The sequence below is a fragment of the Salvelinus namaycush genome, chromosome 13 (assembly GCF_016432855.1).
Source record: "Salvelinus namaycush isolate Seneca chromosome 13, SaNama_1.0, whole genome shotgun sequence".
Taxonomy (NCBI): Eukaryota; Metazoa; Chordata; class Actinopteri; order Salmoniformes; family Salmonidae; genus Salvelinus; species Salvelinus namaycush.
Genome location: NC_052319.1, coordinates 8613204 through 8853203, shown reverse-complemented (window position 1 = coordinate 8853203; position 240000 = coordinate 8613204). Strand labels below are relative to the sequence as shown.

General features: G+C 43.4%; 7 protein-coding genes and 2 pseudogenes across 7 annotated transcripts; 5 read left to right on the top strand and 4 right to left on the bottom strand.

Annotated features, from left to right (window-relative positions):
* Positions 1 to 42001: 42001 nt before the first annotated feature.
* Positions 42002 to 46210, bottom strand: LOC120057841 (growth/differentiation factor 8-like). Its single transcript, XM_039006305.1, has 3 exons — positions 45723 to 46210; positions 44788 to 45155; positions 42002 to 43491 (listed from the first exon to the last, which is right to left on the bottom strand). Exons 1-3 carry the CDS (start codon positions 46093 to 46095, stop codon positions 43111 to 43113), a joined length of 1122 nt encoding a protein of 373 aa, XP_038862233.1. The 5' UTR covers positions 46096 to 46210; the 3' UTR covers positions 42002 to 43110.
* A 1538-nt stretch (positions 46211 to 47748) lies between these two features.
* On the top strand, positions 47749 to 50014 carry LOC120057840 (small membrane A-kinase anchor protein-like). The gene is made up of 2 exons (XM_039006304.1): positions 47749 to 48237; positions 49547 to 50014. Exon 2 carries the CDS (start codon positions 49745 to 49747, stop codon positions 50012 to 50014), a length of 270 nt encoding a protein of 89 aa, XP_038862232.1. The 5' UTR covers positions 47749 to 48237; positions 49547 to 49744.
* Positions 50015 to 61510: 11496 nt separating this feature from the next.
* Positions 61511 to 111757, bottom strand: hibch (3-hydroxyisobutyryl-CoA hydrolase). The gene is made up of 14 exons (XM_039006692.1): positions 111630 to 111757; positions 106759 to 106801; positions 106355 to 106486; positions 105248 to 105332; positions 105020 to 105100; positions 104746 to 104798; positions 85904 to 85982; positions 77036 to 77181; positions 76520 to 76606; positions 74019 to 74077; positions 65104 to 65185; positions 63512 to 63634; positions 63251 to 63284; positions 61511 to 63062 (listed from the first exon to the last, which is right to left on the bottom strand). Exons 1-14 carry the CDS (start codon positions 111659 to 111661, stop codon positions 62947 to 62949), a joined length of 1152 nt encoding a protein of 383 aa, XP_038862620.1. The 5' UTR covers positions 111662 to 111757; the 3' UTR covers positions 61511 to 62946.
* Positions 111758 to 132496: 20739 nt separating this feature from the next.
* Positions 132497 to 153165, bottom strand: LOC120058204 (ubiquitin carboxyl-terminal hydrolase 37-like). The gene is made up of 24 exons (XM_039006691.1): positions 153002 to 153165; positions 145470 to 145677; positions 145157 to 145322; positions 144940 to 145028; positions 144730 to 144845; positions 143082 to 143159; positions 142727 to 142815; positions 142480 to 142570; positions 142196 to 142351; positions 141822 to 141953; positions 141420 to 141543; positions 141088 to 141311; positions 140729 to 140846; positions 140494 to 140573; positions 139280 to 139444; positions 139033 to 139083; positions 138747 to 138882; positions 138395 to 138620; positions 137974 to 138134; positions 137055 to 137115; positions 136812 to 136927; positions 134290 to 134359; positions 133822 to 133960; positions 132497 to 133226 (listed from the first exon to the last, which is right to left on the bottom strand). The coding sequence occupies exons 2-24, from the start codon at positions 145641 to 145643 to the stop codon at positions 133136 to 133138; spliced, it is 2853 nt and encodes a 950-aa protein (XP_038862619.1). The 5' UTR covers positions 145644 to 145677; positions 153002 to 153165; the 3' UTR covers positions 132497 to 133135.
* Positions 153166 to 163813: 10648 nt separating this feature from the next.
* Positions 163814 to 185579, top strand: LOC120058202 (1-phosphatidylinositol 4,5-bisphosphate phosphodiesterase delta-4-like). Its single transcript, XM_039006690.1, has 16 exons — positions 163814 to 164106; positions 166097 to 166150; positions 168893 to 169051; positions 169266 to 169494; positions 169635 to 169764; positions 170172 to 170403; positions 171411 to 171612; positions 171726 to 171870; positions 172133 to 172285; positions 172881 to 173048; positions 173383 to 173533; positions 173689 to 173805; positions 183251 to 183426; positions 183551 to 183683; positions 184274 to 184423; positions 184702 to 185579. The coding sequence occupies exons 2-16, from the start codon at positions 166129 to 166131 to the stop codon at positions 184800 to 184802; spliced, it is 2268 nt and encodes a 755-aa protein (XP_038862618.1). The 5' UTR covers positions 163814 to 164106; positions 166097 to 166128; the 3' UTR covers positions 184803 to 185579.
* Positions 185580 to 195651: 10072 nt separating this feature from the next.
* On the top strand, positions 195652 to 215631 carry LOC120058201 (sterol 26-hydroxylase, mitochondrial-like). The gene is made up of 9 exons (XM_039006689.1): positions 195652 to 195894; positions 200095 to 200285; positions 201050 to 201249; positions 212376 to 212573; positions 213218 to 213381; positions 213478 to 213644; positions 213894 to 213975; positions 214135 to 214335; positions 215118 to 215631. The coding sequence occupies exons 1-9, from the start codon at positions 195652 to 195654 to the stop codon at positions 215247 to 215249; spliced, it is 1578 nt and encodes a 525-aa protein (XP_038862617.1). The 3' UTR covers positions 215250 to 215631.
* Positions 209541 to 212380, top strand: LOC120058200 (annotated as a pseudogene).
* Positions 215632 to 222142: 6511 nt separating the features above from the next.
* Positions 222143 to 223041, top strand: LOC120057749 (annotated as a pseudogene).
* A 1294-nt stretch (positions 223042 to 224335) lies between these two features.
* LOC120057748 (villin-1-like) lies at positions 224336 to 230544 on the bottom strand. Its single transcript, XM_039006227.1, has 13 exons — positions 230507 to 230544; positions 230151 to 230286; positions 229175 to 229328; positions 228999 to 229099; positions 228752 to 228889; positions 228386 to 228544; positions 227992 to 228171; positions 227706 to 227851; positions 227394 to 227538; positions 226248 to 226436; positions 225980 to 226048; positions 225506 to 225658; positions 224336 to 225367 (listed from the first exon to the last, which is right to left on the bottom strand). The coding sequence occupies exons 1-13, from the start codon at positions 230542 to 230544 to the stop codon at positions 225254 to 225256; spliced, it is 1722 nt and encodes a 573-aa protein (XP_038862155.1). The 3' UTR covers positions 224336 to 225253.
* Between the last annotated feature and the right edge of the window lie 9456 nt (positions 230545 to 240000).

Genomic DNA, 240000 nt, shown 5'->3' with positions numbered 1-240000 from the left:
CATTGAATATTGCAGTGTCAGTAAGCGTCGGCAAAAAAACGTTATTCAATCGTTGCCAGCAACACAGTTAGTCACCAACGCTCTGGATAACATTAAAACAGCCTAACCAGCTCTGCTAGGGTGAGGAAAACGGTCAGAGTGGGGTGTTCTCTCATTTTTGTCTGGAAGTAGCTAGCAAGCTAGCCAATGTTAGCCAGTTAACTTGGATGCTTGACTGCCGTTGTGAGGTCAGAACGTTCAGATCAACCCTACTCATCGGCCAGTGTACGCTCTGGCGAAACGCTCTGAATTTACGAATGGACAATCTTACAGCACAGTTGTATTCACCAACGCTCTGGATAACATAACAGCCTAACCAGCTCTGCTTGGATGAGTAATGTTCAGTGAGCCGTTCTCTCATTTGTGTCTGGAGGTTGCTAGCAGGTTAGCTTGGGTGCTTGACTGCTGCTGTTAGTACAGAACGCTCGGATCAACCCTAAAAGAGATGGGTGGGGCTAAAGCTTAAGAGGGTGTGAACGATGCTGAATGGGTGTAGACAAAGAACTGCTCTCCAGTAGTAGTACCAAAACATTCAAAGGCAATTTTCTCAAAAGTTTCTCAACTTTCAAAGCAACATTACTTTCCCTTTGTTCCTCAACTGTAGTGTATGATATACAATTTTGTAGCGCTGCGTCTATGCTTTTATCCAATGTAAAATAAAAAAAATAAAAACACTTTCAAATTTGATATAAGACCAATTTGAGCCGGTCGATCACATTTGTAGACCCTACTTTGGTGCTGGAGATAATGAATATGAGGTTGAAAAGAAGGTGAATTGCCCTTTTTAAGGTGTCCTCTTTAGCCTTGTACAATGCTTGCTGCCGCTAAATGGGCCTTGGTTCGGGCATGTTCAACTTTCTTTCTGAGTGGTCTTTGTTTTCTTGTAATATTGGAGGTTACTGTACATTCCACCCACTCTGTTCCATCCACTCTCATCCCTCCAGTCTTTTCCGGACCCAAGCTTTTTGCATGTTGTACAGCCCAGCCTCGAATTTTGCATGACAGGCCAAGGGTTATAGTTTTGCTTGTTCTCGAACTGAGCCTCCGTCCAAATTGCACCGGGTCCGGGGACTTCATTGGTGGATGCACTATCCTTCCCGTCTCCTGTTCCCGCCAAGTCTGACTCGCTAGTAGGCCTAATAGCAAGTGGAGGTGCCGTGGTGATACTGAACTGGCAGCATTAGAAGCGCTGTTAGCTAAGGCATCTCCATCAGGAGCAGCTTGCCTCTCACTCCTCTCCTCTGGATCTGGCAATTCTTTGGCTTGTTTCGGGTTAATGTTTCATCTTTCTGTGGATTTTTGGACTTGAAAAAGGTCATTAAACTAGATTGCCTTTCATAGCCTCCTTTTAAAAAAAAAAAAAATTATATCTCACCTTTCTAATTCATAATTAACAGTAGACTAGGGAGACTGCTAGCTAGCCTAGGCTACATGACGTGATTACGTAAGGACCTCTTCACTAGGGCTTTAATCATCTTTTTGATATGCCACACCTGTTAAGTGGATGGATTATCTTGGCAAAGGAGAAATGCTCACTAACAGGGATGTAAACAAATTTGTGCATTTGAGAAGCTTTTTGTACACACGGGACATTTCAGGGATTTTTATTTCAGCTCATGAAACGTGGGACCAACTTTACATGTTGCCTTTATATTTCTGTTCAGTGTTAATCAAGCTATGAGAGGTCAAATCTGAGACGTGCCAGATCCTGTTCCAGCTGATTCCAACTCAAATAAACCACTGGTTTTAGTGTTTTTCATATGACGTCTGCACATTTTATCTGTACTATAATGTGTATATTTGCAAAATTGTGTTTTGTGTTTGTATAGAATAGTCTCAAATACCATGAATGCCTGCGAAAGCTCAGCCTACTCCCCTTGTCCTTGTGTGACCTTATTTCTCCTTGCAATTGAAAAGTGCACACAAGGCCTTCTCCAAATTCAAAATCCTGGTTGTGTTGGTGCCTGTATGGGTCACCTCAGTTGACGTTGGCATTATGCCAGGCACTGTGCCCTCACAGTGGGTTTGTACCACAGTGTGCAGGTGAACAGAATGGCTGCCCTTTAGAGAGGGAAGAATTTCTGCCAATACCAGCAGGTGGGTGTGAATGTTACTTGAGGTAGCCAGGGTGTAGAGTGCCAACGGTAGCTATATCAGATAGATATATTCTGGAAAGTGTAATGTAATATTGCTTGCATGTTTGGTCATAGAAAAAGATAAACTGGTTTTATAATGACCATAGTGACCATGACCATGTTCCATCTTACAAAATTGTTGAGTGGTGACTTGTTGCTTGTTGACCCAAATTTGATCTCTTGCCAGTCCGGCCCCTATTACATTTGCTTTCCTTTGGCCATGTTTTTCCTCATTGTTGAGTGATTAACACTTAAAATCATGCAGTGCACAGACCTTTCAGGGGGCAGGTGCACAAAATGGAAGAAAATGGTCAAAGAGCCCTATTGTTATGTCATCCAACGATTGTAAACGCCTGGAGTTTGCTAAACATAATTGGCACTTGGATTGGAACCGATGCAATGGTCAGATGATATGAAAATATAGTTCACGCACACCAGTGGTGTTTTTGTCGAAGTAAGGATGCATAAGCAGAAAATAACCCCATACCTACTGTAAAATATAGTGGTGGATCTTTGTTACAGTGCGTTCTAAAAGTATTCAGACCCCTTCACTTTTTCCACATTTTGTTACGATACATCCTTATTCTAAAATTGATGAAATCGTTTTTTCCCCCTTCTCATCAATCTATAAAGAAAAACCTCATAATGTTGGTGCATTGTGGGGGTTCTTGGGGGTGGGGAATGAATTGTATTTTAAATTTTTCTTCCTGGGGGGACTGGGAGGGGTCTTGAATGGTTGAGGGACAACTATTGGGGAACTGTGGGGGGGATCTTGGCGGGTTCGGGTTCACATTTTTTGGCCTGGTGGTAGATCGGTCAACATGCCCTTGAGCAGGGCATTGACCCTGGATGCATCTGTGTGTCGCTCTGAATGGGAATCTGTTGGATGCCTGGTATGATGTAGTTGTTGAGTGGCTTCACTGCAAGTATATTGTATGTTTAGAATATTCAATAAAAATAAAAAAACATAATGAAGAAACAAAACCAGGTTTTTCAATAATGACGAAGTAAAAACTTTATTTTATAACATTTTTAAAAACCTGTTTTTGCTTCATTATGGGGTATTGTTTATAGATTGATGAGAAGGGGTCAAAACGATTTCACAACAACAACAAAAACAGAACTATCACATTTACAACAGTACCAGTCAAAAGTTTGGACACACCTACTCATTCAAGTGTTTTTCTTTATTTTTACTATTTTCTACATTGTAGAATAATAGTGGACACATCAAAACTATGAAATAACACATATGGAATCATAAAGTAGCCTCCCATTGCCTTGTTGACAGCTTTGCACACTTGGCACTCTCAACCAGCTTCACCTGGAATGATTTTCCAACAGTCTCGAATGAGTTCCCAGTTATGCTGAGCACTTGTTGGCTGCTTTTCCTTCACTCTGCGGTCCAACTCATCCCAAACCATCTCGATTGGGTTGAGGTCGGGTGATTGTGGAGGCCAGGTCATCTGATGCAGCACTCCATCACTCTCCTTCTTGATCAAGTAGCCATTACGTAGCCTGGAGGTGTGTTGGGTCATTGTCCTGTTGAAAAACAAATGATAGTCCCGCTAAGCGCAAACCAGATGTGTTGGTGCATCGCTGCAGAATGCTGTGGTGGCCATGCTGGTTAAGTGTGCCTTGAATTCTAAATAAATCACTGACAGTGTCACCAGCAAAGCACCATCACACCACCTCCATGCTTCACGGTGGGAACCACACATGCAGAGATCATCCGTTCACCTACTCTGCATCTCACAAAGACACGGCGGTTGGAGCCCATCATTTCTAATTTGGACTCTCCAAATACTACCGCTGCACCATTGAAGGCGTCCTGACTGGTTGCATCAACCAGCGGGAAGTGAAGATGGCCCAGTACATCCCTGGGACCGTGCTCCCACCCATCCAGGACATCTCCTCGAAACGGTGCCTGAAGATAGACCCTCAGAATCATCAAGGACCCCACAAACCCCAGCCTCAAGCTGTTCACTCCCTTATTGTTGGGCAGACCACATTGGAGCATGAGGTCTGATACCAACAGGATCAGAGAGAGTTTCTATCTACAAGCCATCAGACTTCTGAACAGTTGAACTGGACTGACCACCTGCTCTGATTCTTCGCACCGTAGCAGAGATGCACTCACTCACTCACGCAGGCAGACACACAGACATACGCATTCCTGCCACACACACACTGCTACCAAACTCTTATTATGATTGCTAAATACTGCAAAATTTAAACACTTGTCAATCCCCCTCCTTCCCCAAAACACGTTGCAATATTGGGACTATAAATTGTGCCTTCCTGTATTATACTTCTGCTAAAATGTTTATTCTATTCTAATGAGACATGTACTTTGTCTGTTCTATTTTATTGTCTTATTGTTGTTGCATTGTCGAAGGAACCTGCAAGTAAGCATTTCATTGGACGGTGTATACCGTGTTTATCCGCAAATCCGACTAATAAAACATGAAACCTGAAACTACACTGAACAATAAATAAAATGATATGTACAGTGCATTCGGAAAATATTCAGTGCACTTGACTTTTTCCACATTTTACGTTACAGCCTTGTTCTAAAATTGATTCAGTCGTTTTTTCTCCCTCATCAATCAACACACAATACCCCATAATGACAAAGCAAAAACGTTTTTTTTTAAATGTATGCAAATGTATTGAAAATAGAAACTATCACATTTACATAAGTATTCAGACCCTTTACTCAGTACTTTATTGAAGCACCTTTAGCAGCGATTACCACCTTGTGTCTTCTTGTCTTCTGACGCTACAAACTTGGCACAACTGTACAGTGGCATTTTTACTATTTTGTTGCCTTTGTATCATTTGATTTACACAACATGCCTACCACTTTGAAGATGCAAAATATTTTTTATTACGAAACAAACAAGAAATAAGAAGAAAAAAAACAGAACTTGAGCGTGCATAACAATTCACCCCCCAAAGTCAATACTTTTGCAGGAATTACTACTCAAGTGTTGCTTTAGAAGTATGCTTAGGGTCATTGTCCTGCTGGAAGGTGAACCTCTGTCCCAGTCTCAAGCCTCTGGAAGACTGAAACAGGTTTCCCTCAAGAATTTCCCAGTATTTAGTGGCATCCATCATTCCTTAAATTCTGACCAGTTTCCCAGTCCCTGCCGATGGAAAAACATCCCCCAGAGCATGATGCTGCCACCACCATGCTTCACTTTGGGGATGTTGTTCTCGGGGTGATGAGAGGTGTTGGGTTTGCGCCAGACATAATGTTTTCCTTGATGGCCAAAAAGCTAAATTTTAGTCTCATCTGACCAGAGTACCTTCTTCCATATGTTTGGGGAGTCTCCCACATGCCTTTTGACGAACACCAAACGTGTTTGCTTATTTTTTTTCTTTAAGCAATGGCGTTTTTCTGGCCACTCTTCCATAAAGCCCAGCTCTGTGGAGTGTACGGCTTAAAGTGGTCCTATGGACAGATACTCCAATCTCCGCTGTGGAGCTTTGCAGCTCCTTCAGGGTTTTATTTGGTCTCTTGGTTGCCTCTCTGATTAATTCCCTCCTTGCCTGGTCTGTGAGTTTTGGTGGGCAGGTTTGTTGTGGTGCCATATTCTTTCCATTTTTTAATGATGGATTTAATGGTGCTCCGTGGGATGTTCAAAGTTTCAGTAATTTTTTTATAACTCAAACCCGGGTCTGTACTTCTCCACAACTTTGGCCCTGACCTGTTTGGAGAGCTCCTTGGTCTTCATGGTTCCGCTTGCTTGGTGGTGCCCCTTGCTTAGTGGTGTTGCAGACTCTGGGGCCTTTCAGAACAGGTGTGTGTGTGTGTATAATATATATATATATTTATTTAACAAGTCATGTGACTTCTGAAGGCAAATGGTTGCCCCAGATCTTATTTAGGGGCTTCATAGCAAAGGAGGTGAATACATATGCACGCACCACTTTTCTGTTTTACATTTTATTATTATTTTTTGAAACAAGTAATTTTCTTCATTTCACTTCACCAATTTGGACTATTTTGTGCATGTCCATTACATGAAATCCAAATAAAAGTAATTTTAAATTACAGGTGATATTTCAGCAAAATAGGAAAAACGCCATGGGTGATGAATACTTTTGCAAAGCACTGTATTTGGGGAGGTTCTCCCATTCCTCTCGGCAGATCCTCTCAAGCTCTGTCAGGTTGGAATGGGAGTGTCGCTGCACAGCTGTTTTCAGGTCTCTCCAGAGGTTCGATCAGGTTTAAGTCAGGGCTCTGGCTGCGCCACTCAAGGACATTCAGAGAATTGTCCCGAAGCCACTCCTGCGTTGTCTTAGCTGTGTGCTTAGGGTTGTTGTGCTGTTGAAGGTGAACCTTCACCCCAGTCTGAGGTCCTGAACACTCTGGAGCAGGTTTTCATCAAGGATCTCTCTGTACTTTGCTCTGTTCAGATTTCCCTCGATCCTGACTAGTCTCCCAGTCCCTGCTGCTGAAAAACATCCCCACCACCATGCGTCACCATAGGGATGGTGCCAGGTTTCCTCCAGATGTGATGCTTGGCATTCAGGCCAAAAAGTTCAAATTTGTTTTCATCAGACCAGAGAATCTTGTTTCTCATGGTCTGAGAGTCTTTAGGTGCCTTTTGGCAATCTCCAAGCGGACTGTCATATGTCTTTTACTGAGCAGTAGCTTCCGTCTGGCCACCCTACCATAAAGGCCTGATTGGTGGAGTGCTGCAGAGATGGTTGTCCTTCTGGAAGGTTCTCCAATCTCCATATAGGAACTGTGGAGTTCTGTCGGAGTGACCAACCGGTTCTTGTTCACCTCAGCCGGGCAGCCAGCTCTAGGAAGAGTCTTGGTGGTTCCAAACTTCTTCCGTGTTCTTGGGGACCTTCAATGCTGCAAAAGAAAAATGTTTGCTCCGACATGCCACGGCGCTATCAGCTGTAGGACCTTAAATCAACAGGTGTGTGCCTTTATAAAACATGTCCAATCAATTGAATTTACCACAGGTGGACTTCAATCAAATTGTAGAAACATCTCAAGGATGGTCAATGGAAACACGATGCATCTGAGCTAAATTTAGAGTTTCATAGCAAAGGGGCTGAATACTTTTGTGAAAAAGGGATTTATATTTTATTTTTACTAATTTTTAAAAATTCAAAAAAGTGTTCACTTTGTAATTATGGGGTATTGTGTGTAGATTGAGGACATTTTTGTATTTCATCCATTGTAGAATAATGCTGTAATGTAACAAAATGTGGACAAAGGGAAGGTGTCTAAATACTTTCTGAATGCAATGTATATGACCTTTATAACCATTCTAGCACATATGCAAACTGCATCCAAGTTTCCATGGGAAAGCTGTAATATATATTTTATTTGCATCACAAAAAGTGGCTGAAATACTACATAAGAAAGGTATTGGAAAGTTCAGGAAAACATAAGGGAAGACCATCAGGCAATAATTGTGTGTGTAGAAAAGATATCTGCATTGCTTTCGACTGCAGTTTTGTCACAGTCCCTCTTCTAACATGGCTTGTGCGTCTTAGAGGGAAACAGAATACACATACATGTTCCTGAGAATCTTAGCTTCAAGGAAGGAGGTTATTTAGCTCGAGACAAAACCGTAGGAAGGAAACAGAAAAACAGAAACCACTCGGTTTGTCCAAACTGCTATTTGTAGATATCAAAGCGTACTCACGTAACTACGGTTCTATGAGCTAAGCAGTACAATCAGTTGACTACAGAACACTCAGTTTGTCTCCGCTGCTTATAGCAGATATACACTGCTCAAAAAAATAAAGGGAACACTTAAACAACACAATGTAACTCCAAGTCAATCACACTTCTGTGAAATCAAACTGTCCACTTAGGAAGCAACACTGATTGACAATAAATTTCACATGCTGTTGTGCAAATGGAATAGACAAAAGGTGGAAATATAGGCAATTAAAGACACCCCCAATAAAGAGTGGTTCTGCAGTGGTGACCACAGACCACTTCTCATTTCCTATGCTTCCTGGCTGATGTTTTGGTCACTTTTGAATGCTGGCGGTGCTTTCACTCTATGGTAGCATGAGACGGAGTCTACAACCCACACAAGTGGCTCAGGTAGTGCAGCTCATCCAGGATGGCACATCAATGCGAGCTGTGGCAAGAAGGTTTGCTGTGTCTGTCAGCGTAGTGTCCAGAGCATGGAGGCGCTACCAGGAGACAGGCCAGTACACAGGAGACGTGAGAGGGCCGTAAGGGGCAACAACCCAGCAGCAGGACCGCTACCTCCGCCTCTGTGCAAGGAGGAGCACTGCCAGAGCCCTGCAAAATACCTCCAGCACCACAAATGTGCATGTGTCAGCATATGGTCTCACAAGGGGTCTGAGGATCTCATCTCGGTACCTAATGGCAGTCAGGCTACCCCTGGCGAGCACATGGAGGGCTGTGCGGCCCCACAAAGAAATGCCACCCCACACCATGACTGACCCACCGCCAAACCGGTCATGCTGGAGGATGTTGCAGGCAGCAGAACGTTCTCCACAGCGTCTCCAGACTCTGTCACATGTGCTCAGTGTGAACCTGCTTTCATCTGTGAGGAGCACAGGGCGCCAGTGGCGAATTTGCCAATCTTGGTGTTCTCTGGCAAATGCCAAACGTCCTGCACGGTGTTGGGCTGTAAGCACAACCCCCACCTGTGGACGTCGGGCCCTCATACCATGGAGTCTGTTTCTGACCGTTTGAGCAGACACATGCACATTTGTCGCCTGCTGGAGGTCATTTTGCAGGGCTCTGGCAGTGCTCCTACAAGTTCCACAGACATGTGACAAACAGAAATTTAATAATGTGTCCCTGAACAAAGGGGGGCTCAACATCAAAAGGAACAGTCAGTATCTGGTGTGGCCACCAGCTGCATTAAGTACTGCAGTGCATCTCTTCCTCATGGACTGCACCATATTTGCCAGTTCTTGCTGTGAGATGTTACCCCACTCTTCCACCAAGGCACCTGCAAGTTCCCGAACATTTCTGGGGGGAATGACCCTAGCCCTCACCCTCCGATCCAACAGGTCCCAGACGTGCTCAATGGGATTGAGACCTGGGCTCTTCGCTGGCCGTGGCAGAACACTGACATTCCTGTCTTGCAGGAAATCATGCACGGAACGAGCAGTATGGCTGGTGGCATTGTCTTGCTGCAGGGTCATGTCAGGATGAGCCTGCAGGAAGGGTACCACATGAGGGAGGAGGATGTCTTCCCTGTAACACACAGCATTGAGATTGCCTGCAATGACAACAAGCTCAGTCCGATGATGCTGTGGCACACTGCCCCAGACCATGACGGACCCTCCACCTCCAAATCAATCCCGCTCCAGAGTACAGGCCTCTGTGTAATTCTCATTCCTTCAACAATAAACGCGAATCCGACCATCACCCCTGGTGAGACAAAACCGCAACTCGTCAGTGAAGAGCACTTTTTGCCAGTCCTGTCTGGTCCAGCGAAGTGATGCCAGTGATGTCTGGTGAGGACCTGCCTTACAACAGGCCTACACGCCCTCAGTCAAGCCTCTCTCAGCCTATAGTTGACAGTCTGAGCACTGATGGAGAGATTGTGTGTTCCTGGTGTAACTCGAGCAGTTGTTGTTGCCCTCCTGTACCTGTCCCACAGGTGTGATGTTCAGATGATCCTGTGCAGGTGTTGTTACACGTGGTTTGCCACTGCGAGGGTGATCAGCTGTCCGTCCTGTCTCCCTGTAGCACTGTTTTAGGCGTCTCACAGTTCGGACAGTGCAATTTATTGCCCTAGCCACATCTGTAGTCCTCATGCCTCCTTGCTAATTGCCTATAATTTCCACCTTTTTGTCTATTCCATTTGCACAACAGCATGTGACATTTATTGTCAATCAGTGTTGCTTCCTAAGTGGACAGTTTGATTTCACAGAAGTGTGATTGACTTGGAGTTACATTGTGTTGTTTAAGTGTTCCCTTTATTTTTTTGAGCAGTGTATTACAGTTCCCAACATCAGCTTTTGTCTCCACATCGGACTGATGCCGATATAATATTTTTAAGTTCTTATCAGGCGACTAAGGATGAATCGTGCATCCTTAGTCCAAACCTCTTGATTTTATTTGTGATTATTTTTTTACCTTTTAACTAGACAAGCCAGTTAAGAACAAATTCTTATTTACAATGACGGCCCACGCCGGTTAAACCCTTACCCGGACGACTCTGGGCCAATTGTGCACCGTCCTATGGGACTCCCAATCACCACCGGTTGTGATACACCCTGGAATCTAACCAGGGTCTGTGGTGACGCTTCTAGCACTAAGATGCAGTGTCTTAGACCGCTGTGCCACTCGGGAGCCCACAAGAGATTGTTAGGTGTTGTACTATGTTCGCGACAATACTCAGGAACATATTAGTCTTAGCTCTGTAGAAAACACTTAATTTATTGTGCTGAAAATAATGTATTCTAAAATGGACCTCAGCATATTTGTTATATTTTGTAATGTATTTCTCTATTTGTGTCTTACAGTGAGTGTCAATTACTGGTAAACATGGGATTTGGTCATCCAGTATTTTAGTTGTGATGGTATTTCTGAACTCATTAAACAATGGGCTGTAAAAGAGCTTACTATTAGTGAGATGCTCACTATACAGAGATACTCACTGAGTTAGACTTTAGATTTAAAAATACCGTTTTTACTATGGGCCTTGTTGACATATATAATTTAAAAATCAAAAACAGAAGAATCAATGACCCCACTGAAGATGCCATTGACCCATGAAATTGAATGTGGTGTGTCTGTAAAAATTCTCCCACTCCTGCAAACTAGTGCCTTTTAATGCCATCACAGTGTGCACTTGATGCCCATAAAATGAAAGTAGTTGCTTCTCTGTGGTTGGCCCAAAAGTGCAGTCACAGCGAGACACCTCCAATTACCTTGCTGAAAATAAAGCTCAGATGCAGTAAGGATTTAACAGTTGGTGCCCTGTGGACATATGGTTCGTGGCTTTAAAATGTTTTGATCAACTCCACATGAGCAAGGCGGTGGTGGTTATCATGGGGTTTAGCACCGGAAACCTTCGGGATATCTCTCCACACTTACTTAATATAGAACATTGTGTTACTCTTTCCATTTACAACAATTTACCCACGTCTTATGTGCAGCAATGCTTAATATTTGTATTCCTGCAGTACTTTTCAATAGATTATTATTTTCTTGGGGATACTATTTAATAGCCCTGATACCCATCAGTCATGGCGCCAAGTGGTGAGTTTATGAGAGAAGTGGAGCAAGAAGTAACTGACAGATCCACAGTGGAGTAAATGTAGCCCTCTAATGCCATATTTCCAAGTAGACTAAATCCTGATGGATCCTCACCGCTACACTTTGATGCCCCAAAGACATGTGCTCTTTGTTTATTGGTGTGAAAACATGCTTGACCTTTATTTCATTTAGCTTTTTGAAGCTTCTAAAGTCAATCTTCTTTCGTGAAAGGAAATTGAATGGGGTGTTGAGTAGCTGAAAACCTTGTTTTGAGAGCATTACATTTGTCTACGTGAAGTGTTGCGGAAAGCCTCTCAAATGTGGCTCTCCAAAACCACAGCAAATTGAGGGTTAACTTGTTGATTTGACAAAATAAAGAAAATGTATCTTGAGGATGGCAAAGGACTTGGCACTTGTTGGCAGTTGTCTCATGAGCATTTAAGAGCATTTTCAACTATACTGAACAAAAATATCAATGCAACATGTAAGGTATTGGTCGCATGTTTCATGAGCTGAAATAAAAGATCACAGAAATGCTACATATGCACTAAAAGCTTATTTCTCTCAAATTTTGTGCACATATTTGTTTACGTCCCTGTTAGAAATGCCACCCTCTGGAGAGCCCTGCGGTTGCGGGCAGTGCAGTTGCCGTACCAGGCGGTGATACAGCCCAACATGATGCTCTCAATTGTGCATCTGAAAAAGTTTGTTAAGGTTTTAGGTAACAAGCCAAATTTATTTAGCCTCCTGAGGTTGAAGAGGCGCTGTTGCGCCTTCTTCATCACACTGTCTGTGTGGGTGGACCATTTCAGTTTGTCCGTGATGTGTACACCAAGGAACTTAGAACTTTCCACCTTCTCCACTGCTGTCCCGTTGATGTGGATAGGGGGGTTGCTCCCTCTTCTGTTTCCTGAAGTCCACAATCATCTCCTTTGTTTTGTTGACGTTGAGCGAGAGGTTGTTTTCCTGACACCACACTCCGAGTGCCCTTACCTCCTCCCTGTAGGCTGTCTGGTCGTTGTTGGTAATCAAGCCTACTACAGTTGTGTCGTCTGCAAACTTGATGATTGAGTTGGAGGCGTGCATGGCCACGCTGTCATGGGTGAACAAGGGAGTACAGGAGTATGCTGAGCACGCACCCTTGTGGGGCCCCAGTGTTGAGGATCAGCGAAGTGGAGATGTTGTTTCCTACCTTCATCACCTGGGGGCGGCCCATCAAAGTCCAGGACCCAAATGCACAGGGCAGGGTTGAGACCCAGGGGCTCAAGCTTAATGATGAGCTTGGAGGGTACTATGGTGATGAATCATTAGCTGTAGTCCATGAACAGCATTCTTACATAGGTATTCATCTTGTCCAGATGGGAGAAGCAGTGTGATGGCGATTGCATCGTCTGTGGACCTATTGGGGCGGTACGCAAATTGAAGTGGGTCTAGGGTGACAGGTAAGATGGAGGTGATATGATCCTTGACTAGTCTCTCAAAGCACTTGACAGAAGTGCGTTCTATGGGGCGATAGTCATTTAGTTCAGTTACCTTTGCCTTCTTGGGTACAGGGACAATGGTGGCCATCTAGAAGCATGTGGGGACAGCAGACTGGGATAGGGAGAGATTGAATATGTCCGGGAACACACCAGCCAGCTGGTCTGCGCATGCTCTGAGGACGCGGCTAGGGATGCCATCTGGGCCGGCAGCCTTGCGAGGGCTAACACGTTTAAATGTCTTACTCACTTCGGCCACGGAGAAGGAGAGCCCACAGTCTTTGTTAGCGGGCAGCGTCGGTGGCACTGTATTATCCTCAAAGCGTGCAAAGAAGGTGTTTAGTTTGTATGGAAGCAAGACGTCGGTGTCCGTGATGTGGCTGGTTTTCTTTTTGTAGTCCGGGATTGTCTGTAGACCTTGCCACATACGTCTCGTGTCTGAGCCGTTGAATTGCGACTCCACTTTATCTCTATACTGACGTTTTGCTTGTTTGATTGCCTTGTGGAGGGAATAACTACACTGTTTGTATTATGCCATATTTCCAGTCACCTTTCCATGGTTAAATGCGGTGGTTCGCGCTTTCAGTTTTGCGCGAATGCCGCCTTCTATCCACGGTTTCTGGTTCGGGTAGGTTTTAATAGTCACAATTGGTACAACATCTCCTATGCACTTCCTTATAAACTCACTCACTGAATCAGTGTTTAAATCGATATTTATTCTCAGAGGCTACCCAGAACATGTTCCAGTCCGCGTGATCAAAACAATCTTGCTGCTATGTATGGATTTCTCATTGCCATTCTAATCATAGAGTGGGAAGGTGGTTAAATATAGCACATCATTTATTTTGGATTGGATGACTTTGTTAAAGGAGTTAGGTTACCATGCTGCAAAATAGGTGTACAGTTGCCCCAGTTTCCAAATACAACCTGAGAAGTAGAGGCCTCGCACATTGGCACAGTGATGTGAGATTATATAACTTGTGATAATGTTCCATCTGGACAGCCCACTGTGTATAATGAGGAGCTAGTTTGCTGTATGTACACTGAACAAAAATATAAACGCAACATGTAAAGTGGTTGTCCCATGTTTCATGAGCTGAAATCAAAGATCCCCGAAATGTTCCATATGCACAAAAAATAAACGTATTTCTCAAATTTTGTGCACAAATTTGTTTACATCCTTGTTAGTGAGCATTTCTCCTTTGCCAAGATAATCCATCCACCAGACAGGTGTGGCACATCAAGAAGCTGATTAAACAGCATGATCATTACACAGGTTCACAATAAAAGGCCACTAAAATGTGCAGTTTTGTCACACAACACAGTGCCAGCGACGTCTCAAGTTTCGAGGGAGTGTGCAATTGGCATGCTGACTGCAGGAATGTCCACCAGAGCTGTTGCCAGATAATTGAATGTACATTCTTCTACCGTAAGCGGCCACTAACGTCATTTTAGAGAAATTGGCAGTACATCCAACCGGCCTCACAACCACAGACCACATGTATGGCGTTGTGTGGGCGAGCGGTTTGCTGATGTCCATTTTGTGAACAGAGTGCGCCGTTATGGCGGTGGGGTTATGGTATAGGCAGGCATAAGCTTTTGACAACGAACACAATTGCGTCGATGGCACTGTGAATGCACAGAGATACCGTGACGAGAGGCCCATTGGCTGAAAATGTCCCAGTTCTTACATGGCCTGCATACTCACCAGACATTGAGCATGTTTGGGATGTTCTGGATCGACGTGTACGACAGCCCTGTTCCAGTTCCCTCCAATATCAATTTGATTTATTTCAATCTTTGAAATTGTTTCTTGTTGCGTTTATATTTTTGTTTAGTATAATGCATTATTGGCTGTCTGTGACTGGGCTATGATGATTACTGCACGAACTATTAGTAAGAAATTATGGGCTCAGGAAAACCACATGCAACAACATGTCAGGTGGGTTGAATGACAGCTGGTAAAATAAATCATGACTGACCTTTTTAACTGACTGGTCAGGTTCAAAAGATGATCATCAGTTAATCCCCACCAATCAGCCAGATATGCCCCCCATGTGCCAAAGGCAGCACATATGGGGCAGATTCTGCTGCTGCAGCAGTTCTGGACACGAGCGCCTCAGCATACACACGGCTCTAATCGAAGTTTCAAACAAGGGTAAGGCAGGGTCCAGAGCCAAGATGATGGCTGCCAGCCCTCCTCCTGCACCCCCATAGGCTCTTAAGAGAATCTTTTCCCTGCAGCAATGCTGAAGCCATCTGTGGAGTCACAGCGGAGGCCATGAAAACTAACGTGTGCTGCGGTTTGACCTTTCCCTGTGGCAACAATAATATTATCATAGGATGAGCTATTGGGTGGCACTCCCCCCCCCCCCCCCCCCCCCCCCCCCCCCCCCATGTTTGTATTGAGCATCAAATCAAAATCTAATTTTATAAATCACATGCGCCGAATACAACAGGTGTAGACTTTACCGGGAAATGCTTGCTTACGAGTCTTCCCTTCCCTAAAAATAAAATATGAAAAATAGATATGAATGGGGGTGTCTCCCCCCTTCCCCCAGACATTCATGTGTCCGTAAGCATGTTTCTTAGTTTAGTGTAATCCGGTTCCTTATTTAAATGTTTTATTATTGATTCAGACTCAGATAAGCATGAGAGCAGGGATGCAGTATCAGATTTAGCACATTGTAGTGTGGCACATGCTTACACAACTATTTCACTGGTGCATCCTGGGATATTTGTAAGCATATCTGGAAGTAGTACTAGACAGCCATATTAGTAGTAATCAATATATTATAAATGATGGTCCCAGCATTGGGGCCGATCAATGACAGATAGGTAACTGCAAAAATAAAGGAAACACCAACATAGTGTCTTAATAGGGTGTTGGGGCACCATGAGCCAGGAGGGACTGGTGCACTTCACAAAATAGATGGCATCATGAGGGAGGAAAAGTAAGTAGATATATTGAAGCAACATCTCAAGACATCAGTCAGGAAGTTAAAGCTTCACTGTGCCTTGGCAGAGATTCTACAGTGGTGTGGAACTCTATTGGAGGGATGTGACACCATTCTTCCACAAGAAATTCCATCATTTGGTGTTTGGTGTAGGAAAACGCTCACAGCCACCGCTCCAGAATCTCCCATAAGAGTTCAGTTGGGTTGAGATCTGGGGACTGAGACAAACACACCTCTAAACCCCCTATGCTCCTTTGAGACCTCTTTTTCTAAGTCACTGAGATCTCTTCTAGCCATGGTAGCCAAAATAATGGCCAACTGGGTATTTTTATACACAACCCTAAGCATGAGAGAAAGTTAATTGCTTAATGAACTCAGGAACTCCACCTGTGTGGAAGCACCTTTTTTCAATATACTTTGTATCCCTAATTTTCCTTTATTTTGGAAGTTACCTGTAGTTGTGCGTAGTATCAAATGTTATTTGTCACATGCGCCGAGTACAACAGGTACACCTTACAGTGAAATGCTTACTTACAAGCCCTTAACCAACAATGCAGTTTTAAGAAAATACCAACAAAAAAAGAGATAAGAATAACAAATAATTAAAGAGCAGCAGTAAATAACAATAGCGGGGCTATATACAGGGGGTACCGGTGTCGAGGTAATTAAGGTAATATGTACAGTTGAAGTCGGAAGTTTACATACACCTTAGCCAAATACATTTAAACTCAGTTTTTCACAATTCCTGACATTTAATCCTAGTAAAAATTCACTGTCTTTGGTCAGTTAGGATCACCACTTTATTTTAAGAATGTGAAATGACAGAATAATAGTAGAGAGAATGATTTTATTTCAGGTTTTATTTCTTTCATATTCCCAGTGGGTCAGAAGTTTACATACACTCAATTCGTATTTGGTAGCATTGCCTTTAAATTGTTTAACTTGGGTCAAAGGTTTCGGGTAGCCTTCCACAAGCTTCCCACAATACGTTGGGTGAATTTTGGCCCATTCCTCCGGACACATGGTATAACTGAGTCAGGTTTGTAGGCCACCTTGCTCGCACACGCCTTTTCAGTTCTGCCCACAAGTTTTCTATGGGATTGTGGTCAGGGCTTTGTGATGGCCATTTTGCCACAACTTTGGAAGTATGCTTGGGGTCATTGTCCATTTGGAAGACCCATTTGCGACAAAGCTTTAACTTCCTGACTGATGTCTTGAGATGTTGCTTCAATATATCTACATACTTTTCCTCCCTCATGATGCCATCTATTTTGTGAAGTGCACCAGTCCCTCCTGCAGCAAAGCACCCCCACAACATGATGCTGCCACCCCCGTGCTTCACGGTTGGGATGGTGTTCTTCGGCTTGTAAGCCTCCCCCTTTGTCCTCCAAACATAACGATGGTCATTATGGCTAAACAGTTCTATTTTTGTTTCATCAGACCAGAGGACATTTCTCCAAAAAGTACGATCTTTGTCCCCATGTGCAGTTGCAAACCATAGTCTGGCTTTTTTTTATGGCGGTTTTGGAACAGTGGCTTCTTCCTTGCTGAGCGGGCTTTCAGGTTATATCGATATAGGACTCATTTTACTGTGGATATAGATACTTTTGTACCTGTTTCCTCCAGCATCTTCACAAGGTCCTTTGCTGTTGTTCTGGGATTGATTTGCACTTTTTGCACTAAAGTACGTTCATCTCTTGGAGACAGAACGCGTCTCCTTCCTGAGTGGTATGACGGCTGCATGGACCCATGGTGTTTATACTTGCGTACTATTGTTTGTACAGATGAACGTGGTACCTTCATGTCACGTCCTGACCATAGTGCTTATGTGTTTTGCTTGTTTTAGTGTTGGTCAGGACGTGAGCTGGGTGGGCATTCTATGTTGTGTGTCTAGTTTGTCTGTTTCTGTGTTCGGCCTAATATGGTTCTCAATCAGAGGCAGCTGTCAATCGTTGTCCCTGATTGAGAATCATATATAGGTGGCTTGTTTTGTGTTGGGATTTTGTGGGTGGTTGTTTCCTGTCTTTGTGTTTTGTCTGCACCAGAAAGGACTCTATCGGTTTGCCACATTTGTTATTTTGTTTTGTATCGTGTTCACTGTTTATTTGTCGTATTAAACATGTTGAGCACTGGCTACGCTGCGTGTTGGTCTGATCCCTGTTTCACCCCCTCTTCTAGTGAAGAGAGGGAAGGCTGCCGTTACAGAACCACCCACCAAACTCGGACCAAGCAGCGTAGCAACGGGCAGCAGCGGCAGCAGTAGCAGCAGCGGGACCAGGAGAAATGGACATGGGAGGATGAGCTGGACGGTAAAGGACCCTGGGCAAAGCCAGAGGAGTATCGCCACCCCAAAGCAGAGCTGGAGGCAGCAAAAGCGGACAGGCGGCGTTTTGAGGAGCTAGCTTGGCAGCGGGAGCCGGATCTGGGTTACACCACTTGGGAGGAAATAAACAGGTGGTCGGTTGACCCAGGGAGAGTGCCGGAGCCCGCCTGGGATTCCATGGAGCAATGTGCAGAGGGATACCGGCGAATGAGGTTAGCACGACAGCGCGGTAGGAAGCCCGAGAAGAAACCCCACAAATTTCTTGGGGGGGGGGGCTAAAGGGTAGTGTGGCGAAGTCAGGTAGGAAACCTGCGCCCACTTCCCAGGCTTACCGTGGAGAGCGGGAGTACGGGCAGACACCGTGTTATGCGGAAGAGCGCACGGTGTTTCCTGTACGTGTGCTTAGCCCGGTGCGGTACATTCCAGCTCCACGTATCGGCCGGGCTAGGTTGAGCATTGAGCCAGGTGCCATGAAGCCGGCTCAACGCGTCTGGTCTCCACTGCGTCTCCTCGGGCCGGCATACATGGCACCAGCCTTACGCATGGTGTCCCCGGTTCGCCAACACAGCCCAGGGCGGGTTATTCCACCTCCCCGCACTGGTCGGGCTACGGGGAGCATTCAACCAGGTAAGGTTGGGCAGGCTCGGTGCTCAAGGGAGCCAGTACGCCTGCATGGTCCGGTATATCCGGCGCCACCTTCCCGCCCCAGCCCAGTACCACCAGTGCCTACACCACGCACCAGGCTTCCAGTGCGTCTCCAGAGCCCTGTACGCACTGTTCCTTCTCCCCGCACTCGCCCTGAGGTGCGTGCCCTCAGCCCGGTACCACGCACCAGGCCTATAGTGCGCCTCGAGAGTCCAGTGTGCCCTGTTCCTGCTCCCTGCACTAGCTTTGAGGTGTGTGTCTCCAGCCCAGTACTACCAGTTCCGGCACTACGCACCAGGCCTACTGTGCGCCTCAGCAGGTCAGAGTCGGCCGTCTGCCCAACGCCGCCTGCACTGCTCGTCTGCTCAACGCCGCCTGCACTGCTCGTCTGCCCAGCGCCGTCTGAGCTGCCTGCCTGCCCAGCGCCGTCTGAGCTGCCTGCCTGCCCAGCGCCGTCTGAGCCATCCGTCTGCCCAACGCCATCTGAGCCATCCGTCTGCCCAACGCCATCTGAGCCATCCGTCTGCCCAGCGCCATCTGAGCCATCCGTCTGCCCAGCGCCATCTGAGCCATCCGTCTGCCCAGCGCCATCTGAGCCGCCCGTCTGTCCCGAGCCGCTAGAGCCGCCAGCCAGTCAGGAGCTGCCAGAGCCGCCAGCCAGTCAGGAGCTGCCAGAGCCGCCAGCCAGTCAGGAACTGCCAGAGCCGCCAGCCAGTCAGGAGCTGCCAGAGCCGCCAGCCAGTCAGGAGCTGCCAGAGCCGCCAGCCAGTCAGGAGCTGCCAGAGCCGCCAGCCAGTCAGGAGCTTCCAGAGCCGCCAGCCAGTCAGGAGCTGCCAGAGCCGCCAGCCAGTCAGGTGCTGCCAGAGCCGCCAGCCAGTCAGGAGCTGCCAGAGCCGCCAGCCAGTCAGGAGCTGCCAGAGCCGCCAGCCAGTCAGGAGCTGCCAGAGCCGCCAGCCAGTCAGGAGCTGCCAGAGCCGCCAGCCAGTCAGGAGCTGCCAGAGCCGCCAGCCAGTCAGGAGCTGCCAGAGCCGCCAGCCAGTCAGGAGCTGCCAGAGCCGCCAGCCAGTCAGGAACTGCCAGAGCCGCCTGTCAGTCATGAGCTGCCCTCCAGTCATGAGCTGCCTTCCAGTCATGAGCTGCCCTCCAGTCATGAGCTGCCTTCCAGTCATGAGCTGCCCTCCAGTCATGAGCTGCCCTCCAGTCATGAGCTGCCCTCCAGTCATGAGCTGCCCTCCAGTCATGAGCTGCCTTCCAGTCATGAGCTGCCTTCCAGTCATGAGCTGCCCTCCAGTCATGAGCTGCCCTCCAGTCATGAGCTGCCCTCCAGTCATGAGCTGCCCTCCAGTCCGGAGCTGCCCCTCAGTCCGGAGCTGCCCCTCAGTCCGGAGCTGCCCCTCAGTCCGGAGCTGCCCCTCAGTCCGGAGCTGCCCCTCAGTCCGGAGCTGCCATTAGTCCGGAGCTGCCCCTCTGTCCGGAGCTGCCCCTCTGTCCGGAGCTGCCTCTCTGTCTTGAGCTACCTCTCTGTCTTGAGCTACCTCTCTGTCTTGAGCTACCTCTTTGTCTTGAGCTACCTCTCTGTCTTGAGCTACCTCTCTGTCTTGAGCTACCTCTCTGTCTTGAGCTACCTCTCTGTCCTGAGCTACCTCCTCAATGTAGTGGGGACCTGGGTGAGGATTCCTAGGCCAAGGTCGGGGGCGAGGGTCGCCACTCAAAGGACGCTAAGGAGGGGGACAAAGACAATGGTGGAGTGGTGGCCTCGTCCTGCACCGGAGCCGCCACCGCGGACAGATGCCCACCCAGACCCTCCCCTTGAGTTTTAGGGGTGCGTTCGGAGTCCGCACCTCAGGAGGGGGGTACTGTCACGTCCTGACCATAGTGCTTATGTGTTTTGCTTGTTTTAGTGTTGGTCAGGACGTGAGCTGGGTGGGCATTCTATGTTGTGTGTCTAGTTTGTCTGTTTCTGTGTTCGGCCTAATATGGTTCTCAATCAGAGGCAGCTGTCAATCGTTGTCTCCGATTGAGAATCATATATAGGTGGCTTGTTTTGTGTTGGGATTTTGTGGGTGGTTGTTTCCTGTCTTTGTGTTTTGTCTGCACCAGAAAGGACTGTATCGGTTTGCCACATTTGTTATTTTGTTTTGTATCGTGTTCACTATTTATTTGTCGTATTAAACATGTTGAGCACTGGCTACGCTGCGTGTTGGTCTGATCCCTGTTTCACCCCCTCTTCTAGTGAAGAGAGGGAAGGCTGCCGTTACACTTCAGGCGTTTGGAAATTGCTTCCAAGGATGAACTAGAGTTGTGGAGGTCTACAATTTTGTTTCTGAGGTCTTGGGTGATTTCTTTTGATTTTCCCATGATGTCAAGCGAAGAGGCACTGAGTTTGAAGGTAGGCCTTGAAATACATCCACAGGTACACCTCCAATTCACTTTTTCATGCACAATATAGATGTCCTAACCGACCTGCTAAAACTAGTTTGTTAACAAGACATTTGTGGAGTGGTTGAAAAACTAGTTTTAATGACTCCAACCTAAGTGTATATAAATAAACTTCTGACTTCAACTGTACATGTAGGTAGAGTTATTAAAGTGACTATGTATAGATAATAACAACATAGAGTAGCATCAGCATAGAGGGGGGGGGCAATGCAAATAGTCTGAGTAGCCATTTGATTAGCTGTTCAGGAGTCGTATTGCTTGGGGGTAGAAGCTGGTTAGAAGCATCTTGGACCTAGACTTGGCGCTCCGGTACCGCTTGCCATGCGGTAGCGGAGAGAACAGTCTATGACTAGGGTGGCTAGAGTCATTGACAATTGTTAGGGCCTTCCTCTGACACCGCCTGGTATAGAGGTCCTGGATGGCAGGAAGCTTGGCCCCGGTGATGTACTGGGCTGTACCCACGACCCTCTATAGTGCCTTACGGTCGGAGGTCGAGCAGTTGCCATACCAGGCAGTGATGCAACCCGTCAGGTTGCTCTCGATGGTGCAGCTGTAAATCATTTTGAGGATCTGAGGACCAATGCCAAATCTTTTCAGTCTCCTGAGGGGGAATAGGTTTTGTTGTACCCTCGTCACGACTGTCTTGGTGTGCTTGGACCATGTTAGTTTGTTGGTGATGTGGACGCCAAGGAACTTGAAGCTCTCAACCTGCTCCACTGCAGCCCCGTCGATGAGAATGGGGGGGGGGGGGGGGGGGGGGGGTGCGCTTGGTCCTCCTTTTCCTGTAGTCCACAATCATCTCCTTTGTCTTGGTCACGTTGAGGGAGAGGTTGTTGTCCTTGCACCACACGGTCAGGTCTCTGACCTCCTCCCTATAGGCTGTCTCATCGTTGTCGGTGATCAGGCCTACCACTGTTGTGTCATCAGAAAACTTAATGATGTTGTTGGAGTCGTGCCTGGCCGTGCAGTCATGAGTGAACAGGGAGTACAGGAGGGGACTGAGCACGCCCCTGAGGGGCCCCCGTGTTGAGGATCGGCATGGCGTATGTTTTGTTACCTACCCTTGCCACCTGGGGGCGGCCCGTCAGGAAGTTCAGGATCCAGTTGCAGAGGGAGGTGTTTAGCCCCAGGGTCCTTAGCTTAGTGATGAGCTTTGAGGGCAATATGGTGTTGAATGCTGAACTGTAGTCAATGAATAGCATTCTCATATATGTGTTCCTTTTGTCCAGGTGTGAAAGGGCAGTGTGGAGTGCAGTAGAGATTGCATCATCTGTGTATCTGTTGGTGCTGTATTCAAATTGGAGTGGATCTAGGGTTTCTAGGATAATGGTGTTGTGAGCCATGACCAGCCTTTCAAAGCATTTCATGGCTACAGACGTGAGTGCTACCAGTCGGTAGTCATTTAGGCATGTTACCTTACTGTTCTTGGGCAACAGGACTATGGTGGTCTGATTGAAACATGTTGGTATTATAGACTCAGACAGGGAGAGGTTGAAAATGTCAGTGAAGACACTTGCCAGTTGGTCAGTGCATGCTCGGAGTACACGTCCTGGTAATCCGTCTGGCCCTGCGACCTTGTGAATGTTGACCTGTTTAAAGGTCTTACTCACATCGGCTGCGGAGAGCGTGATCACACAGTCATCCGGAACAGCTGATGCTCTCGTGCATTTTTCAGTGTTACTTGCCTCAAAGCGAGCATAGAAGTTATTTAGCTCCTCTGGTAGGCTTGTGTTACTGAGCAGCTCTCGGCTGTGCTTCCCTTGAAGTCTGTAATAGTTTGCAAGTCCAGCCACATCCGACGAGCGTCGGAGCCGGTATAGTACGATTTGATCTTAGCCTTGTATTGATGCTTTGCCTGTTTGATGGTTCGTCGGAGGCATTGCCGGATTTCTTATAAGCTTCCGGGTTAGAGTCCCACTCCTTGAAAGCGACAGCTCTACCCTTTAGCTCAGTGCGAATGTTGCCTGTAATCCATGGATTCTGGTTGGGATATGTACGTACAGTCAATGTGGGGATGGCGTCCTCAATGCACTTATTGATAAAGCCAGTGACTGATGTGGTGAACTCCTCAATGCCATCGGAAGAATCCCGGAACATATTCCAGTCTGTGCTAGCAAAACAGTCCTGTAGTTTAGCATTTGCTTCATCTGACCACTTTTTTATAGACTGAGTCACAGGTGCTTCCTGCTTTAATTTTTGCTTGTAAGCAGGAATCAGGAGGATAGAATTATGGTCAGATTTGCCAAATGGAGGGTGAGGGAGAGCTTTGTACGCGTCTCTGTGTGTGGGGTAAAGGTGGTCTAGCATTTTTTTCCCTCTGGTTGCACATTTAATATGCTGATAGAAATTAGGTCAAACTGATTTAAGTTTCCCTGCATTAAAGTCCCTGGCCACTAGGAGCGCCGCCTCTGGATGAACGTTTTCCTGTTTGCTTATGGCGGTATACAGCTCATTGAGTGCAGTTTTAGTACCAGCATCGGTCTTTGGTGATATGTAGACAGCTACGAAAAATACAGATGAAAACTCTCTAGGTAGGTAGTGTGGTCTACAGCTTATCATAAGATACTCTACCTCAGGCTAGCAAAACGTTGAGACTTCCTTAGATATAATGCACCAGCTGTTGCTTACATATATGCATAGGCCCCCGCCCCGTTGTCTTACCAGAGGCTGCTGTTCGTCCTGCCGATAGTGTATAACCTGCCAGCTGTATGTTCTTAATATCTTTGTTCAGCCACGACTCGTGAAACATAAGTTTTTAATGTCCCATTGGTAGGATATACGGGCTTTCAGTTCGTCCCATTTATTTTCCAGCGATTGAACATTAGCTAGCAGGATGGAAGGCAAAGGCAGATTAGCCGCTCGTCGCCTGATCCTCACAAGGCACCCTGATCTTTTTTCGCAAAATCTCTGTTTCCTTCTGCAGCGAATGACGGGGATCTGGGCCTGGTTGGGTGTCTGTATTAATTCCCTCCTGTCCGACTCATGGATGCAAAAGGTGTTAATACTGTACTGTCATTTTAGCCAGCACTAATTTGTGCTTTTGGTTCTTTCTTATAAAATCAGTTTTACCAAACAGGTCATACTGTTAATATAAATAGCCTAGTTCCTACTTTAACTAATTGTAACTATATGTTGAATTGTAGTGGTAAAAGTGCTTAGCTATTCTGTGTCCACAGAAGGTAGCAACACCAGAAGTGTCAAGGCTTAGCTAAACTTAACTTTGCGGTCACAATCACAGTGTGCAAATCTCTGAGCCATCTTGTGCATCCAGGGACTATACACAACTATCTGTCATTAATAAAGATCCCAGCAGCTGTCACTAATTGAGGGAAGGGGATTGTGGGAGCAGCTGGCATCCAGTGGGCCGCTGCACGTCCGAGTGGAGGAGCTTGCCAAATAAGACCCATTCCAACAGTGCCACAATGAGGCTCAGGGGTGGCAAGCTTCTGGAGCTTCGGATGTGTCGGGAGTCAGACTGTGTGTCAGATGTTGCTCTCTGTTACTCAGAGACGCAACAGCATTGGTGGAAGAATCCAATTATGTTCAGTGTACTCAAATGACTTCCTAACATTTAACATAGGTAGGCGCAGTGACCATTAAAGATGACATTTTAAGAAATACATTGACAATATCAGAGACCACCTGTGGAAAACAGGCCCATATTTAATGATTTAGTTTGGCTATGGGATACATTTTTATTTTGCTTATTAAAATAATAGTGTATAATTTCCAGACCCAGAGATTCAGAGCCACATCAACTCAGAGGTTATTTGTCTCCACCAGTATTAAATAACCCGAGCAGATTACCAATGCCCTGTGTTTTTATTCATCTATTGCTTGCTACAGTAGTATGATAAGATGCATGGCAAATCTCCCCAAAGGAGATCCAGTGGCTCAGACTTAAGCTTGTCCAAATGTTCTCCAATGGGGATACAATACAGGCGAATAAATTAAGAGGTTGTATCCATTACTGAACATAGCTGACTTATCAGGGCCTCATTCATTTAACATGTCTTTTTTGGAAAACGCTCCGTTGTTCCAAGTACAATCAGAGGGGTGTGTATCATCCTAGAAAGTAGGGTCAGCAGTGCCCCCCGGCAGATGTAATAAAGTGGAGACAGAGCCAAAGTGAACTCCTCCATATGCACTCCTCAGCAACTTTGACTTGTGTCCAACTCGCTGAATTTGACCCTCACCCTTAGGCTCCGTATGTGGGGCCTGTGGAACCTGGCAGCTTCCCCTACATATACATTTACTTTGGCCCTCACACTTTCTTCATTAAACTTCATTAGCCTAAAATGTATGTGTTAGGACAACGGTCATCTTTTCCCAAGCACAATAAATGAAACATATTGAATGTAACTACTGCAGAACCTGACAGCTCAGCTCTTAAGAGGTTCTGTTCAAACACCCTCTTGGCCACTGGAGGGAAGGAGCTAAATGTTTCTATGTCATTTTACATTTATTTACATAGGCAAGTCAGTTAAGAACAAATTCTTATTTTCAATGATGGCCTAGGAACAGTGGGTTAACTGCCTTGTTCAGGGGCAGAACGACAGATTTTTACCTTGTCAGCTCGGGGATTTGATCTTGCAACCTCTAACCTCTTGCAGCCGTCCAACGCTCTAACCACTAGGCTACCTGCCGCCCCATGTGATGGTAATATGATGGTCTTCCTGTGAGAAGGAGTCTGTCAGTCTTATGGCCCTCACTTCAGCATTGCAGATATCAATTGTGTGTACATAATTTATAGATCAGAGGTAGACAACTGCTTCATTTTGAATCCTAAATAAATGTTATATATATATACACACATATTTTGTCTTCCTGGCCTACACACAAGTTGGTTGTTGATCATTAACATCCTTTTCAGGTCTTGCCATAGATTTAACCCCTTTATGGTGGTTGGGCACACACAGCTGTCGTCGCTGGTCATCCAGGTATTTCTCGCACTACCCAATCCATCTCTGAGAAGTACACTTGTTACGTCAACTCCTGTTCCATATGTGTCCAAACCAAATCCCCCCCGGAAAGCTCCAGCAGGGAGACCCCTTCCCATGCCTCAGTGTCCCTGGTCCCATCTATCCATTGACTTTGTTACTGATCTCCCCTCCTCTGACGGTTTCACTACCATTTTGGTGGTTGTGGATAGATTTTTAAAATACTGTCGTTTAATCCATATTTCTGGTCTCCCTACTGCTCTCCAGGTCGCTGAGGCACTATTCCAGCAGGTCTTCCGGCATTATGGCCTTCCGGAGGACATCGTCTCCAACCGTGACCCCCAATTCACATCACGGGTATGGAGAGCCTTTATGGCAAAGCTTGGGGTCACGGTCAGCCTCAGTCCAACGGGCAGGTGGAGAGGATGAACCAGGAGCTGGGGAGATTCCTGAGGAGTCACTGTCAGGACCGGCAGGGAGAGTACGCCCAGAACTCGCTACGTCACTCCCCCACTGGGTTGACTCCCTTCCAGTGTGTTCTGGGTTTTCAGCCGGCCCTGGCTCAGTGGACCCCTGGCCAGACCGAAGTGCCTGCGGTTCATGAGTGGTTCAGGCACACAGAAGAAGTGTGGAGCGATGCTCACGTGAGACTCCAGCGCGCCGTTCACCGTCAAAAGGAGCAGGCAAACCGCCACCGCAGTGAGACCCCAGTGTACCACCCAAGGTATTGTGTGTGGCTTTCTACCAGGAAACTCCCACGCCATCTGTCCTGCTGAGCCCCCAGGTTACAGCTTCCCAGTGACTACCGTATCTCACCTTCTTTTCATGTCTCCCTTCTCAGGCAGGTGGTTCCTGGCCCCCTAGCTGATTCTGTCCCCCATGACACCCCCCCACCCCCCTGGACATCGAGGGGGGTCCAGCCTATGCCGTCAGATCTCTACTGGACTCCCGACGTCCTGGGGGTCGGCTCCAGTATCTGGTGGACTGGGAGGTGAATGGCCCAGAGGAGCGGTGTTGGGTTCCGGTGGAGGACATTCTGGATCCCAACATCATCCGTGATTTCCACCTTCGCCGTCCAGCTCGGTCCGCTCCTCTGGTTGGCGTCGTCCTGCGCTTCGGGGGGGGGAGGGGTTGTATTGTCACGTCTACTTCCGCTCCTCCCCTCCGGCATTCGACGTCACCGGTATACTATCCACCGGTCCTGGGATCCATCATTACGCACACCTGGCATCAATCATTACGCGCACCTGCACGTCATCATCAAGCACACCTGGACTCCATTACCTCATTATTACCTTCCCTATATCTGGCACTCTCTTAGGTTCTTTCCCAGTCATCATTGTTTGTGTTTCATGTCTATACTCTACTCGTGTTTGTTATATTGTTTGATGTTCCGTTTATTATTAAACTCACCACCTGCACTTGCTTTCTGACTCCCAGCGTATACATTACAACAGGCTTCCTTCTTTTCACTCGATTAGGTTAGTATTGTGGAATAACTACAATGTTGTTGATGAATCCTACATTTTCTCTTATCACAGCCATTCAACTTTGTAACTGTTTTAAAGTCACCATTGGCCTCATGGTGAAAGAGTAGTTTCCTTCCTCTCCGGCAACTGAGTTAGGAAGGATGCCTGTATTTTTGTAGTGACTGGGTGTATCGATACACCATCTAAAGTGTAATTAATAACTTCACCATTTTTATTTTATTTATTTATTTAACTAAGCAAGTCAGTTAAGAACAAATTCTTATTTACAATGACGGCCTACCAAAAGGCCTCCTGCGGGGACGGGGGCTGTGATTAAAAATAAAAATAAATTAAATACAAAATTAGTACAAAACACACATCAGGACAAGAGAGACAACACAATACTACATAAAGAGAGACCTACGACAACAAAATAGCATGGCAGCAACACATGACAACACAGCATGGTAGCAACACAACACGGCAGCAGCACAAAACCGGGTACAAACATTCTTGGGCACAGACAACAGCACAAAGGGCAAGAAGGTTGAGACAACAATACATCACGCAAAGCAGCCACAACTGTCAGTAAGAGTGTCCATGATTGAGTCTTTGAATGAAGAGATTCAGATAAGACTGTAAGGTTTGAGTGTTTGTTGCAGCTCGTTCCAGTCGCTAACTGCAGCGAACTGAAAAGACGAGTGACCCAGGGATGTGTGTGCTTTGGGGACCTTTAACAGAATGTGACTGGCAGAATGGGTGTAGGATAAGGGCTGCAGTAGATATCTCAGATAGGGGGGAGTGAGGCCTAAGAGGGTTTTATAAATAATCATCAACCAGTGGGTCTTGCGACAGGTATACGGAGATGACCAGTTTACAGAAGAGTATAGAATGCAGTGATGTGACCTATAAGGGGAGCATTGGTGGCAAATCTGATGGCCGAATGGTAAAGAACATCTAGCCACTCGAGAGCACCCTTACCTGCCGATCTATAAATTACATCGCCGTAATCTAGCATGATGGTCATCTGAATCAGGGTTAGTTTGGCAGCTGGGGTGAAAGAGGAGTGATTAAGATAGATGAAACCAAGTCTAGATTTAACTTTAGCCTGCAGCTTTGATATGTGCTGAAAGGGATATTCAATGTCTGTTTTATTTTTATTTTTACCCATCTACCAATGGGTGCACTTCTTTGCGAGGGATTGGAAAACCTCCCTGGTCTTTGTGGTTGAATCTGTTTTTGAAATTCACTGCACGACTGAGGGACATTACAGATAATTGTGTGTGTGTGGTACAGAGATGAGGTATTCTTTGCAAAATCCGGTTAAACACAAGTATTGCACACAGAGGGAGTCCAAGCAAATATTTACTCCTGAACTTATTTATTCTTGCAATAACAAAGGGGTTGAATACTTATTGACTGTGTGTAAGCCAGTGACACAAAATCTAAATTTAATCCATTTTAAATTCAAGCTGTAAAAATGTTGACAAAGTCAAGGGGTGTGAATACTTTCTGAAAGCACTGTCAAGGGGTGTGAATACTTTCTGAAGGCACTGTAGGTGACATTCCTCTTCATCCATAGGAATGACTGTGGGAGACATTCAGTTTCCGTGAGCCAGACTTTTCCCTGTCACCTTAGAGGAACTTCTATCCTTCATCATTGTCAGTCCACAGCCCCCTGAGAACAAATGCTTAATTGCCTTGGACTTCGACTGTCTTTAAGATGCATTTATGTTAGTCACTGTCACCTTCATAAACCAAGATAGATATTTAGACGTTTCGTGAACACGATTGTTTCAGATGATGGAACTCTGTGATATCAGAGAAATGACAAAACATTTGCAATTTACATTTTTCTTGAATGGACACCAAAAATATCCCATCTGCCAACTTCCAGTAGCTTTACAATGCCATTAATCATGTGATGGTTTCACAGAGGTCAGTATATTTTGGTATGGGAGCGCTGATTCCTCCGCTAAGTGAAAAAGCAAGCAGCAGTATGGACGGAAAGGATAAATCATTGCGGCCTGATGACAGGCAGCTTCACATTTGGCTCGCCTTGTTCCAGACTGGCTCCTTTTATTGCATTTCATTGTTTTCTTTGGACCCAGAGAGACTTTAACAGACAACCTTTCAGCTGGCCCCTGAGTCTCGTCCTCTCCTGGTTATTTTAGTGATTACTACGTATCTGGATTCCAAGCAGTGTGAGGATTGAGAGGCTTTCCAGGATTAAGAAGCTTTCCCAGTATTCTCTGTGGTTGATTGGCCCATCTCTTGCTGCAATTTTATGCCAGTGTCTAACCTATCCACGTTGATTAAATTCATTACTCACACTTGCGTAATGTGTAACCTTCTTGAGACCTGAATACTTGCTGGTTTGTAGGAGACCCAGGTTTAAACCCCACTCTGTCACATTGGTGCTGTGACCTGGATGGGTCTCTGCATGAAATAGGTGGTTGAGTGGTTCACTTGTGTGATGGGTAACCTTCCTGAGACCTGAGGACTTGCATTAACTCCCCGAGTCGCATTAGCACAGGTCTTAGCTCCTTTGAATTAGTGTCTGATCAATGAAGTGCAAAGTTGACACTTTGGCCCCTGAGAACTGGAGCTGACGCCCCTGTTTTAAACCATCTCATGTGCCACTTAGGAATTAGACAATGGGCAGTCAAGATTTCCCATACATAGTCACTAGATAAATAGATAGGGCTTGAGCACACAGAGGATCAAATCCACACCAGTTACCAAAGAGCCAGAACAAAGTGTTTGTCCCTCGAATATGGCTGCCCAAAAGTCTCCTTCACACCTGAAATAGTAGTGATTAGCCATTGACGACAACTCAGCCATTAGACATTCCTCAATCAGTTAGAGAACACATGCGAAGACACGCAACACGGAAGGGTTTTGTCAAGTGCGACAGCTTCATCCTCCCTATCAACCTATGTACCTTCCAAGGGTGTCCTTCCGTCCCACAGAGGTGCCTGCCAGAGTGTTCCACAGATGTTTATTTTAGCAGATTCCGTATGTCTTGCATGTCTGCCGAAGGCTCCAGATGTTGGATTGTTCGTGGCCTTCTGCCCCATCTGGGACTGGTAGGAGGTGGACCAGACGAAGGGGAATCCTGAGCTGTCTCCCTAGCCACCTCTGGGGTTCCCCCCACCTCCCTTCCTTCCACTTTTCTCACTGTCACTTCCTCACCTGTCAAGCACGGAATGTTGTTGACAGCATCACTTCTCTGGAAAAACTAGCAGTGACAGATGTAGGAATGATTAGTCAAAACTTTTCACGGTTGCTGTTCACCCCTGTTTGACACTGCTAATAATCACTCAAATGAAAGCTAGACAATCAGGGAGCATTAAAAAATCCTAAAACGATGGATAGAGAAAAAAAAACATTCTGATAGCGAGGAAATAAAAATGTAAAAATTAGTACGGCCCGCCGGACCTCGTTGAAGACCGAATGCAGCCCCCAGGGCAAAATGAGTTTGACACCCCTGATTAAGCAGCAGACCAGGAAAACAATCCAACACGTGCAGTATTATTGCTACCGCGACAGAGCAGTTGTGTAAAGTAGTTGTAACGCCTGTCGTCGGAAGGAGTGGACCAAAGCGCAGCGTGAAAAGTGTTCATGATTATATTTATTATCAAAAAACACTCGAACAAAGTAACAAAACGAAAGCGACCAGTTCTGTCAGGTAACAGAGACTAAACAGAAAATAACTACCCACAAAAACCAGGTGGGAAAAAGGCTGCCTAAGTATGATTCCCAATCAGAGACAACGATAGACAGCTGCCTCTGATTGGGAACCACACTCGGCCAAAAACAAAGAAATAGAAAACATAGAAATAAAGAAACTAGAATGCCCACCCTAGTCACACCCTGGCCTAACCAAAATAGAGAATAAAAGCCTCTCTATGGCCAGGGCGTGACAGTACTTGGGAGTACTTAAGTAAAAATACTTTTAAAGTACTACCCATCTTGGGGTATGTGTACTTTACTTTTTTATATTTTTGACAACTTTTACTTTTACTTCACTACAGTCCTAAAGAAAGTAATGTACTTTTTCCTGAAACCCAAAAGTGTTACATTTCAATGTTTTTTAATATTTTTTATTTAACTAGGCAAGTCAGTTAAGAATAAATTCCTATTTACGACGGCCTACCCCGGCCAAACACGGACGACGCTGGGACAATTGTGCGCCACCCTATGGGACTCCCAATCACGGCCGGTTCTGATACAGCCTGGAATCGAACCAGGGTCTGTAGTGACGCCTCTAGCACTGAGATGCAATGCCTTAGACTGCTGCGCCACTCGGGAGCCCCAAATGCTTAGCAGGATTATCACGATCGTCTTTCTGTGGAAGAGAGGACCAAGGCGCAGTGTGATACGAATACATCTTCTTTTTTTTTCTTTTTTTTTCTTTTTTTTTAAATAAATTTTATCCCCTTTTCTCCCCAATTTTCGTGGTATCCAATCGCTAGTAATTACTATCTTGTCTCATCGCTACAACTCCCGTACGGGCTCGGGAGAGACGAAGGTCGAAAGCCATGCGTCCTCCGAAGCACAACCCAACCAAGCCGCACTGCTTCTTTAACACAGCGCGCCTCCAACCCGGAAGCCAGCCGCACCAATGTGTCGGAGGAAACACCGTGCACCTGGCCCCCTTGGTTAGCACGCACTGCGCCCGGCCCGCCACAGGAGTCGCTGGAGCGCGATGAGACAAGGATATCCCTACCGGCCAAACCCACCCTAACCCGGACGACGCTAGCCCAATTGTGCGTCGCCCCACGGACCTCCCGGTCGCGGCCGGCTGCGACAGAGCCTGGGCGCGAACCCAGAGACTCTGGTGGCGCAGTTAGCACTGCGATGCAGTGCCCTAGACCACTGCGCCACCCGGGAGGCCCGAATACATCTTCTTTAATTATAACGAAGACAAAACAAACACTTTTACAAACTAATACAAAAAACAACAAACGACCGTGAAGCTACAAACCTACGTGCACACATGCAACATAGACATAGACAATTACCCACGAAAACTCAATGAATATGGCTGCCTAAATATAGCTCTCAGAGACAACTGAACAACAGCTGCCTCTAATTGAGAACCAATCTAGGCAGCCATAGACATACAAACCCCTATACAAGACACTGCCCCATTAAACATACAAAACCCCTAGACAATACAAAAACACATACATACCCCATGTCACACCCTGACCTAACTAAAATAATAAAGAAAACAAAGATAACTAAGGCCAGGTCGTGACAGTACCCCCCCCCCCCCAAAGGTGCGGACTCCGGCCGCAAACCTGACACAGAAGGGGAGGGTCCGGGTGGGCCTTCTTATGGCGGCGGCTCGGGTGCGGGACGTGACCCCCACTTCACCTTAGTCACTACCCGCTTTGGTGGCGCCTCTGGAGCGGCGACCCTTTCAGCGAGTCCTGGACTGAATACCATCCTAGAGGGCGCCACTGGACTGAGGGGCAGCTCCGGACTGAGGGGTAGCTCCGGACTGAGGGGTAGCTCCGGACTGAGGGGTAGCTCCGGACTGACTGACGGCTCTGGCTGGTCATGGCTGGCTGACGGCTCTGGCTGGTCATGGCTGGCTGACGGCTCTGGCTGGTCATGGCTGGCTGACGGCTCTGGCTGGTCATGGCTGGCTGACGGCTCTGGCTGGTCATGGCTGGCTGACGGCTCTGGCTGGTCATGGCTGGCTGACGGCTCTGGCTGCTCCTGTCTGGCGGACGGCTCTCGCTGCTCCTGTCTGGCGGACGGCTCTAGCGGCTCAGGACAGACGGGCGGCTTTGAAGGCTCGGGACAGACGGGCGGCTCTGACGGCTCGGGACAGACGGGCGGCTCTGACGGCTCGGGACAGACGGGCGGCTCTGACGGCTCGGGACAGACGGGCGGCTCTGACGGCTCGGGACAGACGGGCAGCTCTGACGGCTCGGGACAGACGGGCAGCTCTGACGGCTCGGGACAGACGGGCAGCTCTGACGGCTCGGGACAGACGGGCAGTTCAGACGGCGCTGGGCAGACGGATAGCACAGGCGGCTCTGGGCAGACGGGCAGTGCAGGCGGCACTGGGCAGACGGCAGACTCTGGCCGGCTGAGGCGCACAGTAGGCCTGGTGCGTGGTACCGGAACTGGAGGTACCGGGCTAAGGACACGCACCTCAAGGCTAGTGCGGGGAGCAGCAACAGGACACACAGGGCTCTGGAGATGCACAGGAGGCCTGGCGCGTGGTGCCGGAACTGGTGGTACCGGGCTGAAGACACGCACCACAGGGCTAGTGCGTGGAGGAGGAACAGGGCTCTGGAGACGCACAGGAAGCCTGGTGCGTGGTGTTGGCACTGGTGGTACTGGGCTGGGGCGGGGAGGTGGCGCCGGATATACCGGACCGTGCAGGCGTACTGGCTCCCTTGAGCACTGAGCCTGCCCAACCTTACCTGGTTGAATGCTCCCCGTAGCCCGACCAGTGCGGGGAGGTGGAATAACCCGCACTGGGCTGTGTTGGCGAACCGGGGACACCATGCGTAAGGCTGGTGCCATGTATGCCGGCCCGAGGAGACGCACTGGAGACCAGACGCGTTGAGCCGGCTTCATGGCACCTGGCTCAATGCCCAATCTAGCCCTGCCAGTGCGGGGAGGTGGAATAACCCGCACCGGGCTATGCACACGTACAGGAGACACCATGCGCTCTACCGCATAACACGGTGTCTGCCCGTACTTTCGCTTCCCACGGTAAGCACGGAGAGTTGGCGCAGGTCTCCTACCTGACTTCGCCACACTCCGTTGTAGGCCCCCCCCCAAGAATTTTTTGGGCTTGACTCACAGGCTTCCTACCGCGTCGTCGTGCTGCCTCCATTCGCCGGTATCCCTCCTCACACTGCGCCAGAGAATCCCAAGCGGGCTCCGGCATTCTCCCTGGGTCGATCGCCCACCTGTCGATCTCTTCCCACGTAGTGTAGTCCAGACCTTGCTCCCATTGCCATTCCTCCTTGCGCTGCTCCTGCTGCCGCTTATCACGCTGCTTGGTCCTGTTATGGTGGGTAATTCTGTCACTATCGTCTTTCTGTGGAAGAGAGGACCAAGGCGCAGTGTGATACGAATACATCTTCTTTAATTATAACGAAGACGAAACAAACACTTTTACAAACTAATACAAAAACAACAAACGACCGTGAAGCTACAAACCTACGTGCACACATGCAACATAGACATAGACAATTACCCACGAAAACTCAATGAATATGGCTGCCTAAATATAGCTCTCAATCAGAGACAAATGAACAACAGCTGCCTCTAATTGAGAACCAATCTAGGCAGCCATAGACATACAAACCCCTATACAAGACACTGCCCCATTAAACATACAAAACCCCTAGACAATACAAAAACACATGCATACCCCATGTCACACCCTGACCTAACTAAAATAATAAAGAAAACAAAGATAACTAAGGCCAGGGCGTGACAAGGATAGAAAAATGGTCCAATTCACACACATATCAAGAGAACATCCCTGGTCATCCCTATTGCATGTGATCTGGCAACTCAAAAAACACAAATGCTTTGTTTGTAAATTGTGTCTGAGTGTTAGAGTGTGACCCTGGTTATCCGTAAATTAAAAAAAAATAGAAAATCGTGGCGTCTGGTTTGCTTAATATAAGGAATGTGAAATGATTCATACTTTTACTCAAGTAGTATTTTACTGGGTGACTTTTCACTTTTACTGGAGTCATTTTCTATTAAGTTATCTTTACTTTTACTCAAGTATGACAATTGAGTACTTTTTCCACCACTGCGACAGAGCAAAGAGTTTTTGGAGAATCTATAGAAGGGCGCTGTTTTGGACCTAAGCACGCCTACCTGATGATTACATTTATAATCCTAAAAACGTATAGAAGAGGTGTTCAATAAGTCCTCAAATATATCAATATCAAAGTAAAAATGCCATGGTTATTAGGTATAATAATTGTATAAAGCATGAATAGTGCCCACTTTACAATAGGACCCACAAAGTTTCTTAAGTAAGTAATGCATTATAGACTCTAAAAGGTGTGTGTGTGTGGGGGGGGACGGGGTCTAGTAAGCTAACATATGTAATTGTTTTAAGATGGTCATCCCATGGATCAATGAGCTATTTGATTTAGAATTTTAGCTGTAGAACTTTTTGAGGATCTGAGGTCCCATGCCAAATCTTTTCAGCCTTGTTGAGGGTCAGCGTGGTGGACGTGTTGTTGCCTACCCTCACCATCTGGGGGGCGGCCCATCAGGAAGTCCAGGATCCAGTTACAGGGGGTGGTGCTCAGTCCCAGGGTCCTTAGCTTAGTGAATGAACAGCATTCTCACATAGGTGTTCCTTTTGTCCAGGTTGGAAAGGGCAGTGTGGAGTGCAATAGAGTTTGCGTCATCTGTGGATCTGTTGGGGCGGTATGCTAATTGGAGTGGGTCCAGGGTTTCTGGGATGGCGGTTTGATGTGAGCCATGACCAGCCTTTCAAAGCTACAGTTGTGAGTGCTACAGGGCGTTAGTCATTTAGGCAGGTACTCTTGGACACAGAGACTATGGTGGTCTGCTTGAAACATGTAGGTATTACAGACTCGGTCAGGGAGAGGTTGAAGATGTCAGTGAAGACACTTGCCAGCTGGTCAGCGCATGCTCAAAGTGGGCGTCCTGGTAATCCGTCTAGCCCTGCGGCCTTGTGAATATTAATCTGTTTTAAGGTCTTACATCGGCTACGGAGAGCGCGATCACACAGTTATCCGGAACATGCATGGTTCAGTGTTGCTTGCCTCGAAGCTGCGGTGTAAAGTACTTAAGTAAAAATACTTTAAAGTACTACTTAAGTCGTTTTTGGGGTATCTGTACTTTAGTTTACTATTTATATTTTAGATAATGTTTACTTTTACTCCACTACATTCCTCAAAAAAATACTGTACTTTTTACTCCATACGTTTTCCCTGACACCCAAAAGTACTTCTTTCATTTTGAATGCTTAGCAGGGCAGGAAAATGGACCAATTCACACACTTATCAAAAGTGTTGGAGTGTGCCCCTTTTTTCTTGTAAAAAAACAAGAAAATCGTGCCATCTGGTTTGCTTAATATAAGGAATTTTAAATGATTTTTACCTTTGGTACTTAAGTATATTTTAGCAAATACATTTACTTTCATTACTTAAGTATATTTAAAACCAAATACTTATAGACTTTTACTCAAATGGGATTTTACTGTGTGACTCACTTTTACATTTTTCATTTGCTATGAAGAGTCTTTGTTTTTACTCAAGTATGGCAATTGGATACTTTTTACACTGCTGCCTCGAAGCGAGTATAGAAGGCATTTAGCTTGTCTGGGAGGCTCGCGTCACTGGGCAGCTCACGTTTGGGTTTCCCTTTGTATATCCGTAATAGTTTGCAAGCCCTGCCAATCCGTCAGAGCCGGTGTAATTGGATTCGATCTTAGTCCTGTATTGATGCTTTGCCTGTTTGATGGAGGGCGTAGCGGGATTTCTTATAAGCAGCAGCTCTAGCCTTTAGCCTGTAATCCATGGCTTCTGGTTGGGATATGTACGTACGGTCACTGCGGGATGACGTCTTTGATGCACTTTTTGATGAATTCCTGGAACATATTCCAGTCTGTGCTAGCGAAACAGTCCTGTAGCTTAGCATCCGCTTCATCGGACCACTTCCGTATTGACCGTCAATGGTACTTCCGTTTAAGTTTTTGCTTGTAAGCAGGGATCAGGAGGATATAATTATTTGCCAAATGAGGGCGAGGGAGAGCTTTGTACATGTCTCTGTGTGTGGAGTAAAGGTGTTCTCGAGTTTTTCCCCCTATAGTTGCACATGTGACATGCTAGTAGAAATGAGGTAAAACGGTTTCAGTTTTCCTGCATTAAAGTCCCCGGCCACTGGGAGCACCGCCTCTGGAACCAACATTGGTTTGTGGTGATAAATAGACAGCTCCGAAGAATCTAGATGAAAAATCTCTTGATAAATAGTGTGGTCTACAGCCTATCATGAGGTACTCTAACTCAGGCTAGCAAAATCTCAAGACTTCCTTAATAATAGAGATGTGCACCAGCTGTTGTTGACAAAGATACACACATCACCCCCCTGATCTTACCGGAGGCTGCGGTTCTGTCTTGCCGATGAATGTAAAACCAAGTTAACTTAATATTATCCATGTCCTTGTTCAGCCACGCTATTACAGTTTTTAATGTTCTGTTGACAGGATAGTCTCGAACAGAGCTCATCTAGTTAATTCTCCAGTGATTGACACGTTCGCCAGTAGAATGGAGAGTAGAGGCAGATTTTCCACTCAGATTATCATTTTTTTTGTTATTATGTTACGTAGAATTACGCACGGGGCCGTCAATAGACTCTCGGGGAATAAACAATAATAAGCCGTAAGTAAAGGGAGAAAAGTTACAAGTTTAGTATAGGGCCCGCAAAATGAGGCTATGTTTTGCGATTAGGTATTATATCAACATTGAACTAGATTTATTTTTTTAACCTTTATTTAACCAGGTAAACCCATTGAGGTTTACCTCTTTTGCGAGGGCGACCTGGCAAGAATGCAAAACAGGGAAATAGCAGCGTATCCATAAAATATTACAGAAAAATACAAAATTCACACAAAAGACAAAGTGTCACAAGTTACAGACACAATTGAAGATGAGCAACAACTGCAGTGATCACAAACAGTGTTGTCAATCCGAGTTTTTACAAAACAGAGAAGGACATTAACTCCCCTGACTTTAAACCCTTTTGAAGCATGTCCAGGATGAAGGGGCATTATGCGACTGTGAACGAAGACTGTATTGAAGACTGTTCTTTACTGTATCTGGTCAGTAAAGAACAGCGATACAAAGGGAGTTGTCCCATCAATGCTTTGTACACAAAAGTGTACCAGTGCTTTAACCTCCTGGTGGAGAGAGAGGTCCAATGCACCATGGCATACAAATCACAGTGATGGGTCAGTGATCTAGCATTTGTAATGAATCTTAAAGCACCATGATACATTGTGTCCAGAGTTTTCAAGTTACTTGCGGAGACCTGCATATAAACATATATCACCATAATCCAGCGCTGATAAAAAAGTGCTTTGAACAAGATATTTTCTGACTAACATTGAAAAACAATTTCAACTTCAAATTCTTGGTCAATGTGCTGTTTAAAATTCAGCTTTTCATCTAACCAAATCCCAAGATACTTATAGGAGGTGACCCTGTCAATTTGCTGGCCTTTTATAGTTAAAATCTGCAAGTGACTCCATCTGTTTACTTTCAGGGCAGAGAAAACCATAAACTTTGTTTTCCTTGCAATAAGCACAAGTTTCAATTGGAAAAGCTGCTTCTGAATAACATCAAAAACCAACTGTAAGTCCTGAAAAGCCTTCTCAATATTAGATGCACTAGAATAAATAATTGTGTCATCAGCATACAGATGGAGATTTGCAGAATCAACAATCTTCCCAATATCATTTATATAGAGTGTAAAAAGGATCGGACCTAAAATTGAGCCCTGGGGAACTCCTTTTGAAAGCCTTTGAAACTCAGATTTCATACCCTCCTGAGCTACACACCGTGTTCTGTCAGAAAGGTAGTTTTGAAACCAATCCAATGCGTCAACACTTAAACCAACCTTTTTTAGTCTATACAACAGCAGGGCATGGTCAACATTGTCGAAGGCCTTCGATAAGTCAATAAAAAGTGAAACGGTTATTTTTCTCGTCCTGAGTATCTAGAATATCACCTACAACCTTACTTACAGCAGTAACTGTACTATGCTTGGCTCTAAAACTGAGATAACGCTGAGTTATTATAAAGAAAGTATTTAAACTGTGAGTTCACCAGGTTTTCCAAAACTTTTGCCAGTGCAGACAGTTTAGATATGGGACAGTAGTTATCCAACTGGGACGGATCTCCACCCTTATGTAAAGGTGTGACATAGGCTGTTTTCCAGACTTTTGGAATGGTATTACTCGCCAATGAAAGATTTAATATATGAGTGAGAGGGGCAGCAATGATCTCTGCACCAATTTTTTTTAAATAAGGGTTTAATTAATCCGGGCCAGCCACTTTCTTAATATCAATAGATTTGAGTTCCTTTACAAATTCTGAAAGCTCAATCTCGGTAAAATGAAATAGATGAACCTGGTGGAAAATATGTGATGTTGGCATAAAGAATACTCAATGCTTTGTAACATAATTACTAATGTATTTGTGCTAACTACTGCATTCATTAGTGTTCATGAATCTGTTAGTCTATATTGTAAAGTGCCACATCAGGTATTACATTGAACTACAGATGTCATTTTTCAACATTCGTAAACATTTTGGAAAATTGCCATATGTACTGTCGACATTTTATTCATAACGTTCAATGTGGTGTTATTTGTGTGAATGTCATTTTATTACATGTTTTAATTGAATTGATCACATCTACCTCTGAGAATGATTTGGATGTGGCATGATTTCTTAAATATTCTACCTTCCTACTACTATTTGTGGTCTTTTCTAGAACTTCCTTCCATTGCTATGTAGCCTATATGCACAGTATTACAGTATAGGGCCCATGTAATGTGTAGAACTTGCTTCTTTAGATCTTTCCTTCCTGAAAATGCACCTGTTACGTGTCCGTTGCAGTGGGCAAGGGAAAGCTTTTGAAAAACAGATTGACTCTCAAGGAAAGCTGTTCTGTGAATCCACTGCATCCTTCTGTTAGAGTCCCACCTGACTGTCGTGGCAGGCCTCCAACTCACAGCAGGAAAGGAAGTCACTCTGGGCCATTGCTCAGTTCGCCCTCTGCTGGGCGGAAGTGAAGCATCCATGAAGCCATCAGTCCAATAAGTCATGCTGACAGAATGCAAGAGTTCACATCCTCTCATTAGACCGCAATGCCTTCTGACCACAAACTCAAGAACACACAAACTCACACACCTCCTGTTGCTTATCCATCAATAGAAGACATCTGTTGAAAGAATAAGGGTGGATAAACTCAAGTGAATGAGACATCCAGTGGAGTCTGAAATTATTGACACGCTTGATAAAATTAACAAACATTTCTGTATAAAATAAATTATTCAAATACTGAGCTATATTTTATGCTAAACATTGGAGAAATTATATTTTATTCTAATACAATTGCTCAGAAAAATAGTAAAAATATCAAGTAATAATACATTTTCTTCAAAATTATTGACACCGTTTTCAATACCTCACCTTGCGAGGGTAACGGCACTGAGCCTTTTTCTCAAATGTTTTATGAGTTGGAGAACACGTTGGGAGGGATCTCAGACCATTCCTCCAAACAGAATACTTCCAGATCCTTGATATCCTTTGTCTTCGCTTCTGGACTTCCCCCTTCAATTCAAACCACGTTTTCAATGTGTTTCAAATCCAGAGACTGAGATGGCCATCACAAAATGTTGATTTTGTGGTCAATTAAGCATTTATTTGTGGATTTTGGTGTGTGCTTGTGGTTATTGTAGGCTCCTTTTTGGGAGCCTACAATATAGCTCAATCTTTTAACTACTTATTTTATATGGTAATTTTTGCTCATCTTTATCAAGGCTGTCAATAATTTCGGATCCCACTACGTTATCCAGACTACTCGGGTTATTTTATGTTGTTTTGATGATGAAACGAAATGGTAACACCAGGTGTGGCTGGGTCTGTGTGATCGGTCAGCTGAAAGGCACCATGTTGTTCCAATCATTTGAAAGGGTATGGTAAGAGCCATGCTGTTCCTTAGCCTGAGCACACTCATTGGGACTATGGATGGGATGGTGTTGGGGCTTGTGCTCTTTGACTAAATTGTCTGTGTAGTGGATGAGAAACTTGCCGGTAGCATGTTGGCCAGAGTGTATCGGTGATGTCCCCATCCATGAGATCTAAAGCCAATTGTCACTCATGGAATGACAGACCTGTCTCTTATTCTGATGGCTAAGACAGTTGGCTATAAGTTGTGCTGTGCAGAACATTGTAAGTTCGAGCCCTATTTGGGGCAGAAAATAATGAACTATGTTGCTGTCTATAATGTACCATGTTTATTGTATGTGAATTGGAACCGTATGGATAAATTAGTCTTCATGTATTTATCACGAGAACCTTCATCTTATGATTAGATTTACTTGACTGAGGCTTGTGACCAAATGCACATGAACAGGAATGTTATAAATGACCTCTAGATGATTCCACATGTCACTTGTGTCAGTCAGAACACATTGCTGAAAGAGCACACTGTTTAGAATGCATTCACACCCCTAGTATTCCTTGTGCATTGAAATACCATTACCAAGCTATTGTATGAAATAACTGAACTTAACATATAAGCAAGCACCTTTATTTGTTTAACAGGTATACAGTCGCTATTGTAAAGTTTTCTTGCTAGTTTTTCTTATACATTTACTAACAGTGGTTTAGAAAGGCAACTGCTAATGGAAACAATGGCATATACAATACAAATTAGCAAACGTATCAAAATCAGTTTTTACAACTTTTGTAGCAACCAATTCTTTCTATTGGTTTGCCATAGTGCAAACTGTGTTATTTGTAAGACAGAGTTTAAACGTGGTTTTAACATTCAATATATATTTCTCTGTCTTAAACACATCTCAATGTGTAGACTGCATTCATTGTGCTTCCGGTTCAAGTCCTCCTGTCCAGTAATGTTGATTTACAATAAGAATAATTCAAGTGAGTAGGGCAGTACAGGCAGTTGAATGGTGGTAAAGCTATGATTTAAAGTTGAATAAGAATGCACTGTTGCTGTGTGTGTATATGGTGTTTATGGCATTATGCATGAAGGCCAGTTCAGACTGAGTCCTCAGCTATAGTTTTCCAAGCCCTTTCAAAAGTCCTTGAGGATTCCCGGTTTCACTCTCAAACATTGCTTATATGATTATCACACCGATAGTTAAGCGTACGCTGTAAAAACTTGGGGGGGGGGGGATTAGTCTATGTGTGTCAGACCTGGGTTTAAAAATGATTTGTTTTATTTCCAATACATAAGCTGCACTTGATTGAGCTTTCCTGGTTCAATGGAACCAATGGATTATTCCCCAAAGTGCAAACCCCACCCTTCTCCATTAAACGTTAAAGTATTTGAAGAAAAAAAACAAATACTATTTGAACCTAGGTCTGGTGTGTGTCCATGTCAAGTCCAACAGGCATTGTGTTCCTACATCCTTGTGACTTTAGGCCATTGTGGCGCGAACATGTGATTGGAGGAGAGAAGAAAATGAAAATGGAAAAAACTAACGAGACATGTCCGTGGTTGAAGCCTGCTCAGCGAATGGACAGGCGTTTCTTTAGCTGCTATTGTGGCTCTATTGCACTGTGTTCTGCAGAAAGCACTGGTAGTGATGGATGGATCTGTCCCAAAGTCCAGGGTGGAGACCCTGGCTAAGCCCCTCCCCTTCCCCAGCAGAACTCTCGCTCACGAGCAGCCGCAGCGGTCCACCACCATGGAGGGGATCTTGCCGTAGATTATCTGCTCTTTGCGGTTGAAGTAGAGCATGTTGATGGGGGACATCTTGGTGGGGGTGCAGCAGGGCCCGGCGGTGCCCCGGGGGTTAGCCTTGTTCACTAGGTGGGTGTGGGGGTACTTCTGCAGGTGCATGTACTCGCACTCACCAGAGCAGTAGTTGGCCTTGTAGCGCTTGGGGGCAATAATCCAGTCCCAGCCAAAGTCTTCAAAGTCCACCGTGAGGGGGTACCGGCAGCAGCGGGACTCGGGGGAGTTCTCATCACAGTCCGGGCCCGAATCTCTCCTGGAGCGCTTCGGGCCCTCCGAAATCTTCACCTCCATGAAGGGTTGCTGTGAGGGCACAATACAGAAACATGACACATTGGGAAACATATTGGAGTTTGTTACTCCAATCTAATATTGCTGATCCTTTACATCAAGGTTTCAAACTTGGGTGTTGTGATACTTTGTGCCACTGAAATGATTGCGTTTTTAAACACTACTTAAATGCTTGGTTTGGAAAAAAGTATTCTAATTGCACCAGAAGAGAGAGAGAGAGAGAGAGTGTGTGTGTGTGTGTGTGTGTGTGTGTGTGTGTGTGTGTGTGTGTGTGTGTGTGTGTGTGTGTGTGTGTGTGTGTGTGTGTGTGTGTGTGTGTGTGTGTGTGTGTGTGTGTGTGTGTGATATACATGTGTGCATGTGTTTAACTATACTTGTGGGGTCCAGAAGTCCCCACAAGAATAGTAAATAAACAAATATTTGACCAACTGGGGACATTTTGTTGGTTCCCACAAGGTCAAATGCTATTTGTAGGGGGTTTAGGGTTAACATTAGAATTAGGGTTAGGGGCTAGGGTTAGTTTTAGGGTTAGGAGCTAGGTTTAGGGTTATGCTTAAGGTTTGGTTTTCAGGTTAAGGTTAGGGTTAGGTTTAAGGTTAGGGAAAATAGGATTTTTAATGGGACTGAATTGTGTCCCCACACGGTTAGTTGTACAAGACTGTGTGTGTGTGTGTGTGTGTGTGTGTGTGTGTGTGTGTGTGTGTGTGTGTGTGTGTGTGTGTGTGTGTGTGTGTGTGTGTGTGTGTGTGTACGTGCGGGCGTGCGTGCGTGCGTGCGATAACAGAGGCTGTAGGCAATTACTCTGATTAGCACAGTCACACAGAAGACTTCTGGAAGTTCTGGCCATGTGACCAATGTGAATTTTTATGTAATCAGGTGATAGGACATGAGATTATTGGTGGCAAGGGCAAATATTATGTCACAGATTAACTCCTTAAATTAGGTATGTGTGTTTGTAAGTCGCTCTGGATAAGAGCGTCTGCTAAATGACTTAAATGTAAATGTATATTAAAGCTTCTAAGATATTTTTAAATACGAGCACATGAGAGCAAATCCACAGAGTGCCAAAACCCCTCTGATCAGCAGGTATCATAAACAAATGGTATTTGAAGCCCCGGTTCTAAATTAGTCTGTTTACACAATTTGACACAAACATGAATTTGCCCTCTCTTGCCAAGGGTGTTAAATGTTGATATTGCATTATTATGCATTAATAAATTGGTTATGGATTACTTCCCATAGATCCCACGAGGATAAACTACAAACATATTTGTAAATTGCTTCGATGGGAGATAAATCTAAACTCACCAATCCTTCTCCGGCTTCAGTTGAGGTAACGGCCAGATCATTTCCCTTTGCGTCCAACGCATTAATCTCGATCCCCCAATTCGTGTCCGGTTGCCGCAGCCACACCGACAACACTTGTTTCACGTCGATACTCTGCCAAGAGCTGACTCCTGCATTCACGTCGATCTTTAGAGACCGGATCTGTATGTTCCTGCCCCCGTCCGTGACAGGGATCAGGCGGGAGATTTGCAGGAACACGGTGGTGACTTCGTCAGCTGGCTGAAGGTGCACCCATAGCTGTGCCCGAACTATGCGGTTCGCCTGAATCTTCGAATTGAAGGAGAAAAAGCAACACTTGGGTTTCCCATCGACTTGGACGATGGATTCGGCTGGAGGAGAGAAGTTAGAACTTGAATTATAATATGCAAATGTCTGATCTATTTTCTCAATTAAACTACATTTCTAAATTAAATGACAGATTTTTTTGGCGGTTGTATGTAACACAATTCACAATTTTGTTTTCGTTACCAAAACCCGTTGGAAAACCACTTTCAAAATATATATTTAAAGTTACAATGTCATGACACATTGATAAACTATAAAACACTCAGCAATGTGTCATCTCCAGGGTATCCTCCAATATAGCCTATATAGTTTTAGAACCGCCACACTCAACACCAGAGCCACTAGCACCTTGTAAGATGGAACTCGGCTCGTACGTAAAGTTATATATTTGTTTCAAGTCAACATGAAAGGACAGATAAACGAATCATTAATAATTCCTATGAAGTGTCAACCTATTTCCAACATAGTGGTGCAAGTAGCCTAATACGGGATCAGACATGAAGGTGCGCTCTGTGTCCCATGCGTAAAAAACGTCTGAGCTCTGGTGCCTTTTCAAAGTTATTATATTGAGACATATAGTGTTGCATTGAATAATAGCATATACAACTTACGTTCAGTGGCCATTGTCATGATTGTTTCTGTGGTGGCATGTTCATCATCTTCTTCCATAACTCCATCCTTATTGTCATCTCCAAGTACATCATACTGGTCAAGAAGTTTCTGCAAAGGTGGTGCCTTAGGCAAGAGCTGCTTGACAACATCTCGGCTAATATTGGGCGCGTGCTTGAGTCGCAGTTTGCTAAGAATTTGTGACTTGATGGCGTGTAATCTCATGTTTTTGATCTGCTGTCGGACCTCGCATGTTGAGCACTGCTCACCGTCATCCGTGGCCGGGGATTGGTGGTGCGCCGTTTGATCACCAAGACCCAATGGACCGAAAGCAACCATAAAACTCATATAAATTAGAACCTGCATCAGATGCATTATCTAAGGTGCGGAGTTTGCTATAAAAAAAATTAATCCCAAAGTGAATATGTATTTGCGTGAAGGCGGACTACAGAGTTGCCTGTGTTTAAAAGCAGGCTCTACACTGATAGGTGGCATACTTTAATTCGTCAGCCCTTTTTATACTGCAACTTTGGCCTCTCTTTTGTGTCGTCAAAATCGATGATTGGTTGGGCTGGCAACAATGAATTCAACGGACAGACATGAACTGTATTTTTCTGTCAAACCTTAAAAGAGGTATGGCAAGGTTCGGAATAGTTTTGAGACAACTACACTATCAATCAAAGTCAAGACGGTTCTGCAAATGGTCAAATAAAATGACGGATGCGGTTATATTGATTAATTGCATTAAATCCGCAGCCTGTCACCATAGGAACGCCACTGAGAAAAAGCGTTTATTCCGCTCTTCCCATCAACGCGACAGGTTCAAATGAATCGGTGTTATGACTTCATTACGATCAGTTAGTTATATGACCAGTTTGCCTAACTCTCTAAATCTGTTTCTCTCGAAAATGTAAGGTCTATTAATTTACAAATATGACAGGAACCACTCTTTAGCCTATATTGATATAGGCTACATGGAGTAGACCTACTTCTTTCTAAACTTGTTTCCAAATGCTAAATTATTTTATCAATAGGCTATAGGATAGATACTATTGCATTGAACATTTATGGCGAAATGGGCTCTTCTGTAGGCATACGATAGTGTATTAAACTATAGGCTACTGGATATTGTTGTAGTGAGGTGTTTGCGCGTACTATTTACGAGAGCTTTTTAGTCCAGACATTTAGTGCCATCGTGCGGTTTATCAACAACAGTTGCAAAATTACGCACAAGTTATGAGATATTACTTTCCTTCACAAATAAACAGTAACATATGGATTCTAATTTAGATCAATGCAACCGACATTTAGAAGATGTGTATGGCTCACAAGAGTCAAGCAAATTGCCCACGTTATGCACATTTTACGCAGCAATATGAATGGCATGGCACTATGTTAGGTCAATGAATGGTTTAATTATAGCCTATTATCGTTATCGAATTTGAGACTGGAACCCTTATGTGAAAGAAAATATACCATACTGTATTTACAAAAACATAAACGAATTTAACTAATGTACATTATACCGTTTTACGCACACTCGTCCAATGAGTTTTACAGTTTTACGAATTCGTCATATATATATTTTTTTAAATGACACCAATTGGTTTTGAACATATCCGATAATTCATAACTGAAAATCTGAAAGTGCGACTGCAGTGGCTATTGGGAAAGCTCGCTAATATACCTCGTGCCATAATGATCCAGACCTCTCGGCAGACGCATTAGTAGCCTTAGAAAGCTTTGATACAAGGAAGCTAAACGTGGGTACACTTCCATCAAAGGCAAGAGACAGGAATATAATCTATAGATAGATAGCATTATAGAAACAACTGACTATATTCCTTACTTTAAACATTTCAATAGTCACTGAGGAGTGAAGCATGGAGCCACCATGCGCCACAAGAGGGTGATGTTCTACAAGTAACAGTAGCCTGTGTGAACGCGCACAATTTATCTCCACAACCCGTTCTGCAGTTTACTAACTGCTGTTAAATACATATTAAAAAATATGTCCTACAACTGCCTTCAGAACGTTGAGTCAAACAGGCAACACTTTCAACGATGATTTATGTAAAATCTCCAGTAGAATGATGGCAAGATGAAGGTATAGTCCTCCATGTCCGACTATTCCAGGAGTTGAGAGTTTAATTAAATCGATGTTTGTATTTAGTGATATTACTGCACAATGTGGTATGGTGGAACATTGAATGCCCAGTTTGGTAACTTCGTGGACATTTCGTGCTGAGAGAGAAACCTGACCAATGTGTTCGCTGCCTTCCAAGTTTCATGTTCAAACCTTGGACGCATATTCGGCGGTTTGATAAGGAGACGGAGTAGACACAGTCCGAGAGGCGGCACGTTTGGTGATTTCGGTTCACAAATCGTGTGGATGTATGAGACTTCTTTATTGCAACGTGTCGTTCAAGAGAAAACGATGTGTTTTCCTACTGGATGAATTTGATATTCATGGACGGAAACACATCCAGTCCTACTTTTCCAAGAGTCTTCTTGAAGGTAGGCTACCTATCCCACGCTTCAGCAATATTCTATGTACCTATTTTTCTGGTAACTGTGTATGAAATGGACTAGACGCTACCTCTAAACATATGGTATATTGAACAGAAATACGCTCATGTAGGAATTATCAGAAGCCTATTTCCAACGCTTGACAACCATTTCGCCCTTCCTACACCCGGGCTAGTATTTCTCCTGGACCTTTTATGTTCACATTTGAATAGTGACATTCTTCCATATATGCCTTTATTAATTCAACAAAGGTGGGTTATAGTTAAAGGTGGGTGGGTCGCTTCCCATGATATCAGGGCTAGAGTGACATGCTTGAGATATATGTAACAGACAATATCCTATTTTCCCACAATGTGAAATGATGTGTATATGTAACAGAAATCTGGTTGACGTTTGATGGCTCAACACTGTAGTTAGATAAGCAGTAGCCTCTGTCAAAAAGCATAAGCTACAATGGCATCATGTTGCAGCTTCAGTAACAAGCTCCTATGTGAGAGATGAACAGGATGATATAGTAGTGTGCTGCTCTGTCTAGTATAAATAATCACACGCCCGCCGCTGTGAGTCTGGATCAGGCAGGACTGAGGCAACACACACCAGGACAGATGGAGACTACACCAAATAACACCAGTGCTTTGTGCGGTTCAACCTAGAGTCACATGGTCTATTTATGAAGACTGAAAAGACTGAGGAAACAAACAACAAGGTCATGGGTAATACATACAAATGATGTTCAAAATAACTACTGTAAGCCCAAATAGCAGCTGTCATAGACTCAACTTTTCCCCAAAGGTCACTACAACTGCTTAGTCTAGGCTTTGTGTGCTAGTAGATACAGGTAACTGCCATGGAAACACTTAAGTCAATTAGGGATACAAAGTGCATTGAAAGCAAGTGCTGCCACAAAGGTGTGGTTCCTGAGTTAATTAAGAAATTCACATCCCATAATGCTTAGGGTCATGTATACCAATTCTAGGCAGGCCATTATTTTGGCTACTGTGGTTATGCCCCCATAGGATGACAATGCCCCCATCCACAGGGCACGAGTGGTCACTGAATGGTTTGATGAACATAAAATCTATGTAAGCCAAGGTGCATTAAAGCCACCACGAGTCAGAACAACTTTGTATTAGTGTTTTCCTTTATTTTGCTGCTGTGTGGTAACAGGGGTAATGATGCTAAGTCACTGTCTAAATAGTAGGCCTCTCAATTCTTTCCTCTGCCATTTGGTCGTTTTAGGCAGATTCTGATGGAAAATAAATAACTGAAATCCTTTCCCTCTTCTCTCTCCCTACAGCACAGGGGAAGATATAAGTAGGGCAGCATAAGAGCATGGCTGACTGTCTGGACTATTTCAGCGCAGCTCAGTTCAGACAAGAATCGGCTTCCTAGCCGTCGCTTCTTAACCAGGGGCCAAGCCCCCCTCCGACACATTCCTCCTTCACCACCTTCTCTCTCCCCTCCTCTCTGAGATCAATGCTCCATTATTTATATAATGGGATGCGTCAAATCCAAGAAGAGCGATCCGATCCAGTACGCCAACTCGGTGAAGACGGACAGCAATCCTGGGAAGTGGCAGGGCGAGAACGCGCTGCTGGTACACTATGAGACGGGGTCCGCGGACGACTCTGCCCGGGTGGACCCCATTCTGCTGGAGTATGCCCACAGGCTGTCGGAGGAGATAGTGGCCCGGGCCGTGCAGCAGTGGTTGGAGGTGGACAGCCGCTACATTGACATCCCCTACATTGAGTGTGATGTGCCATGAGGGGGAGAGGGGGGAGGGGGGGGGGGGGGGGGGGGGCGGCAGCATCGGCCAACTGGAGAGGCATTGCCAGAGAGTGCTATTTCTGTTATGTGATTCACCTTGAACCTCTGGGGAAAAAAGGACTACTGGATGCCCAACAGACAGACAGACAAGACAGACAGACATCACTCTCATTCAGGTTGAAACAATACACTACGAAGATCTACTAGCTGATGCAAGATGTTGATGCCATTCTATGGTCCAAAGCCATTTTTCTGTTTAATTCATACTTGGACAAAGACCTTGGTTAATCCTCTCATTTTCAATCCAGACCATGTGCTTGTCTCCATCGTTAGCTAGATGATGAGAGTTCCGAGCTGGTGTGTGTGATATCTTTGTGTTGGGAGCAGATAAAGCAGAAGAGTATCATTGAATCCTGCTTTGAAAATGACCGGTTCTGCCTTTCGGTGAATATCTATCGTTTCCGCTTGACGCATGCCATCCTGCGGCCAAATAGCAGGTCCGATGTAGGAAGTTATTCATTAGCACCTCAAATGGCCAATGTTTTTCACTTGAGATTTTTTGCTGGAGTCAGCAGGTACATGCCTCCCTCTCCATCTGTCTGCCCAGACAGAAGCTCCCAGTTCAGGGTTCTTGGATAATGGCATCCCAGGGGGCCTGTGGTCGACCAACAAAGGAGAGCTCATTATTCATCCTGCCCACCTACCCATTAAGCATGTCCGACGACGAGCTGCAGCAACCAAGGACCTGACAACGGTCACTTTGACGAAATGATGCTCTACGAACATGGCCGTGGGAAGATGTTTTGGGTTGGGGGTGCTGATGAGTATTTTTCTCCACTCATACAGGTGTAATAAAGGCAAAGTTCACTAATGTTTTTTTCTCGATTTATCAGGGGGTGCTGCAGCACCCTCAGCACCCCTACTTCCTGCGGCTATGTTTAGGAATGTTTTACAGAGGTTCAGCATCCTCCCATTCTATGAATTTGAATTTGAATGCCATTGACAATAGGACATCCCTGAGGGCTGGCTAAGTCCCCCATGCCTTGAGGAAATCAGGACACTAGGATGGATTGACACACTTTTACTGGGACTTGGCTTTTGTACACAAAACGAGTTCTGGGTTCACAAATACATTTTGCTTTTGCCAAAATGTCTTGGGCCAAGCACCCTGGTTTTAAACATACTGTATTCTACATAATGAGGAACTACTGCCATCCGCCCCATAGAATTTACAGCACAAATATGCAACTCTCAAAGGCCATGGTATTTTTATTGAGAGCAAATGGCTTCTTAAAATAGTATGATGCTATTTTAACAGGCCAGACACACATACGCATAATGGTGAGTTGAGTTGTTTGGAAAAGGAGAACAACTCTGAAAGTCCTTAATGAATGGTAATACAAGCACAAAACGTTTTATGGCCTTTCTTATGGCGTTTATAAGATAGGTCATATCAGTGGGTTTTAGTCAGTCATGGCAGGTCAGTTCCTACCATACCACAACTGATGTTCAAGAAGCTGGCGGATTAGTCAAGGCTGGGCAACATGTACATTTCACAGAGCATTAAATCAGGGTGCTATTGTGTATACACCACAAAGAACAAGTAGACATTATTTCACTGGAAAAGGAAGTTTGACGTGTGTATCTCAAGTAGGATTCGGCTGCTAAGCCATTAGGTATGCTCAGTAAAGAAAATGGTAGTGGTGTGCTTCAAATGCTACACCCGAAAATCCGTTACAGTTAAAAGCAACAAATATATAACGACATTTGCACTAATCTGGTTTGAAAGATGGATCTCTTGAACCCATTCAATTATGTAAACAAATTGAAAAGCTTAGCGGTGACAATTTTCTTTCCCATACTGTATTCCTAAATCTAAGAACTGGACGGTGGAGAGTTTAGACCTGGGGTGTCAAATTCATTCCATGGAGGGCCGAGTGTCTGCTGGTTTTAGTTTTTTCCCCTTTCAGTTAAGACCCGGACAACCAGGTGACGGGAGTTCTTTACTAATTAGTGAAATGAATTCATCAATCAAGTACAAGGGAGGAGCGAAAACCTGCGGGGAATGAGTTTGACACGTGGCTTAGAAACAGAACTCTGTTATCACTGCTTCAGCTAATGTTTTAAACAATTTACAGGTAACGCTGCAAAAAACATCATGAATTTAAAAAAAAAAATCCATCAAGCTTGATTTTCACTCGGATCAATTGGTTGATACAAGTTATGTTCTACTATGCAGGAGACAGCTAGCAATGCATGCCGTATATCAAGCCCTCATCATCGTAATAAAACTGTGATAGCCTTCTATGGTAGAGGCCTTTGAAGCTATGTCGAACACAGATTTCAAATGCTTTGTATAATACGGTCAATGTTGCAGTGCACAATGCTTACAGCTTGAAAGACACAAGGTATACCAACGCATGTACAAACTAGGTGTACCTGGATTCCTTCCTTCTAAATATTTCAATATCGGGAACAGTAACATCTTGTAACATCAGTCTTCCAGTCAAGCCTTTAGTTTGAAAAAAAGTATGTTGGGAGATCCTAATTAGAGGTCGACCGATTATGATTTTTCAATACCGATACCGATTATTGGAGGACAAAAAAAGCCGATACCGATTAATCGGCCAATTTATTAAAATAAAAATAATATATATATATATCATACACACACACACACACATTTTTGTAATAATGACAATTGCAACAATACTGAATGAACAATGAACACTTTTATTTTAACTTAATATAATACATAAATACACACACGCACACAGCTCTGAAGTGACAATGATACTGAAGAGTCTGCTTAGGAGACAAATACTCTCAACTGTTTGAATAAAAATAGAGTTTAAGTTACCTGTGATGAATGTTGAAAACAAAAACTTGAATTTCTATATGCAGGAAATCCTATTTTAATAATGGGCATGGTAAGAATTGACAACCAAAGTGCGAGTCATAATTCCCATGACACCTAGCAAAATCTGAAAAGCGGTTCCTTCATTTATTCCATAGGATATTTTTAGATTCACTTAAAATAAGGTCTGTGTTTCGTGTAGGCTTACATCACCGTGCCAGTTTTATAACTGTGTAGATATCCATAGGACAAGGTAACTCCGCTCAATATTGGCTAAATATAAGCGAAGATACATTTTTTTGTAGAGTGGATTTATGAAAATATGTTGACAAACGTTACCTTATCCTAGTGAGATTTACACGGGTATCAAAACGTCGAGGCGGTTTAAGCCTGCACGAAACACAGACCTTATTTGAAGTAGATCAAGACATTCTGTATGGAAGACATGAATGGTAAAATAACGAAGGAACCCCTTTCAAATTCAGCCGCAAGTTATTACAGGAATTATAACGCGTCGACTATTTCTCTCTAAACCATATACCTTTGACTAATCCGGAAACTATCACCTCGAAAACAAAACGTTTATTCCGTTCCGTATTTTATCTAACGGGTGGCATCCATGAGTCTAAATATTCCTGTTACATTGCACAACCTTCAATGTTGTCATAATTACGTAAAATTCTGGCAAATTAGTTCGCAAAGAGCCAGGCGGCCCAAACTGTTGCATATACCCTGACTCTGCGTGCAATGAACGCAAGAGAAATGACACAATTTCACCTGGTTAATATTGCCTGCTAACCTGGATTTCTTTTAGCTACATATGCAGGTTTAAAAATATATACTTGTGTATTGATTTTAAGAAAGGCATTGATGTTTATGGTTAAGTACACATTGGAGCAATGACAGTCATTGATTGATTGTTTTTTATAAGATAAGTTTAATGCTAGCTAGCAACTTACCTTAGCTTACTGCATTCGCTAACAGGCAGGCTCCTCGTGGAGTGCAATGTAATCAGGTGTTAGAGCATTGGACTAGTTAACTGTAAGGTTGCAAGATTGGATCCCCCGAGCTGACAAGGTTAGAAATCTGAGGCAGAACGTTCCTAGGCCGCCATTGAAAATAAGAATGTGTTCTTAACTAACTTGCCTAGTTAAATAAAGATTAAATAAAGGTGTAAAAAAAAAAAAAAAATCGAAAAAAAAAATCGGCGCCCCAAAATACCGATTTCCGATTGTTATGAAAACTTGAAATCGGCCCCGATTAATCGGTCGACCTCTAATCCTAATGCTTCTTTTTCCCCAGCATCTAAGGACTCATCTATATTTATATCATATACATTTAACCTGCAGCACTGTACAGGTCTGTAAATAAATCAATGACAAATGTGACGACAATAAAGCTGAAATCTATGCCTTCTACCATTATTAAAGTGACTTCATCTCTTTTTTGAGAAAGGGCATTGGCGAGGGGGGGGGGGGGGTCATTTCTGGGTAACAATTTAAGTACCTTACTGTAATAGATTTCCATAAAAATGACATTTCTCAAGCACCATGCATCCCACTGTTGGCTTGCCTCTGAAGCTAAGCAAAGTCTGTCCTTGGATGGGAGACCAGATGCTGCTGGAAATGGCGTTGGAGGGCCAGTAGGAGGTACTCTTTCCTCTGGTGTAAGGAGATCCCAATGCCCCAGGGCAGTGATAGGGGACATTGCCCTGTGTAGGGTGCCGTCTTTTGGATGAGAGTTATCGTAAGAGTAGGTGTGTTAACCCCGGTGTCCTTGCTAAATTTCCAATCTGGCCCTCATACCATCATCGCCAACTAATCATCCCCAGCTTCCTATTGACTCATTCTTTCCCAATCACCCCCCGTGTAACAATTCTCCAGGTCGTTGCTGTAAATGAGAATGTGTTCAGTCAACTTACCTGATAAAATAAAAGCGAGAATGTTACTAGGACTGTCTGGGAGTGGTCTGAGTGGGGAGGGGAAACTGATAACTAGCTGTTATGGGCAGAGAGGTTTGGACCAATTTATTAACCAATTTACCGCATGGTGATGTCACGTTGGAAAGCCAAAACTCCCACCCATGCAAATCTGCTGATTAGAAGGTCCTGTGTAGATTGTATTTTCAACTAGCAACTATCAGGAAATAACACTGATGAAAAAAAATCACACTTTTACAACATTAGCTTCATTAGCTGTTGTACAATATGATATAAAACGCAGGAAAACCTCATTTTGAATGCACTGTGCCTTTAATATATTATACAGTGCCTTCAGAAAGTATTCACCACACCTTGACTTTTTCGAAAATTTTGTGTTACAGCTTGAATTTAAAATGGATTAAATTGAGATTGTGTGTTACTGGCCTACACACAGTACCCCATAATATCAAAGTGGAATCATGTTTAGCTAAATTAACGAAAATGTCTTGTCAATAAGTATTCAACCCCTTTGTTATGGCAAACCTAAATACGTTTAGGAGTAAAAATGTGCTGAACAAGTTCCATAATAAGTTGCGTATACTCACTGTGTGCAATAATAGTGTTTAACATGATTTTTGAATGACTACCTCATCTCTGTACCCCACACATACAGATAATTGTAAGGTCTCAGTCGAGCAGTGAATTTCAAACACAGATTCAACCACCACCAATCCCTCGCAAAGCAGTGCACCTATTGTTAGATGGGTAAAAAACTTTAAACTTTAAATATCCCTTTGAGCAAGTTATTAATTACACTTTGGATGGTGTATCAATACACCCAGTCACTACAAAGATCCAGACGTCCTTAATTGAGTTGCCGGAGAGGAAGGAAACCACTCAGGGAAACCACCCATGGTGACTTAAAACAGTTACAGAGTTTAATGGCTGTGATAGGAAAAAACTGAGGAAGGATCAACAACACTATAGTTACTGCACAATACAAACCTAATTGACAGAGTGAAAAGAAGGAAGTATGTACAGAATACAAATATTCCATAACATGCATCATGTTTGCAACAAGGCACTATAGTAAAACTGCAAAAAATGTGGCAAAGCAATTCACTTTTTTGTCTTGAATACAAAGTGTTATGTTTGGGGCAAATCCAATACAACACATTACTGAGTACAACTCTCCATATATTCAAGCATAGTGGTAGCTGCATCATGTTATGGGCATGCTTGTAATCAATAAGGACTGGGGAGTTTTTCAGGATAAAACAGAAATGGAATGGATCTAAGCACAGGCAAAATCCTAGAGGAAAACCTGGTTCAGTTTGTGTTCCGCCAGACAGTGGGAGATGAATTCACCTTTCAGCAGGACAATAACCTAAAACCTGGAGTTGCTTACCAAGAAGACAGTTAATGTTCCTGAGTGGCTAAGTTACAGTTTTGACTTAAATCTGCTTAAAAATATATGGCAAGACTTGAAAATGGTGGACTAGCAATGATCAACAACTAATTTGACAGAGTTAGATTTTTTTTGAAAATAATGGGCAAATATTGTACAATACATGTGTGCAAAGCTCTTAGACTTATCCAGAAAGACTCACAGTTGTAATCGCCGCCAATGCTAATTCTAACATGTATTGACTCAGGGTTGAGAATACTTATGCAAATTAGATATTTCTGTATTTCAATTAAAAAAAAAATCTAAAATGTCTAAACACAATTTCACTGTCATTATGGGGTATTATGTGTAGATGGGTGAGAGAAAAAAATCTATTTAATCCATCCAATCAATTAATTCATCCCAACTACTTCCGAAATGGTCAGGAAGTTCTGATCACAATCAGTTATTTTAATCGTCTATACCTTTTTTAAAGATGTGGGCACAATCAGAATGTGGGCAAGATCAGGACACAGGATGCCAGCTAGCACCCTGTATAAATGGGGCCATTGATCCTGAGCATCAGGATATATCCAATAATGATCCTAACCCTTACCCTAGTCTCGTTTTATCAGATCTCTACACTGAGGAGGCAGTGGGAGGAGCTATAGGAGGATGGGCTCATTCCATTACAATGAGCTCGTCCTCTTTTAGCTTCTCCCACCAACCTACTCTGCAACACTGTATTCGCATTTGAGAATGGCTTGACACACTTAGGACGGCTGGAATCAAGGCTACCTTTACACTAACCTCAACCAACTTCAATTTCCATATAGCTATTGGCTAACCTTAACCTTTGGATCTGCTGTCTGAATATCCACTACTTACGGTTTAAACTGAGATTTCATCATGTGGTCAACCCTTGCCTATCCAGATCCAACAGCTCCCTCTGTACCTGTATTATGTCCCTGTAACATTTATTTAATCATTAGATTAGCTGATAGACGGTCAGGTCCAGGAGATGTCTAAATGACTTAATGGAATTAATGGATCACGCCAACTAGCTTTGATATTGTGGCTCAGAAGCTTTAGGACAGGGTTCGTCAACTAGGTTTGGCCTCGGGACAAATTTTTTCTGAGCTAATAATTGGCAAGCCAGAACATAATTAACATATAATATTAGCACAATTAATAGGCTTACACTACAAATTGAACAGAACAACATTAACATGTCGGATTAGTACATAATTAATTCAGTGACAATAACAATAATTTAGATCTGATTAAGCTCATAAAATCACCAATGTCTCTATTAAATTATTATTTTTAGTCCATTTCTCTGTGCGTTGATTGGTGGGGAAAAACAGGTCTACTGTACGTAGCCTAATGTAGTCCACTACTTTTTTTTATGTCAAAATGTTTAACCTCATTGAGCATTCTGCGCTGGACAGCCACTCTTAGGGAGAGTAGCAACAGTGCTGAACTTTCTCCATTTATAGACTATTTGTTTTACCATGGACTGATGAACATCAAGGCTTTTAGAGATACTTTTGTAACCCTTTCCAGCTTTATGCAAGTCAGCCATTCTTAATATTAGGTATTCTGAGATCACATCAGGCAATGCTTCTTGTGAATAGCAAACTCACATTTTGTGAGTGTTTTTTATAGGGCAAGGCAGCTCTAACCAACATCTCCAATCTCGTCTCAATGATTGTACTCCAGGTTAGCTGACTCCTGACCCCAATTAGCTTTTGGAGAAGTCACTAGCCTAGAGGTTCACATACTTTTCCCAACCTACACTGTGAATGTTTAAATTATGTATTCAATACAGACAAGAAAAATACAATGTGTTATTAATTTAAGCATACTGTCTATTGTTGTGACTTAGATGAAGATCAGATCAAATTTGATGACCAATTTACGCAGAAATCCAGGTAATTCCAAAGGGTTCACATACTTTTTCTTGCCACTGTATGTCTGTTATTTTCATGGAAATGACTTTAAAGAAGAGCTACTGGCACTGATTCCCCTCGAAGGACACACCACCAGGGACATCCTATTCACAAAGCTGGAAGAATTGTTTACGCAGCATGGCCTGTCATTTCGAAACAGTCAACTTTGTGTTCACTGATGGGGCTCCTGCTATGGTGGTCAGACACAGGGGCCTGGTCAGCAGGTTGAAGGAAATCGCCCCAAAAATGAATGGCTTGCATTGTCTCATCCATCAGAGTGTGCTGTGTGCCAGACTAAACGCTGAGCTAAAAGATGTGATGGATAAAGTCATACGCATAATCAACTTTATCAGGGGGACATCAAGCACCTAACACTGTCTTTTCCACAAGCGTGTGACAGAATCAGAGGCCACCCATGATGATCAAATCAAACTTTATTTGCCACATGCGCCTAATACAAGTGGAGACTTGACCGTGAAATGCTTACTTACAAGCCCTTAACCAACAGTGCAGTTCAAGAAGAAGAAAATATTTACCAAGTAGGCTAAAATAAAAAGTAACACAATAAGAATAAGAATAACGAGGCTATATTCAGGGGGCATCGGTACCGAGTCAGTGTGCAGGGGTGCAGGCTAGTTGAGGTAATCTGTACATGTAGGTGGGGGCGAAGTGACTATGCATCCCCAGCTTTACAACGACGTGCGCTGGCTGAGTAAAGGAACATCTCTAGAACGATTCTGTGAGCTGCATGACCAGGTTGTGGATTTTCTCAGAAAAAGCTAAATGAGGGCCGTGACCACCTTCGTATTCTGGAAATTAAAAGGAATCCCTCTCTAATGTTGCTTTTTTTTGGCTGACATACTGTCACTTAAAACGGGTTAAATCTGCAATTACAAGGAAGAGGGACAACAGTCGTGGACATGGTGGAAAAACTTGAGGCCTTTACTAGGAAGCTCGAGTTCATCTGGAAGGCTACTGCACTTAATCTCACTGAAGAAACGACAGGCAGAGGGACCAGGCCGCAGCATTTTCAGAGGTGGTGGAAGATTATCAAGCACCTGAGGGACAACTTCTCCACCAGATTAATTACAACAGCATGCTCAAAGATATCATTGCGTTTGTATGTATGTGTATCCTTTCACAGTTCGCCCAGGTGGAGAATTCTCCCTTGCTAAGAAAACGATACCCTCGCTGGATGAGGCCGCAATTCAAACTGAGTTGATTGAATTCCAGACGTCGAGACAAATCGGATGCGCTCAGGAGTGCCGAGTCCTTGTGTGTGTTTTGGGTAGCATGCTCAGAAGAAAACAGTAAGTAACTTAATAGTCATATAGGCTACTAACATTATTGTGATTATTATTATTGTTAGTGTTTATCCATGGCTATTTTAGGTCTCATGCTGACAGTATTTTCTGTTCGTTTTGTAACAGGAGCAGGTTATGTCGAGACTCCCGATACAGACGTTCAGACACAGACGTTACCTTTTTTTCTTTAAATGATTGTTTTATGTAGAACGCTACCTTTTTGGCCAGTTGCAAATTGTAAGTAGGCCTAATAAATAAATTTTAAAAAAAGTCCTACTAGGCTATGTGAAAGATGCTTTTAAGTCACATAACTGGCTGAGGTAGGCCAAGTTATTTTATATAGACCTTGGCTCGGAAGAAATAGACTCCAATTCAGCTCTTGTTTTTTATTTATTTAACTAGGCAAGTCAGCCTGTTGTTTGTAAGGTGAAATTAAAATGAAGATTATTGTTGAAATGAATTACTCAACTGGTGTAGTTGTTCTCCATCTGTTGCTGGGCGCCACTAGCATAACAAGTTAGCTATATTTTCAGCACCAGGCGCTGTTCACCTATTGATTGCGCTGCGGTTGCAGATTTACGTTTCAGAACAACAAAATGGTCTGCTGCCTGCTTTATTAGTTGACTGTCTCCTGCATTTGGTCTCATTAATTACGTTAAAATGTAACTTTTGCATTATTTAGGTAGGGTCACTTTCTTGGGACATTGCATTTGAGACTTTTTGCATCTCTGGTCCAAGATTATTATATATTTTTTTTAATGGAAAAAATATTCATAATTCATTTGGGGGGCTTTGGCAGGCTATAATAATATTTGGGGAACCCTGCTTTAGGAGCTCAACGCTACAGGCTTTGTACTCAAAGCTGATGTTTAACATTCCACTTTAGAAATGGAATATCCAACTGGGTCTCATTTTACAGTAAGTGTCCCTAGGTAATTAATACTCAAATATAAAACGCAACATGCAACAATTTCTAAGATTTTGCTTTTAGTTCATAGAAGGAAATCAGTCAATTGAAATAAATAAATTAGGCCCTAATCTATGGATTTCACATGACTAGGCAGGGGTGCAGCCATGGGTGAGCCTGGGAGGGAATAGGCCCACCCATTGGGGAGCCAGGCCCAGCCAAACAAAGTGCTTTTCCCCACAAACGGGCTTAATTATAGACAGAAATACTCCTCATCATCCAGCCCTCCCCCTTTGATGATCCCACAGGTGAAGAAGCCGGATGTGGAGGTCCTGGGCTGGAGTGGTTACAAGTGGTCTGTGGGTGAGGCCGATTGGACGCATTGCCAAATTCTCTAAAACGATTCGATTCTCTGGAAACAGCTCCGGTGAACATTCCTTTTAATACTTTTTGGGGGTACTTTTTACACCTTTTTCGTGATATCCAAATTGGTAGTTACAGTCTTCTCCCATCGCTGCAACTCCCATACGGACTCGGGAGAGGCAAAGGTCGAGAGCCAAAAGTTCTCTGAAAAACCGTATAGCTGGCGACCGAAGTCAGTGTGCATGCGCCAAGCCCGCCACAAGGAGTCGCTAGAGCACGGTGGGACAAGGATATCCTGGCCGGCCAAACCCTCCCCTAACCTGGATGACGCTGGGCCAATTGTGCACCACCTCATGGGTCGCCAGGTCGTGGCCGGCTGCGACACAGCCTGGGATCGAACACTGGCCTGTAGTGACGCCTCTAGCACCTCGATGCAGTGCCTTACACCCCTGCGCCATTTGGGAGGCCCTTCCGTTGGACATTCCTGCAGTCAGCATGCCAATTGCATGTTCCCTCAAAACTTGAGACACCTGTGGCATTGTGTTGCATGACAAAAGTGCACATTTTAGAGTGGCCTTTTATTGTCCACAGCACAAGGTGCATCTGTGTAATGATCAGCTTCTTGTATTGCCACACCTGTCAGGTAGATGGATTATCTTGACAAAGGACACAATGCTCACTAACATGGATGTAAACAAATTTGTACACAACATTTTAGAGAAATAAGCTTTTTGTGCACATGGAACATTTGTGATCTTTTATTTCAGCTCACGAAACATGGGACCAGCATTTTACGTTTATATTTTTGTTCAGTGTAGTTACATAGGCAGGCACAACGTAATTATGCTTTTATTAACGATGACTTAAAACAATTAAATCAAATGACAATTTTTACAATCAGGTTTTCATACACATCTTTATAGACATATTTCGTATACAAGAGATTTTTACAGCTATTAGTTGGGAAATTGTATCCATTGAATTGGACACTGAAGAGCGCACAATGAATTGAGAACTTCTGGCCTTTGCCATACAGTAATGCAATGAAAAATGCAACGCCGAGTGATCACTCCAGCTACAGGACAAAGCTAAAAGGCATTAAGAATGACACCTGGCTGGTGACTTTTGAAGGACAAATCCTAAACCATAAAAGCTTATCTCTGAAGCCAAGATAATTACTGAGCCTGTGTTCTCCAGGAGAGTGTTTATGCTGGTTCATTGTTTACTTAGCAAACTTTGTGGTGGGTCTTTTAGCTACTGACCTAATTTCGCTCTGGGAGCCTGTAAGAGCTCTTAACTGTGTGCTGAGGGTTTGAGTGCTGCAAATGGGATTTCATATAATCAATGATTTGAGCTGGGTAGAGAAACGCAAAAGGCCAGATTCAGTCGAAGACACACTGCAGAAAAATGACTAAGCACTGCAAAATCCCCCCTTTCATAAAAATCCAAATTAGGTAGAAATTAGTCTGTACATTTTAACATGGTGATTTCCCAGTCCAGGCTTCCAGCAATGTGTATTTAATTGAATCCCTAGGAATTGGAGAGACAGACTGACTGAAAGACAGTCATAAACAGGACATTATGACACTCAACAAGGGCCATAACAACCACCTGACAGTACTCTCCCAAGTTATATGACACTTCAAACAGGACAGAACCTCTTCCTTACCCAGCTACTCACCGAAACAAACATTTGTTTCTTGGCACCACCAACTGTACCGAGGAATATTGGTCTTTGCAAATAATACTGCACATCAGCACAGCGGAGATACTGTACATATTGTCTGACTCAATGTCTATATAACTGGTCTGGTATCCATCCAACTTTAGCCTTTTAGCCTGATGCTAGCTTTTGAGAAGTCATACTTGAAGAGTCCATTCAATTTGTTTAAAAATGCATTGCAAAATGGGCACAGCACTGGGGAGTGATCTTGCCAAAGTCCTGCTGTTGTGATAGGCCACAGTGACTGGCGTACCATGTCTGATGGCTGTGACCAACTACTCTAGAGTAGCTTCCTTTGTCTCCTCTCCAACTGTATGACCACTGATGGGTGAAAGTGGTGGCTTATCTCAACGGTAAAGCTCTGTGAGAACATGGATTCTGATGAGTGGCCATGAAGGAAAGGATACAAGGGACGGAAACAAATTTAGGCAACTAGGAGGCAACCTTCCTATGAGAAGGCCTCATGAGCGGGAAGTGGTGTCCCTTGACCCCTTGTTCTATTCTATGGAGGTGTCCTTACAGCTTGAGGTCACGGTCCCCCAGAGATGAGAAGCAGTCCTCCACACTCTGTTCGGAGACCTCCTTCAGTGTGGATGGACTCCACTTGGGGCTGTGGTCCTTGTCAACCAGCACTAGGCACACAAAGCAAAAAACCGAATTGCATACTGACAGAAACGTCCTAATAACACAGAAATTCAAAAGGGACGTGGAGCAGTTTTTGCAAAATAGTACTCAATATCGTTGTACAGAAATAAGAGGTCAATCTGTAAAATCTCAAAAGGGATTTATTTATGTGTTTTGCAAGAGTCAAACATCTTACCTGCCCTCACACCCTCGTAGAAGTCACTGCCCTTCTGCAAAACAACAAGAATCAAAAATCCTGACACACATACATGCTTTAAACTAATAATACCAGGAGACGGGTACATAGCTGTTGAGGGTCTATCCTATTCAAAATCCAGTAAATTAGTTAATTGCATTACCTTCAGATGGAAAAACGTTTAAACTGTAAGATAAAGTAAATCAAATGTGACGGGAAAGAGGAGGTAGTATTAAAGGCCTGGAGCCTTTCGGTACGTACCACCATACAGGCCTGACTGAGTCTGTACTCCATCACCAGAACCTCCTGCAAACTCATGGTGCGTCCCGCCTGAAGCTGCTTGAAGGTTATCTTCAGCGATGTGGGAGACATCTTGGCGAGGGTCTGTGAAATTCACAAATACAAAAAAACAAAAAAAAAACTTCTTAGCTGTAGCCCAGGTGGTTATTAGCCAGCAGAACCTAATGTTCAATACACTAGCAATTCTTTCATGTGATATTGTGAGTAGCCTATATCATTACCCACGATTACTGCCATTGCATTGATTAGTGTAACTCTCGTACCATAATTGGCAGTGACGAAATAAGGGCATTTCAGGATTTCCCTCCAAAGCCTGCATAGATACTTGAACAATTTTTCTCTTATTAGTGCCCTTGAACCAACAGGGAAACGTTTGTGCTTATGGACAGGACTATACCAATTGCTGCACTTTCCACTCAGCAGTTACAACATCCAGCTTCATAAGAAGAGTTGCTTCATTATCATCGCTCTCTTTCAAGAAGAGCGGGCCCATTTCCTGTTTTACATAACCAGTGTCTTCCTCCCAACTCATACACCAGCTGGATTCAGGCATGTTTACGATCAAGCACATCCCATCTCATTAACGACACCATCTGTGATAAAAACGTGTGTAGACAATCGTATCAGTTTTCTCCACACTGAATCTGCACTTATGATCACACGGCAACAGGGATGGCAACACCGCACAATGTCATTCCAGGCAACATGGAAATGCGTTGCAATCCATGTGCACATCTCTCTCACATGGCATCCAGGTTTACAGAGCATTAGCTTCCAATCAAACAAGGACAGCTTGGCTTTTGGCACTATTAAAAAGAGGTATTTATCATTCAGGATAAGGTTGTGCCACGGCAAGTGTTTGCCCAACACGGGACTTTGGACAGTTGGGAGAGATCGGGCGTTTCTGACCCAATGTCACACTGCCGATGGGACTGTTCGGTTAAGTGATCATCCTTATTAAGGGTGTTTTTTTTAGAGCCTTTCATTGAGCCACTGTGATAAGCTTAACCATATTAAGGGCTTACAGAGTGGCAATTACTACTGTTAGCAGAGCCCTGAATGCTGGACTAACGGCCTTATGTTCTCATACTCTCAGATGACGTCAGACTGGCTGGCTAGCTGGGTTTCATTCACATTGAGAAGATGAGAGGAAGTCATTTAGGAAAGGGAGATCCCTAGTCAGTCGTACAACTGAATGCCTTCGACTGAAATGCGTCTTCCGCATTTAACCCAACCCCTCTGAATCAGAGAGGTGTGGGGGGGCTGCCTTAAATCGACATCCACGTCTTCGGCGCACGGGGAACAGGGGGTTAGCTGCCTTGCTCAGGGGCACAACGACAGATCGGGGATTCGATCCAGCAACCTTTCGGTTACTGGCCCAACGCTCTAAATTTAGAACCTAGTCCAAAGACATTTCTACATAGCGACAGATTTAGTTCCTCTATAGCCCCTCTCTCTGCTAGCCAAAGCTCCTACCTTACCTCCAGTTAGCGTATGTGTGGGAGATGGGGATGAGGTCGCGGTGAGTCTAACTAGCTTGAGGCTGGACCCACCTCAGCTTGTTTCTGGGCGAATGGAGAGCCGTCTGTCTTTAGGTTGTGTACAATCCCCTCCACGCTGTCGGACTGGAATAACCTAAGGGCCGCAGGAATACAGGGATGAGACGCGGTCAGTTGAAGTACACATGGCTGAATACACACATGCACACCCAGATAGACACACACAATAGAGCACTCATTCATGTGGTGTTGTGAGGGGCTGCACATGGAATTCACAGCCCTACCCCTCTATCTACAGCTCCCAAATGCCCTTTCCCTAACTTCACTCACTCCACCATCTGAACTCATCACCTAGTGCCGTGTTTCACCAACTCCAGTCCTCGAGTCCCCAACCATCATATAAGATGGCGCTGCAGTGGATAGCGGCAGTCTTACAGGCTCCTGACCAATTCTGCTCTTTTGTGTGTTCTTTTACGCTGATCTAAACTTTTTTGTACATAATGTCTCCGCCATCATTTCCTATGACCGAAAACAGATTATCAACACGGGGGCCCGTCGGAGGTGGTGTGTGTAGTCCCCTCCTGTACTCCCTGTTCACCCACGACTGTGTGTCCTCACACGACTCCAACACCATCATCAAGTTTGCTGACAACACGACGGTGGTAGGACTGACGACGATGAGGCAGCCTATAAGGAGGTCAGAGACCTTGCAGTGTGGTGCCAGGACAACAACCTCTCCCTCAACGTCTGCAAGACAAAGGAGCTGATCGTGGACTACAGGAAACGGAGGGATGAGCACGCCCCCATCCACGTCGATGGTGCTGTAGTGCAGCGAGTCGAAAGCTTCAAGTTCCTGGGTGTCCGCATCACTAAGGAACTAACATGGTCCACACACAGCCACACAGGTTGTGAAGAGGGAATGACAGCGTCTCTTCCCCCTCAGGAGGCTGAACAGATTTGGCATGGGCCCTCAGATCCTCAAAACGTTGTATTTATTATATATTTATTTTTTTTACCTTTATTTAACTAGAGTTAACACATTCTTATTTGCAATGACGGCCTACACCGGCCAAACCCGGACGACGCTGGGCCAATTGTGCACCGCCCTATGGGACTCCCAATCACGGCCGGTTGTGATACAGCCTGGATTCTAACCAGGGTGTCTGTAGTGACACTTCAAGCACTGAGATGCAGTGCCTTAGACCGCTGCGCCACTCGGGAGCCCAAGTCGAGTTCTACAGCTGCACCATTGAGAGCATCTTGACTGGCTGCATCCAGGATCTCTGTACCAGGTGGTGTCAGAAGAAGTCCCCCAAAATTGTCAAAGACTCCAGCAAACCAAGCTGGACTGTACTCTATGCTACCACACAGCAAGCAGTACCAGTGAACCTGGAACCAACAGGACCCTGGCCTGAACAGCTTCTATCCACAAGCCATAAGACTGCTAAACAAGACTGCTAAATAGCTAATCAAATGGCTACACGGATTACCTGCATTGACCCTTTTCTGCTCTAACACTTGCACACATACTGGACTGTACCCAAACACACACACACAAACACACACACACACACACACACACAAACATTCACACTAACCACATACGCTGCTGCTACTGTCGATTATCTATCCTGTTGCCTAGTCACTTTACCCCTACCTACACTATATATACAAAAGTATATGGACACCCCTTGAAATTAGTGGATTCGGCCATTTCAGCAACACCCGTTGCTGACAGGTGTATAAAATCAAGCACACAGCCATGCAATCTCCATCGAAAAACATTGGCAGTAGAACGGCTTTACTGAAGAGCTCATCGACTTTCAACGTGGCACTGTCATAGGATGCCACCTTACCAACAAGTCAGTTCGTCAAATTTCTGCCCTGCTAGAGCTTCCCCGGGTCAACTGTTAGTGCTGAAATTGTGAAGTGGAAAAGTCTAGGAGCAAGAACGGCTCAGCCAGGATGTAAAAATCGTCTGTCCTCGGTTGCAACACTCATTACCGGGTTCCAAACGGCCTCTGGAAGCAACGTCGTTACAAAACCTTTTTGTCGGGAGCTTGATGAAATGGGTTTCCATGGCTGAGCACCCGCACACAAGCCTAAAATCACCATACGCAATGCCAAGCATCGGCTGGAGTGGTGTAAAGCTCTCCGCCATTGAACTCTGGAGCAACAGTTCTCTGGAGTGATGAATCACGTTTCACCATCTGGCAGTCCGAGAGACGAATATGGGTTTGGCGGATGCCAGGAGAACGCTACCTGCCTCAATGCATAGCGCCAACTGTAAAGTTTGGTGGAACAGGAATAAGGGTCTGGGGCTGTTTTTCATCGTTTGTGCTAGGCCCCTTCGTTCCAGTGAAGGGAAATCTTAACGCTACAGCATACAATGATATTCTAGACGATTCTGTGCTTCCAACTTTGTGGAAACAGTTTGGGGAAGGCCCTTTCCTGTTTCAGCATGACAATGCCCCCATGCACAAAGCAAGGTCCATACAGAAATGTGACTGACGAGGTCAAACCGGTCTTATGTAGCAACATTTGAAATTGTGTTTAAAAAAAAAAAGTTTTACATTGGATAAAAGTAGAGACTCAGAGCTACAAAAGGCATATCATACACTACAGTTGAGGAACAATGGGAAAGTAATTTTGCTTTGAAATTTGATAAACTTGTAAATCTACTTTTGAGAAAATGGCCTTTGAATGTTTTGGTACCACTACTGGAGAGCCCTCCTTTGTCTGCACCCATTCAGCATCGTTCACACCCTCTTAACCTGTTTGGGCTGCAGGGGCAGTATTGAGTAGCCAGATAAAAGGTGCCCATTTCAAACGGCCTCGTACTCAATTCTTGCTCGTACAATATGCATATTATTATTACTATTGGATAGAAAACACTCTCTAGTTTCTAAAACCGTTTGAATTATATCTGTGAGTCAAACAGAACTCATTTGGCACAAACTTCCTGACCAGGAAGTGGAAAGTCTGAAATCGAAGCTCTGTTCTACTTCCTGCCTATAAATGGGCATGATACGTATTAGTATACATGCACTTCATAGACCTTCCCCTGGATGTCAAGAGGCGGTGAGAGAAGAAATTGAGTGTTTATCTTGGTCTGAAGTGGAATACAAGCTCTTTGTATGACGTGTCCCCCATTTCCTGTTTTCTGGAGAGCGCGAGGAGGTACCTGGATTTGTCTTCTGTTTAGCTGCCGTTATAGGCGACTACTATCTCCGGCCTTGATTTTATTTGATACATGTGACCATATCATCGTAAAGTATGTTTTTTCAATATAGTTTAATCAGATTATTGAAATTTTTTCGGGAGTTTTGCCGTGTTCCGTTCTCTGACTTTGTTGACGATGGAGAGATTCGCGCCACTTGGCTAGTGTGCTTGCTAATTCAAGAGGGAAAGTGGCCGTTCTAAATCCAAACAACGATTGTTCCCGACAAAGGACCCCTTGTCCAACATTCTGATGAAAGATCAGCAAAAGTAAGAAACATTTTATGATGCTATTTCATATATCTGTCGTACATGTGAACTAGTCGTCGGCGCCCAACTTTTGGGTACTCTAGCTATACCGAAGCTGGATGTCGTAATGAAGTTATTTTTTAGAATTCTAACACTGCGATTTCATTAAGAACTAATGGATCTATCATTTCCTATACAACATGTATTTTTTAGTTATGTTTATGAATAGCTATTTGGTCAGAATATGTGTGTCAGAAAAATATCCGGATGTTGTGGAAAAAGTAGCTACGATAGCACAATGTATAACCACTGATTTCAGCTCTAAATATGCACATTTTCGAACAAAACATAAGTGTATGTATAACCTGATGTTATAGGACTGTCATCTGATGAAGAATATCAAGGTTAGTCAAAAATTATATATCTTTTACTGGTTTGTTACGATCGCTAACTTTTACTGCTGGGAAATGGCTTGTGTTTCTGGCTATTGTGGTAAGCTAATATAACGCTATATTGTGTTTTCGCTGTAAAACACTTAAGAAATCGGAAATATTGGCTGGAATCACAAGATGCCTGTCTTTCATTTGCTGTACACTATGTATTTTTCAGAAATGTTTTATGATGAGTAATTAGGTATTTGACGTTGGTGTCTAATTATTCTGGCTGCATTCGGTGCAATTTCTGATTGTAGCTGCAATGTAAACTATGATTTATACCTGAAATATGCACATTTTTCGAACAAAACATAGATTTATTGTATAACATGTTATAAGACTGTCATCTGATGAAGTTGTTTCTTGGTTAGTTTGGTTGGTTCTTGGTTAGTTAGGTTGGCTTTGTGCATGCTACCTGTGCTGTGAAAAATGTCTGTCCTTTTTTGTATTTGGTGGTGAGCTAACATAAATATACGTGCTGTTTTCGCTGTAAAACATTTAAAAAAATCGGACATGTTGGCTGGATTCACAAGATGTGTACCTTTCATTTGCTGTATTGGACTTGTTAATGTGTGAAAGTTAAATATTTAAAAAAAATATCTTTTGAATTTCGCACCCTGCACTTGAGCTGGCTGTTGTCATATTGTGGGCGGCCTCGGGCTGCAGCCATAAGAAGTTAAGCTTTAGCCCCACCCATCTCTTTAAGGGTTGATCTGAGCGTTCTGTACTAACAGCAGCAGTCAAGCACCCAAGCTAACATGCTAGCTACTTCTAGACACAAATGAGAGAATAGCTCACTGAACATTACTTGCCCTAGCAGAGCTGGTTAGGCTGTTTTCATGTTTTCCAGAGCGTTATGGACTGCAACTGTACTGTCAGATTGTCCATTCGTAAATTCAGAGCGTTTCGCTCTCGGAGCGTGCAGAGCGCTCTGGCCGATGAGTAGGGTTGATCAGAACGGTCTGACCTCACAACGGCAGTCAAGCACCCAAGCTAACTGGCTAACATTGGCTAGCTTGCTAGCTACTTCCAGACACAATGAGAGAACACCCCACTCTGACCATTTGACTCACCCTACCAGAGCTGGTTAGGCTGTTTTCATGTTATCCAGAGCATTGGTGACTAACTGTGCTGCTGGCAACAATTTAATTACACTTTTTTGATGACGTTTACTGACACCGATTATATTTAACAGTTTATCAGTTATTCTGCGGTCTAGTACACTCAGACGAGAGTGCTCTGAAATTTGAGTAGATTGCCAGACTGAAATTACGAACGCACCCAAAATGGTTACTTGCATAGTGGAGTCTTTTGTTAAGACATGTAGCTAGCTAGCTAGGTAAATAATGAACCAGAATCCCAACTCATTACGTTACTACCCTGCATGAATCTGCAGTTAGCTAACCAACCAGGTTCAATGTTAGCTAGCTAACATTAGGTTTTAGCTCGCCAAGCAAATGGCTCCGAGATATGAATAATAAGATCATACACGTAACATTAGCTATCTAGCTAGGTAAACAATGAATCATAATCCCAACTCATTACGTTACTACCCTGCATGAATCTGCAGGCAGCTAACCAACCAGGTTCTATGTTAGCTAGCTAACATTAGGCTATAGCTAGCCAAGTAAATGGCTCTGAGATACACATAAAAAGATCATACACGTAACGTTAGCTAGCGAGCCAGCCAGCTAAAGTTAGCTAGCTAGCTAAGAGTACACTAACTTGAAATGAAACCACTTTGTCAAAATTAGAAATGTGTAATATCTGAAAATGTATCCGTATACATCATTCATGGATGGACGCGTCTCCTGTCGGATGCCATGTTTGCCTTTAGTTTGAAGATGTAATCCGGAGTTTGCGCCATCTACTTAACGATCATACTCAAATTCCACTGATTTCAAAATTCGGTCCTCCAGAAAGTGGAGAGAAACACTTCTGCAGTTTTACTACAGAATAAAAAATAATGTAAACCCGCATTAGACAGGATTACCTACACATACTGACCAGCTCAAATGGACAGAAGCTTGTTATATGGCAGACCAATCCAAACTCATCTCTCGGCATGTCCAGCCCACTCATTATCTCAGCTAATCATGGCTAGTGGCTAAACCAACTAGGCTTGTAATTTAACAATTGTATTCGTATTTACAGATGGCATACAAGTTTGCTATTAAGGCACATGAAAGTTCACATGTTCGAGAAGGCACTTCTGCAAAAAAATGCATTTTGATAAAAATAAAAAAGTTCACCTTCAAACGGCTCTCCTGTGAGGTAGTGACCCGCGACATACGCCTAGTTTCCTGAAACGGGTCACAAATGGTTTATCGAGATTGGTGTGGAAGAACTTGACAGCACAGAGCCCTGACATCAACCCTATCAAACACCTTTGGGATGAATTGTAACGCTGATGCGAGCAAAGCCTAAATCGGCCAACATCAGTACCCGACATCACTAATAATCGTGGCTGAATGGAAGCAAGTCCCCGCAGCAATGTTCCAGCATCTAGTTTAATGCCAATGATTGTGGAATGAGACGTTCGACGAGCAGGTGTCCACATACTTTTGGTCATGTAGTGTACATGTACATGGCTACCTCAATTACCTCGTATCCCTGCACATAGACTCAGTACTGGTACTACTTGTATATAGCTACGTTATTTTACTTGTTTTTGTTATTCACTGTGTATTTATTCCTCGTGTCACTACTTATATTTTATCTTCAACTCTGCATTGTTGGAAAAGGACCTGTATGTAATAATTTCACTGTTAGTCTACGCCTGTTGTTTACAAAGCTTGTGACAAATAAAATTTGATAGATTTTTGTTGTTTCCCCTGACAAACTCACCTGATTAGTTGACAAGTTTGTAATAATATTTGGAAGATAAATACACAACGCAGGGGATGAGAGGACTAGGATTAACGATCAATGGGATACTTGTTATTTGACCATTGGCCAAGTTGTCCTGCAAGGACTTCTGATTTGTTAAACCCAGGCTATGGTGGTGGGGGGGGGGGGGGGGTTATAAGTGGCATCCTGTCCTTTGTTCTGTGGAGAAAAACCAAGGACAGGGAAGACTGAACATCTAATTTTCAGCATAGCACCTAGGATTTGTCCTGCTCAAATAAATCTATTTTCTCCCCCTGATTTGCTTTGGGGTCTGTGTTATTGAAGAATAACCTCAATTGCTAACAAGTTGAATCAGGTGTGTTTGTCCAGGGCTATAACTAAAAGGTTTGCTGTTGGGGGTACTCGAGGACTAAAGTTGGGAAACCACTAACCTAGCGTATGTCGGCACCTGAATGTGTTGGGGTCACTCTTTCATTTCATTATGTGCAAAATGTTTAAAGCAATGCAACTACTCACTGAAAAAACTATTTTAAAGAAATATGCACTTTCTTGGCACGAGACCAATGTTATAATACCCAGTGTGCAGGTGGGATTGACATCCACCAGTGCCTTAATTGTCTACAGTTAAACATGACATCAATCATCCTCTGAGAGACAGAAGGAGTATGTGTGTCAGTAAAACAGCAAACAGCCAAGGACAAGTGTCAAAAATAGCCTACATTACACAACAGCGTTTCATAACAAACACATACGGTAGACAGGGCCAGTGATGATAAGTGAAAATGAAGGGTGTACTCGATAAGAGGGCATATAAATAGCGACTAGGGGCGATCTCTTTCTCAGCTCAAAAGGAAGTGCTCTCTCTCTCTGTGCTGCAGGCGCCCAACTGTTAGCAGTGCACCAATCAATGATGTATATAAACCCTCGATTGCTTATGCTATGTATTGGCCAATGAGAGGCTTTGAAGCAACCGGTCAGCTATACTGGCACTCCCCAGATGAAACAGTCCTCCATAGGAATTCATGGAATTCTACAGTATTTAAGCATTTGTTGATGATGTGGGGAAAGTAACATTAGTACTTTAAAAAAATATATGCTTTAAGAAAATGTTATATTTTTTCATTTTATATTTTGACGTTTAGCTCACAATTTAAAAGCATGCATTAAGGGGTCTGTAATAGAATACATTTGGTAACATTTTTTTTACATCTATAAATGCATTTCTCTAGCTTCCGAAATATATATATTTTTTTACAACGGTGGAGGAGTGCCAAGATGAAGGTGCTGTGGCTTCAAAACAGCACCCCCCCGTCAGTCATCTAGTGTATATATAAATCATTGGCACCAATTCTCAATGTAACAGAACAGTTTGTTGTGCAGTGTGCTTCAATGCTGTTCCTGGAAACGCACATGGTGTGCTGGCTTTTGTTCTAGCCCAGTACTAAAACATCTGACACCGGTAATTATCGAGCCCTTGATTAGATGAATCATGTGTGACATAATTTAGAGCTGGGCTGGAACAAAAGCCTGCACACCCTGCGGGTACCGAGAACCAGGATTAAAGAACACTGGCGTCAAGCTACCACAGGGCAACTAACAGAGAGAAGCGTTTAATGCTAATAACAGTTGGCCTACTATGACTCAGGCTTATGTACTGCTCCAAGGGCTGTGGTTACACCACGGCTCAACGTCCTCTAGGCCAGAGTGTGCCTCTGTCACACATGGACACATATCGCAAACCACAGAGAAAAGTAATTTGTGCGAAGGAAATGTTCTGTATCTGTTTGGTATGGGAGGGAACGCAACCTGGCTTGCCAGTGTGTTATTACAATAAATATGGCTACGCTATGTAACGGAGCCATGCTTTCGAAGAGCTGGGTTTCATCTCGGGGTGTGTGTGTGTGTGTGTGAGCACACAAGCAGAGGTGCATAAGCCAGCGGTAAAACAAGGTACAGCGTTGGCAGGAATCATTAATCAGCGTGAAGACACTAGAGACGCCGCACTCGTTTTTAATACAATCTGTTCCTGGAGTCTGCTCACAAAGGTTTACAAAGGGACTTTCTTCTCCAATATACTGTATTATAGCTAGCAAGTTAAAAGCTGTATACACTTCTCTGACCCTCACCCAACTCGTTTCTAAATTGTGTGGCTCATGGCTTCATCAGTTAGACCACCTAGGGGGAAAAAATGGAGGCTGTGGTATTCAGAGGACTTACTTATCAATCAAGTCTATGTGCTGCTCAAGGACAAATGGCTTCTCTGCATCCAGACTGCTCTGTGGACAGAATTCACGAATACTAGTTAAAACACATACATACACTTTCTCGTTTCCACATTCTTCCTCTTGGGAGTGTATTACAATGTTAAGGACTGGCAATGCAGATATTGTTGGCGTTTCCAATTAATTCCATTTACACTTTGGGAAATCTCAGGCCAGTTGGCACAACACTACGCCCCACATATTGTTGTGTTCAACTCCACCGGCTCAATGCAGGTCCAAGTTGATATTACCCCTGTATAAACCCACATAGGGGGCTATAAAAACCCTATCCCTGAACACACCAAACCAAGGCATAGACCAACGGTGCGTGAACACACACACACACACACACACACACAGTAGATCCTACATAGATATGACTAACAACCCAATTAGTATGAAGCAGAACATTTACACAAAACGGAAAAAAGCAATCAAATCAAATGTAATGGTCGCAAAATGCTTGTGTGCTTGGCTCCAACAGTGCAGTAATATCTAACAATAAACACGAATCTAAAAAAGTAAAAGGACAAGCAATGTCAGAGTGAGTGCGTATGTATGTATGTATTCAGTATATATGGAATGTATAGAAATTATGGACGGTATACAGATGTAGAATATGTAGTATATCTGAAGAATACGTAGGATAGAATAGTATATGTACAGCATTAGTTAAATAGGATAGGCTATGACTAGAATACATATGAAGTGGGTAAAACAGTATGTAAACATTATTAAAGTGACCAGTGTTCCAGTGGAGTGCGGTGCGATTGCTGACGGTGCAGTTGCCGTACCAGGCGGTGATACAGCCCGACAGGATGCTCTCAATGGTGCATCTGTAAAAATTTGTGAGGGTCACATTTTCTTTAGCCGCCTGAGGTTGAAGAGGTGCTGTTGCGCCTTCTTCACCACACAGTCTGTGTGGGTGGACCATTTCAGATTGTCAGTGATGGGTACGCAGAGGAACTTGAAGCTTTTCATCTTGTCCACTGTGGCACCATTAATGTGGATGGGTGCGTGCTCCCTCTAATGTCTCCCGAAGACCACGATCAGCTCCTTTGTTTTGTTGATGTTGAGGGAGAGGTTATTTTCCTGGCACCACTCCGACATTGCCCTCATCTCCTCCCTGTAAGCTGTCTCATTGTTGGTAATCAGGCTTACCACTGTTGCGTCGTCTTGATGATTGAGTTGGAGACGTGCATGGCCACGCAGTCATGGGTGAAAAGGGAGTACAGGAGGGCGCTGATCACGCACCTTTGTGGGGCCCCTGTGTTGAGGATCAGCGTTGTGGAGGTGTTGTTACCTGACGGGGCCCTGGGGTCGGCCCGTCAGGACGTCCAGGACCCAGTTGCACAGGGCGGGTTTCAGACCCAGGACCCTGAGCTTAATGATGAGGTTACTATGGTGTTGAAGTCTGAGCTGTGGTCTATGAACAGCATTCTTGCATAGGTATTCCTCTTGTTCAGATGGGTTAGGGCAGTGTGATAGTGATTGCGTCATCCATGGCTCTATAGGGGTGGTATGCAAATTGCAGTGGGTATAGGGTGGAGGGTAAGGTGGAGGTGATATGATCCTTAACTAGCCTCTCAAAGCACTTCATGATGACAGACATGAGTGCTACGGCGCAATAGTCATTTAGCTCAGTTACCTTCGCTTTCTTGGGTACAGGAACAATGGTGTACATCTTGAAGCAAGTGGGGACAGCAGACTGGGATAGGGAGAGATTGAATATGTCCGTAAACACACCAGCCAGCTGGTCTGCGCATGCTCCGTCGACCCTGCCACATACGTCTCGTGTCTGAGCCGTTGAATTGCGACTCCACTTTGTCTCTGTACTAACGTTTTGTTTAATGTTACGGATGAAATAACTGGACTGTTTGTACTAAACCGTATTCCCAGTCACCGTGGGACCAGTTGCCGTGGTTAAATGCGGTGGTTTACACTTTCAGTTTGTGCGAATGCTGCAATCTATCCACGGTTTTTGGTTTGGATAGGTTTTAAATCGCCAAGGTGGAAACAACATCTCCTATACACTTCCTGATGAACTCCGTCACCGTGTCAGTGTATACGTCAATGTTATTCTCAGAGGCAACCCGGAACATATCCCAGTCTACGTAGTCAAAAAATCTTGAAGCATGGATTTCGACTGGTCAGACCAGCGTTGAACAGACCTTACCACGGGCACTTCCTGTTTGAGTTTCTGCCTTTAGGAAGGGAGGGGCAGAATGGAGACGTGATCTGATTTGCTGAAGGGAGGGCCTTGTTGCCGTCCCGGAAAGGAGAGTAGAAATGTTTGAGAGTTTTTGATGCGAGAGTATCGCAGGCAATGTGTTGGTAAAACTTTGGTAGTGTTTTCCTTAGATTTGCTTTATTATAGTCCCCAGCTAAAATAAATGCAGCCTCAGGATAAACAATATACTACAAAGTTGGTTAGGAAACAGGAACCAGGCAACCTACCCGTTTCTGATAGGAGTCCAACACTCTGGAGACATCTTCAATGGAGGGAGTTTTCAGGTCCACCAGCTCCTTCTCAAGGGCTGCAATCTGGGGAAAAAGAGGGAAGAGAATGATCCATCTTGATCTTGACCACAAGACTTTACTTTGACTCATGATTCAAGACTTTCACCTCTCCAAAATGGAACCCTCTCAGGTCAAGATGATTTTCCCAGTGTGGGCTACAGCTATTTGTATTACACACAGGTAAAATGTTGTTTTTATATTCAGGAAATCTGACCCCTGCTGCTCTCCTGCATCCGTTCAAGGTTGTAGTCCTACATGAACTCTAGTCCCTACTGATAATAGCCTCACACCAACAGTGTCATGGCAGCTATAAAAAGGAGCAGCCATTTTGTGCCAGGAGTTTGTTGGCACCTGCAGACGTTGGCCACGGACCCACTGACTCAGCACCCGGTTCCCCAATAAAGCCCTGACCTCCCGCCCTCCTCCCAGCCCCAGCCCTTAGCCCAGCAGTACCTTTTGAGACTCCACAAAGTGACTGGCAACTCCTGCTCTCTGGACATCGCGTCCTTTGAGGCGGAATCCTGTCAGGGCCAGGAAGAGGCCCAGCTGGCCCTGTAGCCTTGGCAGGAAGTAGCCTCCGCCCACATCAGGGAACAGTCCTGGCAAATCAAGACAAATTAAGTCACGGTGCTGTAAATTAGATTTTAAAAAAACAACAAAGCAGTGAAACATATCTAGTTGGGAGAGTGGTTGGAAACATGTTTCAGTCAATTATTGATTAACCCAGTAAAAATAGCAGGTGCAAATATGTTGCAATAAAAATGAAATGTCATTGGTACACAACATTGGAATCTGTCCCAATTTCTGGTAAATACAATAAGTTGAAAGGGCAGTGTGGAACCTGTCAATCTAGTCACAGATCCTACACCCACAAGTGACAAAAGGGCCAGATATTTCCTTCTCAGCGAGGTCCTGGGTCGTTGCTGTGAGGCCCAGAAAGACAACCGCCCAGTAATGAAAACGCTAGCAGACAAACCTCCCTTGATACAGATGGTGTCTACAATAGCGGCTCTCAGTTGAGCCACTTCAATACATGGACAGGCACCTGAAATCAAGCTGGTGCTAGTTGGCCACCAGAACAAGAGACTCAAACAGGCCCTTTATTAGACTGCTTTCCAGAAATCTCTAATGGAGGCTCAATTGTGGTGAGGGGTAAAGCGGGTGATGGGGAACCGTCACTGTTCAGATCCTTGCCGTAATCTGCATGTTATTTAGGAAACATTTCAAGGACGTCTCAAATTGTAAAGGATTTGAGTATTCCTGTCTTAAATTATGCAACGCGGCAATCGTTTGACAGCAGAGCAGATATAAAGCGAGCTTGGCTTCTCCATGGCATGATGACACTAGTGGGAGAGGAAGAGAGCGAGAGAAAGAGAGTAGGGTCAGGGATTAGAATCTCTGACCTGATTCTGGACTGAACATGTAATATCATAAATGCCAGATTATAAATCCTGTTGAAGCCTAAGGCAGGGAGGGTTAAAGACAAACACAATCTCTTAATCCTATAGCGGAGGGGGTTAAGGTACTGGCGGTGGATGATGGGGGAGGGGACGTCCAAGTGAAATCCCAGATCGACGGCACAAAGTGATGAGATTTTAATTGAGCTGGGCAAGTGTAGACCCGTGTTAAAAATTGGCTTCCGTTTCTGTTTTGCTCTTATTTCTGGTCAAAATGGTTTAAGACTGTTCCATTATAAATGTTTCTCACAGGTTAAAACAAAATCACTGATTCATTTGTGCTTCTCTAAATTTCTGGTCAACGTGCAGAAAGACGAGTGAGACTACTTGCTCTATAGCACCCACTCTGCATGACGCATTCAGAGAAGCACTAGTGGACATTGGATCTGAACTTTTCTACTGAAAGTCTCAGACTGAGGAAGAAATGAAGTTTGAAATGCTTCACGATGCGCCATTTCGTCAAGCCCCGATCACACTTAAACCATGTTTGAAAGACACTTTCTTTGTGGGTGCAAGCATTGTGTGAGGGGGCGGTGGAGGGTGTCTGAGATAAATCGTTAGTCTTTCCTTGTCACTGCTTTCGGGATAATTGGACAAGTGATTACGAAGACACCAGCCAACCTTTCAATCAATGACTTAGTTGAGATGATTGGCCTAGTAATATCCTCTTTTCTCACCACCACCACCCCCTGCCCCTTATCCCACCATTGCAGTCCAAAAGTTTCCTTAAAGTTTCCTTAACTTCAGGTCAGTTGCACAAAAAATGAAGGTGATTTTACCCCCTTAAATTAAGCGAAAAGTTAAGGGTGCCCATGAGGTCCCTTAAGTGCTTCATTCAGTATTGATATGAATGTAAACAGCATTTTAGGAGGTGAATGTTGCTTTCCTCTGCCCTGTTTGCAAAAGGAAAACATCAACCAGCTAGCTAGATCTATAGCTATCAAGCTAATTCGCTAAATGATGGAAGGTGCACAATCCATGGCTACAAAGCTAGCTGGCTAATTACGCTGTAAGTTAGCTTGACGTGCTCGAAAGCAGTGTTGTAGTACTCCAGTCCTGCACTCAGACTAGAGTCCCGATTTTCATGACTTGGACTCGACCATTGGTGACCGGGACTCACCTTTCTGTGACTTGTATTTGCATTTGGACTGAATAGGCTACTATGATAAGTCGAATATTAGCAGCATTGGGTGCACAGAGCGGCGAGGGTTCTGTTCTATAGCAGTGAGAAGGACGCGCTCCACCGGCACACAGCCTACATTAGCTGGTGAGCTGCGGCGAAGCAAGTGATGAGTGTGGAAAGACAGGCTCCACGCCGAACATATACAGTGGCAAGAAAAAGTATGTGAACCCTTTGGAATTACCTGGACTTCTGCATAAATTGGTCATCAAATTTGATCTGATCTTCATCACAACAATAGACAAACACAGTCTGCTTAAACTAATAACACACAAACAATTATACGTTTTCATGTCTTTATTGAACACACCGTGTAAACATTCACAGTGCAGGGTGGGAAAAGTATGTGAACCCTTAAATTTAGTAACTGGTTGACCCTCCTTTGGCAGCAATAACCTCAACCAAACGTTTTCTGTAGTTGCGGATCAGACCTGCACAACGGTCAGGAGGAATTTTGGATCATTCCTCTTTACAAAACTGTTTCAATTCAGCAATATTCTTGGGATGTCTGGTGTGAACCGCTCGAGGTCATGCCACAGCATCTCAATCGGGTTGAGGTCAGGACTGACTGGGCCACTCCAGAAGGCGATCCAGAAGTCCATTCAGTTGTTGTTTTACTTCTGCATTTTGGGTCGTTGTCCTGTTGCATCACCCAACTTCTGTTGAGCTTCAATTGGTGGACAGATAGCCTTACATTCTCCTGCAAAATGTCTTGATAAACTTGGGAATTCAAGCTGTCCAGGCCCTGAGGCAGCAAAGCAGCTCCAAACCATGAGGCTACACATTGCACAAGCAACTCTCTTCCTTCCCTGTAATCACTAGTCACCAGTCAACTATTTTTGCTTTGCCCGGTAAAGAAACAAACTGCTTTTCAAAATTTAAAACAATAGTATTGAGTTAAAAAGTAAAATAACAGTCTAGCTATTGGTCTCTCCCATTTAGTGTAGAAAAGTAGCATGTCTGAATTTGTCATCTCGCTCTACCCTCCCATTTCCCCCCTCCATCCCATACCCAGGTTCTGACAAGTGTCCATTTAGTTTTCACTCTGCAATAAAAAACCTACACAAATAGGGCCTCCCAAGTGGAGCAGCGGTCTAAGGCAGACCCGGGTTCAATCCCGGGCTGTGTCGCAGCCGACCGCAACCAGGAGAACCATGAGGCGGCACACAATTGGCCAAGCATCGTCCGGGTTAGGCAAGGGTTTGGCCGGCCGAGATGTCCTTGTCCCATCGCGCTCTAGCGAGCCGGGCGCATGCACGCTGACATCGGTTGGCAGTTGTACAGTCTTTCCTCCGACACATTGGTGCGGCTGCCTTCCGGATTAAGCGAGCAGTTTGTCAAGAAGCAGTGCGGCTTGGCAGGGTCGTGTTTTGGAGGATGCATGGTTCTCGACCTTCACCTCTTCCGAGTCAATAGTTGGAGCGATGCGAGTTGCAGCGATGGGACAAGAATGTAACTACCAATTGGGGAGAAAAAGGGGTTAAAACTACACAAATATCAGTGGGTGATCACAAAAAGTAATTGAGAGCCTGTTACAATTATGCAAGCAATCATCTGGTCAATCCGACCATTGGGCAACAGGAAGTCACTTCAATGCTCACATGAAAATCTTCCTGCAAGCCCGCCACTAGTTGTTGCTAGGCAGATTTCTTAGACAAAATCCGGACAAAAAAATGCGCCGATGTAGCAACAGACGAGCCTCAAACAAGCAGTACGAACAAGCAAAAAAACAGCAGAAACCAAAATACCAACACCCCAAATCATTTGTTTTGCGTTCCAAAGTTTTTCAGCAGATGCTGCAGAGTGTGGCACAAAATAGGAAACACCGGAACGTTCCAAGAAGTCTCACAATGTTGCGTCTCTGGGTTTAGAAACTCTGTGCCTTTACCTAAGGAAAACGTTTGAGGGGCTCTATGCAACGCCCTTAGGTAAGGGGAAATTATTCCTTCAGGGAAATCCCTGAAGGCCCTGTTCTTAAAGTTCCTTTCACTATAACATCAAAGAAAAACTTTCCATGCGGATGGCAGCAGTGTTGGCCTACCATTGGCTTTAGCATTCAAATGAAAGAGAAAGTGTCCAAAAAAACTGAATTCAGTTCTGAGAATTTAAACTTGAGCTGTAGCTTTAAACTTTGGCCCTTCCACTGTAGAGGTAGAGGCTGAAGTGAGGAGCAATGCATTGCAGCTTGTGGCTCTGAACCAGAGAAGTGTGACCAAGCAGCAGGGTAGAAAGCCAGGCAGCCCAAAAGAGGATTAGTCCCTCGGTTCTAGATAAAGTCTAACGCCGCCCGAGAAGCTGTCTCTGCTAATAGCTGGTCTGTACTGTCCAGTCACGCACGCACAGGTCTCAGTATGTGCAATTTAATGATTATCCTGATTGTTATTTTTCCTCTGCTGTCTTGCCAGTCCCAGGGCACATGCCATGTGTTCAAAAACGACAAAATATGTAGTGTTTTTCTTCTATGAAAAACTTAAGGCTTTACTTCAGGGGTAGCCTATCCGTAAAACAATGAGACCCTTGGAAACACTCCATCACTTTCGAATTCAGTCGTAACTGACAATGACTGCTCCATCTCTCAGAAAAAGATAGACGAACTGATCGACCTTGATGCACGCGCGCGCACACACAGCGAGAGATCAGAGGACTTCCAGAGACAGTCCCATCTCCAGTGGGAGACAGCCTCTCTGCAGTGAAGGACACCACACAGCTCAGGTGGAGCAGTCAGGAAAGTAATCATTGAGACAGCTCAACCAGCACACGGACGTGTCCTTTTGTGTGTGTACGTGTGTGTGCGCAAGAGAGAGACCGTTAACTGTGTGTGTGAATGAGTGAGTGAGTGAGTGTGAGAGTGAGAGCGAGTGCGAGTGAGTGTGAGAGAGAGAGGGGGACAGGAACAAGGAGAAAGAGAGCGACTATATGTGCGTCTCAGGATGTGTATTTGTATGCAAGTGTCCTTGAAAAAGAGGATGTGTTTGGGTGTAATAGGGTTGGGCGATGTCAACCTTTGTCCTCCGTTAAAACGACAGTTGGGCTATAAAACTAAATTGAATGCAACTGAATGAATCATGACAAAAGATAATGTTGTTGAAAGCCTGGGCAGAGGCTAAGTGCAGGCAATGGCAAATCTTTTCTAATATTCCTTTCTGGAGCAGTGACTGATGAGTAACGGGCTGTGTTACCATAGTGAGCTAGATGATAGGCCTACATTATGGGTTGGACAGTCTTCTAATCTCTCGTGGACTGATTCTCATGGACAGATGAAACGTTGAGAATCTGTCAAGGCTCAAGTAGAATTATGTGATTACGAGTCACTGAGCTATAATAGGTTACGAGCAGCAGTAGTTCCTGGTTTTGGGTTTTCGTCGTAGATTATTTGGAGGAATCGGGATTGGGTGAAGGCAATGCTTAAAATGGTGCAGTGATTGTGAAGCTTGTATGTGAAGGATAAGCAGTTTCCACTACATTCCACAGCCACAAAATCTAAACAGTCTGTATCTAAAATTCCAGATTTTTTTGTTGTTGCTTTTTGGCCATGATAAACATAGGTGAAGGGAGGGGGGTTGGGACGAGAGATTCCGTTCGCGAGGGAGGAGACCTCGCTTTCTTCCTTTGCACAAAAAGGTAATCAAAGGTTATTGGCCATTTGGTTTCAACCTTGCATGGAGGGATTTTCCCGGCGCGCATGGATCATTTGTTGATTAAAAACGTGTCATTTGATTTTTCTATAGGCTATTGACATCGTCTGTTCTTTCTCATTAATTAGTCCTCTGGCTACCTTACGTTTCTAGGCTACTCAAATAAAATGACATTCATTGTTTGATCTGGAGAAAGCCATGAATAAAGTGTATCCTTAAGTCATATTCATACTGTAGCCTATCGAATGGAGAGAAGGGAGTAAGTGCAGTCAAAAACGCGATTTCCCGATGTTTTATATATTTTTTTATACACTATGAGGTTGGAATAATACTATGACAATTTGAAAATGATAATGACCCTTTAGGGTAACAGCGGTTTGAAAATAATTAATAGAACAATAAGAAAGTAAACCAATAAACGACACACTGACATCACGTACAGATGCATGCGACTCTTGGCGGCAGTAAGAAAACACTGACATCCACGACAGTAAGAAATCCATTGCCATCTGAAGCCCATTCAACATGTACGTTTTTATTACATTAAACTAAATCACTTTTTTGGGGGTCCTCACACACTTAAAATGATGTTCTGATTCTTGCTTCAACAGTCGCTGAGATATATTGGTTGTGATCTTAGCAAAAAAAATGTTTTTTTTGCCTATAGCAAAAGCTAGCCAAAGAGCCATTTTACTGGTGTAAAGTGCTCTTTAAGTATAACACAGTTGATTTTAGATAATGACACAAACATTATATGATCCAAAAGTAATGTGATATGCACTCCTAAGCAAAATGTAAAGCAAGGCTTTTTTTTTGCTGGCGTTCTTTAAAGAACTCCACCATGTTCTGCAACCAACTTGCACGCATCGTCCTTGTGCGACAATGGTTGTAAACACAGAAAGGGGTCTATAATAGCTAATTTTCCATTTTCCCCCTTCCCACTCAGACAGTCCAAGCAAAGTTCTTGCTTGAGAAATTGCTCTTTTAGACAATTTTAATTGAAAACAATCACATTAAGGTACTTAACTGTTACCTAGAAATGATTTGATATTGAGATATAAACGGCTGCATTGGTGTCCATTATATATATATATATATATATATATATATATATATATATACACACATATATATATATAAATTTAGACTATAGCCAAATGCCCATGCACTGACAGAGAGAGAAAAACAATATTTTCTGACTGGACATTTTGCGCTGCTTTGGTGGAATTCTCCACTCTGTCTGGCCTACATTCCCCTCTTGCGTTCTGTAGGCTATATGACATATTTATTGAAATAGGCTCTAGTAAATAGGAATAGGGAAATTACTCGGAATGTCACTTGTGTGCTGATCTGCCGTGCGCTGCGAGACTCGAGTTCAAATAGGCTAAGCCATCGTCTTGCAACATCAAGATGTTGTCACCGTCGACGATGGCTGTCAATCATCGTCAACAGACAATGCTATTGTAATATCGCCCGACCTTTGAGGTGATTGATAAAGACCTAGCACACACCATCCTTCAGAATAATTGACAATATACAAAACGGTCACAGTCCAAAACAAAGACATTTCAATTTGATTCAGGAACATGCGCCGGGTTCAATATATGGCCCTCAAAAAGTTTGAGAAGATTATTTAGAGATTTTGGGACAAATGCCCTATAGCATGTGTACAGACGGTGAGGGTTACAAAAAAAGAAACAAACAAATTCCAACTTGCTTGTATGGAGTGGACAACCACCAGAACTAACTTAATTGCTGTGAGAAACCCTGAGATAAGACGAGCAAACGTAAGAGGGGAGGCTCATTAACCATAGAAGAAGAGTACCATTTCAGACATTAAGCATCTCTATGGCCCATTACTACTGCGTCGATATACAAGATGACCCCTTTCACGGCAAACCACACCGATAATTACAGGCTAGTACAAAACCTGCCACACAGCAAAGCATCTGGATCGATTCAGAACGTCCTCCGTCGATGACTGTGCTGTTCATCTTTGTACAGTATAAGAGAGCCACTATGGCATCAGCCAGTATGGTGCGATAAAATCATCAAAACATAACAGAGAAGAAATGAAACTCCCGAAATGATCTGGGACACATTATCACATGTGGTGCCATGAAAGCTTTCTATTGTGCATTTACAATCGATCGTCTCAGGAAAAGTGGCCCATCTTCGACAATCGAGACGGTAAGGTAGAGTGTAAGGTGTCCATTATGCCTAGTGGAACAGTTTCTGGGCAACCTCACACCTGGCAACATGGCGCAAAGTGCAAGCGGGTATGAGTGACTGTCCGAGACCAATGATCGACACTGAGGCTCTGTGTGAGACTGGCCTCAAGCATTTTAACGACCGTTTGATTTGCGGTTGGCCACGTAGCGAGCATTCCTTCCTTCCATCGCAAGTAGTACCCACTAGGTGATAATCTGCATACCCTCTATCACACGGCATAACTTTATATTGTCAGTTTCCACATAAAACAGTATTTTCCTATAGTTCAAGGTCCCCATAAACACTTAAAATAATAAGACTGATATAGCCAAATCAATTTGTGCACTTAGATTTATATTCAGACTTTAGATACGGATACTTACTGTAGTTTGAGAAAATAAGACAGATTTTGACCTCAGAGTTAAACAGGTAAGAAGCTATTGCGTAATTAAGATTTTTTTGCTACCAATTACTTTGTCACTTGAAAAAGAAAAGCCGCACACACTAGGAGCTCAGATGCAATAATTGTATAACCTAATAACCAACTAATAACTTTGTCACCTGAAGTGTGACCATATAACTGAGGAAATATGCTGCTTGGTGGTATGAGATGGTCAAATAATTTTCTCATGTTTACATAACTGCAGAGAAACAGCTACAGAACAGCCTGTTGGCCTGTTCATATCTGGCCGATGATGATGATGCTCAAGTCCGCATGGCCCATTTATTATTAATGCACTGGAGTGACCGTGCAAAGCAAGGCAACACACTCGCAACAACATGAGCCAAACACGGACCTCCGGGGAAGAAAGGGGCGGATGCCAGTGCATCGTCTTACCGATTGCCGTCTCTGGCATGGCGAACATCGTCTTCTCAGTGGCCACCCGAAACCGCCCATGGACCGAGAGGCCCACACCCTGAAAAGCAGAGAGTGTTAGAGTGTGAGAAAGAGAGGGGAAGATAATGAGAGAGGGCAAATTAATTAGAGGACTAGAGACAGAGAGTGAGGCAAGTGAGAACTCGTTGGCGAATGGGTAACCCGCCCCTACCATCAGTTCTATTGGCCAATGTGCAATCACTGGAGAATAAACTGGATGATCTCCATTCGAGACTATCCTACCAACGGAACATTAAAAACTGTAATATCTTATGTTTCACAGAGTCATGGCTGAACGACGACACGGAAAATATATAGTTGGCTGGGTTTTCCGTGCATCGGCAGGACAGAACAGTTACGTCTGGTAAGACGAGGGGTGGGGGCGTGTGTCTATTTGTCAATAAGAGCTGGTGCGCAAGCTCTAATATTAAGGAAGTCTCAAGGTATTGCTCACCTGAGGTAGAGTAACTCATGATACGCTGTAGACCACACTATCTATATTTTTCGTAGCCGCCTATTTACCACCACAAACGATGCTGGCACTAAGACCGCACTCAACGAGCAGTATTAGGCCATAAGCAAACAAGAAAATGATCACCCAGAAGTGGTGCTCCTAGTGGCCGGGGAATTTAATGCAGGCAAAATGCAGGCAAACTTTGGTGGATGCTACGCCAAAGGACTGTTTTGCTAGCACAGACTGGAATATGTTCCGGGATTCATCCAATGGCATTGAGGAGTATACCATCTCAGTCATTGACTTCATCAATAAGTGCATCGACGACGTCGTCCCCACAGTGACCGTACGTTCATATCCCAACCAGAAGCCATGGATTACAGGCATAGCTAAAGGCTAGAGCTGCCGCTTTCAAGGAGCAGGACACTAATAGAAAAGCTTATAAGAAATCCTACTATGTCCTTAGACGAACCATCAAACAGGCAAAAAAAAAACAGGACTAAGATTGAATTCTACTACACCGGCTCTGATGCTTGTTAGATGTGGCAGGGCTTGCAAACTATTACAGATTACAAAGGGAAACCATGACGCGAGCTGCCCAGTGAGCCTACCAGTCGAGCTAAATGCCTTTAATGCTCGCTTCGAGGCAAGCAACACTGAAGCATGTATGAGAGCACCAGCTGTTCCGGACGACTGTGTGATCACACTCTCCGTAGCCGATGTGAGCAAGACCTTTAACCAGGTCAACAATTACAAGGCCGCGGGGCCAGACGGATTACCAGGACGTGTACTCAGAGCATGCACGGACAAACTGGCAAGAGTCTTCACTGACATTTCCAACCTCTCCCTGACCGAGTCTGTAATACACACATTTCAAGTAGACCATCCTAGTCCTTGTGCCCAAGAAAGGTAACCTGCCTAAATGACTACCGCCCCGTAGCACTCACGTCGGTAGCCATAAAGTTGTTTGAAAGGCTGGTCATGGCTCAGATCAACACCTTCATCCTGGAAACCCTAGACCCACTCCAATTCGCATACTGCCCCAACAAATCCACAGATGACGCAATCTCAATCGCACTCCACACTGCCCTTTCCCACCTGGACAAAAGGAACACCTCATCACTAAGCTAAGGACCCTGGGACTAAACACCTCCCTCTGCAACTGGATCCTGGACTTCCTGACGGGCCGCCCCCAGGTGGTAAGGTTAGACAACAACACATCTGCCATATTGATCCTCAACACGGGGGCTCATCAGGGGTGCGTGCTTAGTTCCCTCCTGTACTCCCTGTTCACCCATGACTGCGTGGCCAAGCACAACTCCAACACCATCATTAAGTTTGCTGATGACGCAACAGTGGTAGGCATGATCACCGACAACGATGAGACAGCCTTTTGGGAGGAGGTCAGAGAACTGGCAGTGTGGTGCCAGGACAACAACCTCTCCCTCAACGTGAGCAAGACAAAGGAGATGATCGTGGACTACAGGAAAAGGAGGGCTGAACACGCCCCCCATTCACATCGACGTGGTGGCAGTGGAGCGGGGGGAGAGTTTCAAGTTCCTTGGTGTCCACATCACCAACAAACTATTATGGTCCAAACACACCAAGACAGTCATGAAGAGGGCACAACACCTTTTCCCCCCCAGGAGACTGAAAAGATTTGGCATGGGTCCTCAAAAAGTTCTACAGCTGCACCATCGAGAGCATCACCGCCTGGTATGACAACTGCTCGGCGCTACATATGGTACTGCGTACGGCCCAGTACATCACTGGGGCCAAGCTTCCTGCCATCCAGGACCTATATAAGAATAATAGCGAAGACATCAAAACTATGAAATAATACATATGGACTCATGTAGGAACTAAAAAAAAAAAGTGTTAAACTGCGTTTGAGCCAATCAGTTGTGTCATGACAAGGTAGGGGTGGTATACAGAAGATAGGCCTATTTGGTAAAAGACCAAGTCTTGGCAAATGGCAAAACAGCTCAAATAAGCAAAGAGAAACGACAGTTTATCATTACTTCAAGACATGAAGGTCAGTCAATCCGGAACATTTCAATTACTTTGAAAGTTTCTTCAAGTGCAGTCACAAAATCCATCAAACACTATGATGGAACTGGCTCTCATGGAGGACCGCCACAGGAAAGGAAGACCTCTGCTGCAGAGGATAAGTTCATTAGAGCTACCAGCCTCAGAAATTGCAGCCCAAATAAATGCTTCACAGAGTTCAAGTAAGACACATCTCAACATCAACAGTTCAGAGGAGACTAAATGAATCAGGGTTTCATGGTCTTATTGCTGCAAAGAAACTACTACTAAAAGGACACCAATAAGAAGAAAAGACTTGCTTGGGTCAAGAAACACGAGCAATGGGCATTAGACCGGGTTAAATGCCAAAATTTGAAATTTTGGGCTCTAACCGCTGTGTCTTTGTGAGATGCAGAGTAGGTGAACGGATGATCTCTGCATGTGTGGTTCCCACCATGAAGCATAGAGGTGGTGGTGTGATGGTGCTTGGTTGGTGACACTGTGTGATATATTTAGAATTCAAGGCACACTTAACCAGCATGGCTACTGTTACGCACGCCTCTAAGAAGAGGGAACGCAACACCCTGCTACAACTCAACTCCCCGTGAAGTGAAAGAGGTATGGGACTGTAGGTGTGAGAAAGGACGACAAAAGGCAGAATAGACCGTTTACTAGGATTTTATTCCTTTACACGGTAATATGGGGAATAAGGGGCTGGACGGAACCAAAGCAAAGAAAGTAAATGTCAAAGCCCCCCCCCTCTCCTATCTAACCTGCCTACCCACTACTTACCTAACTTAGCACCGCCTGGTGCGCTAACCAAAATACAGGGGGTGGTCCGCCCAGGTCTTACCTAGTGTGCCTAGACAGTGAATATACTACGGGTATATGTATGCCCGCGGGCCTCTTGCCTAAGCACTCCCTAGGTGCCTTCCCCTTCCCTCCTGGGAACAAATGAAACAGAATATCAAACAATATCTCAAACACACTAGGAAACAAAGGACATCAAATAAGCTCTGAGCAACAATCTCACACAGAACATACCAACTGCTCCCAGCATCAACTATCACAGTACATACCAACGACCAACATGCTATAACCCTCAGCCATCAACCTCCTCTCTCAGCAAGGATCTATATCACATTCAATCTTTCTGCAATCTCTCAGCAAAAATCTCTCTCTTCTGAACAACAGAACACTGGCTTTTATAGCTTCAGAAGGCATTGGTAATTAGAGACAGCTGCGTCTTGACGAGCGGGCGGGGTCAGCTCTCCAATCATCAATTGGGGCCGACCAATCAGCTGCTTGGGCAGAATTTCAGGAAGCCATCATCCTGAAACACACACTCAAATACAAACTACAACACAGAAACTGGGGAACGTAACAGCTACCACAGCGATACACCATCCCATCTGGTTTGCGCTTAGTGGGGCTAATTGTTTTTAAGCAGGACAATGACCCAACACACCTCCAGGCTGTGTAAAGGGCTATTTGACCAAGAAGGAGAGTGATAGAGTGCTGCATTAGATGACTTGGCCTTTACAATCACCTGACCTCAACCCAATTGAGATGGTTTGGGATGAGTTGGAATGCAAAGTGAAGGAAAAGCAGCCAACAAGTGCTCAGCAAATGTGGGAACTCCAAGACTGTTGGAAAAGCATTCCAGGTGAAGCTGGTTGAGAAAATGCTAAGAGTGTGCAAAGCTGTCATCAAGGCAAAAGGTGGATACTTTGAAGAATCTAATATATTTTGATTTGTTTAACACTTTTTTGGTTCCTACATGATTCCATGTGTTATTTTATAGTTTGATGTCTTCTCTATTATTCTACAATGTAGAAAATAATAAAAATAAATAAAAACCTTTGAATGAGTAGGTGTCCAAACTTTTGACTGGTACTATATGGTAAGATAGACTGCCGTCAGCCCAAGCTCATTTTATATAAGGTTCCCCTCAGTAAAAGATCAGTGTAAAAGAGCAGCACATTGTTCACAATACATGGCCATTGGTTAAGACCAGCTGCACAGCTCCCTTAATCTTAACATGATGTGGATAGCCTTATCTAATCTTTAGTTGTTCTATTTGGCGATATAGGTGATTTAAAACTTTGGTAGATGTGCACAGAGCACATCAGCACCTGCTCTGCATTGAATGTGAAGGAGCACGTAGCGTCTAGTCTGCAGTGAGTCCGTGACTACAGACAGGCTAACAGTAACAATAAACAGTGAGCCAAAACAAACACAGACGACCCCAACCACCCCGGGTAAATCTAGGGGTTGTGTGACAAATGGCCGTGCAGATTAAACAACATCTTATCAACAGAAACTGAACAGACGCCTCTCTGGTGTTGACCGGGAGATATGTAGCTCTGACGTGACGTGACAGCCCCCAATAGACAGGCATGACCTACAACAGACAACGACCCTTGAGCTGAGTCAACTCTGCTTGGGGGACACGAGTGGGCAGCAGCCCACTCATTTTTGAAAGAAAATGAGGATATGCAGTATAGGAGACCTTTAAGGAAATAAAAGCATAGAATGACATTGAGGAAATGACGAGATGATGGGAGGAGACCTTGGTAAGGAAAACAGAACTTTACTAGTTGATTGAACTGCCCTGACAGAGTCAATGGTCCCCGGAGGATGGACATCTTTTACCGTAGGTCTGTAGAGCAGTCAGTGGTGATAAGTGTCCCGGTTACTGTATCAATACCTCCGTTTGCAGCAATTCAAATCAATCACATTTTGCTGAAGGCCTAAAGCGTCAAGTGATTTCTGTCACACTGAAGGATGATTTATATGCAAGGCCCAAATTAGCTTGTAGTTAGGGACTTCTACAACATATTTGACCTCTCTAACTAGCATGAAATTGTGTATGAATCTATATTTCATAAAGTTCTGATTACATTTTGTTATAGAATGTGCAGGGTAAGGCTTGTTCATGAAGTGTTGTGCGTGTAAATGGCCGTTGAAGGACATTCTCTTCTTGTTTGGTTCTCTGAGTCATTCCCATCGAATCAGGACACCAGAGATGGAGAAGCCAGTAACAAATGGATGGAATATGAGTTGTCTGTCTAGCCAGCTCTAACCAGGCTTTCCTCCGAAGTGGAAAATACCACCCATTGACATGGCTGTGCAGACTCTGGAGACGGGAGTGGAAAAGCAGATTTCCCCCCACCAAGGTTCAAGGAGAATCCTTAACAGGATGGAATCTGAGGCTGTATATCTCTCGCCTTTTTATAACGATGGGAACTGCTGGTCGGAATGAAGAAGCATGAAAGGGAAGCGCCTCATTTAACATTCCATAAAATGAAATCATACCCATAAAAGTAAAAGGAACAACATGATCTATCGGTACCCGCCAAATTACACGTCCAGGGTACTCGGATTCCTGGGAACATAGGACTTGTCAAATATATAGTGTAGCCCAGGCCTAGCACAGGCCCATTCACATTCTATGGCTTCATCAGGAGTCACTTGGGTATTCTCATCTACAGTATATAGCTATTAATACTTTGCCGAAGAATGTTTTTCCACACCTTTATAGGAAAAAACAATGAAATATCCATGTGAGTAATAGTGATTTTTTTTGGGGGGGGGGGGGGTCCGCTTCTGACTCTTTATTCCACTTTCACTCAGCTTTGCATCTTTACTTTAGTAGTTAAGCTACTGCTCACTAGAATGGCATCAGAGGCAAAGACAATGGCTAAGTATTCCTTTTGAAGTCAACAAAAAGCTGCAGGATTTGACAATAGTTCATTACAATCCTCTGGTCTTTGTGTGGAATAACATCCCCATTATCTGATGAATGCAGGAGAGAGGGGCAGGCTAATCTAACTATGACTGAAACAAGGTTAAGGGATTTCCTTGTCTTTTCAACAGGAGTCTAAATGAAAATGGAAGGAAATACCCTGAGGAGAAACTAAGGGTCTCTGTTAGAGCCGACTCTCCCTAAATGAAACACACAGATAGTATTACAGAGACATTAACGAACAAGAAGGCTTTTCTCCGGGAGGTAGGTAAAGATTGCATACACACAACTAACCAGGGCCAAATCTCAATCAATGAGCAGCCATTACTCCCAAGCCTTTGCCACAGAACAGTCCTCTCTGGTCTTCCCACAATATTAGAGCCTTTCAATAAATATGGAAATGTACCGCACTCTTGAGAAGGAGCTGAGTGCACTCTACCAGCCATTATTGTGGTGTAAGCACTTCTCACACAACCACTGTCTTGCTGTTTCAATGTAAGGCATAGATTTAATAGTGGCTTTCATAGTGTGACTGGTTTTGGATTCAGAGTTTGTGTGTGGGGTGTGAGCGTGTTCTCGTCTGACCTATCAGGATGATTCAATCCCCCATTTCACCCTTCAGACTATAAAGTCATGCTTGGCAGAGGTTTGTTGATAAGATTATCAAAAGATCTGCGCCTGATTGTGCAGAGCATTTCAAATTGTTAGTGAAGCATTGTATTGCATCAGTATTTACCTGTAATATTCTATTCAAGGGAGACATTTGAGTACCGTTACGTGATGCGTCATCATGACGTCGTCAGCTTTTTTCTTACTAGCTCGGACTTTGCTGATATCTACTTTGAGGAAGATGTACTTACTATGACTGCGACGTGGTTTTCCCACCTAGCCGTCTTAAGATGAACGCACTAAGTCGCTCTGGATAAGAGCGTCTGCTAAATGACTAAAACGTCAACCTGACGTCGTCTTTCCTGTAGCTGTACATCCTGTTTACATAATAGATAGGAGACACAGGATAAGGAACTGGGATGATCTAGCTAGAACATCAGTTAGCATGGATCAGGGGGTCAGTTAGCATGGAGCTTTATTTAGTCCCAATGGAAGGGCTGAGGTGTAGTCCTCATTCTGCAGCCTCACCCTAATCAGACATGTCACTACAAGTGGGTGGCATTCATTATGAAACACGGAGGGACTACATGGACTTGTCCAATAAGAACTTCTCATTTACAGTTGAAGTCGGGAAGTTTACATACACCTTAGCCAAATACATTTAAACTCAGTTTCACAATTCCTGACATTTAATCCTAGTAAAAATTCCCTGTTTAAGGTCAGTTAGGATCACCACTTTATTTTAAGAATGTGAAATGACAGAATAATAGTAGAGAGAATGATTTATTTCAGCTTTTATTTCTTTCATCACATTCCCAGTGGGTCAGAAGTTTACATACACTCAATTAGTATTTGGTAGCATTGCCTTTAAATTGTTTAACTTGGGTCAAACGTTTCCGGTAGCCTCCCACAAGCTTCCCACAATAAGTTGGGTGAATTTTGGCCCATTCCTCCTGACAGAGCTGGTGTAACTGAGTCAGGTTTGTAGGCCTCTATGCTCACACACGCTTTTTCAGTTCTGCCCAAACATTTTCTATAGGATTGAGGTCAGGGCTTTGTGATGGCCATTCCCAATACCTTGACTTTGTTGTCCTTAAGCCATAACTTTGGAAGTATCCTTGGGGACATTGTCCATTTGGAAGACCCATTGGGAACCAAGCTTTAACTTCCTGACTGATGTCTTGAGATGTTGCTTCAATATATCCACAATTTTCCTCCCTCATGATGCCATCTATTTTGTGAAGTGCACCAGTCCCTCCTGCAGCAAAGCACCCCCACAACATGATGCTGCCACCCCCGTGCTTCACGGTTGGGATGGTGTTCTTCAGCTTGCAAGCCTCCCCCTTTGTCCTCCAAACATAACGATGGTCCTTATGACCAAGCAGTTCTATTTTTGTTTCATCAGACCAGAGGACATTTCTCCAAAAAGTACGATCTTTGTCCCCATGTGCAGTTGCAAACCGTAGTCTGGCTTTTTTATGGCGGTTTTGGAGCAGTGGCTTCTTCCTTGCTGAGCAGCCTTTCAGGTTATGTCGATACAGGACTCGTTTTACTGTGGATATAGATACTTTTGTACCGGTTTCCTCCACCATCTTCACAAGGTTCTTTGCTGCTGTTCTGGGATTGATTTGCACTTTTCGCACCAAAGTAAGTTCATCTCCAGGAGACAGAATGCATCTCCTTCCTGAGCGGTATGATGGCTGCGTGGTCCCATGGTGTTTATACTTGGGTACTATTGTTTGTACAGATGAACGTGGTACCTTCAGGCATTTGGAAACTGCTCCCAAGGATGAACCAGACTTGTGGAGGTCCACAATTTTTTCCCCCGAGGTCTTGGCTGATTTTCCCATGATGTCAAGCAAAGAGACACGGAGTTTGAAGGTAGATCTTGAAATACAGGTACACCTCCAATTGACTCAAATGAAGTCAATTATCCTATCAGAAGCTTCTAAAGCCATGACATCATTTTCTGGAATTTTCCAAGCTGTTTAAAAGGCACAGTCAACTTCGTGTATGTAAACTTCTGACCCACTGGAATTGTGATACAGTGAATTATAAGTGAAATAATCTGTCTGTAAACAATTGTTAGAAAAATTACTTGTGTCATGCACAAGGTAGATGTCCTAACCGACTTGCCAAAACTATAGTTTGTTAAACAAGACATTTGGGTAGTGGTTGAAAAACGAGTTTTAATGACTCCAACATAAGTGTATGTAAACTTCCGACTTCAACTGTACATTTTCCGTTGCGTTGCCCTAATGACTATGACCCAGTATTGGGAACTGTTTTTGACCTCACTAACAGATTAATCAAACATCCAGATGCGAACCGTTCCAGAAAAAGCATCTGGAGGTTTGGGAAGAACACCGTCTATGATGCCCGATTCCAGAGAACTGCTGAAAAATCATGCAGACTTAGTAAAACATGCAGTTCAAAGCCAAAAATATCACGCTTTATCGATCCAATACCGAGCGTCAGCTAAGATCAGTTGTCACATGCAGTAGAGAATCAACCTGACACTACATCAGTACATTATCATCATCAACAGAAGACAATGCATGTTGCTGCAACAAAGGCTCAATCCCATTTAAATGGTTTGCTTCCTCTACTGTTTTGCCTATATGGCCTTTTCATTTGGCCAATAGTCTGTCCTCCAGCCCCTCTCTCCTCTGTGACCCGGAAACAGATAGGTGGTTGAGGAGATGTAAATGCAAATGGAAGTGTGTCCTCCTCTCCTTGACAGCCACCTTTTGTCAAGGGTAGTAATGTGTATCCTACCGGAGTCCTTTGCAGAAGAGTTTTGAAATCTGCCACACACCCCCTTTGAATCAGATTTTGTTTTGTCGGAGAAGAAAACCATGCACGTTTTTCATTTTTTAAATGCTACTTATCATTTTATATATAAAGTGTCTTGAACAACAAACTCAATTTATTTTTGGGATACGCCCCTGTAAATGTAATTTGCCTGATGACAAGCGAGTGGAGAAGGAGAATCTAATTTCATACTCATTTCAAGCGCATTTTTCCATCCACGTCCCTCTCTGCCTCTTCTCGATAACCTTTGAAAAGTAGGCGAGAGGCCACAGGAGTTGAACAAATCCAAATGAGAAAAAAACCTATGTAGATATTGCTGGGTGAACATTGAAGGCAAGCACGTCAAACAAGGGGTAAAAGCAAGGGTTAAGGGCATGAAATGTAACAATAAGAATACACCAACAGAGTGATTCCTCACAAAACCAGGACAGAAGACGACCATGATTTTGGAGATGGATTGTTGACATGTATGAGACATTTGTATGTAAAAGCATCATTGAGAAATAATTGATCAAAGTTGGCATTCAGTGCCTTCAGAAAGTATTAAAGTATTCATAACCCTTGACTTATTCCCCTTAAAATTGTAAGCCTGAATTCAAAATGGATTCACACCATTTTTCCCTCACCCATGTATATACAATACCCCATCATGACTGCGAAAACATGTTTTTAGAAGTTCTTGCAAATTTATTGAAAATACATTAATAATTTGAATATTCATTAATATTCAAACCCACCAGTCAATACGTTAGAATCACCTTTGTCAGCTGAGTCTTTCTGGGTAAGTCTGTAAGAGCTTTGCACACCTGGATTGTACAATATTTGCACATTATTCTATTTTAAATTCTTCAAGCTCTGTCAAGTTGGTTGTTGATCATTGCTAGACAGCCATTTTCAAGCCTTGCTATAGATTTTCAAGCCGATTTAAGTCAAAACTATAACTAGGCCACTCAGGAACATTCAATGTTGTCTTGGTAAACAACTTGAGTGTATATTTGGGCGTGTGTTTCGGGTTATTGTCCTACAGAAAGGTGAATTCATCTCACAGTGTCTGGTGGAAAGCAGAACAAAGCAGGTTTTCCTCTACGATTTTCCCTGTGCTTAGCTCCATTCCGTTTCTTTATCCTGAAAAACTCCCCAGGCCTTAACGATCGCAAGCATGCATACCCTTAACATGATGCAGCCACCAATATGCTTGAAAATATGCAGAGTGGTACTCTAATGTGTTATTGGATTTACCCCAAACATAACTTTTTGTCCTGAATACAAAGGGTTAATTACTTTGCAACATTTTTTGCAGTATTACTTTAGTGCCCTGTTGCAAACAGGATACATGTTTTGGAATACTTGTATTATGTACAGGCGTCCTTCTTTTCACTCTGTCAATTAGGTTAGTATTGTGGAGTAGGCCTACAATGTTGTTTATGCATCCTCAGTTTTTTCCCCCATCACAGCCATTAAACTTACTTTCTGGCTTTATGGTGAAATCCCTGAGCGGTTTTCTTCCTCTCCAGCAACTGAGTTAGGAAGGACCCCTGTAAATGTGTAGTGACTGGGTGTATTGATACACCACCCAAAGTGTACTTAATAACTTCACCATGCTCAATGGGATCTTAATGTCTGCTTTAAAAAACAATTGTCTGCCAATAGGTGCCCTTCTTTGTGAGGCATTGGAAAACCTCCTGGTCTTTGTGGTTGAATCCATGCTTGAAATTCACTGCTCAACTGAGGGACCTTTCATATAATTGTTTGTGTGGGGGTACAGAGATGAGGTAGTGACTCAAAAATCATGTTAAACACTATTATCGCACACAGAGTGCAACTTGCACATTTTTACTCCTGAACTTATTTAGGCTTGCCATAACAAAGGGGTTGAATATTTATTGACTCAAGACATTTCAGCTTTGCATTTTTTATTGATTTGTAAACAATTCTAAAAACATAATTCCACTCACATTATGGGGTATTGTCTGTAGGCCAGTGACAAAATACCTAAATTTCCCCCTTTTAAATTCAAGCTGTGAAGTTGGTGTTACCCAGGCCTTCTTTAAAAGGTGCAATATGCAGAAATCGCTCCGTCATTTCCCGGTTGCAAAAATTCTAATAGTTCGCCTAATTCCAGTTTAAGTATCAAAACAAGCAAGTATAGTGTAGAGAATCATTGTACCATCTAAACCACTGAGAAATATTTTCAAAAACATGTATTTTCAGCTGGTGTACAAAACAACTAAAAGACGCAAAAACGAAACATAAGAACCGGAAGCATAGAAATAGCGCACATAGAACAGATCTACATGTTCTTAAACTTGCTTTCAATGAGAAATTTATAGGTCCATTTATATGTCAATTTGGTCAGCTCACCCAAAAAGTTAAATAGTTAAATATTAAATATATAGTTAAATAAAGTTAAATATTTTTTATGTTTTTATTTAACCAGGCAAGAACAAATTCTTATTTACAATGACGGCCTACCCCGGCCAAACCCTAAACCAGGACGATGTTGGGCCAATTGTGCGCCGCCCAATTGTGCGGACTCCCAATCATGGCCGGTTGTGATACAGCCTGGAATCAAACCAGGGTCTGTAGTGCCGCCTATACCACTGAGATGCAGTGCCTTGCGCCACTCGTGAGCCCCAAAATAATATTGCAGCTTTAAGACTCCATAATGTTTCATCTGTTAGTGCTACAAAGCAGACATTGGTGTCACATGAAGCTTTTCCGCTTGCTCTGTAATATGAGTAGTGTTTTGATTCCATTAACCTTTTTTTTTTTTTTACATTGATTCATAAACATTGAAAAAAATTACATTTTGGATTTGGCTAATATTTCAATATATTGTTGAACATAAAATACTGTACGCGCATATCAAAGTTCTAGAGTGGGATTTCTGCTACTTTTACAGTTATGATCCAATTTGTAAGCATTGCCAACAGAGTGAATGTGAAAATATATTTAAAAAATGGTCACCCTCTGCTGGTGATTTGCAGAATTTGCAATGATACAAGTAAAAAGGAGGGCTGCTTACTATTCCAATGTTTATGTATACAATGGGCCATAACTTTAAAACTAACACTCTGGAACTTTGATACGTCCGTAGAGTATATTATGTTCAATAATATATAGAATAATTTGTCAAAACAGTCTGTTTTTCCAATATTCATGTTTATATTTTTCTATATTCATAAATTAACGTAAAACAAAGGGAAAAAATACTACTCATATTGAAGAGCAAGCAGTTAAGCTTCATACGACACCAATTTCTACTTCATAGCACTTACAGATGAAACATTATGGCGTCTTAAAGGAGGCCTGGGTAAGGCCAAAATGTCACAAATATACTAACTTTTATTAATTATTTTTCAATTATGCTTTTAGATACAAATATATGTCAACAATCCTTCCTCCAAAAGGACCATTCAATGGATTGCATTTTGTGGAAAAGTGAAGAATCACTCTACAATGTAAGACCGATACTGTCTTTCAAATGCAGGGATCGGGTGAAATTGTGAAAACACTATTTGAAAGTGTGTTTTGTGATAGGCAGGGAATGTTTAGTGAAAAGCGGTGTGAGGTGTGTGGATGGAGTGTCATCAGTTAACAGTGCTAATAAATTGTGTCAGTATAGCCTAGCCCAGTGGCTCTGTTGTGTTTGATTAGGCCAACAGGTAGTGCTTGTTTGCTGCATTAGACCGGGATGTGGGAACACCCTTAAAAAACTGAAACAGCAAAAAATGAAGCCCTCAATTGGGACAGATGGTTTTGATCGGACAGGGCTAAAAACTTCCATTAAACTACTGCTTTCCACCATCCAACCACTGAATTTATGCCTTTTCCTAGTCGTCTATCGCTAGACATCCACACCTTCACCCCCATGGAAATATGCAGAGAACAAAAGTGAAGCCCTAAAGTATAAACAATAGTGATAAAGATGTTGAGGGTAAAACATACTTTAGAGGACTTCTCAATCCACAGGAGATTCCAAGGAGCGCCCCTTACTGGTGAGTAAGTCAGACTGTTCTCTCTGCTACCGCACGGCAAGCGGTACCGGAGCGCCAAGTCTAGGACCAAAAGGCTCAACAGCTTCTACCCCCCCAAGCCATAAGACTGCTGAACAATTCATCAAAATGGCCACCGGATTATTTGCATTGACCACCGCCCTCCATTTGTTTTTTACACTGCTGCTACTCGCTGTGTATCTATGCATAGTCACTTCACCACTACCTACATGTACAAATGACCTTGACTAACCTTACCCACGACATTGACTTGGTACCGGTACCCCCTGTATATAGCCTCGTTATTGTCATTTTATTGTGTTACTTTTTATAATTTTTTACTTTAGTTTATGTGGTAAATATTTTCTAAACTCTTTCTTGAACTGCACTGTTGTTTAAGGGCTTGTGACTAAGCATTTCACGGTAAGGTCTACACATGTATTCGGCGCATGTGACAAATAGTTTGATTTGAATTGTTTTAAGTCTGACACTGCACAAAAAGAGTTAACTGAATGAGTCCAACCCTTTCATATTCCACAAGAACATTGACATATCTGTGTGTGTGAGAGAGAGAGAGATTTCTCACAGCTTTCTGTGACTCCACCCTGCCAGAGGGATACCGAGAACAAACACGACACCATTGAACCCGATGGACACACGCATCTCGTCTGTGCTCAGAGACCTTGGTGGGCAGCCGTGAACATGCAGGACTCAGAGGATGGGCAGTGACCAGGGAGGAAGAGGAAGCGACACACAGCTGACAGTCTGACAGCCGGGTGGGACTATTGTCACAGTGTCTCGTCCATCATACCTCACTTCCAGTGACAGGCTGGGCAAAATAATGCAGTACTACTGTAGAATTACAGACGTGACTTCACAAGGAGCTGTGTGGATCGAAATGTGTTGTTAACAACAAGGTACGTATAAGTGAGACATTCTACAGTCCTATATTCCAAAACGATCTACTCATATTAAAAAAAAGACGGGGTGGCTTGTACTCTAATATCAGAAAGACCGATAACGGTATGCTTTCATGTCTGTATTGACTGCCTTAGGCATCAACTCAGGATATGACTACCATCTGTGTAATTCTAGCTAGTGTCTCTCCTCCTCTAGCAAACTGCAGGACAACAAGGTATTCATTCCCATTCCAAGCGAGTCTAACAGGAGGATGAAAGGAAAAAACAAGTGGCAGCAACATGCTCTGGTCTACGCCACTTCTCATCCTAACCAATGAGAGCCCAGCTAGGTATCAATTCACAATAAAAGGAGCTGGTCAGGACTACAGGATGTAAAGCATATGACTGGCACCTGCAGGGTGGTCGGTGTATTACCACTCGCAATGAAAGATTAATCTTCGGCCATAGGCCCCTTTTCAGTCCAGACACACTGACCTCAGGCACTGATGCTCTCAATTTTTGGATGCTGAAAGACCCCCATCGCTCTCTGTGCCCATTCAACATAGCCTAGATTTACGTAGGTATTACTTCTCATACGCTTACTGCTTGAACAGTCGCTAAGATTATATTTGGTTGTGATCATTGCAAAATACCTATTTTGGATGCAGCAGCACCGTGGGTGACTTCATTTGGCCTCCCAAGTTTTCTGAGCAAAAAAAAAATTATACAAAAAAATGTATACAATGTATACAGTATACAATATACAAATGTATACAAAATCTATTATTTTTGGGGGAAATAAAATACTGTACAAACACCAGCAAACCAGCTCAAAGTGATATCATTTTGAAAATCGGTTCTAAATTATTCCCACGCATAATAGAGAGACGTATGTGATAATATACAAACGTAAGCAAGGTTTGAAATTATTATCTTTTAGTCAAATATTATATTGGTTTGGTCTTCTTACGGTCAATTTGCAGTCTGATTTGTAATTATGCGCTAAAAAGAAAATCGTCCCGCGGCTGAATCTAGTTTATGATCCCTGCTCTAGAGGGCTTCATGTAAATGAGCTGTATACGGTTTAGCTATGATCAAACCTGAGAGCACATTTGAAGTGAATGAAATACAAGCACTTGTGAAATACACGAGTACTCCCTTGACAGATTGAGGGCCGCTGAATCAAAACAACAAAAATCCATCACTATTTCTTCCACCTCAGTCCCATAACTGAGCAAATTAAAGCAATTTAATACTGCTGTGGACGGTAGTCTAATGGACGCACAGTACAAGTTTTTTCCACCAAAGGAAAAATCTGTCCTTGTTTGTGGTACATTGTCATTTCAAATAAACCTGAAACTGGGTCACTGGCGATGGCTCAAAGGCTTAGCATTCTCACTTTATTTCTGCACAGATAAAGGGACATGATATTCACGAAATGACAGCATATTCAAATACCCATTCTAGTTTGGGAACCAACCGGTTACCCATTTGCCATTTTGTTTGGGTTGAGAGGCCCTCCCCTCCTACCCCTATGTTTTTATTTTGTTCCATCATTTTTTCCCTCCAAGAGAGATTACAGAGACAAGCTGCCGTGACAGAATGACCACCAGGACCACAATACATCCCTGCCCCTCTGATCCCAAGAAATCATGTTAATCATGCCCTCATGTCGCCATCTTGTGGTGAAAACGTGCACCACAGTGTCATGACGTTGGCCTGTGGGTAAGTTTTATGACCCCCCCCATAAATGCCTTTCTCCCTTCCCTCTCTCTTGACTCTACAGAGGGACTCTTGAATAGCCTTTGTTAAACATAGAGAGTCTGGGAACATCAAACAAGTGGAGGGAAAGGAACCATATTTCGGTAATAGAACCAGTTGAAAATATGCGTTGGTACTTAATGAATATGATGTCAGTTCGGTTGTCATCTGAGACATTATGACTGATGACAGGACGACCTAAACTGTATCTGGGAAAGTCTACACGTTATAGTTATCAGATTCACATGGAATTGTTGTGCAATTCAAATGTATAAAAATAAAATTATTTGTGAAAAGATTAAATGTAATTTTAGCTTCCAAATGAGAGATTTGGGTTTTCATAAGGTTAGGGCTCTGCTCAATCAGTGGCCCGCCCCTGTGAAGAGACATGGGTTATAAACTATGAAACACACCCTTCTCCCTCCACTATATAAGCCCTTGACGAAAATGTAACCTCCTGTTCCGGGTACATTAGGACTACGGTCCGATGTCAGAAGGATTCAGATAATAACTACAGAACGAAGCCAACCTCAGCGTGAGTTTTGGTTGCTAATGGTATGAACTTTGAACTCTTATTCACTACAGAAGTGATACCTCCTAGCCGTTGAGTTAGCAGCGGCCGCTGTAAACCTGGGCTAGGAAAGGACGGACAGAGTATCCCGTCTACCACACAACGACAACACTACAACCTTTCCAGTTCACCACCAGAGACACTCTTCAAAGGACAAAGGACTCTGTTGGGCAACACGGCCTTCCATCTACCACCAACCTATTGAAGCGCAGCTTAGAGTAAATATTTATTGCATTTTCCTTTTCCAAATGGGCGGTAATTTAGAATGCATAAGATTCTGTATTTACGATAGAGTAGCTGCCTACGGCCCGATAGAGACATTGCTTCTCCCTTTGTTCTTCAGTCTTCCCGCTCTTTCACTCAAACCCAGCCCCCTTTTCTTTGTGTAACCAGCTGTCATATCTGTTCCGTCCGCTAGGGACATTTTCCTTTATGACATAATTTGTAATCAAGGTATGATTCATTCTGTGTATATGTAAATCTGTGTGATTAGTTAGGTATTTAGTAAATAAATAATTAAATCCAATTTTGTATTGCTGATTCAACTTGTTAGCCAGGGTTCGTGAAGATAACCAAGAATTTACAACTGATATACAAATATGAGACTGAAATAAGGTGACGATTAATATTGACTGCTTTTGATGTAAAATATTACTAGGTCTTTAACTTCTTAGCGCTAGGGGTCAGAATTTTTGTATTCTTTTTTAAATAACGTGCCCAACGTAAACGGACATTTTCTCTGGCCCAGATCGTAGAATATGCATATAATTTACAGATTAGGATAGAAAACACTCCAAAGTTTCCAGAACTGTCAAAATATTGTCTGAGTATAACAATACTTATTCTGCAAGCGAAACCCTGAGAAAATGTAACCCGGAAGTGATATGTTTTTTTAAAACTGTGTTTCCTGGCCCGTCTAACCTCCATTTAAAGGGGTATCAACCAATTCCAATGGCTTCCTCAGGCTGTGACCAGGCTTTAGACATCATTTCAGGCTTTTATTTTGAAAAATTAGCAACATTTTTCAAAAGTAGTCAAGGAATATTTCCTGCGCGCGACAGAGGGGCTCACCATTTTCCTTTTGTCTCTTAATGAATAGGTTATGAAATATTATCGGGTGAAATATTATCAATTATGTTTGTTAAAAACAACCTGAGGGTTGATTATAAAAAACATTTGACATGTTTCTACGACCATTACGGATACTTTTTGGAATTTGTCGAACGGAATACGGCTTTGGTTCTCAACATAATGCACAACCCAAATCGCGTTTTTTTTGTGATAAAAGTAATATTTATCGAACAAAAATAACATTTGTTGTGTAACTGGGAGTCTCGTGAGTGGAAACATCCGAAGATTATCAAAGGTAAACGATTAATTTCATTGCTTTTCTGACTTTCGTGACCATGCTAATTTGGGGCTAGCTGTTGTAGCATTGAAAGCTACACTCACAAAAGCGTGGATTTCTTTCGCTGTAAAATATATTTTCAAAGTCTGACACGATAGGTGGATTAACAACAAGCTAAGCTGTGTTTTGGTATATTTCACTTGTGATTGCATGATTATAAATAATTTTGTAATATTTTTGCATTTGGCGCCCTGCAATTCTAGCGGTTGTTTAGGAAAGTGATCCCATAAAAGGGATCCGTAGCTGAGAGAAGTTAAGAGTTTATTCGGAAGATAACTGCTCTATAAATATTATTTTGTGGTACCCCGACTTTCTAGTTAATTACATTTACATGATTATCTCAATCAGGTAATATTAATTACAGAGAAAGGATTTTATAGAATAGCATGTCTTAATCCGGCATAGCCAAAGACACGACAACAGCAATAGATGACATTGTATGTTATCTATCTGTATGCTTGGTGATCTGGGTCAAAAATTGTAACCAACATTTTTTAATTTTTTTAAGATACTCACCCCTCCCATTGTTATCCCATCAATAAGGGCCACATATGGTTTCTGATATGTTCCTTAAAAGATCAAATAAAATATAAGTCAAAACAGAACAGATAGCCAAAGGAGGGAACAGGTGCTCCCAAGATACTAAACATAACTGGTATCATCAGAGAATGGTCTGTCCTTGTAGATTCATAATGAAAATCAAACGTTTTGTAATACACAGGCATATTGTTTGTTCTAAAATGTTTCCCCTCTAGCAGAATCTTGGAAGAGGCGAGATTGGGACACATACCAATAGTATTGTTCAGGATGTATTCTTCACGGAAGAAGTTCTTAGCAAGGGCATCTCCTATCTTCCCTGCTTCAGTCACAGCTAGAAGGAAATGTGATCACAAAATGCACTCAGTAAAGCACAGAGATAAGACACTTTTGAAAACGAAGATGACGACATATTCAGTACAAATCAAGATACTGTGTGAGTATGCGTGTGCGCGTGTGTACTCTCGACAGTCTTATATACCTCTGATGTCTCCACCAGCACAGAAGGCTTTCCCACCGGCTCCTTTGACAATAACAAGATCAGTCTCCTTGTCCGTCTCCCATTTCTACAATGGAACGTGCAGTAGATTCAAAACAGTTTGAGTACATTATGTGGATCAAGTCAATTCTGACTGCTATCCAAGTTTACACGTGGTACATTACAAGATATTACATTGCCCATTGCAATGCCCATGTAACCCTGATCGCATTCAAGCTATGTATTTGTGTTTAGACATTGAAGCACTTCCAAGTTCCACTTTCCATTGCCATTAGCCCTTTACACTCATACCCGTATACGGGTTAGAATTGGCAGATTTGGGTACTGAAAAACACCTAAATTAATTTGGAACGTAGCGGCAGTACAGTAACATGCTATACATGACGTCAAAGCTCTGGGTTTTGACTGACAGCCGATCTGAACTTGAGCACCCATCCCTTCCGGGAATTGGGCAACTTTTGCAATTTTTTTGTTTCCTAAGTGAGGAAAACGCTGTAAATTCAGATGACTATTTATTTTCAAAGATGAAACATTGAGGATCACCTACCCCACATTTTTCAGGAATAGTCTTATCATGTTACTGAATGTATCCAGAGTGTTTTCAGATTTCGTTATCAACAAATGCAGCGAAAAGTACAGTAAATGTAAAATGCACATAAAATCAACAGTGTAATGTTTGGATTCAGTCTTGTGAACTGTTGTGTACTCACCGTTGGCCTAATAATTTTCGCATTATCTCCAGACTGTTCCCTTTCAATTGCTACCATGGTTATGCATATGCTTTTCATATTACTTCTGTAAGAAACTCTTCAATGTATCCTTATCCATATAGGCCAATTCCCACAAGTGTAAAGGATTAAAAACAGGGTTTTGAAACATTTGAATTTGCTGAATGCAACCTTAACTCTCCCATTTACCTTCTGTGGCTAGAGGCCTTAACAGTAAGCCACATTTAACAATTTGCCACATTTAATGAACTACTCCTACAGATCGCTGCTGTTGTTTGCAGCAGGACTGATATGTTTGCCTGTCCTTGCCCCCTGTCCCAGTGACAGGTAGCCTAGTCAGTGTCAACTAACTATCGCTCACCTTGAGCTGGGGGTACATGAGTCGTATCATGTTCATGTTGAGGGCGTTCAGGGCTTTGGGGCGGTTCAGGGTGATCACCCCAGCATTCCCCACTTTCTCCACCAGTATCTCGGCTCCTGCCTGGCTCGTCATCTGCCAACAAACACACACAGAGAAAAAAGGCAATGTAACACGAGCAAACATGTAGGTATAGCAGTAGGACGAGCATGACAGGTTTGACTTAAACTCCCGAACCAACGAAGAGGATTTCTATTCTATACAATAAAGTGGTGCTGTTACCTACCGTAGCTATAGCTTAACGTGTGTGTCCATCTCTCTCCCCTTCACTTCTGTGGAGGGAGTATTACCACATATATAGCTGCATAGCTAGCTAACTGTTTTACAGAAGAATTTTAAGTGCTTACCATTTGCCCTCGAATTCTTTGCAATCTGCAGAGGGACCTAAATCTAAAGACAATACAAGAAAGATGTGAAAATGGTGACAAGAGATTAAACGTGATTAAACCCTATGAACACTAAACTTGGACATACTGACCTCTTATTAGGCAGTGCAAACCTGATTTGGTGATTTCTGGTACATCGTCAAAATAAATCAATTGCAACACGTTTTTTGGACTCATTCAGCAGTTTTTACCTGATTAAGTACAATCCCATTGGAAAGTTATGTTGAAGGTAGAATGCAGCCATCATTACTTGTATTTTTTTTTAAAGCATCTTATAAAACTGTACAAGCACCAAAAGCCCTATTGTTTTGACAAGTGGCAATGAATCACGAATTGATTAGGTGGAAATCTGGTTGTATACGCTGTTGAAACTAACACAACAAAAAAAAACATGGAAACAGGAGATGTTTTCTCTTCTCACAGGTGAGAGGACAACCGGCAGAAGACAGTCAGCTATATTTCAGAGTGTTAGATTTTGATACGGGCGTCGCCAAAACAGAAAGGGAAACGCAGCGCTGTTTTGTCAATTACTCATATCAATTTCACATTGAAATCAATAGAGAGAGAAGGCGGAAAATCACGATGGACATCCTGTTAAAACTAGCACAGCTCAAAAACCACACGGAATCTGGGAATTTTATATCACTGGCAGTGGACAACTTTTGTAGAAGACAACCAGCCACACTTTGAAGTGTTGCATTTTGATTGAGGTGGGTCGCCGACGCGGTAAGAGTAACGCAACACTTGTGTGTTAATCACTCATATCTTTACATATTGAAATCAAGAACGAGGGCAACATTTTTTGGTTGTATGTTCTGTTTAAACGTACATTATACAAAGGTCACATGGAAATGTGGAATAACCTATATGTTACCCTTCCAATGAGCTTATCATATAAACTACAACGCGAAAAGTACGGTTTACTTCACTTTTAATCATGTCAGCACAGGTAACAGCCATTTAGTCTTTCTTTAGTTTTCATTCTCTCTCATCCCAATTCACTTAAACTATATTTCCCATGGGCTTCACCAGAGTACCCCCTAGTGGCTGGAATACAACTGTATTAAGCCCCTTACATATACATTGGGTTTATCTAACAGGTTTTACAATGACGCCTACAGACCCATAGTCCACTTGTCAAACTTGTTCCACAGAGGGCTAAGTATTTGCGGGTTTTCGCTCCTCCCTTGTACTTGATGAATTAAGGTCACTAATTAGTAAGGAACTCCCCTCACCGGGTTGTCTAGGTCTTAATTGAAAGGGAAACAGAAAACCCAGCAGACACTAGGCCCTCTATGGAATGAGTTTGACAACCCAGCCATAGACGATGTTATCGCCCCTAGCAGCCATCCAAAATAAAGAAGGGGGCAGATTATTTTTCATTTTTTTCACACTACAGACGGCAATATTGGTCACTAATAGGGTTAGGGTCTGAAAAATATTCCGATTTTTCAGAGGGTGCTGCCCTCAGCACCCCTATTTCCCGCAGCTATGCCTATCTGGCTACCTGTGTGTGCAGAAGCACGCAGATGGAGCCAGTGACATAGTCAAAAGAGCCTCGCTGGCTGTGCATCTTGTGATGGGCTGTAAATCATCATGGGCTGCAGAGCAACTCTGCTGTCCTCAGAACTGGATAATTATAAACTGATTTACATTTTTCCCTCATCCTCCTCTCATATTAGGCCTAGGCTACTATATGCGTTGTAGGTAGGTTGCACATTGCTAAAATAATATGGAAATTGGCCTATCCTAACTATGCATTTCTTTCATAAGCATTCCTCAGCTGTAACCTAAGTTCTTTTGACTCCTCATTTGATTTTTCCATCTTGGCATTGTTTGCTCAATTTCACTTCTTGTGGCCTAAAATATTTGTAATTCAAAATAAATATGTGAATGAGAATAGCATATACTTCGACTAATTATTCCCTTCAAAAGCTTCAACTTTAGGTCATTAAACATTATTAGTATAGTTTGGAAATTCCTCTTCATAACTTTCATTTCTCTTAATGCTTTAATGATATTTCAGTTAGTAGGATTAGGCTTTTGGTCGTTTGGTTTGCAATAACAAGGACGGATTTATTTTCTGGCCACGCATGCATAATTTCTGTCTTAAGGTTTTTTTTTATTTCTCATTCGATTTTTATATCTTGCTATAGTTTTTTTTTATCTCTTGTTATTACCTTAGGCCTCCCATGTTTTCGGGTTATTAAAAAAGCACTTAAAACTTTGAGATAGAACTAGGACTCCGTTTGATTAATTCATTGTTTGATCATGAAACAGCATGGCAGGAGAAATCTAGCATGCAATTAAACTGAAAGAGTTTCTTAATAGGCCAAGTCATATTCATTTCAAATTGAGAGAAAATAGAACATTTGGGCTTTTACAAAAATAAGACACCGGAGTGTCTGCTATAAAAATAGACTTTGGCTATTGGCCCAGATCATCCAACATTCGAGAGGGAGAAGAAAAAAATAACAATTCTGACCGGATATTTTGCCCTGCTTTGGTGAGACTCTTAGCTCGGTCTTTGTTCTCTTGCTTTGTGTAAATATTAAATATTTATTGAAATAGGTTATAGCAAATAGGAATATAGGCAATTTACTCAGAATGTCAAACATGCACTGCCCTGCGGCAGCACAGCTGCCTGATCAGAGTAATTGTTTTATATTGTGATTCATACTTTTTTTTTTTACTTGTCCATTCGGACAACTGAAATCTAGATTCTAGTTGTCCGACAATTTTTTTTAACTTGCTCCGGACCAGCCTTAATGTCGAGTCCTGGTTGGCATCCAAAGTTGGTGCATTTCCGCCACCGACTTTGCTGGAGTATGAGCCAGAGAGCGACAGCAGCCTCAATGGTAGTGTGCGCAGCATAGTAGGTGTAGCATGTAGTAACCGCAGTCAGCAGATATACATTATTGGTCCAAACAGCAAGTTACTTTTGACCAAATAGGATGTGTGTGTGTGTTCAGACAGCAGTCATTTGTTGGCATGTCTACGCTAGTTGTCATAGTAACAACGGGTGTGCGTGCAGTGGTGTACGCTGATTGGTGGTGGTGCTCATGCTTCCTATCACTCACAAGTTATGTAGCAAGCCAAGGTGACAACAATGCCTCCCATGAACGTTTCCAAGTTCATTTGAATGATAAAAAAGCATAGTGTAAGACACTTTTAAAGCCTCACTGGATAAGATTATTGAACTTTCAAAACAAGTCATTTTTTGGCTAGCCACAGCAGTCAATTAGCTAGCTAGGTAGCAGTTTAGCCCATTCACTAACGTGTCTGTAAACAATTAAGCTAGTTAGCTACCACATGTTTTTTTCAAAACTGTCAGAGTAGCTAGCAAGTAACAAGATATGCCAAATAACAGTCTAAAAACCACTTGTGGGCTAAATAAAATCAGATTTTCGCACGGCCAGGAATCAGATTTGTATCGGATTTCAAACCTATGAAGGTGGTTTGAAATGTGGCTTGAAATATGATTCCACGTGCTTTTTGGCTGATAACACAGCAGGAAAAATAACAGATTCAAATCAGATAAGCAAAAAATGTCATTTGAGTCACTCCAATGTGAACAAGGCTTAATGGGTTGACGAATGCAATGTCAAGATATTAGCTACTGTAATCATGCATGGAGAGTTGAAGCACCATTGGGCAGCAACACAACACAGTCTACTCAAAAAAATAATAATAAATAAATAGTTTGTCTAAGTACCCCTTTTTCTCCCCAATTTCATGGTATCCAATTGGCATTACAATCTTGTCTCGTCGCTGCAACTCCCGTACGGACTCGGGAGAGGCGAAGGTCGAGAGCCGTGCGTCCTCCGAAACACAACCCAACCGCAGTGCTTCTTGACACAATGCCCACTTAACCCGGAAGCCAGCCGCACCAATGGGTCGGAGGAAACACCGTACACCTGGCGACCGTGTCAGCTTGCACTGCGCCCGGCCCGTCACAGGTGTCGCTAGAGTGCGATGGGACATCCCTGTCGGCCAAACCCTCCCCTAACCCGGACAACGCTGGGCCAATTGTGCGCCGCCCCATGTTATGTTTGTTTACACCGGGCTGCACTGGGGTCGGAACGCAATCATGGTTACATCTCACGCTGGCTCCACGGCAATGATGCATCTAAACCCTGGATTGCGGATGCTATGTATTGGCCATTGAGAGGCATTGAAGCCACCGGTCGACCATATTGGCACTCCCAAATAGAAACAGTCCTCCATTAGAATAAATGGAATTCTACAGCATTTCAATTAAATGTTTCAGGGACAAAAATACATGTATTTAAGTATTTTCTGTTGCAGTGGGGCCATAACATTTGTACTTAAAAAAAATAGATACTTTAAGGAAATGTTTTATATATATATATATATATAAATAAAACAATTATATATAAAAATATAAATTATTATGTAAACCTAACAATATATATATATATTTTATTTTTTTAATTACATAATTTAATTGTATGCATTAAGGTATATAATAGAAAATGAATGTAGACATTAAATGCATTGCTATGGCTTCCAAAAATATTTTTTTTTACAATTGAGGAGGAGTACCAAGATGGCTGTGTGGTAGCTTCAATACAGAGCCCCCTGTCAGTCATCCAGGGTTTATACACATAATTGTTACATGGTGTCTCAATGTAACCATGATTGCGTTCAGACCCCAGTGCAGCTCAGTGTTAACAAGCGTAACGGTATTGTCAGTATCTTCCGAAAACCCCTCACAAAGCTAGCCAGCTAACGTTAATCTCTAGCTACATGCACGGAGTCCTCATCGACTAAGCATACATTTAAATCAACTTTTGCAGACGTAGGCCTACCTGTGCGTAGAATTCAAAATAGTTATTGACATTGTGTAGTTTTTCCTTCTCTGATTAGCTTGAAAAGCACACAGCTTGCTTCAAGAAATGGTTCAAGTTTACGAACAGTTCTTCCTGGATAGCAGGCAACAGGCTATTCCTGATTGGTTATTTTTGTAAGCGTCATTGGGGGCGTATGCACCATCAAATAAACGCTCGATGCGTTTAAAAGTTGAGTTTGACTACACTGCCATCTACTGGGACAATATATACATACACGCACCAAATTGGATTTTAGGTTACTACAAATCACTGTTTAGGCATGCTTGACTTTGAGGAAACTAGGCAGGGTTCAAATTATAAACCGGCTTGGATAAACAAATACTCATAAACAAATTAGCATTCCCCCAGGCCCACAATAACTGAAATATCAAAAACATAATTGGACAGCTATTTTAATAATTTTGGCATACAACAATAAATGAGATGTTCTCCTATGTGAATCATTTAATTATTATACATAAAACAAACCAGATACAATATTTTAATCAGACAATATTCACTATTCGCTGACATTACTATGATAGAAAAAAAATCATATGAGCAAGGAGGGACATGGTTTTGTAGAGCACATACAATGCCTTCGGAAAGTACTCAGACCCCTTGACTTTTTCCACATTTTGTTACATTTCGTTATTCAAAAATGGATTTAAAAAATCCTCAGCAATCTCCATCGATCATCCTTGAGATGTTTCTACAACTTGATTGGAGTCCACCTGTGGTCAATTCAATTGATTGGACATGATTTGAAAAGGCACACACCTGTTTATATAAGGTCCCAGAGTTGACATTGCATGTCAGAGCAAAAACCAAGCCATGAGGTCAAAGGGATTGTCCGTAGAGCTCCGAGACAGGATTGTGTTGAGGCACAGATCTGGGGAAGGGTACCAGAACCTTTCTGCAGCATTGAAGGTCCCCAAGAACACAGTGGCCTCCATCATTCTTAAATGGAAGAAGTTTGGAAACACAAAGACTCTTCTTAGAGCTGGCCACCCCGCCAAACTGAGCAATCTGGGGAAAAGGGCCATTGTCAGGGAGGTGACCAAGAACCCGATGGTCACTATGACAGTGCTCTAGAGTTCCTCTGTGGAGATGGTTGTCCTTCTGGAAGGTTCTCCCATCTCTGCAGCACTCCACCAATTAGGCTTTTATGGTTGAGTGGCCAGATGGAAGCCACTCCTCAGTAAAAGGCATATGACAGCCTGTTTGGAGTTTGCCAAAATGCACTTAAAGACTCTCAGACCATGATAAACAATATTCTCTGGTCTGATGAAACCAAGATTGAACTTTTTGGCCTGAATGGCAAGAGTCACATCTGGAGGGAACCTGGCACCATTCCTATGGTGAAGCATGATGGTGGCAGCATCATGCTGTGAGGATGTTTTTCAGCAGAAGGGACTGGGAGACTAGTCCTTTATGAAAACCTGCTCAGGACCTCAGACCGGGGCGAAGGTTCACCTTCCAACAGGACAACGACCCGAAGCACACAGCCAAGACAACGCAGGGGTGGTTTCGGGACATGTCTCTGAATGTCCTTGAGTGGCGCAGACAGAGCCCTGACATGTACCTGATCGAACATCTCTGGAGAGACCTGAAAATAGCTGTGCAGCAATGCTCCCACATCCAACCTGACAGAGCTTTATGGGAGAGCGGCCAGACAGAAGCCACTCCTGAGAAAAAGGCACATGACAGCACATGGAGTTTGCAACAAATCATGTGAAAGACAGATCATAAAGCAAAAAATGATGTGGTCTGACGTGACAAAAATATAACTCTTTGGCTTGAATGCAAAGCACCATGTCTGGAGAAAACCAGTCACAGCTCATCATCCGTCTAACACCATCCCTAAATCAAATGAAATGTTCAAATCAAATTTGAGTGGTCACAAACACATTTAGCAGACTTTATTGCAGGTCTAGCGAAATAGTTGTTCGTATCTCCAACAGTGCAGTAGTATCTAACAATTCACACAAATCTAAAAGTAAAAGAAAGGAATTAAGAAATATATAAATATTAGGAGTGGCATTGACTAAAATACAGTAGAATAGAATACAGTATATACATATGAAATGAGTAAAGCAGTATGTAAACATTATTAAAGTAACCAGTAATTCCATGTATATGGGGCAGCAGCCTTTAAGGTGCAGGGTTTAGTAATCGGGTGGTAGCTGGCTAGTGATGGCCTTGAAATAGATGTTATTCAGTCTTTCGGTCCCAGCTTTGATGCACCTGTACTGATGTAACGATTTCGTAACTACAGACGCTGTGAGAAGGGAAGCAAGTACAGAGAGAGGATTTAATAAATTGACACGAAACTGAACAAGAACAGCATCTGGACAAGAGCTACAAAACAACATCAATGCAGACACAGAAATTAAACTGAGGAAGTGACAGATATAGGGGAGGCAATCAATGACGTGATGGAGTGCTGGTGCGCGTAACGATGGGTACAGGTGTGCATAATGATGAGCAGTCTGGCGACCTCGAGCCCCAGGACGGGGAGCGGGAGCAGACGTGACAACTGACATAAGTACAGGTGAATGATGGTGGCAGCATCATGCTATGGGGGATGTTTTTCAGCAGCAGGGACTGGGAGACTGGTAAGGAAAGAGGGAACAATGAATGGAGCCAAATACAGGCAAAGCCTTGATGAGAACCTGCTTCATTGTCACGTTCCTGACCGGTTTTCTGTTATTTTGTATGTGTTTGACGGTCAGGGCGTGAGTTTGGGTGGGTAGTCTATGTTATGTGTTTCTATGTTGGTTAAAGGGTGACCTGATATGGCTCTCAATTAGAGGCAGGTGGTTTTCATTTCCTCTAATTGAGAGCCATATTAAGGTAGGTGTTTTCACATTGATTGTTGTGGGTGGTTGTCTCCTGTGTCAGTGTCTGTTACGCCACACGGGACTGTTTTCGGTTTTGTTTGTTCGTTCGTTTTATGTAGTCATTTTTCCTGTTCATGCGTTCTTCGTGTTTCATGTAAGTTCGTCGTCCAGGTCTGTCTACTCCGTTTTGTTATTTTGTTAGTTATTCAAGTTAGTTCGTTTTTTGTCTTGTTCAATAAATATCATGTCAAGTTACCACGCTGCGTATTGGTCATCTGATCCGTCTCGCCTCTCCTCGTCCGAGGAAGAGCTAGAGAACCGTTACATTCATAGTGAAAACATCATTACACTGGGGTGAAGATTTATGTTCCAACAGGACAATGACCCCAAGCATACAACCAAAGCAACGCTGAAATTGCTACAGAACAAGAATGTGAGGTGCAGTCATTTCTATTTTATGCCATGAGGTGTTGCTTTTTTAAAACCAGGTTTGCTGTTTATTTGAGAAATATGAGATGGAACAGAGTTCCTTGCAATAATGGCTCTATATAATACTGTATGCTTTCTTGAATTTGTTTTGGATTTGGGGACTGTGAAAGGGCAGCTCACTAGGTGGCACATGGTGGCATGTTTGGTGGAGTAAGTGTGCGTGTCAGAGCTGTGTGTAAGTTAACTATGCAAACAATTTGGGATTTTCAACACATTGTTTCTTATAAAAAGAAGTGATGCAGTCAGTCTCTCCTCAACTCATAGCCAAGAGAGACTGGTACAGAATGCATAGTAATTATATCAGCCCTCTAATTACAATGAAGAGCAAGACATGCTGCTCTGTGCTGACCCAGCTGCAGCTTAACAATACAATGCTCTTAGTTTTAGATATGTTCAGGACTAGTTTATTATTGGCCACCCATTCCAAAACAGACTGCAACTCTTTGTTAAGGGTTTCAGTGACTTCATTAGCTGTGGTTGCTGATGCGTATATGGTTGAATCATCAGCATACATGTACACACATGCAGTGGCAGGTCATTGGTAAAAATAGAAAAGAGTAGAGGGCCTAGTGAGCTGCCCTGCGATACACCAAACTTTACATGTTTGACATTAGAGAAGCTTCCAAGAAAACCCTTTGAGTTCTATTAGATAGATAGCTCTGAATCCAAGTATCCACATAGTGTGATTCCATGCAACTTATTATGTGACTTGTTAAGCAAATGTATATTCTTGCCCTTATTTAGGCTTGCCATAACAAAGGGCTTGAATAATAATTGACTCAAAACATTTCAGTTTTTATTAATTTGTAAAAATGTCCACTTTGACATTATGGGGTATTGTGTGTATGCCAGTGACAACACATCTCAATTTAATCCATTTTAAATATAGTCTGTAACTCCAATTTTTCTTTTTTAAGTTAAGGGGTGTGAATACTTTCTGAAGGCACTATGTACTGTATGTGCAATATATGTAATTCAGCAAATCTGTATATTCTCTTAGGTATTAATAATTTAGAACGCAGTATGTGAAATACAAGCAATAAGTATGATAATTAAAGACAGATGATAGGATATGAGTCGTCTAACCAACCATCAAATGACTCACACTACACACCTTTCTAAAAAAAAGTATGAGAAATTGGAAAATTAAGAGCATTGGGAAAGTTATGAGCATTGGGTAATACTGAGCACATTTTAAAGGGTTTCTTCTTATCAGTAGTCATGCTTCAGGAGCAAAATAAATATGATGTCACATGGGGAGGTAAAACAACTATACCTTTCAAGTACACCTTTCTTTGGAAGGGCTATTGGGCAACACTTCTACTGTGTGTTATCCCCTTACTATTGCTGTGATTGACAGTGCCAGATACCTTTTCGTCCAGACACAGCTGGACCCCCACCCCATCACACACACAGTTGGAAGTTGCAAACATTCTCCAAAACCGCACCTTGAATTCCATTAGATACTTTGATTTTGCAACTTCTGTGAGAGAGATGTCTGTCAAATGCGTGTATGTCAAATCAAATTTCATTTGTCACATGCGCCGAATACAACCGGTGTAGACCTTACCATGAAATGCTTACTTACAAGCCCTAAACCAACAAAGCAGTTCAACAGATAGAGTTTACCAAATAATATTTACAAAATAAACGAAAGTAAAAAATAAAAAGTAACACAAAATAATAACGAGGCTAAAAACAGGGGGTACATGTTAGTCGAGGTCATTTGTGCATGTAGGTAGGGGTAAAGTGACTATGCGTAGATAATAAACAGCGAGTAGCAGCAGTGTAAAAACAATTAATTGTTCAGCAGTCTTAAGGCTTGGAGGTAGCAGCTGTTAAGGAGCCTTTTGGACCTAGACTTGTCACTCCGGTACCGCTTGCCGTGCCGTAGCAGAGAAAACAGTCTATGACTTGGGTGACTGGAGTCTTTGGCAATTTTTTGGGCCTTCCTCTGACACCGCCTAGTATATAGGTCCTAGATGGCAGAAAGCTTGGCCCCAGTGATGTAATGGGCTGTACGCACTACACTTTGTAGCCCCTTATGGTCGGGTGCTGAACAGTTGCCACACCAGGTGGTGCAGCTGTAGAACTTTTGGAGGATCTGGGGACCCATGCCAAATCTGTTCAGTCTCCTGAGGGGGAAAATGCATGTCACATGGGGAGGTGAATTGTGTGTGGGATTGATGTACTTATGACCGGCAGGACAGGTCAGGGGCTACTGGTTGGTAGGTTTGACTCACATTATTCTCCCACTCAAACATCAGCTGTTGCAAGAAAGAAATAGTGAAACCATACAGAGTTACTTTATTCTGCATTTGAAAATATGATCTAATTACATCAATACCAGTGAAGGCTCCTCGGAGGAGAAAGGGGAGGACCATACTCCTCAGTGAATCACCCAATCAAACGATCAGAGAATGAGTCTAGTACTGATAGCGTAAGCTACAGCCAGCTAGCACTGCATTGTATAAAATGTGGTGAATAGTTGATTCAAAGAGAGAAAGACAATATTTGAACAGTTTTGAACAAATTAATTTCTTCCAAAATGAAGGAGAAGCGAGAGAGAGAGAGAGTCATTTTTGTTCAATTTCAGTTTCACTTAGCCAAAACGGGGATAAACATACCTGATTTTGTCCAAAATAAACTCTTGGACTAATGATTACACCCTACAGTACCAGTCAAAAGTTTGGACACACCTACTCATTCAAGGGTTTTTCTTTATTTTGTCTATTTTCTACATTGTAGAACAATGGGACAATTAGAGTATCATGTAGTAGCCTAAACCTATCGCTGTTACATTGAACTGGGTGACTGGAATATGAATGAGAGTCATCTAATATGCTGTAATTGTCACGGCTGTCCTCGCTGACAGAAGGTGTGGACCAAAACGCAGAGTGGTTAGTGTTCATTCTTTTAATAAAAGTCAACAAAACACTTCAAAATACAAAAACAACCAACGTGACAAAACCGAAACCGTCCTGTGTGGCAACAAAACCTCCACAGGAACAAACACCCACAAAACACAAGTGAAACCCTGGCTGCCTTAGTATGATTCTCAATCAGGGACAACGATTCACAGCTGTCTCTGAGAATCATACCAGGCCGAACACAAAATCCCAACATAGAAAAACACACATAGACAACCCACCCCAACTCACGCCCTGACCAACTAAATAAATAAAAGGAACAATAGGTCAGGAACGTGACAGTAATAGAAATATGGCCATACTCATGAAAAACAAATTGTCCTCATCTTAAACGGCACTGACCGCCACTGATCAATACATTCTCAGAGACTAAGGTTAATATTAATAGGGAACTATTTCAGCACTATTTACAGACTGATTTAAGGGTATCGATTTAATGTCATAATACAGGCGCCAAAATGACACTATTTCTCACAATTCCTCAGCTAAAAGGTTGTTTCAACGAGTTCAGTAAACGTAAGGCAAAAGGAACGTTAAATAGCAGGCATGGTCAAGTAATCCCAGGGTTGAGGTCATTTCAGGACTCCTGTTTCAGCACCTTCTATTCATTAGCATCCCACTTTTACGACTGTTCTTTATGTAAAGATTTCAGAAATGACACTGAGCACACCCCTGCTGACTCCTGACCTCACAGCTTGACCTTCACAGCCAGAGGGCTGGAGGGGTAAAGGTTCAAGAAGGCGGCACAGCGTCCACACTGTGAATACGTTCCTGTAGGAGGTGTAGCTGATGGCACAGCTCTTATTGAACATCCCCGAGATGCTCTCCTGAGGACAAAATAGATTTTTTTGGGTCATCTATAACGCTTCAGGTTATTTATTGCTGTATGCATCTCTACTAGAATTTCTCCCCACAGCATTCTGGTCTTCAAAAAACAAACACAGAAACCATTTGCTTCAATACAGACGTACGAGACAGACAGAGGGCAATATATTATTCTGAACAATGTGACAACTTCATACTAAAGTAAGCATTTCACGGTAAAGTCTACACTTGTTGTATTTGATTTAAAGCTCGGGTGGAGCAAAGCACTGAGCACAGTGTGACAGAACGGCGACTCACCTGTGGTTAGTCTCCATTGGGCAGCTGCTTGTCAATCAACAGCTGTATTCCTCACTCAATCACCTTGGAATCTGGATATCTCCCAAAGAACAGGAGAGGTGGTGGGTTTACTCCTGACATGTCTAAATGTGATGGTGTATTTACATAGTTACATAGACGAGTTAGCTGACAACGTCACGAAAACCACGTGCATGCTTCAATGGGGCAGAAGTCTGTGTGTTGTTGTGATTCTTGATGACAAGAAGCTGCCATTTGGGGAATCGTAGGTGGGTCTTTTCAGCTATTTGCATCTTGTTCTTGATACCATGTCTTGTTGAGGTGTTTTGACTGATATGCTAATATGGCAAAAATTCGTTCGCTATCTAACCTACAAAATGTAACGATGTAGTTGAGAGACAAGTGCTCATTGTACACATTTATTTATGTTCTCAATAAACATTGGAAACATTTAGTATACATGTTGTTCACAATCTAAGCCAACCCTGTCTCTTTTGCCCCATAGTTGAGCCAGCGTTAGTTTTGTTGCTAAACAACCAACCCGTCTATAGGAGGTTTAGAGGGAGTCACATAGGTAGTTACAAGGTGGTTACAATGCAGTCACATAGGTCGTTACAAGGCAGTTACATAGGCAGTTACCTGGCAGCCATGAGGCCAAGCAGGTGTTGAGGATCTGGGAGTTAGCGCTCTGGACGTAACGACGTTGCTCACAGGACTCGGAGTCCTCACCCCCAGCCCCCTGTCCTTCATCTGGAGGGCCACCAGGAAGTCACAGGCCCTCTGTACCTCCCCACACACCACCCTGAGCCGCAAGAGAGAGAGAGTCAGAAAGGGGGCAGGGGATTATATATACACTAGATGATTGATAGGGGGCGCTGTGTTGAAGCCACTGTGACTCCATCTTGGCACTCCCCCACCATTGTAGAGAATTCATTTATTAATGTCTACATTTGTTTTTGCCACATTTAATCTATTACAGACACCTTAATGCATACTTTTAAATTAGATTATGTGAACTAAACATTAAAAAAAATGAAAGTATATTTAAAAACATTTTCCCTAAAGTCTATTTTTTTTTAGCTTACTAATGTTATTGTCACAATACTATGGAGGTATGCTCCTACTGGGGAGTGCCAATATTGCCAACCGGTGGCTTCAAAGCCTCTCAATGGCCCAATCTTAGGTCATCAATTTTATTTTCCAATGATTGCATGTTAGCAACGAGAACGGATGGCAGTGGGAGTTTACTCATTCGCCTACGGATTCTCAGAAGGTAGCCCTATACGCGCCCTCTTTTCCTCCGTCTTTTCTTCACGCAAATCTTTTTATTTATTTATTATTTAACCTTTTATTTAACTAGGCAAGTCAATTAAGAACAAATTCTTATTTACAATGACGGCCTAGGAAAAGTGGGTTAACTGCCTTGTTCAGGGGCAGAATGACAGATTTTTCCCTTGTCAGCTCGGGGATTCGATCTAGCAACCTTTCAGTTACTGGTCCAACACTCTAACCACTAGGCTACCTGCCGCCCCCGCAAATGACGGGGATTTGGGCCTGTTCCCGGGAAAGCAGTATATCCATCTCGTTGGACTCGTTAAAGGAAAAAGCTTCTTCCAGTGCGTGGTGAGTAATCGCTGTTCTGATGTCCAGAAGTTATTTTCGGTCATAAGAGACGGTAGCAGCCACATTATGTACAAACAACGCAAAAAAAACTAACAAAAGAGCACAGTTGGTTAGGTGAATGTAAAACGTCAGCCATCCCCTTTGGCGCCATCTTAACATTGTACCTGTGCAGCAGCAGTACCGATGGGGGCCATGCAGTTAGTCATGGAGAGTTAGCCACTTCTAGCCAGCGCTGCAGCTGCTCCTCACACCCCTGGCTGTGGGCCCTCTCATCCTGGAGACTGTGGAGGACCTTCTGGGGAAGCAGGTCTCGGGGCGGGGGGGTGTGTGTGATGTCCAATGTGAGGCAGGGTGAGGGAGAGCTGCAAGTCTTCCTGAACTGGCTCTGACGTGGGGAGAGGGGAGGGAGGAACAGGGGAGGGGGAGGAAATTATCTATTTTTGTTGATCAATTCACAGAAGGGTGTATGATCCAACAGAAACAGGAGTAGATTTTAGAGTGAGAGAGACAGAGAGACAGAGAGCGAGGGATAGAGATGTGAGATACAGAGAAAGAGGAAAGAGCAGTCAACCAGTTTCCTCCTTACCTCTGCGTCTCCTGCTGCTTCTCCTGGTGTGTGAGTCTGACCCCCTCCGTCCACTCTGCAGGGGGCTGGAAGTTCTCCGTGGGGAAGTAGACCAGGACCTCTCCATCCTCCGTAATGGCATCTGGAACAGCAACACTGGAGTCTTGGGATTAGGTTTAGCTCTTTACAAATTCCAAAGCAATAAAGGCTTTTTAACTCATGTCCTTGCTTTCCTCATACAAGAGTTTCTTCTCTCAAATCCAGCTGAAAGCTCAGTTTATTCTGTCTAGCATAAGGAGCTGAATTTGTCTGTGGTGTGGAAAATGTCAACCAAAAAGCTAGTGTAGACATACTGTAGACAGAGTAGATAAACAAATGGTCATCTCATTGTCACAAACTGGGATATACGGAGGCTGCCAGTCCTTCAGCTTGTGTGGTTTATGCAGATGGCCACTACCTCATCCCAGGGGACCTGCTGGAGGGACGGGCCCTCTTTCTCTTCCCAGTGGTTCTGGGCTGCAGCTGTGGAGCAGCGCACCCTCTCTAGGAGGTTCTCCAGGCGGGACATGAGATGGGGTTGGCTGTGGCACGACGTTGGGATCTGGTCGGATTACTGGAAGATGGAGGAGCAGCGGCCAGGAGGCTGGGGGTGGTGGTGAGGGGACAATGTAAACAGATGTCATTTTAGCAGTTTTAGTGCATAAAAATCACAAGTCAACAGAATCACACACGCACAACCACATGCGCGCACAGCCTTAGTCACACATCCAAAGCAAACAACCTGTGTCAGCGGGCAGGGGCCCCAGCTGGGTATCTGCAGGCTGACGACTGTCTTCCGGAACCAGGCCAGGTGAGGCACCGTGTTCCGGGTCTCTGGAAGGGCGAACTCCCGGAGTCCAGGAGAAGCTGGAGAGCTCCTGGGAGGACACCAGGTCGGCCAGGAAGGCCAGCGCGGCGTTGTAGAGTGTGAGGACAGGCGCCGAGTGTTGGCACGCCAGCCCTGCCCCCGCTCGGTCCTGCCGGTGGCGGTAGAGGCGGGCGCTGATCTCGGGGCACAGGCCGGCCTCCACGAAGTGCACCAGGGTCTGAGAGGAGAGGAGGGAGGGTGCCGGGGCATGTGCAAAGAGCCAGCGCATCGTCCCTCTCACCTGGGGGTAAACAAACACCAAAGAACAGCACATTAGAATCCAACTTCCAATTCAACACTACTCATTTATTACTCTCAGAAGCAATTTAAAGTGTTTTCTTTTGATTCAAGAGAGTTCTCCCCACCTGCTCCGAGCACTCTATGTCCACTGGTGGTCTCTGTGATGTGGAAGAACGTGTGTGTGCTGATATCAGAGCGTCTTCAACCAACATCTTGAGCATCAGGTCTAACCAGAAGAGAAGAAAAGACAGGCAGAGTGTAGAGAGTTACAGATTTGGTAATTAGACTTAATTCACAATATGCCATTGTGTCAGCGATCCCTGTAAGAGAATGCTGGTGATGTCCAGCCATGTGTGTGTGTGTGGTTGGGGTACCCCTAACCTTCCTCCAGTTTCTGTGTGTCGTGCGAGCCGGGCACCAATATGGCGAGGGGCAGCGGGCAGTCCCAGATATTTGCCTGCTGGAGCTGTTTGAGCTGAAGCAGAGCGGAGAGCAGGGGCACATCCTGGTCCTCGCTCCCTGGGCTGGGGGCAGGCAGCAGCAGCATCAGTAGGGCCCCCGTGCCCTGGAGCTCCTGGGTCTTCTCCATATTGGACAGGCTATCTTCACTCTAAAATGGGCTTACATGGGATTGGTGTATGCATCAGGATATAATCCGTCAGTGTAGAAATTAGTTATTCAACTAGTCACTAGTCATTGGGGGAAATGTTTTGGCAATGCCGTTTTTGCTCCCAACTTAATGCTGACCTGTACTTTGAGTCTTGTTTCCTGCATCCCTGAGTCCGTTAGTGATGCAGAGAGTCCTTAGTGTCCCCTCCTGCTCCTTCTCCTTTTCTGTGACTATGAACTTTCACCTCCGCCAAGCTTTCTCTCCAGCCAGTCTGTCAAGATCCTGCAATAAGAGCATAGAGAACACACATCATCAACACGCAAATCAAAGAGGTAAGAAGCTCTAGGAAAGCATGAGAAACCAGCTGGTGAAAAATATGCAAAAGGTTTCCTCATTTGAACACACAGTACATGCTCTGCAAGATGGACTTTGTTGCCACCCTGTGGTCATTGGCAGTATTCCATCTAAAATAGATTTTAGTATTCATCTGTAATTAATGATACAAGCAATTATAACAAGACAAATAAGTAGTCTTATTGGTTGTGGGGTTTTATTGTTATTAATGTAACTATTAATTTGCATTATTGTAGTTATTAAATAAATCATTGTTGCTAAGGGTTTTACATGTTTTTCACGGGAAAGCCTTGAATTTAGAATATTACTTTAACTTATGAGAAATTATTGTTGCTTAGGCTTTGCATATTGGTATCTAAGATACCCTAGAATTCTGGTTCAATTGTGGCCAAGAGAATTTGAAAATTCCATGGGCAAGCTAAGATTCAGCTGTCTTTTCTGGCTCTCTGGTGGATACTTACAGAACTACATTGGAACAACTATCATCAACTCTTGCAATCTCATTCTGAATCAAAGGTTTGACCATGTTTAACATTGACACCATTGGCAAAGATGAGAGTGAGTATGATTTTGATGTTGTTGCCTCTCTCATGTCTCTGGAAGAGTTTTACAGATCTGTTGTGGATTCCACCAAGAGCTGGAATGAGACCCATGACATCATAAGAGAGTATTACCGCAAACTGGTTGAAAAGAGGGATGCACTGAATGTGGATATTTGTGGACAGGAGAAAAAGCTGAATGAGTTTCAGGACAGAAAGAAGCACTTGGAAGAATGTGACCAGCTAGTGAAAACAGTCAGGTGTGTGGAGAGAAAGGTACTCCAAGCATTCAGTGCCACTCTCAGAAGAATGAAAGTCCTCAAGAAGAAACAGTCTCACAAGCGGCTCCTTGAGAATATCCTGGAAAAGATGCCGAGCAAGACCTAGAGGATGGAAGCTGAGGTGCAGAGGCTTCAGAGGCATCTGTCCATCAAACTGAAGTCACTTACTAGGGTGTTCGCAGACAAAATTAAAACATTGGTTCTGGTGTTACACCTTGTATTCCATGTTACAGAGAACCTTCTAAAGAACACAGAACACTTTATTTAATGAGGATAGGACATAACATTGCTGAGAAATCTTATTTTCTCATTATTAGAAAATGTCAAAAGGATTGTGGACAGGTCAATGTTAATCCCTAGGCAATAGGGATCAGGCAACACCTAGGCAACCAAATCACCTGTCTGGTTTCTTAAATTCAACACTTTTTTTTCAATATCTCAAGATAGGGTGGTGATATTGTTATTATGTGGTCACCTGTCTTGGCTACATGTCTTGGTCAGAGGCACCAGGTGTCTGCCGGTGAATCTGAAGAACTCATTCAGAATGGAGCTTTCCTTCTGCAGCATCTGGGAGTACAGATAGACAACTGTTAAAAGGGAAATCTTTCAATCATTGAAAAATGTTCATATCCCACTGGGCACACGCTGGTTGAATCAACATCGTTTCAATGTAATTTGTTAACGTATTGTGACGCGGAATCAACGTGGAAAATACATTGGATTTGAAAAACGTCAGCCAGTAGCCTACTTTATCGCATTTTAACCAGCGTTGTCAACAGGGTCAAACTTCAACTTAAATACATCGACTTCACCTGACTAACAGGATGTTGTTACATCACTAATTTCAACATAATCATCAGAACTATGTATACATTGAAATTACATTGAAAATTCCACATTGGGTGGTTGAAATTATGTAGAATTTCAAATTTGATTAAACATTTTATTTGACCTTGTTTAAATGTTAATAGTAAAATGGTATGTTAGAATAAAATGTGAAGCCAGAGTCCAACAATTCCTGCCAGAACATTGACTACTACTGGTATATGAGGGCTAATGTCTATCAGTGAGAACAAGTCTACCATCCAGATGCCTACCTCAATGCCCCTGCTTAGATTTGGAAACAAACTGTGGTCGATTCAGCTGAGCTATCATGCCAACACATTTAGACTTGCTGTGATTTTGAGCATTTCTCCATTGCCAAGATAATCCATTGTGGCCTATCAAGAAGCTGATTTAAACAGCACGATCATTACATGGGTGCACCTTGTGCCGGGGACAATAAAAGGCCATAATGTCACAGATGTCCCCAAGTTTTGAGGGAGCATGCAATTGGCATGCTGACTACAGGAATGTCCACCAGAGCTGTTGCCAGAGAATTTAATGTTAATTTCTCTACCATAAACTTCCTCCAATGTTGTTTTAGAGAATTTGGCAGTATATCCAACCGGCCTCACAACCGCAGACCACATGTAACCACGCCAGCCCAGGACCTCCACATCCGGCTTCTTCACCTGCAGGATCCTCTGAGACCAGCCACCCAGACAGCTGATGAAATTGGGGGTTTGCACAACTGAAAATATTCTGCATAAATTGTCAGAAACCGTCTCTGGGAAACTCATCTATGTGCTTGTCTTTCTCACCAGGGTCTTGATCCTACTGCAGTTCGGCGTTGTAACCAACTTCAGTGGGCAAATGCTCACCTTCGATGGCAACTGGCACGCTGGAGAAGTATGCTCTTCACAGAGGAATACCTGTTTCAACTGTACCGGGCAGATGGCAGACAGCATGTATGGCGTCGTGTGGGTGAGCGGTTTGCTGATGTCAATGTTGTGAACAGAGTGCCCCATGGTGGGGTTATGGTATGGTCAGGCATAAGCTACGGACAACAAACAGTTGTATTTTATTAATGTCAATTTGAATGCACGGAGATATCGTGACGAGTTCCCGAGGCCCATTGTCATGCCATTCATCTGCCGCCATCACCTCATGTTTCAGCATGATAATGCACTGCCCCATGTCGCAAGGATCTGTACACAATTCCTGGAAGATGAAAATGTCCCAGTTCTTCCACGCATACTCACCAGACATGTCACCCATTGAGCTAGTTTGGGATGCTCTGGATCGACGTGTACGACATCGGGTTCCAGTTTCCGCCAATACCCAGCAACTTCGCACAGCCTTTGAAGAGGAGTGGGACAACATTCCACAGGCCACAATGAACAGTCTGATCAACTCAATGCGAAGGAGATGTGTTGCGCTGCATGAGGCAAATGGTGGTCACACCAGATACTGACTGGTTTTCTGATCCACAACCCTAACTTTAAAAAAAAAAGGTATGTCCTTCCCAGTCATTTGGAATCGATAGATTAGGGCCTAATGAATTTATTTCAATTGACTGATTTCCTAATATGACCTGTAACCCAGTAAAATCTTTGGTGCATGTTGGATTTATATTTTTGTTCAGTGTTTTATTTATATATATATATATATTAGTACCAGTCAAAAGTTTGGACACACCTACTCAGGGTGTTCTTTATTTTTACTATTTTCTACATTGTAGAATAATAGTGAAGACATAAAAACTATGAAATAACACATGGTATCATGTAGTAACCAAAAAATAGTGAAATCAAAAAAGATTTTAGATTTTTCAAAGTAGCCACCCTTTGCCTTGATGACAAGGAGTTCCCACATATGCTGAGCACTTGTTGGCTACTTTTCCTTCACTCTGCGTTCCAACTCATCCCAAACCATCTCAGTTGGGTTGAGGTCGGGTGATTGTGAAGGCCAAGTCATCTGATGCAGCACTCCATCACTCTCCTTCTTGGTCAAATAGCCCTTTTTATTTTTTTAACTAGGCAAGTCAGTTAAGAACAAATTCTTATTTTCAACGACGGCCTAGGAACAGTGGGTTAACTGCCTTGTTCAGGGGCAGAACAACAGATTTTTACCTTGTCAGCTCAGGGATTCAATCTTGCAACCTTTCGGTTACTAGTCCAACGCTCTAACCACTAAGCTACCTGTCGCACCATTACACAGCCTGGAGGTGTGTTTTGGGTCATTGTGCTGTTGACAAACAAATGATAGTTGCAAACAAGATGGGATGGCGTACCGCTGCAGAATGCTGTGGTAGCCATGCTGGTTAAGTGTGCCTTGAACTCGAAATAAATCACAGACCGTGTCAGCAGCAAAGCACCATCACACCTCCTTCTCCATGCTTCACAGTGGGAACCACACATGCAGAGATCATCAGACAAAAGGACAGATTTCCACCGGTCTAATGTCCAGTGCTCGTGTTTCTTGGCCCATGCAAGTCTCTTCTTTTTATTGGTGTCCTTTAGTAGTGGTCTCTTTGCAGCAATTAGAACATGAAGGCCTGATTCATACAGTCTCCTCTGAACAGTTGATGTTGAGATGTGTGTGTTACTTGAACTCTGAAGCATTTATACGGGCTGCAATCTGAGGTGCAGTGGCGGTCCTCGTTTCCTCGCTTCCTTTCCTGTGGCGGTCCTCGTGAGAACCAGTTTCATCATATTGATTGATGGTTTTTGCGACTGCACTTGAAGAAACTTTCAAAGATCATGAAATGTTCCGGATTGACTGACCTTCATGTCTTAAAGTAATGATGGACTGTCGTTTCTCTTTGCTTATTTGAGCTGTTCTTGCTATAATATGGACTTAACCCTATTTGTTAAAGGACCATCTTCTGTATACCACCCCTATGTTGTCACAACACAGCTGATTGGTTCAAACGCATTAAGAAGGAAATAAATTCCACAGATTAACTTTTGACAGGGAACACCTGTTAATTGAAATGCATTCCAGGTGACTACCTCATGAAGCTGGTTGAGAGAGAGCCTAGAGTGTGCAAAGTTGTCATCAAGGCAAAGCGTGGCTACTTTGAAGAATCTCAAATAAGAATTATATTTTGATTTGTGTGACACTTTTTGGTTACTACATGATTCCATATGTGTTTTTTCATAGTTTTGATGTATTCACTATTATTCTACAATGTAGAAAATAGTCAAAATAAAGAAAAACCCTTTAAAAAATATGTGGGATTGGAAAAATGCAATTACAATCTATCAGCAATATTAAGGCTGATCTACCCCTTAAAAATAAAAATTCAAGTTAATTTCTTCATTCCATTTTTGCAGTTTCACTTTAGTGCCTTATTGCATTCTGTACAGGCTTCCTTCTTTTCACTCTGTCAATTAGGTTAGTATTGTGGAGTAACTACAATGTTGTTGATACAGCCTATCACAGCCATTAAACTCTGTTTTAGTCCCCATTGGTCTCATGGGGAAATCCCTGAGCGGTTTCCTTCCTCTCCGTCAACTGAGTTAAGAAGAATGCCTGTATCTTTGAAGTGACTGGGTGTATTTGTAACCGATGTGAAATGGCTAGCTAGTTAGAGGTGGTGCGCGCTAATAGCGTTTCAATTGGTGACGTCACTCGCTCTGAGACCTGAGGTAGTTGTTCCCCTTGATCTGCAAGGGCAGAGGCTTTGGTGGAGCGATGGGTAACGATGCTTCGTGGGTGTCAGTTGTCTCATTCACATATATATTTTTCAAATTCTATTTTCATAAATTGTTACAAACTCTGTTTTGCATAATGCATGTAGATTTGTTTATAATATGACCACACTGGCTTAAATTACTCTAAATATATATTCTGTACTGTAACTTCACCATGCACAAAGTTACAGGTAGTCATTCCTGAACTTATTTAGGCTTGCCGTAACAAAGGGATTAAATACTTATTGACTCAAGACATTTCAGCTTTTCATTTTCTATTAATTTGTAAAAAATTTTTAAAAAAAACATAATTCCACTTTCACATTATGTGTAGGCCAGTGACACATTAATACTTCTTAAATTCAGACTAACACAGCAAAATGTGGAAAAAGTCAAGGGGTGTGAATACTTTCTGAAGTCACTGTTTACAGCCTAAAAGTTACTAATTGGTAAATAGTAACACTGCTTTTTGGTCATTATTATGTAATCCCAATTATATGTACTATGTTACCACCCCTGGTGTGTGTGCACAAATGGGCGGCACCTTACTCATCAGTATATGTTAACAATATGACCACATTAATTTAAATAAATGGGTTTAAAATGCTGTTTATTTTTTACATTCCGTACAGACTAATTGGCATATGAAGTATCTCATTCACATATATATTTTTTTCAAATTCTATTTTCATAAATTGTTAAAAACTCTGTTTTGCATAATGCATGTAGATTTGTTTATAATATGACCACACTGGCTTAACTTACTCTAAATATATATTCTGTACTGCCTAATTTGCATAATATTACTTTTGAATGTAGTAAATTGTACTTTAATTTGAATAAACTCTGTGTTGTACTTCAGCCCTGAAAACAAAGCTGTCATCAAGGCACTTGTTGGCTGCTTTTCCTTCACTCTGCGGTCCAACTCATCTCAATTGGATGAGATCAGGTGATTGTGGAGGCCAGGTCATCTGATGCAGCACTCTATGACTCTATACAGTCTCCTCTGAACAGATGATGTTGAGATGTGTCTGTTACTTGAACTCTGTGAAGCATTTATTTGGGCTCCAATCTGAGGTGCAGTGTGAGCAAGGAGGCCTACAAACCTGACTCAGTTACACCAGCTCTGTCAGGAGGAATGGGCCAATATTCACCCAACTTATTGTGGGAAGCTTGTGGAAGGCTACCCGAAACGTTTGACCCAAGTTAAACAATTGAAAGGCAATGTTAAAAAATACTAATTGCGTGTATGTGAACTTCTGACCCACTGGGAATGTGAGGAAAGAAATAAAAGGTTCTCTGTTATTCTGACATTTCACATTCTTAAAATAAAGTGGTGATCCTAACTGACCTAAGACAGGGAATTTTTACTAGGATTAAATGTCAGGAATTGTGAAAAACTGTGTTTAAATGTATTTGCTACGGTGTCTGTAAACTTCCTACTTCAGCTGTATAAACTACCGGTTCTTTATTGGGAGGCATTAGGGCCGGGTATTTCAAACTTTTCTTGCCCAGGGACCAGCAACCCAGAGACCACCCCATCATGTTAGCCAAAAAAGTAACATCTTATCAGTTGAATGATAAATGGCAAGTAGAAGTAATCAACTTTTTTTAAATGTTGAGATTTGGTAAACATTTATTATTTTGACCTAAACACAGTTCATTGGAAGAGGAAGTGTAAGCTCTAGTATATTAGCTAGAAAATGTAGTGTACCTTGGCGGCATTAAGAAAATGTTGCTGCTGTAAAGCAAATTTTCAGCAATTCTATACATTTTTACATTGAGCTGAGAAAGCTTTGCTGTTTTGATGCAAATTTCCAGAAATGCTAGTTTGGCATTGAGCGGAGACAATTTTGCAGTTTTAAAGCCAATTGTCTGTAATTCTATGGCTAATGCTGTGTTCCTTTGCCCAAACATTCTTTTGAAAAGCAATAGGGATGTGCCCTGAACGGCTGTTTTTTTCTGACTTTTATTTGATTGTTAGTTCCCAAAAGATAGCATTCTAAAAAAAATAGAGTTCAATATCTTTTCTGCATGCTTTCAATCTGGTTTTGTTTGTTTAATAAAATAAAAAAAATTGTGCTTCTCCATCCCGAAAATTATCACTTAAGATGGCCCGCCCAAGAATTGCTCTATACAGAAAAAACCCTGTAATTAGCTCCAATTACTAATTTCCTCAAGGGATAGTTTGAGATTTTGGCATGAGGCCATTTGTCAACATTCCCCAGTCGGATGAACAGCGACAGCTATTTTTGTAGACGTCGTAATTTCGCTAACGCTAGACAGCGTTGGCTCATGAAACTACCTCCAACTTCCTCCATATTAGACGCAGACATAAAATTGGTATCCACGATGATATTCTGTTGCAGCCAGCGATATTCATACAATATTCACCCCCCCCAAAATCAAAATATTGTTCCTCCCCCCAAAAATATACAAAATGTGCAGACCCCAGTTTGAAAACCCCTACACTAGGAAACCCCTAGGATTGTAAGCTTATAAAAGACAAGCGACTTTGTTTAGCTTGTTAAGATTTATAAAACATGAATAAAACAGCAAACAGTCCATAAGTAAATCATTGAAAGAAATTGGAAACTTCCTTTATCACACCCAACTCAAATGAACAGACTTGAAACAAATACAAGCAGAATTGGCAAATCCATGCCACAAAATAAATAAATATTGCACCACGTTTCGCGGCATACAGTGCATTCGGAAAGTATTCAGACCTCTTCCCCTTTTCCACATTTTGTTACAGCCTTATTCTAAAATGGATGAAAAATACAAATCCTCAATCTACACAATACCCCATAATGACAAAGCAAAAACAGGTTTAGAATTTTTTGCAAATTAAATACCTTATTTTCCATAAGCATTTTGCTATGAGACCCAAAATTGAGCTCAGGTACATCCTGTTTTCACTGATCCTCCTTGATGTTTATACCAGTTGGAGTCCACCTACGGTAAATTCAATTGATTGGACATGATTTGGAAAGGCACACATGTCTATATAAGGTTTGACAGTGCATATCAGAGCAAAAACCAAGCCATGAGGTTGAAGGATTGTGTCGAGACACAGATCTGGGGAAGTGTACCAAAACATTTCTGCAGCATTCAAGGTCCCCACCAACCACCAAGATTCTTCCTAGAGCTGGCCACCCAGCCAAACTGAGCAATTGCGGGAGAAGGGCCTTGGTCAGAGAGGTGATCAAGAACCCGATGGTCACTGACAGAGCTCTAGAGTTCTTCTGTGGATGGGAGAACCTTCCAGAAGAACAACCATCTCTGCAGCATACCAATCAGGCCTTTATGATAAGAGTGGCCAGACGGAAGCCACTCCTTAGTAAAAAGCATATGACAGCCCGCTTGGAGTTTGCCAAAAGGCATCTAAAGGACTCTCAGACCATGAGAAACAAGATTCTCTGGTCTGATGAAACCAAGATTGAACTCTTTGGCCTAAATGCCAAGCTTCACATCTGGAGGAAACTTGGAACTATCCCTACAGTGAAGCATGGTGGTGGCGGCATCATGCTGTGGGGATATTTTTCAGCTGCAGGGACTGGGAGACTAGTCAGGATCGAGGGAAAGATGAACGGCGCAAAGTACAGAGAGATCCTTGATGAAAACCTGCTCCAGAGCTCTCAGGACCTCAGACGAAGGTTCACCTTCTAACAGGAAAACGACCCTAAGCACACAGCCAAGACAACGCAGGAGTGGCAAGTCTCTGAATGTCCTTGAGTGGCCCAGCCAGAGCCCGGACGTGAACCCGATTTTACATTTCTAAAATCCTGATTTTGCTGGTCATTATGGGTTATTGTGTGTTTAGATTGATGAGGGAAAAAAACAATTGAATTCATTTTAGAATAAGGCTGTAGCAAAATGTGGAAAAATCAAGGTGTCAATACTTTCCAAATGCACTGTATAGAACAAAAAAGTACACCCCCCTTACCCTAAACTATAATTTAGAATACATTTTAAATTATATTGGAAATAAAAAGTAAAAACCATACAATCAAAGGAGCACCAGCATCAAGCATCTGACACTTACTATTTAATTTCTTAAACGCATGACAGTTAATATCATGTGTGCCAAGAAAAACTGTATTACAACAAATCATAGAAAATTAAATAAATAAGTTTGAAAAGTTCAGGGCTAATATCTCTCAGGGTTTAATAAACAAAGAACAGTCAGCTCTTTTCTTTTGAGAGCGCTGCCTCTCATTTCTGAACAGACCTGTAGAGAAGGACGTTGGCTGTGTGTGCTGACATCTGAGCCTGCCTTCACGACAGAAGCTACCATGGCCTGTTGTTTTGTTTTAAAAAAGGACAAAGCGCCTCAAGACAAAAATGTGGACGGTGATCAGTAGTACTGGAGAAAGGTTCTCCTTCATCCCAAACCCGACCCATCTGTTGGGGAGAGCTCAGTGCGTGGTGGTTGGTGTGTGACTGATGACAGACTGGTGGCTCAGAGGGGCTGCAGGACAGTCCTCCCTGCCTCAGAGGCTCCTCCACTGGCCCCTGTCCTTTCTAACTCAGACAGCTCCTCAAACACATCCCTGAGGAGAGGGTACACACACAGCAGTCAGTCAAGGCACGGCTCACTGAAACAAATCCACACCCCTTACAGTGGGTTCCAGTGCATAATATGATATACACATAACATTAAGTTCCCCACAATATCTCCCACCATAGGTGAATGTACAACTTTAGTTTTATTAATGTCCTGATATTAAAACCCCACAGGAAACTTCTAGTTACCAGACAGTTTCACTTTGCTACTTTCTTTTTTTCTGACAAAATAGAAAGAAATTTCAACAAATAATATTTTCTCATAGCATGAAAGAGGGGAGATTGTGTTCCAGCTTCTGCTCAGAGTTGCCAATCGTATGGACAACCCTGCTTACTAGAGCTGGGTCTCTCTCAGCCTCCACTGCATTATACTCAGTCACTCACAGACTGGTATAGGGCATATAGCGGGAGGCAGGTGGTTTTTCCCTTACCATAAGAGAACAGGGTTGTGATCAGTAGGGGACACTGTAGAAAAACGTTTTGCAACTGAAAATGAAAATCTGCTCTCTTATTGGACAAATTTCACATTGTTTCCCTGAACATAACCCAGCACACAACTGAAGCTGGTAGAGGGAGACTAACTTGTGCATGTAGAAAAAGATGTATCCGCTGCGGTCGCGGTCTCTCTGCACCGAGGCCTCTTGCGTGCGCGACACATCCAGGTCGTTGTAGGTCAGCCACGACTGCTTCTTCATGTCGTACACGTCGCTGATGTAATGGCCTGAGGGTCCAGAGATAGAATTACAGGTTAATATTAGACTACAAATATACAGTGTCTTGGCTTCTCGTGGTATCGTCCTCATATGCTGCCTCAGCTGACTCATTTTACATTTATGCTTTACATTTTTTTTTAACAGATTGATAATCTGTGGCTCCTGCTACACAGTAGTGTGTTATGAGATGTACAGATATCAGTCGTTACCAAAAACAAATCATAACATTCACATCTCTTGCACTCATTTCTGGTAACCACAAATAACAGTGTATCTTGTAGCATGGCAATATACTGTATCTTAGCAGACTGTGGTCTATAGGCAGGGCAGTGCTTACCAGAGGAGGAGCTGCTCCCGATGTGACTGACTACACTGATCAGCCGAAACGAGTTGGCCAAGTCTCCGCTCTGGGAACAAGAAAGGAAGGTGTTCAGCTGGGCCGTTTCTCCCTACTTAATCTTAGACACCCAGAACTAAAAATGGTGCGTAGTTGTGCCAGATGCTTTATTGAGTTATTGGGGGACATGTTAGAAAAGACACTAACAAGACTAGAAAAGCATCCACTAATCTTGGGCAATATACCGTATACCTGGGTATTTTGAAACACCGACGGTATGATTTTAAATACCTTCACAAAAATGTTTTATACTAATAACAATGATATTATTCACAAAAATTAGATTGAGCCAGTCACATGGTATGTTTATTTACAAAGAGCACATGGAGCAAACGTGAGATCCACTGTTGACCATCACAAGAGTTGTGTTTTTGCCAGCTAAATAATCTTATTACTAACTAACTATACATTCAAAAACACTTTCTTCAGCTCAGGGCTCCAGCTATACAGTTGGTTCGCTAACTATAGGTGGCTAGCTTGCAAGATCAAGCTGCTTGGTGACAGCAGAGACAATCCCCTCCTGGTTCAAGTGTGAGTAGCCTTTAGAGATAGTTGTATAACTTTATGAGCTGGGTTCTCTGTCCTTGCATTTAGTTTGTTCGCGGGTGCTTGTTAGCATTTAGCTTGTTTGCTATGGAATTTGCTATGCTTTTGTTAGCAAAAGAAATTACAAAATATTTGGAAATAAATATCGGCCCTTGCATGCCGTAATACCGCATACCCTGGTATGGTACAGGAATGGTATTAAGGTATGAAAATCTGGATACGACCCAACCCCATTCTCCAGACCCTTAAAACGGAAATGCTCAGCCAGTTTCAGGCAAGTCTATGGGCTAAATGTCCCCTCTCCTTCCGAAATTCAAAAAAAGTGGTCCACCTGCGAAATTGTGATTTGTTCAAAAGATCAGTGACGAAAAATCTGGTACAAGAACATCCACAGAAAAGGTGTCCTTCTACATATACAGCTGAAGTTGGAAGTTTACATACACCGTATTCAAATACATTTAAACTCAGTTTTTCACAATTCCTGACATTTAATCCTAGTAACAATTCCCCGTCTTGCGTCAGTTAGGACCACCACTTTATTTTAAGAATGTGAAACGTCAGAATAAAAGTAGAGAGAATGATTTCTTTCTGCTTTTATCACATTCCCAGTGGGTCAGAAGTACACATACACTCAATTAGTATTTGGTAGCATTGCCTTTAAATTGTTTAACTTGGGTCAAACGTTTCCGGTAGCCTCCCACAAGCTTCCCACAATAAGTTGGGTGAATTTTGCCCCATTCCTCCTGACAGAGCTGGTGTAACTGAGTCAAGTTTGTAGGCCTCCATGCCCACACCCGCTTTTTCAGTTCTGCCCACAAATATTCTATAGGAATGAGGTCAGGGTTTGTGATGGCCACTCCAATACCTTGACTTTGTTGTCCTTAAGCCATTTTGCCACAACTTTGGAAGTATGCTTGGGGTCATTGTCCATTTGGAAGACCCATTTGCGACCAAGCTTTAACTTCCTTACTGATGTCTTGAGATGTTGCTTCCACATAATTCTCCTCCCTCATGATGCCATCTATTTTGTGAAGTGCACCAGTCCCCCCTGCAGCAAAGCATCCCAACATAATGCTGCCACCCCCGTGCTTCACGGTTGGGATGGTGTTATTCAGCTTGCAAGCTTCCCCCTTTTTCCTCCAAACATAACGATGGTCATTATGGCAAAACAGTTCTATTTTTGTTTCATCAGACATTTCTCCAAAAAGTACGAACTTTGTCCCCATGCAAACCGTAGTCTGGCTTTTTTATGCCGATTTTGGAGCAGTGGCTTCTTCCTTGCTGAGCGGCCTTTCAGGTCATGTCGATATAGGACTCGTTTTACTGTGGAAATAGATGCTTTTGTACCCGTTTCCTCCAGCATCTTCACAAGGTCCTTGGCTGTTGTTCTGGGATTGATTTGCACTTTTACGCACCAAAGTACGTTCATCTCTAGGAGACAGAACGCGTCTTCTTCCTGAGCGGTATGACGGCTGCGTGGTCCCATGGTGTTTATACTTGCGTACTATTGTTTGTACAGATGAATGTGGTACCTTCAGCCGTTTGGAAATTGCTCCCAAGGATGAACCAGACTTGTGGAGGTCTCCAATTTTTTTTCTGAGGTCTTGGCTGATTTCTTTCGATTTACCCGTGATGTCAAGCAAAGAGGCACTGAGTTTGAAGGTAGGCCTTGAAATACATCCACAGGTACACCGCCAATTGACTCAAATTATGTCAATTAGCCTATCAGAAGCTTCAAAAGCCATGACATCAGTTTCTGGTATTTTCCAAGCTGTTTAAAGGCACAGTCAACTTAGTGTATGTAAACTTCTGATCCACTGGAATTGTGAAATTTTGTGAAATTTATGCAGTTGATAAATGACACTAACCTGGTGAAGGTTAGTGTGAGGGAGAAAAGTAGGAGGGAGACTTCGTACCTCAGCATTTCTCTTCAGATCCTCGGTCTCTGCTTCGCTGTACTCCATATCCAGCACCTCCTCGTTCCCAGAGTCCTCGTCTGAACACAGCAGCTCCGGCAACAAATTGTTGAACTCTGGGAGGGCGGAGAAAAACGAGGCAGGATCAAGACATGTAAAAATGTGCAAACAGACACACACACTTCTTTACTTTAGTGAAGCTGCGTATTGGCATAAAAAGGGGAAGCAGTGTCTATGCTGTACCTTGCAGGCTGAGCTCTGTGGCTTTCTTCAGGTCGTCGTCCTCCCTCATCTCTTGGGCTTCCTGTAGGAGAAACCACATGTTGCAAAGGTCAGGTTTTCATCGTGGTGATGCAATAACCAGCTGTCCTGTCCGGCTCTATCAAAAGTTCACATAGGTAACATTGGCCCTATATATATATATCTTTTTTTTTTTTTTAAACCAGGTAGGCTAGTTGAGAACAAGTTCTCATTTACAACTGCGACCTGGCCAAGATAAAGCAAAGCAGTGCGACACAGAGTTACACATGCAATAAACAAGCGTACAGTCAATATCACAATATAAAAAAAGAAAGTCTATATACAGTGTGTGCAAATGGCGTGAGGTGGTAAGGCAATAAATAAGCCATAGTAGCGAGGTAATTACAATTTAGCAGATTAACACTGGAGTGATAAATGAGCAGATGATGATGTGCAAATAGAGATACTGGTGTGCAAAAGAGCAGAAAAGTAAATAAAAACAATATGGGGATGAGGTAGGTAGATTGGGCTGGCTATTTATAGATGGACTATGTACAGCTGCAGCAATCAGTTAGCTGCTCAGATAGCTGATGTTTAAAGTTGGTGAGGAAATAAGTCTCCAGCTTCAGTGATTTTTGCAATTCGTTCCCATCACTGACAGCAGAGAACTGGAAGGACAGGCTTTGGGGATGACCAGTGAGATATACCTGCTAGAGCACGTGCTAGTGACGGTGGGTCTGAGCTCAAGACAGATTTTTGTTTTCTTGTGGAGCTCAAAAACATTACAGAAGCAGAAGGAGGATTAGCCTACATTACAAAAACAGTGAACCACCAACATCAGGTTTCCCCTACAGTAAAATGTCCAATGGTAGAGCTGCATAGTGGGTCTCTCTCTAATGTCCTAGTGTGTGTGGAGTCTTACATGCTCCTGCAGGCTCTGGGCCAGGGCTAGCTGCAGCTCCTGCTCCTCCCTCTCCTGCTCCAGGCCATACTGCTGCACCCAGTCCAGATCCCCCTGCACCCCCTCGGGGGTCTGGTTCTCCTTGTTTTCGTCCATGGTCAGGTCCAGGGAGTCCAGCACGTCTACACACAGATACACACTCCGTTTAGCATGGGTTGGTAAAACACATTTAAAAACCAGAAGCTTCTGCATGCGTTTTGTATAATTCAAGTCTATCGTCTTAAAATAGCATAGTTCAATGAAATGAATGGGCATCTAGTAAGGTACTACAGGGAGCTGTTTTGGTGTGTAGTCTCAAAAAATAATTTTAGTGAACCGTTTAAGCCTACTCCTCCCTGTCCCTCCTGGCTGGTGTGTCTGTGTTTCTGAGATTGGTGGTTACCTGCAGACGGCTTAGTGTCCGTCTCCAGCAGGTCTGGGCGGTAGTTCATCTCCTGGGCGTCGGCGTCGCCGAAGCCCGTGTCAGGGCTGCTGGTTGGCTCGTCCTCAGGGGCATGGCAGGAGAGCCCAGCGTCGTGGCGACTCATCTCCAGCACCGCCGCCAGCATTTCCTCATCGCTGATGCTGTTGAAGTCTGACGCATCTGGGTGGTGGACAGCCCGCTGGACCTAAACACACAGCCAGAGCTCATCATGTCACACACTAAACACAGTGTTCTTTCAACCTGGCCCCGCATGCGTCAGCGGTTAGGGTGTAGTAATGTATATCCCCCCCGATCCCTCTGGTGCCCTAACCTCATCTGCTCTGTCATCGGGCAGACAGTCGCTGAGGCGGCGCTTGCGGCTCACCACCTTCCGGCTCAGCTCCTCCTCGCTGTCAGAGTCCACCAGCACAGTGCTGGAGCTGCCCCCCGCCTTCAGAGACACTTTCCTGGTGGAAGGAAATGAAAACAGTAGTTAGAAGAACCAAAACATCCACACTTTTGTACCCCATCAAGGAAACACTGGACACGATTGGCCTTCCTGGGTCGGAGGTAAAAAGTGTGTGTTAGTGATTCCATGTTGTTAGAGACTGGCTTACCGAAGTAGTGAGGAGGAGTTCACCGACTGGGAGGCCTTCAGTGTTCGTGGCCTGTACAACAAAACAAAGAGCGTGGTAGGTAAAAATAATAAAAATAATATTCACCTGCTGTGATCAACGTTATTTGGACATTTAAGACCCGTCTGTGTGGTGACTTCCAAAGAAAATGTTTGGACAACTATTGTCCCAAATAGTTGGGACAATGTTCACTGTCTCCAAGTGTGCTTGTGGGAGGGGTGTTTCTTACATGGCGGCGTTTGCGCTCCAGCCGAGACTGAGGGGGGGGCGCGTGGCGTCCGTGCAGTGGGACAGCAGCGTGAGGTAGCGGGGGATCATCACCTGCTGGCCTAGCTTACTGTTCAGTGACAGCTGGGCGTTGAAGCTGTAGCGCTTCAGGTGCAGAATCAGAACTCTGCATGAGGGAAAGGATAGAAAGCGATGTAGGGTTATCTGAAGAAGCCCATACCTCTTCCTTATTCACTTTGGTCATGGCAATGGCCCCCTATTCCCGTGCACTATATAGGGAATAGGCTGCAATGTCAATTAAGACACAACCCAGGTGAATGATCAGCGTAGTATGGAGTTGGTGTTCTTAACACCAGGGCTAAAGATCCCCGCTGTCGACAAAAAAAAAAAAGCAACAAAATTCCCCCGCAATAAATAAATCACATATTTACAAATCTTTATAAAATTAAATATCTCCAATTTCACAAAAAAAAAAAAAAAAAAAAAAAAAAAAAAAAGGGGAGAATCCTTTTTCCTAATAAATATTTACAAAACAATAGCACATGCTTAGCATGCCACTGTAAGCGACGTGAACACATCTCTTTTCTAATGGTGACCTTGGCTTTGGGCCCCGCACCCAACTCCTCTGTTCTGTTCAGTCATTGGCCCAGTCATTGTAAATGAGCAACGAGGTGTCACCATTTGATTGAGGTTATTTTTCGAGTCATGTTTTTCATTTCAAAAACTATTATAAGACTGTATGTGGCCTTATCTGACAGGTGTCAAACAAAGATATGATTTCATTAGAGAAGTGTAAAAGACAGAAACTATTTGTTTGTATGGTAGTGTTCTTAGACAAAGTATTCCTACGGGTAGTGTATGCCCATGGGCGACTTGTCTTGGTGGGAAAAGGGGGTACCATCAAACAAACAGTCAAACACCATAACAAAAACAATATTCACAGGGTAACGGACAAAGTGACATGTAGTTGCAAAAACAAGAGATCTGCAGAGAGATTGCATGACAGAGAGATTGCGCTCCAGAGAGAACAACTGAATGGGTTTTTAAACCAAGGGAAAGGGGTTGTGATTGGGTAATGGAAACAGGAGGTGTGACTGATTGGGGAATGATTATTTCCACCTGTGAGGAGAGAAGGAGAGAAAAGAAATACACATACAGGATACACACACATACAGGATACACACACACAGGATACCTGTATCCGTAACAGAGTACCTGGGGAGTCGGCTGAATTTATGAGTCACCGTCGCCACCTTCCCGCTGCACTTCTCACAGGAATACTCGATTTCCTCGATCTGGAATACACAGACAGACAATTTAACTCATCTACTTCATATTAGGATTTGAATACTATGTGGACTGTTTCATTGCCTTTAGTGGATATATATATATATATATATATTATTTTTTTTTGGACAGGTGGTGGTTTGTGGGGACAGTGGCCACACACCCTGAAGAAGAGGTCCAGAGAGTCCTGGATGGACCGGAGAGGGATGGTCTTCTTCCTGCGAGGCAGGTCAATGGACAGGTCATTGAACTGCTCCCGCTTGTTCACCACCTCGCCACAGCTGAAACCACACATAACAGCACAACCTTTGTTATGATTTGTCATTAATAACATGACATCCAGTGAGTCTTTAGGACAATTTCATATGCTTTGTAAAGGTAATATCACAAAAACTAAAAGGAATGGACGAGAAAATCTTTTGACGTATTTTTGTGTAACGGAGATCCATTATTTTATTTACCATCAGGGAAGAGACTTACCACCCAGGAATCCACAGTCTGAAAAGGGGGCAACTCACTTACTCTTTGCAGGTGATGGTGTGCTGCACCTCGAACTCCATGTTAACCACCACAGGGCAGGTGTAGATGCGCGAGGTGTCCACTTCCTCCCCGGGCCGGGCTGCGGCCGCCTGCTGGGGAGGCTCATCCCACGCGGCCGCTGGCGACTCGCTTTTCCAGCTCTTGTTCACTTTCTCCACGTCCTCCTTCAGCTGGTCCAGGCACTGGCTCAGAAACTCATGGGCATCCTATAGATAAGAGAGAGCGAGAGAATGAGGAAGCCACCATGTGAGCGAGTATACAGAGCCGCTTAAGAGTCTAAATGCTGGTGGTTGTGTTAATATTGTAGGTCTTACGTTCTGCATGTATCCGGAGAAGCGCTCGGCGGTGGAGGAGATGGCACTCTTCACTCTCCTCAGCAAGTCTTTTTTCACCTCGGGGCACGAGATGTCCTTCTTGGCCAGCAAGTGGGCAAAGCGTCTGCATGCACAGGGAGGGAGGGAGGGGGGGTTAGGGGTCCATAAGGGCGCAGGGCAGTTGCACAAGTCAGCTAAGCAGTTCATTTGGTAAATGACATGACTAAGCCACCAAAACAGATTTTAAAAAGGTGCATCCCTTGGAAAAGTAGAAATATTTTGTGTTTAAGAAGAAACAAGGTGAGGACATTTGAAGAACTGATCAAACTATTGACAGTTTCCTATATTCAGTTATGGGGTTAGCTGAAGAGGCTGACTGCTGAAGCACTAACAGCAGCCTACCTGAGCAGGGCGTTGGCTGGGACCTTCTTCCATGGGATTCCCTGCTTCAGCAAATCATTGGAGAATGATGGCAGGCTGAAAAGAGACTGGAGGATGGCGTTCATGTAACACGTGTTGCCCAGGTTGGAGAATCTGCAGTAAAGATGTTAAGAGGACATTTGAGTTCTACTCTATATCTGTACCACCACTACAACCACTGGTGGTAAGAATACATGTTGTGACATGAAAGTGTCTGTACTGGCATACTCATAACAAGCATGAACAGTTACTATAAACTACTAACTTCTGGTAGTTAGGCAGCACTAAAACAGCCCCTCATTGACTATGGAGGTTAACTTCAGAATCACCACTATAACCCTGGGATATCTCCTTACCCTTGCAGTGGAGGCTGGGGCTGGGCCAGAGTGGACGGTCTCGGCTTGTTCCAGCCACCGTAGTCCAGAGTGGGGCGCACTTTCTTTAAGGGGGTTGAGTGATTGGGTAACATGAGACTTCTCTTAGCCGAGGGGGTCTGGGATGTAGTGGATGGCCTGTGGGGGGGACAACAAATGTTGAGGAACTGAAGGTGTGGCAGCATCTTAAGAATACATTCTAATGAATCATGAACACCAATGGAACAACCTGGTTAAATAAAGGTAAAAAAACCCCAAAAACTTACCTGTCTAGAAAGGAGTGACTCGCGTAGTCTTTGGTCGCCGATCGGCTGCCGTAGAATGACGTGGGCTGAAATGGCGACTGGACCAGTGAAACTGTTGGCAAAGCCAGACAGTTATCAGACGTGTACATGACACTGCAACAAAATGTTCATACGGGGACAATAAAGTCAGTAAAGTCAAGTAAAGACAGGGCGTCTGGAGAAGGACATCCCACTTTGTATGTGTACCAGACTGACTGAGGGTCTTCACCTGAGCTACGGTTCTCCTCCGCCTGTTTCAGCTTGTCTTTGCAGCTCAGCAGAAATTTCCTGGAGGGGTCCGGCGTGGCCTTGTTGTTGCTGATATAAAGAAAGATTAAAGAAACAGTTTAAATTAAGTGGAGCACAATGGTTTCACTACCATCGCCCCTAATTTATTTCCCATGGTATAATAGTGTTCATATCCCAGTAAAGGTAGCAGTGTTCGGTGCATTCCTGGTCAATAACGGTCAGTGGACTACAGACATGACATTTAGGACAGCATGTCAATTCCTAAATTGACAGGAAGGGATGTGAAATCAACCCAAAACTTTGCTTGGTAGAGTAACATATTGCCTTTGTCATACCTGGATGAGTCATTCTCCTTGGGGTAGTCCTCAGTCAGGTCACAGTCAAAGATGTGGAGTCTCTTCCTCTTCTCATTCCTGAGGGGGAAAACACAGCATTAAGAGTGGTTACGAGACCAATAAATACAAAAAGACTAATGCCACTGTCAAGTGAAGAAATGTTCTCTCAGTGAGAGGGGAGGAGATTTGGGACAGAGGTTGTGTTGCAAAGTGGTCCTGTGACTCATTTGGTAGAGCATTGCGATTACAACGCCAAGAGTTGTGGGTTCGATTCCCGTTGGGGCCACACATGTAAAATGTATGCACGCATTACTAAGTCGCATTGGATAAAAGCGTCTGCTAAATGACATGCAGTGAGGTCCAAAAGTATTTGAACTGATTTTCTGGGGGGCTTGTTTTAGCTCTGTACTCCAGCACTTTGGATTTGAAATATTGCAATGACTATGGAGGTTAAAGTTTAGACTGTCAGCTTTAATTTGAGGGTATTTTCATCAAGGGTTGGACCCAGTTCAGTGAGCTGAATAGAAAACCGGAAAATAACATTTGTTAAGGAACAGAATAAGAACGAAAGTGATCTATACTGTTCCAGAACAGAACCGTTATTTTAAAAGCATAGGAACCAGTTAATAACATTCTGTTACATCATTTTTTCCCCAGTCCCACAAAAAAACACAACAAAGCCCTCCCTCTGTTAATCAGAAACTTCTTCCATTGTCTGCCAGCCAGCTGACAATCTGTAGCCTACCGATATTACAAGCGTGATTCAGAAGATAAATCTCTCTCCCTTTCATGAGAAGAATGGATGAACTTTTTTTTAATGCTAGTTAGGGATACTATAGTTATCACCTTTCACGTTGGATTCATTAAACGACAAAAAAGTAAAATGCGTTTTTAATTCTGGTGCCACTCTGCACACACAAGCTTGTCAGCTAGCTAGCTTCTCTGGTCCAACGCTAAGCCAACTCTGAAGTTCAAAAACATTCAAAGTTCCTCCATAGAAGCCACTCCTCCGTAGGAATAATTGTGTGGGCCTAATTTAGATAATGTATATGTCATCACAAGATGCCCAGTGCTTCAAGCCAAATTTGTTGCCCTACACTTTTCATCACGTATGTAAACAACTCACTGAGCTATAGCTTGCCCACTCCATAGCACGCTGCTCTGTCCACACCGCATGATTGGTGAAGTAATTTAATGTGGAGCTAAAAAATGATATGATTTAAGAGGTTTGAAAAGGAATAGAAAGAACTATATAAACCAGTACTTTCTTTGGTTCAAACCGGTTCGGAACAACCAGAACAAACTGTAAATGCATCCGACATATTTGTAGAGTATTATGTACAAAAACTGCTGTATTTTCTAAACGGCTCACCCGATATGGATGAACATACCCTCAAATTAAAGTTGACAGTCTGCACTTTAACCTCGGTCATTGTATCATTTCAGTTCTGGAGTACAAAACCAAAACAACAAAAAAGGTGTCGCTGTCCAAATACTTTTGGTCCTCACTCTGTGTGTGTATATACCATATTCATTAGACCAGTCCCTCCATTTTAAATCTGTAAGGGGGGAGAATGCGAGAGCACACTTCGGGAGAAGTCTGGAGAATCAGGACAGAGCCCGTGTGTCTGTAGGAGGGAATGACTACCTGTTCTCAGACAGCCCACTGCGGGCAGGTGTGGAGGTCACTCTGCTGGGGCTACCCAGGTGCTTGCGGGTCGTCGTCTCCTCCCGGTTGTCCACAATGGGTCGCCTGGGTGTTGTCTTGATACAGAGGCAGAGTTTAAGTAGATGAGCTTGTCAGAGGTACTTACTGTGGTTTTAAAATGACAGGTGTATACTAAACGCAATTATTTACCTGTCGTTCTCCAGGCGGACTAGTCTCATTCTTCACGGATCGATTCCCGAGCACACCAAAGCTGGCACTTCCCTGGGAGGTCTTTAGAACTACCAGAAAACAACACTTACTTTCCAGCAGAGGGACTGGTCCACAGTAAATCATGCTGCAACTTAAACAGCTTAAAAAAAAAATGTTTTAAAGACTTAATGATCTACAATTTCCAATAGAATGTTACCGGTTGATTTTCCATGTTTCAGCTTTTCAAGGTATTCTTTCATTTTCTCAGCCACAACCGGGGGAACTCTCTCAAGGGTGACTATGCTGTCATCCTTCAGAGTCACCACAATTCGTCTCATAGTGTGTATGGGCTGCATCACGACATTATTCACATTATGGTTGAGCTGAAAGTATAGAAATATATAATGAACATATACATTCAGAGTGCCTTAAGACACAATTTCTCAGCTGTTCAATGTAAGTCCAATGTAAGCATGCAATTTTGTTACGTGAAATGAGCACGTATGGGGGAAAACACTATTATACAATACCTGGAAACTTTTGGCTGCACCACCGGCACTAAACTTCAGCCACAGGTTGACTTTGTTATCCTTCTCAAGAACCTCAAAAGTCCCCTCTTTCCATCGAGTGGTGCCCACATCTATGCTGTTGTAGCGGATTTTGACAACAGCACCGCTGGAGAGTTTGGGCACTGCGACTGCCATTGGTGACTGTCAGGGTGGTGCGCTCCAAAATAACCTTAACGGACGGGAAAAGTAGAAGGACATATTCTTTAAATATATACAGTGGCAAGAAAAAGTATGTGAACCTTCTGGAATTACCTTGATTTCGGTATAAAATTGGTCATAATATTTGATCTGTTCTTCATCACAACAATAGGAAAAGTGTTTAACACAAATTGTATTTTTATTGTCTATATTGAATATATTTAAACATTCACAGAGTAGGTTGTAAAAAGTATGGGAACCCGTAGGCTAATGACTTCTCCAAAAGCAAATTGTCCAATCAATAAGACAAGATTGGAGATGTTGGTTAGAGCTGCCTTGCTCTATAAAAAACACGCACAAAATTTGAGTTTGCTATTCACAAGAAGCATTGCCTGATGTGAACCATGCCTCGAACAAAAGAGATCTCTGAAGACCTAATGTTACGAATTGTTGACTTGCATAAAGCTGGAAAGGGTTACAAAAGTATCTAAAAGCCTTGATGTTCATCATTCCATAAATGGTGAAAGTTCAGCACTGTCGCTACTCTCCCTAGGAGTGGCTGTCCTGCAAAGGTGACTGCAAGAGCACAGAGCAGAATGCTCAATGAGGTTAAGAAGAATCCTAGAGTGTCAGCTAAAGACTAACAAAAATATCGGGAACATGCTAACATCTCTGTTGCCGAGTCTACGATACGTAAAACACTAAACAAGAATAGTGTTCATGGGAGGACACCACGGAAGAAGCCACTGCTGTCCAAAAAAACATTGCTGCAAAAGAGCACCTGGATGTTCTGGATGGCAAAATGGATGGCAAAATATTCTGTGGACAGATGAAACTACAGTTGAGTTGTTTGGAAGGAAAATACAAGTTAAACAGATCACCGACCATTTCGAATCCCACCATACCTTCTCCACTACGCAATCTGGTCATGGGTGCACCTCAGCCACGCTCAAAGTCCTAAACGATATCATAACCGCCATCGATAAAAGACAATACTGTGCAGCCGTATTCATCGACCTGGCCAAGGCTTTCGACTCTGTCAATCACCGCATTCTTATCGGCAGACTCAATAGCCTTGGTTTCTCAAATGACTGCCTCGCCTGGTTCACCAACTACTTCTCCGATAGAGTTCATGTGTTTTTTTTGGTCATCTAAAATAACCCTAATTTATAAGACAGTTCTTATTTGATTAATGGTGGTCGGACCCATCTATGTGAATCTAGTCACAATATTGGACTTTGCGGTTAGCCTTCAAAATAAAATTGTCATTGACAGTGATGCAAATTAATACAAATAGTAGAATTATGCCATAATTAAATAGATCATGCTAATCGAGGTTGGAATGTTATATCAATTCAACAAAAAAAAGTGTTAATTTGACAAATGTTGAAATCACACTGGACGTATTAGACTTTCGAATAGCATTGGGGCACACTTATTTCATTGTACAGCCTTACCCCATGTCATTGATCCATAGGTATCAGTCTACTCAATGACACCCAGAGAACATTAGTGTCGTAGCTCTTATTGCGGGACTTTGAAACAACTGAATTGAGACACATTTATTGTCAACCTATGTATATTGAACACTATTCCAGAGGAAAAACAATACTGCGTGGATGTTTTTGAGTCTGATAACTCTGAGGAGGACGTTGGGAAAAAATATCTTGGGTATTGAGTAGACTGATACCCAATTTCATTGATCCCCAATCCTTAGGTAAAGATGTACAGTGCAATATGAATGTCAATACACACAATAGGCTGACTGGGGAGGTGATTTCACCGAGTAGACCCCATTTCATTGCTTCACATTCCAACCTTGTTTAACACTTTCTAAATATGGCATGATTCCACCAATTGTAACCTTCTGCATCACTTTCAAATAGGTACTTCTATTTTGAAGGAAAACTGCAAAATCCACTACTGTGCCTAATCCTTATTGTGGCTAGCTTCACAACACATAACCAGGTCCGGTCGAGCCTCACTAGCCAGATGAAGCTAGCTGGCTGCTTATAACATTAGCTTTGTGCAACAGGGTTAAATAGCTGGCTATTGAACTGAAGTTCAATAGGTGAACAACAAGTGGCTACCTAGCTAATACTTACAAGGATTCCTAAATCATTGCTAAAAATAATTTAAATGACTGCAGTTTCTATTGGTCATTGTTTTCAGGCTAGCTATGTACCAAGCTAAAGCTAGCTAGCTACCCCAGAAGTTGCGGTCAAACAAATAAATGTTTTATTACCAACGCAGTATTGTAAACACATCGTTCGTGGCCGGTGATTGCTTGTTCGCAGACTTTTTTTGTACAGCTTTGACAGTGCTACAGATAGTGGTGGTGGCGCTTGGCTTGCACGTGCAAATTCACAACACACAACATTCTATAATACAACTGTTATTTGAAGTGTATATTTTTTGACACGCAAAGACCCAAACTGCGTTCCATAGTAAAAGTCGGAAGGTTACACCTTAGTCAAATACATTTAAACTCAGTTTTTCCCAATTCCTGACATTTAATCCTAGTAAGAATTCCCTGTCTTAGGTCAGATAGGATCACCACTTTATTATAAGAATGTGAAAGTCAGAATAATAGAAGAGAGAATGATTTATTTCAGCGTTTATTTCTTTCATCATATTCCAAGTGGTTCAGAAGTTTACATACACTCAATTAGTATTTGGTAGCATTGCCTTTAAATTGTTTAACCTCTCTGGGGTAGGGGGCAGTATTTTGACATCTGGATGAAAAGCGTGCCCAAAGTAAACTGCCTGTTACTCAGGCCCAGAAGCTAGGATGTGCATATAATTGGTAGATTGGGTAGAAAACTCTAAAGTTTCTAAAACTGTTAAAATAATGTCTGAGTATAACATTACTGATATGGCAGGCGACACCCAGGGTACCTGAGGTTTGATTATAATTGTTGTTTGACTTGTTTGGAGAAGTTTATTGGTAACATTTGGGATTCATTTTGTATGCGTTTTAAAGGAGGGAAACCGGTCGATTATTGAATGAAGTGCACCAGCTTAACAGAGTTTTTGGGGATATAAAGATGGACTTTATCGAACAAAAAGGACCATTTGTGATGTAGCTGGGACCTTTTGGAGTGCCAACAGAAAAAAAACTTCAAAAAGGCATTTATTATATCGCTATTTATGACTTTCGTGGCGCACCTGCCTGGCTGAATTTTTTTTCATGCTTTTGTATGCGGGGCGCTGTCCTCAAATAATCGCATGGTGTGCTTTCGCCGTAAAGCCTTTTCGAAATCTGACACAGCGGCTGGATTAACAATGTAAGCTTTATTTTGATGTATGACACTTGTATTTTCATGAATGTTAAATATGAATTTCGCGCTCTGCAATTTAACAGGAAGTTGTTGAGATGGGACGCTACCGCCCCACCTGCCCGTAAGAAGTTAATTAACTTTGGTCAAACGTTTCGTTTAGCCTTCCACAAGCTTCCCACAATAAGTTGGGTGAATTGCTTTTTCACATCTGCCCACACATTTTCTATAGGTTTGAGGTCACGGTTTTGTGATGGCCACTCCAATACCTTGACTTTGTTGTCCTGAAGCCATTTTGCCAGAACTTTGGAAGTATGCTTGGGGTCATTGTCCATTTGGAAGACCCATTTGCGACCAAGCTTTAAATTCCTGACTGATGTCTTAACATGTTGCTTCAATATATCCACATCATTTTCTTTCTTCATGATGCCATCTATTTTGTGAAGTGCACCAGCCCCTCCTACAGCAAAGCACCCCCACAACATGATGCTGCCACCTCGTGCTTCATGGTTGGGAAGGTGTTCTTCGGCTTGCAAGTATCCCCCTTTTTCCTCCAAACATAACGATGGTCATTATGGCCAAACAGTTCTATTTTTGTTTCATCAGACCAGAGGATATTTCTCCAAAAAGTATGATCTTTGTCCCCATTTGCACTTTTCGCACCAAAGTACGGTCATCTCTAGGAGACAGAACACGTCTCCTTCCTGAGCGATATGACGGCTGCGTGGTCCCATGGTGTTTATACTTGTGTACTATTGTTTGTACATATGAACGTGGTACCTTCAGGCGTTTGGAAATTGCTCCCAAGGATGAACCAGACTTGTGGAAGTCTCCAATTTTATTTCTGGGGTCTTGGCTGATTTCTTTCGATTTTCCAATGATGTCAAGCAAAGAGGCACTGAGTTTGAAGGTAGGCCTTGAAATACATTCACAGGTACACCTCCAATTGACTCAAATGATGTCAATTAGCCTATCAGAAGCTTCAAACGCCATGACATCAGTTTCTGGAATTTTCCAAGCTGTTTAAAAGGCACAGTCAACTTAGTGTATGTAAACTTCTGACCCACGGAAATTGTGATAGTGAATTATAATTTAAATATTCTGTCTGTAAACAATTGTTGGAATAATTACTTGTGTAATGCACAAAGTAGATGTCCTAACCGACTTGCCAAAACTATAATTTGTTAATAAGAAATTTGTGGAGTGGTTGAAAAACTAGTTTTAATGACTCCAACCTAAGTGTATGTAAACTTCCGACTTCATGAAGCTAATAGCAGTGTAACTCCGGTAGGGCAGCATCTGAAAAATAGCGCACTTTGTAGTGTACCAGTGCTCAACCAGTCAGCGAAAGACAACATCATCCACGGCAGAGAACGGTTGATTGTCACGGGCAATGAATCCCATTATCGTGGTGTTAATGGATTTCGCCTTTGGGAGTTGTCTCGCCGAAGTTCTTAGAGAATAGAAGGTGCGTCAGAGAACAGAGGGGGGTATGTGTGTGTGTTACGGCTGGGCAATGTATCAAATTAATTCAATTCATTTTAATGTATGTTTCAGCGCTAACAGAATGGTTCATATGGACGCTGAAAAACAGACATTTTACTGAAATAAAGGAGAACCATTTAAAATGTAGAACACTGCAGACCCTACTAAAACAGGAGTATCAACAGACATGATTATAGAAAATGGATGCTCAGTTTGTCACATGCGGCATTGGAGTACACAGTGGTGTAAAGTACTTTAGTAAAAATTCTTTAAAGTACTACTTAAGTCATTTTTGGGGCTATCTGTAATTTTACTATTTATATGGTTGACAACTTTTATGTTTACTTCACTACACTCCTACAGCCACTTGATTTCAACATCTTAAAGGGAACAGGCTATGTTGTTCAAACGGTTCAAACAGTTGGAGACAGAAAGGAGGGTGTATTCATAACAGTTCAACTGTTCTACCTTGTTAGCAAGCGAATAGATCCAAGTTGGCTAGACTTTAAATATACATATTAGCTGGCTACTCAATAGCACATGGGCTTATGCTTGAGAGATTATGAAACATGTGTTAATGTTATATAATGCCTGCTACCAGAAGTTGGTTATTATTAGTGGATGTGCATGGTTCTGGCTAAATGTGCAACAAAAAACAGATTTTCCATAGACTTGAAAGCCATTTATTATTGCAAAAAAAGCAGGTTAAACTATTTTGATAAAATACAATTATTAGTGGGTCTTATGATTGTGGAAATTGGGCTTGTAAAAGTATACCTAGGCTGAACTCATTAGATAATTCCTGGCTGTTTGAAATGCAGTGTTGACCTTTAATTGTGCAACAAATTAAAATGTGTGTGTGTGTACCACCTTTTCATATTCATTAGTGAGTCGTGTGAAAGGCAGTCTATATAATGTGCAACAATCTTGGGGACTTTGTACGCATGCCTTCTGACATTACCATAAATGTTCTGATAGAGCTTCTTTCGTTATTCATTTGCTGATTAAATCAGCAAAGCCGAGACAATGGGAAGCTCAATGGCCTCTCAGAGCTTCTCTCAGACTCCCTCACCGCCTCACTCCATCTGATTGAGTCATGTTGTCATCGACTCGCCAGGTGTTGTACGCATGGGATTTACTGTCACCTCTTATCTTACAACTTTCCCAAAGACACCATTCCTAGTTTTGCAGCACACACACCAAAAGGCGATATGACATTTATTTGTGCTATTCTCAGAGTTCTCGATGCATTATGGATTAGGGATAGGATGGCTTCAAAATGACTAGTGGCAGGGGATTGGGACAAATATTTATAGAGAAAAGACAAGCTGTATATTAAAAAGGAAAACGAATTCCGTAAATGGTAAATCCGCATGGCAACAGTAACTGCCTTTCCATAAACAAACACAACCTTCATACCTGACATTGTAACCAGCGCAGCAACACACACCTAAAGCAGGGTTGAAAACCTTGCTATAGGTATCATTGTCAACGCTCCCAGACATCATTGTGCTTAGATTGCCCCATAAAACAACATGGCAATATACTCTGGCATATATTTGTTTGAGACCCCATGAGAATATTAATCCTGTAAATGTGGTTCCTGTATCCTGGATGTGACATGAATAAGTCAATGTTTCAAGAGCTAAAAATAGTAAAGTAATAAACAATTTGGTAGACCTAGTCGTGAATTTGGACAAATATTAACTCTATCGTTGCCCTCCGGTCAAAATAACTCTGGGTTATCATGTGACATTCCACCTATAGCACTTTATAAAAGCAGCCGTGTATTTTCTTTAATCAATCAAACTATGTGTATTGTGTGAAATGAGAAGACAAATTTAACTCAAATGATATAAACTTAATTAACCTCTACAGACCCCCCATCCCGGATCCAGGATCATCCTCATCAAAAAAGCTGACTAGCATAGCCTAGCCTAGCGCCACAGGGATATACCATGCTTTCTCACAACAAAATATATATGGAATATAAATCGTCCAAGCGGTTTTAAGTGAACGGGCTTACAGTTTCCTAGTTCCTAGGGCTCACTGCCTACTTGAATTATGCAGAAACGGGCAGCGTTTAGGTCATGTAATTGATAATGTTGGAAAGGGGAGAAATTGTGCTTTACAATGGTATTGCCATTACAGTTGATCTGGAAGTATTACGTTTTTGGGGCGCTAAAATAAGGGCAATTGTACGGACCAAGGCGATGTACGAGTTTGTTAGCTAACTTAACGTTCTCAGTTCTGGGGACATAGGGTAGGACCCAACAATTACACGCGGGTCAGTTAACTAGCTAACGTTAACTGGTGTGATGCACCAGCGACTGTACCAGCTAACGTTGGCTTGCTAACAAAACGGGGCCAACTGAATTTTATAAAATGAGATTGACGCCCCCTATCAATTCAGCAAAACACAACTGGATAGTTGCACATTGAACCTAGCCATTTTCCCGGCACGATAGCTGGCTACTAAAAAGGCCGAGGATATAACGTTTGCTAGCTAGCTAACTGGCTAATTTGCTTGTTTGCCATTTGATGGAGATGAAAACATCGTCTAAACTTAATTACGAGACAAGAAACACTTACCTGAATGAAATATCCCGTAACCGAAACTTTTACAATATAAAATAAAAAAATACACAATATATATAAGTCCTAAGGGAGTAGTAAATTGGTTTTTGCCGGCATTCGGTGGCCCCAATTGTATATTGTTGACAGTGTGGTCCACACACGACGTTTTCCTACGGTACTCGATGATGGCGGAAGTGTGAAAATGTACAGCGGAAATGACATAGAGGAACCAAAGAGAACGATAGAGGCCTCTACTGGCCAAAAAGGTCGTATTAGCATGAGCATCGCCATTGCTGGCTTCTTCTACTTTGAGGAATTATGGCAGACTACAGCCTACTGGTGTATTGCCGCCACCTACTGTAAATGGTAGTGAAACAAAAATATTCCATCGCGGGAAAGGGGGGATCCTGACATCATACAAAATACAATTTAAAAAAAATTAAAAACCCCTTCTACTCTTTCAGTTACAATTCAAATAACTTCCCTACACAGGCTCAGGGGCCTGTGAAGACCAAGCATTGTAATGCCTCTGCTGTAAAATATCACCCCAAAAAATATCACAAAAAACCCTCAGCCGCACTCACAGCGATGTCTATTTCCTCAGCTTTTCCACCTTCTTTACATGCAACATTTCAGATTTCCTCTGTTGACCAAGGAATCGTCTCTGGTGTCTCTAATCCTACTGTCATTAGTTCTTCAACATCACTCCTTTCTTCCACTCTTCTCAATGCCTCCGGATAGGAGACATGCTGGACAGCCCTTATTCTTGCCACCTGTCTCCTTCACCCTAACAGGACACTTCAGAAACTTTGCTGCATGTTAGCTACCACAATTGCAGAATTTAGGCTCAGCTGGCATACGATACTCCTCCCTTCTACATACACTTGACAAATTGCCATATAATTTGCATTTATAGACACAAAGAAAACGTATCATTATTCTCACCAATGCCAATTTACCCAATGCATCCACGTTTTTTTATAGAGACTTCAAACAGATCTCTCAGGTAACATTGATCCAAAACCCTTACTTGGCTTGGATTCCACTACCACTTTTTTTCTCTTATATCCTTTTTTTATTTGCCATTGTAATCCAATAATGTTTTCCTCTCATCTCCATTAGACACGCCATCTGATTCAAACAAAACATCCGCTTCCTCCATTTCCCAACCTTGACCTTCAGGTACAGCTACCTCAGCCAAGTCCCCATTGCAGGCTTCCACCATTTTAATGTAGTCAACTGGGTGGGACTTCCAACTTCATTGGCTGATCCCACCTGGTGACCCTGTTGGAGTCATGTCCAGGAAGGATCAGCAAATTGTGAAGAAGAAAATTGACTACTTCAAAATGGAGATTGCCTCAATGTCGCTGCCCATGCTGTCGCAGACGCAAAACAGAGATACTTTTGAGTAGATGGGAATCTCAATGGGTCGTGCGGTGCATTCTGGGAAAACTCAGACAAGGAGATCTCTTCTTCAAGGAATGGGAGTCAATTGGATGCTAGCACAAAAAGCCAACATGAGCATGAATTATGTAAACAAGAAGCTCAATATTACAAATCTTTTCCAGGATTTGAGATAATTAACTTTGAAATCGTAAAATTACATACTTTTGAGGAAAATAGGAAGATTTCTCTACTCATTCCCTGACTTTTAGACGGGATTGCGTGACGATTAGCTTAGCGACCGCTTGGTGCAGCACGACAACATGAATGCAATTGGTCGACAGGCTGGGCGGGGGGCGTTATATGATTCTCTATTAATTACCAGCTGTGATTCTTATCTCCTCTTTTTCTAATATATCTGGCTATAATGGCACATATACAAAATTGAGTCCTCTATCTATTGCTATAACAAGAACACCTATCACAAGACCCTTTGCAAACACAAGCTCAGTGAAATCAGCATCTTTTAGCTGCATTAAGCGCAAAAAGCTTCAAAATAAAAGTAGTTTGTTTACTTTAACACGACACATTTTTTAGTAAATGTTGGCTGAGTAGCTGGCAGCAGGTCACATGAACATACCACATGGCCATACATCCCCCCTGATTTTTAAAAAACTTTGTTACAGGAGTTGTCTGATTTAAAAATCACAAAAATATAGTTTAAAGTTACTTAAACATACATTTATTGAGAAAAAAAACCTATATATTATTATGCTGGGAACTTGCTGTGTGTGGCCCCCCTCTTCTTGTATTCTCTGGCCAGTGAAGGGAGGTCTTTGCGTATACTGCCATTAGACACACACAACTGTGATTAATGATGCACTGTCCTTGTAAAAATAAAAACTACTCAAACTGCAATCAACTTTAATGACCTGACATTGTTCCACGTAATGGAATCAGATTACAATGTTAGAATACAGTTCTTCCTGCTCAAATTCACTGGTGTTAACTAAACAATCAAACCAAGAATCAATAACCATCAGAATACATTATCACAATGTTTCCTTACTCACACCTGAATCACTTTCAGCTTAACATATCCTATTTTTCTTTCTTTCCAGTGGGCAAAAATATAACCCCTCTCCAACAAAGTTTTGTCTTACCTCTTATCGTAAGATTAAAACCAAACTTTACAACTTTCTCTTCTCTTTCCTCTTCCCACTTACAGTGAGGGAAAAAAGTATTTGATCCCCTGCTGATTTTGTACGTTTGCCCACTGACAAAGAAATGATCCGTCTATAATTTTAATGGCAGGTTTATTTGAACAGTGAGAGATAGAATAACAACAACAAAAATCCAGAAAAACGCACGTCAAAAATGTTATAAATTGATTTGCATTTTAATGAGGGAAATAAGTATTTGACCCCTCTGCAAAACATGACTTAGTACTTGGTGACAAAACCCTTGTTGGCAATCACAGACGTCAGACGTTTCTTGAAGTTGGCCACCAGGTTTGCACACATCTCAGGAGGGATTTTGTCCCACTCCTCTTTGCAGATCTTCTCCAAGTCATTAAAGTTTCGAGGCTGACGTTTGGCAACTCGAACCTTCAGCCCCCTCCACAGATTTTCTATGGGATTAAGGTCTGGAGACTGGCTAGGCCACTCCAGGACCTTAATGTGCTTCTTCTTGAGCCACTCATTTGTTGCCTTGGCCGTGTGTTTTGGGTCATCGTCATGCTGGAATACCCATCCACAACCCATTTTGAATGCCCTGGCTGAGGGAAGGAGGTTCTCACCCAATATTTGACGGTACATGGCCCTGTCCATCGTCCCTTTGATGTGGTGAAGTTGTCCTGTCCCCTTAGCAGAAAAGCACCCCCAAAGCATAATGTTTCCACCTCCATGTTTGACGGTGGGGATGGTGTTCTTGGGGTCATAGGCAGCATTCCTCCTCCAAACACGGCGAGTTGAGTTGATGCCAAAGAGCTCCATTTTGGTCTCATCTGACCACAACACTTCCACCCAGTTGTCCTCTGAATCATTCAGATGTTCATCGGCAAACTTCAGACGGGCATGTATATGCTTTCTTGAGCAGGGGGACCTTGCGGGCGCTGCAGGATTTCAATCCTTCACGGCGTAGTGTGTTACCAATTGTTTTCTTGGTGACTATGGTCCCAGCTGCCTTGAGATCATTGACAAGATCCTCCCGTGTAGTTCTGGGCTGATTCCTCACCGTTCTCATGATCATTGCAACTCCACGAGGTGAGATCTTGCATGGAGCCCCAGGCCGAGGGAGATTGACAGTTCTTTTGTGTTTCTTCCATTTGCGAATAATCGCACCAACTGTTGTCACTTTCTCACCAAGCTGCTTGGCGATGGTCTTATAGCCCATTCCAGCCTTGTGTAGGTCTACAATCTTGTCCCTGACATCCTTGGAGAGCTCTTTGGTCTTGGCCATGGTGGAGAGTTTGGAACCTGATTGATTGATTGATTGCTTCTGTGGACAGGTGTCTTTTATACAGGTAACAAACTGAGATTAGGAGCACTCCCTTTAAGAGTGTGCTCCTAATCTCAGCTCATTACCTGTATAAAAGACATCTGGGAGCCAGAAATCTTTCTGATTGAGAGGGGGTCAAATACTTATTTCCCTCATTAAAATACAAATCAATTTAAAACATTTTTGACATGCGTTTTTCTGGATTTTTGTTGTTATTCTATCTCTCACTGTTCAAATACACCTACCATTAAAATGATACACTGATAATTTCTTTGTCAGTGGGCAAACGTACAAAATTAGCAGGGGATCAAATACTTTTTTCCCTCACTGTATGAAATGTCCAAGACTTTAAAAATAACACGCACCGCCGAATTTATAACATATCAGTCAATCCATAAGAATGAAAAACATTTCGGTGGGCACTACTCTATCGCCATTATCTCTCCGCTATTATTTAGAATTTCTTTAAATTTAGGTAACTGTCTCCTCTATGATACAGTAATTTAAATACGACTCAATTCTCAATACATTATTCCAGCAGATCATTTAGGCAACAGACACCGTCTGGCATTGAAATTCGCGTCGCTATTATTTTGAATGAATTAGTCTCTCAATTTAACCTAACAATCTATTAAAAAGTTCAATTTATCCCTTCTTTCAAATTGAACCAAACAAGCTATTAAAACGTTCAGTTTATATCTTATACAAACACTAGCGACCGTATCTTTCCAGGCAAAACATACAAATAGTTGAATTACAATCAAAAACTCTGATTTTAGTGAGTACATTTGCCGGGAACCGAACTCAGGTCTCCAGCTTGGAAGGCAGCTATTTAACCACTGAACCACCAATGCTATTTGAATGACTAAGACTCTCCGCAAATAAACCCACTTTACAATTTTCTGTATTCGTAACTATCAAGACACTTCCCAGAAAAATAGCCCTAATTTAAAGGTCCAAGCGTTACTCCGGGTATGATTCTCACAAGCCAAATGAATAGATTAGCAGTCAAAGAATAAAATCGACCATTATAGACTAGGAAACAGATCTTGCGTCTTTTAATAAAAGTAGATTATGTTTACTCATGCAACGTATTTCAATTACTTTACTACATCACATTAATCACGCAATGATAATTAGTTTGATGGAAACCTTATGCTTGTATGACATTATAAATTACGTCTAGATTCCCTCTTAATTCTCTCTAATTTATGGAAAACCGTTTATTCAATAAATCCCGCAACTCCTCTCATACTGGGAAGAAAAAAATAAAACAGTTTCAGACCTTAAGGGCAGTTTTATTTCAAATGTTGTACCCAGACGGAGATAATCCAATAAGCGTTTTATAGTTCCATCGTTAGGGTAAGATAACCAAAAGTGGACACTAATCAGTTTCTAGAGCTCAATTTCCCAGATTTTGAAGACTAGTTTAAGTGCTTAAAACCTCATCTTTATCAAATTATCCATTAAAGATACCAACTCAAAACCTACGTACGTCTACGAATGGGTGGTTTAAATTGTATCTAATTTTATTCTCAGCATTACTTTATCAAATCTCTAGTAATCGATTATACACACATACAATTTATCATGTTTTCATATAATCACAGAATCCATATAAAACGTAAGAAATGCTTAGGTACTCACACAGAACTTTAAGGATCCCCCACACAGGATTGGTCAGATGTTCACACAGAACATCAGAACATAATTCAAAGGTTACCCACACAGAGTCAACCTACCCCGCTCACACAGATGCTCCTACAAATATTACCTAGTGATCCCATAACAAAATACTCACACAGAGTAACCCAGGGCACACCTGGCTAGCACATTTAAAATAATTGGAATTCACCACCTCTGAGGGTCACTTAGACAGTCACTTTCAGAATGAGGTCCTTCTTCCAATAGGGACTATTGGGATCCCAAGTTTGAGGGATCCCTTGTGCACGATTTACCTAGGTCGTCAGGAGCGGTCACCGAGTGAAGATTCACATCCCATCCCCGTCGCCAAATGTCGTGGTAATTTCCTGTATTACTAAATGAGGAGAGTTTACAAACCACACACAAGTCAGAGTTATATTTAAACTTCATCTTTAATTAAATGAGCTTCACCATAGCCCTTTGACTCTCAGATCAATTCAGTGTCTATAAATGAATTCTCTGAGAGTCCTTACAAAATAATTCTAGTATATTTTATAGCCAAGATACACCCCTCTCAACTCACATGACGAACCACAGATCTCAGAAACTTCACAAAGGGCCTTTTACTTGAGAGAGGAGTATCCCATAGCCAGATAGCATTAGCTATACATTATCGTTCAGTTTGGTCTCTAAGGCGAGGTTCTAACCTCATCCAATGGCATATATCAATTGTCAATTCTAGATACTCCCATCTCAAATACACCCCCTCTTCTCCACCCTCCTAGACAAGCTCACTGAGGGGAGTGACTTCTAGGTCATATACTATCTCAAGATTAGTGCAACATCAGAGGGGTAATACAATGGTTCCAGACACTGCCATACTCCTCCCCCCAATGAGAAAAGGAGGGTGACTGGCATACAGACATTGTGGAGCCCTTCACATGGTTTAACAGATACATTCACATATGAAGACAATGTTCAATTCTGACTTCTCCCTTTCTGATATTCTGCATATTACCAGACATGTAAAAGACAAGCTTGACCTCTCCCCTCTCTGGGCCCCAAGTGACTTTTCCCTAGAGAAGAAAGGAAAATGCAACTGCCGACAGTATAGTCCAAAAAGAGACATTCTAATGACAAGTATCTCACAAAAGCATATTATGAAAGTAAATAAAACATCTTATTTATCTATGTTCCTTAACTAATTCTGATTCAGCTACGACACATGGCATTCTCGCTGAGACGTTGTCACAGTGCTCCCTAAATGCTTATGGAAGTGTTTGCGTTACATTTCAGCAGACACGCATAATATGAGGTTTAATATTGATATTATCAAAAAGCACATCAACGTTGATGTCACAAATTGGCCTTATTTTAGACTAGCTAAAAAGCATGTTGCTCCTGCAATTTTTTTGTACTCACAGGTCCAGCACTTGTCTCACTTTCGCATCGTGTTCTTCTTTTGTGGACCCCCAGACGATGATGTCATCCATCATAGTCTCCACTCCTGGAATGTGCTCGAAGATCATGTGGATTGTTTTGTGGTAGACCTCTGGCGCTGAGAGAATCCCATATGGTAGACAAAGAAATCTGTACCTGCCCTCAGGTGTGTTGAATGTGCATAGCCTTGAGCTTGCATCACCTAGCTTCATTTGCCAGAATCCTGATGAGGCATCAAGCTTACTGAACCACTTTGCTCCAGCAGACTGAGACATTATCTCTTCTCTGGTTGGCAACTTGAAATACTCTCTCTTGATTGCTTTGTTGAGATCTCTCGGGTCTAGACATATCCTGAGATCGCAGTTCTTTTTCACCACAATAACCAGTGAGCTTACTGGTTAAGCTGGTTCATCCATTTTTGTGATGACGTCCATCTTTTCCATGCGTCCAAGTTCCTCTTTGAGCTTTTTTCTCAGTGCAAATGGAACTTTTCTGCATGCATGCACAACTGGAGTAATTTTGTCATCAGTACATATTGTGTTCTCCTGGTAAACATCCAAGACCCTCAAACACATCCTCATACTCAGCCAGTAGCGATTCTTGGTCATTTTCAGTCTGTGATGTCACTATGCACATGATTCCTAGAATAGGCTGTACACTCTTTTCCACAATCAGCAGCTGTGCTCTGAACTGTTTTCCTTTATGCTGTAAAGTTACTATGCAGCTACCTTTGACTGGTATGTTCTCCCCAGTATAACCAGTAACCTTCATTTTCACCGGGTGTATTTTGCTCTTCACCTTCAGTGTTTTGTAGTCATCCAGCGACAACAGGTTTACCTGTGCTCCAGTATCAAGCTTGAATGGTATTATAGTTTCATTCACAGTCAATGGCACAATCCATTCAGCTTTTACTGCATTGCATATTTCCACAGAATCAACAAAGAATTCTTCCATCTCCTCGACTGTGTGAACCTTTTTCTTTGTTGCCTCAGCTTTGCATCATGATTTGCCATATGCAGGGCATTTTTTTGGCTTGTGGATAAATCCACATTTTCCACATGTAGTGTTTTGATTTCTCTCTTTTGCTTGTTATTATTTTGTAAGGCGTTGTGTGTGGTGCTCCTCTCTTTTTATTGCATACACTGACGTCTCATCCCTGCACAGCTCTTTAGCTTGTGCTCTGGTGGTTTCAGCTGCTCGACACATATTCACTGCTTTATCCAAAGTTAAATCTTGCTCACGCAGCAATCTCTCCTTGAGTCCATTATCAAGTATGTCACATACTATCCTGTCTTTCACTAGTGAGTCTTTCAGATTTTCAAATTCACACGTTTTGCTCAGTGTGTTCAGCTCAGCCAAATACTGGTAAAAACTGACTCCCTGTTTCTGATCATGAGAGAAAAACTTGTATCTCTCAAACGTGACGTTCTGGCTTGGTACAAAGTACTCCTCGAATTTAGCCATTAGCACAGTCAATGTCAAGTTTGCCTCGTCTTGCTGAAAGCTATTGTAAATGTCCAATGCATCCTCTCCAATAACATGCAGAAAAATGGAAGCTTTCAATTTGTCATCATCTCCCCCTGCACCACTGGCTGCTATGTAGATATTGAATCCCTGCTTGAAACGTTTCCAATTGTCAGCTAAATTCCCTGTTAACTGCATAGGAGTAGGAGGACTAAGCCTATCCATGACGGAGAACAGGAACAGTGTCAATTTCTCTTACTTCAGTATGTTGCTCATCAACTTGCTCATCAACACATTCCAATGCAGCCTCGCTCTCGCTGCTGTCACTCTCGCTGCTGCGGCTCGTTGCTCTCGCTCTTGCAAGCTAGCGTCTTCGACTACTCACGTCACTTGACGTCACTTGACGGAAATTTGCAGTTACTCCTTTCTTTCCTCTGTCGCGTCATAGCGACTACCAATCTGACACCATGTTATGTTTGTTCCTTATATAATGACAAACCGGGGCGTAGGTTTAACAATTTTTAATGAACATATACTTCAGCTAGAAAACTATGTTTAGCCATGCAAGGCATTCTTTAAACATCCGTCCGGCCCGCATAGCCTGCTGGGTAACGTAGTCTAAATGTTATTAACACATAATAACACACTCTCCTGAACAGAACAAGCAACTACAGGCTCTTTCTGGAAATGTTTTTCTTAATATTTTCTCTTAATCCATTTACTTGTTTTCTTGAGGACAGGCATCAACAGAAAGCTAGCTTTTTTCTTAGGAGCTATTCTTTTAACAAATCTACTGTTACGTATTCCAAAACAAAGTCCCACTCTCAGTTGTTCAGCAAAAACTGTTTACCTCCTTGAAATGTTGAAGGAATAACTGATATATTCTCTTGTATTGGAAATTGAGATTTCAAACTTAATTTACGAGTTATCGTGAAATGATCTGGGAGCAGTTTCTTGAAGTGCAACGTCATTATTGAATAAAAAATAGGTTTCCACTACCCCACTTGTACATTTGCTTCAATAGTTTTTAGCCTACCATTTCCTCCATAGGTGCCATTAACAATACAAGGGATTTTCATTTTGTTTATTGTGAGATTCACACTATTTGTAAATAAATTGGATCCCTAGAGGATCTCTGCTAAAATGTGTGTAATGTTTTCAAGTGCCAACTAAACAAATGTTCTATCCACCTATCTGGAACGCTCAATGTTATGTTATTCTGAGTGTGCATTAGGAAAACTAGCATGACATTTGTAGATATTGAAAATGGAAGTTCTGTAAGAAAAAAGCAGTTCTGTAAGAAAAAAAAGATTTTGATTGTAAAATAGTTATTGAAATGTTTCTAGTACAAGTAGGTTGCATTCTAGTTGCAAAGAGGCCATTAAACCTAACCATAAACCTCCAACCTCTAGGATTTTCCATTATATTGTTTTCAATATACATGTATACCAGAGCAAGGTTTGGTCCACAGGAGGGTGGAATGACGCTTACATAAAGTAGGTACCAATATAGTGGAAAATAATATATTTAAGCAATAAGGCATGGGGGGGGGGGGGGGGGGGGGGGTATATAGCCAATATACCACGGCTAAGGGCTGTTCTTATGCTCAACGCATTGCGGAGTGCCTGGACACAGCCCTTAGCTGTGGTATATTGGCCATATACCACAAACCCCCGAGGTGCCTTAATTGCTATTATAAACTGGTGACCAATGTAATTAGAGCAGTAAAAATAAATGTTTTGTCATACCCGTGGTATACGGTCTGATATACCACGGCTGTCAGCCAATCAGCATTCAGAGCTCAAACCACCCAGTTTATAATAGACAATAAACGCCGCAAACCATGGCTGCATGTGCAATAGACGTTAACTCATTGATGGGATAAATACAGTAGGTATGGAAAGGATTGTCTGGGTATGTGAGAACTGGACTACTGTATGCCACTCTCTACATGCGTTTTGATCTTGCACAGGCAACCTCTCCTAGACTGAGTTATCTGTAATCTGTCTGTGCTGAGGTAAACACGAGTACCGTCTGGATTGCTGTCCTTAAAACAATGGAGAGGGGTGAATCGAATCTGCAGTCGGCTCATGGATAAGGTAGAGAGAGAGTGTGTGTATGGAGATGGAGAGAGCAAGACATTTAAAGTGAGCAGCAGCATACTGTGGCAGCCTACAGGAAAACAACAAAGGATTAAAAAAAGCAGCCTTGGAAAAATTGAACAGCCCTCATCAGATGCTAGGGTGTAGGAAAATAGGAAAAGAGAGGGAGTGGCAGGGAAGGAAGGAGAGGGGGGTAGGTCGAGGGGGGAGGAGTGTACCAGAAGGCGGCAGTGTTGACTAGGGAGACGTTTTCCCAGATGAAGCAGGCAAAGTAGAGCATAGAGGACATATACACTGAGCCAGCTTTCCTCTGAACACTCCCCATCTCCTGAGCCCAGTGCTTGGCTAGTGGTCTCGGGACACTCCCTAAGCGTCCATAGTTCTGGAGCTTTCTACTGGGCCTGCTACCCCCACCAGACCCCTATCTCTTTTGGGTGGCCAGCTATCTTTGACACTTCCTAATTCTGGTCTGGAGCCCTTTCCTGGACTGGCTCTCACCAAACATCCCAATCTATTCTGGAGCTCTTCACAGCAGTGGCAGCCCCAGCGGAGCCAGGGCAAAGACCCGAGGGAGAGGTCTACAATTTGGTAAGTGTCATTTCTTCTCCTTTGACTCATTATATTTGTCCTTATCTTGATAGTAAAAGGCATAGCCTACACTACATTATGTGTTCAGCGCAGGTTGTGGTTCAGTGTTGCGGTTGTTGGTTTGATTATAATCTTACCCCCTGGTTGCTGTTTTGATTCTGTCTCATATTACAGCATCTGGTTCTACTTTGTTGTCCTTCAGCCAGCCTCCCTACATGGCACAAGCACATTTTACATGTGTGCTAAAAGACTGGTGGACCTGAATTTGTTTACAGGATTCTTCACACAGCTCATCCTGAAGTGTAGCAACAGCGCATTGAGGGTTGAGTACAGAGCTTTCATGAAAGGGAAATTGAACATTCCTGTGGATATATATATATATATAAAAAAAATCCCAAATAATATATATATATATATATATATATATATATATATTATTTGGGATTTTTTTTATTTAACTAGGCAAGTCAGTTAAGAACAAATTCTTATTTACAATGACAGCCTAATTTACAATGACGGTCATATATCACAGATGGTTATAATAAGGGGTGCTTGTAATTAAATGTAGAGTGAAGACATATGGGCATATGATGAGGCTGCCACTTCACTTGATAAACAGTATTTCTTTAATACTCTGAGTAGTTTTTAGTGTGAGTAGCCCATTTAAAGTATGACGCCAACTTGCCAGTGAGTCAGGATTCTCTCCCTGTGTTTGTGGTCAGGTGGACACCCTCAGGCACATGGCTGGGTATTAGTCATATACCCTGAGAGAGTTCTCTTTCCAAAACACTAGCAACGGCCCACCAAATAACATAACATAGAGGTTTATTCATTGGTTAGAATCGTATGACTATGTGTGTACACGTGAGCGTGTACTGTATGTGTAGAATATACTGTAGTTATAGGAGGGGTCCATGAAAATGACTGCTTTGTGAGAGCTCTTCCTATTCTTTCACATCTTTTCACAAACACCACATATCAAAAACATCACTGGTGTTGTTAAAAAATATTCAACGGATAGTTTCTTTGCAGTACTTCAGGGACAATGCTTTAGTTACACTTGTATTGCTGAAGAAGGAGAGGATATTTCGCTCACAAACTAACAGTGGGGCTGGGAGGAAAAGCCTCTGTGGTATTTTGAACTATGGAACAATTTACCTTGCTGTAAACTGTAAAAAAAGAGAGAAAATATACTATCAAAATTAGCCATTGTTCTACAAATGTTGTAAAATGACAACTTGAGGAAAGGGAGACATTCTATAGCCCAAAAAAGAAGGAAGAGAAGCCATTTGAACTCTCCCTTTATGGAACATTTGACTGTTTGGAGTGTACAATACAATACGTTCTTGTGAGTTTCCTCTCTGTGAGGAGTTGAGCACCTCTTCCCTAGGGGACTAGACAGATGATTGGTGCTGAATATATTTTCTTCCAAAGGCTAATACACTTGTATTTGATAGAAGCACCAAAAGTAGTTGTCATTCTAACACAGGGACATAGAGAATAGGGTTGGGGTCAATTCAGTTATGGCATATGACTTGAGAATTCGCATATGAATTGAAGAGTTAGCTGTTACTTTTGGTGCAATTTTTTAGATTCATGAATGAGATACCTGGTTCGTTCTCTGTATTGTCCTGGTTAAACTGCATTCACCCCTACACTGCTTGAGAATTCTGCAGTGGAAACTACAGTCCAGGGAGACTTAATTGAATCCATGCAGCACACCGACTGTAAGAACTGCCAAGCTTTGGGTTGTCAATCTTCTACACCTCTCCCTCTTAGTCAATCAGTAGAAAGAAAGAGAAAGCATAAGTCTGATTGGATTTCCGAGCTCTGCATGCACCCCAGCTAAAATGTTGATGACACAGTTAGATCGATTATTCAGCCATGGATGTCCACACTGATCAGGAAGTAGGGAGGGAATAATTTTACTTGTGTCACTATTACAGCATAATATGTATCACAGCAATTCTTTTTGTCTTCTTTTTTGCAGGAAATTCCCACGGGCATGTGTCAAGGCTAGCAATGGAATCTCCCCAAAGCTTGTGTAAGTTGACAGATACTAAAAGGTTGCATGAGGTTGCATCAATAATGCAATAATACAATTTAAAACCTCTACAGGATCGGTGGGTCCCCCGCGGGACGGTTGAGCTAACGTAGGCTAATGTGATTAGCATGAGGTTGTAAGTAACAAGAACATTTCCCAGGACATAGACATATCTGTTATTGGCAGAAAGCTTACATTCTTGTTAATCTAACTGCACTGTCCAATTTACAGTAGCTATTACAGTGAAAGAATACCATGCTATTATTTGAAGAGTGTGCACAGTTATGAACTTTCAAATGTATTAATAAACCAATTAGGCACATTTGGGCAGTCTTGATTAAAAAAAATTGAACAGAAATACAATGGTTCATTGGATCAGTCTAAAACTTTGCACATACACTGCTGCCATCTAGTGGCCAAAATCTAAATTGCGCCTGAGTTGGCATAATACATTATGGCCTTTATCTTGCATTTCAAAGATGATTGTAGAAAAAATATTTTAAAAACATGTTTTTTCTTTGTATTATCTTTTACCAGATCTAATGTGTTATATTCTCCGACATTGATTTAACATTTCCACAAACTTCAAAGTGTTTCCTTTAAAATGATATCAAGAATATGCATATCCTTGCTTCAAGTCCTGAGCTACAGGCAGTTAGATTTGGGTAAGTCATTTAGGCAAAAAAAACAAAAAACGTGTGGATCTTTAACTGTTGAGGACAGAGGGCGCTGTTTTCACTTTGGGGGAAAATCGTGCCCAATTTAAACGGCCTCGTACTCAATTCTTGCTCGTACAATATGCATATTATTATTACTATTGGATAGAAAACACTCTCTAGTTTCTAAAACCGTTTGAATTATATCTGTGAGTAAAACACAACTCCTTTTGCAGCAAACTTCCTGACAGGAAGTGGAAAATCTGAAATCGATGCACTGTTCTAGGGGCTGCCTATTAAAGTCCTTGATATTTATTAGTTTAGATGCACTTCATACGTCTTCCACTAGATGTCGACAAGCAGTGAGAGAAGAAATTGAGTGTGTAACTTGATCTGGGCTCGAATCATAGCTCTTGGCATGACGTGTCACCAGTTTCCTGTTTTCTGGAGAGCGCGAGAAGGGACCTGGATTTGCCTTCTGATAAGCTGTCGTTATGGATGACTAATATCTCCGGCTTTGATTTTATTTGATACATGTGACAATATCATCGTAAAGTATGTTTTTTCAATATAGTTTAATCAGATTATTGAAATTTTTTCGGGAGTTTTGCCGTGTTCTGTTCTCTTTGTTTGTCGACGATGGAGAGATTCGCGCCACTTGGCAAGTGTGCTTGCTAAATCGAGAGGGAAAAAGGCCGTTCTAAAACCAAACAACGATTGTTCCCGACAAAGGACCCCTTGTACAACATTCTGATGGAAGATCAGCAAAAGTAGGACCCATTTTATGATGCTATTTCATATATCTGTCGAACATGTTGTACTAGTCGTTGGCGCCCAGCTTTTGGGTACTCTCTCGCTATACCTAAGCTGGATGTCGTAATGAAGTTATTTTTAGAATTCTAACACGGCGATTGCATTAAGAACTAGTGTATCTATCATTTCCTATACAACATGTATTTTTTAGTTATGTTTATGAATAGTTATTTGGTCAGAATATATGTGTCAGAAAAAGTGTCAGAAAAATATCCGGACGTTGTGGGAAAAAGATGCTACGTTAGCACAACGTTAGCACAATGTATAACCACTGATTTCAGCTCTAAATATGCACATTTTCGAACAAAACATAAGTGTATGTATAACCTGATGTTATAGGACTGTCATCTGATGAAGCTTATCAAGGTTAGTCAAAAATTATATATCTTGCTGGTTTATTCGCTATCGCTAACGTGCCTATTGCTATCGCTAACGTGCCTTGATGAATGAATGCGGTAGTGTGGTAGGCTATTGTAGTAAGCTAATATAATGCTATATTGTGTTTTCGCTGTAAAACACTTAAAAAATCGGAAATATTGGCTGGATTCACAAGATGTTTGTCTTTAATTTGCTGTACACCATCGATTTTTCAGAAATGTTTTATGATGAGTATTTAGGTATTTGACGTTGGTGTCTGTAATTATTCTGGCTGCTTTCGGTGCAATTTTTGATTGTAGCTGCAATGTAAACTATGATTTATACCTGAAATATGCACATTTTTCGAACAAAACATAGATTTATTGAATAACATGTTATAAGACTGTCATCTGATGAAGTTGTTTGTTGGTTAGTTTGGTTGGTTCTTGGTTAGTTAGGTTGGCTTTGTGCATGCTACCTGTGCTGTGAAAAATGTCTGTCCTTTTTTGTATTTGGTGGTGAGCTAACATAAATATATGTGGTGTTTTCGCTGTAAAACATTTTAAAAATCGGACATGTTGACTGGATTCACAAGATGTGTATCTTTCATTTGCTGTATTGGACTTGTTAATGTGTGAAAGTTAAATATTTCTAAAAAATATCTTTTGAATTTCGCGCTCTGTCTTTTCAGTGGAATGTGGGAGGAGTTCCGCTGGCGGAACGCCAGAGCCAGACAGGTTAAGAGAATTTCCTCTGATCAAAATCTTAAAAATGAACTTTGGAGTACAGATATTGTACTCCATTAACCAGAATAGAGAAACAACACAAGGTCTAAATTGATTAAGACAATATTTGCAAGGATGGTCAAGATGACCTTTGACCCCAACCTTGACCACTAACCCCTGATCCTGCACAGTTGCCCATGGTGACGAGGACCTCCAGGTGATGAAGGCGGGGGCAATGTTGAGGAAGGTCAAGTCTCGCTCTTGGAAGAAGCAGCGGCACTTCCGCCTGCAGGAGGATGGCCAGACCATCTGGTATAAGTCCAGGTGGGCAGGGACAGGCCACTCCACCTGTGAGTACTGCACGTGTGTGGGTGTGGGTGGGTGGAGGAAACAGGGAGGAGACAGCATAAGAATTGACCAGACTGCAGATAAAAAGTTGAATTAACGGCCATAGTATGTCTTTCTTGAAAAAAGGATGAGGCATACAATCATCTATTGAGAAATCACTTTAGCATAGAAAAAGCCTGAGTATGTCTTCACATGATGCCTAATGTTCTCTCTTAGTCTCTGTGGCTGACGTGGATGTGGTGCGCGAGGGTCACCAGTCGGAGATCCTGCTGAGTATCGCTGATGAGTTCCCCGCTGACCTCTGTTTCACCCTGGTGTTCCGTGGTCGCCGCAGCAACTTGGACCTGGTGGCGGAGTCGCCGTCCGAAGCGCAGGTCTGGATCCGGGGCATCCGCAAACTGATCCAGAACACTGAGAGCATGAATGACAAGGAGAGGCTCGACCAGTATCCTTGTTCCAAGCTCAGCATTAAATACAATATACGGATTGATTAACCATACAAACCAATGAGGGTCTATAACGTTGCTCCATTCTATCTTATCTCTTACTAATTGTTGCCCTTAGCCAGCGTCTTCCTTTTCTCAGGTGGATCTGGGACTGGTTTCAAAAGGCGGATAAAAACAAAGATGGACGGATGAACTTCAAGGAGGTGCGCACACTGCTGAAGATGATGAACGTGGGCATGAATGAAGAGTACGCTCTTCGCCTTTTCACGGTGAGGTTACCGTCATCATCTACTGTTCACTTTTGAATTGAGTCCATCTTCCATGCTAACTCTTGTAGAGATCCAGCTATTTGTCTCTCAATCCCAAATGAATGGGATGGTGCTTATCTTTCCCATTCATTTGGAATTTAGGCATATGCACATATACTCACATGCAAATCCATGGATTTTGACATGTAATCAACTTTAAAGTATTGTGAGCAGTAGTTAAATGTGGATGATGTAAGTGGTGGAATTGTTCCCAACATTGGTTGCTTTTCTATGATGTCATCGTAAGCGACTACACTGTCAGTGGTCTACCATCATAAAGTGGTAGAACTCTAATCGAAAATAAAATGTAATGGGAACACCTTTTCTCTGAAGTAGACAAGTATTCTGCTCTTTGCTTTTACCCCCAGATGGCTGATAAGTCAGAGTCAGGTTGTCTGGAGAACGAGGAGTTTGTCCAATTCTATAAGATGCTGACGGAGAGGGAGGACGTGTGGCGGGTGTTCCAGGACTATTCTCGGGACGGACAAATATTAACCCTCGCTGAGCTGGAGGACTTCCTGAAGCAGGAGCAGCAGGAGGGGGAGAGGAGTCTGGTGCACGCCCAAGAGCTGATTGACCGCTATGAACCCTCAGAGAACGGTAAGGACCACTGTGCAACTGTGGTCAACCACAATCAACTATATGATTGAGACCAATAATAGCCTCATTAAGACAATGTCAATCATAATGAATGACAACCACAATGATCATTACCTAGTCTACCTGAGTGAACCACAAGAGCCCACAATGGCCGGTCAACAAGTCGCCATGTTTCATAAAAAATATGTTGTATGTTTTTTAGTGCCCTTTTATTTTTTTAACTTTGTAGTTTGTTGGGGGGATTCTGTCATGGAAATTCTTACACAGGGACACTCAAAGTCAATCTTAAATTAATCATTGTTTATTGTCAGCGCGCTGGAGAGGTTCCAACCAACTAAATGCACCATAGTACACATGTCAATCAGGAGCTCTGCCTGGGCAGTCCCAGCAAATGTCTTATATACGGCTATACACAGACAAGTTATATTTGCATGATTTAGCATAATTAATTCATCATTACCGTTTGGTTTTATTCATGTGACTGACCAATACTGTTTCATAACATGGGACAGACCAACACCTTACGAGGCTTCTTTCTCTCCAAGCTGAAACCTTTAAACTGAGATATCTTTTGTTTGTTCTCAAAACAAGGTCTAGTCATACTGCCAAATTGCAGCTACTGATAAGTGAGGATTTGTACAGTCAGCCACTTGCATGAACACAGAAATTGATTTATAGAACAGCACATGAATAGAACACAGAAATTAGTTATAAGAAAAGCACAAACATTAACATTTCCATTACAGTTCCAATAAGATATTTATATATATATATATATATATATATATATATATATATATATTTGTCCTTATATTAAGTATTGTATATTGTATGTCCATATATATAGATTTTTCAACAAGTAACCATGATTGACCACAATTATACTGACCATAGTCAATTGTAATCAACTGCCATTGTCAACCACAATCAACAGAGAGATGTAGTTAATGAGCATTTTCTGATTGGGTTGACTTATATAAGACAGAACTTCCCATGTCTTCTCACAGCCAAGAAACACGGGGCCATGTCTATAGACGGCTTCCAAATGTACCTGGTCTCTCCGGAGAGTGCGATCTTGGATCCCCAGCTGCTGGCCCTGCACCAGGACATGAGCCAGCCCCTCAGCCACTACTTCATCTGCTCCTCCCACAACACCTACCTGATGGACGACCAGCTCCGAGGACAGAGCAGCCAGGAGGCCTACATCCAGTGAGGAACAAAACACTCAGCATTGCAACCCTTTATAGCTTACATGGCAGTAAGGCAGTATTCAAACAACTTTTGATATACACCGCTGTTTAACTCAGTATGTCTGTGTGCAGGGCTCTGAAGCGTGGCTGTCGTTGCGTCGAGGTGGACTGTTGGGATGGGCCAAATGGAGAGCCGGTTGTTTATCACGGCCACACCTTGACGTCCAAGATACTTTTCAGAGACGTCATCACCACACTGGCGGAGTACGCCTTCAAGGTGGGCACTTCAATACCTGAATTAACTGTAGCCTTCATGACCACGGCAGCTCTATCCCCAACTCTAAGTCCAATCCAGTCTCTTAGTGGTTCTGGTCATTTGTCTTCTGTATTGGTTTTTGCTTCAACCAAGTATTCAGCATCATAAAACATCCTGTCTTCAGCCTTCACCTCTTCTCAGAAGAACTACTGTAAAAAAATGACTGTCAAAGTTCAACACATTTTTTTAGGCATTCCGTCCGTCCCCTCTCCCTGTGTCCCAGGTGTCTGAGTTTCCTGTCATCCTGTCCCTGGAGAACCACTGCAGCATGGAGCAGCAGAGGGTCATGGCCCAGCTCCTGGACACCATCCTGGGGGACACACTGCTCAGGGCCCCCCTCGACACGCTGGTTCCCCAAGAGCTGCCCTCTCCTCAGGTAAGACCAACACTGGACCCCTTCAATTCACTGCTCAGGGTCCAGAGTGGTACTGCAGTGGCTCCGCAAATAATTTTTTTGGGAGGGGGGAGTAATTTGTTGGGGATTTTGTGGTGAAGGATACATATTTTATTATCTCTAGCTGCAGAAGAGTACCATTGTGGATACCATTTTTATGTCTCTGCGTCCAGCATAAAGGAAGTTAGATGTACTTTCACAAGCCAATGCTAACTAGCGTTAGCGCAATGATTGGAAGTCTATAGGAACAGTTAGCATGCTAGCTGACGCTGAAGTAGATAAATGGCTTCATTGCCAAAATCTCGAACTATCCCTTTAATATGGAGGAAATTACAGTCATTGGTGCTAATTGCAGGCTTTTTTCTGTATACAAAATACAATTATATTCAAACATGGCACAGTATTTCCTTTTGCGTCATCTACGTATAATACATTACATCATCTATTCATTGGCATCAGTTATTATACATTGTCATCTATACACATGTGTGTATGTATGTGCGTGTATGTTTGTGTGTGTGTGTGTGTGTGCCCCCGCACCTGCATGTGTCCTTGGATTCGTGCATACTCATATAAGGATCTGAAGGGAAAGGTCCTGCTGAAAGCGAAGAAGATTGGCGGCCTAGAAGAAAGTGAAATGCTGACCGATGAGGTCACTGATGAGATCAGCGACGAAGAAGAGGCTGACCCTAAGAGCCCGTCTGCAGAAAACCTGTCTGCAGAGGACCTTCGTCTCAATGATAAGGTATGTGGCTGGACGGATGTATCTGGAAGGATGAACGGACGGATGATGGACAGATGGATGAATGGATCTGTTAGGATGGACGGAAGGATGGATGGATGGTTGGAGGTGAACGACTGGCAACCTCTTGCCGTCATCTGCACCAACTATTACACTTATACATGACTATATTATTACTGACAATACATTCTGCCATTTTGCAAACAATATCACACACTAAGCAAGCAATAAACACTGTGCCTTGACCTGCCAGCTAATCATGATATGCCGTGGTTTAATTAATAGCCACAAAGCAGGTGATATCTGTTCACTTACATGTAACGTCCTGTCTCTTCAGAAATCCAAGTTCTCCAGGGAACTCTCGGATCTGGTGGTGTATTGCAAGAGTGTTCATTTCCACAGCTTTGAGTACTCTCGCCTGCACTCCAAGTGCTACGAGATGTCCTCCTTCTCTGAGTCCAAGGCCAGGAAACTTGCAAAGGAAACAGGTGTGCCCTGAACTATTTTAGCAATACCTACATAGCAAACAATGTATCGATATTGCCAAGGATCATTGGTTAGGAATTCACAACCATTCACTGTTGTAGGTCCCCTGGGTTACGGGATAGAAAAAAGCATTACTGTATGGCTGTGTATTTCTCAGGGGCAGAGTTTGTGCGCCACAACAGCAGACAGCTGAGCAGGGTCTACCCCAGTGGCATGAGGACCGACTCCTCCAACTACAACCCACAGGAGCTGTGGAACGTAGGCTGTCAGATAGGTGAGAGCCTCTTCACTTAAACCATTTTGTACTCAGGTCAATGTTGTAGTGTAAATCTGTTTTTAAACAAGCTAGCAGTTTTGGTTTCCTATTGATTCTGGGAATGAAGTCATACGTTAACTGACCTGTAAAACTTAATGTTTTTAAAATGTTCTGAGAACGGAAGTAAAAATGTTGTCCGTTCTGGGAATGTTTATTTTTAGGTTGCAGGGAGGTTCTGAGAACATTTACTCTGGATCCTTGAACGTTTTCCTTGGAGGTTTTATTAACGCTTTGAGAACTAAAATTCTAGGTTATTTTGAGGCTTCCTTAAAACTTTAATTGAATGTTTCAATAACATTTTTAATAACACTGTTAGCTTATTTTGGGTTAACTTTTTTGAACTCCAAGCACAGATAGCTCCCATAGAAATGCAGTAGCGCTATAGGTTCAGGGTGAATATTTTGCTATTTTCACAACCAATAATAATGATTGTGGTGGTGCGAAATGGTTGGGTTTTGATGAATAAATAAGTATGTGTGTCGAGGCTTGACCCCTCACTGGCCAATCAGAACATGCTCCGTGGCTAAATATGTGTTTGGTTCAAGTTGTGTATTTACAGTCTTTTATGTATTGCCTTGGAATCAACTCCAATTCCAATGTTAGTCCGTTATAGTTTGTTAAATAGCTTGCAGAAACGAAATGACAAAATGTAGACCTATCCCATCTTTGCTAAATACATGAACTTGAACCTGTTTGCAGTCCACACTGTTCTAGGTAATTGCATGGCTTCAATATGGAAATATATACAGTACCATTCAAAATTTTGGACACACCTACTCATTCAAGGGTTTGAGTATAACAATAGTGAAGACATCAAAACTATGAAATAACACATGGAATCATGTAGTAACTAAAAAAGTGTAAAACAAATCAAAATATATTTTAGATTATTTTAAGTAGCCACCATTTGCCTTGACTACAGGTTTGCACACTACTCCCTTCACAGAACAGCACAAACGGGCTCTAACCAGAATAGAAAGAGGAGTGGGAGGCCCCAGTGCACAACTGAGCAAGAAGACAAGTACATTAGAGTGTCTAGTTTGAGAAACAGATGCCTCACAAGTCCTCAACTTGCAGCTTCATTAAATAGTACCCGCAAAACACCAGTCTCAACGTCAACAGTGAAGAGGCGACTCCAGGATGCTGGCCTTCTAGGCAGAGTTGCAAAGAAAAAATAAAAGATTAAGATGGGCAAAAGAACACAGAAACTGGACAGAGGAAGATTGGAAAAAAGTGTTATGGACAGACAAATCTACGTTTGAGGTGTTCGGATCACAAAGAAGAACATTCGTGAGACACAGAAAAAATGAAAGATGCTGGAGGAGGGCTTGGCGCCATCTGTCAAGCATGGTGTAGGCAATGTGATTGTCTGGGGGTGCTTTGGTGGTGGTAAAGTTGGAGATTTGTACAGGGTAAAAGGGATCTAGAAGAAGGAAGGCTATAACTCCATTTTGCAACGCTCTGTGGACGGCACTTAATTGGTGCCAATTTCCTTCTACAACAGTAAAATGACCCAAAGCACAGCTCCAAACTTTGCAATAACTATTTAGGGAGAAGCAGTCAGCTGGTATTCTGTCTTTAATGGAGTGGCCAGCACAGTCACCGGATCTCAACCCTATTGAGCTGCTGTGGGAGCAGCTTGACCATATGGTATGTAAGAAGTTCCCATCAAGCCAATCTAACTTGTGAAAAGTGCTTCAGGAAGCATGGGGTGAAATCTCTTCAGATTACCTCAACAAATTGACAATTAGAATGACAAAGGTCTGCAAAGCTGTAATTGCTGCAAATGGAGGATTCTTTAACAAAAGCAAAGTTTGAAGGACACAATTATTATTTCAATTAAAAATCATTATTCACAACCTTGTCAACATCTTGACTATATTTCCTATTCATTTTGCAACTCATTTCATGTATGTTTTCATGGAAAACAAGGACATTTCTAAGTGACACCAAACTTTCGAACGGGAGTGTACATGGTTAGCAGATGTTATTGCGAGTGTAGCGAAATGCTTGTGCTTCTAGTTCCGACAGTGCAGCAAAATCTAACATGTAATCTAAAAATTCCACAACAACTACCTAATACACACAAATCTAAGTAAAGGAATGGAATAAGATTATATACATATAAATATATGGATGAGAAATGACAGAGCGGCATAGGCAAGATGCAATAGATCGTACAAAATACAGCATACACATGAGAGGAGTAATGCAAGATATGTAAACATTATTAAAGTGGCATTATTAAAGTGACTAGTGATCCATTTATTAAAGTGGCCAATTATTTCAAGTCTGTATGTAGGCAGCAGCCTGTCTGTGTAAGTGATGGCTGTTTAACAGTCTGATGGCCTTGAGATAGAAGCTGTTTTTCAGTATCTCGGTCCCAGCTTTGATGCACCTGCACTGACCTCGCCTTCTGGATGGTAACAGGGTGAACAGTCAGTGGCTCGGGTGGTTGTTGTGCTTGATGACCTTTTTGGCCTTCCTGTGACATCGGGTGCTGTAGGTGTCATGGAGGGCAGGTAGTTTGCCCCCGATAGTGCGTTGTGCAGACCGCACCACCCTCTGGAGAGCCTTGTGGTTGTGTACGGTGCAGTTGCCATACCAGGCCAGGATACAGCCTGACAGGATGCTCTCAATTGTGTGTCTGTAAAAGTTTGAGGGTTTTAGGTGACAAGCCAAATTTCTTCAGCCTCCTGGGGATGAAGAGGTACTGTTGCGCCTTCTTCATCACACTGTCTGTGTGGGTGGACCATTTAAGTTTGTCAGTGATGTGTACACGGGGGAACTTCAAACTTTCCACCTTCTCCACTGTTGTACTGTCGATGTGGATAGGGGCGTGCTCCCTCTGCTGTTTCTTGAAGTCCACGATCATCTCATTTTGTTTAGTTGATGTTGAGTGAGAGGTTGTTTTCCTGACACCACACTCCGAGTGCCCTCACCTCTTCCCTGTAGGCTGTCTTGTTGTTGTTGGTAATCAAACCTACTACTGTTGTGTCGTCTGCAAACTTGATGATTGAGTTGGAGGCTCAGTGAAGTGGAGATGTTGTTTCCTACCTTCACCACCTGGGGGCAGCACGTCAGGAAGTCCAGGACCCAGTTGAACACGGCGGGGTTGAGACCCAGGGCCTCAAGCTTAATGATGAGCTTGGAGGGTACTATGGCGTTGAATGCTGCGCTATAGTCAATGAACAGCATTCTTACATCGGTATTCCTCTTGTCCAGATGGGATAGGGCAGTGTGCAGTGTGATGGCAATTGCATCGTCTGTGGACCTATTGGGGCGGTAAACACATTTAAGTGTGTCTAGGGTGACAGGTAAGGTGGAGGTGTTATGATCCTTGACTGGTCTCTCAAAGCACTTCATGATGACAGAAGTGAGTGCTACAGGGAGATAGTCATTTAGTTCAGTTACCTTTGCCTTCTTGGGTACAGGAACAATGGTGGCCATCTTGAAGCATGTAGGGACAGCAGACTGGGATAGGGAGAGATTGAATATGTCCGTAAACACACCAGCCAGCTGGTCTGCGCATGCTCTGAGGACGCGGCTAGGGATGCCATCTGGGCCGGCAGCCTTGCGAGGGCTAACGCGTTTAAATGTCTTACTCACTTCGGCCACGGAGAAAGAGAGTCACAGTCTTTGTTAGCGGGCAGCGTCGGTGGCACTGTATTATCCTCAAAGTGTGCAAAGAAGGTGTTTAGTTTGTCTGGAAGCAAGACGTCGGTGTCCGTGATGTGGTTGGTTTTCCTTTTGTAGTCCGTGATTGTCTGTAGACCCTGCCACATACGTCTCGTGTCTGAGCCGTTGAATTGCGACTCCACTTTGTCTCTATACTGACATGTCGCTTGTTTGATTGCCTTGCGGAGGGAATAACTACACTGTTTGTATTCAGCCATATTCCCAGTCACCTTTCCATGGTTAAATGCGGTGGTTCGCGCTTTCAGTTTTGCGTAAATGCCGTCATCTATACACGGTTTCTGGTTAGGGTAGGTTTTAATAGTCACAGTAGGTACAACATCTCCTATACACTTCCTTATAAACTAACCGAATCAGCGTATACGTTGACATTATTCTCTGAGGCTACCTGGAACATGTCCCAGTCCACGTGATCAAAACAATCTCGAAGCGTGGATTCCGATTGGTCAGACCAGCGCTGAATAGTCCTTAGCACGGGTACATCCTGTTTGAATTTCTGCCTGTAGGAAGGGAGGAGCAAAATAGAGTCATGGTCAGATTTGCCAAAAGGAGGGCGGGGGAGGGTATTGTATGCATCACGGAAGTTAGAGTAGCAGTGATCCAGTGTTTTTCCAGCGCGAGATCTACAGTTAATATGCTGATAGAATTTAGGTAGCTGTCACGTTCCTGACCTGTTTTCTGTTGTTTGGTATGTGTTTATTGGTCAGGGCGTGAGTTTGGGTGGGTAGTCTATGTTATGTGTTTTCTATGTTGGGTTTATGGGTTGCCTGGTATGGCTCTCAATTAGAGGCAGGAGGTTTTCATTTCCTCTAATTGAGAGCCATATTAAGGTAGGTGTTTTCACATTGATTGTTGTGGGTGGTTGTCTCCTGTGTCAGTGTCTGTATGTTACGCCACACGGGACTGTTTCGGTTTGTTTGTTCGTTCGTTCGTTCGGTTTATGTAGTCTGTTCCTGTTTCATGCGTTCTTCGTGTCATGTAAGTTCCTATGTTCAGGTGCGTCTACGTCGTTTGTTGTTTTGTAGTTTGTTAAAGTGTTTTCGTGTTTTTTCGTCCTGTCAAATAAATCATTATGAATTCACACCCCGCTGCACTTTGGTCCAATCCTTGCTACTCCTCTTCGGATGAGGAGAAGGAGGAAGCCCGTTACAGAACCACCCACCGAACCACCGGGATCAAGCAGCGGTGTAACGGGAGGAAGGGACAGCGCAAGAAGGAGGAATGGACATGGGAGGATGTTTTGGACGGTAAGGGTTGCTACACATGGGAGGAGATCCTGGCTGGAAAGGATCGCCTCCCATGGGAACAGCTGGAGGCAGCTCGGAGAGCGGAGGAAACCGGAGAGAGGAACCGGCGTTATGAGGGGACGCGTCTAGCACGGAAGCCCGAAAAGCCCGTGAGTACTACCCAAAAATTTCTTGGGGGGGGGGCTAAGAGGTAGTGGGCCGAGGGCAGGTAGGAGACCTGCGCCCACTTCCCAGGCTAACCGTGGAGAGCGGGAGTACGGGCAGACACCGTGTTACGCAGTAGAGCGCACGGTGTCTCCTGTACGTGTTCATAGCCCGGTGCGGGTTATTCCACCTCCCCGCACTGGTAGGGCTAGATTGGGCATTGAGCCAAATGTCATGAAGCCGGCCCTACATATCTGGCCACCAGTACGTCTCCTCGGGCCGGCTTACATGGCACCAGCCTTACGCATGGTGTCCCCGGTTCGCCTACATAGCCCGGTGCGGGTTATTCCACCTCCCCGCACTGGGCGGGCTACGGGGCGCATTCAACCAGGTAAGGTTGGGCAGGCTCAGTGCTCAAGGGAGCCAGTACGCCTGCACGGTCCGGTATATCCGGCGCCACCTTCCCGCCCCAGCCCAGTACCACCAGTGCCTACACCACGCACCAAGCCTCATGTGCGTCCTCAGAGCCCTGTACGCACTGTTCCTTCTCCCCGCACTCGCCCTGAGGTGCGTGACCTCAGCCCGGTACCACCAGTGCCGGTACCACGCACCAGGCCTATAGTGCGCATCGAGAGTCCAGTGTGCCCTGTTCCTGCTCCCCGCACTAGCCTTGAGGTGCGTGTCTCCAGTCCGGTACCACCAGTTCCGGCACCACGCACCAGGCCTACTGTGCGCCTCAGCGGGTCAGAGTCGGCCGTCTGCCCAATGCCGCCTGTACTGCGCGTCTGCCCAGCGCCGTCTGAGCCATCCGTCTGCCCAGCGCCGTCTGAGCCATCTGTCTGCCCAGCGCCGTCTGAGCCATCTGTCTGCCCAGCGCCGTCTGAGCCATCTGTCTGCCCAGCGCCGTCTGAGCCATCTGTCTGCCCAGCGCCGTCTGAGCCATCCGTCTGTCCAGCGCCGTCTGAGCCATCCGTCTGCCCAGCGCCTTCTGAGCCATCCGTCTGCCCAGCGCCTTCTGAGCCATCCGTCTGCCCAGCGCCTTCTGAGCCATCCGTCTGCCACGAGCCATTAGAGCCGCCCGTCTGTCCCGAGCCATTAGAGCCGTCCGTCAGTCAGGAGCTGCCAGAGCCGCCAGCCAGTCAGGAGCTGCCAGAGCCGCCAGCCAGTCAGGATCTGCCAGAGCCGCCAGCCAGTCAGGAGCTGCCAGAGCTGCCCTACAGTCATGAGCTGCCCTACAGTCATGAGCTGCCCTCCAGTCATGAGCTGCCCTCCAGTCATGAGCTGCCCTCCAGTCATGAGCTGCCCTCCAGTCATGAGCTGCCCTCCAGTCATGAGCTGCCCTCCAGTCATGAGCTGCCCTCCAGTCATGAGCTGCCCTACAGTCATGAGCTGCCCTACAGTCCGGAGCTGCCACCCAGTCCGGAGCTGCCATTAGTACAGAGTTGTCCCTCTGTCCGGAGCTACCTCTCTGTCCTGAGCTACCTCTCTGTCCTTAGCTACCTCTCTGTCCTGAGCTACCTCTCTGGCCTGAGCTACCTCTCGTTCCTGAGTTGTCTCCTCTATGTAGGAGGGGCCTTAGTGAAGGTTCCTGGACCATGGTCGGGGGCGAGGGTTGCCACTCAAAGGACGCTAAGGAGGGGGACAAAGACCGTGGTGGAGTGGTGTCCTCGTCCACCGCCGGAGCCGCCACCGCGGACAGATGCCCACCCAGACCCTCCCCTTGAGTTTTAGAGGTGCGCCCGGAGTTCGCACCTTGAGGGGGGGGTTCTGTCACGTTCCTGACCTGTTTTCTGTTGTTTGGTATGTGTTTATTGGTCAGGGCGTGAGTTTGGGTGGGTAGTCTATGTTATGTGTTTTCTATGTTGGGTTTATGGGTTGCCTGGTATGGCTCTCAATTAGAGGCAGGTGGTTTTCATTTCCTCTAATTGAGAGCCATATTAAGGTAGGTGTTTTCACATTGATTGTTGTGGGTGGTTGTCTCCTGTGTCAGTGTCTGTATGTTACGCCACACGGGACTGTTTCGGTTTGTTTGTTCGTTCGTTCGGTTTATGTAGTCTGTTCCTGTTTCATGCGTTCTTCGTGTCATGTAAGTTCCTATGTTCAGGTGCGTCTACGTCGTTTGTTGTTTTGTAGTTTGTTAAAGTGTTTTCGTGTTTTTTCGTCCTGTCAAATAAATCATTATGAATTCACACCCCGCTGCACTTTGGTCCAATCCTTGCTACTCCTCTTCGGATGAGGAGAAGGAGGAAGCCCGTTACAGTAGCCTTGTTCTCAAATTTGCTTTGTTAAAATTCCCAGCTATAATAAATGCAGCCCCATGATATATGGTTTCCAGTTTGCATAAACAAAAAGTCCAGTGAAGTTCCTTGAGGGCCGTCGTGGTATCGGCTTGAGGGGGGATATACACGAGTGTGACAATAAACGAGGATAATTCCCTTGGGAGATAATACAGTCGGCATTTGATTGTGAGGAATTTTAGGTCAGGTGAACAAAAGGACTTGAGTTCCTGTATGTTGTTACAATTACACCATGATTCGTTAATCATAAAACATACACCCCCGCCCTTCTTCTTCCTGGAGAGATGTTTATTCCTGTCGGCGCGATGCACAAAGAATCCAGGTGGCTGTACCATCTCCGACAGCACAGATTTTCCATGAAACAGAGTATGTTACAATCCCTGATGTCTCTCTGGAAAGCAACCCTTGCCCTAATTTTGTCTACCTTGTTATCTAGAGACTGGACATTAGCAAGTAATATACTCGGAAGCGGTGGAGGGTGTGCGCGCCTCCTAAGTCTGACCAGAGGACCGCTCCGTCTACCTCTTCTCCGGCAGCGTTGTTTTGGGTCAGCCTCTGGAATCAATTCAAATACCCTGGCTGGTACGTAGAAAGGAGCCGCTTCGGGAAAGTCGTGTTCCTGGTCGTAGTGATGGTAAGTTGACGTCGCTCAGATATCCAATAGTTCTTCCCGGCTGTATGTAATAACACTTTAGATTTTCTAACAATGTAGAAGCGAGGCAGCCCTCTCTGTCGGTGCCATCTTTACAGTAATGTTGGACTGTCGTTTCTCTTTGCTTATTTGAGCTGTTCTTGCCATAATATGGACTTGGGTCTTTTACCAAATAGGGCTATCTTCTGTATACCAACCCCACCGTGTCACAATACAACTGATTGGCTCAAACGCATTAAGAAGGAAAGAAATTCCACAAATTAACTTATTAACAATGCACACCTGTTAATTGAAATGCCTTCCTGGTGACTTCCTCATGAAGCTGGTTGAGGGAATGCCAAGAGTGTGCAAAGCTGTCATCAAGGCAAAGGGTGGCTACTTTGAAGAATATAAATTCATCCCAAACCATCTCAATAGGGTTGAAGTCGGGGAATTGTGGAGGCCAGGTCATCCGATGCAGCAACATCCCTCTCTTCTTTGCTGGTGATGCTGTGCAAAAATAAGTGTTTATACAAGGGTGGCTACTTTGAAGAATCTAAAATATGTTTTGATTTGTTTAACACTTCTTAGGATACTACATGATTCCATATGTGTTATTTCATAGTTTTAATGCCTTCAATATTATTCTACAATGTAGAAAATATAAATAATAATACTAATAATAAATTAATAATTAATAATAAATAATGCCATGTTTTTTTTATGCATACAAAGCTTTTCATTTTAGTCTATTCAAACAGACCCAATTCTAAAAGAAAACAAGCACTCATTAAGATCAGGTGTGGCCAATTAGTGGGCGAGGCCAACACTCCTGAACACACTTAACAAGATAGAGGATAGAGAGAGTTCTGTTGATGCTGAGAACGGAATGTATATGTTTTTAAATAACTTTCTTAGAACGTTCTCTGAATGTTACGAAGGTTTTCTTGTGTTTTTTATGGGACGTTTTCTTTATGTTCTGAGAACAGAATGTATGTTCTTAGAACATTATGTGCTAGCTGGGCTAGTTCAGGCATAGCCCAGCTAGCACATAACGTAAAACTTTGCTTGTTTTTTTTATACACTCTCTGTCCCAGACGATTTACCTTAAACAGGCCTAGAACCTGTTGTTTCTATTATATGTTACATTAGGCCTGGTGAAACACACCGTACACATCCATACATGCATTGCTTGCTTCCTAGCTGGAAGAAAGAGAAGGTTTTCTGCCAGAAATGGCAAGGTAACACATACTGTAGATGGGTCTGGAGAGAAACAGGGTGCAAGCCAAGGAGAGTTAGAGACTACAAACACATTGTCTCCTCCCTCTTCTTTACTTTGTGACAAATTTGTGAAAAGGGCTATATACATTGATTTGATGTTCTCTTAGTGGCTCTGAATTTCCAGACGGCTGGGCTAGAGATGGATCTGAACGATGGGCTCTTCAGTCAGAACGGCTGCTGCGGCTACGTCCTCAAACCTGACTTCATGAGGAATGATGACTCTTTTGATCCAGAGAGACCCCAGGACCGGAACGGTTACACATCACTCCGCCTGTCAATCCAGGTCCAGAAACAACTGTGTGCCCGTGCATGTACAGTTAGTGTGTTTTGCCGGTTTCATTTGCAATGTTTTTGAGTGTGTATCCTTGTCTAAGTTTTGATTTTATGTGCATGTGTTTGTCCATAAGGTGATCAGTGGGCAGCAGCTACCAAAGGTGAACCAGAAGGAGGGCTCTATCGTTGACCCTCTGGTTAGAGTGGAGATCTACGGAGTATTTCAGGACCAAGCCAAGCAAGAAACTAGTTACATTGACAACAACGGTGAGGGACCAGCTTTCAAGGATTGGCAAAACACATTCATTGGGGTCTTTGTACAGACCCAGCCTACTCCTGGACTAAAATGCATGCATTGTGGCCTAAGGTGGTCTAGGCCGCTTCCTCCAGTGCACATGAACCACAGCAGCATGGGTTCCAATTCGGCCCAATGCTATTTCAGCATACTCTCCTCTATCTTCTATCCAATAAACTAAGACTTAAAAAATATACAGTACCAGTCAAAGGTTTGGACACATCTACTCATTCAAGAGTTTTTCTTAAATTGTTTTTGTTTAACACTTTTTTGGTTACTACATGATTCCATATGTGTTATTTCATAGTTTTCATGTCTTCACTATTAATCGACAATGTAGAAAATAGTCAAAATAAAGAAAAACCCTTGAATGAGTAGGTGTGTCCAAACTTTTGACTGTTACTGAATAAAAAAAAATAAAATAAATGCATTACCATTATTATTTCATGTAAGTATTATACACCATGCCATGTTTTAGTGAATTAGATAGAACACGACATAGAACCTCTGTACTTCTCTTGGCTGTCTAAAACCTGGACTCTGCTGCCCCCCCTGCCTACAGGTTTTAACCCTCTGTGGAATGAGACCCTCAATTTTATCGTCCATGTCCCTGAGTTGGCCCTGGTGCGTTTTGTGGTGGAGGACTATGACAAGGCCTCCAGGAACGACTTCATGGGCCAGTTCACTGTGCCCTTCACCTGTATTCAGCCAGGTAAGATTGACCTTATCATATTACACCTGAGGGTGAAGTCTGGACAACTGGGCAAATCCCAATTGCAGTTTTCTTTAAATGATTGTACAAAATAATTTGATCCTATTGACTCGATAACGGTTAAATCAATTGATGAAACTTGTCAGAATTTTAGAGTGTTTTAATTTAAGCCTGTTGTGTACAAATGTACATATTTTACTGTATGAGTAATGGTTTCCAAGTGGTTCTTCATGACAACAAGCTGAATTTCTTCTGGCTTCTCTCCTCACACTTCACAGGATATCGCCATATCCACCTTCTGTCCAAAGATGGGACGGCAATCCCTCTATCTTCTCTGTTTGTCAACATCAAGATCTCAGAGCTAACAACAGAAGTCTGATGGCCCAATGATTGGCTGAATAACATGCCGCAAACACCAACCACATGGGAGGGTTACAATAATACTGTTATCAGTTTTTAAAGCTAAATCTATATGCCAACTGAACTGCTTTAGATCATTTCTGCTTAAATAACCGTTTCTGTTCAAGCTACATCAGCGGGGCCACTGATGAAAGATGAAAAACCACTTGTCTCATGGTCTAGACAGCCTTACCTGGGAATTCTCATTCTCAGATTTTTTTGCTATTTCCCCAATATATAATCTTTTAAAATAATCGGAGTTTTTTTAAAACTTGAATGTCATGGGAGTGCGTCAAATCATATAGCAGTCCACGTTTGACACCCACGCAGATAACTGAGATGAAATCAATGAAGAAATGCTTGAGCCCAATGTTAGCTTCTTTGACATGGCACGTTCAATAGCACTTGGCTGATCAAACTGATGCAAGGACTGACATATTGCAGGGTTCACAAGTCCTTTTAGAGTAACAGACTATGCAATGGCCTCTTTTTTTTTATCCCTGTTTTATAACCATCCAAGTATTGAACGGTTGCACTGTATGCTGGTAGAGTAACTTAATTGTATAAACAATTAGTCCTCCATCTAAACATTTCAGTATATATTTTTTAAAGTTCCTCAAAGTGTGGCATGGAACTATATCAGTATCTAAAGAATCAGGTTGTAAAAGTATTAAACTGTAAAGTATTTATGTGCATAGAGCTCTGTAAATAAAGAGACAAATGAAAAACCTGTCATTAAAAAAAAATATTATAAAAAGCTATATTCCTATTGGTTAAGCATATTTTTCAACAGCACATTTCTTGCCATTAATTTTATGTCAGTGTTCAATTTTGTTTTACACACCATTAATTGGCTGTTTTAAATAATGTCTCATCAGACCACAGATCTTTTGCTTTATTTTTTTGCAAACTCCAGGCGTGCTGCCATGTGCCTTTTTCTCAGGATGGCTTCCGTCCGGTCACTCTCCCTTAAAGCCCAGATTGGTGAAGTGCTGTAGAGACTGTTGTCCTTCTGGTAGGTTCTCCCATCTCAGCCAAGGAACTCTGTAGTTCTGTCAGAGTGGTCACTGGGTTCTTGGTCACATCTTTGACCAAGGTCCTTCTTGCCCAGTTGCTCAGTTTGGTCGAACAGCCAGCTCTAGGCAGAGTCTGGGTAGTTCCATATTTTTTCAATTTCCCAATGATGGAGAGCACTGTGCTCTTGGAAGATTTTAACACCCTATAAATAGTTTTATACCCTTCCCCAGATACGGTATATGCCTCATCACAATTATATTTCGGAGATCTACGGCTAGTTCCTTGGACTTCATGTTATAGTATCTGGGGCTCCCGAGTGGCGCAACAGTCTAAGGCATTGCATCTCAGTGCTAGAGGTGTCACTACAGACCCTGATTCGATTCCAGGCTATATCACAATTGGCCGTGATTGGGAGTCCCATATGGTGGCGCACAACTGGCCCAGCGTCGTCAGGGTTAGGGTTTGGCCGGGGTAGTCCGTCATTGTAAATAAGAATTTGTTCTTAACTGACTTGCCTACTTTCTGCTCTGACATGGACTGTCAACTGTGGGACCTTATATAGAAAGCTTTGTTTCTATCTAAGTCATGTCCAAACAATTGAATTGGCCACAGGTGGATGATCAAAGGAAATTGGATGCACCAGAGCTCAATTTGGAGTGGCATAGCAAAGGGGTGAAAATTATGAATTCTTATTTCGTTTTGGATATATTTGCAAAAAAATCTTAACATGATTTCACTTTGTCATAATGAGGTATTTTCTTTGTAAATGGGTCAGAAAAATATCTATTTAATCAATTTTGAATTCAGGCGGTAATACCACAAAATGTAGAATAAGTCAAGGGGTATGAATACTTTCTGAAGGCACTGTACCTCTGCAGCACTTGCATGGTCAGTCCGTTTGTTACTTTAAAGTTGAAGCTCGGATCTAGTGTGGTGTTAAGATGGCGCCGGAGGGGATGGCTGCTGTTTTATGGGCTCTTAACCAACCATGCTATTTTGTTAGTTTTTTCACATTGTTTGTAACTTATTTTGCACATAATGTTGGTGCTACCGTCTCTTATGACCGAAAATAGATTCTGGACATCAGAAGAGAGATAACTCAACTTGAACTGAACAAATCATTTTTCTTTAATGAGTCGGACGAGAGGGATTTACTCCAGACACGCGAACAGGCCCTCGTCCCTGTCATTCGCAGGAGAAAGAAACGGAGGTTTCACGGAAGGAGATCGGGATGTCTTGTGAGGATCTGGCGACGAGTGGCTAACTACAAGCACGTATATCCTACCAACGGATATTAAAAACTGTAATATCTTATGTTTCACCGAGTCGTGGCTGAACGACGACATGAATAACATACAGCTGGCGGGTTATACACTGTATCGGCAGGATAGAACAGCAGCCACAAGGGGTGGCGGTCTATGTATATATGTAAACAACAGCCGGTGCACGATATCTAAGAAAGTCTCAAGGTTTAGCACGCCTGAGGTAGTATCTCATGATAAGCTGTAGACCACACTATCGACCAAAGAGTTTTCATCTATATTCTTCGTAGCTGTCTATTTACCACCACAAACCGATGCTGGCACTAAGACTGCACTCAATGAGCTGTATAACGCCATAAGCAAACAGGAAAACGCTCAGCCAGAGCGTTTCACAATTCCTGACATTTAATCCTAGTAAAAATGCCCTGTCTTAGGTCAGTTAGGATCACCACTTTATTTTAAGAATGTGAAATGTCAGAATAATAGTAGAGAGAATGATTTATTTCCTATGTTCTTTCTTTCATCACATTCCCAGTGGGTCAGAAGTTTACATACACTCAATTAGTATTTGGTAGCATTGCCTTTAAATTGTTTAACTTGGGTCAAACGTTTCCGGAAGCCTTCCACAAGCTTCCCACAATAAGTTGGGTGAATTTTGGCCCATTACTCCTGACAGAGCTGGTGTAACTGAGTCAAGTTTGTAGGCCTCCTTGCTCGCACACGCTTTTTCAGTTCTGCCCACAAATTTTCGATAGGATTGAGGTCAGGGCTTTGTGATGGCCACTCCAATACCTTGACTTTGTTGTCCTTAAGCTATTGCTTAAGCTATTGCCACAACTTTGTAAGTATGCTTGGGGTCATTGTCCATTTGGAAGACCCATTTAACTTCCTGACTGATGTCTTGAGATGTTGCTTCAATATATCCACATAATTTTCCTCCTCATGATGCCATCTATTTTGTGAAGTGCACCAGTCCCTCCTGCAGAAAATATGCTGCCACCCCCGTGCTTCACGGTTGGGATGGTGTTCTTCGGCTTGCAAGCCTCCCCCTTTTTCCTCCAAACATAACGATGGTCAATATGGCCAAACAGTTCTATTTTTGTTTCATCAGACCAGAGGACATTTCTCCAAAAAGTACGATCTTTGTCCCCATGTGCAGTTGCAAACCGTAGTCTGGCTTTTTTTATGGCGGTTTTGGAGCAGTGGCTTCTTCCTTGCTGAGCGGCCTTTCAGGTTATGTCGATATATGACTCGTTTTACTGTGGATATAGATACTTTTGTACCTGTTTCCTCCAGCATCTTCACAAGGTCCTTTGCTGTTGTTCTGGGATTGATTTGCACTTTTCACACCAAAGTACGTTCATCTCTAGGAGACAGAACGCATCTCCTCCCTGAGCGGTATGACAGCTGCGTGGTCCCATGGTGTTTGTACTTGCGTACTATTGTTTGTACAGACGAACGTGGTCCCTTCAGGCATTTGGAAATTGCTCCCAAGCACAAACCAAACTTGTGTAGGTCTACAATAATTTTTCTGAGGTCTTGGCTGATTTCTTTTGATTTACCCATGATGTCAAGCAGAGACACTGAGTTTGAAGGTAGGCCTTGAAATACGTCCACAGGTACACCTCTTAGTGTCTTCACTGACATTTTCAACCTCTCCCTGTCTGAGTCTGTAATACCAACATGTTCCAAGCAGACCACCATAGTCCCTTTGCCCAAGAACCTGCTAAATTACTACCGACCTGTAGCTCTCATGTCTGTAGCTATTAAGTGATTTGAAAGGCTGGTCTTGGGTCACATCAACACCATTATCCCAGAAACCCTAGACCCACTCCAGTTTGCATACCGCCCCAACAGATCCACAGATGACGCAATCTCTATTGCAATCCACACTGCCCTTTCACACCTGGACAAAATGAATCATCAACACGGGGCTCCTCAGGGGTGCATGCTCAGTCCCCTCCTGTACTCCCTGTTCACTCATGACTGCACGGCCAGGCATGACTCCAACGCCATAATTAAGTTTGATGATGACACAACAGTGGTAGGCCTGATCACCGACAATGACGAGACAGACTATAGGGAGGAGGTCAGAGACCTGACCGTGTGGTGCAAGGACAACAACCTCTCCCTCAACATGATCAAGACACAGGAAATGATTGTGGACTACAGGAAAAGGAGGACCGAGCATGCTCCTATTCTCATCGATGGGGCTGGTCCAAGCACACCAAGGCAGTCGTAAAGAGGGTAACAAAACATATTCCCCCTCAGGAGACTGAAAAGATTTGGCATTGGTCCACAGATCCTCAAAAGGTTCTACAACTGCACCATCGAGAGCATCCTGACGGTTTGCATCACTGCCTTGTATGGCAACTGCTTGGCCTCTGACCGCAAGGCACTACAGAGGGTAGTGCGTATGGCCCATTACATCACTGGGGCCAAGCTTCCTACCCTCCAGGCCCTCTATACCAGGCGGTGTCAGAGGAAGGCCCTAACAATTGTCAAAGACTCCATTCACCCTAGTCATAGACTGTTCTCTCTGCTACCGCACGGCAAGTGGTACCGGAGCGCCAAGTCTAGGTCCAAGAGTCTTCTAAACAGCTTCTACCCCCAAGCCATAAGACTCCTGAACATCTAATCAAATGGCTATTCATTGCCCCCCCCCCCCCCCCCCCCTCTTTTACGCTGCTGCTACTCTCTGTTGTTATCTAATAATAGTCGCTTTAATATCTCTACCTACATGTACATATTACCTCAATTACCACGACTAACCGGTGCCCCCGCCCATTGACTCTGTACCGACCCCCCTGTATATAGCCTCACTGTTGCTATTTTACTGCTGCTCTTTAATTATTTGTTACTTTTCTTTATTTTTTTCTATTTTTTTCTTAAAACTGCATTGTTGGTTAAGGGCTTGTAAGTCAGCATTTCACTTTTAGGTCTACACCTGTTGTATTCGGCGCATGTGACAAATAACATTTGATTTGACTTGATGTACTCTATGAAGCATGTAAAGCTATGAATCTGATCTCTATTTTTTTCTCTCAAATAGCCTGCCATGTGATAATTAATTTACATTAATTATTGATTTAAATTCACCTGAATTATTTAACTCAATCACATTGATTTATTGAATTATTGAAAAGATTTGTCTTTATTCATCTGAGGCAGGACTGGGCAGATCTGATCCTGGAGGGCTGCAGGATGCGGAGTGCAGGTTTTTGTTCCAGACCGGCTGTAACACCTGATTAAACATGTTTGAGGAAGACCATTATAATTGAATCGATAGTTAATTACTCAAAACAGTTGTGTTAGTGGGATGGATCAACAGCCATCATACACTGTGACCGTTCCCAGTCAGCTGATCCATAATGCAATATTATGTGTGAATGTTAGTGCCCTCTGCATTTTTTATAGCAAACAAACAAACTAAAGAGTAAAGGGGTCATTGCTGTCTTTCTAATGGTGTCAATTATCCTACATGTCAGGCCAGACCAATGCACCTCATGCAGAGGCAATTTACTGTGTGCTGAAGATACGTGTTGCAAGTAAGATTGAGAGTCTTACTATTGTTAACGAACTAAATTGTGCCATACAGTAAAAATAATCCTGAACCAACAGGAAATGTGAATTATTATGTGGATTGTAATTAATGGACATTTTTGCAGGAGTTCTAGATAGAAAAAGGTTCTAGATAGAACCAAAAAGGGTTCTATTGCTTGCATCATGGCACCCCTAAAGGTTCTACTGTATATACAGTGGCTTGTGAAAGTATTCACCCTCTTGGCATTTTTGTTGCCTTACAACCTGGAATTAAAATTGATTTTGGGGGGGTTTGTATAATTTGATTTACACAACATGCCTACCACTTTGAAGATGCAACATATTTTTTATTGTGAAATAAACAAAATAAAGTTGAGCGTGCATAACTATTCACCCCCCCAAAGTCAATACTTTGTAGAGACACCTTTTGCAGCTGCAAGTGTCTTGGGGTATGTCTCTATAAGCTTGGCACATCTATCCACTGCGATTTTTGCTCATTCTTCAAGACAAAACTTCTCCAGCTTCTTCAAGTTGGATGGGTCCACTGGTGTACAGCAATCTTTAAGTCATACCACATATTCTCAATTGGATTGAGGTCTGGGCTTTGACTTGGACATTCCAAGACATTTAAATGTTTCCCATTAAACCACCGAGTGTTGCTTTAGATGTATGCTTAGGGTCATTGTCCTGCTGGAAGGTTAACCTCCGTCCCAGTTTCAAATCTCTGGAAGACTGAAACAGGCTTCTCTCAAGAATTTCCCAGTATTTAGTGCCATCTATCATTCCTTCAATTCTGACCAGTTTCCCAGTCCCTGCTGACAAAAAACACCTCCACAGTATGATGCTGCCACCACCATGCTCCACTGTGGGGATGGTGTTCTCGGGGTGATGAGAGGTGTTGGGTTCGTGCCAGACATAGCGTTTTCCTTGATGGCCAAAAAGCTAAATTTGAGTCTTATCTGACCAGAGTACCTTCTTCCATATGTTTGGGGAGTCTCCCACATGCCTTTGAGCAAACACCAAATGTGTTTGCTTATTTTCTTCTTTCAGCAATGGATTTTTTCTGCCCACACTTCCGTAAAGCCCAGCTCCTTGGAGTGTACGGCTTAAAGTGGTCTTATGGACAAATACTCCAATCTCCGCGGTGGAGCTTTGCAGCTCCTTCAGTGTTATCTTCGGTCTCTTTGTTGCCTCTCTGATTAATGCCCTCCTTGCCTGGTCTGTGAGTTTTGGTGGGTGGCACTCTCTTGGCAGGTTTGTTGTGGTGCCATATTCTTTCCATTTTTTAATAATGGATTTAATGGTGCTCCGTGGGATGTTCAAAGTTTCTGATATTTTTTATAACCAAACCCTGATCTGTACTTCTCCACAACTTTGTCCCTGACCTGTTTACAGAGTTCCTTGGTCTTCATGGTGTCGCTTGCTTGGTGGTGCACCTTGCTTAGTGGTGTTGCAGACTCCGGGGCCTTTCAGAACATGTGTATATATATACTGAGATCATGTGACAGATCATGTGACACTTAGATTGCACACAGGTAGACTTTATTTAACAAATTATGTGACTTCTGAAGGTAATTGGTTGCACCAGATCTTATTTATGGGCTTCGTAGCAAAGCGGTGAATACATATGCACACAACACTTTTCCGTTTTTTTTTTTTTTTTAATTGATTTAAACAATAGATTTTTTAAATTTCACTTCACACATTTGGACTTTTTTGTGTATGTCCATTACATGAAATCCAAATAAAAATAAATTTAAATTACAGGTTGTAATGCAACTGCCACGCCCTGGCCATAGAGAGGTTTTTATTCTCTATTTTGGTTAGGCCAGGGTGTGATTAGGGTGGTCATTCTATGTTTGTATTTCTTTGTGTTTGGCCGAGTGTGGTTCCCAATCAGAGGCAGCTGTCTATCATTGTCTCTGATTGGGAATCATACTTAGGCAGCTCTTTTCCCACCTGTGTTTTGTGGGTAGTTGTTTTCTGTTTTGTGTCTGCACCTGACAGAACTGTTTTGTTTTGTTCTACTTTGTTATTTTGTTTCAGTGTTCAGTTTGATTAAATATCATGAACGCTTACCACGCTGCACCTTGGTCTCCTTCTACTTCATACGACGAGCGTTACAGCAACAAAATAGGAAAAATGCCAAGGGGGATGAATACTTTTGCAAGGCACTGTAGATCCCTTTTGTAGGTTTCTTCTTTCACTGAGCCAAAATTGGTTCCATATAGAACCCCTTTAAGGGTGCCATTTATTAAGCAAGCACAGAACCCTTTTTGGTTCTATCCAGAACCTTTTTCTCTAAGAGTGTACACAATGTGGTTTGAGAAGGCTGCAGTATTTTCAGTGATTAGGGTGAATGTGTGGGAAGGGGGGGTATGTGGTAAGCGGATGTGAGCATGTAAGCAGCACTAGATGTCAAGTGCTAGATTATAGTCAATACCACAGGCGGTTCTGCAGCTGTAGCCAGGTATGATATGACCTATGCTCACATCTGACGACAAACAACAGAGAGAACCATTGAACAGAGGTAGGATCAGTTCAGATCCCGTCACCCACAGCCTCCCTGACTCACATGGTTAAGAAGGACAGTCTATAGGCCTTATGATTTATCACCTTATGATAGTGATGTAATGTATCCCACCACTGTGCTTCTAATTCCATTGCAGAAACAAAATTGTATATTTCAGAGCTGAAAAATGTATATATGGTATACAATATTGATCAGAAAATATTAAAATATTATACATTGTTATTTGTTTTTCTCTACATTCCCTTCAGATAATCTTTGCAGTGGCGTCATTAGGCCTGGGCTTCCAGTGTGTGTGTGTGTGTGTGTGTGTGTGTGTGTGTGTGTGTGTGTGTGTGTGTGTGTGTGTGTGTGTGTGTGAGAGAGAGAGAGAGAGGGTACGGTAAGAGTGTTTGGGTACTGTGGGATTCTTTAATCAGTTTGGCTCATTGGACAGGTCAGAGTCTAAACTGTGAAGGGATTGGCATGAATTTGACAGCATATTACAGACAGCTTTGTCGCGAGTAAAATTCAGTATTTGATATTACAGTACAGTACACCTACTGTAATATAAAAACAGTATTAAAGCAAGTACTGTGTAATGACACACTGTACAATACCCTAAAATTGACTGTATTGTACTGTAAAAAGGTGAATGCTACCGTAATCGGAATGAATGAAATTCATTGAGGGGAGGGGTTTGTATTTCACAGTATTTAACTGTAATTACAAAGGATTGGTACATGCAGGTGGCTGCTAGTTAAAGTGTTTACACATTACAGAATATTAATGGATTTGGTGTTTAAAATCACTTGCACTTCAAGAGGCCTCTTTACAAGGCATGCCTCAAAATATGTTAATGAACTAGAAACAACATTTAACCCAATCCTTCTGAATCAGAGAGGTGCGGGGGGCTGCCTTAATTGACATTCACGTCACCGGTGCCTGGGGAACAGTGGGTTAACTGCCTTGCTCAGTGGCAGAACAACATATTTTTACCTTGTCAGCTTGAGGATTCTATCCATCAACTTTTCGGTTACTGGCCCAACGCTCCTACCCGCCAGGCTACCTGCCGCCATTGAGGTTTTTGTCAATTCACTGTAGATGTATCCTACATGACCAAAATAATGTGGACACCTGCTCGTTGAACATCTCATTCCAAAATCATGGGCATTAATATGGAGTAGGTCTCCCCTTTGCTGCTATAACAGCCTCCACTCATCTGGGAAGAATTGGCCCAGCGCCGTCCAGGTTAGGGGAGGGTTTGGCCGGCAGGGATGTTCTTGTCCCATCGCACACTAGCGACTCCTGTGGCGGGTCAAGCGCAATGTACCGCACCTGGTGTTTCCTCCGACACATTGGTGCGGCTGGCATCCGAGTTAATCGGGCATTGTGTCAAGAAGCAGTGCGGCTTGGCTGGGTTGTGTTTCGTAGGATGCACAGCTCTCGACCTTCGCCTCTCCCGAGTCCGTACGGGAGTTGCAGCAATGGGACAAGACTGTAACTACCAATTGGATACCACGAAATTGGGGAGAAAATGGGGCAATTATATATATATTTCTTTAAGAATAAGACTGTAACGTAACAACATTTGGAAAAAGTTATGGGGTCTGAATACTTTCTGAATGCACTGTAAGCTACTAGCGCTTTGTTATGTACTATGTGATTACACAAATCAATTATAAATTTATGTCCCATTAAATGTTTTATGTGAAACGTATTATTGCATAATGCATAGAGAAACGTAAAATTATTTGTTTTCAGTCAGCTGCACATTCTGCTAAGCAGCTGCTTGAATTGCTCAAAGTTACTACTCTATTTTAATATTGTTTCATTTGTAGCCAACATTACTTTTTTCTGAATTATACCTTCATTGAAAAAAAGTACAAAAATCCAAATGCTATGAAAAAAATTAGGACCTTAATTGATTGAATTATATATTTTTTATTTATAATTAATTTACATTTTTTATATAATCATTTATATGCATACTTGCTTTCGAGTTTTCTATTTGAACAAGCAAATACAAGTCACTCAAGAACATGACTGGTCAATATTCCTTATAAAACAAAAGTTTTACACTGTTTAAATTTGATTCATTAGACTACAATAGTGTGTTTCAGAGAAGACACTACTCATTTTAATCTAACATTCATTTTTATTAACCTCCTTATTATATCAGTTTGATGTGAGACTTTAAATGTTTCAACACGTTCTCCATTTCAGCATTTACTGTTATTTATTATTCTCGTAAATCCCAGACATGTGCTGGAACATTGGTACAGTACATCTGACCAGAGAGACTAGTTATTTCTATGTGTTCCAAGTAAACATTCTTCCAGTAGGTGCAGCTCTTCAAGAGAGCCTTATTTCCTGTTCTTTAGTGTTGAAGCTGAAGGGTTAACCTCCCCAGGCTCCCAAAGACATGGCCACTCCCCAGTCTCACTGGTGAAACAGGAGCCCTGTGTTTTTAGACAATTCCTCTTACTGCTCCCATCATGGCCGTGCATCTGGCCCAGAGTGCGATGCAGAGGAGCGGCCGCTGGCTCCTGCTGTGCCCCACAGCCCCAGCTCTGGTCTGCACCAGGTGGGTAGGAGGCACCCGTTCTCCCTCCAACACCCTACCATCCACCTCCCAGGGTAAGATTCGGACCGCAGATGACCTCCCCAGGATCAAAACCCGGGATATGTTTTACAGAATGTTTGTCAAAGGCTACTACAACCGCCTACATGAGCTACAGGTACAGTAAAAAGGCTATGCCCTCTATGGAAATGTGTGTTTTTTAAGTGTGCTCTCTGTTTTTTATGGTGGCTGCTGATATTTACCCCTCTCTATGTTTTGGGTACAGTAAGTTTCCGATTCCTTACTGTGTGTTTCTCTGTTACTGCTCACTAACTAGAGTTGAAACATGAGATCTGTGTGAGGCGTTTGTGTTTAGTCAAAGCTGACCCACAGAGACGGTTATGGTGCATAGAGGAGAGTACAATGGATTTAACCCAGTGGGCTAACAGGTATTCTCTTACATGCAGTGTTTACCTTCTCCAAGAGCTGCCATTGCTTTGGAAATACTATCCCAAGTGCCATCTCCATTGACACAAATAGGATTACAAAAGGGCAGAGGTTTAGATTTATTTTGCCAGAATGCATGTGGAGGGGTTTGTTGACCCCTTTTCCAAATATCAAATCAAAATCAAATCAAATCAAACTTTATTTGTCACACTCGCCGAATACAACAAGTGTAGACTTTACCGTGAAATGCTTACTTACAAGCCCTTAACCAACAGCGCAGTTCAAGAAGAGTTAAGAAAATATTTACAAAGTAGACTAAAATAAAAAGTAATAATAAAAAGTAACACAATAAGAATAACAATAACGAGGCTATATACAGGGGGCACCGGTATCGAGTCAGTGTGCGGGGGTACAGGCTAGTTGAGGTAATCTGTACATGTAGGTGGGGGCGAAGTGACTATGCATAGATAACAAACAAACAGCGAGTAGCAGCATACTACAAAGGGGGGGGGGGGGGGGGTCAATGTAAATTGTCCGGTGGCGATTTTATGAATTGTTCAGCAGTCTTATGGCTTGGGGGTAGAAGCTGTTGAGGAGCCTTTTGGTCATGGACTTGACGCTCCGGAACCGCTTGTCGTGCGGTAGCAGAGAAAACAGTCTATGACGAGGGTGAATGGAGTCTTTGACAATTGTTAGGGCCTTCCTCTGACACCGCCTGGTATAGAGGTAAGTAACTTGGGTGACTGGAGTCTCTGACAATTGTATGGGCTTTCCTCTGTCACTGCCTATTATATAGGTCCTGGATGGCAGGAAGCTTGGCCCCAGTGATGTACTGGGCCGTTCGCACTACCCTCTGTAGTACGGTCAGATGCCGAGCAGTTGCCATACCAGGCGGTGATGCAACCGGTCAGGATGTTCTCGATGGTGCAGCTGTAGAACCTTTTGAGGATCTGAGGACCCATGCCAAATCTTTTCAGTCTCCTGAGGGGGAAAAGGTTTTGTCGTGCCCTCTTCACGACTGTCTTGGAATGTTTGGACCATGATAGTTCGTTGGTGGTGTGGACAGCAAGGAACTTGAAACTCTCGACTCGCTCCACTCCAGCCCCCGTCGATGTTAATGGGGGCCTGTTCGGCCCACCTTTTCCTGTAGTCCACAATCAGCTCCTTTGTTTTGCTCACATTGAGGGAGAGGTTGTTGTCCTGGTACCACACTGCCAGTTCTCTGACCTCCTCCCTATAGGCCATCTCATCGTTGTCTGTGATCAGGCCTACCACTGTTGTGTTGTCAGCAAACTTAATGATGGTGTTGGAGTCGTGTTTGGCCACGCAGTCATGGGTGAACAGGGAATACAGGAGGGGACTAAGTACACACCCCTGAGGGGCCCCAGTGTTAAGGATCAGAGTGGCAGACATGTTGTTGCCTACTCTTACCACCTGGGGGCGGCCTGTCAGGAAGTCCAGGATCCAGTTGCAGAGGGAGGTGTTTAGTCCCAGAGTCCTTAGCTTAGTGATGAGCTTCGTGGGCGCTATGGTGTTGAACGCTGAGCTTTAGTCAATGAACAGCATTCTCACATAGGTGTTCCGTTTGTCCAGGTGAGAAAGGGCAGTGTGGAGTGCGATTGAGATTACGTCATCTCTGGATCTGTTGGGGTGGTATGCGAATTGGAGTAGGTCTAGGCTGTCCGGGAGGATGCTGTTGATGTGAGCCATGACCAACCTTTCAAAGCACTTCATGGCTACCGACGTGAGTGCCACTGGGCGGTAATCATTTAGGCAGGTTACCTTCGCTTCCTTGGGCACAGGGACTATGGTGTCCTGCTTGAAACATGTAGGTATCACAGACTCGGTCAGGGAGAGGTTGAAAATGTCAGTGAAGACACTTGACAGTTGGTCCGCACATGCTTTGAGTACACGTCCTGGTAATCCATCTGGCCCAGTGGCTTTGTGAATGTTGACCTGTTTAAAGGTTATGTTCACATCGGCTACCGAGAGCGTTATCACACAGTCATCCAGAACAGCTGGTGCTCTCTTGCATGCTTCAGTGTTGCTTGCCTCGAAGTGAGCATAAAATGGCATTCCGCTCATCTGGTAGGCTTGCGTCACTGGGCAGCTCACGTCTGAGTTTCCTTTTATAGTCAGTAATAGCTTACAAGCCCTGCCACATCCGGCGAGCGTCAAAGCCGGTGTAGTAGGATTCAATCTTAATCTTGTATTAACGCTTTGCTTGTTTGATGGTTCGTCTGAGGGCATAGCGGGATTTCTTATAATCCGGATTAGTGTCCCGCTCCTTGAAAGCGGCAGCTTTAGCCTTAAGCTCGATGCAGATGTTGTGTGTAATCCAAGGCTTGTGGTTGGGATATGTACGTACAGTCACTGTGGGGACGACGTCATTGGTGCACTTATTGATGAAGCCAATGACTGAGGTGCTTTACTCCTCAATGCCATTGGATGAATCCCGGAACATATTCCAGTCTGTGCCAGCAAAACAGTCCTGTAGTGTAGCATCTGCGTCATCTGACCACTTCTGTATTGAGCGAGTCACTGGTACTTCCTGCTTTAGTTTTTGCTTGTAAGCAGGAATCAGGAAGATAGAATTATGGTCAGATTTGCCAAACGGAGGGTGGGGGAGAGCTTTGTATGCATCTCTGTTTGTGGAGTAAAGGTGGTTAGGATTTTTCCCCCCCTGGTTGCACATGTGACATGCTGGTAAAATTTTGGTAAAACTTATTTAAGTTTTCCTGCATTAAAGTCCCCGGCCACTAGGAGCGCCGCTTCTGGGTGAGCATTTTCTTCTTTACTTATGGCCTTATAGAGTTGGTTGAGAGCGGTCTTAGTGCCAGCTTCGTTCTGTGGTGGTAAATAGATGGCTACGAATAATACAGATGAGAACTCTCTTGGTAGATACGGTGGTCTACAGCTTATCATAAGGTACAATACCTCAAGACTTCTTTAATATTAGACATCGCACACCAGCTGTTATTGACAAATAGACACACACCCCCACCCCTCGTCTTACCAGAGGTAATCCCGCTAGCTCTATATTGTCCGTATCTTCGTTCAACCACGTCTCGGTGAAACATAACATGTTACAGTTTTTAATGTCCCGTTGGGGGGGATAATCTTAATCGTAGGTCATCAATTTTATTTTTCAATGATTGCACGTTAGCAAGAAGAACGGATGGCAGTGGGAGTTTACTTACTCGCCTCTGGATTCTCAGAAGGCTGCCCCTTTCTGTGGTCCCTTTTCCGGCGTCTTTTCTTCATGCAAAAGGTATGGATCTGGTTCTGTTCCAGTGAAAGCAGGATATCCTTCTCGTCGGACTCGTCAAAGGAAAAAGTTTCTTCCAGTCCGCGGTGAGTAATCGCTTTTCTGATGTCCAGAAGTTATTTTCGGTCATGAGAGACAGCAGCAACAACATTATTTACACAATAAGTAAAAAAGCAAGTTACACAAAATGCAAAAATAAAATAAAAAAATAGCACAATTGGTTGGGAGAATGTAAAACGTCAGACATGTTCCTCGGCGCCATCTTAATCCATAAAAGTGATAAAGTGATAAAAGTGATATTTTCAGTTACATAACAATGTGGAACATCCTGAATGGTAGAGATGTTTAGAAATGTGTGTACTATAGAGTATACTGTATGTAACACCCTGAGTTTTTCTTCCTCCGCAAATGCTAGTCTCTCTCTCTCTCTTTCTCTCTCTCTCTCTCTCTCTCTCTCTCTCTCTCTCTCTCTCTCTCTCTCTCTCTCTCTCTCTCTCTCTCTCTCTCTCTCTCTCTCTCTCTCTCTCTCTCTCTCTCTCTCTCTCTCTCTCTCTCTCTCTCTCTCTCTCTCTCTCTCTCTCTCTCTCTCTCTCTCTCTCTCTCTCTCTCTCTCTCTCTCTCTCTCTCTCTCTCTCTCTCTCTCTCTCTCTCTCTCTCTACTAGGTGTATGAGAAACAGCTGTACGGCCCCATGTACAAAGTGGGCATGGGCAGGTTTAACTCCATTGCCCTCAACAGTGTGGAGCTCCTGGAGGAGCTACTTAGGAAGGATGAGAAGTTCCCCAGCCGAGGAGATATGTCCCTCTGGACAGAATACCGGGACCTGAGGGGCATCGGCTACGGCCCCTTTACTGAGTAAGGCTCAGGGATGGCCACTGTCTCCTGACAGGTGGTGACAATGACATCCCTGTACATTGCTGGTCTTTTGCCTCAACCAATTGATAGCTTCGCCATCTGATGGCAGGCAGTGATGAGATCACATAAGAGAGGGACATAGCAGTGGGAAATGGAAGTGTTGTTAAAGGTTCTATTAAAGTGTTGTACATACACAGTACATGTCTTATAATCACACCCAGGGACATAATTGATACACTAGTGCTCTGTCATGAAAGAGATTGCCACAGATAGTGATCAATAGTGATCCAGAAAGGCTGTGTCATTAACCATTTCCATAGGCCATGCAAGTGTGCAAGGCAGGAAACATGACCTAAGACTTACACAGCACAGTTTGCACTGGGAGTTTCCTTTTTGGAACCATCAAACTGTATAAGCATACAGCCATCTTACTTGGCCTAAGCAGCCATCTATCTTAGTGTGATTTGATATGCATGCCAACATAGATGTTTCAAATAGATAAGCACGGCAGACATTCTGACTACATTTCCCCAGTTGTGTTCTCCAAATGCTGCGAGACCTGTTAGACCCTTTGTAGGTCAAAGTCCAGTCATGTGAATCAAACGGATGCTGAAAGAGTAAAGCCATATAAATGAGCAGTAATGCGCTATATTCCAATATGTGCCAAACGAATCTAAATGTATTATCCTGCCATATCATTGCTTTTGCTGTGAATGTGCTGTGAGTGCGTCATGCAGTGCCTGATATATTATGTTTTCTGACAGGGAAGGGGAAAAGTGGTACAAGCTGAGGACTGTGCTGAACAAGCGAATGATGCACCCTAAAGACTCGGTGCAGTACGGAGACGTGGTCAACGAGGTGGTCAGTGACCTGATCAAGAGGATCTACCACCTGCGCCGGATAAGCCCGTCGGGAGACCTTGTGACCAACCTGTCCAATGAGCTCTACCGATTCTCTCTGGAGGGTACGTGGAAATCCTGCCTGTGTGTGAGGGGACGATTCTTTCACCCTTATTTCTAGTTCATTTTAAGTTAAATGATAAAGAATCAGGTATAATGCTATATAACTAATGGTAAGCATGTGTGAGGCTCATGTAGGCTATCGCCATGCATAACATTTTCAACTGTCTCAAACTGGCTGTTATTTCGTCCAGCTCATTGAGATGATTATAAGACACATCCTGGTCTCAGAGCACTTCTTATTATTCTGTACGTAAATCCGAGACACTACATTTCGTATAATATGTTATGTTTCGTATGGTATGTATTCATTTGTGAATGTCCATCATCCATTTCATATGATAGTTACGAGTTACAATTAATATGATATGTCACGAATTGCAATTTGAACAACATTTTACGATTTTGCAAAACGTATGATATGTTACAAATTCGAATGTGTTGTTGCTAATGTTAGCTAGATGGCTAATGCTAATGTTAGCTAGCTGGCCAACATTAGCTAGGCATGGGTTTAGGGTTAAGGTTAGTGTTAAGGTTAGGGGAAGGGTTAGCTAAAATGGTTAAGGTTAGGGTTAGGGAAAGGGTTAGCTAACATGGTAAGTAGCTGCAAAGTTGCTAAAACATAATAAGTAGTTGAAAAGTTGGTAATTATCTAAAATTCTAAAGTGTACCTCCTTTCGTTTTTGTCTTAAGTAACCTTCTGTCTTATGTAACCATGCTTAAAGTAACATATCATATTAATTTGAGTGTACCAGATTTACATTTACTATTTTACATCTAGTCTATGAGACCAGGCTGCATGATAATCTTACAATGCATTACAACTGCATGATAATGCATTACACTTGGATGCTAGAAGTAAAGTGTTGTTTTATAATAATACGTAAAATGATGCTTTACGTAGTGTCTGACATCTTAGTATATCAGATGTACAGATAATGCTAATCACTACCTCTGGCGTACTGTAGGTAGAGGCTAAGAGCAAGTGAGAATACATTCAGTAAAAAAAAAAATCTAATCTGTAACCTACCTCTCAAAGTGTCTAATTATGGAAAGTGTCTAGTAAACGATATATAACAAGACAAAGAGAAGATGCACACAAATACAACACAGCTAGCAGACAAAGCAGTGGAAGAACTGAAGGTCTTCATTCCACCAGACAAGCAATCCCACCAATGTGTTATTCATTGAATAGAGGAGCATTCTGATGATCTCATTGGATAAATTGACTGGATCAAACAGCATTCAACTGGACTAAAGAAAATTGAGATTGAAATGGATTCCCTTGGACAAACTACAGAACGAACATCCACTCGAGCTTGAGCGTTAGACAATGTTGAATCCGGAGCTACAGACATTGTCGGAAGCTTCGGGAAAGGGAAAAAGTGTTTGTGGTCTCTAGCAACAGCTTTGCTGGACTGTGGTCGAAATGGATGATAGTTCTGATGGTATGGGTGTGGATGATGAAAGTCAAGGACGTGGATGGTCTGTGGTGAAGAGTAAAAGTAAAAATAATGGCCCTGCTATAAGCGCTGCTGACAACAGTGGCACATCTAGTGTTGCGAGCGTGAAGAGTGTGAAGGTAGTGAAAAACTAAAGTAATGATGTGTCGGAAAGGAAAGTTGTAATCGCGTTGGATGCAACCATAGGGTCTCATCTACACCTTGTGTCACGGATCCCTCATTGCTCATTCCGTGCACCAGTTTCGGAGGTCTACGTCACCGGCCTCTAGGAACTGAACTGTGTCATTATGCACACCTGGTCCACATATTCTCGCCTGATTAGTAATTGTATAAGTGTGCCCTTTGTTCACCATTGTCTTGTCGATTATTGTTCCAATGTCCGTTGTTCGTGTGAGTACCTGTGCTGTGTTGTTTTGGCTTTCGTGCCGCTTGTATTGCACAGATGATTACGGATCTCGCCCCGTGTATTTATTCGAGGTACTCCTCGCTCTTTTGTTTGGGTCTCAACCCTGTGTTTGTTTGGCCTTCGTTCCCTTGCCTTTTACATGGCACGCTGTAATTTGGGTAGGTATAAAAAAAACTATTACTCATTTCCGCGCCTGTCTCCCGATCCTTATACCAACGTGACACCTTGTTCGATTAACCATTACCATTAAGAAAGAGATAGGTGAAGTCACATTAGCCCGGTTCATTGGTAATGGGAGACTGTTAATATTTTGTGCAGACCATGTTCTGCAAGGGAATATTCAGAAAATGAAAACTCTCAACGGGAAGAAAATCACAGATCATGCCCCTGGAGCTTCGGCTAAGCTGAGGGGGGTCATTTCTGGAGTTCCACTATCTATAGATTTTATAAAATAAAATGTGGAGGCAGTTCAGTAAGAAAGAAGGGCAGAGAAGTGAAAGCCTGTCAGTACTCAATGTTTGATAAGGTTTTGCCTAAGAAAGTACAGATGGGCTTCCTGGCTTTCACTGTTAGAGAGTTTGTCCCACCTCCATTAAGGTGTTTTCTAATGCCAACGAATGGGATATGTAGCATCTCTGTGTGCAAATGAAAAAAAGATGTGCCAAGTGTGGAGGGGAACATGATTATGGTGAATGTGGGAACAATGTCAACGTTAACTGTTATAATTCTGGGGGGGAACTCAGCACAGCATTTAGTGGATACCAGGTGCAGAAAGAGGCTAGAGAGGCCCAAAGATATAAAATCACTCATAATGTCTCTTATTCAGAGGCTGCAAGGCAGATTGGTGGAACTATTAGGCAGAATGATGGATATAACAGGGTCAGTACTGGAATAAGTGGACCTGCTGTAGGAAATCTTGCTCTCACAAATGTGTCATGTCAAAGGACACCTTGTTTGTTAATCAGATTGACTTTATAGCCTTCATTGGAAAGCTTACCATTCTGACTGCGTTTGTCGAAAGAAGAACTGCCAAGTTGAAGACCATTGTGGAAGCAGCAACAGATTATCATTAAGTCTGTCAAGAGAACTGCACGGAGACAGTTCTGCTCTACAATAGGCAAGGGTACTGAGCTGGGATAAGTATGGTCTATGTTGAAGAAGATGACTGGAAGAAGTCCACTCGAATTCCAGTTTTGGTTGTGGGTCATAAAATGTCCGTAACTGATAAATGAAAAGCTGACCTGTTGGGGAAGACATTTGCTAGGCTACATAGTGGGGTTACTTTGGACGAAGTATATAAGTAACGCGGGTGTGAGGTTTTAAATTCTCATGTTAATGTGTGTAAGAAAAGGGATACTGTTGACTCTTTTTTGGATGCTGATTTTACCATACATGAGATGCGTTCAGCCTTGATAGGCTGTGTCACAAGTGTAGAGAGGAGAAGGCAGGAGGCAGACGCAGGTTTAGAACTACTGAGTTTATTAAAGCACTATATATATATATATATATGAAAGCGGGATGAAACCCAAAGTGCAAAATAATAAAGTACTCAGGAAATAGTAGGAGAAATTCCTCTCAGGAAAACAAGCAACATTTACAATGACCGACAAAGGCAAATGACAGAGGGAGTATACATACAGCGATAGAGTGGGAATTTGGAACCAGGTGTGTGTAATGATGACGAGACAAGTCCGGGGTTGATGAGTGAAGGGCGTTTGCCAGCAGCAGGTTCGGCAGCAGCTAGAAGGTCGGCGATGCCGAACGCCTGAGCTGGACAGGAGAGGGAGCCAAAGCGAAGGTCCCCGCACATTGACTTGGTACCGGTACCCCTGTATATAGTCTCTTTAATAACATTTTATTGTGTTACTTTTTCTTGCTTCGTTTATTTTAAGAATTGCACATATTTTCTTCCTTAAAAAATAAATAAAACCCTGCATTGTTGGTTAAAGGCTTGTAAGTAAGCATTTCACAGTGAGGTCTACCTACACCTGTTGTATTCGGCGCATGTGACAAATACAATGTGATTTGATATGACCAGTGTCTCCACTTCACAAGAAAGATGAGGCTACACTGTGTTCAGTTGAGACAATTAGCAGTTTGCATCATTGGATCCTGGGGTTGGTTGAGTAATCAATGTGTCTTTTATGATAAGTCTGTCCGGACCTGGGATATCTTTCACCCAATGGATTGTCGTTACAACTGCCTATCTGCCATTATTGAAAGAGATCATGATACCTCACATCTCAAAATAGGGTTACTTAATGTTAGATCCCTCACTTCAAAGGCAGTTATAGTCAATGAACTAATCACTGATCATAATCTTGATGTGATTGGCCTGACTGAAACATGGCTTAAGCCTGATGAATTTACTGTGTTAAATGAGGCCTCTCCTCCTGGTTACACTAGTGACCATATCCCCCGTGCATCCCGTAAAGGCGGAGGTGTTGCTAACATTTACGATAGCAAATGTCAATTTACAACAAAAAAAAATGACGTTTTCGTCTTTTGAGCTTCTAGTCATGAAATCTATGCAGCCTACTCAATCACTTTTTATAGCTACTGTTTACAGGCCTCCTGGGCCATATACAGCGTTCCTCTCTGAGTTCCCTGAATTCCTATCGGACCTTGTAGTCATAGCAGATCATATTCTAATTTTTGGTGATTTTAATATTCATATGGAGAAGTCCACAGACCCACTCCAAAAGGCTTTCGGAGCCATCATCGACTCAGTGGGTTTTGTCCAACATGTCTCTGGACCTACTCACTGCCACAGTCATACTCTGGACCTAGTTTTGTCCCATGGAATAAATGTTGTTGATCTTAATGTTTTTCCTCATAATCCTGGACTATCGGACCACCATTTTATTACGTTTGCAATCGCAACAGATAATCTGCTCAGACCCCAACCAAGGAGCATCAAAAGTCGTGCTATAAATTCTCAGACAACACAAAAATTCCTTGATGCCCTGCCAGACTCCTTCTGCCTACCCAAGGACGTCAGAGGACAAAAATCAGTTAACCACCTAACTGAGGAACTCAATTTAACCTTGCGCAATACCCTAGATGCAGTTGCACCCCTAAAAACGAAAAACATTTGTCATAAGAAACTAGCTCCCTGGTATACAGAAAATACCCGAGCTCTGAAGCAAGCTTCCAGAAAATTGGAACGGAAAGGGCGCCACACCAAACTGGAAGTCTTCCGACTAGCTTGGAAAGACAGTACCGTGCAGTATCGAAGAGCCCTCACTGCTGCTCGATCATCCTACTTTTCCAACTTAATTGAGGAAAATAAGAACAATCCAAAATTTCTTTGTGATACTGTTGCAAAGCTAACTAAAAAGCAGCATTCCCCAAGAGAGGATGGCTTTCACTTCAGCAGTAATAAATTCATGAACTTCTTTGAGGAAAAGATCATGATCATTAGAAAGCAAATTACGGACTCCTCTTTAAATCTGCGTATTCCTCCAGGGCTTAGCTGTCCTGGATCTGCACAGCTCTGCCAGGGCCTGGGATCGGGAGAGACACTTAAGTGTTTTAGTACTATATCTCTTGACACAATGATGAAAATAATCATGGCCTCTAAACCTTCAAGCTGCATACTGGATCCTATTCCAACTAAACTACTGAAAGAGCTGCTTCATGTGCTTGGCCCTCCTATGTTGAACATAATAAACGGCTCTCTATCCACCGGATGTGTACCAAACTCACTAAAAGTGGCAGTAATAAAGCCTCTCTTGAAAAAGCCAAACCTTGACCCGGAAAATATAAAAAACTATCGGCCTATATCGAATCTTCCATTCCTCTCAAAATTTTAGAAAAAGCTGTTGCGCAGCAACTCACTGCCTTCTTGAAGACAAACAATGTATACGAAATGCTTCAGTCTGGTTTTAGACCCCATCATAGCACTGAGACTGCACTTGTGAAGGTGGTAAATGACCTTTTAATGGCGTCAGACCGAGGCTCTGCATCTGTCCTCGTGCTACTAGACCTTAGTGCTGCCTTTAACACCATCGATCACCACATTCTTTTGGAGAGACTGGAAACCCAAATTGGCCTACACGGACAAGTTCTGGCCTGGTTTAGATCTTATCGGTCGGAAAGATATCAGTTTGTCTCTGTGAATGGTTTGTCCTCTGACAAATCAACTGTACATTTCGGTGTTCCTCAAGGTTCCGTTTTAGGACCACTATTGTTTTCACTATATATTTTACCTCTTGGGGATGTTATTCGAAAACATAATGTTAACTTTCACTGCTATGCGGATGACACACAGCTGTACATTTCAATGAAACATGGTGAAGCCCCAAAATTGCCCTCGTTAGAAGCCTGTGTTTCAGACATAAGGAAGTGGATGGCTGAAAACGTTCTGCTTTTAAACTCGGACAAAACAGAGATGCTTGTTCTAGGTCCCAAGAAACAAAGAGATCTTCTGTTAAATCTGACAATTAATCTTGATGGTTGTAAAGTCGTCTCAAATAAAACTGTGAAGGACCTCGGCGTTACTCTTGACCCTGATCTCTCTTTTGACGAACATATCAAGACTGTTTCAAGGACAGCTTTTTTCCATCTACGTAACATTGCAAAAATCAGAAATTTTCTGTCCAAAAATGATACAGAAAAATGAATCCATGCATTTGTTACTTCTAGGTTAGACTACTGCAATGCTCTACTTTCCGGCTACCCGGATAAAGCACTAAATAAACTTCAGTTAGTGCTAAATACGGCTGCTAGAATCCTGACTAGAACCAAGAAATTTGATCATATTACTCCAGTGCTAGCTTCCCTACACTGGCTTCCTGTTAAGGCAAGGGCTGATTTCAAGGTTTTACTGTTAACCTATAAAGCGTTACATGGGCTTGCTCCTACCTATCTTTCCGAGTTGGTCCTGCCGTACATACCTACACGTACGCTACGGTCACAAGACGCAGGCCTCCTAATTGTCCCTAGAATTTCTAAGCAAACAGCTGGAGGCAGGGCTTTCTCCTATAGATCTCCATTTTTATGGAACGGTCTGCCTACCCATGTGAGAGACGCAGACTCGGTCTCAACCTTTAAGTCTTTACTGAAGACTTATCTCTTCAGTAGGTCATATGATTGAGTGTAGTCTGGCCCAGGAGTGTGAAGGTGAACGGAAAGGCTCTGGAGCAACGAACCGCCCTTGCTGTCTCTGCCTGGCCGGTTCCCCTCTCTCCACTGGGATTCTCTGCCTCTAACCCTATTACAGGGGCTGAGTCACTGGCTTACTGGTGCTCTTTCATGCCGTCCCTAGGAGGGGTGCGTCACTTGAGTGGGTTGAGTTACTGACGTGATCTTCCTGTCTGGGTTGGCGCCCCCCCCTTGGTTTGTGCTGTGGTGGAGATCTTTGTGGGCTATACTCGGCCTTGTCTCAGGATTGTAAGTTGGTGGTTGAAGATATCCCTCAAGTGGTGCGGGGGCTGTGCTTTGGCAAAGTGGGTGGGGTTATATCCTTCCTGTTTGGCCCTGTCCGGGGGTATCATCGGATGGGGCCACAGTGTCTCCTGACCCCTCCTGTCTCAGCCTCCAGTATTTATGCTGCAGTAGTTTATGTGTCGGGGGGCTAGGGTCAGTTGGTTATATCTGGAGTACTTCTCCTGTCTTATCCAGTGTCCTGTGTGAATTTAAGTATGCTCTCTCTAATTCTCTCCTTCTCTCTTTCTTTCTCTCTCTCGGAGAACCTGAGCCCTAGGACCATACGTCAGGACTACCGGGCATGATGACTCCTTGCTGTCCCCAGTCCACCTGGCCTTGCTGCTGTTCCAGTTTCAACTGTTCTGCCTGCGGTTATGGAACCCCTACCTGTCCCAGACCTGCTGCTTTCAACTCTTAATGATCGGCTATGAAAAGCCAACTGACATTTATTCCTGATTATTATTTGACCATGCTTGTCATTTATGAACATTTTGAAAATCTTGGCTCTCTCTAATTCTCTCCTTCTCTCTTTCTTTCTCTCTCTCGGAGGACCTGAGCCCTAGGACCATACGTCAGGACTACCGGGTATGATGACTCCTTGCTGTCCCCAGTCCACCTGGCCTTGCTGCTATTCCAGTTTCAACTGTTCTGCCTGCGGTTATGGAACCCCTACCCTTTCCCAGACCTGCTGTTTTCAACTCTTAATGATCGGCTATGAAAAGCCAACTGACATTTATTCCTGATTATTATTTGACCATGCTTGTCACTTATGAACATTTTGAACATCTTGGCCATGTTCTGTTATAATCTCCACCCGGCACAGCCAGAAGAGGACTGGCCACCCCTCATAGCCTGGTTCCTCTCTAGGTTTCTTCCTATGTTTTGGCCTTTCTAGGGAGTTTTTCCGAGCCACCGTGCTTCTACACCTGCATTGCTTGCTGTTTGGGGTTTTAGGCTGGGTTTCTGTACAGCACTTCGAGATATTAGCTGATGTACGAAGGGCTATATAAAATAAACTTGATTTGATTTTGACTTGATTTGCTGGGATGTACAGAATGTGACCTCAAACTCAACCTATCCATCGTCCTGTCTCACTACCAGACTCTCTGTATCTAGATCAGGAATGCATATGTGATGTAGCCTGGTGCTCTCTCTTGACTCCGCATTCTTGAGATCCTTAATGTCAAAGGCTGTCTGCCCCCGATTTCTCCCTGGCACCTTCAAGGGGCTGTCCAGTGTGAAGGCACTTTCTCTTTTCTGTGAGCTAGGGTTACAATTCATCCCTTCCGTCCAACACATTCAGTGACCTGGCTAATATGGAGGAACTGTCCATTCAGAACTACGGGCTTTCTGTGATGTTAATGGACGCAATGGGGGAATCCCTGTTTTGAAGAAAATCAGTCAACAGCTGTACACAGGAGCTTTCTGATTTGCTATGCAGGATAGTCGATATATCACGGTCATTGACGACCCTGGACTTTGAGTCAAAGGGGATTATCATTTTGTGACGCCAAAATTGCTCAGACACAAAAGGAGCCATTCTTGAACTTTCTATCATCTGGAGAAAAAAAATGTTTTCATTCCCTATTGCACATAATTTATCGAAAGGAGCATTCAGAAGCTTTGAAAACATTTCATCTCTCGATTTGCCCGACATTGGTGGGCTACAGACAGCTTCTGCAGTCTAGAATCAGCAGAATAGATACTTTTTACTTTGACGAGGAAAACATTTCCTTTCAATCAATTTGTGAAACGCAAATTTTCAATGACACCAATGTTGTTACTTAATCCTAAATTCAGGAACAACTACGCAACATCTGAGAACAGTTTACCTGGCCTGCACAGCTTGGAAACCCTACTGCTGTATGATAACCCATTTATACATATTGAAGCATCTGCATTCATCCACCTTACTTTGCTGAAGGAAGTACATTTGGATTTTCGCCCTCCAACCAGTGAGTTAGAGACAAGTGTGAATCCGACACACATATTTGGTGTCTTCCCTCAAGGTCTGACTCACATGAACATTAGCTCCTGGTGTCCTCTTACCATCATAGTCAGCAACAGAGCCCCAAAACCAGGCTTTGCCTTAAAACTCAGCTCTCCGTCGACTGTGATCTTCCAGGACTGCTGGAGGTCATGCTTTCGGGTCAGTTGTCTACCTCAATGTCAAGACAGGACAACTCCTGTGTGGGTCTGACTTCTTTGACCTGTACTTCACCTCCCTACAGGAGTTTGAATTTCAGTTGGTTTCCTCGACAGAGTTTGGACATGACTGACCTAAACAGACTAGTGCAGCTGAGTGATCTGAAGCTAATGAACGTGGACCTCATCGCTCAGCCAGCACTGGGCGTCATGTTACGATGACCTGACCAGGCTGGAGAGCTTGAGTCTCATCTACTGTAGAATCCTTCCTCTGGGGGAGGAGTTGAGCAGAGACCTGCACTTCCTCAGGCTCCTATATGTGGATGTGACAGAGGAGTTTAGTGTGATGGAGAACTTCCCAGAACCTGACCAGCCTTAGGTATGTGGAGTTCTACTATCCTCACCTGCACTGCAGCTGTGAGAACGCCTGGCTGGAGAACTGGGGCCAGGGGACAGAGACAAATCCAGGTCATCATATGGCATGCTGGGGAGCTGGCAATACGTGCAAAAATTAAGATGGCATCCAGAGTTTCACCAGAGTTTCACCAAAAATCCCTGGACATGGGATTTATCCTCTTCATATGCACTTTCATGAGCCTGCTCCTCTTCATACTTGTGGTCCTGCTCAATCAGCTGGCTGGAGACTACCTGCTGGCCCTCTGCCACATCGTTTGCGGCTGGATGGAGGAGGCCGTGCGGAGGCCCAACCCCAGGGAGCGATACCGCTACAATGCCTTTGTGTCATATAGCGGCAGAGACGAACACGGAGTGGTGTAGCATCTGCTGCCAGGCCTCAAGCAGAGAAGTTCTCCGTTCCTGCGTCTCAGTCTGCACAACAGCGACTTGTTGTGAAGGTTATTATGGAAAACATCACAGACAGCCTCTATGGCAGTGGCGTCTGGTGAGTCATCACTACTCACCGGCGCAGTAACTGGTGGTCCTTGGAGCTGTGACTGGCCACGCTCCATCTGCTGGTGGGGCACAGGGACATCCTCATCCTGGCCTTCTTGGAGGACATCCCTCCTTGTCAGCTCTCTACCCACCACAGGCTGGCCAGGCTGGTCAAGACTAGGACCAACCTGGACTAGCCCCAGGACCCGACCCTGCAGCCTGCCTCCTGAACCAGCCAATGGACAGCAACAGTTTCTATTTCTAATTTTAAGACCAGCTTTAATATTGCAGATAGATTGTAGGTTCTATCAATGTAAGCATTGGCATAATTTGTAATCCCTTTATTTAACGGACAACAATATTTCTACTGCTACTTACTGCTATACGGTTATCTTAATGGTTATTTAATATTTACACAAATGTGAAAATGTGAAGATGTTTGTTTCTCTTCCTTCCTCCTCCATACCTACTTATCACAACAGGGGTATTCAACATTTACAGACCTGTCTTTTTACATTTTAACATGTGCTACCTGTTTTTGCAAAATACTTTTACTTTATTTTTTGTTATCTTGTTTGATATTTTGTGTTTTTTGATTTGCCTTGCTTGATTTGCCTCCCTATAAGAGGAAAGCCTGATGTCTTTCAGAATATGTGGGTCTTTACAGCATTTAAAGCAAAATACTTTTGTGAGGGTTGGTTTTAGTAAAAGTAAGTTACTACATACAGCTCTGGTCCATCAAGTGAGAATTGCCTGCATCCGTTTCAGTGATAAATATCTAATCTCTGTTCTTCAGGAATCTCTTCCATCCTGTTTGAGACACGGATCGGCTGTCTGGAGGAAGAGATCCCGGTAGAGACGCAGGACTTCATCGACTCCATCGCTCAGATGTTCTCCTACAGCATGCCGGTGGCCATGCTGCCTAAGTGGAGCCGCAACATCCTGCCAATCTACAGGCGCTACATCGCTGGCTGGGAGGGCATATTCAAATTCTGTGAGTTATTTAGGACAAGGCATTCCGTCACTTGTTCATACCTTCTCAAGAATTTAAAAAGCATTGGATTGGAGAGTGCATTGTGATATTGGACCTATTAGGTCACGTAGATCAGTGGTTCCCAAACTGAGGGGTCGGCATGCCCCCCCCCCCCCCCCCCAAAGTACATTATTATTATATAAAAACAACATTTTAAGCAACTCAGTCCAGCTTTAAACTTCCTCTTCCTTTAGCAGAATGCATAAGGTGCAATTTCAAAATTGGGTAGTGCATCATCAGTTCCTCTTGTCATGTCAGTCATTGCATACCTTAGAGAGATATTTATAACTTGTCAGAAGTGTCCAGATCAACTAGCCCATTTTTTTATTTTGTTTTTAAGCACTTAGATTTTGTTGTAATTTTTTAGTCACTGAAATATCACAGGAATACACATTAGACATGGCAAAATGTATAGAAATGCAAGAAAATTTGCTTTAAAACTGCAAAATTATCTCCACCAACAAGAGGGGTGTGAACCGTTTGTGTCATGAACAGTGCTTGTGCCCATAGAAATAGACCCGCAGGGGTTGGCGCGGGATGTTCTCGAATGCTGGACGTGAAAAAGTTTGGGAACCCCTGAGGTAGATAATGCTGGACTTTTTCAGCTGGGAAGTTGATTGACATGAAGATGGAGGCAATTCAGAAGCGAGTGGATACAGACCAGGAAGTCGAGGGAGAATATTTAACGTACCTCCTCTCCAACACCAAGATGACCAACAAAGAGGTGTACGGCAGCGTCGCTGAGCTGTTATTGGCTGGAGTGGACACGGTTAGCAAATCCATGGAGCTTCACTACAATCTCGATGTGTTGTAACGTAAGGGCTTGTATTCACTAACACTGTTGTTGTTGTTGTCATACTTGAAGACATCCAATACCATGATGTGGGCCATGCACCTGCTGTCCAGGGACCCCAATGCGCAGGACACCCTTTATCAGGAGGTGTCCCACTGCATACCAGGAGACAAGATCCCATCTGCCCAAGACGTTAACCGTATGCCGTACCTCAAGGCCGTCATCAAGGAAGCACTGAGGTAAGAACTGTGGAAGTGGTTGGGTACATCAGGGTTTCCACCCCAGGACCAAGCTTTTTGGTTTTTAACTAGGGCAAAAAACAAAACATGCACGGGGGGTTGATGGGGTGGGGGGTATACATCATGAGTATGTTTGCCTAATTTTGCTCTTGTATGTCAGCATTGATATTTTCTTTGGAAAGGATTGAGTTCTTGAAAGTTCCACTACCTTTCTCTAACACAATTTTTGGTGTATGTCCTGTTTACCAGAATGTACCCTGTGGTCCCGATGAATGCACGCATCATGGTAGAGAATGATATCATAATTGGAGGACATTTCTTTGCCAAGAAGGTTAGTCTAGCTTTAGGGGAACAATCAACATATTCACTTTAATGGCCTAAAAATGGCCCAACCATTGAAACAAAACACCATTTGAATTCATGTAAATTATGCCTTTGTCGAAGTAGTGCTGTAGCAATTAATTCCCTCCCTGATGTCTTGTGTCTGCAGACTTCGTTTACAATGTGTCACTATGCCATCAGCCAGGATGAAAAGACATTCCCAGAACCATCGAAGTTCAAGCCCGAACGATGGTTGAGGGATGGCCGAGTTCGACCAAACCCATTTGGCTCTATACCATTTGGGTTTGGGGTTCGGGGCTGTGTTGGTCGTCGTATAGCTGAACTGGAGATGTACTTGGCTCTGTCACGGGTAAGAGCCAGAGATTTTATACCTGAGTGTCATAGGGGAAAGTATAGAATGTGGATAGCAGCACAGCGGATAGCAGAGTTGATCAACAGTCCTAGCAGGCTAGGCTACTTCAATCACTAGGCTACATGCGATTGTAGCCTACTAGACTTATTCTACTGTTAACAAACTATTGGAACAACTCATAGCCTACCTTATTATCCCCCGTAGCCAATGTCCACAGAGGAGCTGTCATATTTTCAATCAACTGCAGCCTGAATGTGATCCCGACAGGTGAACCAAATGCTTTTATATACACTGCTGTAGATGCTTGACCAAGCTGCGCAGTAACAGGCTACTTGTCTTGCGCGGCAAGTTGGCAACTTAGAACTCACCATCATCAGGCTACTTATTAAAAGTATTGAAGAAACGTGTATTGCACATTGGGTAGTCCCACAATGAAAAGTTTGCCTTGGCTTCCATTGCTTTTCAGTTACAAATTGCTTCCCTCCCATTTGCTTTTCAGTTACAAATACAATGAAGGCCTAGGTGGACATTATAATCACACTTTGTCGTGAATTACATTAAAATACAAAAACAGAACATACTGTACATGTTTAAGCTACTGCAGCCAATTCCAATCGTGTGTATACCCTATGGTGTATCGTTTCATACATTTTGTGGTAGGTGGTGGAGGCATGAACTTGGTGTGGTCAATGAGCCTATCGGACATGGATGTTAAGTGAACATGGCTACCCCTGAAGAGACCCAGACAATGACAAAAATATATATTTTCTCTCCCCCAGATAATCAAGCTGTTTGAAATCAGACCGGACCCCAGCATAGGAGAGGTGAAAGCCCTCAATCGCACCGTCTTAGTAGCAGACAGACAAGTCAATCTGCACTTCATGGAGAGGACAAACAAAGCTGCGCTTTGATTTGTTAAAGCTGTGGGTGATCGCCGTGTACCCAAGTAGCAATGCTATAAAGGCCTTCAATATATCTATCGTTGAATTTAAATAAACATACATAAATAGGTTGACATTGTACTGAACGCAGGGGGAAGCTGGGCTGAAACGGCAACTTGTTACACTCCAACCTAATACTGTTGTATTGAAGGTTTGTTTTCGTAGTTTCTGGGGTTCAGCTCAACTTCCCTACTTATGTTGGTAATTCTGAAAAGGCTTTTCAATGGCTTGTTATTATGTACAATATGAATTGCTATATCTAGACCAAACTATTCTCTATTTTGTTGATGAAAATGTATTTTCTTACTATGGAAAGTATTTTCTATTTCTGTCAATAAATTCACTACAGTGATGTTGCAGTTCTTGATATCTGCGTCCCCCTCTGTGTGAGTGGGCCTGCTTTAAAAATAAAAAAAAGTACTATGTATACTTCAATCCCTCCATCTGTGAAGTTGTTCAATTTCTTATGTGGATGTTTAACTTCCTACAGGTGCACCAAAACCACATATTGTGGTTAATCAGTCACAAAAATCAGTCATTGGTACCTGTTAGGGATGCTGCAATAATGTCCAGCAGATGGCAGTAGCATACCAGTCACCAGGAAGTACAATTATTGATGGTGTCAAACAACTGCAGTAGCTACACATGTAGGACTAGTCATAATGAGGTCTGGATATTCATGATGCATGACTGCAGTGCACGAATTGAGTACCACAGTATGAGTCATATTACCCATAAAACCTAGCGGTAAAACCTGGAAATGGTTCCAATCGTTTTTTCACCATTCATTTTTGCGTTGGGGATTTCAGAACTACTTCATACACCACATGACCAAAAGTATGTGGACACCTGCTCGTCGAACATCTCATTCCAAAATCATGGAAATCAATATGGAGTTGGTCCCCCATTTGCTGCTATAACAGCCTTCACTCTTCTGGGAAGGCATTCCAGTAGAAGTTGGAACATTGCTGCAGGGACTGACTGATGCCACAAGAGCATCAGTGAGGTTGGGCACTCATGTTGGGCAATTAGGCCTGGCTCGTAGTTGGCGTTCCAATTCATCCCAAAGGTGTTCAATGGCATTGAGGTCAGGGCTCTGTGCAGGCCAGTCAAGTTCTTCCACACCGATCTCAACAAACCATTTCTGCATGGACCTTGCTTTGAGCATGGGGGCATTGTCATGCTGAAACAGGAAAGGGCATTCCCCAAACTGTTGCCACAAAGTTGGAAGCACAGAATTGTCTAGAATGTCATTGCATACTGTAGCATTAAGATTTCCCTTCACTGGAACATTCTGGAATTTTCAACCTGTCCCTGACTGAGACTGCAATACCAACATGTTTTAAGCCGACCACCATAATCCCTGTGCCCAAGAACACTAAGGTAACCTGCCTAAATGACTACCGACCCGTAGCACTCACGTCTGTAGCCATGAAGTGCTTTGAAAGGCTGGTCATGGCTCACATCAAACCATTATCCCAGAATCCCTAGACCCACTCCAATTTACATACCGCCCCAACAGATCCACAGATGATGCAATTTCTATTGAGAGAAATGGCCCTGTTTTTTACCAGGAAAGGTAGCTCATCCACCATGGCAGAAGAGGAAGTTCCAGACTGTTGGTTGGGAAACAATAACAAACAATGAGGCATGAGGATTGGGTGTTGAGGGACGGGACCACATTGTCCAAGGTGGGTTTGTGTTATGATGAACAATACCTTTTCTGTCCAGATAAAGATGTTGATACAGCATTGAAAAAGGCCGACCACTGACTAAATGTCTCTTTGTTTTCCAGTCCAATAGGAGTGCATCCCTCAGGACATCCGGTCCGTGGACATGCTGTGCCAGTGTGATTTTCGAGCGCAAACATCCAGTTGTGGAGATCGAGCCTGTGGATGGACAGATCAGTAACCCATCAAAAGTGATACAACAATGAATTTGTAAATATATCTGCGCAGTATGTTTGTCATATTTGTGTATGGTTCTCATGACTTAAGATTGGATGTTGAGGGACCACTTGTCACATTGTCCAAGGTGGGTTTATGTTATGATAAAAAAATGTGTTTTCTGTCTAGATAAAAATGGTTTTACAGCCTTAAAAAAGATCCCCCACTGACCAAATATCTCTTTGTTTTCCAGTTCAACAGGAGTGCATCCCTCAGACCATCCTGTGCATGGACATCCTGTGCCAGTGGGATCCGAGCGCGAGCGTCCAGTTGTGGAGACTACAGCACATCGAGCCTGTGGACGGACAGGTTAGTAACTCATCAAATATGATACAATATTGTGTAAAACATTGAATTTGTAGATCCATCAACATTTTGACTTTATGTCCAACAAAGAAGCAGGTGCCTCTTCCAGTGAATTGGAGCTGACCTTGGACCTGGTGCCAGTGAGGATGGTCTTCACTGAGGCGGTAAGACCCTCCCTCTTGATATAAAAATCCTTCGACTTCACTGCCTCTTCAAAGGTAAGGTCCCTTGCACCATAGGGACACTTGACCTCCACCGCTGTGGTGGCCACTAGACCATCCGGTGAGGCACCCAGGATCCCAGACCCCATGAACCAAAGCCCTGCCTCCTGCACATCCATCCCTGTAGACATTTTGAATGCCTTGATGTCCTCTTCTTTGTTATCTGTGCCCCACTTTACAGACAACACCCCACCCAATGACATGCCATTCCACAGAATCTGCTTCGGAGAGGGTTCAGGGAGAGAGAGAGAGAGAGAGAGATAGCCATACTGAAGATCCTCCTCGGTGGGGTCTTGGGACAGAGGGTCGTAGTCTTCGGTCGAGTACAGGTCCTCCACTTGCTGCACCTGGTTGGGCACGGCTGGCTGCCTTCTCTCACATTCCACACCCATACGACCGATATTGTGAACCTCCAAAATAGGCTGCAAGGCTCCACTGAAGAGCTCCATGCAGGCATTCGCATGTGGTAGAGAGAATCCACTGGTCACCTATAGAGACCTGCCAAGAGGAAGGATGTTAAGTGCCACATGCCTTTCAATGCATGACTGTGAACACCTTGAAATGCATTAGTTGTAAGAAATGTGCTATATAAATAAAGTTTGATTTGATTGAAGACTGCAGCTGTAGAGTATTTTTCACATGAGGACAAGTACAATTTTTCCATAAACTTTTAATTGATCACTTGGGATTTTATCACTTGACATATCAATCATATAGTGGGAAGGATCCTATAAATAAAGACTGTGAATGTATGTACCATCTGTATAAATGAATACTGTGCCTGTCACGCCCTGACCGTAGAGTGTTTTATGTCTCTATTTTGGTTTGGTCAGGGTGTGATTTGGGTGGACAGTCTATGTTCTATGATTTTCTATTTCTATGTGTTTGGCCTGGTGTGGTTCTCAAATAGAGGCAGCTGTCTATCGTTGTCTCTGATTGAGAACCATACTTAGGTAGCCTTTTCCCACCTGTGTTTTGTGGGTAATTATTTTCCGTGTGTGTTTGTGTGCACCTCGGTTGCGTCACGGTCTTTGCTGTTTACCTGTTTGTTTTTTTTGGTTTCACTTTCATTAAAAGATGTGGAACTACATGCACGCTGCGCCTTGGTCGATTTATGACAGGGAGTTTGAGGATAGCGAGCGTGACAGTGCCTTTGAAGATTTTTCTCTGGGCACAACTATAGTACAGGCTGTTCAGTTCAATCCATTCTGAATGTCAATAGATTTTTTAAAATTAATTCTCATCAATCACAACATTCTACAAGTGAGATCACTCATCTAAGTCTGGTATCCAGGGTAATCTGGTTAATGATTATATAATTGATTGGGGATTTTTCCTTGTAGAATGTTGACAGCTGTATACAACACATTGTATTGCTAAGATGCTCAAACTTACCTTAATTAATAGCTACTCACCGACACAGGATAAACGTTATCCCTCATGCTGGCCATAACCAAAGCAGTAAGTTGTAGTGGTCTAACTAGCTCTGCTAACTGCTGCTCTGTTAACTAGCTAGCTAAAGTGTAGTCAGTGGCTAGCTAAAACAGAGAAAAGGGATGGAAGAAGTTCAACACTTTATTCATTTCATTTCAATACAGCACATGGATTCATCATGGACTGGACACACGGTCTTTGATCCTGCTGGTGAACGGTAGCTGACAGCGTCAGCTAGAGATGACGTGCAAGAGCTTCCTGCAGGAGTTTGTAGTCTTGCTGAGGTATTCTCTGTTGCTAATGAACGTTTATTTTTTGTTTAGTAAATTGAGGCAAATATATTGATAAAACTCACCTTTTCCCGAGAGAGAATTACACGGTTATCAAAATTCCAGCCCAAGGTAAGCCAACACCAAACACATACTTAATTTAAAGTGTTTGTAAAATTCACTATGTGAAAAAATGTATGGTGGAAAAAGGATTGGGACAATTTTCGTGTTTGACTGCTAGGTTTTATTGGTGTTATGACACATCCTCCAGGCTAGATGGATGTCATATTTGACAATTTGTCTCCCAATGATGTATATAAACCCTGGATAGCTGACGCTATGTCTTGGCCAATAAGAGCCTTTGAAGCGGGCCGTTATTGTCATACTCCTCCTTTCAGGGCTTTGATTAATGGAAGTGAATAAGGGAAAAACAAGATCCCCACATTAAAACAGTCAACTTGTCAACAATGCCACAATGCGCGGCATATGAATGCAGCCAGAACCAATTCAAAGGATGCGAGAAGACATTTCATATGTACAGTAAATGGGTGATTCTGCAACTTTGGGCACTTTGGCACTGCAAGCTTTCAGAAATTAAAAGTCATTGAAACACCCTTTTACCAGTATTGTATTTGTCTTTGATTTGTCTAGAAACAATATCTGATAATGGCTGCGATCGTACTATTCAGGAATTCATATATTTCTGTCATTTTCCGCAGATAGACACATGTAATTTCCATCACGTCATTTAAACATCCATTTTAGATGAAAATGAAATATCATACAATTTATTTATAACACATTTCTTATACATTTGTAGGTTAACTTGTATTGAATATTATTTTAAGTGATTTTTAAGGTTTTCCTAATATTAATAATTCAACATGACCCCTGAATGTATAAGCTTTCCTTTGTGACAGCTGAAAATATTTATTTATCATGAAAAATTAAATATTTCCACGTAACCTTTTTGTGAGTTTATTACAACAATCATATCTATTTACCTATCTACAACAAATCAATCATGACATATACAGTGCATTCGGAAAGTATTCAGACCCCTTGACTTTTACGTTACAGCCTTATTCTAAAATTGATTAATACATGTTTTTCCCTCTTCAATCTACACACAATACCCCATAATGACAAAGCAAAAACAGGTTTTTATACATTTTTGCAACTGAAATATTACATTTTCATAAGTATTCAGACCCTTTACTCAGTACTTTGTTGAAGCACCTTTGTCAGCGATCACATCCTTGAGTCTTCTTGGGTATGACGCTACAAGCTTGGCACACCTGTATTTGGGGAGTTTCTCCTATTCTTCTCTGCAGATCCTCTCAAACTCTGTCAGGTTGGATGGGGAGCGTTGCTGCACAGCTATTTTCAGGTCTCTCCAGAGATGTTCGATCGGGTTCAAGTCCGGGCTCTGGCTTGGCCACTCAAGGACATTCAGAGACTTGTCCCGAAGCCACTCCTGCGTTGTCTTGGCTGTGTGCTTAGGGTCGTTGTCCTGTTGGAAGGTGAAGCTCCGTCCCAGTCTGAGGTCCTGAATGCTCTGGAGCAGGTTTTCATCAAGGATCTCTCTGTACTTTGCTCCGTTCATCTTTCCCTTGATCCTGACTTGTCTCCTAGTCCTGCCGCTGATAAACATCCCCACAGCATGATGCTGCCACCACCATGCTTCACCGTTGGGATGGTGCCAGGTTTCCTCCAGATGTGACACTTGGCATTCAGGCCAAAGAGTTCAATTTTGGTTTCATCAGACCAGGTGCCTTTTGGCAAACTCCAAGCAGGCTGTCATGTGCCTTTTACTGAGGAGTGGCTTCCATCTGTCCATCTGTGGTTAATTCAATTGTTGGACATGATTTGGAAAAGTACACACTTGTCTATATAAGGTCCCACAGCTGACAGTGCATGAAAGAGCAAAAACCAAGCCATTTTAAATTCAGGCTGTAACACAACAAAATGTGGAAAAAGTCAAGGGGTGTGAATACTTTTTAAAGGCACTGCATATTTCCCTTGACGGAGTGATGCTGAATGTAAAAAATGCTAATACAGTCATGCAACTTTTGGAAAATCATAGAATAGCCTCTAAATATGGAAAACATGGATACAGTTTGGGCTAAACTGTTGAACAACTGGAGTTGCCTATTAATGTAACACAGTTGCAGAAGTACAGCATGCAATAGTAAAGTGTTGTTTGGGGTGTGTGCCCAAGCAATTCTATGATGACAGGGGAAAAACGGTACCTTACCCTTCCCACCTACTTCCCCCAGGAGACAGCTTACTGCAGAATGAGTGAGCACAGTTCTGGTGGTTGTTGGTGCTGGTGAAGCAGGCATCCACCCTGGTCAAAGCAGGCTTTCAGCAGGTCCAAGTCCTGGAGGCCGCATCCACACCACCAAATCCTTTGGCCAGAATATCATTGAGCTGGGGGCCAACTGGATCCAGGAGGGCAATCCACTCTTCCAGGGAAGGCTGATGGGAGGAGCTATGGGAGGACAGGCTCATTGTAATGCCTGGAATGGAATCAATGATACGGCGTCATGTGGATTCCATTTGTTTGATACCGTTCCATTTATTCTATTCCAGCAATTACAATGAGCATATCCTCCTATATCGCATCCAACCAGCCACCACTGCTCTCTTCTTGCTAGCCCAGGTAGCGGGGCTCAGCTAGCATCATGTGGCTGCAGGTCTCCGTCACCCCTAGGGACTTGTTCTTCGAGGAGAGCGGGAGGCAGCTGCTGTTGGGTGAGGTGGAGCAGGTATGTGCCCTCTTCAGTAGGTTCTCACCTCCAGCGCTTTTGATTCGGAGATGAGGCATACCACCCAGAGCTTGAGGGGCTACTTGGACGAGGAGGTCACCCAGCTGCCCTCCTGCGGCCTTAGAGGACTGCCCAGGGGTGTTTGAGTGGTGCAAGAGGAGCAAATGCACGGATGAGGCCAGGTCCTCCCTGTACGAGGTGTATGCCTTGCAGCTGGGTCACTACATGGCCTTGGAAAGGGGACTTTTTTAATCTCTGGGTCCTGGCAGGCACTCTCCTGGACAGCCTTACCCCTGGAGCCATGCTGTGTGACAGACCAGTACACAGTATCCACTGGGCTCTGGAGAAGCCACACCCATCCAGCCAGAGTGCTGTGCGAAGGGGGCCAGTGCTTTACCGCAGACCACGTCATCGTGACCATCCCTTTAGGCTTCCAGAAAGAGAATGTGGTGGCCATGTTCAAGCAAGCCCTCCCAAAGTCCAAGACCGATGCATATTGGACAAGATCTACCTGCGATTCGAGGACAGGTTCTGGTCCCACAACTGGGTCAGGATCCAATTAGTGTGGGACGCAGGGGAGGATGAAGAGGTATACCAGCACTCTCAGTCAGAGGGTGGGGCCTGGAGAGACATATGGTATAAGATATGTGGCTTCGACACAGTGGCCCGCCATCCCACCGTCCTCTGCGGCTGGATCACAGGCCCGGGAGGCCCGACATATGGAGAGCCTGGACGAGAAGATGGTGGGTCAGGTGTGTGTGAGGTGTGTCACGTCTGTCTATCACTCAGGTGCACAGGTCAGTGTCTATCATTGAGTGTGTGGGAGAGAGGTGTGGCCGTCACATCTCATCACTGAGATAACTGACATTCCTGTTTAACCTTTCACCCTGTCGTTAAGGTGGGGTCTGTAGATATTCTCCAACGGTTTCGCACCATAGATTATATAAATGGATAAATCCATCGATCACGTGATGCAAATTCATCCCTATGTCAAGACTTAACAGGAAGATGGCGCCAACAGACATGGTAGCTCTGCTTCTAGCTCCTAAGCAACATTGCAGTATTTAGTTTTTCTGTGTGTTATTTCCCACATTATTAGCCCAGAACGTTATTTTGTGCTATTACATACAGCCGGAAAGAACTTTTGTATATCAGAGCGGCGGTAACTCACCAACATTACGATCAGGATCCAATTCGGGAAAGTTGTATTCCTGGTAGTAATGCTGGTGAGTTACGGTCGCTCTGATATCCAAAAGTTATTTCCGGCTGTATGTAATAACACAAAAAGAGCGGGCAATTTAACTTATCCCAGAGGCTGCTCCATGACGCCTTTGGCGGAGAAAAGGTATTCGGAGTGGACTTCTAGTCCGACTGAGGCGTGCACACCATCCGCCACTACCGAGTATATTACTCACTGATGTTCAGTCTCTGGACAATAAAGTAGACGAGCTAAGTGCGAGGATCTCCTTCCAGAGAGAAATTAGGGACAGTAACACTGCCCTATCCCCTCTGGACAAGAGGAATACCTATGTAAGAATGCTGTTCATTGACTATAGTTCAGCCTTCAACACCATAGTACCCTCCAAGCTCATCATTAAGATCGGGGCCCTGGGTCTGAATCCCGCCCTGTGCAACTGGGTCCTGGACTTTCTGATGCCCCCCCCCCCCAGGTACTGAAGGTAGGAACCAACACCTCCACTTCACTGATCCTCAACACAGGGGCCCCACAAGGGTGAGTGCTCAACCCCCTCAGCCTACTTGCACAGTACAGGGGTTGGCCTGACTGTGAAAGACCGATATGCGATTCATCATTCAGGTCATTCAGAGTGTATGTCAGCTAACCACGTTTCCATCCACAGCTTTTATACAAGTAAAGGCAGGAGTTTGAACCGGTTCAGGGAACAGAACAGAGAAATTATTAGAGGAACAGAATCTGAACTGGAAACGAAAGTGATTTATACTGTTACGGAACAGAATTGTTTTTTAAAAGCAAGGGAACCGGTTAATAACTGTATTTTACCACACTTTGCTATTTCATTTCACATCCAATTTTAGTTATTATGATTTGCTGAAGGTATTGAACTTACACAAAGTGGGGAATATTATTTATTGACTGCCATTCAGCATGGCATCTGAAGGGTCTTCATATAAAGACATATTAATCTGTGTTTATCCAACATAGCAAAAACTAAATACCGCAGTAGTTATCCCCATTTGACAATCTTGAATTTCATTGATACATTAGATCTAAACATTTATATTATAAAGCATATGAAGTAACTAATCTTTATATTTCTACATTACAACATATAACTAAGCCTTTGCGGTCCTCTGAATATTGGCATTACAAAGATACATTTTAGATACATTTTCAATGTTAAGGCTCATTGTGAAAATAAAGTATAGAACCAATATCATCTCCTGCTTAGTCTTAAATGCTTGACATCTACATTACATATCCAGGTAGAATTCGGTGACACAAGTAGCAATTCAGGGGGAAAGTGCTGCTTATTGTGCCTATGATAAATCTCAGATAACAAAACGTATATAATTATTCCTATCACCTACACTTTTTCTCTTCATTGTTTAAATTACAACAGCAACATTTCAGAAAAAAAAAAAGCCTAAGGCACATTAATTTGATAACCAACCTACTGTTAGCCAATCTGAGAATGTGTGAATGAGTGAATTGCAAGGCTAGATGACAAAACATGAGGGGCCTAATTTTGACACCGCAAAAAGCAGTGCTAGTGTTAACCATGTCTGATATTCTCCCCATACTTTTGTTTTAGTGGATCTAATTTGGAATGATGCAGTCCACGCAGGGGAAATATTTTTTGAGTTTAAGGATGCACGAATAACGGTGCAAATTCAAGATACAGAATTAAGATGTATAGTTCTTGCATTCCAAACTCCCTATGAAATAGATTCCCAGGAGAGTATTTGAGGAGATACAGTGTGATTTGACAACAGCACGCTGCTATTTTACGCTGTCAAAATGAGACCTGAGGTGTAGATATTCTTCTCCTAGAACAGACCCTTCTCTTTCTTCAGATGCTGCTGCTTCCAGGTGGGCATGGAGTAGAACTCTACCCGGGACACACCCAGGATCAGAGCAAAGTCATCATTGGTCAGATACTCCTGAAAAAGATCGAGGTATGGTATAGTACATGTTAAAATAGATGAGTGACTGACTACAATAATCAGGAATTTAGCTGACAGCTACACTGAAGTACAGACTGGCGAGAGACCAATCATGGAGATCCATTGTTATTTTACCTCCTTCTTGGTGGGGTCAACCCCATCGGGCAGGTCCTCTGTCTGGCGGTTCAACAGCTTGTCTGCGGGGAAGGTGGCCCCAACGGTGGGGGACAGCAGTGATTCTCCAATGCTCTTGGAGTTCTTTTGAGTGGAGTTGGATGTGGTTCTGTCCTGTAGCCATAAACAGACAACAGACCATTCATTTAACCAGAGCAGGCCATAATATGTGACTGTGGTTTCTATGATGATACAATAATTGTTTGGATTTGACTTGCCTAGGTTAGAACACCTGGTCAAATGGTAGCTAGACCTTTGGGAACTTCATTGGTGGACATGTTTTCTAATGCATATTAACATTAACACGTAAATACTGTACATTTCCTTTGGATTGCATACTGTACGTTGCACTGTGCATTTGTAAAGAATGTTTACATGAGAACTGTTTCGTAAATCAGGTGACGTGAGTGGGCTTGAGAGAGATTAGAGACTCACCACGGTGATCTGGATGATGTCGGTGGTGTCCCCAAGCTCAGCCTTCAACTCCTGGTAGGATTTCCCTCCCTGTAGATATACAAAGCAAAGCAGCTTGTTTAATTCAATCTTTTGTGCCCTGAGTAAAGAGACTTTGGTAACACTACCTGAAGCCAAGCGGTGAAATGCATCATTATGCAGTTAGAATGCATTGTTAGGCTTGTCAAGACCCTCTTACAATATGTATTATCATCTCATAATTATCCTGACTACAAAGCATGCTACATACACTCCACATGTGTGGGTCCCAGGCGTGGAACCAGCCTGTGAAGGTGGGAGGCTCAAAGCCCTGCTTGACCAGCACGATGGGGGTGTCCACATTTCGACCACCTGGGTGGGTTCTCAGGTACTCATGTGCCGTGGGGACCACATTCTCCTTCTCTATTTGATTAGCTCCCTTGCCCAACCACAGGAACACCTGAGGAGGAAGAGGACCTCCTGTGTTTTAAAAGAACCAAACCTCCAGATCGTAGATTGATGGTAGTGCTGAGCGATTAACTGAAATGTCTTTTATTTTTCGTTTTTTTAAAACAACCAATTGACTGACAGCGGTTCAATTATTTTAATTCCATTTTTTTTTTTTTTTTCTTCTTCTGTGAGCTCAATGCGCACATTGCACAGTTTCTCTAGAGATAAATCAGTTCTAGCCTCAACTGTGCGATGTAGTAGGGAGTTGAAGTTTCCAACAGTCCAATAATCTACCTAGTTTAGTGCACAAAGCGTGATAATTAACTACAATGACCATAATCTTTTCCGGTCTGTGTTTCTTTTAGCCTGATACGGAAGGGACAAGAATGCGCAATCGTGAGGGCATATAGAGAGCAGCTGTTGCTTCGCGAGGCATCTCTACCTGAAAAAAACATTATCAAAGTGATTTATAGTTGGTATTCAGCAGTCATAAAAGTATGCCTTATTTACTTTGAAGATCTACAAAATAGTGATTTTGTCAGACAGCATAGGCAATAGAGATGAGATGATGACTTGGAATGAAATAATAAAGTGTAACAATCAAATAAAACATATGTAATATACACTTCAACTGAAATATTTTATGAAGTAATGTGAATAAATTATGGTTAATAAGGGAATAAGTAGTATCGAACAGCCACTACCATCACAGAACTTTTATTCATTGTTTTGTTCTGTGTTACAGCGTTCAACCCAAATAATCGAAAAACGAAATGGAAAACCGTGATTATTTCTTAATAATCTAACTGAAACCAAACCAACCCCAAAAAGCACTAATCGCTCAGCACTAATTGATAGAGACGACCAAAGGACAGTACAGTAGTATCCTGCCTGAAGACCAAACTGAAACAACGGGGAAACACAGCACATCAGTTTGGATTCCAGGGTTAAAAAGACAGGTATTCACCATATCCCAGATGTCCAGCAGCATGATGTCATCTTCGTCCAGATCGTCCTGGTTAAAGTTGGTGACCTCCATGGCCAGGAAGCGGCCTGTCTGATTGGAGCACTCGAAGAGACGTGGGGTGATGTTGTTGTGCTCTTCCTGAAACCTTGGTGGAGACCACAGACGACCCAGGCAGAAGGCATCAGAAGGGGATGTCATTTTCAGTTACATTGTACTAGACAGTGTTTTGTTGTCTAGTACAATGGGTTTATGAATAAATTTAATTTAAACCCGCTAACTGAGTTCAGTTGAATAGGGCCCTTAGTGTGGTACCTCTTGCTGTTGGCATACTGGGTCTTGCCTCCCAGATTTACCCAGAAGTTAGCCGTCTCCTGGCCCTCTGCGATTACATGTTTTTCCCTCCTGGAGATGATGTCTGCCAGGGATTTGCCCATCTCTCGCTCATCACCACTACAGCCCTGCAAGGGATAAGAGTCATACCTTAGTCGCATAACTAGGTACAGCCCTTGTACTCTCCTCATCAGTGCTTAACTGGAGAACTGTTACATTGTCAAACCTGGATTACAAGTTTATGGCATTTCTCTGAAATGGTGCTTACCTTTCCGTACCACAGATAGCAGCAAGTGTCAGTGCTGAGCACAAAGACGTCGTTGGAGTTGAGGGACGAGGAGCGTGCTGGCACTTCGATGGCGCGGGTGTTGAACTCGTTGGTGCCGTGGATGTGGAAGAGACGAACTGCCGGCTGGACATGTGTAGAGTTGGCCCTGGAGCTCCCCTCCTGCAAACCATGATTACAATCTTGATGATGAGATAGGATAACATTCATGATGGGATTCCAATCACCAAGATGGAACCAGATGATGTCAAACGTAATTTGGACTTTTTAATTTGTCTCGTAATTGAATAAGATCTATGTGGTCTCATATTTCAGTCACCTCTTAAGATGAATTTCTTGAAATCCCTTTGACAAAGGAATACCATGAAGCGCCTACCTCATAGACCACCATCTTGCCCTTGAATATGGCCATGAGGTGGAGTGGTTCTTTCCCCATGGGCACTCGGACCTGAACTGGCTCACCGTTGTACTGCTGGTCGATGTTCACGGCTTGGAAAGCAGAGGCAGCCAGCTCCCCGGTGCTCGCATGGCGACCCTACATTGTACACATCAAACACACCATAGTTACTGTACCTTTCTGCATAAGGTTGCATGGAAAGCAAACAAGACAGAGACTAAGTCATGGAATTAAGCTCTGCTCATATAAAACATTTCTGGTATTATCAAAGCTTGATTGCCAGGCAGACAGAGAGCTATGCCGATAATGCCAAAGAGGGAATGTTGGATAGGAGGGTGTTCTGACCTGCCATATGTATAGTATGTAGTGACTCCTGTTGCTGACTTCATATTTGTAGAGGATGAGATAGCAGTCGCCTCCGTAGAAGTGGCCCAACCACTTCCTGTCCACAGGCACCAGTTCACTGTCCTCTAACCTCCACACCTGATTGGAGGAAAATGGGAAGTGTTGATTTCCATTGGATATACAGTTTAAAGGGGAGGATTATGAATAATTATTTTGTCAAAGCTAGTTATTACAGGTTGTTACCAACCTCTGTTTCGCCTGTTCCGTCATCGACCATTTTCTGCTGGGCAGCCACGTCAGGCCTTGCATGCATGGAAGTAGCATCAAACTTGATCTGCTCAACCTTGGCTGCATTGTCAAGAAAAAACATTTAGAGATACCAATGTTGGCTCATTCAGTGTTTTTTTTGTGTGACTTGCTCACCAATTTTGCCTGGACTGTTTGTGGTCCCCATCCCTACAGTCTGACCCTTCACGCTCCACCTCTGGAACAGCTGCTTGAACACGGCAGACTCAGCACCATCGTTCACCGTCTCGACGTAGGTGGAGATAGGGTAGCCCTTCGCCTTCTTGTATGCCTACAATTACAAGATGCTTTTTAGTTGAATACAGAGGGGTCCTAAAATATCACTCCCCTCCCTTTAAAAAATAATTATATATTTTTTTACCCCCTTTTTCTCCCCATTTTCGTGGTATCCAATTGTTAGTAGTTACTGTCTTGTCTCATCGCTACAACTCCCGTACGGGCTCAGGAGAGATGAAGGTCGAGAGCCATGCGTCCTCCGAAACACAACCCAACCAAGCCGCACTGCTTCTTAACACAACGCGCATCCAACCCGGAAGCCAGCCGCACCAATGTGTCGGAGGCAACACCGTACACCTAGCGACCTGGTCAGCGTGCACTGCGCCCGGCCCACCACAGGAGTCGCTAGTGCGCGATGAGACAAGGATATCCCTACCGGCCAAACCCTCCCTAACCCGGACGACGCTAGGTCAATTGTGCGTCGCCCCATGGACCTCCCGGTCGCGGCCGGCTGCGACAGAGCCTGGGCTCGAACCCAGAGTCTCTGGTGGCACAGCTAGCACTGCGATGCAGTGCCCCTCCCTTTTTTTAAAAAGTATTCTTAAATTAGGTTGGTAAAGAGATATTGGTGTCAGAGAGAGTTGAATTGGTAAGTGATTGTGTGTATCTGTGATCCAGGACCGGAAGACGTGTTTCAGGTATTCAGGTGATTTTTAGGGTTAACTTGTTTAATTATCTGGTATCTGGGTTGTACAAAAAGGGGGGGAGGAGGTGATATTTTAGGGCCCCCCTGTATTCAACTAAAAAGCATCCAGGGGACAGCAAAGGGATATCAAAAGCATTGTGAAACTAAAACGTGTCAAGAGGTGCAGCTCACTTCTGCTTTATCCAAAGACTCGGACCGTTCTGTCTTGGAAGCCTTCTTTCCTTTCCAGATAAAGATCCTTATACCACCTTGATCCAACAGATAGCAATCCTGTGAAATTAGTACATTTAGATTAGATGATGTTTCACTTAATACAATTTAATTTATCGATGCCTCTACTGCCAACTAAAGAGGTTTAATGTTTGCCTAAATGAGTGTCAGCACTGCATTATTCATTGCTGCACAATTCTTGTGTGGCATAGTCAGAATATCTGTTGAGCTCTACTTTAAAAATCCACCTTTCCAGAAATAAGTCTCTCACTGTTGTCGCTTGTTATACCCCCCTCAGCCCCAGCTGTGCCCTGGACTCCATATGATGATTGCCCCCCATCATCTTCAGAATCATACTGTTAGGTGACCTAAACTGGGATATGCTTAACACCCGGCCGTCCTACAAACTAAGATAGATGCCCTCAATCTCACACAAATATCAAGGAACCGACCAGGTACAACCTTAAATCCAAGTAAAATGCACCCTCATAGATATCATCCTGACCAACTTGCCCTCTAAATACACCTCCGCTGTCTTCAACCAGGATCTCAGCGATCACTGCCTCATTGCCTGCGTCTGTAATAGGTCCACGGTCAAACGACCACCCCTCATCACTGTCAAACGCTCCCTAAAACACTTCAGTGTGCAGGCCTTTCTAATCAACCTGGTCCGGATATCCTGGAAGGATTTTGACCTCGTCCCGTCAGTAGAGGATGCCTTGTTGTCTTTAAAAGTGCTTTCCTCACCATCTTAAATAAGCATGCCCCATTCAAAAAACTAGAACTAAGAAACAATATAGACCTTGGTCACCCCGGCTTGACTGCCCTTGACCAGCACAAAAACTTCCTGTGGCGAACTACATTAGCATCGAATAGCCCCCGTGATATGCACATTTTCAGGGAAGTCAGGAACCATATTCACAGTCAGATAGGAAGCTAAGGCTAGCTTTTTCAACAGAAATTTTCATCCTGTAGCACTAATTCCAAAAAGTTTTTGAACACTGTAAAGTCCATAGAGAATAAGAGCACCTCCTCCCAGCTGCCCACTGCACTGAAGTTAGGAAACACTGTCACCACCAATAAATCTACGATAATCGAGAATTTCAATAAGCATTTTCTACAGCTGGCCATGCTTTCCACCTGGCTACCCCTGCCCCGGCCAACACTCTGCACCCCCTGCAGCAACTTGCCCAAGCCCCCCCCCCCCCCCCACTTCTCCTTCACCCAATCCAACAGCCATGTTCTAAAAGAGCTGCCATCTGGATCCCTGCAAATCAGCTGGGCTAGACAATCTGGACCCTCTCTTTCTAAAATTCACAGCCAAAATTGTTGCAACCCCTATTACTACCCTGTTCAACCTCTCTTTTGTGTTGTCTGAGATCCCAAAAGATTGGAAAGCTGCCGCGGACATCCTCCTCTTCAAAGGGGGATACACTCTCGACCCAAACTGTTATAGACCTATATCCATCTTGCCCTGCCTTTCTAAAGTCTTGAAAGCCAAGTGAAAAAACAGATCACTGACCATTTCGAATCCCACCGTACCTTCTCCGCTATGCAATCTGGTTTCCGAGCTGGTCATGTGTGCACCTCAACACGCGCAAGGTCCTAAATATTCACACCCACCATCAATAAAAGACAGTACTGTCAGCCGTCTTCATTGTCCTGGCCAAGCTTTCGACTCTGTCAATCACCGCATTCTTATCAGCAGACTCAATAGCCTTGGTTTCTCAAATGACTCCTCGCCTGGTTCACCAACTACTTCTCAGATAGAGTTCAGTTGTGTCAAATCGGAGGGCCTGTTGTCCGGATCTGTGGCAGTCTCTATGGGGTGCCACAGGGTTCAATTCTCAGGCTGACTCTTTTCTCTGTATATATCAATGATGTCGCTCTTGCTGCTGGTGATTCTCTGATCCATCTCTACGCAGACAACACTATTCTGTATACATCTGGCCCTTCTTTGGACACTGTGTTACAAACCTCCAAACAATCTTCAATGCCATACAACCCTCCTTCCGTGGCCTCCAACTGCTTTTAAATGCTAGTAAAACTAAATGCATGCTCTTCAACCGATCGCTGCCCACACCCGCCAGCCCGACTAGCATCACTACTCTGGACGGTTCTGACTTGTGAATAGTGGACAACTACAAATACCTAGGTGTCTGGTTAGACTGTAAACTCTCCTTCCAGACTCACATTAAGCATTTCCAATCCAAAATTAAATCTACAATTGGCTAACAATTTTGCAACGAAGACTCCTTCACTCATGCTGCCAAACATACCCTCGTAAAACTGACTATCCTACCAATTCTTGACTTTGGCGATTTCTTTACAAAATAGCCTCCAACACTCTACTCAGCAAATTGGATGTAGTCTATCACAGTGCCATCCGTTTTGTCACCAAAGCCCCATATACTCACCAGCACTGAAGAGACTCAGCTTGTCACCGGTCCATAATGATCAATTATTGAAGCTGTCCTGTGACCAAGGCCTGCGCTCTAGTTTTAATGAGATGCGCCTGTCCACATTCTGGCTGTTCAGCAGTGGAGAATACCTGCAACTCTGCGAGATGGCAGGGAAGATGTTAACCCCCTTTCATTCTACCTACTTATGTCAGACCAGCTTCTCCTCTCTGCCTGCAATAAATCTAAATAAATCACATCTGGGGTGTCCCTGGCACAAAACAGTTGGCTGGCATATACTGTAGGCTATGGCCTAGGCTATACGAAGAGCATGCTCGGCGGACAGGGCCAAGTTATATTTCTAAAAAATATACTTACCTCCCGAGTTTTGCACTTCTGGGATGGTGTATATAAAACTAGAATACACTGCATAACACCTAAAATGGATAGGTTTTCCCAATCTGAGCACCGGCTTGCCCTGTTCTTGCTGATGTAAACCCTTTTGTGCTGCCTAACCAATGACTATGCTGTGTATGGTGGCAGGAGGAGAGTCAATTTGTACAAAAATTGCAATATACTGTATGTGTGTGCGGACTAGGCCTATTGCTGTCCTGTTCAGCTTGAGAGAGAGCGTGAAGATGGAAAGGAGACCGGAGGTAAGCTTGCTATTGCTAGAATTGACTTTAATAAAAACAATATGTTATGTTGCCCATATGAAGCTATTTATCAGAGTATTGACCTCACAAAAGCCATTTTCAAGTAATTTACAACATTACTATGAAGCAGAAACTGGTGCTGAAAGTAGGCTAACTTGAGAAGACCTAATCCTTTCAAAAGTCTAATTTAAATTTAAATTTAGGCTACTAACAACAAGAGGCTTTGTGTTGTAACCTATTTCTTCCTATTCAAGAAATAAGAGGTAGGCCTACCTGTCTGACAGACTAAATTATAGTCTACTATCCATATATTTTATCTGCCAATTCATTCAGTTACCATGCACTCCTTAAATATCTAAGTGTCAGTGAAGAGCTTGGTGTGTTTAGTTAAAACCAGGGCATGAATTTAAGGGTTATGTGAGGGTATGTGGCTTTTGTTAATGTAACGTTCGTCTTGTGTGAATGAACGGACCAAGGCGCAGCAGGTGAGGAATACATACTAATTTATTGAATGAAAGACGAAACACTGACAAAACACTAGAACAAACTACAAAACATAAACGAAGGCAACAGACCTGAAACAAACGAACTTACATATAGACGAAGAACGCACGAACAGGAACAGACTACCTAAAATGAACGAACAAACGAAACAGTCCCATGTGGTAAACACAGACACAGGAACAATCACCCACAAACAAACAGTGAGAACAACCTACCTTAATATGGCTCTCAATCAGAGGAGACGACACACACCTGCCTCTAATTGAGAACCATACCAGGCAAACCATTAACCCACATAGAAAACACATAACATAGACTACCCACCCCAACTCACGCCCTGACCAATTAAACACATACAAAACAACAGAAAACAGGTCAGGAACGTGACAGAACCCCCCCTCAAGGTGCGAACTCCGGGCGCACCCCTAAAACTCAAGGGGAGGGTCTGGGTGGCATCTGTCCGCGGTGGCGGCTCCGGCGGTGGACGAGGACACCACTCCCCACTGTCTTTGTCCCCCTCCTTAGCGTCCTTTGAGTGGCGACCCTCGACCACGACCTTGGCCTAAGAATCCTCCCCAAGGCCCCCACATGATTTAGGAGGTAGCTCAGGACAGAGAGGTAGCTCAGGACAGAGAGGTAGCTCAGGACAGAGAGGTAGCTCAGGACAGAGGGGCAACTCCGGACAGAGGGGCAGCTCAGGACGAATGGCAGCTCCGGACTGAGTGGCAGCTCCGGACTGGGTGGCAGCTCCGACTGGGTGGCAGCTCCGGTGGGGGCAGCTCCGGACTGGGTGCAGCTCGACTGGGTGGCAGCTCCGGACTGGGTGGCAGCTCATGACGAGGGCAGCTCATGACTGGGTGGCAGCTCATGACGTAGGGCAGCTCATGACTGTAGGGCAGCTCATGACTGTAAGGCAGCTCATGACTGGAGGGCAGCTCATGACTGGAGGGCAGCTCATGACTGTAGGGCAGCTCATGACTGTAGGCAGCTCATGACTGTAGGGCAGCTCATGACTGTAAGGCAGCTCATGACTATAGGGCAGCTCATGACTGTAGGGCAGCTCATGACTGTAGGGCAGCTCATGACTGTAGGGCAGCTCATGACTATAGGGCAGCTCATGACTGTCTGGCGGCTCTGGCAGCTCCTGACTGCTGCGGCTCTGGCAGCTCCTGACTGGCTGGCGGCTCTGGCAGCTCCTGACTGGCTGGCGGCTCTGGCAGCTCCTGACTGGCTGGCGGCTCTGGCAGCTCCTGACTGGCTGGCGGCTCTGGCAGCTCCTGACTGACGGACGGCTCTAGCGGCTCGGGACAGACGGCGGCGCTCTAATGACTCGTGGCAGACGGATGGCTCTAATGGCTCGTGGCAGACGGATGGCTCAGATGGCGCTGGGCAGACAGATGGCTCAGATGGCGCTGGGCAGACGGATGGCTCAGACGGCGCTGGGCAGACGGATGGCTCAGACGGCGCTGGGCAGACGGATGGCTCAGACGGCGCTGGGCAGACGGATGGCTCAGACGGCGCTGGGCAGACGGATGGCTCAGACGGCGCTGGGCAGCAGGCAGCTCAGACGGCGCTGGACAGACGAGCAGTGCAGGCGGCTTGAGCAGACGAGCAGTGCAGGCAGTTCAGACGGCGCTGGGCAGGCAGGCAGCTCAGACGGCGCTGGACAGACGAGCAGTGCAGGCGCGTTGGGCAGACGGCCGACTCTGACCTGCTGAGGCGCACGTAGGCCTGGGGCGTGGTGCCGGAACTGGTGGTACCGGACTGGAGACACGCACCTCAGGGCGAGTGCAGGGAGAAGGAACAGTGCGTACAGGGCTCTGGAGACGCACAGGAGGCTTGGTGCGTGGTGCCGGAACTGGTGGTACTGGGCTGGAGACACGCACCACAAGGCGAGTGCGGGGTGCTGGAACTGGAGGTACTGGGCTGGGGCGGAAGGTGGCGCCGGATAGACCGGACCGTGCAGGCGTACTGGCTCCCTTGAGCACTGAGCCTGCCCAACCTTACCTGGTTGCATGCTCCCCGTAGCCCGTCCGTGCGGAGAGGTGAATAACCCGCACTGGGCTGTGTTGGCGAACCGGGGACACCATGCGTAAGGCTGGTGCATGTACACCGGCCCGAGGAGACGTACTGGAGGCCAGATATGTAGAGCCGGCTTCATGGCACTTGGCTCAATGCTCACTCTAGCCCGCCCAGTGCGGGGAGGTGGAATAACCCGCACCGGGCTATGCACCCGTACAGGAGACACCGTGCGCTCTTCCGCATAACACGATGTCTGCCCGTACTCCCGCTCTCCACGGTAAGCATGGGAAGTGGGCGCAGGTTTCCTACCTGCCCTCGCCACACTACCCTTTAGCCTCCCCCCAATACATTTTTGGGTGAGCCTCTCGGGCTTCCGTGCTAGAGCGTCCCCTCATAACGCCGGTTCCTCTCTCCGGTTGCCTCCGCTCTCCGAGCTGCCTCCAGCTGTTCCCATGGGAGGCGATCCTTTCCAGCCAGGATCTCCTCCCATGTTAGCAACCCTTGCCGTCCAAAACATCCTCCCATGTCCATTCCTCCTTCGTGCGCGTCTCTCTCTCCCGTTACACCGCTGCTTGATCCTTTGTTGGTGGGTGATTCTGTAACGTTGTCTTGTGGTGAATGAACGGACCAAGGCACAGCAGGTGAGGAATACATACTAATTTATTGAATGAAAGACGAAAACACTGACAAAACACTAGAACAAACTACAAAACAATAAACGAAGGCAACAGACCTGAACAAAAACGAACTTACATATGACGAAGAACGCACGAACAGGAACAGACTACCTAAAATGAACGAACAAACGAAACAGTCCCATGTGGTAAACACAGACACAGGAACAATCACCCACAAACAAACAGTGAGAACAACCTACCTTAATATGGCTCTCAATCAGAGGAGACGACACACACCTCTCTAATTGAGACCATACCGGCAAACCATTAACCCACAAGAAAACACATAACATAGACTACCCACCCCAACTCACGCCCTGACCAATTAAACACATACAAAACAACAGAAAACAGGTCAGGAATGTGACAGTTAAAGAAAATACACTACATGACCAAGATACACATCTCATTCCAAAATCATGGGCATTAATATGGAGTTGTGCCCCCTTTGCTGCTATAACGCCTCTACTATTCTCTTCTGGAAAGGCTTTCCACAGATGTTAGAACATGCTGCGGACTTGCTTCCATTCAGCCACAAGAGCATTAGTGAGGTCGGGCACTGATGTGGTCGATTAGGCCTGGCTCGCAGTCGGTGTTCTATTCATCCCAAAGGTGTTTGATGGGGTTGAGGTCAGGGCTTGTGCAGGCCAGTTAAGTCCTTCCACACCGATCTCGACAAACCATTTCTGTATGACCTCACTTTGTGCAGGTGGGCATTGTCATGCTGAAACAGAAAAGGGGCTTCCCCAAACTGTTGCCTCAAACTGGAAACACATAATTGTCTAGAATGTCATTGTATGCTGTAGCGTTAAGATTTCCCTTCACTGGAATTAAGGGGCCAAGCCCGAACCATGAAAAACAGCCCCAGACCATTATTCCTCCTCCACCAAACTTTACAGTTGGCGCTATGCATTGGGGCAGGTAGCGTTCTGCTGGCATCGGCCAAACCCAGATTCGTCCGTCAGACTGCCAGAAGGTGAAGTGTGATTCATCACTCCAGAGAATACATTTCCACTGCTTGAGAGTCCAATGGCGACGAGCTTTACACCACTCCAGGCGACGCTTGGCATTGCACATGGTGATCTTAGGCTTGTGTGCGGCTACTCGGCCATGAAAATCCATTTCACGATGCTCCCAACGAACAGTTATTGTGCTGATGTTGCTTCCAGATTCAGTTTGGAACTCGGTAGTGAGTGTTGCAACCGGGAACAGATGATTTTTATGCGCTATGCTCTTCTCCACTCGGCGGTCGCGTACTGTGAGCTTGTGTGGCCTACCACTTCGCGGCTGAACCATTGTTGCTTCTAGATGTTTCCACTTCACAGAAGTGAAGTGAACTTACAGTTGATCGGGGCAGCTCAGCAGGGCCGAAATCTGACGAACTGACTTGTTGGAAAGGTGGCATCCTATGGTGATGTCAAGTGAAAGTCACTGAGCTCTTCAGTACAACCATTCTGCTGCCAATGTTTGTCTATGAAGATTGCATGGCGGTGTGCTCGATTTATAGCCGAATCCACTAATTTGAAGGGGTATCCACATACTTTTGTATTTATGGTGTGGCTAAATGCATAGGCTTGTTAACTTAAGATTTTGGAAAAAAACGTTGTACCTGATTATATAATGTACCTGATTATATATGCAATCTTTAACGACACTTTAATCCGCAATGCTTTATGCTAGAAACAAGCTGTAGAATGCTGGGGAAAGACATGACTCCAATGCATATGACATTCGAGGCTGCCTACAACGTTATATAGCCGATGAGGAGACAAAAAATGTACTTTGCTTGGGAAGTAATGGTTCTGTCACTATCAATTGACATTCAACATTTCAACAGACTATTAAACAACATACTGACTCTATATCAGTCAGGGCAACAGGTAGCCTAAGAAGGAATCTAGGCTATATTATTATGATTTCAAGGCTATAGCCTCCTTTTAAGAAGTAATTGTGAGAGCATTTGTGACAAGCTACAGGCTGGCAGGAGCATTCAGCATTTCATCAACACATCATCAACAGTACTATCAAAACATGCTTATAAATGTAGCGTTTAGGCAAAATAAAATAACTTTATTGGTATTAAATAATAATTAAACAAAAAATGCCTTATTAGGCTTTGCAGTCACTCTACAGTGCCTTTTAATTCACTTTTAGAAACACGAGTTTGGCCAGTCGTTGGTTTGAGGATCATGTGGTGAGCTATGCATGCCTAGTTCATTCATTTAGCCTAGCAGATGCTCTTACAGTATATTCCCATGCCCTAATCACAGTCAACACAAATGTTGTGTGTAGCAACAATATTGTGGACTAAAATATATTAATTAGGAAAATTATAGTTTCCCAAATGAAAAAAAAGTTAAAAGTGCATACCTGATGATATGAGGTGGCTGTGTTAAACAGTGAATTGCTTTTTCGCAAAATCATTGATGATCGATACTTATGTTACAACTGGTTTGGTTGCGCTAAATGTTTACCGTTGATATACAACTTTAGCATTGTTCCAAACTTAGACTATCCTCTTTTTTAACAATAGCCTTTATAAAAAATCAAAAGCTGCAGGATGCGCTCATTCGTTGTCATGCTCAGTTGTGGTATTAAAAGATTTGCTTCTCTCCCTTTATAAAGGCCTTTTTTCTCAGACCACAAAAAATATGATTCATGCAGTGCTTTATTCTAATGGATATCTGTTCACCCTTGTCCGCGAAGGTCTACGAATCCACAACCTTCTGGCTACTTTGTAATGCTTACAATACGAATAACAGTTTCATATCTAAGGCTTTGGTCTGTCCTAGGAGTGAGGGTAAACTGTAGGCATGTTAACTGCTATCCACTTTATGTTTCAGTTATTTGTTTTTTACAAGCTGTCGGAACGGTAAAAATATATTTTACGAAAGGAGGGCCATCTATTTTCATTTCAGAGAAATCCATTTTCCCCATGTGTCCTCATTATAAATAACATACAGTCCCTTATCACTGCATTCCCGTTTGAATAGATTTTGAAGGGAGTGGACCTTCTTGCTTTGCCTTTTCCTCTCTGGTTTTGTCAACATAATCATTTGATATGAACAAAAATTTTACCGCAAAGGACAGACAGCTAGCCAGCTACTGTTCAAATGTTGATTAGTGAACAGGTTAATTAATTGAATGCAGATGGTTGTGTAATTTTCACTCACTTCCTTTTTTATGTATTGAGAAATATGGTTATATATGGTTATATAGTCAAATAGGCTACCTATATTGGCCCCAAAGATAATAGATTCCTTGCAGAAGGATTCTGCTTCCACGTGCAAATCTGTTTACTTCTCTGGTGTAGCAGGTAAAATTACTGTGCTGGTCCTGTTCACGGTTTGCAACGTGTAATACCGTGTAGTTCTCTGTGAGAACGATGTAGTTACATAGATGTACTTTTTACATTTTTTGTCATTTAGCAGATGCTCTTATCCACAGCGACTTACAGTTAGTGCGTTCATTATAATTCGCTACAGTGCCTTCATAAAGTATTTATACCCTTCACTTACTCCACATTTTCTGTTACAGCCTGAAATCAAAATGC

What these genes read in the sequence shown, in the direction of transcription:
- LOC120058204 (XM_039006691.1), bottom strand. Translation starts at nt 145,643, where the DNA reads ATGGCAGTCGCAGTGCCCAAACTCTCCAGCGGTGCTGTTGTCAAAATC. An exon ending in GTGCAGCCAAAAGTTTCCAG is followed by an intron (nt 145,323 to 145,469) that starts GTATTGTATAAT and finishes CTATACTTTCAG; the next exon opens with CTCAACCATAATGTGAATAA. An exon ending in ATCTGAAGAGAAATGCTGAG is followed by an intron (nt 134,360 to 136,811) that starts GTACGAAGTCTC and finishes TCTTGTTCCCAG; the next exon opens with AGCGGAGACTTGGCCAACTC.
- LOC120058202 (XM_039006690.1), top strand. Translation starts at nt 166,129, where the DNA reads ATGGAATCTCCCCAAAGCTTGT. An exon ending in GGAATCTCCCCAAAGCTTGT is followed by an intron (nt 166,151 to 168,892) that starts GTAAGTTGACAG and finishes GATCCTGCACAG; the next exon opens with TTGCCCATGGTGACGAGGAC. An exon ending in TGGCGGAGTACGCCTTCAAG is followed by an intron (nt 171,871 to 172,132) that starts GTGGGCACTTCA and finishes CCTGTGTCCCAG; the next exon opens with GTGTCTGAGTTTCCTGTCAT.
- LOC120057841 (XM_039006305.1), bottom strand. Translation starts at nt 46,095, where the DNA reads ATGCATCTGATGCAGGTTCTAATTTATATGAGTTTTATGGTTGCTTTC. An exon ending in CATGACAATGGCCACTGAAC is followed by an intron (nt 45,156 to 45,722) that starts GTAAGTTGTATA and finishes TCTCTCCTCCAG; the next exon opens with CCGAATCCATCGTCCAAGTC. An exon ending in CTGAAGCCGGAGAAGGATTG is followed by an intron (nt 43,492 to 44,787) that starts GTGAGTTTAGAT and finishes GTGCCCTCACAG; the next exon opens with CAACCCTTCATGGAGGTGAA.
- LOC120058201 (XM_039006689.1), top strand. Translation starts at nt 195,652, where the DNA reads ATGGCCGTGCATCTGGCCCAGAGTGCGATGCAGAGGAGCGGCCGCTGG. An exon ending in GGCTACGGCCCCTTTACTGA is followed by an intron (nt 200,286 to 201,049) that starts GTAAGGCTCAGG and finishes GTTTTCTGACAG; the next exon opens with GGAAGGGGAAAAGTGGTACA. An exon ending in GACATTTCTTTGCCAAGAAG is followed by an intron (nt 213,976 to 214,134) that starts GTTAGTCTAGCT and finishes TTGTGTCTGCAG; the next exon opens with ACTTCGTTTACAATGTGTCA.
- LOC120057840 (XM_039006304.1), top strand. Translation starts at nt 49,745, where the DNA reads ATGGGATGCGTCAAATCCAAGAAGAGCGATCCGATCCAGTACGCCAAC.
- LOC120057748 (XM_039006227.1), bottom strand. Translation starts at nt 230,544, where the DNA reads ATGATTCTGAAGATGATGGGGGGCAATCATCATATGGA. An exon ending in GGGGGCAATCATCATATGGA is followed by an intron (nt 230,287 to 230,506) that starts GTCCAGGGCACA and finishes AATTGTATTAAG; the next exon opens with TGAAACATCATCTAATCTAA. An exon ending in CAGTATGCCAACAGCAAGAG is followed by an intron (nt 227,539 to 227,705) that starts GTACCACACTAA and finishes GTCTCCACCAAG; the next exon opens with GTTTCAGGAAGAGCACAACA.
- hibch (XM_039006692.1), bottom strand. Translation starts at nt 111,661, where the DNA reads ATGTCAATAACTATTTTGAATTCTACGCACAG. An exon ending in TGGACTCCTATCAGAAACGG is followed by an intron (nt 74,078 to 76,519) that starts GTAGGTTGCCTG and finishes TTCTGTCCACAG; the next exon opens with AGCAGTCTGGATGCAGAGAA. An exon ending in CACATAGACTTGATTGATAA is followed by an intron (nt 65,186 to 74,018) that starts GTAAGTCCTCTG and finishes TGCGGCCCTTAG; the next exon opens with GTTATTCCAGTCCGACAGCG.